Raw genomic sequence first — 288,358 nt, 5'->3', positions numbered from 1 at the left:
AAGCCTTCTGGGTTCTTCTCTGAATATTAGCTGGTCTTTTGGGGGGAAATCTTTCTTTACTGCTCTTAATTCAGTTCAGGTCCAAGGTTTAAATTCCACGCTGCTGGGCAGTCGAAGGCCTGCTCTCTCCAGGAGTCTGGTTTAGCTCTTTTTCCTCAGGGGGTCAGGAGGAAAGGCGGCTGTCGGCTGTCGGGGGAGGGCTGGGTGATGGGAACCTGACGGAGCAAAAGATTGGGCTTAGAGTTCCTTCCCCTCTTACCGGTTTTCAGCCCTTTTAAAAAGTACATATTTTCTATTAGAGAAGTTGTGAGCTTATAAAACAATCATCCATAATGTGCAGAAGTCCCATATATCACCCCTCCCCCAACACCTTACATTGTTGTGGGATATTTGTTACAGATTAGGAAAGAACATCAGACTATTACCGCTGATTATGGTCCATAGGTTATAGTTGGTATGGTTTTTCCATACACCCCGTGTTATTAACACCATGTATTGGTTATTAACACCATGTATTGGTTATTGCACATTTCTTATAGCTCATGAGAGAATACTCTCATATTTGTACTGCTGACCACAGTCCATCTTCCACATGGTTCACTGTGTTACATGGCCCCATGCCTCGAACGTTCTATCCAAAGTGTATATTCAGTGGCTCTCGTTTTCATTGCAGAGTTGTGCAGTCATTGCTTCAGTAAATTTTTGGATATTCTTCTTAGTCCAAACAAAAATAATCCCATATCCCCTATTATTGACCCTTAGCATTGATACCGTGCCTTCTCTGATTGATGCGAGAATATTACAATATTGCTGTTAACGATGGCCGGTAAGTGACGTTAATTGCATTTTCCCCAAGCATCACCGTGTTGCTACACCTTGTATAGTGAGGCAGGTTAGTTAGGGACAGGGAAGACGAGTGTAAGACCTGGCGGTAAACATGGCCGAGAAACAACGGCCAGGGAGTCCGCCTGGAAGCCCCTGGGGGAAAGACCGCCCCCGAGAAGCCTGCCTGGAGAGCCCCGTGAGACCCCAGCCACGAGAACCCCATTTGGAATGATATTGGAATAAGAGCCCTTTCAAGGTCAAGGGAAACCCCCGATACCCTCCAGGGGCCTCCCCCTTGGCCCCCTGGGGGTGGAGTAACCAATCAGAACAGCAAGCAGCTGGGGCCGCTCCCCGATATTGGGAAGGGGAGCAGTAAATAACAGCCTACTAAAGATAGCCCCCCCAGCCCCAAACCCGCTCTCTCCCAGAGGAGCCCGCACCTGCAGGGTCAGGTGCATAATCCTGTTTCGCAATAAACTACTGGCCTAACTAAACCGGTGTGTTCTTAAATTCTTTCATGTAACATAGCCAGGAACCTAGGGGATCCATCATCCCCCGACTTCCTGACTTCAGCAGTGATGTTCATTGGTTCTAGTTCATAGGAGAACATTCTTGTGTTTGTTCTGTTAACCACAGTCCTCTTCCACCTCCAGGTTCACTATGCTATTCATAGTAGGCCTTTTCTTTTTCTAATGGATCTGTAAGTGAAGGTACTGTGCAGGTGGATTGTCCCCTAGTAGCTTCCAAATACCAGTCTTGGATCCCTTTTATTATTATTTATTTTTTAAGGTATCTCTCAAATGTCTATGCTGTAACTAAAACGTCTCCCTTGCAGACACTTCAGCTCTACGCTGTTTTTAGCATGGACCACTCATTTTTGTAACCATAGACAAGCCCAGGGTCCATCATTTTAAAACATATATACAGCAGGTATCCCAGCCAGGCAGCCCCAGGTTCTGAATTTTTCAATTAAGAACCCATGATTTTTTTTCTCTCCTCCCCTACCCCCATTGTCCACTCTCTATGTCCATTCACTGTGTGTTCTTCTGTGTCCAGTTGTATGTTTGTCAGCAGCACTGGGAATCTATTTCTCTTTTTTGTTGCATCATCTTGCTGCATCTGCTCTCCATGTGTGTGGCACCACTCCTGGGCAGGCTGTGCATTTTTGGCGCGGGGCGGCTCTCCTTGAGGGGCACGCTCCTTGTGCGTGGGGCTCCCTTATGTGGGAGACACCCCTGCATGGTACAGCATGCCTTGCACACATCAGCACTGCACGTGGGCCAGCGCACCGCATGGACCTGGGTTTGAACCCTGGACTTCCTATGTGGTAGGTGGACGCACTATCAGTTGAGCCAAATCCGCTTCCCCCCATGATTTTTCAAGTTCTCAAATTCTATGTTCTGATCTCCAGACCTATCTTATCTGGACTGTTCAAAGAAAACTTTTCATGCAGTTTAGGCTCTCACCTCTTTATTGAGTGATTCGCAAATCAGGCAGCATCCCACTCAGAAAACAGAAGGGAGCTCCACTGAGGGAGCTGGAAGGGGAAGTTCATATAGGGTGAACAGGGAAGCAAGTGCGGAAATGTTCTGATTGGCTGACTTAAGTTCCCACTTTACTCAGGGAGGGGTCTTACAGGGTGGGGAGCAATTATACATTGGTTGGTAGATCATGTCCAATCTGATAAGCTCTCTCTCCTGGAACAACTGGTTTATCACCAGGTAGGGGGTTTCGTGGTTCCATTTTCCGGGGAAGCCCTGCAGGTCAATTGTTTTTATCTGCTGGAAAATCCTTTTTCAGAAAGGGTCCCTCCCAACAAGAAAAGGCAACCATTTTATTTTACTTAACAGGACTATCAATTGGATCCTTAGTCTGACCCCCAGGTATTGGTGCTGCTCAAATAAAATCAACAAACTCAACACAGTTCCTGGGGTTCAAATTCCAAGGCACTTACCGCAGACCGCCAGGAACCTTGAGAGAACAGAAGGTGGGAAGGGCTCCATAGGTAACTTTTCACCTGTTCTCGATGTGCATGGGGGGCTGTCGTAGGTCTCCTTCAGATCCCACTTCTGTTGTCAAAACTGTGAAAAATAAAATATTAGGCAAGGTGCTAATTTAGGTGCATTTATTTGAGCAGTTAACAAATCATGAATGGGGCATCCTCCAACCCACACGTGGAAAGGACCACTGCAAGACAAAGAAGGGAGGAAGGTTAAACAGGGCAAATGCAGAAACATAAATAAAGATGTTCGATAGTAACTGAATGTGGAAATCAAAAGTAAAAATATTTGATTACTGTAAAATTCCTTTTTACTTTTAGGAATTTGGTGACTTTAGGATTAAGTATGACAACTAGTGGATAAAAGCCTTCCCTACATTTGATTTATTCTTAGACCATCTGTTGGTCTCTGTTAGAACTAACAGGAGCCTGTAGAACTCACTAAAATCACAGAATGAGAAATTGATTATTACTAATTCTTTATTTCTTTAATCGATAATATTTACGATAACTCATACCTTTAAATACTATGCTTAAAGTGTATATAGATATTTATCACATTGAAATACATAAATCCAAAACATATGAATGATGTTCTAGTTAGAAATCCTCGCAATGAATCACCTGTCTATTTTAGTAGTAAGTTTGGAGATGCCCAGGGTCTCTATGCAGAAAAGAACATACTGTGAATATAGGGAAGGACCCACTTCTGCTTCCTAATACTTGCCAGACATTTTGGGGAAAGAATCAGGCCCCAGTACTGAGTCAATGTGGGACTCATGTAAACTCAGGAACCAGGGCAGAGCTACTGCTCAGCAGAAAGCAGCAGTGCCAGGAGGTGAGGCAGGAGAACTGGGAATGCAGGGGCTTCCCTTGTGCTTGGGAAGGGAAGGAAGAAACATGTCAGCACATGGACAACCTGGGCTTCCCAGAGCCACCCTTCAATCAGAAGACCGGGTAGAGGGGCTTCCGCATCCACTTCTCCAAACTCCTGGCTGGAATCCCCTCTCCTCTACCAGGAATTCCTGCCACACCCAGAGAGAGGAGGTTCCTAGTGTCGTGGCAGAGAGATGTTGTGTGTACGCAGTATCGAGGGCCAGGACGCGAGGATTCTGAGAAGGAAGATGATTTTTTTTGACCGGTTGGACTCAGTGGACTTTTGTCCTGATAAAAACCAAGCCCTGAATAGAATTTTTGAGTCCCTTTTATACAGAGGAAATAACAGTGGGGAGTCAAATGGTGCTTTTTTCTTTTTTTCCCAAATGGTGCTTATATGCAAAAGGATGTTTCGTTAGTTTCTTCAAGTGTTTTATCTGAGTATTAGATGGGCTATTTCCTCCAGGTAAGCTTGATTTAATACTTATACCCCACATTCCAGGTAAGCTTGAGTTAACCTATATCCCCTACATTCCACGTAAGCTTTTAGCTCAAACCCCCCACATTCCAGGTAAGCCTGACACATTTGGCTTGCATCCTTCCTGAATATCCAAAACCTATAGAGTTTATACTTCTCAATTGGCTTTCTAGGCATATTTGGATATAAAATAAGTTTAAATTTATGCACAGGCTATATTACTAGGACCCACTGCTGTAGTTCCTTTCCTCTCCATTGAGAAAATTGCCACCTGAGAAAGAAAGCCTGGGATTGTTGCAGCTGCCAAGCCTGATGGGCCACGTAGCGCCCCCCACTTCCAGGTCTCTGTGCTTCAGGCATGAGTCCTCAGCTCCCCGCCACCTCGGTGCCCTGGGTGCTGCCCGCAGTGGGAGACTGGAGCTCCTCCAGCCATGGCGGGAGCACTTCTCTGCTGGTCTCTCTGGTAACCCTGGCTCTGGACTGCATGGAATCCTACTTTTTAATAGCAAGTTCTTTCTTTGCCCAATAAGACTTTTTGAAGTATTTGTTCTATCCATATGTTAATTGGTGTTCCAACTCTTCATGAAATCTGGCTTCTATTCATGGTATTTCCAGGTTGCCTGTTTCTAGGTAACAACCATTTGGTCCAATATAGTAGGTAGGCTCTGTCCACTCCTGTCCTATTATATTTACCTGAGCATCCTGTTTCCATGAAGGCCAGTCCAAATAAAAAATACCTCCTTATAAAAGCCCAACCCCTCCCAAGAATTATCTGAGTTTTTACTTTCTTATTGGACTGGCTCAATCAGAGGTTGCTGGAAGCTTGGTTCCATGAGACAGGCTCACAATTCCACCCATTTACAGGGGGTTCTCTGATGTCCTAAATCTGTCATTGGATTCAGCAGACGTGTCATGTACTCTTGCTTAAGTAGGCCCAGGGCCTATGGGAAGAATAAGCTAAAGACTCTGTCATCACAGAATTCACCGTCCATGGCATTTTACAGATTATACACAGATGGTTAAAGTACGGTGTTTTGAGTGTTCTGATAAGATGGGTACTAGAACCACAAGAAAAAGAAATTAATATTTATTGAGCTTTCAGTCTGCTCTAGATATTATTCTAAGTTCTAAACTGATCTCATTGAAATCTCACTACAATTCCCATTTTAGAGCTGAGAAAACTGAGGCCCAGAGAGGTCCAGTTACTATCCAGAGCACACAGAGCTAGTACATAGTTCAGCCATGGTTAAAGTTCCAGTCTTCCTCTTTATCTCTGTTCTGAGGGGTATCAAGAAAAAAATTAATAGAAGAGGACATTTTTGAGCTACATCTTAAAAAAACAAATATGTGTTCAAAGTTAAATTCTAGGAGGACATTGTTTATATGGAAGTCCATGGCTCATCTGAAGAAAAGGTGAATAATGTAGAAAGCAGCTCTTCATGCGGCAAAGCTCACTTATGGCAGGGCTGGTGCTCCCTGTTGCTTCTTTGGAGGCTCATGCCCTGGGTTTTTACCACCTCTAATCTTATCAGGACATCATCCTGGGTAACTTGTGGATCTGGATCACATTGGATGTGGGCCACTCATCCGATGTCTTGCAGTTCTTGTCCTGCTCAGTGCCCAAGAATTTTACATCTGCTTGGGTATAATGCTGCTCTTCCATGAAAATAGCCTAGAATTAACCAGTGAAACTTCTCTACGTTTGAATTTTCAAGGGCTGCACTCACATTTTCTGAACCAAATCCCTAATCTTTCCAGTTCTTACTCTTTTACTTTCAAAGACCTTGTAGAAAATGCCGTCCCCTGACAGCTCGATCATCATCATGGCCATCTCCCCAGGCCAGGAAGACTGCAGCAGCCACACAATTCTGCCTGGAGCCAGGTCTGCCAATGCCCTGACCCTTTCCATTGTCCCACCTATCAGGGTTCTCTGTGACTCATTTTACATTGCACCTGGCAGGTCTTTCTGACCTTTCTGCACAGCAGGAAGTTGGAGATTTGGCTGGGCTGGGAATTGCCATGTGCCTCTGGGCCTGGCTTCTGCTCTCTTCGCTGAGGTGCCCAGTGCTCTTCGGGTGGTTGGAAACTTTACTGTTCTCTGCCCTGAGTAGCTTCTCATAGGACAGCATCTACCCCAGGCCCTTCCATTTCATGATGACCCCACTGCTCCCACCTCAAGCACAGACCGAGGCTCACCTGAACTTCTATAGCAGCAGTCAGCGTTGCTACAGTCCAAGCTGCTGAAGAAGCAGTTGAATTTGTTCTTCTGTGTTTTGGGGTTCTCAAGTTTAATTTCAATATAGTTTTCCTTTTGGGTAACGTTGACTTTCTGATACACTTCATATCCTGGAATCAATACTTCTAGTTCATGTGTGTAGCAGTTTGATATGGTTATGAATTCCAAAAATAGATATTGGGTTATGTTTGTAATCTGATCTGTAACTTGGGCATGATTAAGTTATGATGAGGGCGTTGAGTCTCCACTCCTTGGTGGGTGGGGACTCACAGATAAAAGGCATGGCGAAGGACCGAGATAAGGATTCTTTTTTTGGAGTTTGATGCTGAAGACTTAAGCTGGAGCCCTGGGAAATAAGCTCACAGAGGAAAGAAAAGCCAGCCCCAGGAAGAAAGGAACCTTGAACCCAGAGAAAAGCAAGCCCCAGGAACGTAGGAACCCAGGAAGCCTGATCCCTCGCAGACATCGGCAGCCATCTTGCTCCAAATAGACTTTGGTGAGGGAAGTAGCTTATGCTTTATGGCCTGGTATCTGTAAGCTCCTACCCCAAATAAATACCCTTATAAAAACCAACCAATTTCTGTTATTTTGCATCAGCACCCCTTTGGCTGACTAATACAATGTGGATATAAGAATACTCTTTAATGGGAACTCCTAAGCAAGTGTTGATTTCAAAGACCATCCACAGCAAATTAGTAATACAAAAGGGTCGTGTATTTTTGCTTTTAGACAAAGATAATATGGTAAATTTCCCAAAATGTACGTTTCCTCTCCCACTGTACTGAAATGCAAAGTCAGAGCTGGTATGTACTGCATAGGAATCTCCTTGATTAAGAAGCTGAAGAGCTCTTGTCAAATAATAATGAAAGGCTTTGAATTTAAAATTGTGGATTTTTATGAAATTCTCTTTCAGTTCTGTTAAATTCTACTCTGACATACTCAGTAGAGGCCACTAGAGCTGTTTCATGGTAATCATTGAGTTTCTTAGAAATACACATGTTCTTTCTGTATTTCCATGTATCTTCTGCCTGCCTCCGTTCAATTTTAAAATTTTCATTTGCCTCCAGGTCCTCTTTTAACAGCTGGCTGGCTTTTCCTCTGTTTCTTCAGTATAGCCCAGCTACCGATCATCAAACGCTGTGTCAGCCATGTCTAGGACTACCTGGCCAGTCACCTCTAAAGAAGGAATAGTATCCTTTGTTATATTCACTGAGGACCTGGCAAGTACCTGGTACCCCACAGAGCCCACTTTATGTCCTCCTTGCTCAGCATGACATACATGTCATGTGGCCCTGTCACAAAGCTCACAAATGACACACACCTGTATGATGCCTGCATGCCAATTACACTCTGAAAGCTTTGTAACTTAGATTTTGCTTTTTAAATTTATCTTTAAAGTTCTTTTTGAGATTCACAATTTATTGCAAGCCCTGATAATTCTCTTGCTTCCATACGTTGTAAAAGGAGAGCATGTATGTGATTTTTTATTTATATGAGTCAACTTGGCTAGGTTATTGTTTTAGTTTGCCAAAGGGGTGCCAATGCAAAGTATCAGGAGTGGTTTGACCTTTATCAAGGGGATTTATTTGGGGTAAAAGCTTGTAGTCCAAGGCCATGAAACGTACAAACTGGGCACCATAAGAGGTACTTTCTCACCAAAGTCAGGTACTGTTGATTCTATTGTCCAGGCATTGGCAGAACAAGATGGCTGCTGACCTCTGCCAAGGTCTCAGCCTTCTCCTCCGGGCTCACTGTCTCCTCTTGAACTGCTCTGTGGGCCCAGCCTCTTAGAAGCTTTGTGCTTAAGTGATCTTCTAGTCCTTCTCACATAGCAGGATCAAATATGGCAGCTTCCTTTTCCTGTGTCTGTCTGCATGCCTCTATCTCTATATCTCCATTTTTATCAGACCCAGAAAGAGGGTGGAGACTCAACATGAATCATGCCCCACTGACATAGTCCAATCAAAAGCCCTAAAGCAATCTTATCAAGTTGTCTAATCAAAGGAGCCTCTACTCAATTTAACTGCAATCAAAGGGTATCACACTCACTGGAAAAGATCAGTTTAAAAACACAACTTTACTATTTTTGGAATTCATACAATAATTTCCAACTGCCACAGTTACAGTGTCCAGTTGTTTGACTAAATGCAGGCCTAGAAGCTGCTGTGAAGATATTTTGTAGATGTGATGAGCATCTACAACCAGTTGACTTTAACTAAAGGCAATTACCTTCAATAACGTTGGTGGACCTCATCTAATCAGTTAAAGGAAGAAATTCTGCTTCAAGACTAATACCCCATGTGCCTCTCAGAGTTTCCTGTGAATTTGACTCAAGACTTCAACATTTACTCTTAGCAGAATTTCAAGCCTGCTGGTCTGCCCTACAGATTTTGGACTTAACAGCCTCCACAATTGCATGAGCCAATTCCTTAGTTAAATTTACCTGTCTATCTATCTATCTATCTATCTATCTATCTATCTATCTATCTAGATCAATATAGATATAAATAGATATATAGATACGCACACATATATGTATGTATGTATGAATGTACATACATGCATATATCCTGTTGGGTCTGTTTCTCTGGATATCCCTGACTATTGCAAGGTGTCAGCAGTTCGGGGTTTAGGGGCAGGAAATATCACCCCTATTTTTAGACACCAAATTAGGGTCAAGAAAATGAACCACAGGGAAATGGATTTGGCCCAGTGGATAGGGCATCCATCTACCACATGGGAGGTCCACAGTTCAAACCCCAGGCCTCCTTGACCCGTGTGGAGCTGGCCCATGCGCAGTGCTGATGTGTGCAAGGAGTGCTGCGCCACACAGGGGTGTCCCCCGTTTAGGGGAGCCCCATGAGCAAGGAGTGCGCCCCATAAGGAGAGCCGCCCAGCGCCAAAGAAAGTGCAGCCTGCCCAGGAATGGCGCCGCACACACGGAGAGCTGACGCAGCAAGATGACACAACAAAAAGAAACACAGATTCCCCTGCCGCTGATAAGAATAGATGTAGTCACAGAAGAACACACAGCGAATGGACACAGAGAAGACAACTTGGGAGGGGGTGAGAAAAAGAAATAAAAAATAAATCTTAAAAAAAAAAGTGAACCACAGCACTTTGAACAGAAACCATCTTCAAGATCAGTAAGGACTGCAAAGAAACATAACATTGTGAAAGAAAGCATGAAAATTTAGCTTTGTTGTGGGTATGTCCATGCATCACTTTGTGCTAATGAATCGCAACCTCAAGTCTGAGGTCTGCTTCTCCAGACTCTTACCTTTACTAATCCTGGCTGGACAGCTAACCTGGATACGTGCATTTTGCACAGAGGAGTAGGTGAAGCTGGCATTGGCTCTGTGGGAGAAGGTCCTTGATGAAGAAATGAATCTCCAAACAGACAGCTTCTTGTCTTGCAGACTGCCGATTAGAGAAGAGAAGATCTTATAGGTTCTTGCTGGCCTCTGTATGTTTTCTCCCCTTAGATGAATACTATGGCCCATTTCAAAAGTATGTTATCAATGTCCTTTACCAGTAGTTCTTGAAATTTGTTAACCTAGGGCTCAAATTAACTTAGGACTTCTAAATATGTCTCAGAATTATGAAGTTTCACCACAATCAACCTGTGTCATTACTTATTGTAAGTACAGCAAAGGCAGTATTTCTCACTTTCTTCCTTTCTTTATATAATGAGCACAATTAGCAAGACTAGTCAAGCAGTTGAATCATCAGCCATTTTTCCATGCAGCTCTTAATACGTGACAAGATCTTAATTGTGAATGTGTTTTATTTCTTCCCATAGAAATGTGGCCTGACTGGATGAAAGCTACCACATCAGTTTGCACATTTTAATCACTTTCTAGTATCACAAGAGAGACTTCTATTTATATAATAGTTCTAGAGCAGGGGTTATTAACCTTTTTTAATTCCATGGACCCCTTTGCCAGTCAGGTGACAACCACAGACCCCTTCTCAGAATGTAGCAGCAGATAGTTTTCTGACACTCAACATCGGAGGTCAGAGAAAACAAAGATAATAAGTTGATTTTTTTCAATTCACGCTTATGATCCCCCTGAAATCCTTCCATGGACCCCTGGTTAAGAACCCTTGTTCTAGAGCATACACTGGTAAAACCAGAGGCTACATTCAGTATTACTGCTTGACACATTCTTCATAGACCAATGTTGAATATGTATGAAAATGTGTACTGTATACTTTAACACAGCCCATAAACTTTGTATTGGAGAGTACAGTAATGTAAGTCCTAAGAGCACCACTGTTTTAGCTTAATGAAAGAAAGCCCAGAGAAATGGACGTGGCTCAACCGATAGAGCATCTGCCTACCATATGGAGAGTCCAGGGTTTGGTACCCAGGGCCTCCTGACCCATGTGGTGAGCTGACCTACGCATAGTGCTGCTGTGTGCAAGGAGTGCCGTGCCACACAGGGGTGTCCCCTGCATAGGGGTGCCCCACGCGCAAGGAGTGAGCCCCGCAAGGAGAGTCACCCGCGCAGAAAAAGTGCAGCCTGTCCAGGAGTGGCGCTGCACACATGGAGAGCTGATGCAGCAAGATGATGCAACAAAAGAAGTGACACAGTTTCCTGGTGCCACATGACAAAGAATGCAGGCGGACACAGGAGAACACACAGCAAATGGACACAAAGAACAGAAAACCGGCGGGGGGAGGGGGGGAAGGGAGGGAGAGAAATAAATAAATCTTTTTAAAAAAAAGTCCAAAGCACTCCTATATAGATTGCTCCAGATGACTTCGTTTCTTTGACACTTGTCCCTTATTGTAATTTTTAAAAAGAAATTAAAGGTCATTGTCATTGTATTGTACTAAAAAAGCACTTTTTGATTAATACAGCTGTATCTTTTTTCTAATTTTTGGAAAATCTGTGGAGACAGCGATTTTGTCTTTAAAATACAGTAGTCCTTTCAGTAAAGTGTCTTAGATTAAAGGTATTGCCTTCATTACCTGTTGGGAAGAAAATGTCCAGACTTTTCAGCTCTCCTCTTACATGTTTCCTCTTTTGTTTGCCTAGGGAGTAGTGTTTATAGTGGTGTGTACAGTGGGGTCTACAACAAGAAGTGAATATTTTCAAACAATTTTTAAGTGATATACAATTTTTGTACATCATTTTCAGGCTTCTGTAGCTGTAGCTTCTCACTGTGAATCCCTTGCTTGCTCATGCATAAGTGTGTCTGCAATACCAAATGCACAGGTTTAGGCTTTTTGCCTGTCAGTGATTGTTTCACATGTGTAACATTTCATTTGAGAGTACTGTGGGTGCAGGAGTGGGAAGTCACTTTAATCCTGCGTAATTGGGCACAAGGCCTAGAGTACAGTAGCTACTGCTGTTTTATTAACAATGCCTTGTTACTTTGTAGGCATTAACGTTTCTGTGTAAGGATTGTGTGTCAAACTAAAAGGCAGCCATGGCATTCAAACTGACCAACCTAATGTTATAACTACTCTGAGGTGGCCAAAAGTAAGCTGAAAGCCTTAAAGTGGTGCAATTTTGTATAACTTAGCATCAATAGTTCAATAAATTTGGATTGCCATGCAAGGGGCTTGCCTTATTTAAGAAAAATAAGAAGAAAGAAAGGGAAACGGACTTTGGCCCAGTGGTTAGGGCGTCCGCCTACCACATGGGAGGTCCGCGGTTCAAACCCCGGGCCCCCTTGACCCGTGTGGAGCTGGCCCATGCGCAGTGCTGATGCGCGCAAGGAGTGCCGTGCCACACAGGGGTGTCCCCCGCATAGGGGAGCCCCACGTGCAAGGAGTGCACCCATAAGGAGAGCCGCCCAGCGCGAAGGAGGGAGCAGCCTGCCCAGGAATGGCACCACCCACACTTCCCGTGCCGCTGACGACAACAGAAGCGGACAAAGAAACAAGACGCAGCAAAAAGACACAGAAAACAGACAACCGGGGAAGGGGAGGGGAATTAAATAAATAAAAAATAAATCTTTAAAAAAAAATTTAAAAAAATAAAAAAAAAGAAAGGAAATAAAAAAAAAGAGAGAGAGAAAGAGAGAGAGAGAGAGACTTGGCCTTAACAGAAAATGGAGCAACACAAAACTTGAGAAAGGCAGAGAGTGGTGTAGGCAGGACTGATGCATTCAAATTATGTCCTCCCCACTGGGTGGGGTTGCCATAGGGAACTCTGCTCCTGACATATTTTTGGTTCCAAAGGCTTTGTTTTTTCAAGTAGGGATAAAAAACTGAGCTTTTTGAGAAGTGGATGTGGCTCAAGCAATTGGGCTCCTGTCCAGGGTTTGATTTCCAGGGCCTCCTGGTGAAGGCAAGCTGGCCCATGTAGAGAGATGGCCTGCGTATATACTGCCCCTGTGCAGCAGTGCTGCCCCGTGAAGGAGTGCTGGCCCACACGGAGAGCTGGCACAGCAAGATGACACAACAAAAAGAGACACAGAGAAGAGATAATAAGAGCCGCAACAAATCAGGGAGCTGAGGTGGCTCAAGAGAATGATCACCTCTCTCCCACTCCAGAAGGTCCTAGGATCGGTTCCCAGAGTCACCTAATGAGAATACAAGCAGACACAGAAGAACACACAGTGAATGGACACAGAGAGCAGACAATGGTGGTGGTGGGAAGGGAATAAATAAATAAAGAAATCTTCTTAAAAAAAATGAAGCAAACCAAAACTGAGGCTTTCAGTTTCCTACCCATACACAAATTCTATGACCCCTTTCAAAGATAAGTTATTAGTTTTCTTTACAAATAATTCTCAACATTTGTTAAACTAGAGCTTATGTCAGTACACCAGAAACTCAATTTCATCTCTTTTTCCCTGGCCCAAACTACTTTGTTTTTGTTTTATTTTTTTTATTTCTCTCTCCTTCCCCTCCTCCCTGCCCTCCCCAGTTGTCTGCTCTCCGTGTCCATTCGCTGTGTGTTCTTCTGTGACTGCTTCTATCCTTATCAGCGGAACTGGAAATCTGTGTTTCTTTTTCTCGCATCATCTTGTTGTGTCAGCTCTAATTACCTGCACCTAAAAACTTCATTCCATCCCGCTTGTCACTCTTAGCAAACAACAAATTCTTTTTATTTTATTTAAACATTTTTTAGTGATGTATATTATGCATGCACGAACATATACAAACAATAAGGGTAAAGTGAAAGTTGTGAGCTTACAACACAAACATGCGTAGCATATAGGTCCCCCATACATCACCCTACCACCAATACCTGGCGTTGTTGTTGTTGTAGTTGCTGTTTTGGAGCATAACCCCTTTTATTTTCTCTGTTGAAAATCAAACAGAAAACAATTCAGTTGTACACTAACATTTTCAAAGTGCATCATTTGTATAAGACAGGGACTAAGACAAAAATGTATTTTTGTCAAACATAACTGAGTGTTGGCTGTCCCCCACAGCTTCCCAGTGGTTCTCAGGAGAAGCTGCTTCATAGCTACTGGTGCCAAAGTCACAAATTCTTTGCCAGGTACTTTAGGAAATCCTGAAGATAGTTCAGCAATAAAGCAATGTACAGGCCAGAACTGCTCCAATTTGTACAAATAATCTAAGTAGGTATGGCGCTCCATACCCCTGGGTTTATATCATCAGATATATGATTTGCAACCATATTCCTCCATTCTGTAAGTTGTCTTTTCACTTTTCTGTTAATGTCCTTTGATACACAGAAGAATACTTTGCTTTGTTCTTGAACACTTGTTGCAGATGATGAAAGAGTATCAACAATATATTACTAATAACTATAGTCCATATCGTACATTTGCAAACAACAAATTCTTCCCCTACCTTTTGTCTGTGATCTTATTTTCCACAACAATGGGGTACAATCTTGGCAAGATCTGGAACAGCACAGAGACTGTGATTAGCAGGCGGAGTCCGCAGGACCTAACAAGAGCAGCAAACCTCTCTGCTGCTGGAGTTTTGGTTCCCTCTGCTGTGTTGGGCTCTGGTCCTGAGCTATTCCCCCACCCACTCCGTCTCTCACGACTTTGTCATTTTCGGTAAGGGTTGTGAACTGAGCCCCCCATAACTTAGATCTTTCTATATAACCTCATAAAAATAATGGGGAGAGATTTATATAGGGCAATTGTGGTCCCAGCTCTGTAAAACTTGTTAAAATAGTGGATTGGTAATGGAAGGATGATCCAAATTAGAATTCCCCCTTGTTGTTCCTGGGACCATGATTCCTGAAAAGTAACAAAACCTGGAATACTCCATCTTGGCATCTTGGTGAGATGGAGTCATGATGTTTGTGGGAAAGAAAGACCATATCCTTGTTTTCCATTCACATAAATACCTAGGAAAGGTCACAAAACCACATTAAGGACACATTATAGTGAGTAGAACTAACACAGCTGGTTTATAAATGGGATTGTGGCTGAAAGGGGGAGTCTTGGGATGTAAATGTCAATTGAAAGAGAGCTAGAGAATAATCTAGGGATGGAAAAACACTGAACACAGAGGAGGATGAGATTTGTGATTAATAGTACAAATACAAGAATGTCCTTCTATGAACTAGAACCAATGTACATCAATCACTATTGCAGGGTGGTAAGAATGTGGAGAAGCATGGGAAAAATATAATTAATGTAACCTATGGACTATAGTTAACAGCAATACTGTAATTTTCTTGCATCCATGTCAAACATGTTCTGTGTTAATAAGAGGGGGTTATGGAAAAAATATATCAAATGTATGCTATAGACTATAGTTGGTGGTAATAGTCTGATGATATTATCTTAAAATCTATAACAAATGTTCCACAACAATGTAGTGTGTTGGTGGGAGGGTGTTATATAGGAATCCTACACACGTGCATGACTGTTTTGTAAGTTCACAACTTCTCTAATAAAAATAAAAATGATAAAAAAAAAACACAAAAAACCATATTAAGGACTTTAAGAAAAAGAACTTGAATTGAGGTTTTTTAAGGTAATATAAAATACTCTTTGGTTGTTCATTCCCCACTACCCCTAAGACTATACCCTAATCTCTCCAACCCAATTTTTAAAAAAGATTTTATTTATTTAACACCCCCCCCCCCCCATTGCTTGCTGTTGCTGTGTGTTTTCTGTGTCTGTTCATCTTCTCTTTAGGAGGCAACCAGAAACCAAACCAGGGACCTCCCATGTGGGAGAGAGGCACTCAACCTCTAGAGCCACCTCAGCTCCCTGGTTTGTTGTGTCTCTCATTGTCTTTCCTCTTTGTGTCTCTTTGTTGCACCATCTTGTTGCGTCAGCTCGCCGTGCCTGCCCAGTTGCACCAGCTCCAGGAGGCACGGGGAACTGAACCCAGGACCTCTCATGTGGTAGGTGGAAGCCCAATCACTTGAGCCTCATCCACTTCCTCATCCTTGTTCTAGGTCTCGATTTTTTCACATCTGGGATGCCAGGAAACCCTCTATCAGATTGGCTCTCTATAGGAAGCTGTCAAGACTTTATCACCAAAGTCCCTGAGCACTTTGAAAGGCATGCTCTAAAATATTTATTGTATCAGTGTTGTAATCTTTTGCCTTGATCAACTTTCCTTGGACCTAAAGAAAGGCCATTATTTTATACTTTCCTCTTTCGAAAGTATAAACCACATATCTCATAAGGCAAATAAAGTAATATCAATAAAGTTTTATATCTTGGTGGAGACCGTCTCTTCAATAGGGTAGCTCAGAATAGGAAAGAATTAGTAAATGCCATAATAAAATCCTGACCAATTGTTTAAACATTTCAAACTTCAGAGTAGTCTCCTTGTTTGTACAATTACCACCCTCAGGGACACCAAGACACTCATATTAACATGTCATTGAAGATGGGATGTCCAAAAAGAAAAACAAAGGTGTTTTGTGTGTAGAAAAGAATATTCAGAGATAATACAAGTTGGCTTGCCTTTTAAAGGCAGGGTGTTTTAAATCAGCAATTTATCAAACAAGAGAAACTCTCCCCTCTCCTAGAAAGTAAAAAGCCCAGAAGAGGGAGGAATTGTTTTAAAAATCCTAGCCTGTTTTTATCTAACACATATATAGCATTTTCCACGGACCAGACAGAGTTCTAAATGCTTTACAAGCATTAACTCACTCAGTTCTCATGCACCCATATAGGATAGGCATCATTATTAACCCCATTTTACTGATGAGGAGATTGAGATCTAGAGAGCTTAAGTAACTTCCCCAAAGACACACAGCTTGTAAGTGGTAGCACTGGGATTTGAATCCAGTCAGTCTGCCACCAGGAGTCTATGTGCTCAATCTCTACACCAGACCATCTCTTGTCACAAGGTATATTAATGAGCCAAAGGATGCTGATACAAAATATCAGAAATTGGTTAGTTTTATAAAGAGTATTTATTTGAGGTAGGAACTTACAGATAACAGGCCATAAGCATAAGTTACTTCCTTCACCAAAGTCTATTTTCACACGTTGCTGCCGACGGCTTCGAGGGTTCAGACTTCCAGGGTTCCTCCCTTCCAGGGTCTTGCTTCTCTCTGGGTTTAAGGTTCCTCTCTTCCTGAGGCTGGCTTCTCTTTCCTCTGTGAGCTTACTTCCCGGGGCTCCAGCTTAAGGCTTCAGCATCAAACTCCAACATCAAAAAACCCTCAACTCTGTTCTTTGCCGTGCCTTTTATCTGTGACTCGCCACCCACCAAGGGGTGGGGACTCAATGCCCTAATCATAACTCAATCATGCCCAGGTACAGATCAGATGACAAGCATAACCCAATATCTATTTTTGGAATTCATACCCATATCAAACTGCCACACAAGGAATATTGAATAGAGACTGAAATTTAAAGACATGTAATTGTAAGAAACTCCGTTAAACTCAGCTTGACAAATTAAAAACAAACTCCGTGTTAAACAGTAAACATGACAAAATGGTTAAATATCCAGAAATAAATCTTTTAACAGAAAAAAAAATAAGATGGATAGTTTTGTGAATTCCTCCAACCTTATCAAAACTGGCTTCATGATGCTTTTCTGCAGTTATAAGGGAAGGGAGAGCATTTTCATTGTATTTTTCTGAGATTTGTTTTACTAGCAATTATTATTAGAAAGACCACCATTTTCAAGAACTAACAATTAGAAATGTTGGGAAACAGACTTGGCCCAGTGGTTAGGGCATCTGTCTACCACATGGGAGGTCCGCAGTTCAAACCCCGGGCCTCCTTGACCTGTGTGGAGCTGGCCCATGCGCAGTGCTGATGTGCACAAGGAGTGCCGTGCCACGCAGGGGTGTCCCCGCGTATGGGAGCCTCACATGCAAGGAGTGCGCCCCGTAAGGAGAGCCACCCAGCGCGAAAAAAACTTCAGCCTGCCCGAGAATGGCACCTCACATACAGAGAGCTGACACAAGGTGACGCAACAAAAAGAAACACAGATTCCAGTGCCGCTGACAACAACAGAAGTGGACAAAGAAGATGCAGCAAATAGACACAGAGAACGGACAACAGGGGCGAGGAGGGGGCAGGGGAGATAAATAAATAAATAAATCTTTAAAAAAAAGAACTAGAAATGCAAGTTAGCTCTCACAGAAAAGGGCATGCTGAGAACCTTGAAACTTATGGTGTTGACAAAGAAAAGTATAAAAGAGAACTTTTTTAGAAGTTCATTTTGTATGTTTAATAATTGAAAATACAAACAATTAAGAACTAAAAAGAAAGCACAGTTGAATAAAAACATACATTTCTCAATTAACTATAGTGGATACCTATAAAAATTTTTTTGAGTCATACAATATGTTACATAATATATTTGGTTCACAGTAACACAATCATACAGTATTTATCCTTTGTGTCTGGCTTGCTTCACTCAACACAGTGTCCTCCAGGTTCATCCATGTTGTCATATGCTTTACTTCATTTCTTCTTACAGCTGCGTAATATTCCACTGTGGGAATAGACCACAGTTTGTTTATCCATTCATCTGTTGATGGACACCTGTGTTATTTTCAACTTTTGGCAATTGTGAATAATGTTGCTATGAACATTGGTGTGCAGATGTCTATTTGTGTCACTGCTCTCAGTTCTTCTGGGTATATACCCAGTAGGGGTATTGTTTGGTCATGTGGCAACTCTACATTCAACTTTTGCAGAAACTTCCAAACAGTCCTCCAGTGACTGTACCATTCTACATTCCTACCAACAGTGAATAAGTGTTCTTGTCTCTCCACATTCTCTTCAACACTGTGGTTCTCTGTCTTTTAAATAGCGACCATTCCGATAGATGTGAAATGCTATCTCATTGTAGTTTTGATTTGCATTTCCCTAATCATTAGTGATGTTAAGCATTTCTTTCTTTTTTTTTTTTTTGCCATTTGTATTTCTTCTTTGGATAAGTATCTATTCCAGTCTTTTGTCCATTTTTTTTTAATTGGGACGTTTGTCTTTTTACTGTTGAGTTGTAACATCTCTTTATGTATCCTGGATATTAAACCCTTATTGGATATGTGATTTCCAAATATTTTCTCCCATCGAGTTGACTACCTAAAAGAGAACTTTTAATGAGTGGGAAAGGAGGCATGAAATCCCTTTCTACACTATTCATAAATACGTTGCTTTTGGTTTTCCTCTTTGAGACAATGTTTCAACGAAAATCCTTGTATATGAGCATCTATGAAAATATTTTTCTTTGAAATGAGTTTGCAGAAATGTGAGAGGTTAAATTAGGTCAAATTTGTCTTAAAAATTTGGTATATAGTTAAATTCCCTTCCACAAATTTCTTCCAATCTTCCCCCCAATAATGTGTGCTGCCTCTTATTTTGCTAGCATTGAGTATTGTCAACTTTTTTAAACTTAGGAAATCTCTTGGGTAAAAATGCAGTATCATTATTGTTTTAAAATTTACAAAACGTCTTTAATTATTGATCATCTGGCTTCAAGCATTTCTAGACACAGGAACTCAAACATGATCATTAGCGCTGTCTTGCTATCCCTTGGTTTTTCTTCATTTTGTATATTGGTTTCATATCCTCCTACTGGAAAAGAACTTACTCAAGCAGTCTGAGGATGTGACCTAGTGCATGGACAGAGCTAAGTATCCCAGCTGGAAACAGCGGTGCTCACACAACTCACTGTCCTTGGCATAAGTAAGGGGCAGGGAGATGTGTTCATAACCACTACAGTTTTAACCTGGTTTAGAAATCCTTCAAGAGAATGAGTTTTCTACCTTCTGGTCCACAGACCTGTCCATGCAGTGATGTGGCAGAGTAGACCTGGCACCAACACTTTATTTCCATTGGGTTATTGGCGCTGTCAGTTTTGTACCATAAAGGGCAGGTGTGCACATACCTAAGAATTTCTCAAGCCCATAGACCTGAAATTACACAGGTATACACAATATAAAATTCTTGTTCCTTTGTCCCCTCCCTTTGTGTATCCACCTCAGCTCCAGCGGAGTGCCTCACTCCACATGGCCTTCCAGTATAAACTATCCACAAGCCATAGTAGATCGCGCTCTCAGACCCTTCCTTTATCCTTGTTACTATAATATGGGTAATAATTTTGGTGCCCTACACATCTTCATCCTCCTTTGGTGAGAAGTTTTAGATAATTTTACACTACATTATGCTTCTGTGGTCAACACTAGAAAGCGCTGAATGAAAAAAAATCTCATATCACAATTTTATTTTGCAGATATTACTTAGGATTCAGCTGACCTATCTGAATTTTCCCCCTGGCATGTATTTTTGGTTCTGCAGTTTGCAGAGGACTATTTGTCTTGGCTTGGTTTTGCCTTATGTGTGCTTATTTTGAAACTTTAACTTGAACAAACATTTAGAGTCTTTTAAAAATTTCTCATCATTCTCTTACTTCTTTACTTGTTTCATGTAAATATATTTATTTCATGTACTGAAATGGTTGTTTGAGGAGTTCAGCAAATCCTCTCCCCTAAAATTAATGATAAAACTGGACAAAATAGTAAAACAGAATCGTTTAAATTGGCCAAAGGTGTAAAACAAATTTAGAAGCATTTCCTGAAGAAAGTCTTCTCAACTTTGGTAAGAACAGTGAAAGCCTGTGACATTTTAGTCAGGGATTCCCCATCTCCATGGTATCGAAGCTCTATTCTAGGTGGGAAGGGCAGGCCATGAGGACAGGTACCTTTGCCACCTGCCTGAAAGGGCTGATTTTATTTGGAGCAGAGTATGGAAATATCTATGTGCATTGGTAGAGCTTGCAGTGGCAAATAATCAGGAAAGACTAACATCACAGAGATACTAATTAGGGCAAACAACAAAGCCAGCAGACAAGCCAGAAATTTAACAGGGAGATCCAGGGAAGGAGGTAGCTAAAGAAAGCTCTGCTAAAAGCACACATGTCCTCAGTGATTTAGAAGACTATGCACACGTGAAAAACTGCACTAGATCAGGAAAAAACAGAAAGGGTCCTTGAAGGGTGCTAGTCCTTGGCTGATCATGGGGAGGACTTGTAGTTTCCCTGAAATGTGAAAGCATTCCCTAAGCCACACACAGATTCAATTGCAAAATATGGAAGTCTTACTGACTCAAGGTATTTAAGCATAACCTATGACAAATCACTGGAAACCACTAAGCTATGCTGACCTCAGGGCAACCCATAGGAAGCCAGGCTTAAGAACAAAAGCAAGGAGGCGGCGGACTTGGCCCAGTGGTTAGGGCGTCCGTCTACCACCTGGGAGGTCCGCAGTTCAAACCCCGGGCCTCCTTGCTCCATGTGGAGCTGGCCCATGCACAGTGCTGATGCGTGCAAGGAGTGCCCCGCCACGCAGGGGTGTCCCCCGCGTAGGGGAGCCCCACACGCAAGGAGTGCGCCCGTAAGGAGAGCCGCCCAGCGCGAAAGAAAGTGCAGCCTGCCCAGGAATGGTGCCGTGCACATGGAGAACTGATACAACAAGATGAAGCAACAAAAAGAAACACAGATACCCATGCCACGGACAAAGAAGGTGCAGCAAATAGACACAGAACAGACAACGCGGGTGTGGGGGTGAAGGGGAGAGAAATAAATAAATCTTGAAAAAAACAAAAGAATGAAAGCAAGAGGATTGTGGGAAGATGGCTGTGGATTAGTCAGGACTTAACTTTCTCACAAAAACAATGGAGAAAGAGCTAAAAATTGGCCAAGGGACTTGCTTTGGGGGTCAGCAGACAAAGACGTGTATCACAACTCGCAGGAGGGTAAGGGACAGAAAGATGAGTATAAAAATGAAAATTGTAAGAAAAGGTAAATCAAAGGGTAAAAAGACAGACAATAGCACGATATGACAACAGAAATCCAAAGGACAAAATGGATGAAGTAATGTCTTTACAGTAATAACATTGAATGTTAATGACTTGAACTCCCTAATCACAAGACATGGACTGATAGAAAGGATTTAAAAATATGAGTTATCTACGTATTGTCTACAAGATCTCAGACATAAGGACACAACCAGGGTAAGAGTGAAAGGATGGATAAAGATATTTCATGCAAATAATAACCAAAAAGGAGCTGGAATACTGAAACTAATATTGGGCAAAATAGACTTTAAGTGCAAAACTGTTATAAGGGATATAGAAGGTCATTATATATTAATAAAAGGGGAAATTCACCAAGAAGAAATAACTATACTAAATATTTATGCACCTAATCTGAGTGCCCCAAGATACATGAGCCACACACTGGCAAAGCTGAAGGGAGAAATACATGTATCTACAATAATATTTGGAAACTTCAATACACCACTCTCAATATTGGGCAGAACATCTGGGCAGAGGATAATTTAAAAAATAGAGTTTGAATAATATGATAAATGAACTAGACCTAACAGACATCAATAGAGCAGTACCCCAAAATAGCAGATATACATTATTTTTCAAGGGCTCACTGATCCTTCTCCAACATAAACTATAAGTTAGGTCACGAGACAAGTCTCAATAAATTTAAAAAGATTGAAATTATACAAAACAGTTTCTCTGATCATAACAGGATGAAGCTGATCATATGCTCATATGATCAGTTTCTCTGATCATAACAGGAAGAAATCAATAATGGATGGATTAAAAAAATAAATAAAGACAAAAAAATAATGGATGGAAAAAGTGAAAATTCATAAATGTATAGAGATTAAACAGCACGCTCTTAAATAATCAGAAGAAATTGCAAGAGAATTCAGGAAATATCTTGAGATAAATGAAAACGAGAACACAACATATAAAAATCTATGGGATACTGCAAAGGCAGTGTTGAGAGGGAAATTTATAACCCTCAATGCTTACATTAAAAAAGAAGGAAGAGCTAAAATTATGCAGACCTAAAGGTACTAGAAAAAGAACAAGAACAGCAAACTAATCCCAAACTAAGCCAAAGGAAAGAAATAGTAAAGATAGAGCAGAAATAAATAAAATTGAGAACAATAATAACAAAAAAACAATAGAGAGAATCAACAAAACCAAAAGTCGGTTCTTTGATAAGATCAACTAACAATGAAAAAAAGAGGGAAGATGCAAATAAATAAAATCAGAAATGAGAAGGGGGATGTTACCGCTGATCATAAGAGGATATTATGCCAAAAAACTAGACAAAATAGACAAGATGGACAAATTCCTAGAAACGCTAAGAACCACCTACACTGACCCTAGAAGAAAAGAAAACTTTAACAAACCAATCACAAGTGAAGAGATTGAAACAGTCATCAAACACCTCCCAAAGATGAAAGCCTGGGACCAGATGGACACAACCATTCTAAGGTCCACAGGATGGAGGAATAGAGTATGGATTAGAGTGGACTTACTGATATTCTATTCATGAACTATTGTGATTAGTAATCGAAGAAAATGTGGCATTGGTGTGGAGAAAGTGGCCATGGTGGCTGCTGGGGGTAGGGAGTGGGAGGAAGAGATGAGATGTGGGGACGTTTTCAGGACTTGGAGTTGTCCTGGGTGGTGCTGCAGGGACAGTTACCGGACGTGGTATGTCCTCCCACGGCCCACTGGATGGACTGTGGGAGACTGTGGGCTATGATGTGGACCATTGACCATGAGGTACAGCGGTGCTCAGAGATGTATTCTCAAATACAATGAATGTCTCATGATGATTGAGGAGGTTGTTGTTATGGGGGGAGGAGTAGGGTGAAGGGGGTGCGTATGGGGACCTCATATTTTTTTAATGTAACATTAAAAAAAAAATAAAGACCAAAAAAATGGAAAAAAATATTGTGCTAGAGGTTCTAGCTAGAGCAATTAGGCTAGATAAGAAATAAAATGCATCCAAATAGGAAAGGAAGAAATAAAACTCTCACTATTCGCTGATATGATCCTATATCTAGAAAATCCTGAAAAATCTACAACAAAGCTACCAGAATTAATAGAGAAGTTCAGCAAAGTGGCAGGACACAAAATTAATATGCAAAAATCAGTAGTGTTTCTATACACAACTGATACTTTGAGGAGGAAATCAGAAAAAAATCCCATTTATAATAGTGACCAAAACAAACATTTAGGAATAAACTTAACCAAGAACATAAAGGACCTGTATTCAGAAAACTACAAAACATTGCTAAAAGAACATGAAGAAGACTTAAGTAAATGGAAGGACAGTCCCTGTCCATGGATTGGAAGACTAAATATCATGAAGATGTCAGTTCTACCCAAATTGATTTACAGATTCAACACAATCCCAATAAAAATCCCAACAGCCTTTTTTTTGCAGAAATCAAAAAGCCAATAACCAAATTTATTTGCAAGGGTAAGGGTCCCCAAATAGTCAAAAATTTCTTTAAAAAGAAGAACAAAGTTGGAGGACTTTCACTTCCTGACTTTAAAACATATTACTTAGGTACAGTGGTAAAAACAGCATGGTACTGGAACAAAGACAGACAGACTGACCAATGGAACTGATTTGAGAACTCAGAAATAGACCATTGTGTCTACAGTGAGGTGATATTTTTGGGCAAGGCTTTAAGCCCACCCACCATGGCCAGACTAGCCTATTCAACAAATGGTGCTGGGAGAACTGGATAGCCATATCCCAAAGAAAGAAAGAGGACCCTTATCTCACATCTTGTACAAAAATTAACTCAAAATGGGTCAAGGACCTAAATATAAAAGTAACAACCATAAATTTCCTAGAAGAAAATGTAGGAAAACATCCTCAAGATCTTGTGGTAGGTGGTAGTTTCTTAAACCTTACACCCAAAGCACATGCAACAAAAGAAAAAATAGATAAATGGGACTTCCTTAGAATTAGACACTTTTGTATCTCAAAGGACTTTGTCAAAGGGGTGAAAAGGAAGCCAACTCAATGGGAGAAATATTTGGCAATCACATATCCAATAAGGGTTTAATATCCATATTTTGGCAGTTCCTAAGGAATTTGAATATAGACTTGTTATGTGACCCAGAAATACCATTACAAGGTATATTCCCAGAAGAACTGAGAGCAGTGACACAAATAGACATCTGTGCCCTGATGTTCGTGGTGACTTTATTCACAATAACCTAAAGTTGGAAAAAATACACATGTCCATGAACTGATGAGTGGATAAACAATTTGTGGTATATACACATGATGGAATATTATGCAGCAGTAAGAAGAAATGAAGTCGTGAAACATATGACAACATGGATGAAGCTGGAAGACGCTGAGTGAAGAAAGCCAGACACAAAAGGACAAATACTATATGATTGCACTATTATGAACTAAATATATTGTGTAAATTCATGGAATTAATAATTAGAATATAGGTCACCAGAAAATAGAATGAGGGTAGAGAATGGAAAGCTGATGGTTAATCTGTGCAAAATTGATTAAAGTGTTGTTTGTCAATCTTTGGAAGTGAATGGAAATGTTGAGAGCACATTATGGTGTTTGTGACTAGCAGAACAATTATATGGGCATGACAGTGGTTGAAAGGGAAAGTCTAAGGACATGTATATTACTAGAAGGAAAGCTAAAAATGTAACTTGGGACTGTAAAACATAGTGAAACTTTATGGAAAACAGGAATATAGGTGACATTGCATATATAAGACTGTTTTTATAAAATATAAATATAAATAAACTAGAGGGAATGAAACAGAATAGCAGCTATATATGGTAGGGAGCATAGAGAGATTGAGAGCTGATGAGTTTAACTGTTTGTTTAATTTGGTTTTGTCTTTTAGTATTTTCATCATTGTTGCTGGATTAATGAAGATGCCCTAGGAATGACTGGAGTGATGAATGCACAACAATGTGATTGTACCTAATGCCATTAATTGTATAATTTGGGTGGACTTATGCTTTATTATTATGTATCACTAAAATTGATTTGTTTAAAAAAAATGAAAGCAAGGAAAAAAAAAACACCTGACCAGTGATATCAGAGGTCACACATTGCAGGGGAGACAGAAACCACAAAATTAGTCTAGACAAACAAACAAATAAACCAAGCACAACAACAATAAGCTCCAGGAAGAGGAAAGAAACCACAGTTGTTACAATATATTATCCGACATATCCAGTTTTCAACAAAAAAATTATACAACATGCAGAGGTACAGGAAAATGAGACTCATACATAGGAGAAAAAGCAGACAATAGGAATTGTCTTTAAGATCACACAAATGTTGGACTTAGCAGACAAAAAGCAAAAGAAGCTATTATAAATATGTTTAAAGAACTAAAAGGAACCATGTCTAAAGGACTAAAGAAAAGTTTGAGAAAAATGTTTCACAAAATAGAGAATATCAATAAAGAGAAAAAGTTATTTTAGAAAGAAATTCTGGAATTGAAAAGTAAAATAACTGAAATGAAAAGTTCTCTAGAAAGGTACAACAGCATATGTGAGCTGCACAAAAAGAATATGTGAATTCAAAGAGCAATTTCCAATATGAAGAACAGAACAGAAAAATAATGAAGATAAGTGAACAGAACCTCAAAGACTTGTGGGACACTATTAAGTGCATCAACATATATGTAATGGGGTCCCCAGAAGAAGAGAAGAAAGGGAAGATCAGAAAAATATTTGAATAATCACCAAAAACTTTCTAAAGTTGATTTAAAACATTAATCTACAGATCCAGAAATCTCAATGAATTCCAAGTAAGATAAACATGAAGACATCCACAACTAAACATGTCATAGGCAAACTGTTGAAAGACAAAGAGAAAAATGATTTATTTCATATAAGAGAAACACAGTAAGGTTAATAGCTGATTCCTCATCAGAAAAAATGGAGACAGAAGTCAATGGAACGACATATTCAAAGTGCCCGAAGAAGACAACTGTAAGCCAAGAGCCTAAATCATGCTTCAATAATGAATATTGATTTCTGCCACGACAGCATGACATCCTCTGTGGACCCAGTCCCCAGTTAAAGCAGTGAAAACTATAGAAAACAACCATCTAAAGGCTCTTGAAATGTTCTTAAAGGCATACAGCAAATGAAGAAACATTTATTCAAGAAAGTCTACTGAAATTTGGTAAGAAAAGCAAGAGTCTGTGGTATTTGAACCAAACCACTCCCTGAATCTACCCTACAGTTCAGTGAGATGGAAATTTTATGTAAGACTAGGGCAGCCAAGAACCCAGGACTTCCTCCCCTCATAGTTACCAGTTGGAAAGCTATATTCCCAAGAGAAGCAGAATATGAGCGTTTTTCATTCTTCCCCTGTAGCAGTTTGATACTATTTATGAATGCCAAAAAGAAATATGGATTATGTTTGTAAACAGGCTGGTTCCTCTGGCATGTAACCCTTTGAATGTATTGGATTCAGCTGAGACATCTGATTAAATTAGGTTAAGATTAGGGCTCTGATCCAGTCACATCATTAGAGTGTGACTCAGCATGGAGTCCCAGCCCCCTTAGGACTAAAACAGACTCTCACAGGAAAGTAAACACACAGAAGCAGATATGCAGGAAGAGAGAGTGCTCTGTAGACACGGCCCCAGGAAGAGAGATGAGCCTGATAGTCTACAGTTGACCTTGTGGAGAAACCAGCGAAGTTGAGCCTGGAAAGAAACAAGCCCTGGGGAGAGTGATGAGCCTTAAGCCAGCCTACAGCTGAGATCAAAAGAACCTGGGACCATGGAGCCTTAAGAGGAAGGAGGAAGGCTGAACCCTCGCAGACATTGCCCAACATCGTGCCGCTGATAAGGATAGAAGCGGTCACAGAAGAACACACAGAGAGCAGACAACTGGGGTGGTGGGGGGGAAGGGGAGAGAAATAAATAAAAAATAAATCTTAAAAAAATAATAATGAATAAAAAATAAATCCTCAAATAAACAAAGACTGAGAATTTGTTTTTAGGTCACCTGCCCTAACAAGAAGTGTTGTAAGTTTTTAAAGATGAAAAGAAGAGACCCCAGATAGTAACTCAAATCCATGTGAAAAAAATAAAAAAAAAACACCAGTAGAGGTAATTATATAGGTAATTATAAAACATTGTATAAAGATATTTTTCTTGGGAAATGGACTTTGGCCCAGTGGTTAGGGCGTCTGTCTACCATATGGGAGGTCCGCGGTTCAAACCCCGGGCCTCCTTGACCCGTGTGGAGCTGGCCATGCGCAGCGCTGATGCACGCAAGGAGTGCCGTGCCACGCAAGGGTGTCCCCCGCGTGGGGGAGCCCCACGCGCAAGGAGTGCGCCCGTGAGGAAAGCCGCCCAGCGTGAAAAGAAAGAGCAGCCTGCCCAGGAATGGCGCCGCCCACACTTCCCGTGCCCGCTGATGACAACAGAAGCGGACAAAGAAACAAGACGCAGCAAACAGACACCAAGAACAGACAACCAGGGGAGGTGGGGAAAATAAATAAATAAATAAATAAATCTTTAAAAAAAAATATATATTTTTCTTTTCTTCTCTTAACTAATTTAAAAGACAAAATTGTGGGAAGTGGCTGTGGCTCAGCTGATAGAGTGTCTGCCTACCATATAGGAGGTCCAGGGTTCAAACCCAGGGCCTCCTGACCCATGTGGTGAGCTGGCCCACGCACAATGCTGTTGTGCACAAGAAGTGCAGTGCCACACTGGGGTGCCCCCCATGTAGGGGCGCCCCACGCACAAGGAGTGCACCCCACATGGAGAGACACCCCGAGCGAAAAGCACAGCTCGCCTAGGAGTGGCACCACACACACAGAGCTGACGCAGCCAGATGACGCAACAAAAAAGAGATGGATTCCTGGTGCCACCTGACAAGAATGCAAGAGGACACAGAGAGCAGACAAAGGCGGGGAGGAGAAAAAATAAAAATAAATCTTAAAAAAAAAAGACAGTTGCGTAAGTAATAATGCTACAATTCTGTTGCTTGACATGCAAAAATGAAATGTATGCAACAGTAATAGCACACAGCCTGTGGAAGGGAACAAAGGAATATTTGAGCAAGGAAATGACACAGGATAGTAACTTGTAACCAAAGAAAGATTTTGTGAGTATGTATTTTTTCCTTTTAGGTTCTCTAAAAGGCGTATGATTGCATAAAGCAATAATTACAGCACTGTATTGCTGAGTGTGAGAAGGAGATGATGAATATCAGTTATGGCTCTGGGACCAGCTGCAGCAGCAGGAAAGTAGCTTCTTTCACAGAGCCTTTTGTATTAAATCTTTGCAGAGATGGCAGGTGCAAAGACTCCATAATGGACTGAACTTAGCAGAGGGTATGAGAGGGTCTTACATGCTATTTAAGAAGTATTCAATGCACTCTAATGTCCTCTTCAAACCCTCTTACCCTAATCTCTTATTAAAAAAAAACTCCTCTATTTTTTTTAAGAATTCTTATTCATTTATTTTTTCCTTCCCCCCACCCTGCTGTTTTTGCTGTCTGCGTCCTTTCACTGTGTGATCTTTTGTATCCTTTTCTCTTTTTGTCTTCTCTGCTCATCTTTCTCCTCTAAGATTCACTGGGATATGATCCAGGGAAACTGATGTGGAGAGAGTTTCCCTGTCACTTGGTCCTCCTCATTTCCTGGTTTCTACTGCTCTTCACCTTGACTCTCCCCTTCGTCTCTCTTTCCATTGCATCATCATCTTGCTGCATGACTCACTTGCATGGGCTCTAGCTCACCATGTGGGCTCTGGCTCGCCATGCGGGCAGTTGACTCACAACGTGGGACTTGGCTCACCACCCAGGCACGTGGCTTGCCACGCGGGCACTGGCTCACCACACAGGCACGCTTTCTCTTCCGGTTCACCAGGAGGCCCCAGGGATCCAAACTGGGTCCTCCCTTATGGTAGGCGAAGGCCTTATCACTTGAGCCACATGTGCTTCCCCCTAATCTCTTATTGAAGCTTCTGCTGCAGTGAATACTTCTTTGCAACTTTGACCAGTTTCACGCAGGCAGTGAAACCTGATATTAGCCCATGCTCTGGATTCCTGCTGCATGCTTGCCTGTGATGCTGTGTGAACCCCCGTACTCACACATGTACCTCCTGGAAATGCAGGGAATTTAATGCCACATGTAGCAACTTGTGACCAATGGAGGACTGGATCCAATAGATAAATGCTTTCCTCTTTCTTTCTTTTGGTGGCTAATACTAAAATGTGTTTTACAAAGGTTCTAAGATGGCTACAGGGGACGGTGGTGGCTGTCTTGATAATGCACCTTTGTATTGGCTTTTCCATCTTCTCTGTTTTACTCTCTCTGTCACTCGCACCTGCTCCCCAGAATCATCCTCCCAAATAAATTACTTGTGTATAAATCTTTGGTTCAATCTCTGCTTTCAGGGAACCCAGGCCAGGCAATTCATTTTTTTTATTTAAGCATATTTTCAGGTGACTTTCTTAAATTCCTTGTATGTCTGAAAATGTCTCTGTCCTCCCCCAAATTTGATTTTGTTTGGTTGGGTGTAAAATAATGGATTAAAAATAATTTCCCCTCAGAACTTTCAAGGAACTATGCAGTTTTCTCTTAATTCGTTGCTGTTAATGAAAAATTTTAATCTAAAACCAGTCTGCTTTACCTCCTAGGAGGTCATCTGTTTCCTCTACTCGCCGTCCTCCCTAGAAACTTTCAAGGATCTTTTCTTTATCCTTGGATTTCTGAAATTTCATGAACAATGTAACTAGATGTAGATCTTCTTTCAATTCTCAATTCTTAGGAATTGGTGGACCGTGTTAATGTGGAGACTTGATGTTCAACTTCTAAGAAAATCTCTTGTTTTATTCATTAATGATTTCTTGTCCTTGGTTTTCTCTTTCAAGTATGTCTATTTATTAGAGGATCTATCTCTTAGATTGATCATCTATTTCTGTTATCTTTCTCTCATATTTTCGTATGTCTTGTCTTTGTTCTAGCTCCTGATTCACATGACTTTCTCTTGTTCTCTTTTATAGAATTTATTTTTAAAATTGTCAAATACATGTTTAAAATCCAAGCATAATTGGCTTCTGATTATTCCTTTTTTTTCCCATAACAGCTTGTTCCTATTTTATCATAGTCATTCTCTCTCTCTCTTTTAAATTTATTGATATCACTCATACATAAACAATAAGTGTATAGTAATAGCTATGAACATACAAAACAAACATATGTAATGTCATACAGGCCTCTCATAACTCACCCTACCACCAATACCTTGCATTGTTGTTAAACATTTTTAACTAATGAATAAAGAGCATTGTTAAAATATTACTACTAACTCAACTATTTTTCCCCCAACCCACCCTATTATTATTATTATCTTTATATCATTTATATATGAATATACATAAACAATAACTATATAGTAAAAGTTGTGAACTTACAAAGTGAACATGCATAACATCATACAGGGGTCCCATACATCAACCCTCCACCAACTCCTTGCATTGTCATGAGATGTTTGTTACAAATGATGAAAAAATATTGTCAAAATCTTACTACTAATTATAGTCCTTATCTTACATTTAGTGTGTTTTTTCCCAAACCCACCCTATTATTATTTTTTAAATATATTTTTTATGACAGAAGTTGTAAACTTATAAAACAATCATGCACATGTGCAGAGTTCCCAAACAACATCCCTCCACCAACACACCACAATGTGATGTGTCATTTGCTACAGATCAAATAATATCATCTGATTGTTACCATGTCCATAGCATACATTTGGCTCACATTTTCCATACTGCCTCAGTATCACCACAGTACATCTTTTGCATAGATATTATTACTACTAACCACAGTCCAGAGGTCACTACAGCTGTACTTTTCCCATGCTTCTCCACTTTCCCACCAACCCCGCAGTAGTGATGCACATTTGCTCTAGCTCACAAAGGACATGCTTGCATCTGTACCATCAACAATTCTCACCCACCTCTTGGTTTACTGTGCTATCCAGTTCCTAGATTATTCTCTAGCATTCTGTCAATTGGAATTTACATACCTAGACTGCCATTTTTAGCCACATCCCCTTTTATAAAATAGCTGTTAATTGCTATTTGTTACCATCCACTCTATACAATTCCACAATTTTATAGTAAAGCTAATGAAAACTTCTACATACATTAAACATCAGTAGTCCACCTCAGTCCTCCTCTTAGCTCCTTTAAGAATCCACTGCCTATCACCAGGTCTTGAAGATATTTTCCTACAATTTCTTCTAGAAGTTTTATTGTTCTTGCTTTTATTTTTAGGTTTTTGATCCATTTTGAGTTAATTTTTAGATAAGGTGTGAGATAGGGGTCCTCTTTCCTTATTTTGGCTATGGGTATCCCATTCTTTCAGCACCATTTGTTGCCTGGACTGTTCTGCCCAAGCTGTGTGGGTTTGACAGGCTAGTCAAAAATCATTTGACCATATATGTGAGGGTCTGTTTCTGAAAAATCAATCTGGTTATATTGGTCTATGTGTCTGTCTTTATGCCAGTACCATGCTGTTTTTACCACTATAGCTAGGTAATATGATTTAAAATTTGGAGAAGAGGGTTTGCTTTTCCTTTTTATGATGTTTCTGACTATTCAGGACCCCTTACCCTTCCAAACAAATTTGATAATTGTGTTTTCAATTAAAAAAATCCTGGTGGAATTTTTATTGGGATTGCATTGACTCTGTATATCAATTTGAGTAGACTTGACATTTTAATGATATTTAGTCTTCGAATCCATGAGCATAGAACATTTTTCCAGTTATTTGGGCCTTTTTAAATTTCTTTTTAACATTGGGTTGCAGTTTTCTGAAATATAAGTGCTTTACATCGTTGGTTAAGTTTATTTCCAACTATTTGAATTTTATCTGTCATATTTTATTTTTGTCACTCTTTTGACACTTTTAGTTACTTTTATTGATATAATCTTCATTTCTAGACTCTCTTCCAGGCCTCTCTTTCCTGTCCTTTCTTTTCACACTCTAACACACCCTTAAGTATTTCCTGAAAATCTGGTCTCTTGCTTAGAAATTCTCTCAGTTTCTGTTTATCTGTGAATATTCTAATCTCACGCTCATTTTTGAAAGACAATCTTGCTGGATATAAGATTCTTGGCTGGAAGTTTTTCTCTTGTAGTATCTTAAATATATCAGACCGCTGTCTTCTTGCCTGCATGGTTTCTGGTGAGAAATCAGCACTTAATCTTTTTGGATATCCCTTATATGATATGCATTGCTTTTTCTCTTGCTGTTCTCAGAAGGCTCTCTTTGTCTTTGGCATTTGACATTCTGATGAATATGTATCTCAGAGCTGGTCTATTTGGATTTTTTTGGATGGGAATCCTTTGAGCTTCTTGGACAGGGATATTTATGCCCTTCAATAGGGTTGGGAAATTTTCTACCATTATTTCTTCATATATTCCTTCTGCCCCTTTTCTCTTCTTCTTCTAGGATGCCTGTGGCATGTATATTTGCATGTCTTTTGCTGTCATTTGGTTCCCTGAGACCTTGTTCAATTTTTTCCATTCTTTTCTTCATCTGTTCTTTCAAACATTCACTTTCAGAGGCCATTTCTTCAAGCTCACCAATTCTTTCTTCTACCTCCTCAAATTTGTGATGATATGATTCCAGTGTTTTTAAAATTTCATTTATTGGAACTTTCATTCCCATAAGATCTGCTCTTTTTCTATGTATTCTTTCAAATTCTTCTTTGTGGTCATCCAATGTCTTCTTAATATCCTTAATCTCTTTAGCCACCTCATTGAATTTATTAAGGAGATTTGTTTGAACATCTATGATTGGTTGTCTCAACTCCTTTATGTCATCTGGAGGCTTATTTTGTTCCTTTAACTGGGCCATACCTTCCTGTTTCTTGGTGTAGATTGTAATTTTTTTGTTGGTGTCTCAGCATCTGGCTTAGTAGAGTATTTATTCTGGGTGCCGTTTTTCTCTTTAGTTTAGGGCTTCCTGCCCTTTCTCCCTTGCTGATTGTGTTGTAGGAGCCAAGGATGTAATTGGTGCTATAAGCTGTGGAGGCTCAAGCTGCCCTCAAGGCCCCAGGGACCAATGAAACATCTCCCAACTTTCTCCTTTGCCAGGGTAGACCCAGATTCACAGCTGTGTGGCATAATCCAAGTCATGCAGGCCTACACTATAGTTTCCCAGAGAGACTGATGAAGCTTCACACCCCTTTCTCCCCTGCCTGTGGTGAGGATGGGACTGCAGGTATGGGCAGAATTCTATGCAGGGCAGGTCCAAAATGATTGCAGTTGCCCTAGCAGACTTCTTTTTTTTTTATTATTCATTATATTATTTATTGGCAGTTAGTTTACATAAAACATTTGAATCTGTAATGTGTTCTTTTTTTAAATTTTCTTTTCTTTTTTTATTTTTATTTTTTTAATTTTTATTTTTTTTATTATTATTGATTTTGTAAAAATATTACATTAAAAAATATGAGGTCCCATTCAACCCTACCACCCCCACCCCACCACTCCCCCCCCAGCAACCCTCACTCCCATCATCATGACTCATCCATTGCACCTGGTAAGTACATCTCTGGGCATCTCTGCACCCCATGGTCAATGGTCTACATCATGGCCCATACTCTCCCACATTCCATCCAGTGGACCCTGTGAGGATTTACAGTGTCCGGTGATTGTCCCTGAAGCACCATCCAGGGCAGCTCCATGTCCCAAAGACGCCTCCACCTCTCATCTCTTCCTGCCTTTCCCCATACCCATGTCACCATGTCCACTTTTCCCAATCCACTGCCACCTTTTCTATGTGGACATTGGATTGGTTGTGTCCATTGCACCTCTATGTCAAGAGGAGGCTCAGATTCCACATGGATGCTGGATGCAATCCTCCCACTTTCAGTTGCCTAGCAGACTTCTGGTTTTCAATCTGTGCCAGCCACAGTTAACTGCAGTTACCTGGATAGGCTGGTGCAGAGCCCGCCAGCCTCCTCCCTGCCAAAGGTGGGGCTGAAGCCTAGCCTAGGACTGCAGGATGATCTGGGCAAAAGGAACTGATTCCTACGGTCACTGTGGTTTTCGAGTCAGCCCAGCTTCCCCTCAGAGTCAAAATGGTGGCCACTGGCCACTTTCCCCCATGGACAGATTCACACCCTACTGTTCCCAGGGTTATACCTTAGTCAGCCAAGTCTACTAATCAGTAGCCAATATCAGTGGCCAACTGTCTCCACCTCCCCTATTTTTGGGAAATGGAGCTTCAAATTCTAGCCACTGAATAACTCCTGGGGCGGCTTGCACCTGCCAAAGTAGGACAATCATCAGACTCTGCGGCTTGGCTGGTAATTTCCTGGAGAGGCTGGCACTGGTCCCCACAGCCTCCTCTCTGACAGAGGGCGGGCTGGGGCCTAGCTTCAATCCGATCTGGATGGAAAGAAGCTGGTCCGTACCAGCACTGTGATTTTCAGTCCACGCCACTTTCCCTTGTGCCAGACGTGGAGTTAAGCTAGTGGCTCCCGGCCTCTTTCTGCCTTGAACAGACTCCAACTTTAGCCATTCTCAGAATTACACTTTAGGGTGGTGGACTTGGCCCAGTGGTTAGGGCGTCCGTCTACCACATGGGAGGTCCGTGGTTCAAACCCCGGGCCTCCTTGTCCTGTGTGGAGCTGGCTCATGCACAGTGCTGATGCGTGCAAGGAGTGCTGTGCCACTCAGGGGTGTCCCCTGCGTAGGGGAGCCCCATACGCAAGGAATGTGCCCCATAAGGAGGAGCCGCCCAGTGCAAAAGAAAGTGCAGCCTGCCCAGGAATGGTGCCACACACGCGGAGAGCTGACACAACAAGATGATGCAACAACAGCAAAAAAAAGAAACAGATTCCTGTGCCACTGACAACAGAAGCGGCAAAGAAGATGCAGCAAATAGACACAGAGAACAGAAAACTGGGGTGGGTGTAGGCGGAAGGGGAGAGAAATAAATAAATAAATATTGAAAAAAAAAAAGATTTATTTACTCATCAGTAGCTGAAGCTGGTGCCCAACCGTCTCTTCCTCCCCCATTTTGGGAAAATGGAGCTTTCAGTTCCAGCCGCGGAACAGCTCCCGAGAGGGCTCGTGCTTCCAGTGGAGGATGGGCGCTGGCCTCTGGGGCATGAGGTGCTCTACTTAGGAATCGTCTCTGCAGATGGGCAGCCTCCTCCTTCCACTCCTTCAAGGACATTCCAGGATGTTCTTCTGGCCTCCTGGAGCCCCTAAACAGGTGCTTCAGCTAGCTCCAGAGAGCTCTGGGTGTTTACTAACTGCTCTGTAGCAGGAGCTGCCTCTAGGAACTCCTTACTCTGCCGCCATCTTGCTGGTTCTGGTCTTTCCCTTTTATCTTGCAGGCTTTCCACAAATGCCTGGTTATCTTTGTCATTTGTTTATATTTTAGAATAAGGTTATAAAGTCCTGACAAGGAACTCTGGATACATGAACTAGCTTATGTACTTGCACTTTGCCTTGATGTGATCCATTAGCTAGCTGGCCAGGAAGCAGCCACCTTTCCCCCAAGGTGAATACCTGTGAATGACTGTCCCTCGTTCTGGCTTAGCTGCATGCGCCTCAAATTTCCTGTTCTAGACAGAGTCTAGAGGAGAATGCGTGGGTCAAAGGGAGGCTTCTTCAAATGGGGTAGATGTAATATCTGTCGCATTAGCCCCAGTATGTGACCAAAGGCGAGATATTTTAAAGGATACTCTGCACCACAGTTTACTGTCCATCTCCCACTATTCTTGTCTGTTGAAGGAGAATTTTGTTCCCTAGAATTTTATGCTCTCTCAAAGCTGTTCCATCAGAAGAGGGTGGCTTATCAGTCTTTGCCTTATTTCTCCAAAGATATAGTCTTAGAGTAAGGGTCTCTCATTAGAGCAATGCTCACAGTCACTGACAAAAGTGTAGGAAGTATTAACTAATGTAATTGAGAGACTGACCTTGAAGAAGCCATTTTTGGCACACTTTCTGCCACATGGTTGATGCTCAATAAATGTTTGTTTTATCAATGATTATTGGACTAGAGATCCTTAAATAATCCTTCTTAAAGGCCAGGAATCATTCCAGAGGCTGGAATTGTACTTACATAGATAACATTAAGTAAGAAGTAAGGAGATGTTATCTTTAGAATTAGAGAAATAGAGCATCTTGTGTTGAAAATTTGGAAGAGGGGAAAAGCGATATAGAAACTTTGCCTACTTCTCATTCTCTCTGACCCTGGTCCTGAAATGATGTGAAAAATGACTGCACAAAATGTTTATGGAGCTTTATTTATAATAGGCAATAAAAAGTCAGAAATAGCATGAATGTCTGAAAACCAAAGAAAAGTTAGTGGAAGAATATTATGTGGTCTTTAAAATGATGGCTATGCAAAAAAAAATGTCCATACATTTATATATAGAAAAAGAAACATAAGGAAATAAGAATACATGCTTGACCTTGTGAGTGAAATTTAAATTAATTTCTTTTTTATGATGTTCTAAACTGGGGTCCATTATAAATACCAAAGACTTGACCTTTATCTTTCTCCCACACTTGCACAATTTTTGACAGAAAGACAGCCAGCAAATATTAACTCTAAAACAGCAGGCAGGGACACACAAGCAGGGCATTTTACCTAATTTGAGGTTTGGCTGCATGCCTTGAGCTGTGGGTAGAGCGACATTTCTCCTAAAGTCTCCCTCTCCTTCCCCAATTTAATTCTTAGAATAAAATGAAATTAGTATTTAGTGTTTCTGTGCTAGAAAGGGAAATACCATCTTGGTGTCCAATCCAGAAGTCTACAAATGTGGTCAACCACAGAAGTTTCTTGGGTGACTTGGGAATGGATACTACATGGATCTTTGGTTTGCTCATCCTTTCTCTCCCCCTCACAGGTACCAACTTGTCCTTTCTTTCAGTTACAGAAATACCCTGGCTAAATCTGGCCTTTATGCTTCCATATAAATAACTCTCTTTTTTTTAAAGATTTATTTTATTTATTTCTCCTCTCCCCATTGTTTGCATTCACTGTCTGCTCTGTTTGTTTGTTGAATGCTTTCTGTGTCTGCTTGTTTTCTTTGTAGGAGGCACTGGGAGTTGAACCCAGGACCTCCCATGTGGGAGAGAGGCACCCAATTGCTTGAGCCACATCCACTTGCCTAAATGTTAACTCTTATCAAGTTTCATTAAAACCCTGTTGGGGGCGGTGGACTTGGTTCAGTGGTTAGGGCATCCGTCTTCCACATGGGAGGTCCACGGTTCAAACCTGGGGCCTCCTTGACCTGTGTGGAGCTGGCCCATGCACAGTGCTGATGCGCACAAGGAGTGCCGTGCCACGCAGGGGTGTCCCCCGCGTAGGGGAGCCCCATGCGCAAGGAGTGCGCCCCGTAAGGAGAGCCGCCCAGCGCGAAAGAAAGTGCGGCCTGCCCAGGAATGGCGCCGCACACACAGAGAGCTGACACAGCAAGATGACAAAACAAAAAGAAACACAGATTCCGGTGCCGCTGATAAGAATAGATGCAGTCACAGAAGAACACGGAGCGAATGGACGCAGAGAGCAGACAACAGGGGGGAGGGGGGGAGAAATAAATAAAAAATAACAACAACAACCAAAAAAACCCTACTGGAGGGGAGAGCGGGAGGGAGGGTGAGAGTGGGAGCCACTGGCAGACAGGCAGTGCTTGTCCTCAGGGTCAGGGAGGGGACTTTATGGCTTACAGTGGGCCAGGCTGCTAGGAGCAGGGACCCCCACCCTGCAGGCCCCCTGCAGCCCACCAAGGTCCACCAAGGTCCTGCCAGCTGACTAAAAAGCATCCGCGGCTCTTCACAAAAGACCCACACGGTCCCCAGGACCAGATGAGTGTTGACGCAATCCTGCTGGAGCTGTTTTGGGAAACTACAAAGCAGGAGGTGCCTGGATGTCGATCTGGAGAGACTGCGGCAAAATCAGTGCTTCCTCAAGGTAAAACTGCGGGTTTCTAACACTGAACTTGGAAGCCGTGGGAAGGTAAATCCCTTCCCTCTAGGGCAAGGGGCAAGGGCTGCAGTTTTCCCTGGGAACTACTGGCCGTAAGGCAGCGTTCACAAGCCCTGTGCTCCCCTAAACACGTGAGCCCTAAGCCTGTGTTCCCTGAACCACCGTAACCTACATGTCACAGACCCCGGTACCCCGAGTCCACATTCTCCCGGGCCTCTGTTTCCCAAACGCAAGCTCCCGGAAATTCAGCATTGCCCTAGCCCACCGGGCTAACGCCAGGAGTGGGAGGATTTAGGTGGGAGGAGCAGAGGGACCCAAGGAGTGCAGGTTCAATTTTTTGGTTCCCCCTTTCACTGAGTTTGGAGGAGCATATCAGCTGACTTGGGGAGAGACTAGGAAGAGAGGAGAGGCAAATCTGCTGAGAGAGCCTGATTTACCTAAACGCCCTGGGATAGGAAACTTGGTCTGGGAGAAGGTGGAGCCAGAAAATTAACTAGCCCCTCTGTAGCACACCTAAGGGAGAGGGACAGTAGGTTGTGCTTTGCAGGCTTACAAAAGCATATTTAGGATTCCTGGCAAGGGGTGGGTGCTCTCTCTCAAGAAATTAAGAGACATTATTTTCGGAGGTGAGTTGGTTCATCACGGATCCATTTGAATCTCCTATGGGAGCCCTCACACAGCCTTCCTACTGCCCTGGGAGAGACGGAAGTGAGGAAGGGAGAAAGGGGGAAGGGCAGACTCCTAAGTAGTTTTAATGGCAAAGGAGATTCCCTCCTTGAGGACTTGTCTGGTCTTCCTTGTTGGCTTGTTTTCTTGTTTTTCCTTCCTCTTTATCCCCCCTCGGCCCTTTTTTTCCTTTTTCCTTTCTCTCTTTTTTTTTTCTTCTTTTCTCTCTTTTTTTATATTAGGTGCTGCAGGTAACAATTCTTATTTGCTGTGCTTCCTAGTCCTCAAATTCCTACTTTCTGTGTGTTCTGATTTTGGCTGCCAACTCTAACCCCTTTCCTTTACACATTTCTTTTCTCCATCATTTATTGTTTCTCTTACATCCCACTTCTTTGCGTTTAGTCCCCAGTATTTCTGACTTTTTATCTCCAATACCTCTATTCTATTTTATATCTTTTATTCACTCTTTATATTATTGTCCTTTCTTTTCTCTTTACCTCTCTCCAGACCACACTGGCTTTTTAATTCATACTATATTCCTCCCCATATTCAGTTTACTATCTCATTATAGGTACTCCACTTTTTTACTGTTATAATCCCACATATCTTACATGAGTTCAATATCCATTATCCTAGATCTCACATGGTTCTTCTGCTAACATTCACTACCAATACTACAATTATCTTTCTTCCTCTTACCCCTTTTGCTTTCTCTGGCCCTAATATTTTCCTTCAAGCCAACAACAAGGAAATAGAATAAGAAGAACAAAGTGACAAAGGGAAGACTTAATATGCACACAAAAACAACAACTAATTGAACCCCAATATGAGAAAACTAATCAACTGAATAAACCCATCAAGATACAATGGGGAAGTGGACTTGGCCCAATGGGTAGGGTGTCAGCCTACCACATGGAGGGTCCACGGTTCAAACCCTGGGCCTCCTTGACCCATGTGGAGCTGGCCCCTGCACATTGCTGATGCACACAAGGAGTGCCCTGCCACGCAGGGGTGTCCCCCATGTAGGGGAGCCCCACACACAAGGAGTTACCCTGTAAGGAGAGCCACTCAGTGCGAAGAAAGTGCAGCCTGCCCAAGAATGGCACCACACACACGGAGAGCTGACACAACAAGATGATGCAACTGAAAAGAAACACAGATTCCTGGTGTTGCTAATAAAGATAGAAGCAGTCACAGAAGAACACAGCAAATGGACACAGAGAGCAGACAACAGGGGGGTGGGGAAAGGGGAGAGAAATAAAAAAAATAAATCTTAAAAAAAAAAAAGATACAATGATGACCAGACAGCAACAAAAAACTACAAACCATACTGATAATCAGGAAAACATGACCCAATCCAATGAACAAACTAAAAACCAGGAAGAGGAGTGGGACACCGAACAACTAATTAAAGTTCTCAAAACATGTATCATGGACCAATTTAATGAATGAAGGAAGAGACTAAGGATATTAAGAAAACACTTGGGGAGCATACAGAAGAAATTGTAATCATGCATAAAAAGATAATGGATATGATGGGGATCAACAGCACAATCCAAGAAATCAAAAATACACTCACAGCAAATAACAGCAGATTTGAAGAAAAGAGGCAGAGGAAAGAATTAGTGATTTGGAAGACAGTACATCTGAAATCAAGGAGATAGTAGAATTGATAGATAAAAAGATAGAAAAAATCCAACAGAGACTTAGGGACCTGAATGATAACGCAAAACATGCAAACATATGCATTATAGGCATCCCAGAAGGAGAAGAGAAGGGAAAGGGGACAGAAAGGGTGTTGGAGGAAATAACGGCTGTAAACTTCCCAAACCTACTGAGGGAGATGCGTGTACATGTCCAGGAAGCACAACACACCCCAAACAGCATAAATCCCAATGGGCCTACTCCAAGACATATACTTGTCAAATTATCCAAAGCACAAGACAAAGAGAAAATACTAAAACAGCAAGAGAAAAGAGAACCATCACTTACAAAGGAGGCTCCATAAGATTAAGTGCTGATTTCTAATCTGAAACTATGGAGGCCAGAAGGCAGTGGTATGACATAGTCAAGGTACTAAAAGAAAAGAATATCCAACCAAGAATACCCAGCAAAGCTAGCATTCAAAAGTGATGGAGAGTTCAAAATATTCACAGATAAACAGAAACTAAGAGAGTATGCCAACAAGAAATCTGCCCTTCAAGAAATACTAAAGGGAGTTCTGCAGGAGCAAAGAAAAAAACTGGAGAGAAAGAGTTGGAGGAGAGTGTAAGAACAACTAAAATGACCAAAAGAGATAAAAAAACCAAACAACATGTGACAAACACAAATCCAAAGAAAATATGACTGATATAAGTAATTCCTTGAAAGTAATAACATTGAATGTCAATGGATTAAACTCACCTGTTAAGAGACACAGATTGGAAGATTGGATAAGGAAATATGGCCCATCTATATGCTGTCTACAAGAAACACATCTTAGACCCACAGATTCAAGGAGATTGAAAGTGAATGGCTAGAAAACAATCTTACAGGCAAACAATAACCAAAAAAGGGCAGGAGTAGTTATATTAATATCAGACAAAATAGTCTTTAAATGCAAAACTATTGTGAGAGACAAATATGGACACTACATATTAGTGAAAGGGATACTCTTTCAAGAAGAAAGAACAATCATAAATATTTATATCCCTAACAAGGGTGCCTCCACATATGTGAGTCAAGCCCTGCAAAAACTAAGGGAAAGAATAGATGCCTCGACAATTATAGTGGAAGATATGGAAGTTAGCAACACACTCTTAGAGAAACAGTGGGTCAAGAAAGAAATCTCAACAGAAATCAATAACTATCTTGAAACTAATGAAAATGATAACACAACATATCAAAACTTATGGAATGCAGCAAAAACTGTACTGAGAGGGAAATTCATAGCCATGAATTCATACTTCAAAAAACTAGAAAGAGCTAAAATTGAAGAACTAACTGCACAATTGGAGGAATTAGTAAAAAAAAAACAAACAGCAAACTAACCCCAAAGAAAGAGGAAAGAAAGAAATAGCAAAGATTAGAGCAGAACTAAATGAAATAGAAAATAAGAAAGTGCTTGAAAAAATAAACAAAACAAAGAGCTGGTTCTTTGAGAAGATCAATAAAATTAACAAACCCTTAGCTAGACTGACAAAGAAAAAAAGAGAGAAGAAGCAAATACACAAAATAAGAAATGAGAAAGGGGATATCACCACTGACCCCATTGGAATAGAGACTATCATAATAGGATACTTTGAAAAACTATATGCCAACAAGGACAATTTAGAGGAAATGGACAAATTCCTAGAAACACATAAGCAGCCTGCACTGATGAAAAAAGAAATTGATGATCTCAACAAACCAATCACAAGTAAAGAGAGAATTAGTGATTAAAAATCTCCCGACTAAGGAGAACCCTGGGCCAGATGGTTTCACAGGTGAATTCTACCAAACATTCTGGAAAGAGCTAATACCAATCTTGGTTACGCTTTTCCAAAAAATCGAAATAGAAGGAACATTGCCTAACTCATTTTATGATACCAACATTACCCTAATACCAAAGCCAAACAAAGACACCACAAGAAAGCAAAATTACAAACCAATCTCTCTAATGAACCTAGATGCAAAAATCCTCAACAAAATACTTGCTAATAGCATTCAACAACACTTTAAACAAATTATACACCATGACCAAATGAGTTTCATTATTGGTATGCGAGCATGGTTCAACATAAGAAAATCAATTAATGTAATACACCACATAAACAGATTGAAGGGGTAAAAACCACATGATCATATCTATAGATGCAGAAAAAGCATTCAGTAAAATACAGCACCCTTTCTTGATGAAAACACTGCAAAAAAAAAAAAAAGGAAATAGAAGGAAACTTTCTGAACATGATAAAGGGTATATATGAAAAACTAACAGCTAATATAATTTACAATGGTGAAATCCTAAAATCTTTCCCTCTAAGATCCGGAACAAGGCAAGGATGCCCACTATCACCCTTTCTATTTAACATTGTGCTTGAAGTACTTGCTCGAGCACTGAGACAAGAACCAGATATAAAAGGAATCCAAATAGGAAAGGAAGAAGTCAAAATTTCACTATTTGCAGATGACATGATCCTATACATAGAAAACCCTGAGAAATCTACAACAAAGCTTCTAGAACTTATAAATGAGATCAGTAAAGTTGTAGGTTTTAAGATCAATGAACAAAAATCAGTAGCATTTCTGTACACTGATGATAAGCAATCTGAGGGGAAATCAAGAAACAAATACCATTTATAATAGTAAATTAAAAAATCAAATACCTAGGAATAAATTTTAACTAAAGATGTAAAAGATTTATACACAGAAAATGACACAACACTGTTCAAGGAAATCAAAGAAGACCTAAATAAATGGAAGAATATTCCCTGTTCATGGATAGGCAGACTAAATATTATTAAGATGTCTATCCTACCAAAACTGATCTACAGATTCAATGGAATTCCAATAAAAATTAACACAGTATTTTTTTAATGAACTAGAAAAACTAACTATGAAATTTATTTGGAAAGGAAAGAGGCTCCAAATAGCCAAAGACATACTGAAAGAGAAAAATGAAATTGGAGGAATCACATTACCTGACGTCAAAGCATATTACAAAGCTACAGTGAAAATGGCATGGTATTGGCACAAGAATAGACACATTGACTAATGGAACAGAATTGAGAGTTCTGTCATAGATCCTTATATATACAGTCATCTGATATTTGACAAGGCCATCAAACCCACTCAACTGGGAGAGAATGGCCTCTTCAACAAATGGTGCTTAGAGAATTGGATACCCATATGCAAAAGAAGTAAAGAGGATTACCATCTCATACCTTATACAAAAATCAACTCAAGATGGCTGAAAGACCTAAATGTAAGAGCCAAGACCATAAAGACCTCAGAAAGCATCTACAGGACCTTGTAATAGGAAATGGCTTCATGAACTTCACATCTAAAGCATGAGTAGCAAAAGAACAAATAGATAAATGGTACTTCCTCAAAATTAAAGCCTTTTGCACCTCAAAGGAATTTGTCAAGAAAGTGAAAAGACAGCCTACCCAATGGGAGAAAATATTTGGTAACCATATATCTGATAGGAGACTTAAATCCTGCATATATTAAGAACTCCTCTAACCCAAAAATAAAAAGACAAACAACCCATTTGAAAAATGGGTAAAAGACCTGAACAGACTCTTCTCCAAAGAAGATACACAAATGATTAAAAAGCTCTTGAAAAAATGCTCAAAATCCCTAGATATTACGGAAATGCAAATCAAAACTACAATGAGATACCATCTTACACCCATAAGACTGGCAGCTATCAAAAAAACAAAAGACTACAAGTGCTGGAGAGGATGTGGAGGAATGGGAACATTCATCCACTGCTGGTGGGAATGCAGAAGGATCCAGCCATTCTGGAGGGCAGTTTGGCAGTTTCTCAAAAAGTTAGCTGTAGATTTGCCATATGATCCAGCAATTCCACTGCTGGCTATATACACAGAGGAACTGAAAATAAGGACACAAACTGTAGCAGTTTGATATAATTGATGAATTCCAAAAAGAAATATTGGATTATGCTTGTAATCTGATTTGTACCTGGACATGATTGAGTTATGATTAGTGCGTTGTGTCCCGCCCCCCACCCCCACCCCCCTGCCTTGGTGGGGGACTCACAGATAGAAGGCATGGCAAAGAACAGAGTTGGGGGCTTTTAATGTTGGAGTTTTGATTTTGGAGTTTGACGCTGAAGGCTTAAGCTGGAGCCCTAGGAAGTCAGCATGCAGAGGTAAGAGAAGCCAGCCCCAGGAAGGAAGAAACCTTGAAACCAATGTAAAGCAATCCCCAGGAACGTAGGAACCCAGGAAGCCTGAACCCTCACAGACGTCAGCAGCCATCTTGCTCCAAATAGACTTTGGTGAGGGAAGTAACTTTTGCTTTAGGGCCTGGTATCTGTAAGCTCCTACCCCAAATAAATACCCTTTATAAAAACCAACCAATTTCTGGTATTTTTCATCAGCACCCCTTTGCCTGACTAATACACAAACCAATATATGCACACCAATATTCATAGCAGCATTATTCACTATTGCCAAAAGTTGGAATCAACCCAAATGCCCATCAACAGATGAATGAATAAATAAAATGTGGTGTATACATACAATGGAATACTACTCAGTTATAAGAAGGAATACAGTACAAACACATGTGATAACATGGATGTATCTTGAGGACCTTATGTTGGGTGAAGTAAACCAGGCATTGAAGGACAAATACTACATGACCTCTCTGGCATGAAACAAGCAAACCAAGCTGTCTCAGAGAACTAGAGACTGGAAGATAGGCTTAAAGGAATTTGGGGGGGGGGGGAGAGGGAGAGAAAGGTTGCATGGTGACGCCCCATGGGTGAAGTCTATGATAAGCTGGAGGTAAGTATTTGTACAGGAAAAGGATAAGATGGGGGCATACAGATACCATTGGGTGGGGCTTTGTGGGCTTGAGCAGGGCTAGGGTTGGGAGGATGGGTCATATGGCCCAAGGAATTGGGGGGAGGAATGGGGGGAAGAGTTGAATATGGGAGAATCTCAGGTATGTGGTTGAAACTATAAGGTTGAGAAAACTTTTTAGAAAATATAATAAGGAAGGATTTCCTATTTAAGGTGCTTGGGGGGCATTTGGCACAGGGGCAGTCTTCTAGGGAGTGTGTGAGTGCTCATTTTGTCATAGTGTGTTATATCATTGGGTCGATACCCATACAATGAGTGTGAAGGTATACCCACATCCTGGGGAGGCCTGATGCTCTCAAACAGAGAGAATTGTGTCTTTCGAGAGAATTGGTGGCTCCCAATGGGTTAGGGCAGTCTAGTATGTCAAGCCCTCAGCATTGTTGCAAGTATCTGTGAATCTGGTCCTTAAGTAGTGAATATTGATTGTCACTGTGGGCCCTGAGGGGAGGGGGAGAGAGGTAAAGAATAGATGGAAGCAGGGTAACTAGGGGACAATGAAGTGCTCCACAAGATCATGTAACGATGGATATAGGGCATGATAATGTACACCAAAAATTCATACTAATCTATAAGCTAAAATGTAAATCATAATGTAAAACATAAGGAAACTAAAAATTTAGAAATTTGTACAATCTAAAATAGAAACCATAATGTAAACCAAAACGGAACCATGTTTGAAAGCTATGTTTCAAAATCTGTACGTCAGCTGCAGCAAATGTAACATGGACATGTAAAAAGATCATTGCTGGGAAAGAGGGAAAGGGTTTGATATTGGATATATGGGAGTCCCCTATATTGTATATGTGAATTACTGGAATCTAAAACTTTTCAAAGACAAAATTAAAAATTAGAAAAAAATTTAAAAAAAGAGTGGATGTAGATACTGAGGAAGAAAGGAAAGAAAGTGCCTTGCCACTGTACGTATATTACATGAATATTACAGTGATGAAAGGCAAAATGTTAGAAACAAACCTTTATAATATTGTTCATTTTTATTAATACACCAACTTATTTTTACTTTATCTTAGTATTTCTAAATTAGTATGTATACTTCTAATCTTTAAACCCATCACTGTATTTCATTTTCCTATTAATTGAAATTGGCAATATATTAGGCTTCATTGTTGAAGAAATTTTGGACCACAGAGAGGTTCAATTATGGCAGGGGAGGAACACTGGTGTGGGGTGTTATTGATGGGGGGCACATGGTTGGGAGGGAGTTCTCCAGGGCATGTATATAGGGGACATAAAAATGTTCTGATATATGTTGGGTATTTTCATAGTAGTTACAGTTACAAAGAAGAACTGAGGGAGTGCTGAGTTCCTAGCCAGGGGAGCTCTATCACAATCTCCAACAGAACAGCAATAATCCCCCAAGTGCAACAGCAAAGACCAACAAAGAAGGATTTTCCAACAATGAGCCCTTGATACTGATGACTATGCTTATGAGTCTGGGTGCCTGAAATATGAACTAGGCCTAGAGCTGCAGGGTGCCTAAGAGTTACCTCCTGAGAGCCTCCATGTTGCTCAAACATGGCCACTCTCTAAGAAAAACTCAGCATGTAAATGCATTACATTCCCCCCAGCATGGAACATGACTCCCAGGGATGAGCCTCCCTGGCACAGAGGGATTACTACCAAGCACCAGCTGGTGATGTAAATAGAAAAAGACCTTGAATAAAAGGGTCAACTCAGACCAGCAGAATATCTCAGCCTACATGTAGGATTATGTGTTAAAACCTGCTTTTTGACCTTAAATAAAAGGGGGAAATGGCAAAGACAAATGAGATTACATGGCTAAGAGTCTTCAAAAAAGAGTCAGGAGGTCATCAGAGGGGTCACACTTATGCTCTCCTGAGGAGGACTCCAGAAACAGCTAAAGTGGATACAACCCCAGGTACTGGTGCTCCTGAGGGCTATGAAGACCCACAGGGATATGGTCATGGCAGATAGCTCTGGAGTTCAGTACCATGTCAGTCCACACTACTTTGAAATTTGTGTCCCTGAGTGTGATGGAGTTGGACTCAGTGTGACCTCTCTACATGTGCCTCCTCTGTCACTTTTACTGAACCTTTGGTTGGTGCTAGGGTTGGTATATACTCAGGAGACTTGAATCTGTGTACTTTCCATGTGCCAGCTGGGCTCTGAGCCTCAGCAGAGTTGCAGCTCCTACTCTGTGGTTCATTGGACTTACACAGGTCAGCTAACAGGGAGGTGAAGATGGTTAACCACCACACCAGGGAACTGAGAGTGCTTACAACTGCAAGCAGGAGAATTGCATTCACCATCCATGTGTAATCCAAGTGTCCTCTCAATATAGAGGTGGAGTGGACATCACCATCGCAGGGCCCACAGAATGGAGGAATAAAATATGGATTAGAGTGAATTTACTGCTATAAAACTATTGTGACTACTAATAGAAGAAATTGTATCATTGATGGGGAGAAAGTGGCCACAGTAGTTGCTGAGGGCAGGGAGTGGGAAGAAGAGATGTGGTGAGGGGGCATTTTTGGTACTTGGAATTGTCCTAAATGATATTGCAGGGTCAGATGCTGGACATTATATATCTGCCATAACTCACTGGGGGAGAGTGTGAACTACAGGGTAAACTATTAACCACATGTTGCACCAGTGCTCCAAAATGTGTTCGCTGAGTGCGATGAGTGTTCCACAATGATGGGGGAGGTTGTTGGTGTGGGAGGAGTGAGGTAGGGGGGTGCGGGGTATATGGGAACCTCTCATGTTTTTTATAATGTAACCTTTTTTGTGATGTATGTATATTTAAAAAAAAAAAACCTTATTGAAGGAAGTGGATATGGCTCAAGGGACTGAGTTCCCACCTACCACATGGAAGGTCCTGGGTTCAGTTGCCTGTGCCTCCCAAAAGACGAGCAAGACAGCAAGCTGATGCAACAGGCTGGCATGGTGAGCTGATGCAATAAGACACAAGGAGGAAACCATACTGAGAGACACAACAAAGAAGGGAGAAGAGGTGGCTCAAGCAATTAGGTGCCTCCCTCCCACATGGGAGGTCCTGGTTTCAGTTTCTGGTGCCTCCTTAAAGGAAGATGAGCACACAAGGAACAGATAGAAAGTGCAAACAACAAGGGAGTGTGGGGGGAATAAATAAATAAAATAAAATCTTAAAAAAAACCTATTGGGATAATTATTGGAATCACATTGAATTTACAGATTAATTTGGGGAGAAGTGACATGTTTATAATTTTTCTCATAGAAGTCTTGAAGACATTTGGTAGACTTATTTCTAGGAACTTGATATTCTTTCATACAATTGTATGCATTTTTTTTTCATTTTAATTACATTTTCTAGTTGTTGCTGCTGGCACATAGAAATGAAACTAACTTTGTTAATCTCATATCTATAACCATCAATAAAATATTTCTAAAAATTTATCTGTATATATGTTTGGGTTTATTTCAAACAATGGCATTTTTTTAATTGACTTTGTAATAATATTACATTAAAAATATATATGTGAGGTCCCATTCAACCCCACCCCTCCACCCCACCTCTCCCCCGCCCAGCAACACTCATTCCCATCATCATGACACATCCATTGGATTTGGTAAGTACATCTTTGGGCACCTCTGCACCTCATAGTCAATGGTCCACATCATGGCCCATACTCTCCTCCATTCCATCCAGTGGGCCCTGTGAGGATTTACAATGTCCGGTGATTGCCTCTGAAGCACCATCCAGGGCAGCTCCATGTCACAATGGCATTTTTATATCTTCCTTTCCAATCCCTGTACCCTCATATCCTTTTTCTTTATCATATTGTACTGGCTAGATTCTTTAGTACCACAATGAATAAAAGAGATAATAGGCATTTTTGCACATCTTTCCTGTTTTCAGAGGAATGCTTTCAAAGTTTTCCATTTAGGGGAAGTGGATGTGGCTCAAGTGATAGGGTTTCTGCCTACCAGATGGGAGAACCGTGGTTCAATCCCTGGGGCCTCCTGGTGAAAAAGAAGAGAAAGCATGTCTGCCTGGCAAGCAGTGCCTGCGTGATGAGCCAGTGCCTGAGTGGTGAGCCAGTGCCCGTGCAAGTAAGTCACACAGCAAGATGATGATGCAATGAAAAGAGAGACGAAAGGGAGAGTCAAGGTGAAGAGCCGTAGAAACCAGGAAATGAGGTGGGGCAAGTGACAGGGAAACTCTCTCCACATTAGAGTTTCCCTGGATTGAATCCCAGTGAATCCTAGAGGCGGAAAAAAGTGAAGAAGAGAAGACAAAGAGAAATAGGTACAGATCACTCAGTGAATGGACAAGATAGCAAAAACATCAGGGTGGGGGAGAGGAAACAAATAAAGTAAATCTTTAAAAAAAAAGTTTCCCATTTAGGATAATCTTCTAGTTTCTTTTTTTAAATAGATACTTCTTTTTTAGGTTGAGGATTTTCTCTTCTAGTCCTAACTTGCTATAAGTCTTCACATGAATGAGAGTTGGATTTTTATCAAAATATTTTTGTGAATCAGTTGACAAGATAATATCTTTTTCTCTTTAATAGTTGATGGTTTACATTTCTAGATCTCCTAATATTAAACCAGCTTTGCATACCTGGTTAGTGGTGTGATTGCTTTTGTATATACTCTTGAATAAGATTGCTAATATTTTAAGGATTTTTTGCATCCATATTCATGAGTGAAATAGGTCTATAATTTTCCTTTCTTGAAAAATCTTTGCCTGATTTGGAATACCATGACTTAATCATCCATTGTCTTCTTGATGGGTGTTTGTTTCCAGGATTTCGCTGCTATAAACAATCTTGCACCTGAATCCTGGTAAATGCATAAGAATATAATTGCTTTGCACGTGAATGTTCAACTTTATGAGAAAATGCCAAATTTTAACATTTTCTATTGATTACTTTTTTATTGGACTTCATTGGTTTTCTTAATATCCAAAAGACCAGTTGTTACTCCTTTGATTAATAGACTTTATTTTTAGAATGATTTTTGATTTACAAAAAAATTGAAAAGATAGTACAGAGTTTTGTATAACATCTACACAAAGTTTCCCCTCTTACGAACATCTCACATTAGTATGGTATATTTGTTACAATTTATGAACCAGTATTGATACATTATTAAGTAAAACCCGTAGATTATTCAAATTTCTCTAGTTTTTACCTAATTAATATCCTTTTCATGTTCCAGGATACCACATCACGTTTAGTTGTCATGACTCTTTGGACTTCTCTTGGCTGCGAGAGTTTCTCAGACCTTCCTTGTTTTTGATGACCTTGATAGTTTAGTATTGGTCAGGTATATTATAAAATGCCCCTGTGTTGGAATTTGTCTGATGTTTTTCTCTTGATTTAGACTGGGGTTATGGGTTTGGGGAAGAAAGATCACAGAGCTAAAGTGCCATTTTCATCACATCATGTCAAAGGTACATACTCTCAATATGATTTATGATTGTTGATGTTGACCTTGATCTCTGGCTGACAGAGTTTGCCAGGTTTGTAAGGTTTCTCCATTACAAAGTTACTTTTCCCCTCCCCTCTCCATACCTTCACATGAAGTAGCTATGCCTACCCCAAGCTCAAAGACGGGGAGATTATGTTCCCTCTCTTTTAGAGTAGAGTAGCTATATAATTTATTTTTCATTCTTCTGAGAGTTGTTTCTTCTCTCCTCTTTGATAATTTACTCAAACATTCAATTATATCAGTATGGACTCAGATATTTATTTTATACCTTGGTATCTTACTTTGCTGCAGGGCTGCCAAGGCATAGTACCAGAAATGAGTTGGCTTTCATAATGAGGATTTTATTTAAGTAAAGTCTTACAGTCCCGGGGCTGTGAAATATCCAAATCAAAGCACCATCAGAGATGCTTCCTCACTGAAGTCAGCTACTGGTATTCCCGACATACTGCCACGTGACTATGCGGTACCCAGCAGGGGTCCTCTCTTCAGCCTTGAGCTGTTCTGCACCCCAGCCCCTTGGGGGCTTCGTTCTTCAGCTTTGGCTGCTGGTAATCCTTGAGTCCTCTTTCACGTAACAGGGTCAAAGATGGCGGCTTCCTTCTGCCCTCTCTCACTGTGTCTCTTTTTATGTAAGTGAGAGGGTGGAGACTCAGCCTGAGTCACACCTTACTGATGTAGTTCAATTAAAAGCACTCTAATTAAGTGATCTAAAGTGCATCTATGGCAATCAAAGGGGACCACATCCAATAGTTTTCAAACATAATCTTTTGGGGGGAATTCACCAAATTCAAACTGCTACGCTTGGGTTATCATGCAATACTACATTATTATTTTGTTACTCAAATTATTCCAGATTTGGCTCCTGTACCCCTTTGACTCAACTCCATCAATATCTTGTGGATTTTTGTTTTTGTTGCTGTGGTTGTGTTTTAAAAATTTATTTTATTTATTTCTCCCCCCCATTCCTCTCGTTGTCTGCTCTCCATGTCCATTCACTGTGTGTTCTTCTGTGTCTGCCTATATTCTCATTAGGAGGCTCCAGGAACCGACCCTGGGACTTTCTGGGGTGGGAGAGAGGCGATTACTCTCTTGCGCCACCTCAGCTCCCCTGTTCTGCTACTTCTCATTATTTTCTCTCCTCTGTGTCTCTTTTTGCGTCATCTTAATGCACCAGCTCTCCACATTGGCCAGCACTCCTGCATGGGGTGGCTTTTCCATGCAGGGCGGCTCTCCTGCCCAGGCCACATTCCCACATGGGCCAGCTCTGTCTGGGCCAGCTGGCCACCTGGGTCAACTTGCCCTCACCAGGAGGCCCTGGGCATCAAACCCTGGACCTCCTATATGATAGACAGGAACCCAGTTGTTTGAGCCACATTCATTTCCCTGTTGTTATTTATAAATACTTCCTTACTTTCTTTTTTTAAAAAAGATTTATTTTTATTTTATTTCTCTTCCCTTCCCCAACTCCCATCATCTACTCTCTGTGTCCATTCGCTGTGTATTCTTCTGTGTCCACTTGTATTATCAGGTGGCACTGGGAAACTGTGTCTCCTTTTTGTTGTGTCATCTTGCTGTATCAGCTCTCTGTGTGTGGCACCACTTCTGGGTGGGCTGTGCTTTTTTTGTGTGCAGGGTGCACTCCTTGCCTGTGGGGTTCCCCTACGCGGGGGCGCCCCTGCTTGGCACAGCACTCCTTGCACACAGCAGCATGGTGCTTGGGCCAGCTCACCACACAGGTCAGGAGGCCCTGGGGATCGAACCCTGGCCCCTCCATATGGTAGGCGGGTGCTCTATCAGGTGAGCCACATCCACTTCCCACTTCCTTACTTTCTGATGGTACACATGCTCCAGGATAATTTTGTATATTTCTTGCCCCAACTTTAGAAATAGCCATTTTTCCAAGGAGTCCTTGTTCATTTTGTTGGAGAATGATATTAGAAACCAAGCTAGATGAACTCATTGTCACTGTGGTGCCATTGTTTCTAGACCCTCTCCGATGACAGGACAAAGAAATATATGTGTATATAGCCCATGTATATACACCAATCTATAAATATTTCTACATTAACCATTTGTATCTATATTAAGTTAAACATGAGTTCATAATGCTGTCTCCAACTCTAACCCATTACCACGTGGATTATTATAACCTCTTACCCTTGCTTATCTGTTACTTCCCACACCAAAATCGAAAAATAAAGGCATCAACAAGGCTATGATTTCTCCTGAGAGTGTGCAGTATTCCAGAGCTGGCTTGTTGATATCCTTGGGGTTTCTTGGTGTGATAGTTGAAGCTTTTTGTGGATCCCAGAAGAGATCATGTTCTTGAAGCTAATCCATTCCTGTGAGTGTGAGACCCTTTGGTTGGATTGGATTCAATTGGGGGAACTTTGATTGGATTACTTCAGTGAGGTATGACCCAGGATGGATATTGGTCCTCTTGCTGGAGTCATTTATAAATGGATGACTGAAAGCAGAAACACACTGAAAAAAGTGGCAGAGACAGAGAAACCCCAAGAGGCTGGGAGAGAGGTCCTGGAGGCCAGAAGCTGGAATCAGTGGAGCACAGAGTCATGGAAAGAGGCCCCTGAGAGGCCAAAAGAGATGAGACCTGGAGGACAAGGCAGAGACCTAGACCAGTAGAATCATCATTGTCTCTTGCCACATGGCAGGAGTCCAGTGAGACAGCATCTCTGACGATACCTGGATTTGGACATTTTCACAGCTTCGGAACTGTAAGCTTTTAACCTAATAAATTCTCATGATAAAAGCCAACCCATTTCTGGTATATTGCTCCCAGCAGCTTTTAGCAAAGTAAAGCACTTGGTTTGTGTCTATGACTCCTGTCACATGGTGATCTCTCTCCTTGTATCTGCTCTTCCAGTTTATAATGACTTCTGGCTTTGGATCCTCTCTGTGGCTTTCTCTGACTTCTGGCTTCCAGTTTCTTCTTTTATAAAGCCTCCAGTAATATGGATTAAAACCCAACCCGATTCAGTTGGCCACATCTTAACTAAAAATAACATCTTCAAAAGATTTGATTTACACATGAGCTCACATCCACAGGAACACAGATTAAGAACATACCTTGGGAAGGAGACTTGGCCCAATGGATAGGGCGTCCACCTACCACATGGGAGGTCCATGGTTCAAGCCCTGGGCTTCTTTGACCTGTGTGGAGCTGGCCCATGCACAGTGCTGATGCGCGCAAGGAGTGCCCTGCCACACAGGGGTCTCCCCTGTGTAGGGGAGCCCCACGCGCAAGGAGTGCGCCCTGTAAGGAGAGCCACCCAGTGTGAAAGAAAGTGCAGCCTGCCCATGAATGGCACCACACACACGGAGAGTTGACACAAGATGATGCAACAAAAAGAAACACAGATTCCCATGCTGCTGATAAGGATAGAAGTGGTCACAGAAGAACACACAGTGAATGGACACAGAGAGCATACAACTGGGGGTGGAGGGGGAAGGGGAGAGAAATAAATAAAAAAATTAATCTTTAAAAAAAAAAAGAACATACCTTTACTGGTATATATAATTTAATCTACCAGAATCATTTTTCTGAATTTCAGCCATTTTAATAGTTGCATAGCGACATCTTACCGGTTTTGTTGGTTCGTTTTATTTTATTATTTTTAATTTATAGTAGTTGTGGGTTTATAGATCTCTGAGGCTATGTTTTTTTTTTTTTCTTCAGTCTATTTTTTCTCTTGTTTGTTCAGATTGGGTAACTTCTGTTATTCTATTTTTCAGTTCACTGATTCTTCCTCTGTCCCCTCCATCTTCCATTCTGCTGTTGAGCTCACACAGTGAGTGTTCTTTTTTATTTGTTATTGTATTTTTCAGTTTTAAAAGTTCCATTTGGCAGTTCTTTATATATTTATTTCTTTGCTGAGACTTCTATTATTTCATTTACTTCAAGTGTATTCATAATTACTCCTTAGAGTATTTTTATGAAGATTACTTTAAAATCTTCATTAGATAATTGTAACGTTGTTATCTCAGTGTTAGTATCTATGGGTTGTCTTTTTTCACTTGGTTTAGGAATGCCCTGGGTTTGGTATGACTAGTGGTTTTCTATTTAACCCTAGATGTTTTGGATACCTTGTTATGAGAATCTGGATCTTACTTAAACATTCTGTTTTAGCTGGTTTTCTGTAACACTGATCTGGCAGGAGAAAGGGAAGAAGCAGCTCATTACTGCCAGGTGAAGAGAAGTCCAGGTTCCCCATCCAACCTCTGGCACAGGAGCAGAGGTTCCCCATTATCGCCAGATGTGAGTGGAAGCCAGGCTCCCCGGGCGGTCTCCACGGATACTGCAGGGTGGGGGGGCTTATTACGGTTTGATCGGGATGCGAGTCCCATCTCCCTTCTTAGCTTTCTCTGATACCACCCTCCAGGGAGGGTTGGGATGACTTGGTTCAGGCAAGGGTGGAAATCTTCACTCCCCACTCGGCGTTTGCTGGATGGGTGAATGTGAGGCCACAGGTTTTTCTGTGGCTAGAATAGAGACATTATTGTCTAAAAGTTTTTCTAGGCTGTCCCTTTCCTGGTCTTTTGGCTAGAGAGAGCAGGCTATTTTCGAGTTTTTTTGTTTGTGTGTTTGCTCCTGTTGGTGTTTCCAAATTGCCAACTTTGTCAGTCCGAAGTCTGAGATGTAGGAAGGAAAAAGCAAATCCAGGGAACTCATCACCATGTCATTCCTGGGTTGCAAAGTACCTAGTCTGTCTGCCTTCTTCTCCCCATCTTTCAAAGCCTTCTTATGTTTGTTTTGTATATAATGTCCAGGGTGGTTGGTTGTACTTAGCAGGAAAGTACATCTCTACCATCTCACAAGTGGAAGTTCCATATATTGAGTTTTTAGTATCAATTATTTTATGACTGTATTTCTAGAAAGTCTATTTTTTTTTCAAATTTGCTTGATAATTTAGTTTCTTACTTCCTGTATATATTGTTCAAGCTTTTATGATATTTATTTAATCTTATGGAAAATATTATTATATAAATGCTCATTTAACATTATGGGAATTCCTTCTGAATCTTTTGTGTCATTTCTGCAAAGTACAATATTTCTTTGTGTGGTTACTTATTTTTCACTATGAGTTGATAGTTTTCCTTTGAATTTTACCTGTAAAACGTTTAAAAGATGTGTTCATTGAAATATAACTTTTATCAGTAAAGTGCGCAAATCTTAAGTGTACAATCCAGTGAATTTTGTGTATCCTTATGCAACTATCATCCAGATCAAGATGATGAAAATTTTCAGCACCCCAGGACTTCCTTGTGTCTCTTCCCAATCAATACCAAGAGTAACCAATATTCTGATCTGTAGCCACCATACATTAGTTTTGTCTGTTTTTGAATGTCATATAAATGGAATTACATAATACGTAGTTTTTTTGCATCTGGCTTCTTTCACTTAACACATCGAGAGTCATCTGTTTATCATGTTTCAGTAGTTTTTATTTTTCATTGCTGTGAATTATTTCACATATTCTTTATATATAAACACATATTCTTTACATAGTCTTATATGATTCCTTTGTCAGAAATACGTACAGCAAATATTTACTCCCACTTAAAGACTTGCCTTTTTACTCTCTTAATTGTGTCTTTTGATAAATACAAGTTCCTAATTTTAATGCAGTCCATTTTATCAATCTCTTACATTCTCTTTAATGAATTTTCCATCTATATTTTCATTTCTATTTTCTTCTAGAAACTTGACCGCTTTAGCTTTCATGTTCAAGTCTATAATCCATTTTAAATTAATTTTTGAAATGTTATGAGGAAGGGGTAAAGGTTCATTTTTTTCAGTCTGGCTATCCAATTTAGAGAAGTAAAGCTATTTATAAAGGAAAAGTGAACAGATCCCCATCCCCTCTCCTCTGCGGTAACTACATCATCCCTCTGGGAGGCATCTATCTTTCTCCCATGCTCTTATAAACATACATGCTCATACACAGTGAGCATTTACAAAGACATTTTTAATTACAAGGAGAGATACGCTTTTGTAAAGTGATGAGGATAGAATATAAATTCTTATTATCATATTACATAATAGTAATAGCTGATAGTCATACAACACTTGGCATGTACCAGGTGGTCTTCTAAGTGCTTTATATATATAAACTCATTTAATCCTCAGAACCTTAACAGATGGGGACAATTATATTCCAATTTTAGATGATGAAATAGAGGCACAGAGAGGGTGTAACTTGCCTAAATGTCACACAGCTAGAGTCTGGTGGAGCCAGAATTCAATCCCAGGCTGTCTGGTTCCAGAGTCCATGCTTGTAACCAAAATTGGTTAGAAAGAGACACATAAAAACATTAACCATGTTTACTTTTGTAAGTTAGGGTTTTTGTTATTTATCACTACTCTTCACCCATCTGACATTTAGTGTTAAATTCCTTCCCGGCCTCCAGGCCTTTTCATTGTGAGCCTAGAAATTTCTCCCTAACTCACTGTGAGCTGGCTTAGCTTCTGTTTAACCTCTAACTCTCAGCCTAAATTTCCCTTCCCATGGAAGCTGCTCTGACTTCTGTCACAAAACTGACTTCCTCTGTCATGATTTCACAACTTCCTGTCAGGTGCTTCTCCTTTTCAGTACTCAGCCCACTGGTCCTTAAGTTTCTCTAGATTTTAAATCTGCTTAACAGCTAGCTTCCCTTCCCTCCTCCCGCTGGGACTCCGTGAAAGCAAGGTCTGTCTCGTTTGCCTTTGGATGCCCGGAGCAACGCCTGGCACACAAGAGAGGCACAGGTGCTGTGGCGCAGCAGACCAGCAGGGCAGACCAGCGGGGAGGAGGCGTCGCCGGGGTTCCTCTCTCTGTTGCTAATACGGATGCGTTAGAATGTCCTAGAATCAGACAGATAACCCTAGGTCGAAATACTGACTCGGCAGGCGGCGCTACTCTCACACCTCTGAGATCTGCCTTCACTTCTACAATCTTGGGTTAATAATACCACCTTGTCCCTACATCAGTGCCTGACACATAGTAGGTGCTCAACAGTTAAATGAATTTGTCGAGCACTTTTGGAAGAACTGTATGTGAAATTTTTCAAATGTCTTCACTTTTCCGTACCTCTGTTTTCTTGACCTATAAAATGAGATAAATGAGCGGATCTCTCTACGTTTTAGGATTGCTGTGAGAATTCATAGAGATAATCCACGCAGTGCACAGAACCCGCGTCTGGCATGGAGTAAAGGCTCAACAAAGGTTAACTACGTTGTTACCACTCTGGGTAAAAACCCCTTCTGGAGTGCGCACGCGCAGTGGGAACTCTGCGCAGACGCCGCCTGGTGTCACTGCCCGGCCTGCGCTGAGCCTCTCCGGGCGCCCCGCGGGGCTCCCTCGTGGGTTCCAGACGGCGTGTTTCTCAGGCGCCGCCCTGTGGCCGCCGGCGGCTACTGCAGCCATGGCTACTGCAGCCTCGGCCCCCGCGGGGCCCCTTCTCGTCTCCATCCACACCCCAAGAACTCCACTCTGTATCGCCTTCCATCAGACAGAGCTGACGGGAGAGATCGGAGAGCAATTTTAAAAGATGGATTCGGCAGGACTTTGTGGCCAATCGTGTCCCCAGTGGATTTGTCTGAGACAGTGGTTCCCAACCAGGGACGTCTGGCAGTGCCTGGCTGTCCCCGCCGGGGAGGCCGCTGGCCTCTGGGGGTGGACACGGGTGACGCCGCCGCATATCCTGCAACGTGCAGGACGAGCCCCGACGGGAAAGAATGGTCTGACCCCAAATGTCGAATAGAGCTGCGATGGAGAACCCCTGCTCGAGGGTGGTTCTCGGGGTCCTACGTGGGCATACGGGGCAGCAGGACAAGCCGGGTGCTGCCGCTGAGAACGCGGGGGGCCCCTCTCGCTGGCCCCCTCTGCCCCACTGCGTGGGATCCTACTTTTATACAGCAAGTTCTTTCTCTGACCAATGTGTCTTCTTGAAGTATTTGTTCTACCCGTATGCTAAGTAGTGTTCTGAATCTTGATGAAATCTGGCTTCTTTACCAGAATCTGGTAGTAATCATTCGGTCCAAGATGTTGGGAGGCGTTGTTTCTCCGCTGGCCTATTTACCTGGCCATCCTGCTTCCGTTAAGAATGATGTGAATTAAAAATTTCTTCTTGCAAAAGCTCAAAGTTTCCATGCAATTACTCTCCAAGTTTCTGTTTTCTGGGTCTGGAATGCTTTCAGTTTCCAGATAAATTTCAGAGCACACTTCAAAGGAAATATCCTAACCTGAGCTTGAAAGTATTGTACCTTTGCCGTCTCAAGGCCCACCATCCTGCTCCCTGACCACACCCCTTGATCCATCCACTTTCACTCTTCCCCCTGGGATACCTCATGGGGATCCCAGTCCCCAGACTTCTCTTGAGCACCATGGTGACCTCTTCAGTCACCTCCCCAGGTAGACAGTTTTGCCTGGAACCAAGTCTTCCGAGGTCCCGACCCTTTCTACTGTCACCTAGATTGGTATTTCTATAACTAAGTTTACTTTGTGCCCAACAGGTCTTTCTGGCCTTTCTGCACAGCAGAAACTTTGGGAGCTTGAGTAGATTAAAAACTGCCATCTGGGAAGTGGCTATGGCTCAAGGAATTGAGCTCCCACCTACCTAGGGGAAGTTGCTGGCTCAGTTTCCGGTGCCTCCTACAGAAGACAGTGAGCTGGCATGACAGGCAGGTGTGGCAAGCTGACACAACAAGATGATGCAACAAGAGACACAGGAAGAAAAACATAATGAGAGACACAACAAAGGGAAATAGGTGGCTCAAGCAATTAAGCACCTCCCTCCCACATGGGCGGTCCCATAGGTCCTGGTGCCTCCTAAAGAAACGAAGAAGACAAACAGACACAGCAAGTGCAAACAAAGAAGGGGTGGGGAGAAATAAATAAATTTTAAAAAATAAACCTTTAAAAAAACACCCAAAAGCTGCCATATGTCTCTGAGCCTGGGCTCTGATCTCTGTTTCAGGACATCGACCCTGCTGTTGAGGAAACTAATATTCTTCAGTGGTCGACTGGAGGTGCCACTGGCGTCTGCCCTTAGTGGCTTCTCTTCGGAGGGCACCCCCTCTTTTATTTCGTGATGGCCCCACCACTCCTACCTCAAACACAGACCCACACTCACCTAAGCCACTGGCGAGCTAGTTGAAATTATTGCCATGTTTTCAGGAGATTTACAATGTTAATTATTGTATTTCCCATCCTCTATTTTTTTTTAACGGTGATAGTTTTAGTTTGCTGGACTACCAAAGGAGATTCCATAAAATGCGTCGGCTTTTAACAGTGGGAATTTTTTTTAAGGATTTGTTTATGAATGTATTCCCCCCCCCCTTCTCCTCCTCCCACCCTGCTGCTTTTGCTGTCTGTGTTGTTTTCTCTTCTCATTTTCTTTTCTCGAGGGTTCACTGAGATTTGATCCTGGAGACCTCTGATGGGGAGAGAGGTTCCCTGTCAACCACACCTCCTCAGAAACCAGTTCCTGGTTTCTGCTGCACTCCACTTTGCCTCTACCTTTGTCTCTCTTTTGATGCATCATCATCTTGCTGCGTGACTCAGTGGCGCGGGGTGCTGGTTCACCACGCAAGCACTCACGCGGGCACTGACTTACCCCACGGGCACTTGCTTGCTGCACAGACACGCTTTCTCTTCTTTTTCACCAGGAGACCCCAGGAATCAAACCCAGGTCCTCCCAAACGGTAGGTGGAAGCTCTATCAGTTGAGCCACATCCACTTCCCTAACAGTGGGAATTTATTAGCTTACAACCTTACAGTGTTGAGGCTGAGAAAAATGTCCAAATTAAGGTTTCATCAAGATGAAGCTCTCTTCCTGAAGACCGGCTGCCGGCGACCCTGGGCTCCTCTGTCACGTGGCAAGGCCCGTGGTGGCGTCTGCTGCTCTCTCCCTTCTCCTCGGATTTTGCTACTTTCTGCTTCTTGCATCTGTGGCTTTTTCTCTCCCTCCCTTTGTAATCAGCCTAGTTATAAAGGACTCCAGGAAGAGAATTAAGACCCACCCTGGCCATGCCTTACTGAAATAACCTAATCACAAGGCCCCCTTACAATAGGCTGACATCCACAGGAAGGGATTAGCATTCAGAACATGATTTTTTGGGGGTACACAACAGTCTCAAACCACCACAGTGACATTCTCAAACACCTCATAGCCTGGACTCAGCACTTGATGTTCATGTGGCTCAAAAGCATATTCTTTAATAGAAAACTCCTCAGCAGGTTCTGATGGTGAAAAATGAAACTTCTCTGTTAAAAGGTGGTGAGTCAGTGACTACTGGTTGAGAAAAAGATGTGAAGCAAATTACCCAAAACGTACACATCCTCTCTCACTGAATGAAACTTGATGTAAGAGCCTCTATACAACTGTGTAACACTTCCCTGGATTGAGAAGCTGAAGAGCTCTTGTCAAATAATAGTAGAAGGTTTTGAAATTTGTGTGAATTTTGACAGAATTCTCTCACAAGCTCTGTTAAATTCTGATGCAACATGCCCAATTTAAGCCACTAGAACAGTTGCATGGAAATCATTGAACCACTTCTCTCCCTCGCTTGCTCGCTCGCTCTCCCCCAGCTTCCATTTATCTTTTCTCTCTTTCCATTCGGTTTTTAACTTTTCATTTGCTTCCACTTCCTCTTTTAACAGCAGGGTGCCTTTTCTCCATCTGTTCAGTACAGCCCATGCACTGAGCATCGAATGCTTGGCTGGCCATGCCTAGCTCTACCTGGCAGTCACCTGCAAAGAGGAGTAGGGACCCTCGATCTGATCACGGAGCAACCAGCACACCCTGGGTGCTGCACTGAGCCCACAGCAGGGGCTTCTTGCTCAGTGAGAAATTTCTCGTCTCTGTCACAGAGCTCATGTATGAAACATGTTTAATGAATGACACACATCTATAATTGTCCCATGCAGAATTAAATTTTATGGCTTTTATTTAGCTTTATGATTTTTTAAAATGTTGTCTTATTTAAGATCCACAATCTCTAACAGACTCCGCTCGTGTCTCCACCCTGGGGATCTTCCGGTCCCATATGATATGAAGGGAGACGAGCTGTCAATAGGACACAGGCCCAAGGGTGGGAAACATTTCCTGTACTCTTAGCTACCAAGCTGGCGTCAAAGGTGAACTGTTGTGTCTAAAACTGATGTCATCTCCAAGTTCAACATGACTACAAAGAAGCCTGAGACCGTGAGCGAGGCATGAGCAGTAGCTTCTTTGGGAGTATGTCAGTCCTTCCCTTCTGTCAGTCAATCACTCTCAACCTCCATTCTAGGGTCCAGAGCTCCAGGCATGCTTTTACACCTGTGTCCTGGATGCCTTCATTCTGAAGGACAACAGAATGTATTCAGTTTTCACGTACTCAAGGATCTCTAGTTACCCTGTTCACAACCCTGTAGTTAAGGGCCCATGCCTTTCGGGACTATTTCAATATATTAAAAATGCCTGAAGAAAGTGTAGCAGTTTGATATGGTCATGAATTAAAAAACAGATATTGGATTACGTTTGTACTCTGATCTGTACCTGGGCATGATTGAGTTATGGTTAGTCCCCACCAAGGGGTGGGACTCACAGACAAAAGGCACGGCAAAGAACAGAGTTGAGGGTTTTGATGTTGGAGTTTGATGCTGAAGACTTAAGCTGGAGCCCTGGGAAGTAAGCTCACAGAGGAAATAAAAGCCAGCCCCAGGAAGAGAGGAACCTTGAACCCAGAGAAAAGCAAGCCCCAGAAATGTAGGAACCCGGGAAGCCTGAACCCGCGCAGACGTCGGCAACTATCTTGCTCCAAATAGACTTTGGTGAGGGAAGTAACTTATGCTTTATGGCCTGGTATCTGTAAGCTCCTACCCCAAATAAATACTAACCAATTTCTGGTATTTTGCATCAGCACCCCTTTGGCTGACTAATACAGAAAGAATATGGCCATCAAAGGGGATATGTTGATTAAGCATAACTATAGAAAAAAGATAGTCACAGAGACATGTACTAGCAGTGTCCCTTTAAATACTATCCATGGGAAAGAGGGCTCTGGACCAAGAAATCCAGCAAATGTGTCTGTCCTGGGTAGAGAGATGTGTCAGATATGGGAGTATCATGCTAACTTAGCCCAAAGCCATTAACCATTCAAATCATCAAATTCCCTTCAATTTCATGCACATGAGACAACCTACCAGTTATAGTTTTGCTTCTTAGGTAGCCTGCCTAAATGGTGAAAGTGCACTGGCATAGAATGTGTGTGTCCTGTACCCTCTGCAGAAAGAGCTCTTGTGTAAATTAACCAAATGGCATTCTGCTATGATTTTTTTTTAAAGGCAGAATTCTCTGTGAGCTTAGAGTCCACATATAAAAGGTAATTCTAGGTTTCTGAACTTGCACAGCTGAGGGAAATACCTCTATGAAAGACTGATTCAGGTTTGTAAGCATGCAAGGCAGAGGTACTATGATACATTTGCCAAATTTCTAGTTTAAATCTCTCATACGTATTGTCTTAGGAAAAAGAGTGTGTCAGATACACTGACTCTAACACTTTTGTTTTGGACCTAAATGAAAAGAGTCAGATATGAAATTTTGAGACTCTTCTGCAAAACAAAGGATTTAAGCTATTTATATATGCATTTAGGAGTTACACCAATTACAGTCATGTGGTTTCCCATGACAACAAATTATTACACAATGCTTTGAGATTCAAGGTTTCCTGCTGTATTAGTCAGCCAAAGGAGTGCTGATGCAAAATACCAGAATTTGGTTGGTTTTTATAAAGGGTATTTATTTGGGGTAGGAGCTTACAGTTACCAGGCCATAAAGGATAAGTTACTTCCCTCACCAACGTCTATTACTACGTGTTGGAGCAAGATGGCTGCCGACATCTGTGAGGGCTCGGGCTTCCTGGGTTCCTCTGGGCTCAGCTCCTTTATTTCTCCACAAGGTCAGCTACAGCCTATGAGCCTCTTTAGACTTTTCATCTGTCCATAAGGTACGTGAATGGCCCTGTCTCTCTCCCTGGGGTTTCTGCCATGTCTAAGGAGCTGTCTCTATTCCTCTGTTGTTCTCCTGGCTCAGGTCCTCCCTTCCCAGGGCTTGCTTCTCTTTCCTCTGTGAGCTTATTTCCTGGGGCTCCAGCTTAAGCCTTCAGCATCAAACTCCAACATCAAAACTCCAACATCAGAAACCTTCAACCCTGTCCTTTACCTTACTTTTTATCTGTGAGTCCCCACTGCTTGGTGCCCTAATGACATGGCCCAATTAAAAGCCCTAATCATAACTTAATCATGCCCAGGTACAGAACAGATTACAAACATAATCCAATATCTATTTTTGGAATTCATAACCATATCAAACTGCTACACCTACCATAGGAAATAATATTAAAATTTTAAACACCTAATATTTTCAAGGAGACTTTTCAGATAACATTACAAAGTCACTTTTTTTTAAGATTATAAAATATTGAATAGGATGGCTGCAAATAAAAATCCTCTAATAGCTCCAATCTTGTGTCTATTCTCAACCTCCATCTTTATCTAACAAGGTCTTGGGGACAACTTCATAGCTCTGAATTTCTTCTCTGTCTTACACCTCTATATCACTTCTCTCTCTAGAGTTTCTCTTTTTCAATTCCACTGTCTGCTTCCATTGTCTGCTCTCTGTGTCCGTTCACTGTGTGTTCTTCTGTGTCTGCTTGTATTCTCATCAGGCGGCTCCAGGAACTGATCCTGGGACCTTCCAGAATGAGAAAGAGTTGATCATTCTCTTGCACCACCTCAGCTCCTGGGTCTGCTGCATCTGTTGTCTCTCCTCTGTGTCTCTTTTTGTTGCATTATCTTGCTGCGCAAGCTTTCCGTGTGGGCCAGCACTCCTGCATTGGGCAGCTCACCACACAGGCCAGCTTGCCTTCACCAGGAGGCCCTGGGTATCGAACCCTGGACCTCATATATGGTAGACAGGAGTCCAATTGTTTGAGACACATCCACTTCCCTAGAGTTTCTTTTTACTAGCTACTGATGGGGTAAGATGGTAATAATCTCTGTCTTCAGGAAAGATTTTATTAAGCAGTAATCAAATAAAATTGCAAGGTTTGTAAAATCTAGAAATTAATAAATAGAATATAAAAATAAATAGTACAAAAACTTGAGTGACTTATCACTCATTTAACACCAGTCCATGGACTGTCTCCCAAGTCAAGTCTAAACCCTCAGTGTGGTCTCTAAGTTCTCCCACAAACTACCCCATCCATGGACCCACTTTCCCCTCAATCCCAGCTCAGTGTAGATTCCCCTGGAAGCAGACCATGGGACACGGATCCAAGTTCAGGTAGGTAATTTGGGTGGTATATGGACCACCTGCAGGGAAGTAGGAAAGTGACATAAGGGAGGAAGGCAGTCGATAAATGGAATGTTAGTAAGCCAACTACCACAGAGGACAACTGAAGCCTAGTCCCACTGGAAAATTCTGGGGAAAAGGCACAAAATACACACTTCTGATCACCTCACTAGAGTAGCTAAGGATATTATATGTCAAGTCCCATCATTCACTGGTCAAGGGCTGCTCCAGGGAATGTGTTAATTCCTCAGCACTTCTAGCATGCTGAGTTTGGGTGAGCAAGACAGCCTTCCCTGGTTCTGGAAACAACTCTCAGGTACAGAGATGCTGGTGAGCTCTAAAGAGGATCAGGCAGGGCACTGACAGCATCTGCCACACCTGGATTCTGCCCTAAATAAGTCTTGTCACTCCCAGTTCCTCTCTAGAAAACTATCTTCTTCTCTTTCTGCAGAAAGCTTACATCATGTTGAACTCAGTAAAACTTAGTCGATATAGTTATAGCAGAATGTTCGTTCAGAACTTAAATGGACATTAGGAAGTATAAAAACAACACCTTCCTCTATAAATTACTCCCTCCCTAGACATCTATTTTAATAACTTGAATACACAGGAGTTTTTGTTTCCAATAAAAATCTGACTAATGGAGAAGGGGAGCGAGTTGAAAGAAAGGCAGGAAAATAGAATATTCCATTCATTACCTCCTCTGTGGAACTTATTCTTACTGTAATGATAAGAGACCATGTGAGGTTCATGCAACCATTAAGGCCACCCCAGGGGGCAGGGGACAATGACATGCTTTGGTTAAATTTTAGAATTTCTGAAGGTATCTTACTGCCCTACCTGGAGTAGTTTCTGCCAGGGTATACTATTTGGTTCTTCACTCCCACACCATCTGCCAATTACTACCACCTCCTCAAAGCTCAATTCTTCCCTCGACTTCCCCTAAATTCTCATTTTCAAAAGAGGACTTTGTTTCCCATGGACACCTAGTTTCTTATTTATAGAACCCACACATTCTCCAGAAAACAGTTTAGATCTGTGGGGTAACTGATTCCTTGGGGGCTTTGATTTTTTTTTTTGTCTTGAGGAAAAAAATGGATTTTCACTTTCATAATGAACTTGATGAGTATTCTATGTTCACTTGCTTACTCTATCTTACTTGTTGCGGTCTTTCAACCTCCAAGCCCTCTCAATTTGAATTAGTTTTTCTAATGATTCCTCTATGCTCATTTTGGTATATTTCAGGGACATGTTATCCATTCTCTTTATCTGACCAGGAAATTTAAATCCTATTCCCTTCATGGACATCCTATTTTTTTTCAATCAATTTTATTGATACATATTAATAAAGCATACAGTCCATCCAAAGCGTACAATCCCTTCATGGACATTATTTTTCTTTTTTTCTCTACCCTCCCCTCTGCCCTCCCCGCCCCCCCCCCCAGTTGTCTGCTCTCTGTGTCCATTCGCTGTGTGTTCTTCTGTGACTGCTTCTATCCTTATCAGCGGCACCAGGAATCTGTGTTTCTTTTTGGTGCGTCATCTTGTGTCAGCTCTCCGTGTGTGCGGCGCCATTCCTGGGCAGGCTGCACTTTCTTTCGCACTGGGTGGCTCTCCTTACAGGGCTCACTCCTTGCACATGGGGCCCCCTATGTGGGGGACACCCCTGCGTGGCAGGGCACTCCTTGCGTGCATCAGCACTGCCCATTGGCCAGCTCCACACGGGTCAAGGAAGCCCGGGGTTTGAACTATGGACCTCCTATGTGGTAGGTGGTCACCCTGTCCATTGGACCAGGTCTGCTTCCCCACCATGGACATTCTTGACATGCAAGCATCTCTGCCTTCCTCTCTGGCATATGTTTATTTTTTTTAGTTAAAATTTTAAAGAAGCTTTAGATTACATAAATGTTACATAAAAAGTATAAGGGATTCCCGTATGCCCCTTTCCTTCCCTCCCCCCACACTTTCCTACATCAACAATGTCCTTCATAAGTGTGGTACATTTGTCACAATTGATGAACACATTTTGAAGCATTGCTACTAACTATGGATTAGTTTACACTCTGTCTTGCACAATTTTGTAGGTTATGACAAATTATACAATGGCCTATATCTGTCGCTGCAATGTTGTGCAGGACAACTCCAATATCCTGAAAATGCCCCCATATTACACCTATTCTTCCCTCTCCCATCCCTCAGAACTTCTGGTGGCCACTGCCTTTATATCAATGATAAGAGTTCTTCCATTGCTAGAATAATAATGTCTATAGTAGAATAATAATAAGTGTACTATAGTCCATTATGCATTCCCCCGTCTTGAGAATTTTGGGATTGTGATGCCCACTCGGCTTCTAATTGAGAGGGAGGTTAGGTCCCATGGAGGAGATGGATGGAACTACCTTGCTTGCAGTTGCAGACACTCTCTGTTCCTTGGGATGGGCGTTGTCCATCATCATCTCCTTGTTAGTTGTCCTGGGTGAGTCTAATGAACTGGAGAGTAGGTGTTGCAACTCTGCTGAAATTCATGGCTCAACGGGCAATTGGATGGATCAAAGGTTTAAGTCTCTGGGACATATGTTATCAAGTACGGTGCTAATTGTAGGTTCAAGTAAAGGCACAGAAGAGCCCTGTGTAGAGAGCCTATAAATGAGCCTAACTTTGTTATACTGGGGAGCATAAATTCCAAAGTAAGGCTCACTGACAGGGTGTTGAATTTCTGAGCTGTCTGACCTGCTTATAATTTCTGGATGTCCCTAGAGCTGTCAGAAGCTCTACTATTTGAGGCACTTTTTGCTGTTGCAGTCAATGAGATCCTCCTGAGGTGTTCATAAATGGAACCTCTGGAATGACCTCCCAATTTGCTTTAAAATGTCTTAGCCATAAACAATCATTTGTATTAATATTTCCCTCTTTCAGTCAAGGTCTTTTTCCAAATGCATTGCTAGTCGGCACATGGTAATAATCCCTTGGTGCCAGAGAGGCTCATCCCTGGAGGGAAGGTAATGCATTTAGACGCTGAGTTGGCTTAGAGAGAGACTACATTTGAGCAACAAGGAGGCTTTCAGTAGCTAAGTCTTAGCAGCATATAATACTATGCTAAGTTTCAATTTCACAAGGTTCATAAGTACAATCATCAATATCAAGGGCCTGGTATAATGGTCTGTCTTCCTTCACTAGGCACTGCCCTTGCACTTGGGGGATTTAAGCTTCCTTTGATTTAGTTATCCTTTGATAAGTTCCAGCCAGTGTGCCACTTGAGTATTTCCACTAAGTCTCAATGATATCTGTGGGATATTTACTCCAGATTTCTTGGAGTAGAAATAAGCCATTCTTATTATGCACCATCCAATTCCTGACCCATCGATGTATAAGCCATAATAATAATAAATTGTTTCAAGCGATGAAGTGGTGTGGTCATTTGTTACACAGCAATAGATAACCAGAAAAATATTTTCCAACATGGGAGGTCCTGGGTTCAGTTCCTGGTACCTCCTAGAAACAAAGACAAAACAGCAAGCAAAACAAAGAAACCAAATCAGGGGAGCTGATGTGGCTCAGTGGTTGAGAGCCAGCTTTCCACACACAAGGTCCTGGGTTCAATCCCCGGTCCTGGTCCGTCAAAAAAAAAAAAGATAATTTCTTGCTCACATCACTGTCTAGTGCAGGTCAATGGGGCTTTCTGATCCACAAAGGCATTCAGGGCTTCAGGATCATTTCATCACATAATTCTCACACTTTCTGGGGCCTTTCCCTCCTCTATATTGCACTTGGGAGAAGTTTATGGGCTAGAACTTAAGGTGGCATACACCACTCCTGCCCAAATTCCACCGGTTGGAACTCAGTCATAAGACCACACCCATCTGCAAGGGAGGCTGGGAAACGTACTTCAGATGTGTGCCCAGGCCGAAGAGGAAAGGAGTTTGGGGAACATTTGGCCACTCTATGCCACTAAGTTCTTCTGGTACTACAAAATGACTTCAAAACCCTTTAAGCCCTCCTGTGATAAACCCAGCCTGCTATTCCCTTTCCCTGCATCTTTTCCACTTTCCCGTGTAGCAGAGCGTCTTGAAGTATTTAATGCAGCCTGGGCATGGGAGGCTTGAAACTCTCTTGCACTCATCCCTGTAGATGAATTGGCCCTTTTCTGTTGTTGAAGAAAGGGGAACAGGACAGTACCTGAATGAGAAAGAAAAGGAAAATAGAAAAATGTGGAACAACGTGGAGTCTATTCCCCAAATAGACCAAGGAATCTCTCATCTCAGGCTGGTAAAGACTTAGACTTTCAGACTCAGAAACTGAAAAGTTTCCTTGTCTAAACGTGAGGCACCAATTGTCTATTTTATCTCGGTGCCAAAATGAGGAGAGGAGATGGAGAAATGTCATTCTCCTCACAATTCAAGGCCTGTAACTGACCTCAGATGAGACTATGGACACCAGCTTATGGATCCCAATCTGCAGTACTGGAATTCATGCCTGTGAGCTGTTTATACTGTCAGAAACTGTATAAAAATGTGATGGGAGAGGTAAAAGTGAGGAGTTCAGATTTACAATTGAACCAACTTTAGAACATGCTAAAAACAAAATATTGTAAATATGTAAATTTCAACCATAATATTAGCAGCCTGGTGCAGTCTTTTTATTTCCTTGTGTTTCTTTCTTCCCTTTATTTCTATATATAAATATGATTATAATTTTTACATAATAATCATTTAAAAGACTACATTATAACTGTCACAGTTAAGAGAAGCCTAAGAAGACATGGCAGCTAAATGTTATATGGTAACCTGGGTGGGATTCTGGCACAAAAAAAAAAGGATACAAGGTAAAATCTAAGGAAATCTGAATAGAGTATGGACTTTAGTGACTAATAAGATATCAATATTTGCTCATTAATTATAACAAATATACCATACAGATATAAGATGTTACTAACAGGGGGAACTGGGTATGGGGTATATGGGAATGCTGTACTATATTAATTTTTCTGTAATTCTAAAACAGTTCTGAAAAAGAAAATCTATTTTTAAAAAGGACCATATTGTTATTCCATCCACTGACTATTTTTCTAGCATTAGACATTCAGGCTGTTACTGGTTTTCTACTGTTAAAAATAATGCTCTATAAACACCATGTACAGTGACCTTTTAAATGAATTCAGAACCAGAAACAGCTTCAGATAGATCTAAAAAGTAAAGGCACCCAAAAACTTCTCTTCCTTCTCCAAACACTCAGTAACTAACTTCCCCTATTTTTCAGTCTCTTAGATCCCCTCTCCCTATATCTACAGTACTTAATGCTACCCATAAAACGAATACCATTCCGGTCTCTAGAATGAATCCAGACTTAAGCAAAAGGTATTTAAACAACTCTAACCCAATATCCATTGATTTCAGCAAACATCTATTGAGTGCCCGCAATGTGACAGGCATGTCACGCAACACAAAAGGGGCTCTCTGCAAAATATATCCACTTTACTTGGGGTAAGAATAAAGTTTTAACTGTGGTTATCTAAACTGGAGAAATGGCATTAAAAACGGAGAAGTTAGTTACATTCCATGTATGGGAATCTTTCCTTCAGATAGTTTTCTTCCTCTTTAATATAAAGGTAATGCCCCAAATCTAAACAGTGAGCATGTTTTGGCTCAGAATGTATCAGGAATGAAAAGTCATTTTGTGCTGGTCAACATGATAAAAGAATATTCCACTAAGTATACTTAAAAATCACTGAATCGAATGAGTATCAGACCATGACTAAAAATTGTAACAGAAAAAAGCCAATGAATGATAAACTCCCCTGTTCTGATGGAAAAAGAGACTAGTAAGAAACAGATCTGTTTGAATATTTAAGAGTAGTAGGGGTGGGATGGAAGACAAAAGTGGAGAGGAACCTGTAAAAGAACCCAGCCCAGGTCACATTCTTAGGCCAAAGTGATTTTCATCTCAACTCTTCTCTTATGGGTTTCCCCAGAAGAGAGAAAATGGGGTCCTGCAGAGCAGAGCTATGATCCACAAGTAGCCACAAAGAGCCTGGCCACAGCAAGTCACATCTATCTTGAAGAGCATACACAGGGTTTCCCTCAAAGAAGCCAGATGGTACTGAATGGCTGGTGCATTTCTATTTTTTAATTTTAGTCCTCATACACAATAATCTTTTGACTTTTGGTTCAAGACTGAAAACATGGATTTGTGTCTTCTTCCTCCTAAGAATCCATTACGTGATAGAAAGTAAAATAAAATGGCTATAAACCCACAGCAAATAAGAAAACAAAAGAGGCAGTATCAGTGTAAGAGAAACTTCAACTTGTTTTTAAAAGAAAGGAAGCGGATGGGAAATTATCAAAGAGATAATGGAGAAGAATTTACCAGAGCCCAAGGGCACAAATCTAAAAGGATCCACCAAATTCCCAACAAATGAATGAAAAATGATTCGCATCTGGATAAATCATTGTGAAATCTCAGAATTCCATGAATAAAGAGAAGATTCTAAGGGATTTCAAAGATGGAAGGAAAAAAGGTGATTTCTGAATTATACTTGGGAATTAGACTCACATGGAGTACTAATCCATAGTTCTGGATGCTTGAAGACAACAAAATAGTGCCTTGAGAGTTCTGAGAGAAACTATTTTCACTCTTTAATTGTATCTCTCTCCAAATGTTAGAACAAAGACAATTTTAGACAAACATGGAATCAAAACTTTTAACTCCCACACATACACATCCCTTAGGAGAAAGTTACTTGAGGATGTGCTCAAATAAAACAAGTGAGTAAACCAGCAAAGATGAAGACTTGAGATCCAAGCCAGGAAGAAAATGAAGGAAAGTTTCAGGATGAAAGTGCTGTGATCAGTCCTGATTGGAGCAATAGGATGGCAGACTCTGGAAGGGAGGGAGCCAGAGAAAATGTGAATTCAAGAGATTTGACATACTTGAAAACTTGGAGAAATTTAAAAAGGTGATTATCTTGGTTTCCTTGCTCCTAAGACAAATACCATACACTGGGTTCATTTAACAATGGGAAATTATTAGCTCTCAGTGTGTGACAGTTTGATATTACTGATGAATTCCAGAAAGAAATACTGATTATATTTGTAAACTGGTCTGTTCCTCCAGGCTTGTGAGAAGCCTTTAATTGTATTAGATTCAGCTGAGATGTCTGATTAAATTATCTTAAGATCAGGGCTCTTATCCTTCATTAGAGTATGACTCAGCACTGAGTCCCAGCTCCTTGGGCTGATAAAACAGACTCTCATAGGGATGTAGACACACAGAAGCAGATACACAGGAAAAGAGAGTGCTTCATAGACATGGCCCTGGGAAGAGAGATGAACCTGATAGTCTACAGCTGACTCTTGGGAGAGACCAGAGCAGCTGAGCCTGGAGAGAAATAAGCCCTGGGGAGAGAGACAAGCCTTAAGCCAGCCTACAGCTGAGATTGGAAGGAGTTGGGACCATGGAGAGGAAGGCTGAACCCTCATAGAGTCCAGCAGCCATCTTGCTCCAAAACGTGGCAACAGACTTGGGTGAGGGAAGTAACTTATGCTTTATGGCCTTGTGACCATAAGTGTTTACCCCAAATAAATACCCCTTATAAATGCCAACAGATTTCTGGTACTTTGCATCAGCACCCCTTTGGCTGACTAATACACAGTGGTTTTCTTTTTTAAAACTTATTTTTATTAAAGAAGTGGTTGGTTTACAAAAAAATCATGCAGAAAATACAGAGTTTTCCTATACCTTGCGCCCTATTATTAATACCTTGCATTAGTGTGGTACATTGGTTATAATTGTTGAAAGAATATTTTTATAACTGTACTCTTAACTATAGTTCATGGTTTGCATTTGGATTCACTGTTCATGTTATACAGTTCTATGGGGTTTTTTAAATTTTTTATTCTAGAAACGTATGTACAACTAAAACTTCCCCATTTAGCCACATTTAAATACGTGATTCAATGCTGTTAATTACATTGACCAAGTTGTGTTACCATCACCACCATTCATTATCAAAACTTCCCCATCATCCCAAATAGAAACTCAGTACCATTTAAGCATTAACCCCCTTTCCCCACCCCTATCCCAGAATCCGGGTGTTGTATCCTTCTTGGTGCATCATTTAAAGTCTTCGTGTTGTCTACATGTCTTAATACTGATGATGTTTACCTTGCTCACTTCATTAAGTTGGTGTCTGCTAGGTTTCTCCTCTGTAAAATTACCTTCTTTCCATGTGTAGCTGATAAACATCTTGCATGAGATACTTTGAAACTATACAAATCTAGTTTCTTCTCAAACTTTTACCTGCTAATATTAGCATCATCCATGGATCCTGTCTGAATATTTATTACTGTGATGTTTGCTTAATGATGATTCTCTATTTCCCTCTTTCCTTCTACATTTATTAATTGGACTTCTAGTATAAGAAAGCTATCTCTTTCTCCCACCCACCATTTGTTTGTTTGGTTTTTGTTTTTATTGACTGATTATATCAGTAGGGCATCATGGATATTTATTTTATTCTCTGGGTAAAACTCCAATACTATTGTTATTTATTTTTTGCTCAAGTTGTTCCAGTTTGGGTCATTGGGAATTCCTTCAGATTGGCTCCCGTGTTCTTTTTTTTTTGTGAGATTTTTAAAAAAAATTTCTCTCCCCTTCCTGCCCGCCCCCCCCCCCCCCGAGTTGTCTGCTCTCTGTGTCCATTCACTGTGTTTCCTTCTGTGTCTGCTTGTATTCTTGTCAGCGGCATTGGGAAAGCCGCATCTCTTTTTGTTGCGTCATCTTGCTGTGTCAGCTCTCTGTGTGTGCAGCACCACTCCTGGGCAGGCTGCACTTTTTTCGTGCTGGGCAGCTCTCCTTGTGGGGTGCACTCCTTGAGCGTGAGGCTCCCCTACACGGGGGCACCCCTGTGTAGCAGGGCACACTTGTGCGCATTAGCACTGCGTGTGGGCCAGCTCCACACGGGTCAAGGAGGCCCAGGGTTTGAACCCTTAACCTCCCATGTGGTAGGAGGATGCTCTATCCGTTGAGCCAAATCCGCCCTCCCATGTTCTTTTGACAAGCCTGCATCTCGTTATGAGCCCTTTCTTACTTTGTGGTACCACAAGATGTTCTGGGCTCAGCTTGAATTTTCCTTGCTCCTGTTCTGAAATCAACCACTTCTCTAGGGTGGATTGATTCTTTCTATTGGAGAATGGTGTTTAGATCTGGGTGCTTGGTGTTCTCCATTGCTGAGATGTCAATGTTTCCAAACCTTCTCAGAGGTCAGAAGTAGGTAATAGATGTATTATACTAGCATACACACACTCACATTCTTATTATTTTGTATAGATCTATCTGTATATATATTAATTTATACTGATATTTCTGATCCCAATCCAATATGACAAATTTCATTTTAGCTTTATTCTTTTTCTTTCTCTATAGTTTCTTTCTCCAACGGTGAGAAACCTGGCTCTCATTTCCTGTGATCTATTTACTTATTTGTTCAAAAATTTTTCCCCAGGAAGTGCTTTCCTCAGAAACCTATAGCAAAGATGGCACAAAATGGCCTCCAGCCCTGTTTCCAGAAGTAGTGACCATAGCAACTTGATTAGTCCTTACTTTCTGCCTCATCCTTAACCCCCCTTCATTATCCCCCACCCACCTCATTACAGACTAAATGGAGCTGGAGTTCTGTCCCTAGTCCAAGAGCTAGAAGAGCTAGAAGCATCAGAGCCAACCTAGTGTAACCGGAACCTGAGATAGTGCCCTGCTTTCAGAGCAGATCAAAAGGAAATCATTGGAGAGCAGATGTGGGTCAAGAGGTTGAGCACCTGCCTCCCACATGGGAGATCCCAGGTTCAGTTCCCAGTGCCTCCTGAAAAAAACAAAAAACACAAACAATCAGCAAAACAAACGAAAAAATCAACTCCGGGAAGCTAATGTGGCTGAGCGCCAGCTTCCCACAAACAAAGTCCCAGGTTCATTCCCTGACCCTGGTACATTGAAAAAAAAAATTTAAAATAAAGAAAAGGTAGACAATCTAGGTTGAAGATATTTTAAGATGCTAATACTGTGTCCTTGGGAGTTGTAGCAGTTTAATATTATTGATGAATTACTAAAAGAAATATTGGATTATGTTTATAAACTGGTCTTGTCCTCTGGGCATATTAGAGTATATTGGGTTCAGAAGTTTTTCTTTTACTTGATTAAATAATGATTAAGGCTTTGATTGGGTAGTGACTCACAGAGAAAACCACATGGCAGAGAAGAGTGTGAGTTTTAATGCTAGAGCTGGGGAAATAAACACACAGAGGAGCAGAGAGAAAGCTCAATTAGACATGATAGAGGCCCTGGGAAGAGACACTAGCCATTTGCCTGATAGTCTACAGCTGGCCTTTCTGAGAGAGGTGAGCAGCTGAGCTGGGAGAGAAACAAGCCCCAGAAGAACCCAGGAAGCCTGAACCCTTGACAGACGTTGGCAGCTGTCTTGCTCCAACACATGGCAACAGACTTTGGTGAGGGAAGTAACTTATGCTTTATGACCTGGTAACTGTAAGCTTCTATCTTAAATAAATACCTTTCATAAAAGCCAATAGATTTCTGATATTTTGCATCAGCACCCCTTTTGCTGACTAATTCAGGGGTTTTGAATTGTTATTGAAGATCTAGAATTCACTGAGCCCTGGGCTTATCCTAATATCTCCATTCTTCTCTATAACTTCTCACTCAGCCAGCCATTGATCATTTAAGCTTCTCAGTATCTCCACATCACATGACAGTAATTCAGCTCTGCCTTGCACCTCTCACAGATGTCATTTGTGAAAGTCAAGTGAGAGAATACAAGAGGAGGAGCTTTGAAATTATGCCACATTGAATAAACGACAAGGGCCCTGGGGTAGGTCTGCAGCAAAGAAGTATTTGCCTTCAGCTCTGCATACTCTCAGGTGCACTCTGCCCTGTGACCTACCCAGTAATGATAGCTGAGACACCACTCTCCTTGCTATGACTGTCCTAAGTTGAGTGTATGTGGGGGAGGCAGAAGTATTCCAAGAATATAGCCACTATGCTATAGTGAGTGGGTTGCTAACAAGAAAAGAGGTCATGGGATTCTCTGGGTTGATTCAGGAAGGTCAAAATGCCTTAGCTTTTGAGTGTTTTAATATATTCATTTATTCATTTAGCAACTATTTGCTGAGTGTCTTACTAAGTGTTTTCATTTCTTAGTCTTTTTAAGCAAATATCATGAAATGGGTTGGCTTAAACAATAAGAAGTTATTAGCTTATGGTTTTGAGGCTGGGAAAATGTCCAAATCAAGGCAGTGTTTTCTCTCCAAGACCATGGTGTTTTAGGGCTGGCTGCTGTTGAACCTCCTTCTTAGCCTGTCACATGGCAAGGAACATGGCAGCATCTCCTGGTCTCTTTCTTCTCTTCAATGTTCCATTTCAGCTTCTTTCTTCCCATGACTTTCTCTTTGTCTGAATTTCATTCTCTTAGAAAGGACTCCAATAATAGGATTAAGACCCATCCTAACTGAGGTGGGACACATCTTAACTAAAGTAGCCTTATCAAGAGGTCCTACTTACAATGGGTTCTCACCCACAGGAATGGATTACACTTAAGAACATATTTTTCTGGGGTACATACAGCTTCAAACAATCACACTAAGGGATGCAGAAATGAGAAGCTCCAACCCTGCCTCAACAAGGGTGGAGTAGGGAATCTGGTTCACACCAACAATGATAGCTATCATTTCTTGAAGACCTACTGTGGGCTTAGGGATGTTGTTAGGGGCTTTCTACATATTACCTCACTTAACACAAGCAATAGTCTTAAAGGCAGATATTATTGTCTTGGTTTACAGATGAGGAAAAAATTAACAGAGATAAGGGAGCTTATCCAAGGTCACACATCTTGTAAATGCAAGAGAAAAGTTAAAATCCTGGTCTGCCTGAATCCCCAAGTTTATACTCACTCCTCCAGGCTAATAAGGTGAGAGTCATTCATTTATTGAACAAGTAATTAATGAGTGCCTCTTTTGTTGCAGGCACTGTTCTTGGTGCTAGCAATATAAAAATGAAGGAAATAAAGTCTCTGACTTATGGGCTTCAGTTCTACTGGAGAAAGACAATAAACAAACAAAACAAACAAATATTTAATATGCCAGGTGGTGACAAATGCTATGAAGAGACAGGAAGTGGACTTGGCCCAATGGATAGGGCGTCTGCCTACCACATGGGAGGTCTGCAGTTCAAACCCCGGGCCTCCTTGACCCGTGTGGAGCTGGCCCATGCGCAGTGCTGATGCGCACAAAGAGTGCCCCGCCACGCAGGGGTGTCCCCCACGTAGGGGAGCCCCACGTGCAAGGAGTGCGTCCCGTAAGGAGAGCCACCCAGCACGAAAGAAAGTATACCCTGCCCAAGGATGGTGCCGTACACATGGAGAGCTGACACAACAAGATGATGCAACAAAAAAAGAAACACAGATTCCTGGTGCCGCTGATAAGGATAGAAGCGGTCACAGAAGAACACACAGTGAATGGACACAGGGAGCAGACAACTGGGGGGGAAGGGAAGGGGAGAGAAATAAATAAATAAATCTTTTTAAAAAGAAAAAGAAAAAAATAAATGCTATGAAGAGAAAATTAAGCAGGATAAGGAAGAGGGGGATGCAATTTTAAACAATGGTCAGAAAAGCCCTCTGATAATGTACAGGTTGAATGGAAACTTGAAGGAAGTACAGGATAGGACTGGCGTAAAGAGATACTTCCTCCTTTGCCTGCCTGAGGGCTTGGGGTAAGGGTGGTGGAAGTAATATAGCCTGTGCATAAATTCAAACTTATTTTATATCCAAATATGCCCAAAAAGCCAATTGAGAAGTATAAACTCTATAGGCTTTGGATATTCAGGGAGGATACAAGCCAAATGTGTCAAGCTTACCTGGAATGTGGGCGGTTCGTGCTAAAAGCTTACCTGGAATGTGGGGAATATGTGTTAACTCAAGCCTACCTGGAATGTGGAGGATATGTGTTAACTCAAGCCTACCTGGAATGTGGAGGATATGTGTGAAATCAAGCTTACCTGGAGGAAATCACCCATCTAATATTCAGATAAAACACTTGAAAAAACTAACAAAAAGTTCTTTTGCATACAAGCACCATTTGACTCCCCACTCTTATATCCTCAGCATAAAAGGGACCCAAAAATTCTATTTGGGGCTCAGTTTTTATCAGGACAAGAGTCCACCAAGTCCAGCTGGTCAAAATAAAACTTCCTCCTCAGAATTCTCGCATCCTGCCCTTCAATACTGTGTACACCCAACTTCTCTCTGCTACTACATTTCTGGGGGCTCATCTGGGATTACACTGAGAAGGTCAGAGGTGGCGACAGTTAATTCCTGGACATCTCTGAAGAGGCTGGGAGGGCTCGGGTGAAACCTAGCTCTGGGTGCCCCTGGACTCCCCTTTTAGGCCAGAAGGAGGTTGTGGACTCTGCCAGAGCCCTCCCAGAGGAACCGGTGGCACTGTAAGGTTTAAGAGACCCTGAGAATGAAGCAAGGAGCTCCGCATGCCAGACAGGTAAGACCTGCAGGGGCACAGTGCAGGAAAAGCCTAATTCTAAAATTAGGAGGGGAGCCTGATCAGCTCTCGAAGGAAGAGGTCCCAGGACTCCTGAGAATATGGGAGGAAGCCACCTCCTCTCTAGGTCTGAGAAAAGGAAAAGAGATGGTTGTGTGCATATGATTGTGGAGACTGAGTGAGATGCAGAAAATCACTTCTGCGGGGCAAGTGTGGAGTCCCCATCCATGGTTTCCGTGGTGACCTCATATGGTCAAGGGCAGTCTGAGGGGCCTCCCTGCAAAGGGACCCTCTTCCGAGTTAGGGGTTTATACTGACCTGCTGTGGCTAAGAGGCACCTTAAGCTCCCGTGAGGGATGCGGCCAGAGATGGACAAAGCATAAGGCTTGAGTGACTGTTGTACAGCATCGGCACAGGGTGGAAGCATGGGAACTACACAAAGTAGGACCCCATTTGGTTGTATGCTGAAAAACTTCCCCCGTGCATTCCATGAAGAAGTATATAGCATAAGCTTCCAGTCAGGAAAGCTTAGAATGCTTTGTGAATTAGAATGGCCAACTTTCAGTGTGGGCTGGCCCCAGGAGGGCACTTTAGATCCCTGGATCATCTGTAAAGTCCATGATGTAGTAACTGGAAAACCAGGGCGCCCAGACTAGTTCCCCTACATCGATGCCTAGCAAAACACTGTGGTTAGGAAAGTGCACAACTAAAAGGAAGCCAGGATTTGCCTAATTCTAAAACCAAGGAGGGCTCTCCCAGGGACCAGACCAAACAAACACCGGGCAAAGAGTCCAGAGAAAGTGTGCCCCAAATCCAGTGCTAACCCATCCATTTTAGAAAGGCCAAATGAAAATGACCTCCCGCTGCCTTTTGCAATTGCTCCTACCGTGGCAGTGCTGAGGGATGAGAATGAGCAAGTTTCCCTAAGCAGCGCTGCCTTGTCATCCACGCTGCGAAGTGCAACACCCACACCATCCCCACAGCCATCTGCACCCCAGAGGGCACCTACACTGTCCCTGCAGCTGTCTTTGTCACCTTACTCGCTGAAAAATGCAACCCAGTTGCCTCTGCAGCCAGTTGCCCCTGGCAACGCAGCACTGACTCTCAGTCAAGTAGGAGTCCCTAAAAAATGGCAACTCAGATCACGAGGGGCCTGGAGGCAGAGGGAGCAGGGAGAAAGGTGGTCTTACACCTACCTCTTCGTGAAGCCCGGGCCCCAATTTATTACAATGCCGATGGTCAGATTAGGGGGGGACCTGGACATTTATCTACCAGCCCTTTACTATAACAAACCTCTTTAACTGGAAAAGCCACACCCCAACATTCTCAGAGAAGCCTCAAGCCATGACAGACCTTTTCCAGTCCATCATACAGACCCACAAACCCATCTGGGCTGATTGTAAACAACTTATAATGACTTTATTAAGCTTTGGAGAAAGAATGTGAGTCACACAGGGTGCTCTAACCTGGCTTAGAGACACCCATCTGAGGGAAATCTGGACAGTGACCAATATGCCCATTCGCTGTTCCCAGACAAGGATCCCCAGTGGGAACCCAATAACGCAACCGGGCTCAACAGACTAGAAATGTTCCATAGGGCCTTAGTTGAAGGATTCAGGGCAGGGAGCGGGAAAGCAATAAACATGGCAAAAACCACCCAAATCCTACAGGCTCTCAATGAGAGTCTGGCTCCATTCTGTGAGACTGTGTGAAGCATTCTCTGTATATGCGCCCTTTAACCCAGACGTTCCTGAGAGCCAAACAATGGTCAACGCAGCATTCGTTGCCCAATCACAGGCTGACATTTGAAGAAAGCTACAGAAGTTGGATGGCTTCGCTGGTATTAATATTGCTCAGCTCATGGAAATAGCCACTAAGGTCTATGTCAACCGTGATGTAAAAATGAGGGAAGAAAATCAGAGGATGAAAAAAAGGCAGATCTTCTGGCAGCAGCAATAGTTGAAAAATCCAGTCTTGTGTCAAGGAGTGTAAACTGGGAAGCCCCTGCTCCGAGGAGGGGGAAGGGCCCACCCATGGGGTGAAATCAGTGCATGTACTGCAAGAAGGACGGGCATTGGAAGCTAGCAGACCACTCGACCCCGCCGCTGCAGCCAAAACATTAGACAGGAAAGCTAGCGGGGCATCACAAACCAAACCCTGGGTTCGTAAAAATTCAGGAAAAAAACCTGCAAATCAGATCATTGGACTGGCAGGAATGGAGGACTCTGATAGAGATTATTAGGACATACTGGGCTCCTCTTCTCTCGGCCCCACGGAACCTATGGTCGGAGTCCAAATTGGGGGCCACACCATACATATGATGATCTACAGTGAGGTTCAACATTCTGTGATGACCAAGCCAGTTGGGCCTCTATCAAAAAGACAAGCCACTATCGTAGGGGCAACTGGCAAAAGTACCCAATGGCCCTTCCTCCAAGCCTGGACCTGTAACATTGGGGGTAAGGAGGTCACTCATGAATTCCTTTATCTTCCAGAGTGCCCAGTCCCCCTCCTGGGTTGAGACCTGCTGTCTAAACTGCAGGCTCAAATTTCCTTTAACGCCACGGGGCAATCCACACTGACACGGGGACCATAGAACCCTCCAAAAATAGCGCTAACCCTTCCTCTGCAGGAGGAATGGAGACTGTTTTGCCTCTGTGAGACTGGCCAATCCATGGCCACACAGCTTCCCTTCGAAGATGTGCCTGCAGAATGGGCAGAGGGTAACTCAACAGGGATGGCACATGCCATTCCTCCAATTATCATTGAAATAAAGTCCACAGCCAGTCCAGTAAGCATAAAGCAATATCCAGTTCCACACGAAGTGCAAGAAAAAGTCCAGCTACATATTCAAAGATTGCTAAATGAAGGCATATTAAGGCCATGCTAGTCTCCATAGAATTTTGCGCTCTTCCCAGTTAAAAAGGCTAGCGGGGATTACCAGCCGGTCCAGGACTTACGAGCAGTTAATTCAACAGTAATAGCTCTCCACCTGCAGTTTCGAATCCCTACACTCTCCTCAGCTTGATACCCTCATCAGCAATCTACTTTTCATGCCTAGATCTTAAGGACGCCTTCTTCTGCATCTGGGTAGTGCCCCGGAGCCAACCGATTTTTGCCTTTACACGGGACAATCTGAACTCAGGCGAAAAGCAGCAGCCAACATGGATGTGGCTGCCTCAGAGATTTAAAAATGTGCCCACTAATTTTTGGACAAACCCTGGCCAGTGATCTCAAACCCTTTAAAGCAGAAAGCCCTAACTGTTTCCTCCTCCAATACATAGATGACCTCATCCTCAGAAGACCCACCTACCAAGACTGCTGATGGAACCCACACCCTTTTAAAGCATCTATAGCAAAAAGGCTATCGGGTGTCTAAAAAAATGCCCAACTCTGCCTACCTCAGGTCAAATATCTAGGTTATAAAATAACGCAGGGGCACCATGAATTGGCACTTGAAAGAAAGAAAGCCATCTGTAGTCTTCCTGGGCCCAACACCCACCGGAAGCTGCAAGAGTTCCTCAGAGCAGCTGGATTTTGCCACAATTGGATCCCCAATTTTGGGGTCCTCACACACCCTATGTATGAAGCCACAAAGAGGGAAGATCGTGATCCCCTGCTCTGGGAAAGCCCACAGGAAAATGCTTTCACTGCTCTCAAATAAGCTCTAATGGAAGCACCGAGCTTCAGGCTTCCAGATCTCAGTAAACCGTTCTACCTCTACGTTCATAACGCAAAAGCATCACATTGGGAGTACTCACTCAATACCTTGGTTCCTAGCAAAGACCCATAGCCTATCTATCCAAGCAACTGGACACTGTAGCCCAGGGATGGCCCTCATGCCTGCAGCTGCTACAGCTTGCAATGCTTACACTAGAAGCCATAAAATTAACTCTTGGGCAGACTATAATTGCCTGGGTTCTGCATGAAGTAATCACAATCTTAGGAGCCAAAGGAACACACTGGCAATCTAACAGCCATATGGTTAAATATCAAACCCTATAATGTGAAAATCCATCCGTCCAACTGGAACTTGTAAAAACCCTAAATCCTGCCACCTTGCTACCCATGGAGCCGGGGGTTCCAGCCCATAACTGCCTGGAAACATGGCAGAAAGTATATTCCAGCCGGCCAGATCTCCAAGACCAGCCACTGGCAAATCCTGACATGGAGTTCTTCACGGATGGGAGTAGCTTTATGCAGGGCAGTAATCGGCAAGCACGATACGCTGTAGTAACACCCAAGACCACAGAAGAGGCCCAGCTCCTCCCAGAATACACATCAGCACAAAAAGCTGAACTCATTGCCATCACCCAAGCCCTACAACTTGCAACTGGGGCCAAGGTTAATATCTACACAGACTCCAAATATGCCTTCCTTACCCTGCATGCACATGGAGCTTTATACGAACAAAGGGTCTCATCAGTTGGGGAGGAAAGAGCATTAAATATGGCACACAGATTCTGGAACTACTAGAAGCAGTTTGGGAACCTATCAAAGTGGCTGTAATGCACTACAAGGGACATCAGACAAGCCATAGCCCCATCACCTGGGGAAATCAGAGGGCAGATGCTAAAGCAAAAAGAGTGGCATGGAAAGGATCCCTATCTGAAAACCTGGCCACTGCTCTCATTCCTCAACCTCTTAATTATCAGAAACTCTAGTATACACTGCCTGCTCTTGTTCTGCAGCCTCTGAATCACCAGGAGCAACAATATACTCAACCAAGAGAGAGTGGATACTCTCTGAGAGTGGGACACAAGGAGAAAACAGATGGTGGACATTGCCTGATCACAGAATAGCTGTGCCACAAATATTAGCCACAACTGTAGTTCAAGACTACCACGAGAACATGCACTTGGGAAAAACCCATCTTAAAGAAGTGTTAGAAAGATTCTTCTACATCCCTAGTCTAGTGGCTATCACCCATGCCATATGCCGGTGGTGCATAACATGTGCAAAAAGTAACTCTTGCCAGGGGCCCACAGGAACCCCAGAAGTCCAAAGTATTGGCAGTGTATGCCTCTCGAAGATCTAGTAGTTGCTTTCACTGAAATGCCATGCTCCAGAAGCTATAAATATCTCCGAGTCCTCGTCTGCACCTTTTCTGGCTTGTCCCACTCGAACAGAAAAAGCTGAAGATGTAGCCAAAGTTCCCCTCAGGGAAATCATTCCTCGATATGAGCTACCCTTCTCAATTGGCTCTAACCTTGGACCCGCCTTTGTCTCCAAAATCACTCAAAAGATTGCCAAAGCACTGTGCTCCGATGGAAACGCACACCGCTTACTGTCCTGAAAGCTCAGGGAAAGTAGAGCAAATGAACCATACAATAAAGCTTATGTTGCCAAGATTTGCCAAGAAACTGGGCTAACATGAGTGCAAATACTTCTGAGTGCTCTCCTCCAACTTCAGGCCAGCCCAAGCTGAAAGCTAAGCCTAACCCCTTATGAAATCCTCTTTGGGAGCTCCCTCCCCCCTCTTAATCTGAAATATAGAAGGGGATCTCAGAAAAAGAGGAAATTTATCAATAGCTCAGCAAATGATCAGCTTAGGAAAAACCCTACAAAACCTGCATCACTGGGTCCAAGGAAGGGCCCCCATTAACTTAAGCAGCTCCGTACACCCATACAAGACTGAGATGCAGTCTGGGTCAAAGACTGAAAATCAGTTCCACTGACTCCTTGATGGTGAGGACCCTATCTTGTCATTTTATCCACCCCCAGTGCAGTTAAAGTAACTGAAATCACCCCGTGGATACACCATAGCCAGGTCAAGCGAGCTGCCCCAGAGTCTTGGACCTGTATTCCAGATACCCACAGTTCAACCAAACTCATCTTGCAAAAGAACAAAACACCAAGCCCTGCTCCAGTCACACCCTGGAAGCTGATTGGTCTATGCACAGCCGAAGAATAGGAATCTGGTTTAATCCCAGTTACAATGCCCCTTTGGTTCTTTTCCCTACTCCTATCCCTGACTCTCCCCTGGTCCCAGGTTGGCACTGTAGAGTGTGAGCCATGTATCCAAAAGGTGCAAATGGGGGCCCATGTCAGTATCACATTAATATATCATAGCCATTACACCTGCAAGGGCCATATAACCACCTGCCAATTTCAAGGAATCTCCTATAGTGTCTGTAACATATCTGGCCAAATAACCTGCTATGAGCCCAAACCCACAACAGTCTCCCGTAAATGGGAAATAAAAGTGCTTAATCAAAATGGGGAGCTACTTAACTCTGCCCCAGTCACTAGCTGGAACCAACAAGTGTCCCTCCTATTTAAAGCATGTCAAATTATAGACTCCAGGATACCATGGAACACCAAATGTGGAGTGCTCAGCTAGGAGCAAAAATATACTCATAACAATAAGTATATGTGTGTTCCAGAAATAAAAAAATTCAGCCCAAGGTGGGCGGGGGGTTTCTGGTGCAAATACCTAGGTGCATAATACTGCCCCTACTGGTCCTGTGTCACCTGGGCCAACTGGAACACAGACCACTAAACAAACAGCCATCCTCACCAAAGGTATGGCCCCGGCTAACTGTCCACCTGGCCAATGTAACCCCTTAAACCTCACCATCCTTAAACCTAAATCCTGACAGACTCAGGGAGTCCAAATGGGCCTCTGCATTGATGGTAGAGGGATAGACCCAGGAGCCTACACCTGGGTTGGGTATTGGGAACACCCACTCACAAGTAAGGCCCACTCTGTGTTCCACTCCTATGAAGAAATGGAAAAGCCCTTTTCCATTCCACAAGTGGCAATAAACCTCTTCATAAACCTGGCTGAAGTAGTAGGGGCAGACTTTAGTGTCTCCTCATGCTATGTATGCGGAGGTATTAAAATGGGAGACCAATGGCCCTGGGAAACTAAAGAATACAATTACAGCCAACCATATAATGAAACTGGCCTCCCGGCTGTCCCCTGAGATATTATGTGGCCCTTGCAAACTTCTATCATAGGAAAATATTGTGCTTCAAGGGCCTGCCTAATCTCTGTATCTATTGGAAACCTAACATGTATAGGGGGAAAATTCCAAAATTATATCACCAATACAACAGAGCCTTAGGAAGCATGAAATGAATCTGACCTCGTTCTCATAAATCGTACTTTCCCCCAAATTAATCACAGTGTGGAACTCCACTGCAAAAGTCCCCTTTACTGCCCCAAATAGTCTGTACCGGATTTGTGGAAAGGTTGTATTGTGAGAACTTCCCTGAAACTGGTGTGGTACTTGTATGCTTGGTACAATAAAACCCTCCTTCTTCCTCATTCCCTTAACAGAAGGAAAAGAGCTAAGCCAGCCAGTGTATCAAAACATAAAAGAAAGGGCTGTCATTACCTGGGGGGGTGAAGAAAGGCCCCCTGAGCATATAATCCAGTACTATGGGCCAGCAGCTTGGACAGAGGATGGCATGTGGGGTTATCGAACCTCTATCTACATGCTAAACCGAATCATCCACTTACAAGCCGTGGTAGAAATAATAACTAATAAAACTGCCCAGGCTCTAAACCTACTAGCCCAACAGCAAACAAAAATCAGGAATACTATCTATCAAAACCATCTCACCCTAGACTATCTCCTGGCAGCTGAAGGGGGAGTTTGTGGAAAATTCCATCTCTCTAACTGCTGCCTTGAACTAGACAGCACTGGAAAGGTTATTGATGAAATTACAAGCAAAATGGTAAAAATTGCTCATGTTCCAGTGCAGACCTGGAATGCTTGGAATTTAAGTAATCCCTTTGGAAGCTGTCAGTCAATAGTAAACAATTTCAAGCTTCTACTGGGAATAAATGCCTTCCTCATAAGAGGTTGCACCATACTTCCTTGCCTCCTCCCTTTCATTGTAAACAGAATGTGCACCCTAATAAATGGTATAGTAAAAATTCAGACAGCTGCCCATCTTATGGCTCTATATACATACCAGTCAGTCCAGAGAGACTCTGACAATAGTGATGCCAAAGCTTAATAATCTTAAGCAGGCTTCAAAGGGGGGGAAATAATATAGCCTATGCATAAATTCAAACTTATTTTATATCCAAATATGCCTAAAAAGCCAATTGAGAAGTATGAACTGTATAGGCTTTGGATATTCAGGGAGGATGCAAGCCAAATGTGTCAAGCTTACCTGGAATTTGGGGGGTTCATGCTAAAAGCTTACCTAGAATGTGGGGGATATGTGTTAAATCAAGCTTACCTGTAGGAAATAACCTATCTAATACTCAGATAAAACACTTGAAAAAACTAACAAAAAGTTCTTTTCATACAAGCACCATTTGACTCCCCACTCTTATATCCTCTGTATAAAAGGGACACAAAAATTCTATTTGGGGCTTGGTTTTATAAGGACAAGAGTCCGCTGAGTCCAGTCAGTCAAAATAAAACTTCCTTCTCAGAATTCTCATGTCCTGACCTTCAATACCACGTACACCCAACTTCTCTCTGCTACTACAAAAGTGTTATTGGAAAGTATGGGCTCTGAGTCAAAAGACCCAATCTTTAGTCCAGGTGATTTATTGGGAAACCATTTCACCTTTCAGCCTAAATTCACTGTAGATGGAATAGTGGTCCTTGACTGGTTTCCAGCACACAGCTCATGAGGATCAAGTGATCCCTACATTGGATCCCTGACTTGTAGAGTGAGGACCCTTCTGGTAGGAAAGGCCAAGTGGAAGCCCTTAGAACAACCCCTGCCTAGCAAAATAATAAATCAAAAGCAGTACTGGGAGCCTGGAAAAAGATCTTCTAGAGTTTAGGACACCAGGTGAAAGATGGACACTTGCCCAGAGGAGAAAGGGGCAAGGGAGGGGAATCTTGATGACAAAATTGTGACTTGAAACCAACAGCTGCTGCTGCCGGAATCTTCCCTTGCACTAAAGACACTTTAGAATACTTGGCCCCTGAGCCTGCGGATACAAAGGGGGCCCCAGGAATCCACCACCCCAGGAAAGGGGAGAGAGAGGGACACAGCCTAAGGTTGTCTCAGCTTCTGACCCACAGATTTGGTCTTCTGTGTCCCACCAGCCTTTCCAGGCTGGGTGGGACCATATCTCTTTGCCCTGGGAGCCAGCAAAGGACTGGAGAAACCCGACCCTCACAATCTCCCTCTCCTCTAGCTGTGGCTAATTGTTGAGGAACACACAAATTTGGTCTGCTGTGTCCCAGGAGCCCTTCCAGGCCAGGCGGGGCAGCACCATTGTTTGCCTTGGGAGTCGACAGGGGGCTGAAGGTTTACAACCCTCCCAATCTCCTTCTCTACTAACCAGGACTGACTGGTGAGAACTCAGAGGGGAGTGGAAATATTTCCTACCCAGGAAAAGGGAGGGGGCTGCCAGAAGAGGCTGGGGAACTAACTGTCTCTGAGAAAGTTTGAATTACAAGGCTCTTAGCCTTCAGACAGGAAGCTCTATCACAGTGATCCAGTCAGTGTTTCAACAAATACACTTGGATGAGGCATTGAACTGAGAGCTTCCAGCGAGCACCATCTGCTTGCAGACCGTGGAAGTGCATGTGAGAAAAAAAGGGAGTTTTTTTCCCCAGCCTTTGTAGTTTCCCCCCCCCCCCCCCAAGGCCTTAGAAGGCAGATCGGAAACCAATTACTGGGTCCAGAACCTAGTTTTGAGCAACTAGTGGGACAATCCTAACAATCCAGGTCAAGCCAAGAATCAAAGAGCAGTGGTGTAGCAGTTTGGTATTATTTATGAATTCCAAAAACAGATATTGGATTGTTTGTAAACTGGTTTGTTCCCTTGAGCATGTTACCTTTTGATTGTATTAAATTCAGAGGTTAGACTTTTACTTGATTAAATTATGATTAAGGCTTTGATTTGGCCATGTCAGTAGGACCCCACCAAGGGGGTGGGGACTCAAGAGAAAATGACATGGCAGAGGAGAGAGTTAGAGTTTTGATGCTGGAGCCCTGGGAATTAAACACACAGGAGAAGAACACAGAGGAATAGATGACTCCATAGACATGGCAGAGGCCCTGGGAAGAGAGAGAGCCTGAGAGTCTACAGCTGACCTTGTGGAGAGACCAGAGCAGCTGTGCCTGGGAAGAAATGATCCCCAGGGAGAAAGACAAGTCTTATAGCAGCCTACAGCTGAGACCAGAGGAAAGGGGACCACAGAGCCTGAAGAGGAAGGCTGAACCCTTGTGGAGACCAGCAGCAATCTTGCTCCAACATGTGGCAAGAGACTTTGGTAAGGGAAGTAATTTACTCTTTATGGCTTGGTGGCTCTAAGCTTCTACCTCAAATAAAACCTTTTATAAAAGTCAACCAATTTCTGGTATTTTGCATCAGCACCCCTTTAGCTGACTAATACAAGTGGTAACACACAGCCTCCCACCACTAAATCCCTACAAAAGAGAAAGAAATTGAGCATCTGAGTAAACTATATCCTAATCAGATGCCTAGAAATCAGCAAAAAATTATGAGTCATACTAAGAAAATGGAAGACATGGCCCAAGAAAGGGAATATGTCAAAGCCCCAGAAGAAACACAGGATTTGAGAGGACTAATTAGCAAGATGCACACAAATTTCCAAAATCAAATTAATGAGTTGGAAGACAATATGGACTAAAGAGATAAATGACATCAAGAACACATTGAGTGAACTCAAAGAAGAATTTGAAATCCTGAACATAAAATTAACAGAGCTCATGGGAATGAAAGACACAATAGGTGAGATCAAAAACACATTAGAGGCATACAACAGCAAACTCAAAATGAAAGAAGAAGTGATACAGAAGACAGAACAGCTGAAATCAAAGAGAGAAAAGAATGGAAAAAATTGAATGGGGGCTCAGGGAGTTGAATGACAACACAAAATGCAACAACATATGTTGCATGGGAGTTCCAGAAGGAGAAGAGAAGGGAAAAGGGACAGAAATCATACTTGAGGAAATAATAGCTGAAAACGTCCCAACTCTCACAAAAGAAAAGAACTTGCATGTCCAAGAAGCACAGCATACCCCAATCAGAATACATCTGAATAGAAGTCCTCCAAGACACATACTACTCCGAATGTCAAATGTCAAAAATAAACAGAAAATTCTCAGAGCAGCAAGGGAGAAGCAAAGCATCACACACAAGGGATGCTCAGTAAGACTTAGTGAGATTTTTCCTCAGAAACCATGGAGGCGAGAAGACATTGGTATGATACAATTAGGATACTGAAAGAGAAAAACTGCCAGCTGAGAATTCTTTATCCAGAAAAATTGTCCTCCAAGTATGAAAAATATTCACAAACAAAGAGAAACTAAGAGAGTTTGCAAAAAAGAATCCACCTTTGCAGGAAATATTGAAGGAAGCCTTAGAATATGAAATAAAAATGGGAGAAAGAGACCTGGAAGAGATTATAGAAGAAAGAATAAAGGATAACCAATGCATTTACAGCAATATCATTGAATTTGAATGGATTAAACTCCCCAATCCAAAGATACTGGCTGACAGAATGGATAAAAAAGCATGAGCCATCCATATGCTGCTTACAAGAAACTCACCTTTAGACCACGGATATAAACTGGCTGAAAATGAAAGGTTGGGAAAAGACACTCCATGTAAATACTAACCAAAAAGAGCAGGGGTAGCTATAGTAATATCAGACAAAACAGACTTTAAATGCAAAAAAAGTTATAAGAGATACAGAAAACCAATGTATAGTAATAAAAGGGACAATTCACCAGGAAGATATAACAGTCTTAAATATCTATACACATAACTACCATGCCCCAAAATACATGAGGCAAACTCTGGCAAAACTGAAGGGAGAAATAGACTTCTGTACAATAGTCATTGGAGCCTTCAACATCCCACTCACATTATTAGATAGAATAACTAGACAGAAGATCAACAAAGAAACAAAGAACTTGAACAATATGATAAACGAATTAGTCCTAACACACATATACAGAGCGCTGCATCCAAACTCATCAGGTTATACATTTTTCTCAAGTGCCATGGATCTTTTTCCAGGGTAGACAACATGTTAGGGCACAATGCAGCAAATAAATAGAAAAATATTAAAATTATACAAAGCACCTTCTCAGATCATAATGGAATGAAACTGGAAATTAACAGTAATAGACAGAAAAAAGTAAATTAGCAAAACATGGAGGCTGATTTAGAAATGATTAGTGGGTCAAAGAAGAAATTGCAGGTGAAATCAGTAAATATATTGAGACAAATGTAATGAGAACACAACTTATCAAAACTTATGGTATATAGTGAAGGCAGACTTGAGAGGGAAATTTATAGCCCAAAATGCCTGTATTAAAAAAGAAGAGAGAGCTAAACTTAAAGATTTAATTTAATAGCTAGAGAAACTAGAAAAAGAATAGCAAACCAATTCCAAAGCAAGCAGAAGGAAAGAAATAGTAAAGACAAGAGCAGAATTAAATGAAATTGAGAACAAAAAAACAATAGAGAAAATCAACAAAACCAAAAGCTGGTTCTTTGAGAAGACCAATAAAACTGATGAACCCCTAGCTAGACTAAAAAAGAAAAAAAGAGAGATGATACAAATAAGTACAATCAGAAATAAAAAGGGAGAAGTTATGACTGACACAGCAGAAGTTAAAATGATCATTACTAAGAAACCGTTATGAGAAACTGTATGCCAACAAATTAGACAATGAAGATGAAATGGACAAATTCCTGGAAATGCAAAAAAAAACCTACCTACAGTGATGCTACAAGAAATACAAAAACCTAACAAACCATTCACATTTAAAGGGATTGAATCTCATAAAAAATCTCCCAGCAAAGAAAAGTCCAGGACTATATGGCTTCACAAGTGAATTCTACCAAGCATTTTTTTCTTTAAAGATTTATTTATTTTTAATCTCTCTCCCTTCCCCCACTGCCCTGTTGTGTGCACTTGCTGTGTCTGTTCATCTTCCTTGTTTCTTTAGGAGGCACTGGGAACTGAACCCAGGACCTCCGATATGGGAGGGAGGTGCCTAATCACTTGAGGCACCTCTGTTCCCTGCTTTGTTTTGTCTCATTGTATTTTTCTTCTTCTGTTTCTTGTTGTGTCATCTTGTTGCATCAGGTGCTGTGCCTGCCCATCACATCAGCATGCTTTTTTTTCTTTATTTTTTAAATATTACATTAAAAAAATATGAGGTCCCCATATACCCCCATCCACCTTGCCCCGCCCCTCCCCCCATAACAACAATCTCCTCCATCATCATGAGACATTCATTGCATTTGGTGAATACATCTCTGAGCACCACTGTACCTCATGGTCAATGGTCCACATCATAGCCCACACTCTCCCACATTCCACCCAGTGGGCCATGGGAGGACATACAATGTCTGGTAACTGTCCCTACAGCACCACCCAGGACAACTCCAAGTCCCCAAAACGCCCCCACATCTCATCTCTTCCTCCCCCTCTCTAACCCCAGCAGCCACCATGGCCACTTTCTCCACACCAATGCCACATTTTCTTCAATTACTAATCACAATATTTCATGAACAGAATATCAGTAAGTCCACTCTAATCCATACTCTATTCCTTCATCCTGTGGACCTTAGAATTGTTGTGTCCACTCCACATCTATATCAGGAGGGGACTTAGATTCCACATGGATGCTGGATGCAATTCTCCTGCTTTCAGTTGCAGGCAGTCTTTTCTCCCTGGTGTGGTGGTTGACTTTCACCTCCATGTTAAATGAGTGGGGTAAGTCCAATAAACCAGAGTGTAGGAGTTGCAAGTCTGTTGAGGCTCAGGGCCTGGCTATCACATGGTCAGTCCAGAGATTCAGGTCCCCTGGGTATACATTAAACCCCAACACCAACTACTGTTCTGGTAAAAGTAACAGGAGAGGCTTGTGGACAAAGATCACCTATTAAGTCCAGCTCCATCGCACAGAAACACAAACTACAAAGTAGGGCCAACTGAGATGGCACTGAACTCCATCTGCCATGACCATAGAACCTGTGGGTCTCTGTAGCTCTCAGGAGAACCAATACCTGGGGTTGTAGCTACTTTATCTATCTCTGGGACTCTGCTCAGGTGTGCATAAGGGCAACCCCTCTGATAACCTCCCGGCTCTTTTTGGAGTCTCATAGCCATATAAACTCATTTGTCCTTTCCATTTCCCCCTTGATTCAGGTCAAAAAGCATTTTTAACTCCTGGTATTATATGTAGACTGAGATATTCTGCTGGTCCGAGTTGACTCTTTTATTCAAGGTCATTTTCTAGTTACATCATCAGCTGGTACTTGGCAGTAATCTCTCAGCACCAGGGAGGCTCATTCCTGGGAGTCATGTCCCACACTGGGGGGAAGGCAACACATTTACATGCTGAGTTTGGCTTTGAGACTGGCCACATTTGAGCAACATGGAGGCTCTCAGGAGGTAACTCTTAGGCACCCTGCTGCTCTAGGCCTTGCTCTTATTTCAGGTGTACAGTCAGCTTGCTTTCTTGCTTGTCTTCTTTAGGAGGCACTGGGAACCTCCTCTCCCTGCTGTGTTGTGTTTCTCATTATGATTTTCTTCTTATGTTTCTTGTTGCATCATCTTGTTGTTGTATCAGCTTGCTGTGCCTGCCCATCATGCCAGTCTACTGTCTTCTTTAGGAGGCACTAGCAACTGACCCAGGGACCTCCCATGTGGTAGCTGGGAGCTCAATCACTTGAGCCACATCTCCTTCCCTCTACCAAGCATTTCAAAAGGAATTAATACTAATCCTGTTAAAACTCTTCTAAAAAATTGAAGAGGAGGGAATTACCCAACACATTTTATGAAGCCAACATCACCCTAATACCAAAGCCAGATAAAGATACTACAAGTAAAAAAAATTACAGACCAATCTCTCTAATTAACATAGATGCAAAAATGCTCAACAAAATATTTGCAAATCAAATCCAACAGCATATTAAAAGACTTACACATCATGACCAAGTGGGATTTATTCCTGATATGCAAAGCTGGTTTAACATAAGAAAAAATTAGTCAATGTAATACACCACATTAACAAATTAAAGAAAAAAACCCACACTGTCATCTCAAACAGCACAGAAAAGGCATTCGACAAAATCCAGCATTGTTTTTGATAAAAACACTTCAAAAGATAGGAATAGAAGGAAAACTCCTCAATCTGATAAAAGGCCTATATGAAAAACCCACAGCCAACATTGTACACAATAGGGAAAGGCTTTCCCTCTAAGATCTGGAACAAGATAAGAATGCCTACTCTCACCATTATTATTCAACATTGTACTAGAAGTTCTAGCTAGGGCAATTTGACAAGAAAAAAAATAATAAATGCCTCCAAATAGGAAAAGAGAAAATAAAATTCTCACTGTTTGCAGATGACATGATCCTGTATTTAGAAAATTCTGAAGAATCCATGACAAAGCTACTTGAGCTAATAAATGAGTTCAGCAAAGTGGCTGGATACAAGATCAACATGCAAAAATCAGTAATGTTTTTGTACACTAGTACTGAACAATCTGAGGAGGATATAAGGGGGGAAAATTCCATTTACAATAGTAACGGAAAAATTCAAATACCTAGGAATCAGTTTAACCAAAGAAGTACATGATATATATGAAGAAAACTATAATACAAAACAATGCTAAAAGAAATTTTAAAAGATGTAAACAAATGGAAAGACATTCTGTGTTCATGAACTGGAAGACTAAATGTCATGAAGATGTCTATCTTACCCAAACTGATTTATAGATTCAACGCAATACCAATCAAAATCCCAATGGCCTACTTTACAGAATTAGAAAAGGCAATTACTAAATACATTTGGAAGAAAAGTGCGCCTGAATAGCCAAAAGCATTCTAAAAAGAAGAACAATGTGGGAGGAATTTCACTGCCTGACCTTGAAACATATTACTGTGGCCACTTTCTCCACATCAGTGCTACAGTTTCTTCCATTACTGGTAACAGTAGTTCTCTAGTAGAATACCAGTAAGTCCACTCTAAACCATATTTTATTCCTCCATCCTGTGGACCCTGGGATGGTGATGTCCACTCCACCTCTATATCGAGAGGGGGCTTAGATCCCATATGCATGATGGATGTGATTCTCCTGCTTGCAGTTGTAGGCACTCTCGGCTCCCCAGTACCATGGTTGACCATCTTCACCTCCCTGCCAGCTGACCTGGGTAAGTCCAATGAATTGGAGAGCAGAAGTTGCAACTCTGCTGAGGCTTAGGGCCCAGCTGGCACATGACCAGTCCAGAGATTCAAGTCTCCTGTATACACCAGCCCCAGTGCCAACCATAGGTTCAGTAAAAGTGACAGAAGAGTAGTGTAGAAAGGTCACATCTGAATTCAACTCCATCACACTCAGGAACACAAACTCCAAAGCAGGGCACACTGACAAGGCACTGAACTCCAGAGCCATCTGCCATGACCATAGAAACTGTGTGTCCCATAGCCCTCAGGAGCACCAGTACCTGGGAATGGCCTTTTTTTTTTTTAAATTCCACCCCCCACCCCACCCACCACCAGCCACTTGCTTGCTGTCTGCTCTCTGTGTCCATTTGCTGTGCATTCTTCTGTGTGTCTATATTTATTTTTATTTATTCCTCCCCCAACATGGCTTGCTTTTTGTTCTGCTCTCTGTGTCCATTCCCTGCATGCTCTTCAGTGGTTTTTTTTTTTCAGTTGTATCCCTTTTTGTTGCATTACCTTGCTGAGTCGGCTCTCTGCAGCACCTGCGGGCTGGTCAACACTCCACAGCGTGCAGGCGAGCCCGCCTTCGCAAGGAGGTACCTGGACGCGAACCCAGGGCCTCCCATATGGTAGGTAGATGCCCAACTGATTGAGTCATAGCCGCTTCTCTGGGGATGGCATTTTTAAGACTCAATTACAGCACCAAATAGGTGGCAGTACCTTACAGGGCTGAGGCAAAATTCTCCAGGAGGCTGTGTATGCTCTAAATCAGCATCTTCTCTATAATGCTATTTCTCCCATAGCCAGGATTCATGGGTCCAGGAATCAAGGGTAGAAATGGGAGTGACGCCACTCACTATTACCCCTAGTGACCCACTAGGAAAAGTGCTTCTGCACATCCCTGCAACCTTAGGCTCTGCTGGTCTGCAGGTCTTAGTTCCAAAAAGAGGAGTACTTCCACCAGGGAACCCAACAATAATTCCGTTGAACTGGAAGTTAAGACTAGCACCCGCCCACTTTGAGCTCCTCGTGCCTCTGAATCAGCAAAGAAGGGAAATACTGTACTGGCTGGGGTGTTTGATCCTGACTATTAAGGGGAATAGGACTAACCTTCACAAATGGAGGTAAAATAGGGTTTGCCTGGAATAGAAGAGATCCCTTAAGGCATCTCTAAGTACTACCATGCCCTGTAGTTAAAGTCAATGGAAAATTGCAACAACCCCAAACGGCCAGGACTAACAATGACCCCGAATCTTCAGGAATGAAAGTTTGGTTCACCCCACCAGGCAAAGAACCTCAGCCAACTGAGATGCTTGCTGAGGGTAAAGGGAACATGGAATGGGTAGTGGAAAAAGGTAGTGATACACTAACTTGAACTACGTAACCAGTTACAGAAATGAGAACCGTAATGATCATGAGTATTTCTTCCTTGATTTGTTAGGAGTATGTTTGTATATGTACATAAAATGAATATCTTTGTTTTCTTCCCTATCCTTTCCCCTTTTCATATGACATAAGTTGTATTAGTTTCATGTCATGGTATTTAAGGATGTCAGGTTTAGAGTAAGTCTTACCCATGTATTTGTACCTATTCTGGAGGGATTTAGTACATTTCCTATTGTATGCAGGACAGTTGAGTATTGTTGGTCAGAAAAATATATATACATATATCTGTTATTGTTTTTATTTATTTAAGGTGATGTGTATGGCAGCCAAGGTGACAAAGGGTGGACTGTGATGGCTAGGCTAATGTGTCAACTTGGCCAGGTAATGGTGCCCCGTTGTTTGGTCAAGCAAGCACTGGGCTAATTGTAATACAAGGACATTTCATGGACTCTAATCATCAATGAGTTGGTTGCCCAGATGGCTGGTTACATATATTATCAACGGAGGAGATTGCTATCAGCAATAAGTGATGTCTCGTCCAGTCAGCTGAAGGCCTTAAAAGGAGAAGTGATTTCAGCATTCAGAGAGAGAATCCCTCTCTCAACTTCAGATAGCCAGTGTCTCCTGGGGATTCAATGAGGACCTTCATCTGAGACCCTGGCTTTCAGTCTGCCCTACAGAATTTGTCCCTATGACCACAAGAGACAATTTTATAAAATTCTCATACTATTTAGAGATATCTCCTGTCAGTTCTGTTTCCCTAGAGAACCCTGACTAATACACTAGATATTAGGGAAATGCAAATCAAAACTACAATGAGATATCATCTCACACCTCATAGAATGACCATTATTAAAAAAACAGAAACAGTAAGTGCTGGAGAGGATGTGGAGAACTAAGAATACTTCTTCACTGTTGGTGGGAATGTAAAATGGTGCAGCCTCTGTGAAAGACAGTTTGGTGGGTCCTCAAGAAGCTAAATATAGGAACACTGTATAATCAGGCAATCCCCCTACTTGGAATATACACAGAAGAACTGAAAACAGACATTCACGCGCTGATGTTCATAGCGGCATTATTCACAATTGGCAAAAGATGGAAACAACCCAAGTGTCTGTCAACCAATGGATGGATAAACAAAATGCAGTACATACCTATGATGGAATACTGTGCTGCTGTAAGAAGAAATGAAATTGGGACACATATGATAATATGGATGACCCTTGAAGACATTACGCTGAGTGAAAAAAGCCAGGCACAAAAGGACAACTATTGTATGGTCTCACTATATGAGCTAAATATGAAGAATAAACACAGAGTTAAAACTAGAGTATAGGTTACTAGGAGATAGGATGAGGGCTGAGAAGGGGTACTGATGCTTAATATATGTAGAATTTTTAATGCGCTTGCCTGCAAAAGTGTGGAAATGGTGTAGTTGATGGTAACTCATAACAGTGAGTATAACTAACACAGCTGGTATATGAATGGGATTGTGGCTGAAAGGGGGAGTCTAGGGAGGTAATGTCAGCTGGAAGAAAGAAAATAATCTAAGGGCTGAAAAACATCCACCTCCTGAATCCGAGGTGGATGAGGATTGTGATTGATAGTATTAGTACAAGAACGTTCTTCTGTGAACTGGAACAAATGTACATCACTATTACAAGGTAGTAAGAATATGGGAATGCGTGGGGAAAATACAATTAATGTAACTTACAGATTATAGTTAATAGCAATATTGTAAAATATTTGCATCAATATCCAAGAAAGTACTGTATTAGTAATGGGCGGGGGGGGGGGGGGAGTATGAAAAATATATCAAATGTACACTATAGACCATAGTCAGTGGGTCTGATATATTCTCTCATAATCTGTAACAAATGTTCCACAACAATGTAAGGTGTTGATGGAGGGGTGTTGTATGGGAATTCTCACATTAGCCTGATTGGTAAGTTTACAACCGCTCTAATAAAAAATTATGTTAAAAAAGAAAGAAAATGAAATAGCGCATGTGAAAGCCTTTGAAAATAATACAAGCGGCCTATCTCATTTAATTGTACAATAAAGCAAGACCAACAGTCAGCTCTTCAAACTAAAGGAGGTCTGTGCACAAAAATGAAAGAAATTCTTTATCTGCACTGGTTCCCTTATATACCTCCTTTTTGAAAAGCTGTACTAAGCTAAAACGTGAGATAGGATTAAAGAAATAGGTCTGAGCGTCACAAAATGAGTCAGCTAAAGGTCCCTGTTTAACTTACACTGGTGAAAAATTCCGTCGTCTGTGTTTTAACTAAACAGGTAAAGCGGCTCCGGGATCGGAACCTTTAATTCTAATCGCCACGCCCCACCTTGGCTTGGCCAGCCTTCCCTCTACGCACGCTCCCGCCCGAACTCCATTTCCCAGTATGCCCTGGCATCATGTAAGTCGGCAGGCATTATGACACGGGTTCCACAGCCTTCTGTGAAGTGTGGTTTATTTTTTCCCCAGCTGCGGAAAGATCTAGGGCTGTGGACTACCACTCCCGTGAGGTAGTGCGCGATTCACCCCGTGCGCGGCGTCTTCGAACGCGCCGCGGCAGCCATGTTGGACGTGGCCAGCACAGGGGCCGGCACCAGGGGGCTGTAGACGCCGCTCTCACGATGCTGGGGTCCCTGGTGTTGAAGAGAACAGCGCCGGCGCCGCGGCTCCTCCAACGGCTGCTTAGGTCCGTATCGCTCCAGAACCATGGAGGTGCCTCCGGCCGGAGCGTAACAGGGGACTGTGGGGAGCCGCAGTGGCTGAGGGCAGCCGCCGGGGGGCGCCTTGGAACATCTCCAGCCGTGCTCACCGGACGAGGGGCAGCCACCGGGGGGCGCCGAGGAGGCCACGCACAGACCCAGCGCCCCGTGGCCGCCACGTGCGGATACCTTCCCAGCCCCGAAGAAACTCTCCTGGGACAGGACAGCTGGAACGGGGTTCCCAGCCGTGCCGGACTAGGCATATGGGCCCTGGCCACGGCGCTGTTAGTTCACTGCTACAGCAAGAACCCGTCCAACAAGGGTGATTATCGGGGCAGTCTGGGTTGGAGGAAGGGAGAGGTGGGAGGACTGTCCCGACTTCCCATCCTTAGCGTGTGGGCGGTGCATACAGGTTTAGTGCTACAGAGCTCTAATCCCGGAGACACGCAGATTCTGGTTACTAGGTAAGCGCGTTCCCGTGGAGAGCTCACTGCTTTGAGTTCTGTAATTGCTCATAGATCACTTCCCACTTTTTTGGGCATCACTTTCTTCATCTATACAATGGGGGCGTTGTTGTAAACCCCTAATATTAGAGCATGGTCCCTTTATGCTCTAAAATTCTGCGTGGTCCAATTTTAAGAGATCTCCAGGAATCTGGGTTTTTTTTTTTTTTTTTTTTTTAAACAACCACTGAATGGTTTAGAGAAGTTGCTGAACTAAATGGTCTAAGAAGGGAAGAGACTTGGTTTCAGTGCCAGCTTTGTCACTGCCCACTATATGACCCCTTGTTCCTTTCTGGCCTCAGTTTCCTCATTTATACAGTGAGGGCTGATTTATCGGTACCCTTATATTACTGTTATTTTGACTTCTTGGTGTTCAGTAGTGTAACCAGCATAGGGGTTTTGCTGGGCTAGGCTCAAGCACTAGGTGACTGGACTATGTGAACAGTTGGGAGGAGAAGGGACTTGGATTACTGGCGCCCTGGGCCTGGTGAGCTGAACCAGATTGGCATCTCAGCTGGGTACCTGAGCAGGAACTGGGAGAGTGCGAAGAGATCTAGACTTCTCTGTACGAGTCCAACTGTGCAGATTCTCAGTTCCTCCTGGAGGAAAACCAAGACATGGTATTTATAGATTCCATGAATCCCAGGCTCTGAGACTTTGGTGGCAAGAGTAGGGACTGCTTTGACATTCATTTGTTTATTCAGCAGGAGGTGGCCAGAGGTAAAGGAAGGGGCTTGGACAGGGAATTAAGATGTCTAGAATCTTGTTTTGGTTCACTTCTAACTCCCATTGTGATTTTGATTTTGATTTTGGACTCATGCTTCTCTCTGGCCCTAAGTTTTCTAATTTACAAATCGAGGGTGTTGATCTAGAGACTCTAAGGGCTCTTCTAACTTAGACATGCCATGATTCTATTATTTTCAGCTTAAAAAAAAAAAAGCTCACCGTGTTGTCTAATTTGAGGTGATGTATTGGGGAAACTCTTAATTTAACACAAAATCAGTTAAGGGGACAGTTAGGCCTGCTAGGTTTGGTGAATGATGGTCACTATGTGTTATTAAGGGCCACAGGGTCAGGAAAAATTTTCTAGAAAACTGGAGACCCCTGGAGGATAGAGAATTTGAACTTGAGCTCTGAAGGCTGAAGCAAGAGCTGAAAAGAAGAGTGAGATTATCAACCCCATGAGAGCAGGGAATGCTTGAGAGCAGGGAGTGCATCTTATCTTTTTTTTTCCTGTTGGTACCAGTCCCCTTTCCCAGTACCTACACCTCTTTTGTCCTCCATAGTGTGTAATATTTAGCAGGTACTCTAAGCAGTCCTGAGTTTGATTGTATTACTTGCAAAGTCTTCAGGGAATGAAGATATGGGAGTCACAGGTTAGCATGGTGTGTGCAGGGCCTAGCAGAATGGCCAGCCTGGTCAGAAGACAACAGGTCTTGGAATGAGGTGAGAGCAGATAGAGTGGGGCCTCAGTGCCAAGCAGAAGGATTTGGGAGGGTTTAGGATATCCTCTTTAGGCATTGAGCCATGGAAGGTTCATGAGCAAGGAACGTCCTGAGACCAGTGTGTTTGAGTAGGTTGGAGAAAGACTAAATCTGGAAAGAGTATGACGATACTGGGGAGAAGGTGGCCCTGAGAGAATTGGCTGTGTGAGGGAAGGATTCCCTTTCCCTCTTGTACCATCTGGCTTGGGCCAGAGCAGTGGTCCTTAACTCTTAAGAATCACTAGGAAAGCTAGCTTTTTTTTTTTTTTCAAATCTTTTAACGCCAGAGATCCTAGTTTAATTCATCTATGTGTGGCCTGAGCATCAGCATGTTTTTAAAGCATCACAGGCAATTCTAATGTGCAGTTAGGGTTGAGACCCTCTGACCTAGAGGTTAGGAGATGACTTTTATAGAACTTGGGTGTCCAAAGCCTGGTCTTAAAGGCTCCTGGGGACTCCAGATGGGACTTTTTAACACTGACTGAGATGGTGTTATGTGAGCCCCAGCCAGGACATCAGGGTTTCCACCGAAAGAGATAATGACCAGTTGCAACCTTAGGACCCAAGGCAGGAGCCCCTTTTGACCTGCCAACTACCCCATATCACAGTTAAGTGGCAGAGCTGGGCCTGGAGTCCTGGGCCCTGCTTGCTGATGGTGTTCTTTCCACCCTGCTCCACTGCCTTCTCTCAGGTTTCACTGTGTGAGTCGCTTGACTAGAGGGAGAGCTCCCCGAGGCAGGGTGGATATGAGTCTATCCAGTGCCCAACAGTGTAGTCAGAACCACGCTGGGCACAGATGGTTCCATGGGTGCTTAGTTGGACTGCTTGTAAAAAAATTGTGTCTCTTCTTTTTTTGCATTTTTCTGAGTCAGGCAGTTTTTCTTTGTGGCCATGAGGTGGTGCCAACAGTCTGCAGGCTGCCCAGGCCAGGCCCAGCTCAGCATTGCTTCTCTCCTAGGCCTGAGGATCCCTAAGTGATCCAAACCCTCTACTTGGGGTTTTTCTTCATTGGGTTAGCACTACAAGTTTGCAGATTTTTTATCCATCATTCCACCTGGGCAGCCTTTTGAGGCTAGCAGGACAAGGATGATTGATTCTGCTTCATAGTCAAGGAAGCTGAGTTTGAGGGAGTAAGGGACTGCTGTAGTGACATGGTGAGTAGGTGGTAGAGTGGAATGGAACCAGGTGTCCTGATCCCTGATTATTTCTCGCTGCTCTCAGAGGAGTCACACCCCTACCTTCTCCCCACCCTGTCCCCTCCTCAGGATTGTGACTGTGACTTCCAGATTGAGACCTGTTTGAGTAGAGTTGGGGAAGAAAGCGGGGCAAGGTAGAAGAATGGTTATTAATGATGATGGTGGTAACGTTAAACCTATGGTACTTCCACAGAGCTTCATAGCTTATGAAGAGGGAAAGTAATTCATACACTGAGTACTCACCGTAGGCCAGGTATGTTGCTAGCACTTTATCTACATTGCTTTATATGATAGGTTGAAAGTTGGGGCTCTGTAAATAGAAAGATGTGGGAGGACAGGTTGTTAATAATGGATATCATATGGGGAGGATACTATCAGTTTTCTTCTACATATATCTTGGCATTAAAGCCCATGTTTATGAAGTGCTTCCTCTTCCATTCTCTTCGTGGGCCCTCCAAGCAGTCCTGAGGGGTAGGTCCTGGCTAGGGATCTGACCAGTGCTCCTTTTCTCTTCAGATGAAGCCCTGATGGAAGCTGCTCGTGCCAACAATGTCCAAGAAGTCAGAAGGTGAGTGTCCAGCCCCAGGCCTTGCTCTCCGCCATCATGCGGTGACTCCTCCTTGGAGGAAATCCTTCCTTAAACTAAGCCAGGAACTGTCCCCTATGTCTTCCCTGTAATCACAGAGCATTTTGGCTCCCTTATCACAGGTCAGACCTTAGATATTTTAAGGTTGGAGTCAGTCCCTTGTGTCTTCTTTCTTCTAACACCAAACATCCCTAGATGCTCAACCTGGTACCAGGGGCAGGGAAGGGTCTGTGTCTAGGGTAGGTGCTCAGAGTGGCTCAGCATAGGGCCTTGCTATGGGGTTATTGGATTGAGGCAGAAGTTTTATTCTTGATCAACCTAGTGGCCCCCGCTGAGCTTAACCCTGGCCTTGGTGGCCTTTTGAATGGAACCAGTTGGCATAGAATACCCCCCCTCCCTGCCACCACATCTGCATTTTAGACAGGAAGTCATGTGTTTGGGGTAGTTATCCCTGCTCCGGTTGCCACAGACCCTTGGTCGTCTTCCCCAGTCCAACTGCCTGAATTTACAAGAAGGTGGTGAAAAGCAACCACAGCCTCCACCAAGACTTACTGCTTTTATTCCCTTTCATTTTAACTGCAACATTATTATTGATTCTCAAGGGTGCTTTTGAGCATTATGTTCAAGGCTTAGTTTTTAATAAACCACCTTTGAAAGTATGGGCTGGGAGTTGTTTTGTAGCCAAATAAATATGATAGAGCAATAGTTTAATAAACATGCAATGATGCATCTTAGAAACCAAGCACAGATGTCAGCTTCTTATTATAAGAGCCATTCATAACTTCAGGCTGTGGGTGGCATCTTCATTCTCCCAGAAACAGATGTGCCTCATTTCCATCTGTAGTGCAAGGGAACGAGGGGGTGGGAACAGTTGTGCTCCCTCCGTTCAGGCCCTTGCTGGACCTGGGCTTACCTGTTGGTAACTGCCAAGGGCTGCTAGGCTGCTGCTTTCCTCGGGTGATCCTGATGTAGGCAGAGCATAAGCAGAGCAGCAGTGCTGTGAATCCATGTGAATCCATCTTTTCATCACCCAGGAGAGGCTGAGTTTTCTTTCCCTTTTTTTTTATTTTTAGAAGTAGCTTTTAATTAATTCTTAGTAGTTTACTCTCAAGTCATTACAGTGTTCAGCCAGTTTGACATATAAAGATAACAGACATAAAAGTAAAAGTTGGGAGGCACACATATATTTCTATGCAGAGAGAAGGCATGTTATTTATATGTAAGAATTGCAGCAAATACTAAGGTATTCAAAGTAAATTTTTGACAATTCAGATGTGATGTATTTATAAGTTTTAAAATTAAATAATAGAATTATGAAAGTATGAGATCCCAACAATCACAAGAATATAAGGGTAGTTTTGTAAACAGTTGCAAAATAAGCCTAGCAGTTTGTCACCATGAATATGCTAAAGTGAACCTGCAGTGCGAAAAGCTATACCAAAACAAATAAGTAAACAAACAAAAAACCAAGCATTGATTATTTTAGCTCTTTTGAATACACATTTTTCTGATAGCAATTAAATATCTGCCCAGAGAATAAAGAAAGTGATTTAAGTGTGCATGAGTGTGTGTGTGGCTGAAGGAATTGTTCTGGATATTTATCCTAGTCTGTGTGGATAGTGTCTGTAGGGGTCTTTCACGTGGGTTCCCTAGTTGCTTGCTTTTCTCCTGCCTCTTTTCTTGTGCCATCTCCCTTGGTCAGGATGACTTGGTCAAAATGTCCCTTCACCTCCCTGTGAGGGAGTCAGAGATGAGCAAGGTACAGACCCTGCCTTTAGCATAGCAGCCCCTACCACCACCTTACGGAACCAAAGAGCAGAGGGACAAGCAAAGCAAAGGCGGGAGGCAGCAGATGTTGGCCAGCTGTAGGCCCAGATGCTACTATGCTACCATGGTGGCACTTGTGCAGGGTGACAGGGTGTGGGGAAAGAGGGAAGGTAGTTTAGAAGAGGCTAGAAGGTATAAGCCTGGAATGCCTAGGGTAAGGAGTTGTGAATTCTTTTTTTTCCAAAGGTTTTTTTTTTCTCTCTTCCCTTCTCTGCCTCCTCCCCCCATGTCTGCTCTCTGTGTCCATTCACTGTGTGTTCTTCTGTGTCTGCTTATATTCTTGTCAGCGGCACCGGGAATCTGTGTCTCTTTTTGTTGCTGCATCAGCTCTCCGTGTGTGCGGCGCCACTCCTGTGCAGGCTGCACTTTTTTCACACTGGGCAGCTGTCCTTACGGGGTGCACTCCTTGCGCATTGGGCTCCCCTATATGGGGGACACCCCTGTGTGGCACTGCTCTCCTTGCACGCATCTGCACTGCACGTGGGTCAGCTCATCACACGGGTCAGGAGGCCCTGGGTTTGAACCCTGGACCTACCATGTGGTAAGCGGACGCTGTATCCATTGAACCAAATCCGCTTCCCGTGAATTCTTATTCTACAAGGAGTGGGGAGACATAGAAGGTCTTTTAGCAGGAGAATGACCCAATTAGAGCTGTGTTTTAGAAGGGTGAAGGATGAGTTGAATTGGGGAAAGGTTAAAGGCAGATCTATTAAGAAGGTATTTCAGTAAGACAAATTCATTGTGATGATGGCCTGAACTAGAACATCCTTCCCTTCCTCTCTGTAATCCATTATCAATCCAAAAACCTTTCTCCCTTATGAATGCGTGAGAGGACTTCTGCTGGGCAGTGGGCAGTGGCGCTTGGAGTGACCCAAGCTCTGATCTCAAGGTCAGAACGTGTACCTTGAGATCAGACATGTACCCCACTAATTACATTTCTTCCTGCACACAGCTAGGCCTGCAAGGGTAGAGGGGGTGAGGAGAGTATGACCATTCTTGCTAGAAGGGAACTCCAGAATTCCTACAGTAGGTCCTTATTCAGCCTTTCTATTCCCTAAGGCTCTGCATGGGTGTGTCATACTTTTCATTTCTTAATTTGTTCCTCTGTGTGCTCTGGCCTTAGCTGTACCCAGCAGGATAGAGTCCTATTTTCAATAATTTTAAATTTATACATAGTTTACACATGGTTGAGTCACCACGTGTATGATCAGTTCAGTCAGTGATGCCAGTATTTGGAACAAAACTCAGACCTGCTGAATAATATTGTCCTCCCCCCTTCTTTCCCTTTTGCCCCCTTATGTGCTATGTGTGTCTCTACCTTGACCTTCCCAAACTGGTTTCCTGTGGTTTCCCCAGAGCTTTGGGAGAGCTCTGGATAGTGAAAGGCAGCACCCTGAGGCTCTTCTGCTCAGAGGGGAGGAACTTCATCCTCCTCTTTAAGGACACCCTGGAATCTGTAGTTCCTGGGCCCCTGGACACGGGCCCTCCATACAGACTGCCCTCTATATTCATTGTCTTAGTTTCCTGGTTACTATAACAAGTACCATCCAGAGGGTTGGCTTAAACAATGGGAATTTATTGGCTCATGAGTTTGAGACTCAGAGAAGTCCAGAATTGAGATTTCAGCTAGGTGATACTTTCCCGGAAGATTATGATGTTCTGGAGCTGGCTGCCAGCAATGCTTGGGTCCTTGGCTTTTCTTTCACATGGCAAAGCACATGGCAGAGTCTTCTTTCTCCTCCTGGTTCCACTGACTTACAGCTTCTTCCTTTTCTTTCTGTGTCTGAGTTTCATTTTGCTTATAAACGACTCCAGGAATCCTGAGTAAAGCCCAAACCGATTCAGTTGGCCACACTTTGAAATAGGATCATAGAAAGGTCCTATTTATGATGGATTCACACCCACAGAAATGTATTAAGATTAAGAACATATTTTTCGGGGGGTACATTATTCAATTCACCACATCTGTGCTTTCATCCTCTTGTAAAATTCTCTCAGCCTCCATTCAAGGCTCAGCTCAAGTGCTGTATCCTTGTGAATCCTTCCTTGATTCCTCTTAGCTGGGTATGATCTCCCCTTCCTGCCTCCCTGCCTCTGCCCCAGACTCTGAACTGAGAAGGTATGAAGGTATTGGAAGGGCCATGCTAGGCTGTAGCAGGGGAGGAAACTTCTGGAAGAGAAGCAAGACTGAATGTCAGGCCTGAGGAGCAGTCAGTCCATGCGTAGGAATACCAGTTAGGGTCAGTTGCTGACTTAGTAAGGAGTAGATAGGACTCCTCTAGAGTTTGAGGCGATCAGGCTGACAGCTCTGGATGGTGTTCCTGATGTGTGGGCTCTGGTGACCTGCTGTGTGTGGAACTGGTGTGCTGTGGGTCCACCACTTACCACACTCTATCTTTTATATTATGACCCTTGTGGGCTTGACTTTGCCTTGAACCATTGGATTTTGTGCCTTCCTAAGGGCAGGGTCAAGTCTACCAAGGTTTCTTATGTTTTGCAGCACAGTGGGAACTTGGGGAAAGTTTGTTTTTTACTGACTTTCAGCAAACTTGAAGCAGGTGGTCCAGAGTCTTGTTTTCATTGGCTATTTCAGAGAGAGAATGGGTCTCTCTCCCTTTTCTTCCTTCACTCCTCCTTTCTCTTAGTATGGCAACTATTTCTCTCCTTTTCCCCCAAGGCATTTAATTCAGCTCTGGCTCTTCAGGAGCAGAAGCCTAGCCCCAGGGCCCATCCCACCTGTCAGTGGTTTGAGCAGGTGGCTCTGTTCCTATCCTCAGTCCAAACCTAGGCCTGGTTTCTACACTCAGACCGCTCACCTGAAACCTAGGGCACAGGGCAGGCTGATGGCACATCTGTCAGGCTTCGGCTGCTTCATGTGAGGAGCAGTCGGGGCCAGAAGTGAGGCCTCCTATTCTTCCAGTAGAGATCATATTTCCTTTAGAACACACTGCCTGAAAGACAACACCTCGACCCATTTCCTTTCTTCCAGCAGGGGGCTGGGCCTCTCTGCTGAGCACTTAGCTCAATCATTCATCAGCCCAAACATTCTCTAATAAAGGAAGCTGGATGGTATAAGTCTTGTACTGAGACTGCCTGCCTTTTCTATCCAAGATTCATTCGTTCATTTTCTTTTTAAACGTATTTTTTTATTTTTAAAAGATGCTTAGATTACATAAAATGTTACATAAAAAAAGGATAAGGGATTCCCATATGCCCCACTCCCCACACATCCCACTTTTCCCCACATTAACAACTTCTTTCATTAGTGTGGTACATTCATTGCAATTGATGAACACATTTTGGAGCATTGCCACACAACATGGATTATATTTACATTGTAGTTTATATTCTCTCCTACTCCATTCTGTAGGTTATGGCAGGATGTATAATGGCCTGTCTCTGTCTTTGCACTGTCATTCAGGACAATTCCAAGTCCTGAAAATACCCCTATGTTACACGTCTTTTTCCCTCTTCCTACCTTCAGCAACTCCAGTGGCCACTGTCTTCACATCAGTGATATAAATTCTTCCATTGCCAGAATCACAAAGTCTATAGTAGAATAGCAGTAAGTCCACTATAGTCCATGTTTGTTCATTTTTACTAACATTTACTGAGCACCAGCCAGGTCCTATGCTTGGTACAGGGAACACACGACCAGGTATGGTTCTGGCCTTCAGTGAAGGTGGCACACTGTGGTGACACAGTGTGATAGTGCTGTGAGACAAAAGCTTGACCTGCCTGATTAGAAAAAACTCCCTAGAGGAAGTGGTACCTGATCAGAGTCTTAAAAGGTCAGTAGGGCTTAGCCAGTAGAATAGGAAGGTATTCCAGGCAAAGGTGACAGCATAAATGGCACCAAGGCTAGGAACAGCCTGAGGTATGTGGTGGGGAGGAGGAATTATATGCTATTTGGTGTTGAGGCTGGGAAGGACTAGAGATGGGGGCCTTGTCTTGTGAATCGCTGATTGTTCCTTTTTCACTCAACCACTCTTCTGGCCTACCTGCACCCTGTGTCTGACCTGAGCTGAATTGGGGGTGAGAGGGAGGCAGAGGAGGACAACTCAGTGAGGAAGAAGAAGCAATCCCTGCTTTGGGAAGAGCTGCCCATGTGAGGAAGAAAGACATGAGTCAAAAATTGAGAACCAGCAAAGGAAGGCACAGGTTGCCTAACTTCTGTGAGCTTAAGCAACATGGAGGTGATAATACCTATAACCCATAGAGTTGTGTAGTTATTAATAATAATAAAATTATTACTTATTCCTTTAACCAGTATTTATGAGGAGCTAGCTAGGTGCTGGAGATACAGTAGTAAACTAGGTGGGTATAGTCCCTGCCCTCTTGCTACTTGCCTGCTAACTAACTTTATTTGTTAGATAACTAATTGTGCTTTGTAATCATGTGTTTCAAAAGTGAAGTACTGTATTAGTCAGCCAAAAGGATGCTGATGCAAAATACGAGAAATAGGTTGGTTTTATAAAGGGTATTTATTTGGGGTAGGAGCTTACAGTTACCAGGCCATAAAGCATAAGTTACTTCCCTCACCAAAGTTTATTTGGAGCAAGATGACTGCCAACGTCTGTGAGGGTTCAGGCTTCCTGGGTTCCTATGTTCCTGGGGCTTCCTTTCTCTGGATTTAAGGTTCCTGTCTTCCTGAGGCTGGCTTCTCTTTCCTCTGTGAGCTTACTTCTGGGGTTCCAGCTTAAGTCTTCAACATCAAACTCCAACATCAAAACTCCAACATCAGAAACCCTCAACTCTGTTCTTTGCCATGCCTTTTATCTGTGAGTCCCCACCCACCAAGGGGCGGGGACTCAATGCCCTAATCATAACTCAATCATGTCCAGGTACAGATCAGATTACAAGTATAATCCAATATTTTTGGAATTCATCAATAATATTAAACTACTACAAGTACTATTTGTCTTTTCAACAAAAATGGTGGTAGGACAATTGGATAACCACATACAAAAGAATGAATTTGGTCTCCTTTATTATACCATATACAAAAATTAATTCAAAATGGATTATAGACCTCAATTTAAGAGCTAAAACTATGAAACTCTTAGAAAAAATATAGGAGTAAATCTTTATGACCTTGGATTAGGCAAAGCCTTCTTAGATATGACAGCAAACTTATCAGCTACTAAAGAAAAGTAAATTGTACTTAATCAGAATTAAAAACTTCCGTGCCTTTAAGGACACAATCAAGAGAATGAAAAGACATTCTACAGAATGAAAGAAAATATTTTCAAATCATATATCTGATGAGGAACTTTATTCACAAGTTAACAATAAAAAGATAAATAACTATATTTTAAAACAGACAAAGGATCTGAAGGGACATTTTTCCAGAGAAAATATACAGATAGCCAATAAGCACATTAAACTATGCTCAGCATCATTAGCCATTAGGGAAATGCAAATCAAAACCACAGTGAGATACCACTTTACACCCACTGGGATGGCTATACTCAAAAGTATAGGCAATAGCAAGTATTGAAAAAGATAGGGAGAAATTGCTCTTGGGACCGTAAAATGCTGCAGGTGCTTTGGAAAACAGTTTGGCGTTCCTCAAAACCTTAAACATGAAGTTGACATATGACCCAGCAAATCTACTCCTAGGTACATACCCCGGAGAAATGAAAACATATGTTCACATAGAGACTTGTACATGAATGTTCATATTAGTATTATGCATAATAGCCCAAAAGTGGAAACAACCCAAAAGTTCATTAACTGATGAATAGATGAATAAAACATAGTATATCCATAAAAGGAATCACATACTGATACATGCTTTCACATGGATGAATCTTGAAAACATTATGCCACATGGAAAGCCAGACACAAAAGGCTACATATTGTATCATTCCATTTATATGAACTGTCCAGAATGGTAAAAACCCATAGTAGATTAGGGAGTATGGGGAATGGTGAGTGACTGCTGATGGGTCCAGGGTTTCTTTTTGAGATAATGAAAATTTTCTGGAGTTAGATACCATTCTTAGTTACACAACTCTGTGAATATACTGAAAGCCATTGAGTTGTACATTATAAATGGGTGAATTGTATGGTATATGCATTATATCTCAATAAAGCTGTTTCTTAAAAAAGTGAAGTATAAGACCCTGGAGAATCTTAACCTTGACTGTAGAAGTGTTAGGTACAGGGGAAGATCAGTAAAGGAGAGTCTGTTTGAGTAAATGAAGTTGAACTGAACGCTGAAGGATGAGGAGAAAGGTGAAGGCAAGTTCCAGTTAGAAGGAACAGCGGTAGAAGGCCTGGGGTCAAGAAAAAATGTGGACAAATTGAGGAATTGAGAGAAAACCAATCTGGCTGGACTTGAGAGAGCAAAGGGGAGAGTGGCATGAAATGAATTTGGAGGGTTAAATCCAAACCATACCACACTGGGTCTGTAGGCCATGTCAGTAATTTTCATTCTCATCTTAAGAGCAGTGGGCAACCATTGAAGGATTTTAAGCAGGGATGTGTGTAGATAGACATGGCGACATGTTAAAGATCTGTATTTTTAAAATTGAGGTTGTTTTTAGGATCGATTAAGATAAATGTGCCTGGAAAGGATTTTTTAGAAATAATGCTCCCATAATTTGTTAAGCTGTCTTTTGTTTGTTACTTTATTTTTTGAAGTTGAAATAAAGCTTAAAAAAAAAAAAGAGGATTGCTCTGGTTGCTCAATGGACTACAGGTTGGTAGAGTGCTATGGTGGATTCAGGGGACTAGCTGGAAAGTAACCAAAATGGTCCAGACAAGAGAGGGTGATAACAGGTGGTGACTTGGACTAAGACGTCATTAACAAATAGAAGACATTAACAGAAGACGTAAGCGAGACAGTACTTTGGTGATGACAAGAGCAATAGCAGTGCCTAACACATAGTAGGTACTCAATAAATGTATGTTGAAAGATTGAATAGACTTGGATATAATTGATTAAGGGGGAAAAGATATTAAGAACAAATTTCAGTTTTCTGGGTTGATCACTGGCATAGAGGCTATCACCATTCACTGAGATGAGAATGCTAGAGAAAGACTGGGTTGGGGGAGAAAGATTTTAAATCAGTTTTGAACATGCTGAATTTGACATCCTGGTTAGGTATTCAAGTGGAGATGTCAGTTAGGCCTTTGAATGTTTAGGTCTTTCTGACTCTTGCCACTATTCATACCATGCTGCCTCTGAAAAAATATCTTAGTTATATTAATAGATCAGAGATTCTTTTGATAAAGAAATTCATACCAGCTCAAACTGGTTTACTAGAATCGTTTTGGGAAAAGTCATTTGTTTTACAATTCAGGAAAAAAAAGGATTGGATTTTGTTGAGGAGTAAACACATCTATTCAAGCTTTGCTTTGATGGCTTCGTCTGGTTCCTGTCCCTGGATGTCCCAGCTTGGGGCTTGAAGCACTTGCTGTCCAATTGCCAGGATTGAGGTGTCCAGAATGTGCTGAGCTACAGCATAGGTAAATGTTTTGCACATTGATTCAGGGATTTTATCTAATTAACAAAAACCCTGGCTGCTAAATACATTTGGCTGTCTCAGGGCCTCACAGAAGCTGTCTGTTTATCGATTGTTGTATCATTTTGGCTGGATGGGAAGATTTTAATGATGGCATCAGAGCAACCAAAACATCCTGCTCTGTTAACCAGTAAATATGTAAATTTCCTTGTGGCTTGCAGTGGATTGAAACAAAGCTTTATCCTTGATCAATTGTCAGGACCTCAGGAGCATTGACTTCTGTAAGTCGATGCTTGTAATGAAAGCTTCCTAAGATCATCACAAGTTATTTAATGCTGGTCCATAACCCACACCAGTTTTTTTAGTGCTATGATGTTGTAAGGCAGCATAATGTTACAGAAGGAATACAAATTTTTTAGAATTAGGAGACCTATGGGTATGGGGAAGGGCAGGAAGAGATGAGAGGTGGGGGCGTATTTGGGACGTGGAGCTGCCCTGGATGGCGCCTCGGGGGTGATCACCGGACATCGTGGATCCTCACAGGGCCCACTGGATGGAATGGAGGAGAGTATGGGCCATGATGTTGACCATTGTCTATGAGGTGCAGAGGTGCCCAAAGATGTACTTACCAAATCCAATGGATGTGTCATGATGATGGGAACGAGTGTTGTTGGGGGGGGAGAGGGGGGGTGGGGGGGTGGGGTTGAATGGGACCTCACATATATATTTTTAATGTAATATTATTACAAAGTCAATAAAAAAAAAAAAACTGAAGGAAAAAAAAAAGAATTAGGAGACCTGGTTTTTACCTCTGATATAGTTACTAACTGCTTCTGTGACCTTTAATAACTCATAAAACCTCTCTTTCTGAGCCTTGCTTTCCAAATCTGAATCTGTCTGGAAGGGTCCAATCCTAGCAGAGTGGCCAAGGGGCTTGGCAGCTCTTCTTGGGTGTGTGACCTGCTGAGTCTTAACTCGCCTGCTTCCTCGTGATGGAAGGCAATTTGGGGAGTTTGAACTGGCAATTTTTCCTCAACTCCATGGTTATGTGAGTTGTGGAAGCAGCTAGTTAAACTGCCCAGAAGCCCAGCAGAGTCAGGCAGTTGGCCAAGCCCATGAACAGAGAAGAGGTAGGGCCTGCCAGGATGGGGCTGTGGAGGATTGGGAGGGTATATCCCTAAAAGGGAGTCTGTTCCTGGGATGGAGCCCCTAGTGTTAGCCCTACTGCTTCTTGGCTGTGTTGCCTTGGCTTGGTTCCTGAACTTCCTCAGTGGCTTGGACTATAAAATATTCTTGGTGATACCTGTGAGAATTTTGGGCATGTGAACCCTTGTCTTGAAAATTATTCAACTCTAGGGCAGTCAGTATCACTTCTCCAGGAAGCCTTCACTGACCCTCCTAGCACCCTGTACTTCCCCTGTGAAAGCACTTATCACCCACTATTGGAATTATCTATTCACTTGTCTTTTCTCCCACAATACTTTGAGTTTTGGAGGTGGCAGACCATTGCTGTGTTGTTCATTGCTGTCTATGTAAATAGTCATCAAATACTTACTGAATATTGTTCGAAGTGTTTGGTAAGTGGTGAAGAGTTAGGCAAATAGTAGTAGTTATTGTAGTCATAATAAACCTGTAAACTTGACAACCCTCTTTGAAAAAGCAGAAATAAAGTAAAAATGCAGAATTAGCTCAATGATTTTTTTCAACAAATAGTGCTTATTGTGTGCTGGCACGGTGCTAGGCTCTGGTGGATTAGTCATGAGTTAAAAATAGGTACAGGCCTTGCCGCATGGAGCTTAAAGCCTAAGTCAGACATTAATCCTTAGAAATGTGAAATTGCAGCTGTGATATGCTATGAAGGAGAAAGAACAGAGAATCATGAGAGCCTGTAATAGATTTCCTCTGGTCAGGGAAGGCTTCCCAGAGGAAGTGTGGGCTCTGAGATGAAGGATGAAAAAGCATTACCTAAGTGAAGAAGGGTGGAAAGAGCTTTCCTGACAGAAGGGATTTTTATTTACAAGACCCTGTGGAAGGAGGAAACATGGCAAGTGTGAAGAGGCTGATGGGGCCGGGGCTCAGTGGGAGGTGCCAGGAAGTCTAGAGAGAGAATTGGCAGATGTTGCGGGGCATTCGAGGCCACGTCAAGGAGCTTTGTCTGTATCTCAGAGCCGTGGTGGCTGAACTGGGGTGGAGGTGGGGCTTTGGAGGAAATTGATATGATCACAAATTAGGAACCAATCTGAGTGCCTGCCCGCCCACCTGGTATGTGCCAGGTGTCCTCTTGAGCAGCGGTCTAGCCCTCATTTCAGCCCCTTGAGGTAGTTGCAGAGCACAAATCAGCAGTCTCCCAGGGCCCAGCAGCAGGAAGAGTTCCATTTGCAGGGCCAGCTGTGAGGCTCTAGCTCCCCACCACCACTGCTGCTGCTTTAAAATTCTAGCTAAAGCGTAATCATAACGCAAATCATGTCACCACCGCTGGAACCACCTGGATTTTTTCCCAAAGAATTTTCCTGGAAACTGAGAAACAGAGAATCCAAGAATATTGGAAACAGTCAAGCTAGCATATTGCTGGGTTTACAGTATTCACTTTAGTTTCTTGCCTCATAGTCCCTGCTCTGTATGAAAAGCCTCATCATAAAATCTCACTTTTGAAATTTGAGGATCTTTTACATCTTGATGCCTTTGTCATTCTCCTCCTGTCTAAGCAGGGACCTTAGACCCAAAATCTTCCTAAGACAATGAATGGGTCTCTCCTTGTGGCTCTATGGATCTGCCCCAAGGGCTTTTGTGTGTTCCCAGGCATCATGGCAAGGGCTTGGGAGTCTGAGTCTTAGATTTTTTTATCTGCAAAGTGGAGATGACAGCTGACCTACCTCGTACCATTTGTGAGTTTTAAATGAGAAAATATACATATCCACTTAGTACTATGCCTAGCACTTACCAAGTGCTCACTCAGTGCGTAGTAGATATTGTTAGAATGTTGTTTAATTGCCCAGGTTCCCCCCCCATTAGCAAAATTAATTAAGGCAATGAGTAGAATTTTCCTGGGATTTACTTTTTACCCTATGCATTTTTATTACACTCTCATCACTAGGATGACCATTCAGAGACCCCAAACTAAACGAACTGAAGGGAAGTGAATATTAAGGTAGGGGAAAGCCTTTTAGGCTATCATGGTTAGTTTTACCATTTGTTTTGTTTTGTTTTATTTTTGGTTGAGGAATCGGATACTCAGAATTTTATTTAATGTTTATAGCATGTTACTTTAATTTTTATCATTAATAATTATTATTAATAATTATCATTAATATTATTATTAATAATAATAATGGCTGGTGTTTATTGAATGCCTTTCTTATAGTAGGCATTGCATGAGGCTTTAGTCACTAAATCCTTACAACTCTGCAAGTAATATATCTCCTCTTTACAGATGATGAAACAAGTTTAGGGAACTTCAATAATTTGCCCAAAGTTGTCCACTTAGGAAGTAACTCGATGAGAAGACCTGAGGGGGCCTAAAATAGAAGAGAGGTTTGCCTGGGACATATTTTCCTCTTAGCAATCTTCCATGCTCAGGGAAGCACTTTCCAGCTAAAGGGAGGATCATTTCTGCCTGCCTTACTGGGAGTCCACAAGGTTCTAAGGATAGATTGTCAAATCCAGATCCCTTATCTCTCCTCCCCTCCGCTCTGTTCCTCACAGGCCTCTACCCTCTCACCCGCACTCCCACCAGCTAAGCTTGATCTTCCCTTCCCTTCCAGGAAAAACCCCCATTCTGGTCAGAATTGGCTTCTCACTGTCCAGTTCTCCCCATGAGCCTTTGTTTGTGTGGTACTCCCACCCCCACAATGGTCCTGTTGTCTGTCCAGATCCTATTCATGTTTCATGCCCTTTCTTTTCAAGAAAGCACATACCGACTAATGATAATAGCTGTCTTTTATTAAAACCTACTGTACATGAGAAAGGGTCAGGTATTTTATATGTTTTATCTTTATTCTTTACCTCAGTATTACAAAACATTATTAATGTTTGTTTTCAAGAGAGAAAACTTGAGGCACAGGCAGATTTAGAGACTACCCAAGGCCTTGATGCTAGTAAATAGTAGAGCTATGACTTAAACCAAAGTCCACACGACTCCAGCATATGTGCTTTTCTCATTGCAGTCCCCTGCTTATTGTAGCTCATATTGATCCTGCAGATCTTAAAGTTTAAGCTAGGCAGTATCATATTTAGTGATCTACCCCTTTACCTTTCTTAATTGCTTCATGCATGTATTTACTCACCCAGGCTGTGACCCCCACCACAGCTAGGCGGGTGGTGCCTCCTCCTGCCTGGCAGTAGCTAGCCACACAAGGCTGGCTGGGCACTTAGAGTACTGTATGGATACAGCCTGGCTGGTTGATTGATTGATTGATTGAAGCCCTGTTTATTCTCCAAAGGCTACCCAGCAGGAGGGTATGGCTCTGCACAGCTGGGCAGGCTGACTGGTCTCCAAGATCCTCCATTCATGTAGATGGGAGGCCCAGGGAAGCTGCATAAGAATCCTCTCTTGAGGCTGAGCAGAGGCTTCCATCTCAATGCCCTTTTGTTTGGGGGATAGCACCCAGGCCTCCCGGGCAGTCTGTGTGTTTGACCAACCTTTGCAGATGGACAGTGAGCAGGAAAATGATAAAAAGCACAGACAATCGGGGAGGCTCCTGGAATTATCCTTCCCAGACTGAGGAGATCTGGGGCTCAGTTGCAGCCCAGGAAGTGAGTCAGACAGGATCCAAGGCACTTTTGTCTCTGGCTGCACTTCCTCTCCAATATTCAGATCCCCTCTTTAGCATCTCTGATGGTCAGCATCCCCTTCTCAGTACCTCTGGGCATAACGTGCTCCTTGCCTCTTGAAGAAATGAGTATACTGATTGAATAAGCTTTTCTTTTCCTTTCTTTTCTTTCCTTCTCTTTTTTATGTTTTTTTTAAATATATATAACATAAAAATTCACTCCTTTAAAGTATACAGTTTGGTAATTTTTAGCAACCATAACAGCTGTCTAATTCCAGAACATGTTCATCACCCCCAAAAGAAACACCTGACATATTAGCAGTCACTCCCCATTATCCCTACCCCCCATATCCTGGCAACCACTAATTTACTTTCTGTTTCTATTTGATTTGTCTTTTCTGGACATTTCATATAAATGGGATCATATAATATGCAACCTTTTTGTTTGACTTCTTTTACTTAGTATGTTTTCAAGGCTTATCCATGTTGTAGCATGTATCAGTATTTTATCCCTTTTTATGGCTGAATAGTATTCCATTGTGTGGATATACTACAGTTTGTTCATGGTTGATACACATTTGAGTTGTTTACACTTTTTGGCTATTGTGAATAATGTTGTTCATATTCATGTTCAAGTCTGTGTGAAAATATGTTTTTATTTTTCTGGGGGATATACCTAGAAGTAGAATTACAGAGTCATATGGCAACTCTTAAAGTTTTTTAAGATTTTGAAGAACTGCCAAAGTATTTTCCAAGGCGGTTGCACCATTTTGCATTCCCGCCATTTTTGAGGGTTCCAGTTTTTCTCCATCCTGGCCAGCTCATGCTACTGTCTGTCTTTTCTGTTACAGCCATTCTGTTGGTGTGAAGTGAGGTCCATTGTGATTTTGATTAGCATTTCCCTAATGACTAATGGTGTTGAGCATCTTTTCAAATGTTTTTTGGTCATTTGTCTGTTTTCTTTGGCATTCATTTATTCTTAAGGCCCATTATGAGCAATATGCCCCATTTGGCATTGAAGAGGAGCTTGAAGTTGTTTCATTATGGCCTTTGCCTTTCAAAGAACTTGCAGTCTGGTAAGAGAATTGTAATTAGTAAACATGAAAAGTTAAGGCTTCATGAACTAGGTGACATTCAGGATGGGCTAGGAGATAGGTAGTATTTGGATACAAAGAACTTAGTGGAAAGACTTTCTGGGCACTTGGAGTAATGTAAGCAAATATACTTTATAAGTAGTAGAAAAGTATTTTCTATTGCAATGAATTTTGAAATAATATGTGTGAAAGCACCTAGCATAGCACTTCATTGTAGGCTGTCAGTACATTTTAGTTTCCTCTTTGACTCCAACCCCTTTGGTCCCAACTCTGTCCTTTAGGACTACACAGAATCTACATGCTCCCTTTTCCTGTTCCAGATCTTTAAATATGAGGAGATAGCTACAGGCTAAATAAGACTTGATTCCCTAAATTGTGGCTTCAAGTCTTCTTCCCATCCTAATCATTGTCTAATGAAATGTCTACAGAGTTTTGGTGCCCCCTCTGAATTCCAGTGTGGTTTGACCATTATTGTGAGAAGCAGAGCAGTCAGAGCAAAGAGATTTTATGCTTTTGTTAATTGGCCTGAGTTTGCATTAGCTTTCTTGGCAGTTGCATTGCACTCTTTGAATCTGTTAAGCTTGTAGTCAGCCCAGCTTCCTGAGAACCAGAGCTTCCTGTACTTCTGTAACCTTTTGATTGGATTTGACAAGCTTATTTTTACCTAAAAGCCAGACCACTACAGCATCGTATTGCCTTGTGAATATGAAAGTGGTGGTGGTAGTATGGAGACTACTATGAAGAAGAAGAAGGGATGGGTTGGGCCTTTCTCACCCTGATACTAGGAGAAGAGTGTCTCTTCCAAGGGAGAAGGTTCTGGAAAGCAACTCAGCAGAGTATCTCCATCCCTCAGATAACCCCCTTTCCACTTAAGGCTTTTCTTTCATTATGTTCTGTCAGCTGGTTAGTTATCAGATACCTTCGATATGTTGGCTCCGTGCAAAACGTTATGGGAAAGAGGAGAGAATGAATATGGAATGTATGCATTGCAAGGCAGTGTGGCTCAATAGGGAGAGCATGGGCTCCCTTTCCAATGCTGCCATTTACTGGCCATGTAATTTAGGCAAGTCACTTACTTAATAGGCTTCAGATTCCTTCTCTAATCACAGGATCTAATGAGATCCTAAATGTCAAGGGCCTGGTGTGTAGTAGGCTGCTCAATATATGTGAGTTCTTTTGGACCTTGCCATTTAAGAACTTTGGAAGGCATGAAGAGCCAAGCAGGCTTTTGGCACTCACTGACCCTGTACAAGCATCTTTTAGTGTGCTTGGATTAATTAAACCATTAAAGCGTTATTAGTGTACTTGTCCCATTTTCCCATCCCCAGTTCACACTGGGAGCTCTTTGTGGGCAAAGACCATGACGGATTCATCTGGAGGCTCTCATTGCCCAGCACAGGCCTGGCATGGAGTTGTTTCTTAAGTTTTGTTATTGGAATTAATCTAAATGAATGAAGACCAAACCTTTGTTCAGACTCTTGCAGTTGGCCAAGTATTGTGCTTGGCTTTGCACAGTCCATTCTTCACTGAAAATCTTTTGGGTTTCTGGAGCTTGGCAGTGTGGCTTGGGTGCCAACCCTGTTTGAGAAGTCTGAGCCACTTTTGCATCTTATTCTATAGTGTGACAAACTTCATTTCTGCTAGCCAGCTGCCTAGGTGCCCTCTCCAACAGCCCAGAGAGCCTTCTGTGGTGCCAGTAGGTGGCGCCCATGACCCTTTCTTGTACCTCAGCTTCCTGGATGGTCCTTTCCCTTCTTTTCACCTAATCACTTAGGCAGCTGCTGACTCTCTATAACCCTGGCAGAGGTACCCAGATGAGGGTGCCTTGGGCCACCCGCCACTCTCCTCCTTTCTGGCCTTGTATCATTAGATTTGTGTGTTTTGCTCAGTACCAGCCATAATACACACTGCTTGGGGGGAAGCAGAGATGTTTCCCATACAGGATCCCAGCTCATTAGGGACTCTGTGCTTCTGTCCATCCTTTATGACAGCACATACCTCTGCCTCCATGAAGTTTTTCCTGTTGTTCTGTTGCTCTGACCTACAGTCCCATGGCATCGTCAGTGCCCCACGGTCTTTACCTGTATGTTAGCTGTTTCTCAGGTGTATAACTGTCCAGGGAACACTTTAAAAGCAAGGATACTGCAGAATTCATCAAAGTACCTCCGGCACCCGGCTCTGAATGCTATGATAACCATTCCTCAGGAACAGTATGTGGAACAAATGGGGAAGAATATATGGCACAAATGGATGAATAAGAAATGGTAAGTCAAAAAGTTGCTCTCCAAATTGAAGCCTTACTCTTCAGAATGTTTATATGAAAATCAAAGAAAGACTGAGCAACTATTCTAGATGAAAGGAAACTGAAGGCACACAATGCTTGATTCTGACATTGACCCTGGCTTGCATCCTGTATCATAAGGGGGAAATTGCTATTAAAGCTGTTAGGATAATTGAAGAAATTTGAATGGGACTGTATATTAGATAAAAATATATACACATTAAATGTCTTAACTTTGGTAATTGTTTAGTGGTTATATAAGAATTCTATATATGTTGTACTAAGAATTCTATACATGTTGAAGTATTTAGGGGAAAAGGACATGATGTCTGAAACTAACCCTCAAATGGTTCAGGAAAAAAATAGAGAAAAGGAGTGGTAAAACTCACTGAGATGAAATGTAAATAGAATCTGAGCAAAGGTGTTTTGTTGGTACTATTTTTGTAAGTGCTCTGTAAACTTGAAACTACTTCAAAATAAAAAGCTTAAAAAGTATTAATCTATGTACCTTAATGTATGCCATGTTTCCTGTTAGAAAGTATAAGGAAGATAGGACCGGGAAGTGGACGTGGCTCAATTGATAGAGTGTCTGCCTACTGTACAGAGGGTCCATGGTTCTATACCCAGGGCCTCCTGACCTGTGTGGTGAGCTGGCCCACGTGCAGTGCTGTTGCGCACAAGGAGTGCGCCCTGCAAGGAGAGCCGCCCCGGGTGAAAAAAGCACAGCCCGCCCAGGAGTGGCGCTGCCCACACAGAGAGCTGATGCAGCAAGATGATGCAACAAAAAAGAGACACAGTTTCCCAGTGCCACCTGATAATACAAGCGGACGCAGAAGAACATACAACGAATGGACACAGAGAGCAGACAATGGTGGGGAGGGGGAGAGAAATAAATTAAATTTAATTTAAAAAAGAAAGAAAGGACAAAAAATGGTGACAGTGGTGTTGGACTTCATTTACTTTCATCTGGAAGTATTCATTGAGGTTTTGATACAGCTTCTCCACTATGTATTCTTGAACAAATAGAACAGTTGTAATAATAGCAGTTATTTGGCAATTTGATGTGCTTGCCTGTCTCTGTTGGTCATCTCACCACTCCTGGTAGGGAGGTCAGGCAGGCTGATAAAGATGACTGAGGTTCGGAGAGATAAACATAACCTGTCTGTGATCACACAGCCTGGAAGAGGCCAATGTAGGCTCATATCCAGGTCAGTCTATTCCAAGGGTGATGTTTTTTGAGATTTCATTTCTGTGTGTATTAAAAAGAAGGATTGGGCTAATCTCTGCAGATTATTCTCTAATGCCAGGAATTTTTAAACTTTGTATGATAGGAAATAATCCGTTGCGAAGCAGACACATTGCGCAGTACGTCCTGCATTTGTTGTACTTGGTGCATAAATGCCAGTCCCTCTTCCGCCTCACTGCCCACCCCTTCCCTTCGAAGTAGCTGGGCATGACTATGTGTTGGGATGGGCTGTCTCACTGGAGTGAGAGCCCCTAAAGAGCTATCTAAAGGAAGGGCCCTGAGCTGGGCCTTAAAACCCTAACCCTAAATTCAAGTAGTGAATTCAAAAGATGCCAGAGAAGCCTTGTATGTGGAGTTAGAGCACCGGGACTGCCTGAAGCCTGCTGGCCCAGGCTGGGGTCTGAGAGCAGCCCCTCCTCCCTCCCCTACCCCCTTCCCCCACCTCCACCGTACCCTGGCAGGCTGGGTAGATAAGGCACAGATGGAGGCTGTGTGTGGATTCTAGCCCCAGGCGCTTGCCTCTGCTCAGACAAACAGGTCTGGTGCTGTTATTACTGTAAACAGGGCCTTCTGCGAGGCTCCAGCCAGGGCCCCATTGCCCAGATAGCGATCATGATTGGGTCTGCATGGCTCACTGCTTCCAGGCCTCTGATGCAGGTGGGTCAGGGCTCCCCACCCTTCAACCCCCTCCCCAGCTGCAGCTGGGGGCCCGTTCATGTGAAGGATCCGGAAATCAGTTAGAACAATGCACAATTGAAGTTCAGTGGCCGCTTTGTATTGATTGGTCATAAAAAAGGAGGAAGAAAAATTAAGTGGCACCTCCCTCCTCTGAGTTGGGAGAGCTGGTTAGCCAGAACAACTCAAAACTGCTCCCATGTCCTGTCTGGGACCCTCCCTCCCTCCTACAAACTACAAGCCCAAGGAGTTGTCCTTTTTTTTCCTTTTTTGGAAGTCCTCCTGAGTGCCCATGTCTGCTAGGAATCCACTTCTCAAATTTCAGGTAATGCATATATTTAGAATCATAAGATTTTAGAACTGGCAGGTACTTTAGAAATCACTTAATTCAATTCCCTTCTTTTACTTGAGAGAAAAGTGAGGCCTCAAGAGAGAGATTTATCTGAGATGGCACAGCTAGTAACTGATAGAGCCCTGAGGGGAATCCATGACCTCCAGCCCTCAGACCTGGGTCTTGTGTCCTCAGCTCTGAAACTGAGAAGCCACACCCACCCCCTCCCATACTGGCAGGGCCTAAGTTAGTTGAAAAAGACAGGTGCACAGTTATGAAATAGATGACTTCCTACACAAGACAGTGGTATTAGTGTTTAGAGATTCATGTATGTAAATGAAGTAGACATTCATTTGTTCAAACCCAGAACCCTCCTGTTTGTCACCTGCTGTGCCAGGTACAGAGACTTAAGAGAGGAAGACACTGCCTCATTTCTAAAGGAACATACTGACTATTGGGGGAGTTAGACAAGCAAACAGTATGATATTTGTATTGATACAGGTGAGTACAGGAGATTGTGGCAGCATCAAGGCTATTTTATGAAAGAATTTTTTGTAGGAAGAAAGTGTAGGATCTTGTTTTTTTCCTTGACAAAGTTTTATTTTTCAAAAAGTAAAGAGTGGATGTGCCTCAAGTGGTTGAGCGCCCACCAAATGGGAGGTCCCTGGTTCGTTCCCCCTGTCTCCTAATAAAATAAAAACAATCAACAAGCAAAACAACTGGAAAAGCCAACTCAGGGAAGCCGATGTGGTGCCAGCTTCCCACATACAAGGTCCCAGGTTCAGTCCCCAGCCCCTGGTATCTCAAAAAAATAAATAAATTGGCTATTTTTAAAAGAAAAGTAATATTTGTTCATTGTTATAATATTAAAAAACAAACTTTAGACCAGGCAGAAGTAGTCACAGGAAATGGTGAAGCTGACTCCTCATCTTCCCTTCCCTAGTCAGAGTTAAACACCTTCGCCCCTTTGGTCTCTAGCCTTCTGGATTCTTCTGGATCCCTGGGAGATGGGAACTGGTTTTGTTTTGCCCTTTGGCTGATTACTGTCAGTGGTAATCTTCAGTTCTGGAAGGAATCCTTATCCTCCCCCTGCTCTTGCCTAGGGATTTTAGACTGTTTTTTTACTTTCCTCTCAGCAGACAATTTTGTAATCTTACTATGTCCCAAGTTCTACACATACTTTTTACATATCTTCCTAGTTTATTCCTTCTTTAAAATGGGGTAAGCACTAACTGGCAAATGATAGCAATACTGATAATATCATAGGTTCTTCTATAAATATAGTACTTTATTGCACCAAGTATTTTTATATAGTCTGTTTCATTCTCTCCTCATGACACCTCTGTGCAATACGCATCATCGGGCTGCTGGGGTCCTCTCCATTTTTTTTTCTCTTTTAAAAAAAATTTTTTTTTGTCTTTGTTTTTTTTATGTTACATTCAAAAAATATGAGGTCCCCATATACCCCCCACTCCCCTCACCCCACTCCTCTCACCATAACAACAACCTCCTCCATCATCATGAGACATTCATTGCATTTTGTGAGTACATCTCTGAGCACTTCTGCACCTCATGGTCAGTGGTCCACACCATAGCCCACATTCTTCCATTTTAACAGGCTCAGAGAGGAGGAGCTGTTACATAGCCTAGGAACTCACTGAGGTTCAGAGAGGCGAGCTCACTCATCCAGGGCTACTCAACCAGTAAGTGGCAGAGCCTGCATTTGAACCAGGGTCTTTTTGGCTTAAGCTCCTGCCCCGTCTCCTGCCTGAGAGTTGTGTTAGATCTGGGCTTCAACTCTGGACTCCTAGTGTGGTCTCCTCTCTGTCTGCTACCTTGGGCCACCTCCCTAATTAGTATCACCACCACTGTCCTGCCAAGCAGGAGAGACCTAGTTACCTGTTCCTTAGGAAAGGACCCTCCACAGACTCTGAGTGAGCCCAGCAAGGCCCACCATGTCTATCCCCTCACCCAAGCCCCAGGACGTAGGCTACTTTGTCCTGAGTGGCAGCAGGCATTAAGCATTCCACTCATCATCTCAGGGATGATGGAATCCTAACCTTTTCAGAGACACCGTGCTCTGTCACAAGCATTGCTCTTTTTAAAAGAGATTAATTCACTTGCTGCATTTTGTCCATTGGTGAAAATCACAGGGGAGAGCAAGGGTGGCTCTTTCAGGCCTCTGAGGCCCTTTCAGCCACTCTCAGCAGGCAGCCACCCGCCCAGCTGGCCTAAGACTTTGAAATGACTGCCCGCTGGGCATTGACTTGCAAAGCAACAAAATGAAATGGAGGAGACCTGGCTTGTGAAATCTCAACTTTGGGGGCTGCTCTGCTCACAGAAGGAAGGTGGGGGAGGGGTACATGCTCTGAAAGAGGAAAAGCTGTTTGTGGTTGAGTTTGTTTGTGGTGGTGGTCTAGTCTTTCCTTGATCTACCAGGTGTCACCACTCCTCACAGAGTCCTACTATGTGATAGATCTTTTAATCCTTACAACAGCCTTGCACAATAAGGAGCAATAGCATCTATTTCACACCTAGTAAGTGACAGGGCCAGAATCTGGACTCTGGCCTTTGGACTCCGGGGTTATTGCTTTTCTATTACATCTCTGCCCCAAGAGGCTGCAAAGAGTGATGCTCAGGCAGGAAGCTGGGCAGGGATTTGCCCCCCTAAAAATAACCCCTCAGATTTGTAGAGCTCTTCCTTTGTTTTTCCAGGTAGCTTCCTAAAACCTCTGTGAAGGTGTGAGAGGGATTATGATCCTCAGGACCTTCGAAGAGACTGAATAAGGCTTAATGAGATGCCACCTTTTCTTTAGGGTGTTAGAAGTAGTAGGCAGCAGAACTGGGACTGGAACTGTGAGCTCTTTCTACTCTGTTTTCACTGTGACCAAAGCAGGTTTAGAGATGCCCCCTCTCCCAGAAATCTGTCATCTCAAAAGGAAACCCTTCCTAAGTCCTAGAAAGCAAGGACCTTTACTCTGTCTCCTTGGTAGCCAGCATGGGTCCAGCACAGACTGGGTGTTATGAACATGTTTGTTGACTAATGGGGTGCCTAGAGCCCACCAGCTGAAATATCCAGATCATTCTGTGTCTTAAAAAAAAAAATCACTGGGGATTGACCAACTTGCCCCTACCAGCTTGAGACCAGAACACTTTATTCCATTACGGTGTCACAGTGATGGAATTGGGGATAAAATGGCAGGCAGAAACCATCCTGTATTGAATATGCGCCATATCCTAGTCATTGGGCTGGGATCTTCCCTGCAAATTGAAGATTGTTGTCCTTACTGTATAGATGAGAAAACTTAGACTCTGAGAATTGATTTGCTCAGGGTTATCTAGCTAGGCCAGAGTGTATGAATATCCAGGTCTAACTTACTCCAAAGCCCTTTATTATCCCTTTTCTTTTTATTTTACTACACTGAGCCCTTAGAGGGCAGGAAGAGGAGGCTCTCAGTCTTCTTTCTTCAGCCGTTTCTCCAGGGTAGTGCTGCTTCCAGAATTCCCAGGGCCTGTGCCAGGGAACTTGGGTCACTGACCCACTGAAGGCTTGAGGGATCCTGGCTCCACTGAGTTTCTCATAGGCAGTTCCTGGTGTCTCAAATCTCCATCCTAGTTCATCTCCCCTGATCTATATTACAGCAGCCTCCTTGCTGGTCTCCTTGCCCCCACTTTACATTCCCTCCCCTTTCAAAATCAGCCTACCTAAGCTATTGGATTAATTGTGTAATTTCTTTTTGCCCCCGAGCCCCCAAAACCCTGCTACCTATGGTAAACGTTTTAGGAGTGGCAAATAAGCTTCCTCTCTATTGCTAGCTTCAGGTGATTGATGGTGGCTGATTGGAACCTATATTGAGGAAGATTCTGAAGCTCTCATAGACTTCAAGAGAAAAAAGAGCCTCTGTGAAAGATTCACAACATGTTTTGGGTGCAGGAGTGGAAGGAAGTTGCATGCTTTCCAGGCATTTGCCAGTCCTTATGTAGAGTTTTTAACATAAGGTCCATTATTGGTTTCATGGGACTATGTGAATTCTTGGACAGTTTATATTTTAAAAAAATGTTTTTAGAATATGTGTGCTTTTACACCCTTTTCTGGAGAGAGTATCAACTTTGATCATATTCTCAAAGTAGTCCATGGCTCAAAAATGTTTATACCCACTGCCTTGGCCTCTTAGCCTGACATTTGAGGCCGCTGTCGGCCCTGCACACCTCGGCAGCTGTTTCTGTGCTCTGAAACGTCACCCAGATGGATCTAGTTTGTGATCTCTGAATGTATCTTGCTGTTCCTGCACAGCTTGTGACTCTTACACTGTACCTTTTGCCTTGCCTGGTGTGTACTTCCTCTTCTCTTCTCTTCTTGAAGAACTGTTTCTGTTCTTCAAGGCATACTTCAAGTGTTTTCTCTCAGAGACCTCTTTGGTTCGCTTCAGTCCACCCTGACTTTGTATCCCCTGATTTTCTGCCCTTTCCTCAGAAGCCAGTCTGGCCTTTTGGTGAATCACTTCCCAACTTTTGATCTCCCCCTTTCCTGGCCTTCTGCAGAACTTATGGTGGGAAACTGTCCTTTTGTCCTCTCATTCTTCCATGTCTGAGTCCTGCCTCCACAATTATACTGTATGCTTCTCTAGGACAGATCCTCCGTCTTCTCTTCCCTCGCTCCTAGCCCAAATGTAGCAAGGGACCAAGCACATATGATACTGATTAGCTGAAATAAATTTTGAGTCTTCTGCCTTTTGTGTTACATGGAAACCAGTTCTGTCTAAAGAAGGGTATATTAGGGTGCTCTAGGGAAATAGAATCAACAGGAGATATCTGCAAATAGTATAAGATTTTATAAAATTCTCTCACATGACTGTGGGGATGCCCAAGTCCAAATTCCGTAGGCAGGCCAAATTCCGTAAACCAGGGGCTCCAATGAAGGTCTTTGATGAGTTCTCAGGAGAAGTTGACTGCCTGAAGTGAAGCTGGAAAATTCTTTCTGAATGTTGAAATCACTTTCCCTTTTAAGGCATTCGACTGAGTGGCAAAAACTCACTCATTGCTGATGGGAATCTCCTTGGTGGTTGTAAATGTAATTGGTCATCTCTGCAGTAAACTGTTGACTTAAGTCCATAGGTGTCTTTGTATTACAGTTAGCCCAGAGCTTGCTTGACTAAATAACTGGGCACAATTACCTGGTCGAGTTGACACATTAGCCTAGCCATCATGGAAGGGTTCTGTCTAGAGGAAGGATTCAGGGTAACAACCAGGGTTCTTGTCACTGTACTGCGTCTTAATTAGCTGTGTGACCCTAAGGAAGTCATTTTACCTCACTGAGTCTGTTCTACATCCATGAAAAGAGGAGATTAATATCAGCTTCTTAAGGTTGCATGAAGAGTAAATGAAATCACATATGTTATGTACGTAGGGCAGTTCCTGCCTGTACTAGGTGCTCAGGACTTGTTGGTTCTTTTTTCTTTTTTTCAAGATTTATATTTTATTTATGTCTCTCCCGCACCATTGTCTGCTCTCTATGTCCATTGACTGTGTGTTCTTCTGTGTCTGCTTGGTGGATTCTTGTCAGTGGCACCATGAATCTGTGTCTCTTTCTGTTGCGTCGTCTTGCTGCATCAGCTCTCCTTGTGTGTGTCACCACACCTGGGCAGGCTGCACTTTCTTCGCACAGGGCAACTCTCCTTACAATGCGCGCTCCTTGCGCATGGGGCTCCCCTATGCAGGGGACACCCCTGCGTGCACTCCTTGAGCGCATCAACACTACGTGTTTGAACCCTGGACCTCCCATGTGGTAGGCAGATGCTGTCCGTTGAGCCAGATCTGTTTCCCAATACTCGTTGGTTCTGTTCTCTCCCCTTCCCTCAATCCACCTCTATCCAGGGATGTAAGATTTCCCAGGACTTAGAACCCAGGCTTTTTTTTTAAGTCAGTAATTTTTTTTTGTTGTTGTCTATTTTTTTAAAGATAAATAGATCACACAAAAAGGACCCAGGCTTTTAATGCTTTCTTATATTTGTTAATTTATTCTATAAACAATCATTGAGCTCCTACTGTGTGCTAGGTACAGGCATATAGATTTCTATAGACTCATATGGATTCTCCTAGAAACCTCAAGCTAACATTTCTTTTTTATTTTAGTTTTAATTTTATTCATCTAGTATTTCTAACATTCTTTCCATCTTTCCTTTGATTAAGAATTTCAAATTTCCAAATAGCCAACATACAGATAAACTCGGGGAATGTGATCCTTCGGTAAATGGGAACTTCCTAGATAAGAAGTGTCATTACACATTCTGTACTAAGAACTGGAAAATTCTAAGGAAGGAAGAGAGCTGTGTGGATGGAATGAGTCAAGAGGGCTTCTCCCAAGGGAGAATCCACAAACTAGGATGGTATTCTATGGCATGAGAGTAAGAAAAAGCAAAGAATCAGGGAGAGAGCTAAAATTGAGACCAAGGAAGTGGTGTCAGTGTGTTTAAGGTAGAGAAGGCACACTCTGTTTTCAGAAGGCTGAAAGGACAACAGCAGGGGACAGACTGGCTTAAGGGGAAAAGGAGAGATGTGGGGGAAGTCTTTTGTTAGGGAGTGGCCAAAGGAGCTGAAATAGAGGATTTAGTTCTTCAAAGGCCTCTAACTACTTCCAGAATCATCCAGCCTCCCTGTTTGTTAACTATGTCATTCCTTCTGTGCTTTTTTCTACTCTTCTGTCTCTGATAAGTCACACTGAAAATATTCTTCTGTCTCTCTTTAGGCTTTTGTCAGAAGGAGCAGATGTCAATACAAGGCACAAACTTGGCTGGACAGCACTCATGGTGGCAGCCATCAGCCGAAACTACAGGTGAGTGGTCTACCACAAACGACTCCCTTAGCCATATTCCTGCAGATCGTGTCCTGAACCCTGTACTTGCCTACCCTCCCTGCTGTCTCCTCCAGAGGTAGAGGATGAACTCAGCCTAAGGTACTGGACTACACCTGGTGCAGTCGAAAGTGTAGGAGATCTGGAGAGGGAAGATGTGGCTTTGGAACCCAGCTCCAACAGTTATTGGCTTTGTGACCTCAGGCAAGTCATTTGCATTATTGTAGCAGCCAAATGTTTGGAAGCTTGTTGAAATGGTAAAAGGTTCCAGTTTTATCATGTTTTCACCTATCCATGTTTAGAAGCCTGCAGACACTGTCCTCAGTGAAGGCTCCAACTGGGCACTGCTTCCCTTAGGAGGTTCTGATGGAAACTAGGGAAGGGGGGGCGGTATTCCTCCCCCCGCGTTGGAGGTCTTTGTAGGTCCCTACCCACTCATGCCCTACCAGACAGGAGCACTCAACAAGATTCCCTCAAGGTTGTAGCTGTGTGAAAAGATAGAAATAGTCCACTTTACATAGAGAGCTACTTCTCATTTCACAACAACCTCACAAGATATATATTATTATTATTATTTTAGGCTGAGAAAACTGAAGCCCAAAGAGAATAAGTGATTTGTCTAAGGTCACAATGGGCAGGATTTAGAACTTCATCTGACTGCCTGCAAAAGTTGTGTTTTTTACTACACCTCACTGATAGGCTCCTATGCCAGCTCCTGGGCTAGTGCTGGATGCTGCCTTTCCGTCCCAGTCTGTTATGATTTCCGCTCTGGAATCTATATAATTCTGGAAGAGCTGAGATGAGGTATATATTTCTAGCTGTGATTATGCAAAAGAATTGATTACTTAAGAAAAAAAAAGGGAGTTCTCTCACTCATTTAAGAATATGGACTTTGAGCACTTTAGTAGCAGCCGCTGAAATTAATAATTGGAGGCGCCAATTTTAATTTTCCCTTAAAGTAGGTCTTTAAGGTACTGAGCACCTTTGGAGGGATCATAAATGTGGAAACCTGTTTCTTCATCTGAAATTAATCAGTTATTTCTCATATCTTTAGTAAATATCTGCTCTGAGCAGTTTCTCTGCTAATCTTTGAGGAATCAGAGGCTTTGGGGGCTTGCAGTCTAATGTGGAAAAGAAAGGCAGGTAAAGAGACACAGTGTAGTGTAAACAGTGCTGTAAAAGCAGTGTGTATAAGATGTTATAGAAGCAAAAGGATTTGAAGAGACTGAATCTGGAGCAGAGTGGATTATTGCTGTATTCTTGTGAGAATCAGATAAGATGATATACATGCTACAGGTTATAAATAATGAGTTGTCATTCCCTGATGCTCACGTTAGATTTCTCTACACACAAACACACTTGTGCACATGGATGCAGTCAAGATTCAGGCATCCATTCATTCAGATTATATTTTCTCAGTGTCCACTGTATGCCAGCACCAAGCCAGGCACTGAGGTATTATTCTTCAGGACCCTGATTAGCCTTCCTTTGCACTAGAAAGCAATCATAATTTTAAAGAAGTTTGAGTGTATGTATTTTCTTAAAATGCCCAAGAATTTGGGGAGTGGATGTAGCTCAATGGTTGAGCACCTGCTTCCCATGTACAAGGTCATGGGTTCAATCCCTGATACCTCCAAATACAAAAAAAAATCCCCAAGAATTGAGAATATGGTATCTTAGTTCTGAAAGTTCAGAGATTGACAAGTTAGAGGTTCTTTGAACACTAATGAATCAGTAGACCTTTTTATCATGTTCCCTTGGGCACTTTCTTTTCTCTCATCTGTACCCAAATCCCAGCTCAAGTTCTTGCTCTCTTTAACCTCTGTGCTTTCTGATGTCATCTGCCACCTCTCCACTCCTAGAGCACTTGCCTTCTGCTTTTTTCTTATGGTTATTTGTGTCTATGTCTACTTCCTATTAGGCAATAAACTCTTTGAGGATGGGGACCATATCTAATTCAAACTTTTTTTTCTCTCTCTTTTTTTAAAATGTTACATTCATAAAATGTGAGGTCCCCATATACCCTCTCCCCCTCCCCCTACTCCTCCCACATCAACAACCTCTTTCATCGTCGTGGGACATTGATTGCATTTGGTGAATACATTTTGGAGCACTGCTGCACCACATGGATAATGGTTTACATTGTAGTTTACGCTCTCCCCCAGTCCACCCAGTGGGCTATGGCAGGACATACAGTGTCCAGCATCTGTCCGTGCGGTACCATCCAGGACAATTCCAAGTCCTGAAAATGCCCCCACATCACATCTCTTCTTTCCTCTCCCTTCCCTCAGCAGCTACCATGGCCACTTTCTCCACATCAGTGCTACAGTTTCTTCCATTACTAATCACAATAGTTCTATAGTAGAATATCAGTAAGTCCACTCTAATCCATACTCTATTCCTCCATCCTGTGGCCCCTGGGATGGTTATGTTCACTCCACCTCTATATCGGGAGGGGGCTTAGATTCCATGTGGGTGGTGGATGCAGTTCTCCTGCTTGCAGTTGTAGGCACTCTTGGCTCCCTGGTGTGTGGTTGACCTTCACCTCCCTGTTAGCTGACTGGGGTAAATCCAATAAACCAGAGGATAGGAGTTGCAAGTCTGCTGAGGCTCAGGGCTGGGCTGTCACGTGGACAGTCCAGAGATTCAGGTCTCCTGAGTATACACCAACCCCAGGGCCAACCACAGGTCCAGTAAAAGTGACAGAAGAGGCGTGTGTAGAAAGGTCACATCTGAGTCCAGCTCCATCACACTCAGGAACACAAACTCCAAAGTAGGGCCAACTGACATGTCACTGAACTCCAGAGCCATGAGGTAAGTATTTGTAATTCAAACTTTTTTTTTAAAGATTTATTTATTTCTTTCTCTCCCCTTCTGCCCCACCCCAGTTGTCCGTTCTCCGTGTCTATTTGCTGTGTTCTTCTTTGTCTGCTTCTGTTGTCAGTGGCACGGGAATCTGTGTTTCTTTTTGTTGCGTCATCTTGTTGTGTCAGCTCTTCGTGTGTGCGGCGCCATTCCTGGGCAGGCTGAACTTTCCTTTGCGCTGGGCGGCTCTCCTTACAGGGCACACTCCTTGTGCGTGGGGCTCCCCTACGAGGGGGACACCCCTGCATGGCACGGCACTCCTTACGCGCATCAGCGCTGCACATGGGCCAGCTCCACACGGGTCAAGGAGGCCAGGGTTTGAACTGCGGACCTCCCATGTGGTAGACGGACGCCCTAACTACTGGGCCAAGTCCGCTTCCCATAGTTCAAACTTTTTAAACCCTTCTTTCTAACTTTTTATTATGGTTTGATTATAATTTCATAACATACAGAAAGAGCAACGTAACGAACCACCATGTACCCAATCACTAGCTTCAACAATTATCAACTCATGGCCAATCTTAGTTCATGCATGCCCCTCCCTGAGGTTATTTTGAAGCAGATCCTTATCTGATTTGCTTTTTGGTTTTTTCTTTTTGTCAGTTTCTGATTTGCTCTTGTATCCTCTTTAGCACCTGGCAAAGTGATAAAGCACTTTTCCCTTAGTAAGTGCTTAAAAACAATCATCATTCAGAAAATAATTCAATTTCTTCATAAAAATAAGTTAAATATTTAAAAAAATATGTATTTATTAGTACAGAAAATGGAATATACACTATATAGAAAACTGAATGTGATGACATATTAATGAATTAGTACAGAAAGTGGAATAAGCACTATTTATATAGAAAACTGACTGTGACAACATATTAATGAATAAATGAGCAAATGATTTTTTTAAAACTACATTTTTTAAAACTACTGTCTAAAGTTCAAAGTTGTGAATGTTCAAAAATCAAATGAAGAAATATTTATTGAAGATCTGCCGTGTTCAAGGCCCAGACCAGAAGTGTTAGCAGCCAGCAAATGCCAGCAGTCCTGTTTGCGCAAGCTGCTCAGTGTTTCTGCAGATATCACCTAGTCCCATTGGGCACAGCTCTCTCTCCATTGAGGGAAGGCTGGGTGATAACTTTTAGCTTGTGCCCCTCTGTCCTTATCTGGAGTTTGTTCCTTAAGCTGATTGTGACTGATCCAGGAGTAGTATCCCTGTCTTCTGATTCCAACGTTTGTGCACTTTCTTCTGTGCCCACTTATATTCCACACCCACCTACCAGTCTTCTTCCCCAGCTTTCAGGTGTGTCCATCTGTAAGAGATAGACTGTGCTGGAGAAGAGGGAGGGGTTTTGTTCCTTTCCATGTGTAGTATTTTTCAGGATTGAGACTGAATGGAAAATACCTTTAGACTTAAGAGTATTGTCAGTTAGTGATCAGATAGCTAGTAAATGTGCTTTTGGGGACACTTCTCTCTGAATCTAATGAGTTGTTAGTTTAACTGATTGCTCTGTCTTTATCCAGGACTATTAGCAAATCAGTGATGCTTGTTGAGCAAAGTGAGAGTGCTGACTTGTATTTACTTGCTTCGATTCCTAGGACTAATTATTGGTTGTTGGTTTGTGTTTGTTTTTGTTTTCTATTATCTCTATCTCCCTAATTTTTTTAAATTGTGGTAAACATATATAACATGAAACTTGCTGTTTTAACCACTTGTAAGTGTACAATTCAGTGGTATTATTTTTACAATATTGTACTACCGTCACCTTCTTCCATTACAAAAACATTTTTAACACCCAAAACGAAACTCTTTACCCATTAGGCAATAATTGTCCATTCCCACTTCCCTTAATTTCTGGTGACCTCTGTTCTACTTCTGCCTCTCTGAATTCACTTATTCTAGATATTTCATGTAAGTGAAATCATACAATAGTTGTACTTTTATGTCTGACTTATTTTGCTCAGTACATTGTTTTCAAGGTTCCTCCTATTGTACAGCATGTATCAGAACTTTGTTCCTTTTTTCTTACTAAAAGTTTTTTTAATATTTTATATTTTATACTTTTAAAATATTTTATGTGCTTTTATTATTGAATGCCTAGAAATTTTTTTAAATCATACAATATGTTCCACACTGTATTTGGTTCATAGTAATGCAGTTAAACAGTATTTGTCCTTTTGTGTCCATTTCTTTTTATGTCTGAGTTATATTCCATTGTATGAATATACCACGTTCTATTTTTCCATTCCTCTGTCAATGGACACTTTAGCTGTGTCTACCTTTTGGCTATTGTGAATAATACTGCTGTGAATATGGGTGTAAAAGTATCTGTTTGACTCCCAGCTTTCAGTTCTTTTGTATATATGCCTAAGGGTGAAATTGCTGGATCATATGGTAATTCTCTCTTTAACCTTTTGAAGAACTTCCAAACTGTTTTCCACAGTGGTTGTACCATTTCACATTTCCATTAGTAATGCAGGAGGGTTCCCATTTAATTATTGGCTTTTAAGCACCCATTTTGTGCCCTGTCTTCCTCCCAATCCAAGGAAGACAGTTTCTGGCTGAAAATAGCACATTCTCTGGTTCAGTTTATTCATTTCCCAAATATGTTTTTGGCACTTACTCTTTGGTAGACACTGTTCTAAGTACTTGAAATACATCAGTGATAGACAAAGATCCCTGCCCTCATGGAGCTTATTTATATACTTAGAGGACTGGGGAGCAGGAACAGACAATGAACAATAATTGTAATATATAAATAAACCATATGTTAGAAGATAAGTGCTATGGAAAAAAGAAAAAGTCAACGCTGGTAAAAGGGGGGTACATTGGTCAGAAATGAGTAAGGTCTCATTGGGAAGGTGCCTCAAAGAGTTATCAGTATCCAACACAGTCTGTCAGTACGTTTCTCCTTTTTAGAAATGTGCTGATTCTGACATAATCATTCACCAAACCCTTCTGGAATCCTATTGGCCAGGCCAGAAATGCTACCACCGCCTTTGAATTGGATTTCCAGTAAGGAAAAGTAGGGGGGCAGCACTCTTGACTCAAGTCTGAAAGCAGGGATTCTTTACCTCCTTTAGAATGTCAGTGGCCCACAAGCCTAAAAGAGGGATCTTGAGAATAACCCAATCATTTCATACCTTCACCTGCGTAATGGACTAGTTACTATGTTAAACTTTAGGGATATAGAGTACAAAAGTCTCTATCCTTAGGGCACTTCTTGGCAAATTTTATTTTATGTATTTACTATTTTATTTTTAATAGGAAATATAGGACTGTAGTACAAAATGTGAAAGGTATGCATGGGAACATAATTTATAATTTATTCCCTCCTTTTATTTCCTTAAAGGGTTTGAAGTGACTTAAATTAAAATACATATATAAATGTACACAGGAGAGTAAAAACTAGATCAAGATCTGAAATCATATTGGTAAAAGGAAAGATAATTGTATCAGGATTGAACCACAGATTTTCTTTTCTGAAAAGAGGTTTATTGTTTTTGTAAAAATAATAGAGAGAAAAAGTAGCAATCACTTGAAATCCCTCTGTCCAGAGATTGATTGTTATATATGTATCTGTTTGTGTTTATAATCTGACATATATGGAACCATGCTGTACTCACTGAAAATGGGGTAGTTATTGAAATTGAGTGTTAATTTTGATTGAGGTTTCCTGATAAACTAGGTAAAAAAAGGGGGGGGGGCAGCGAGGAGGGAACCAAGAAAGTTTTGGTTCTTCATGAGCTGTGTTCTAGCATCCTTTCATATTATTTTTTTTGCATCTGGCAAAGGTTTTTGAAAACTCTGCTGTGTCGGGCACTGCAATGCTAGGCTATGGGGGTTTCATAGAATAAGCAGTAATAGCCCTTGCCTTTAGAACCTCACTTGGACTGGGAATATCAAGGACTTGAGTAATGTGACGGCCAGTGTCTTCAGCAGCCGTTTTGCCAAAGATTTACCAGCATTTTACTGGGATAATCCTTTAGCCATCCCTAATAACAGCTTGGCTTATGGTATTGGCTTAAGGAGGCCCTTCCTCCACAGCAAGTCTTCACCACAAGGCATTCGTTCAGCCTGAGTCTGGGTGCCTCATTCCCTGTTGCACTCTGACCCAGCCCATCTAAAGGCTAAGCCACAGGGTCCCAGGATGAGCACTGTGACTTAGCGTAGCCTTCAACTGGCTCGTGCAAATATACCCAGCCTTCAGCTAAATTCAATTAGTTTTTCTTTAAGAAGGGAAAGAAATCCAATTTTACCAAACATGGACAGACGGTGGAAGACACTTTGATGTTACAACCTCTCAGTGATGCTTTACTTAGTCACAAGTTCATAAGCAAGAAGGCTTAATTACTTGAGAAAACACAGGATTAAAATTGGACACAATGGCTGAGTATCCGTTCTCGGGCGACTTGATTCGAACCCATGCACCCAGTTCGTGTGTGGTGCAAACTTTGATGTGTCCTATGACAAGCTGAAAGTCATGACCCCCTCAGGAAAGCTCCTTCAGATGGCATTTGCAGGATGTGTAGGCGGAGAGGCAGGGGCTGCCAGGCTTGTTTGCTCAACTTTGATGTCCATGCAGCCACAGGCCCTACTGTTTGCTCATTCACTGAAGGATGCATTGGGAGCCTCCTACCTTTCCCAGTGGACAATAGCCAGCAATGGACTGTGACCATTGTTGACCATTCCAGGAGCCTGGTGGACCAGAACAGGGCTTTGGGAGTGCATAGCCTGGGAGGCCAAAAGCTGTTCATAGGACAGTCATTTCTCCAAATGTAGCTTTTCTTAAAGCCCTAGTATTGGTTTGGTGCTTATATAGTAGAGGTAAAAATAGTCTCATGACTTTTAGCAGGTACGTACTGCTTGATCCTGTAGGTCCAGTGGCACTAAGGTATTTGTGAGTTGGAAGTTTAAGCCTTTCCTATTCCTTTTATCAGAGTGTATGGGCAGGGAATAATGGTTTGGAAGAAAAATGGTATGAGTTAGATCCTTATAATTTCTGTTTCCTCAAAACAGAAGTTGTAGAAACACGTGTCTGTTAAAAAAAAGTTGTAACCAGAACATATAAAGAACTTTTATCCCTCAGTAATAAGGCAGACAACCTAATTTTTTAAAAAATGGTCAAAAGGTTTGAGTAGATACTTCACCAAAGAAGAGAGAGGTGACAAATAAGCACAGGAAAGATGTTCGGCATTATTTGTCATTAGAGAAATGCAAATTAAAATTGCAGTGAGATACCATTACATACCTACTACAATGGCTAAAATTGAAAATACCAGTGCTAACAAGGATACAGAACCATTCTCATACATTGCTCATAGGAAAGCAAAATAGCCACTTTGGAAAACACTTTGGCAGTTTCTTAATTTAAAACATATATTTACCATAAAACCCAGCAATCTCAACTCTTAGGTAAATACCCATGAGAAATGAAAACATGTCTACAGAAAGACTTGTATGCAATTGTTTAATATAGTTTTATTCATAATCACACAAAACTGGAAATAACCCAAAAGTCCATCAACTGGTGAATGAACGAATTGTGGTACATCCATATGATGGAATACTACTCAGCAATTAAAAAAAAAAAAACGAACTATTGATAGGTGCAACACCATGGCAGAATATCAGAGTTAGTATACGAGGTGAAAGAAGCCAAACACAAAAAGCTATCTCCTATGTAATTTCATTTATATGACATTCTGGAAAAGGCAGAACTATAAGGACAGAAATCAGATTAGTGGTTGCCAGGGGTTGGAAATAGGGGGAAGGGTACAAAGGAACTTTTGGGATGATGGAAGTATCTTGATATAGTGATATGCCGCTGTAATTTTCACTATTAATTGTGTTCATTGGCATACTGAGAATTCATGTTCCTAGTATTAAAATGAATTCATATCGTAAGGGTCAACTGGAATGTTTTTAATTCTTATTGTTGATGATATCTCTCATTAGAGAATTATGTATTCTGATTGTTAGCAGAAAATGAAGGTTTTTTTAATTTACACCATCTGTGATGTCATGAAGTGTAATTACTGATGGTATGGTGATAAATTCACCTTTCAAATGGTATCCAGTGGGCCTATATAAATTCACAAAATGTCATGTGATTCTTCTTTATAGCAAAGAGAAAGTTCAGGGTACAGGACAGGGAGCTTGCCTCCCATGCCATTCTCAGACTCCATGTCTCTGGACTGCCATGCAGGGAGACCATCTATATAGTCAAGCCATTGTGATACTTCAGGAGCCACAGATCCTGAAGGAGAGGGGGTAGAGATGGGAGACTCAGATTTGAATCTACTTGGGCTTAATGGTTGCTCTTGCAAGCCCCTGCCACAGAGGAGATGAGTACGGCAAGGCAGAGCTCGAGGCTCCAGCTCAACTGTTTGAAATTCCCCACAAGGGTCTCCCTCCCTCCTCTGCCTTTCCTCCCGGAGTACATCTCATCAGCATCGGAAGGACTGGTTCCCGGCACTGCCTTCCCTGCTTGGCCAGGATCCCTGAGGAGCTGAGCTAATGAGTGGATAACACGCATTTGCCAAGGCCTTCCTGGATGTGGTACCTGGGCTTTGTTAATTTTTAAATGCCACCATCCTTGGCTGAAGACCATTTAATTCTTTCTCACAGCGGTCATTTATTTTTAGCATTTGCTTATTTCCCTCTACCTTATATTGGGGATAGGGGTGGGGGGCTCTTAAACCCTTTCTTTAAGAAACCAGCAGTCCAAGCCATCTTACTGTCCTGCAGGAGAAGTTTTACATGCCTGTCTTTTTGGGCCACAGCAGCTTCACTGGTGTTCTCAGAGCAAAGTCTTGATGTGGCTCTTGCAGCAGGACAGGACGAATGGCAGCGTTCCTGGGGGACTTTTTCCTTGCCTGCTAGCCGGAGACAGCAGGTGGAGAATCCCTGCACCTGTGCTTGAGTGCAGGTCTTTCAGGGGTCTGACTATGAGGCGTTCTACCCAGCCTTAGGGACCCTGGAGCCTCTTCTCAGGGCCTGGCTTCATGCTGCAGCGTGATGCTTCCTTCTGCCCAAAGACGCTGAGCTTTGTGCTGTTTGATTACCTGACTGTGGTGGTGATGATGGCTATAGACACCTGTGTACCTTCTGTGTGCCAGACCCATGTCAAGCACTTTCCATATTTGCTCCAATCCTCACTGCAGTCCTAAAAGGGAGGGATTATCTCTATTTTACAGGTAGCGAAAATGAAGCTTCAAGATGCCCAAGGTTGTATATTTAGTGAAAAGGCAAGCAAGGATTTGAATCTAGTTCTCTCTGAACCCCACTTTCCAGTGAACTTACACTGCTTCTAGAGGGAAGAGGCAGGGAACAAGACCACGGGAATGGACCAACGGGTTCTGGGACCAATAGTCATGTCAGCACCATCAGCGTTTCTTGATGACCTATTATGTGGTGGGTCATTTCGAGAAATATAAAAATAGAAAAACCACACTCCTTGTCCTTAAGAAGCTGACAGTCAGAAAAGAATGAAACCACTTCCACATTGACTAAAGAATGAGACAATCACATAGAGTGCTGGGATGGGGGAAGTCACGTGTAGAGGCTAGATCATGGAAGGAGGCTCTTTCACATGAGCTGGACCTTGAAAGATGGACAGGATTTTGTTTGGCAAAGGTAGGAAGTCTAGAAGGACAGCGTTCTGGAAGAAGGACCATTCTGTGCAAAACCAGAGCTAAAAGGAGGACCTGGCAGGGTCTGAAGACCAGAGAGTGTGAAGGAAAAGCCTTTGCCAAAAGAATTGGCCTGGATCCTTTCAGGCATGTGGTATGACCTCGGGCTCTAGAACCAGATTCAAGTCCAAGCCCTGCCTCTTACTTATGTACTTTAGCAAGTTCTTTCACTTCTCTGTGATTGTTTCCTCAGCGGTAAAATGGGGGTAATATGGAGATCTACCTCAAAACAGCTTTGAGACGTTTAAATGGGTAACAGTGCCTGTCATGTAATAAGCAATTAAGTTATATTATTCAATAAGGGCTTGCTACTTTAGTTAATAGTAGTAGTAGTACCTTAATTATTATTATCACCAATACTCTCCTTCTGGTGCTGTTTGTGGGTTGCCCCAGGAGGAAATTAGTGAAAGGTCTGCAGGTAAACTGACCTGACTAAGGTAGGAATATTACCCATCACTCACTGGTATCTCAGAGGTGCCTCAGAAGGAGCAGTACTTTGGGAATCTTTTTTTCAGTTCTTTTTATCCAAGAAGCTGGGTCCTGAACATGGGACTCCAGAGAAGGGTGTCTGATACAGGGCTGGCTCTTGTCCCAGGTGGCCACCTGCCCAATGCAGGACAGTGCCCAATATTTCCCAGCAAGGGAGGTGGGTGGTGGTGCTGGCCATGTGCCTGGAATATCAGCACTTTGCCCTCAGAAAAGTGTGCTGGGCTTGACGTTTCTCCCACTAGTGCTACTGTGGCCAATTATCTGAGCAACAAAGAGTCATTTCTAATCCCATTTGGAATCGTTGCTCAAGATAATCCTTTTTCGATGTAATGATATTCCAATTCCAGCGTGCATCCTTCTAGTTTGGCAGACACACACCTTGACCTCAGGCTACCCAAGATACTGCTCCCTGGAAAGCAATGCCAGCTCATTTGCCTAACGTCACAGTCTCAGGATAACACCCCCCATCCCCACCCACTTCTCCAACACTACATCTCATCCTCGCATTCTGTGCTCAATGCTCTGTCTTTGTGGAGTGTGTCAGTTGGGGACAGGAGAGCATCCAGTACTCCTCCAGTTCAGATGCTTTGGTGGGTGGGGGAGGACTTTGATATGACCCTGTTCTGTATCTTTTCTTTAAAAGATACTAGACACTGGGGAAGAGTGTAAACTACAATGTAAACTATAAGCCATGCGGTATAGCAGTGGCCCAGAATGTATTCACCAAATGCAGTGAATGTGCTGCACTGATGAAAGAGGTTGTTGGTGTGGGAGGAGTGGGGGGTAGGGAGTGGGGTATATGGGAACCTCATATTTTTTAATGTAACATTTTGTGTGATCTATATATCTTTATTTAAAAATTTTTTTTTGCTAAGAAAAAAAGACATGTGGAAGAGAACTTTCTCATTTCAGTCCTGCCATGTGGCAAGGCAGAGAAGGCTCAAACACCTAAAACCTCAGGAAGAGAAATGAGCTCTATGCTAGCCTGTATCTGAGAGGAGAAGAAGCTGGGCCCATGAAACCTTAAGAGGAAGAAGGCCCAAGAGACCAGGCAGAGATTGCCTGCCATCTTGCTTCAACACGTGGCAACAGACTTTGATGAGAAAGCAACCTTGAGTTGTACTCTTTAGGGGCTTATAACTGTAAGCTTTTACTCCAAATAAATACCCTTTATAAAAAATTTTTAAAAAAGATACTAGACACACCTGTGCCATGAGTTGCTTACTTCAATAAGGCTGCCAGGGTGGTGGGTCAGGGGCCTGCAGTAGATACATGATGTGTGTGTCTGGGTTTTAGCAACATCTTTGACTGCCTCTCATGACATCCACATGAATAAAATGTGATGTGGTTGAATTGTGTCCCCCAAAAGATAGGTTGAAGCCCTAACTTCCTGTACCCATCAATATGACCTTATTTGGAAATAGGTTCTCTACAGCTGTAATCGAGTTAAAATGAAGTCATACTGAATTAGGATGGGCCCTAAATCCAGTGACTGGTATCTGTATAAGGAGAGAGATTTGGAGATGCGAAGACACTGAGACTCAGGCAAGGAGGCCATGTGAAGACAGAGGCAGGGCTTGAAGCATTGCCACTATGAGCGAAGGACACCAAGGATTGCCGGCACTCACTAGAAGCAAGGAAAGAGTCTTCCCTAGAAACTTCAGAGGGAATGTGGCCTTACTGACACCTTACTTTCAGGCTTCTATCCTCCAGAATTGTAAGAAAATACATGTTGTTTTGAGACACCCTGTTTGTGGTACCTTGTTTCCCTAGGAAACTAAATAGCATAGACTAGTAAATGGTGAATGACCAGGTTATTTATATATAAATGGCTGTCAGACTGGAGGGCAGGTTCTAGTAGTAAGCCACAGGGCTTTGGCTATTAAATAGTTATATTGCTGATTTCATTGATAAATGCCAACCAAATTGGCAGAAGTTGGTGAAAAAATTGGGAGCTTATTAAATAGATCTCAATGAGTTAGAACAATTGTTAGTTTATGGTGATAAAAATTAGTGGGGATAAATATATACACTTAAGACCAAAAAACTAACTGTAAAATCCAGAGTGAGGGATGCCCTATTTTTTTTTTTTTTTTAAGATTTATTTTACTTTTTATTTTTCTCTACTTATCCCCGCTCCCCCAGATGGTTCTCTCATCTGTCTGCTCATTGTTTGCTCTCCTCCAGGAGGCACCGGAAACTGAACCTGGGACCTCCCACATGAGACTTGAGTGCCCAACAACCTAAGCCACATCTGTTCCCTGTAGGCTGTGATATATGCTGGCTTGTGGCATTAGCTTATTGCAGCGGAGGTCGCATCTAACTTGTTGTGGCTGGAGGCAGCGTCTGCTCATCTTCATTTAGGAGGCACTGGAACCCGAACCCGGGACCTCCCATGTTGTAGGCAGGCATCCAACAGGTTGAGCCACATCTGCTTCCCAGGGATGCCCTACTTAGCAACACTAAGAAATGATGCCTAGGAGTTAAATAAAAATGGAGTGTGTGCTAGGCCCAATGGACAGGGAAACCAAGATGGTCAAGTCACAGTGCTGTCTTTAGGGAGCAAACAGTATAGCTGTGAATAACATAGTGGTGAAGCACCTGGGCTCTGGAATGAGACTGCCTGAGATACAAACTTAGCCCTCCCTTTTACTAGCTCTCAGCTTTCTCATCTGCTAAAATAGAAAATAATAATAGCACCTTCTTCTGCATAAGGTGGTTGTAAATATTAAGTTAATATGTGTAAAAACTGCTTAGTGCAGTGCCTAGATAAGTGCACAATAGGTATTAACTTTGCTGTTATTAATATTTTTGTTTTCCTTGTTATTTTCATACAAAATCTAAGAGATACAGCAACCCCTTTCTACTGTTATTGGTCATTTGCCTGGAGAGAGTCCAGTCAGGTCCATACTGTGATAAGAAGCCCTACCAACCAGAATTTGACCACATTGCCCCATTGTTTTAGGAACTATATTATGAACCACAGTTTGAAAGATATGGGCATATATTTAGAATTGAACTGAGTATGTGAAATTAGGATTGTCTGGAAAACTATGATGTTTGATCTTGATTCGTTGGCCCTCTATGTAATGTGACATGTCTTACTTGAGCCTTGCTCTCAGATAACCTCACCTCTGTCCAAGCCCACCACTAATTGTGACTCTTGTTCACCTGAATCGGATGCCCCCCACAACTAGCTGCTGTGACTTGCTTTGCTTTAAGTACCATCTGGAAATACTACTGTCCCTGGTATTAGTAGGGTGCAGTTACTATGGGTTGGTATGACAAAGTAATGAAAGGTCAGATGGGTGGACCCAGACAAACCTGGCTTTGAATCTTGGTTCCTTTGCTTATTTAAAACGTACACATAGGCATCTCACATTATCTTACTGAGCCTTGGTTTACTCCTTTTTAAAATAGGACCAGTACTTCACATCAGGGTTGTTGTAAGGTTTTGAAATAGTTAGTGTAAAATGCCTAACACACTGTAGCTGCTTTGCTATGGTTATTGATCTTTACCTTTTGAGGTAAGTAAACAAAAGATTGTTATCCTCATTTGTGGAAATTGGGGCACATTTTCTGCATAGGTACCTTACTTCTTACCTAATCTTTCATTCATTTCCTAAGAAAGCTAATTTTAAAAAGAAAACTACTCTTCATGCCCTTTCTACCCACAACTAATGCTCTCATGCCAAGAACCTTTAAATTTAACACATGCCGCTGCCTTTGGTCAGGCCACCCTGCTTTCCTGAGCAGCCACTAGATAAGGGCGCTGAAGAAGCCGCCGCTCATTTGACTTTCCAGCAAACCTTCTAAATTGTGACCTCTTTGCTCCCTCCGTCCATTAAGGTGTACACTGGGTTGAGAACAGGTTTATCCACTCCTTGTCTTCTCCTGGGGACCCAGGACACTCTTTACAGAGGCCCTATGCTTTAGATGTAGCGGGGGGAGGGGAGAAGGGGCGTGGCAGGGGTGGAGGAGCTTCTCCTGGAGCCTGACATTGTGTGGGGACGACCTGGAGCTGGGATCACTGCCCTTCTTGCTTCACCAGCTCCAGCTGCTCGCCAGCCGGCTTTGACCCGCCTGGCCAGCACAGGCCTCAGCTCACACCACAGGTTTCCTCGCTCCTCGCTAAACAATGTGACCACCCAAATCCCCTCCGGCCACTGAGAGCAAAAGCCTTAATGGTAGTCAGTTTAACTGCCCTCCCATGCATTGTCACTGCCCCGTGCTCAGCAAGGTCAGTGCAAGCCACCAGTCCTACATTTGCTCCATCTCTACTCTAATTACAACCTGATCTGCAAATTAAAACGTGCCTCATGGAGACTGTGGCTCCAGAGGGAGTTCTTTGCGCCCCAGGAGCTGCCACAAAGGGGCTACCCTCCTGTTCATTTCCTCTGCTTGTCTGAGAACTGACTGGGGCGCAGGAAGGGCTTGGTACTCAGAAGAGGGAGAGGGCGGTTTTCCACAGCTAAACCACCTGTAGCCTAGTGTAGACCCTCAGGAGGGAGAAGGCGGAATAGGGTTGAGATGGTTGCCTCCCCACCTTTTCTCCCCAAATCCCACCAGACAAAATAATCATTTCATTTATTCATCATTCATTCATTCATTTATGCGCCTCATTCAGAAAATGTCTATTGCTTATTGCTGATTGTAGTACTGGGCAAGGAGCTGGGAAATAAAGTTGAGACATGGCCCTTGCCCTATAGTCTAGTCTATAATGGGTCAATAAGCTTGAATTGAAATTCAAGAAAAACCTTATTCTTGTGGGGATGTGCTGGTGCAGGTATGATATATTTATTAAATAATACAGAGTACAGTGTGGACTTAGTAAGGGGTCCGAGGTTTTCACCTGACTAGCAGAGGGGTCCGTGGAGCAAAAAAGGTTAAGAACCCTTGGTCTAGTGAGAAAGGCGAGTAAAAGTGAACAGGCAATCAGGATAGAGTATGATGAGGGCCACCCATCGTGGAGGTGAGTACTGGGTGCTGTGCAGGCAGAGGAAGGCCATGGACGGAGACTGGGAATCAGAGAAGGTTCTGTGGAAGTGGTGTCTGTGTTGCTGAGGAGGAGCCCTGAAGGTGAATGAGCATTAAACAGCTGAAGCAGGGGAGACACTTCCAGCAGAGGGAGTGGCAGTTTGATGGCCTTTTGTGAACTGCAGGGGGTTCAGTATAGTCACTGGTTCTCCAGTCCCCAGGAACATTTAAGAATTAAATCAGTGTAAAAATTAAAGGTTCTGCAAATCAGAGACTCTGGAAGGAATAAACTTTTGGAACAAAAGCTTCATGGTATGCATTAAATAGAAAGGGCTAGGGAAATCAACCCCCTTTTTATTTAAAAAAAAAAAAAAAAAGGCCTATCTGTGTTGCTGCCTGTATATCCAGTCTGTTGCTTCCAACTGCTATAATGTTTCGTAGTGTGTCTCTACCATATTTAACTTCTCCATTCCCTCAGTGATGGACAATTAAGTTGTCTGAAACTCCCCACCACTAAATGCTGTGGTGAGCTTTTCTCAAGGGTCCCTTTATGGACCTGAGAATTTCTCTGAGAGATATATATATGTATGTATATGTGTATGTATAATCAGGCAAAAGTGCAAGGTCATAGGATGCCTTAATTTGACAGAGTACTTTAGAATGACTGTACCAGTATATTTCCTGATAGGGCATGATGGGTCTCAGATCACATTTCTCACAAATACCTGGCATTTTTCAACTTGCTAACTTTTGTCAACATGTTAGATTTAAAGTGATTTCTCAGGACGTGGACTTGGCCCAGTGGTTAGGGCGTCCGTCTACCACATGGGAGGTCCGCGGTTCAAACCCCGGGCCTCCTTGACCCGTGTGGAGCTGGCCCATGCACAGTGCTGATGCGGGCAAGGAGTGCCGTGCCACGCAGGGTGTCCCCCACGTAGGGGAGCCCCACGCGCAAGGAGTGCGCCCCATAAGGAGAGCTGCCCAGCGCGAAAGAAAGTACAGCCTGCCTAAGAATGGTGACGCCCACACGGAGAGCTGACACAACAAAAAGAAATACAGATTCCCGTGCCTGTGACAACAACAGAAGCAGACAAAGAAGATGACGCAGCAAATAGACACAGAGAACAGACAGCCGGGGTGGGGGTGGGGGGAAGGGAGAGAAATAAATAAATAAATCTTTTTTTTTCCCCCCAAAAAAGTGATTTCTCATGGTCACTTTAATTTGCATTTTTAAAATAACAAATGAGCCCAAGGATCTCTTCATATACTTTATCAAAATCTTTTTTTTTTTTTAATTTCCTCCTCCTATTCATTTCCTTGCCTCCTTTTTCTGTTAGGCTTTCTGATCTTCACGTTGCTACTAAAACCTGAGTTGGATCAAAGTGTTCCTATAGACTGTTACGTATCTGAAAGTATAGGAAATTGAGAGGCAATATAATGTAGTGCTAAGGACATGGACTGTGTGGCCAGACTGCCTTGGTTCCAATCCCAACTCTATTCCTTATAGTTGTGTGACCCAAGTTTCTTAACCCCTCAGTACCTCAGTTTTCTTATTTGTAACCCACTTCATAGGGTTGTTGTGAGGATTAAACAAATCAGTATATACAAAGTGTTCAAATTTGTGCCTGGCATGTAGGAAGTATATACATATGTTAGCTATTATTATTAGACTGCTCTCTTCCTCCCACTTAGCCACACTCTGTACCCTTGAGAAAATAGTCACTATTACCTAGCAGGTGGGAGAAACAAGGCAGAGAAAACACAGCTCTCAGCTTAGGGCCAGAGCTTGCCACTCGTACTCACTTGTGTAACTCTTACCAAGAACTTGAGCTCTGGACCTTCCTTCCCCAGGCCAACCTACAAGACTTCAGTACTTCTTCCTTTTTTTTTTTTCTTATAGTAGGCAGGGGAGTAAAGAGCTTATTAAGAATAGAGAAAATGAGAAAAGTACACAGTACAAGTCATGGACCGTGGGCATGCTGCAGAATGAGATATGTGCCTGGGCCCCAGGTCAGGCCTTTTTAAAGTCTTTCCTCCTCTCCCTTCATAGTATTAGGGTTGGGGCCCCAGCTGTTTGCTTTCTGATTGGTTGCTTCACCTGTCAGTTTTCAGGGGGCCAATAGACCTGACTGCTTCTGATTAAATTACCAGGCCTGCAGTGCCCACCCCTCACCCCCACCTCCCTGGCATAGCCAGCTTTATCCTATTGCTACACCTGTGCCAGCCGGTCAGCTTGATGGTATCCTTTACAACTTTCACCTTCAATATTTGCAAGACCCAGTCTTTTTTGTTGAGTCAGCTTACTTGGGCAGAGATGAGAACAGAATTGATTCTGGTAGGCATACAGGAAAGCTTCTAGACCCAGATCAGTAAAGGATAACTGCAAACTCCTGTCTTCATATGCTATAGACTCTGAGTCCCCAAATTAGTAAGGGAAAATAGAATATCTGGAGATTATCTCTAGCCTTTGAGGTTGATATTGGCATTGGTAGACATATCTCTCCACGGACCACCAGAGGCCAAATCTTGAGTGGGAGAATTGCTGATATTCTTAAGCCTTTGCCCAGTGGGTGTCTGTGAGGTAGTCTGTGAAGTTCCTTTGAGTGAAGGTGTATCCCGTTATAGAAAAATATAATGGGGTAGAATGGTGTACTCTGTCCCCTTTAATCCAGCTGTTAAGACCTAGAATGCCTGGCCCATCCACTACAGTCCATTTGGTGTCAGCTACTCAAATCGAAGGCAGTACTGTACCCAAACCCAAACTTACCACATGGCAGCCAGTATGCCAGTGCTAGAACTGAGGGGCGGTTGCAGTTGTCCTTTGTGTGCCTGCCTTTCCGCACATCAGATGCAGTTCTTACTGCTGATCCTGAACACTTGTTGTCAGCCAGGTGGGCCAACTCACCATCTCCCCATGTTGTCACTTTCTTCCAAAGAAAGACCTGAATTTGGAGATTTTTTCCTGCTTCAGCACAAACCGTAAAAGGCAGAAATGTTCTTATTTCCGAAGTTTCCTTGCTGCTGCTCCTGGTTTTTGCTTCCTTTGCTTGCTTGATTTCTGGTTCTAGTATACTCCTTGGTTTTTGGCTGCTGCCGTGGTTTGTGACTGCTGTTCTACCTCGGCCTCTAATCCGTGACCTCCAACTTGGCTTTTGACTTTCTGCCTCACATATACCTCTGACTTCCCTGTGCTGCCTGGTGTCTGGCCCTTGGTTCGGTATTGACTACAAGCTTCCTGGTGTTCCCTCGGCCTGGCCTGCTGCTGAGCCAGGGCCTCACCAGCCTTGCGTTAACTTTCTCTGACTGGCTAGCTAGCCCCTAACCTGTCCTACCCCTGCTGTAGCCTACAGTTCTAGTGAGGGTCTTTTGGTCATCAGAGCTAGTAGTTAGCCACACTGTGTACCCCTCTAGCTTGATCTGTCCTGGCTACTCCAAGAAGGGCCTGACCCCTGTGGATCTCTGGCTTAGATGCTTTGTAAGTATGTGGTAGCTCATGGACCAGAAGCCTGGTAGCCATCTGGTGAGTTGTTTGATGGCACTGTTGGCCACTGAGCAGCCATAGTTCCTCTAGTCCTAGCTATACCCCACAGTGGGTTTAAACTCAAATAAAACCTTTTGAGTTTTATTACAAGTAAGGGAATCTTCTCTGAGGTTGCAGGGTGAGTCACTAGCTTGTATGCCCACCCTCTTTAGCCTCCAAGTTTGTGAAGCAAATTGCTCATTCCTTTTGATTGGGTTAGCAGTCCTGGGGCCAAACCTAGTCGCTCTCCTCTCCCCATCCTGCCAGACCACTGGCCAAGGGCAGCATACTTGGTTGCTTGGACACGTCTTGCAGCCTACAAATTGGACAGATGGAATCAATACTCCTGAACCTGAAGAGGCCAAGGTTGCAGAGTTAGAGACACTAGCTGCCTGAAGGGACAGCCTGCCATGGGAGGGAGTGTGATTGAATGGCGATTGGACACAGCAGCTGAGGATTAACCACATTATTGTCCATTTGAGTTTATATTGACAAACCCTTGCTCTTGGATTTTAAAAGTAGCTACTTGGGCAGAATATAGAAGAGCTGCCTTCTTCTTTTTTTTTAAGATTTATTTATTTATCCCCCACCCCTTGCAACTTGCTTGCTGTTTTCTCTCTGTGTACATTCACTGTGTGTTCTGTGTCTGCTTGTCTCCCTTTGTTGCATCATCTTGCTACACCAGCTCTCCGCGGGCGCGGCCAGCTTGCCTTCACAAGGAGGCCCTGGGAAGCAAACAAACACCGGGCCTCCCATATGGTAGATGGGAGCCCAGTTGGTTGAGCCACATCCACTTCCCGAGAGCTGCCTTCTTGATACATAGTTGTGCCAGATGAGTCCTGATGGTGGTCAGGGATAGATCTGGTGCCCAATAACCAGATTGATATTATTGTCACCAAGATTATATGGACAAAGGGAAAAGAGCTTATATTTGTGGTGTTCCTTCTATGTGCCAGACACAATGAAATTTTGTATACTTACAATCTGCAAGGTGTAGCCACCCTTATCTCCATTATTCTGGTGAGAAAATGGAAATTTAGAGGTGTAGTAACTTGTCCAAGATCACAGAATCAGAAAATGGTAGAGCTTTGATTTCAACGCAGGTCTCTCTCTGCTTGTTATAAATGCCATGCTGTCTTCCCAATTTGTGTCACGGTTCTTTACTTCTTTTGGCCACAATGTCAGGGACATTGTAATAATAACTAACGCTTGTTGAACACTTACATGTCAGGCACTATCCTAACCTCTTTATATGTATTAACCCAGCTATATGAGCTATTCTTATTATCCACAATAATTGCTAAAAGGTAGCAGAATGGTGTTTTTTCTAATTTCACTGTTTCTTCTACATTTATTGGTTGTCTTTCTTCAGTAAGAAAGAGCTTTCCCTTCTCCAATATTCACTTATTATTACTTTCTATTTGGACTCTTGGAATCTTATTTTATGCAATGGATCATTATCTGTTGCTGTCATTATTCATTTTGGTGCTTGGATTATCCCAGATTTTAAAGCCAGTGATCCTAACCTGTACCATACTACCTCTCTTCATATATTGCTTCTTACTGCCTTCAGTTAGTTTGCCTTTTTTTTTTTTAAGATTTTTTTAAAAAATTATTTCTCTCCTCCCCCAACCCCCACCCCCAGTTGTCTGCTTTCTCTCTCTATTCATTGTGTGTTCTTCTGTGTTCACTTGTATTCTTGTCAGCAGCACTGGGAATCTGTGTCTCTTTTTGTTGCATCATCTTACTGTGTCAGCTCTCCGTGTGTGCGGTGCCACTCCTGGGCAGGCTGCACTTTGGGTGGCTCTCCTTATGGGGTGCACTCCTTGTGCATATCAGCACTGTGTGTGAGCCAGCTCACCACATGGGTCAGGACACCCTGGGTTTGAACCCTGGACCTCCCATGTGGTAGGCGGATGCTCTGTCCATTGAGCCAAATCCTCTTCCCAGTGTGCCTTTTAAGCCTTTTTGTACCCTCTTGGTTTTTAATCTTCTGGGAAACAGGAAGACTAATGCCAGTCTTATCTAAAATGCTTGTAAAGTAAGAGTGAATATTCTCCAAGTGAAAAGTGAAAACATGAATTAAATATATGAATTTAGACATGGATTTTAACTGCTCAGAGTCCCTTCTCCTTTGTCTTTGAGATCTTAATCCATATTCTGGATAAATTACCTCTGAAAGGTACTTTTTAAAATCCTTTTCACTAAGGTGAGTAGACTTAGGCAACTCACCCAGTTCTGTTAGATCAAATGTAGAAGAACCCCAGCTATGTGAGAGATGGAATCTGATTCTTTGACTTACCTATAAGGATTATGTGTATGCAAGGAAGCTGTTGAAATTCATTCACTCATTCAGCAAATAACTGTTGAAGGTAATGATCTTCAAACCTGGTAGTACATGGAAAACCAACACTGCTGATTATGGATATAGAAAAACTAGCAAAGAGGAGAAAAACTAAAAATTTGTTTTTTTATAGTTATGATAGAGTATTTTATTGAATGTTTGCCATATATGCCTTCAAAAGCATTAACAGTTTTGAAGGTCAGTAGCAAAAGATAAACATACTAAGAGAAAAGTGAGTACAGGACATAATCAGGAGTTCATGAAAAAAGAAATACAACTGACCTTTAAACGTTAAAAAGTTCAACCTCATTGATAAAGAAATGCATGTTGAAACAGCAGTGTGATACCATTTACTGTTCACCAAATGAATACATTCTGTAAAAGAAAAATAAATACCCCATTTTGGTGAAGGGAAGGCATGCCAATTACTCTCATACTTCATACTTTGCTAGTGAAAATGAAAACTAGTACAATATTGCTTAGAGACATTTTAATAATATTTATTAAACCCTTAAAACTGCTTATGCTTTTTGACCTAGAACATCATTTTTTAGGAATTTGTCCAAAGAAAAGAATCAGGGATATTGTGTTATTTATAATGGTAAAATATTAAAAACAGTAATTATTTTACAATAGGAGATTGGTTAAATAAAGTATGGAATAGTTTTATAGCCATTAAAAATAGTGTTGTAGATGAATATTTAATATGTGGAAATGTGTGTGTGTTGTGGAGAGGGCGCGTATGTATGATTCCATTTCTGTAAATAAAAATACGCATGTAGTCATTGAAAAAAATTGGAAGGATGTTATATACCCTAAAATACTTCTCTTTGATTATTTGTATTTGCTGAATTTTCTGTAGTAAATAGGAGTGTGTGTATATATATATATATAGGGAAAGCATTAGCAAGCCCATTATGTAAGAGAAGAAAGAACAAGGGAAGCTAACATATATGGAGCACTTACTAGGTCAAACGCTGTGCTTGGTGCCTTCTGAACTTACCTGATTTAACCTCAGAACAACCCTCTGGGTGTCCCTGCCTCTGGCCACACCCTCTCCAGTCGGTTCTCACAGGACTCTGGGGTGATTTTTCTATTGCGAAGGTTTGGGAGGAAACACACCAAACTATAAAGAGTAGTTACTCTTGGACTTTAGATTAAGGACGTGCATATAAAGGGAGACTTGTTTTTTAGTTTAATGTATTTCTATATGATTTAAATATTTTTTAAAGCACACATATCTTTTGTAATGGGGAGGAGAAGCATATCTAGTCATGTCACTTCCCGGTTTAACCCCTTCAGTGGTTTATCTCATCTCTCTCTCTTCTTCCCCTTAGTCTCTACTCCAGCTTCTTTCTTCTGGTGAAGCACTGTGCTTGCTTGCCCCAGGAATATGCTTCTGTTGGGTCCTCCCACTTCACCCCCCCAGATCTGGCTACTCAGCCTGCAAGTCTTAAATACTTTAAATACCACTTCCTCTGGGAGGCCTTCCCCATCACTCCATTGTTCTCTCACTGCTCATGGTCTTCTTCAAAGCATCATAACCTTCATCACACTTTGCTGTAATTTTATGGCTAATTGTTGTCCTTCCCAGCAGACTGAAAGTTCCATGAGGCCACAGACCCCAGCACCTAGAACTAGGAGTAGCACATAATAGACGTGTGATAAATTATCCTTATATGAATAGTTTGTATTTTATAGTGGAAACAGAACCTTCAAGAGGTTAAATAACTTGGCCAGAACCTCTCAGCTAGTAGGTTTCAGAGCCAGCGTTCCTACCTTTGTCTTTTACACTCTCGGAGGCCATGTTCTCTCCACTGTACCAAGCAAAAGAGCAGAGGTAGCGCCAACCCTAAGCATGCTTCACAGTCTGGGGCTCAGCCTCCTGTGCCTTTTACTGCCTTTGACACTTCTACTTTTTGATTTCTTCTAGTGTGGTGCAGATCCTGCTTGCCGCTGGGGCTGACCCAAACCTTGGAGATGATTTCAGCAGTGTTTACAAGACTGCCCAGGAACAGGGAATCCATTCGTTGGAAGGTAAATATGGACTGCTCTGCTACTCTGGGAGGTCTCCTCGCTCTGGCTTTCAGGCAGCCTTGCTCTGTGCCAGCCCTACCATCCGCTCCAAGAGACAACCTGTGAGTCCCTTCTCTGGGAACTCGTGTATAACCCAGAGGGCTTGGGACAAACGCCAGTCAAGCTCTGTAATTTATGTCACTTCAGAAGACTTGGGGAATGAAATGGTCTGATTTTGTGATCCACGGGAATCGGGAGACACTGATTTCAACTGGTTATCTCCCAAAGGCATCTCAGCCAGTGGAGCCTCAAATAGCGGGCCATTTAGCAGGTTTCAATAAAATAATTAAGGCAGCTGCATGGAATGTGGATTTGTACCTCTTCCACTTCCTGTGGGCTTACCTTGCCCCACCCTGCCCCAGAACTAGCAAACAGCTTCACTCCAGAGGTCCCTCAGCACTGCTGTGAATGCTGTTTGTTTTTGTTTTTTCTTCCCCTGTATGTAAAATACAATCCTATTTCTGGACTAGCCCCTCAGTTTACTGTTTGATCCAGGTTAAGTAGTTGACCCTCTCGGTGCCTTGATGTCTGTGCTTTTAAATGGAGTACTCCTCACTGTCTTCTCCAGGATGTTGGGTAGGTGGTTGGCATTATGTAGTAGAAAGAAGTGGTATACACCTGTACCAGAGCTTGGTCACGTCTGCTGGAGGGTACTTGGGCAAGTTAATCTGTACTGTCTTTGGTTTTTTGAAAGTGGAGTTGAGAAGATTGACAGAAATGAGTTTTTGTTTTTTTTTTTAAGATTTACTTATTTATTTCTCTCCCCTCCACCCCTCACCCCGGTTGTCTGTTCTCTGTGTCTATTTGCTGCATCTTCTTTGTCCACTTCTGTTGTCAGCAGCACGGGAATCTGTGTTTCTTTTTGTTGCATCATCTGGCTGTGCCAGCTCTCCGTGTGTGTGGCGCCATTCCTGGGCAGGCTGCACTTTCTTTCGCACTGGGCGGCTCTCCTTACGGGGCGCACTCCTTGCACATGGGGCTCCCCTACGTGGGGGACACCCCTGCATGGCACAGGACTCCTTGTGTGCATCAGCACTGCACATGCACCAGCTCCACACGGGTCAAGGAGGTCCGGGGTTTGAATCGCAGACCTCCCATGTGGTAAACGGACACCCTATTCACTGGGCCAAGTCCATTTCCCCAGAAATGAGTATTTTGCATTTGAACTTTTGCTTGTCCAAATTGTCCCCACTGCCTGCACATTATCCTGGATCACTCACAGAGGCTGAGATTCCCTCACATTTCCAGCAACTCGGCATCTGAGCAGTGGCTGCTTCCAGGTTGGTAGTAATGCCAGGAAGACAGAAAGCCTTGTTGTGACTGCTGAGGATGAGGAAGTTGAACTGGAGGGAGGTTCCACCGAGAAGAGCAATGCACTCAGCCCTCAGAGCTATCAGTGAGGGTGCCAGGCTGGCGTGGGGTGTGGTAGCCCCAGAGTGGAGGTGGTGTTGCCACCCCTGGGAGAAAATTTCTAAATTCAGCAACAAGAGGGTGGTGTCCAGGAGCATCAGGGAATTGCTGCCCGGGTAAAGTAGGAAGTTGCCTTTCCACCTCTCTAAACCTGGTCCTTATGTCAAGGCTCTGTTCCTGTGGCTAGATCCTCCACAAAGCCTTGCCTGTCCTTGCTAATAATTGCAGCCTGCCCTCAGCTGCTCTTTTGAATGTTCTCTAAATCTTGGCCTCTTCTGTAGTTATTTGAACTCTCATCTGCTCATATGTCTTTTTCTTTCCTCCTCAGCTGACAGCTCCTTGGATGTGCAGGCCGTGGCATGTGCCTCCTTGGATTTCCCACTGAGCCTGGAGAAATTATGTTCATTTTATGATTCAAACACACTAGAATTTACTGAGTACTAAATTTGTCCACTATTTGCAGCCCAATATGTGGAGACTCAGCTTATGGATGATGTCCTCTCCTCACTCAGACACACCATTGCCACCCTTAATTTTGTCTCCTGTTCAGGTACTCTCAACAAAAAGCAAAGAGCAGCATTTGCTTAAAGGGCAGGCCCGAGGAGGAGGGAGGGAATTACTTGGGTGCCTTTCATCCAGGGATGCCAGCATGGCTTAGTAAACAAATTTCATTTCAGAGTCTCAGAGCTGGAAGGCCATCTTGTTCAACCTCTGGTGCCCATGGGCAGGAATCCCTGCCACAACATCCTTGACCTTCACATTAGCCTCTTACTTGCATGGTGGGCAAATCAGTACTTCCTAAGGAAGCCTCCTTCATTCTTAGCTCTAATTGTTTAAAAGATCTTGATTTTATGCAGATGTCTACCTTCTTGAACTCTGTCTTACATTTGATTTGCTCTGAACTTGGGAACCATACAGAGCATGCCACCTCCCTCTGCCCCATGGTTCAGCTCTTTTAAAACCATGACCAATTCCTTACTCTCTTCTCTTTCGGTTGATTTTTAAATGGTGTTATTTTTGTTCTGTTCTCATCCCATCCCCTTGATAGACTAAACTTTCTCAGGGTCATTCCCGAAATATAACTTTCAGAACAGTGCATACATCTGTTGATTTGCTCTCTCTGTGCTTCTCCCACTGCAGACCATATCTGCATTCAAGTTTTGCAGCTTTGTGTTCTAATGGTTCTCTTCAGGTTGATGCTTATATTCAATGTTCTTGATTGATAGTCAGCAAACTTTTTCTGGAGAGAGCCAGATAGTAACTATTTTAAACTTTGTGGGCCAGATAGTCTCTGTCTTAATTACTCAACTCTATTGCTATTATAATGCAAAAGCAGTCATAGACAATACATAAATGAATGGCCATGACTCTGTTCCAGTAAAACTTTATTTACAGAAATAGGTGGCAGGCTGGGTTTGACCCATAGGTTATAGTTTATAATAAGTCAACACCTGTTCTAGAGCTTTTCTTTTTTTCTTTTTCTTCCTCTTCTCTCTCCTCCTTTTCTCTTTCCCTCCTTTCTTCCCTCCCTTTCTTCCTTTCTCTTTCTCTCTCTCACCTTCTCTCTCTCTCTCTCTTTTTTTGTTAGCCTCATCAGAAACCTTTTTGACTCTTATACCAGCCAAACTATATTCCAGATGATAGACTGACATATGTATAGACTATAAAAATATTGGGAAAGACTATGATATTCCTTATGAAAGTAAAAATGTTAGCAGCCTCTTCTTATTTTGTATAATCTACAGATAGTGTGAAGACATTCTGTGGATTCATTTATTTATTCAATAAATGCTTACTGATCACAGCCCTGTGTACAGGCACTGTTCCAGGTGCTAGTGAGTTAGACCACTAAGATCCCTGCTATTTGCTAGTCCTTGATTAAAATGTTCATTAGGACATTATGAAGTAAAGAATTCTGGAGCACATAACCAGAAAGTACCCTGTAGGACCATTTAAGTGTGCTGTTCAGTATTCACAGAAAGTTTTGGTTAAACCACATTGGAACTTTGTTCTTTTTCAGTCTCTGTTTTTCCATATTGTCCCCAGAATTGTAAGAGATTTTTCACATTTCTTGCTAAAGTAAAAATGTGTCTAGCATTTGTCTGATTTTCTCACCTAGTAATCCTTTCCAAAAAGTTTAGATTATTCTGGCATATTTATGTCTTATCCTGTGGAAACCCATACTGGTGCCCAGTAAGTGCCTAAATATTTAAGAACCATTTGGGAAAATACATTCTAGAATTTTAAATTCCAGACCACCTTGGCCTGCCATAGTTTTCTGGCAGCTGATCTTATTCTCCGTGCTATATCAGTTTGGATGTGCTCTGCCCTCCAAGCTCATGCATGCTGTTCCTTCTGACTTGGGTGCTACAGGAGTGACACTCCTTTAGAATCATCTCAGGGCTCTCCTCTCTCCTTACCAGTCTAAACCTTTAACTCCTTCTTAGCCATGCTTTCCTTTCTCTTTTCTTTCATCCGTCAACCATTTTTTTTGAGTGCCTACTGTATACAAGGCACTGGATATAGCTCTGGGTCATTCTTATTGATGAAGTAGACAGAACCAGGAGTGCTGTGATTCTCCTTTCTTTAGATTGGATTGAGTTGACTTTTTCATGAGCAGCTGTCTGGTTTGTGGAGGTTTGTGAGGAGGGTAGAGTAGAACAAGAGATTCAAAACAACTCCCCTTGGCCACAGTATGTCTAGGTGAATTCACAGGAAAGTCATAGGCTCAGAAAAGTTGAACAGCCCTTTATATTAGAGCATAGAGTCAATGTCAGAGTCCATCAAATTTACTCAGTTTTTAATAGATATTTCTGTGAGCCTCAGCCTGTGCTAAGTATTAATGGAAGGTACCTTGGCATGCCTCCCTTGAACCCCAGTATTATATCCCTTGTCTACCTCATCAGTATTGTTGTGAAGATCAAGAGATAAAATATATGATTTGTGAATTCTGAAGTGCTCTGTGGTTGTAATTGCTTTTAGTTCCAGTTATTTATACGTCAACATGAATTTACTGTCAGGCACCCTGCCAGATGTTGAGAATATAAAAATGCATATATGTAGTTTAGATAGTCTGGGCCCTTACAGTGTTTTCAGTCAAGTAAAAACACAGACCTGTGAACACGGAATCACAGAACAGAGTGATGGGTGCAAAGCATGTAGGTAGCACTAAAATGAAAGCAGCAGACTCTGCCTGGGAGCATGGTGGTGTCTGGGAAGTTTCCCATTGACTTGGGTCTTAAGGTTAAATTGGAGATTGCCAGGCAGGCTAAGAGGGATGGACCTTCCAGGCAGAAGGAACGAAAGATAAAGAAACATGAAGGGGTGGGAGGACAGCAGGTGGAATCATCTGTCATGGTGTTGAGGAGAGTTGCGTGTGGGAGGACCTTGTAAGGCAGTTCTTGGGAGTCCATACTGTATCCTGAAAGGATTGTAAGTAGGGAAGTGCTGAATTCACATTTGCATTTTAGGTGGACCATTCTGGCCAGGTGGAGGATGAGAAATTAGCAATGGTTCTTGACTTTTTTGGGGTAAACTTACCCTTTGAGAATCTCATGAGAAGCTATACTCCTCTCCCCAAAAATGCACTTATAATTTCTGGGAATTCCTAAAGGTGAGCTTTGGGAATGGGGAAACCATATGTTGGACAAGTATTTGGAGGAAGTTGAGCACTTAGTGGGATGTGGGAATTGATGGAAAAGGTGGTCGACAGTGATAGCCAGATTTATGACTTGGATGAACAGGTGGATGTATGGATCTGGAGCTTGAAGATGTCTGGTAGGAAATATGGACTTAGGAATCACTAACATTTGCTTGATAGTTAAAACAAAGTATATGACTGAGATTGCCCAAAGCAAATGAGGGGATGGAGCCACAGGCTGAGGACATATTCCTACTCAGGAACACCAGCATTTAAAGTGTAAGGAGGAAGGACGATCCAGGCAGGGAGCTAAAAGGTATCACAGAAGTCAAGTTGTTTTCTTCAGAGACTCTGTGTGTCGGTTCTGCCCGCTCAGAGTAGAAATGGCTGAAGAAAGAAAGAAACTTCTCTGCCTTCCTCACTGAGATTTTGTCATCAGTTGTCCCATTCCTAGGGAAACCCTTCTCTTTTACATATGAGCATTGCTCCTTAGCAAGAGATCTGCTCAGCTGGGTGCCTTACAGCATCTTCCACCCTTGTCAAGGTCTGTGTTTCTGGGTAGAGGACAGCCTCACTGGTGCAGGTGACTCAGGTGCACTCAGTATGGAAATTTTGTTGGCCCAACTGTTCTCTCCACATTCCCCAGCCTTCAGAGTGACATGTTCAGAGGAAGGTCAGGCTTCTGTGCCAGGCAGTCATGATTCATCTACATTCTGTCACTGACTAGCTGTGGGATCTTGTCCCAGTGACTTAAGGTCCCTAGACTTCAGTTTTCTCATCTGTAGCCCAGATATAATACCCATCTTATAGAGTTGTTATGGTGATTAGAAATCATGCTCTATAAAGCAGTGATGGTTGTGAAGAATTTCTCTATGATGGTGGGTTTTGGCTCAGTGTAAGGCAGAAAGCCTGCCTCGGGAGATACTGAGCAACTCACCACTCAAGGGGTGTAGCAGAGGCTGCATGTCTGCCCATCAGGGATGCTGTAAAGGGGATTTTTTCCCCGAGTCATTGGATTATATGGCCTCCAAGATCCATGTCAGCTCTGATTTCTAAGGTTGCAGAAGTCTCTAGACTTACCATCAGAACAAGTAGTATTTTTGGGAGAAGTGGGATTTGAGCTTGGCTTTGGAGAGTGACAAGGAGGGAGAAAAAAAGAAAAGGTACTTTGCAGGGTACCAGCTTCAGCAGAAACAGAAATGGGGCAAATTGTGGAGGGCAGGGTGGAGATCACAGCTGCTCCTCTACCAACTCATTGCGTAATCATGACCACATTCCATTCAGTGCCTTGAGGCCCACCCCTGCCTACTCCAGGAGATTTCCACTTGTGGCTAGCTGATAGGTGGTGGGCCCCCATCCTCAGGTGGAGGAGGCAGTAAATTAGTGGTAGCAGTAAACAAGTCGCCTAGCCAGGGATGCCACTGGCTGCTTGTAAGTAACTGTTATAAACATTGGGTGTCTGGGGCTGTCAGAAATGCAAGCATGTACTCTGAGCACCTCTCATATGTACAATTAAAACAATAAAACACGGCAGAAACATGGCCAGAGCAGGGCTATAAATCAGCTTCTCCTCTCAGCTCCAAGTAGTGGCTGAATAAAAATGAGTCGTTCAACTCTGTTGGCACAGGGTTCCTCTGGGGGTACAGGACCTGGCTTGCCAGCTGGACCTGCCTGGGCCAACTCTGCCAACCCCAGTGCCAGGGCTGGAGGTCCTGGCCTGCTCTAGCTGACCTCCCCATCTCTGTGTCTTCAGATGGGGGACAAGATGGTGCATGCTGGCGTGTCACTAACCAGTGGACAAGTGCCCTGGAGTTCAGGAGGTGGCTAGGAGTCCCTACTGGCGGTAATGGAACTGTTCTCTATAATATTTCTCTCCCTACCCAGGATACTGCCAAGGAACGGGCTTATCCCAGGTTATCTACTCAGGTGATTGCTGGATGAGTCAACCCAGCACCCACTGGGTACCCAGCCCTGCCCAGGCTCAGCAGAGAGAGTATATGCCCTTGGAGAGCTCAGTCTCAGTCAGATGGGAGTAATAAGGCATTCGAGGAAACGAGACTTTTGGGTAGTATGCCTAAGAATTGCCTAGAGGGCTTGATAACGCAGAGATTTTGGGCCACACCCCCAAAGATTGAGATGCAGTAGATCTAGGGTGGAACTTGAGAATTTGCATTTCTAACAGCTTCCCACTGTCAGTAGCCTTCTGCCTGAACTGCTTAAAAAACAAATGAACCTTCACCTCTGTCTAAGAGGCCTTATTTTCCCCCCTTAATTAGGTATGTGCTTAAGGCATGGTTTGTGGATGTCAGAGCTGTAACGTTTTGAGCAATTTTCTACACCTATCAGAGGTTTTGTGTCCTTATTTGTAAAATAAATTTGCTGGAAGAGTTAGAGATAGTATATTTAATCCCTTATTTAAAGCCTAGAACATAGAAGGAGTTCCCACTGATGTAAACTTCTGTTTTTATATCCTCATCATCATCCTCACCATACTCTTATAGAACTTTATGCGGAGACTTCTTGAATGCTCATCTTTGGCAGCAAATCAAATACTATTTAGGGTCCAAGGAATGGTTTAGCCATTTAACTAGCTGTCTGACCTTGGATAGTTTTCATTATCCCTCTGAGCCTTCATTTTCTCATTTGTAGAGAACTGTTTTTCCTACCCCATTGGCTTGTTGTGAGGATCAAATGAAGTACATGTTAGAAAACACTTGAGAAATTGTAAGGCATCATATGAATGTAGGGTACCACAGTAGTTAAAAGTAATAAAGATTGAAGACATGATCAAGGCAGTATTTGACAAAGGTCCAGGCAGAAAACAAGGACTCTCAGGGCTCAGAGAAATGTATCTCTGTGGCTGAAGCAGTCAAGGAAATAAAATGGAATTTGAACCTCAAAGTATAGGAAGATTTTTGGAAAGGTGTGTGAAGGGCCAGTGGTTAGATCTGAGTAGGGAAGGATTTGCTATATACAAAATGCTCAGAGATGGAAGAAAAACATATTTCAGGCTTACAAGTGGGCTTCTTAGGGGAAAGCATCCACACAGAAAAGATTCATTTTAGAGAATAATGAGCAAGAAAAATGAAGCTGTAGTAGACTGGAGCCAGGTCAGGGTGCTTGGAATTTATCCTTTAAACAGAGAGGAGATTTGTAAGTCCTAGAGAAAAGGGCATTGTAGGAACTGATTGCTTCTGGGGTAGAGAAGCAGGAGAAGATAGCAATGATGATAGTAGCAGCAGCAGCAGGTAACATTTATCGATACTTACTGTAGCTATTTACTCTGTAGGCACTAAAGGAAACTGAGGCCAAGACATAATGCCAGATGCCAGCAGAACTACCTTCTGGTCTTGTATAGAACCCAGCAACCATATCAGCCTTTATGTGCCTCACACTTAGTCAGCTCAGAGTCTCTGGCTTAGGAATCTACTGGGCCAAAAATTATTTGGCAAGTTATTATTTTAAATAAATGACCCCACGTCTTCCTCATCATTGTCCAGGATCACTTAGAGCCTTGTCACATCTCTAGGGCCAGTGGTTCTACATGTCATTTCTCAGCAGTGCTGGTCGTTAGAGTCACCAGATGGACAACACTGTGGATCCATCAGGCATTTTGGCCAACTTTAAGTGTGTCAGCCAGTTAATTGTTTCCATCCTTTTAGCCCTCAAAACCAATTTATATATATGACTAGGGGAGGGAGATAGACTAGTTGACATGTTTTATTAAAAAGAATAAATTCTGTTGCATTTATAAAAGTAGAAAAAGTGGAATGGGGTGGCAAAGAACTGGTCTTGTGATTTTTTTAAAACTGATTTACATATTTTGTGCATAAATATTTTTTCATCAAAAGTTCCAAATCAGGATGGGTCCCACACACCATACAAAATATATTAGAGACATTTATATGGATAGCAGGAAGGGAGACAGAGGGCTGAAATTTTCCAGGCACCCAGTGATTGATGGGGACTGAGGCTCCCCCTGACGCTTTATTGAGTTTCCGATGATTATCTCTCGCTGAGACATTTTTTACAGATGACGGTCGAGCTGTCACAATGGACCATGGGGGAAAAAAACCCAACAATAATAACACTTTAATCTTTTTACTGCACTGCTCCCTAGTATCTCAGATTCATCTTCCCTGACGCACGCAGTTCATTATTCTGCCCCTCCCTGGATGGGAAATAAAGGAAAATAAATATATATGTAGACACACTTACCCACATACATACACACACACGGAGTATATATAAAAGAGACCACCTCAGAACCAGAGAGGGGCAGAATTTATTGTTCTTTTTGCAAGTGTTGAGGTTTATTAGTAGAGATGCTGGGTCGGCTTGGAATTGGCTATTAATTACAGCATTTTGTATTTGTTTTTTATTGCTGCGTTTTTAACATCCTGAAGAAAAGGAAGAGGAAGAGGCAAGCAGGTGTAGAGATGGGGAGATGGGGAGCACAGAGGCACTAAGTTTGACTAGCCAAGGAGCATCACTGGCTAAGAGGCAAAGAGGACAGGCACCTTCCTCTTATTGCCAGCCCTGCTCCAGAGGTTCCTGAAGCTGAGAGAACACTGCTTGGTTAGGATGGGGGTGGGGGCAAGGGGTGGGGAGAGGATGAACTCAGAGTAATTAGAGGGCAAATCAGAGGCAATGTAGATACCTGTGAGCATGTTACTACTTTGGGAGTTAGGAGGGGTGGGAAATAGAAGAGGTTTAAACAGAGTTTTGATGGGTTATTTATAGATAACTTAAGAATCTTAAGAGTTTGTCCCACCCTTTGAACTTGATGATGTGAAGTTTAGGTGTGAGTTTTAGGTCTGTGGTCAAAGGCAGGATCTGGACCAGAAAGGTGCCACACTGACTGCTGGGGGCCACAGGCAGGGTCGGCAGCCTGTCCTCTTAAAGTTCCAGGCCCACCTTCCTGATCTCCCCCTTCCCTTCCAGGGGGTTGAGAGGAGATGGGCTTGGTCCCTATGGGAAGACTGCCCTTGGTATCTCTCAGTAGAATATATGCTGACCCAGTCATCTCCTTAATTCATCAAGCCTTTTCTAAGCTTCTACATTGTGCAGGGGTGATAATGAGGTAAGCAGAGCCTGTTCTTAAGGAGAAACCTTCTAGTCCAGGGCTTCTTAACAAGGGGTCCATGAGCTTGAATTTAAATTGGGGGAAAAAAAAATTCTTGTGGGACCTGTGGGTGTGATATATTTATTAAATAATATACAATGTAGTGTGGACTTAGTAAGGGGTCCTTGGTTTTCATTTGACTACAAAGGAGTCCATGGAACAAAAAGGTTAAGTACCCCTGTTAGTCCATGGGCAGAGAGCACAGTGACTGTGAGAACGATTTTCACGTGGAATCTGGTCCTCCAGCCACAGGCAAACCCAGATGGCCATGAGTGTCTTCTCTGTAGGAAAGATAAAGAGATAGGTAAGACACAACCTCTATCCTTTAAGAGCCTATTTTCTGGGAAGCTGATGTGGCTCAAGCAATTGAGCTCCTGTCTACCAATATAGGAGGTCCAGGGTTTGATACCCAGGGCCTCTTGGTGAAGGCATGCTGGCCCCTGTGGTGAGCTGGCCCATGCAGAGAGCTGGCACAGCAAGATGACGTAACAAAAAGAGACACAGGAGAGAGAATAAGAGATGCAGCAAACTAGGGAGCTGAGGTGGTGCAAGAGAATGATCACCTCTCTCCCAGCAGGGAAGGTCCCAGGATTGGTTCCTGGAGCCACCTAAAGAGAGTACAGGCAAACACAGAAGATCACACAGCGAATGGACACAGAGAGCAGACAATGGAGGGAGGGGAGAGAAATAAATAAATGAATCTTAAAAAAAAAAAAAGAACCTGTTTTCTGCTTAGGAAGACAAGATTAACATCCATTCACTGAGAGAAGTATTTATTGAGACCTTCCATGTTCAAGAGTATACAGAAGAAGCAATCTTGAGAGCACATAAGACCACATAAAAGAAAATGTTAACTAATTTTATATAGACTAGACATTGCTAGAACACATAAAAGTAAGGGAGATCTTTGAAAATCAGCCTGCAGGAGTTAGAAAGGATGGGTAAAACATAGATAAATAAAAGGAAAAAAGAATTGTGAAGCCACATAATCACACAGGGAAAAGAGTACAGGCATTGGAGTGAATAAAATAAAGCAGCCTAGTCATTGCTTACCCATGTGACCTTAAGTTAAATAAGCTCTTTGAGTTTCAGTTTCTTCACTTATCACATAGGAGTGATAATAACATAGTATTTTTCTTGTGAAGAAAATAGTTGTAAAGTTCCTAGCACACTAGCTGGCAACACAGTTAAGTATTTAAATGGTGGCCATTCTTTTCTTACTATCCAAGAATTATGTATTTAGTCATCTGAGTATTAAAGGAAGACTCTTAGTCCCAGGATATTAGCCCTCAGGACTCACCTGTGACCCTCTACTGACTAAGAAATGGGTCTCTTGCAATGAACTGGACATATTTTTGCCAGGGTTAGGATGGCATCAGAAAAAGGAAGGGGCATAATAATAATAAATATAGTGTATTGTGACCATTTATTGAGTCCTTACCACATGCCAGGCAATACACTCAACTCCTACATCCTTTTTTTTTTTTTTTTTAACTATAAGAGCTTTATTGAAATTTAATTCATATACCATACAGTTCACCCATTTCAAGTGTACAATTCAGTAATTTTTAGTAAATGTACAGAGTTGTGCAACCATCACCAAAATCAATTGTAGAACATTTTCATCACCCTTTAAAGACACCCCATATCCATTATCAGTCACTCCCCATTTTCCCTCAAATCCCCCAGCCCTAGGCAACCATTAATCTACTTTTTGTCTTTGTAGATTTGCCTTTTCTTCAAATTTCATATAAATGGAATCACAGTATGTGGTCTTTGTGACTGCCTTCTTTGATTTAGCATAATGTTTCATCCATGTTGTAGCATGTGTCAGTACTTCATTCCTTTTATGGCTGAATAATATTCTATTTTATGAATATACCATCTTTTATTTGCTTGTGCATTAATTGATGGACATTTGGATTGTCTTCACTTTTTGGCTATTATGAACAAATGCTGCTGTGAACAATTACGTGCAAGTTTTTGTAGAGAACATATGTTTTCCCTTCTCTTTGGTATATATTCCTTGGAGTGGAATTGCTGGTAACTATGTTTAGCCTTTTGACAAACTGCCAGACTGTTTTCCAAAGTGACTGCACAATTTTCCATTCCCTCCAGCCTTGTTTTAGGGTTCCAATTTCTTTCCATCCTCACCAATACTTGTTATTGTCTGTCTTTTTTACTTTAGCCATCCTAGTGCTTGTGGAATAGTGTCTCATTGTAGTTCTGATTTACATTTCCCTGGTGATTAATGATGTTGAGCATCTTGTCGTGTGCTTTTTAGCCATTTGTATATCTTCTTTGGAGAATGTTTATTCATATCCTTTGTCCTTTTAAAATTGGGTTTGCCATTGGATCTTGTGAGATAGGTGATACTATCCCCATTTTGCAGATGAGGTAACAGAAACTCAGAGATGTTGACTGTTTTGATCAAAGTCACACTGTGTGTTTTGCTTCCCAGTCTGACTGATGCCAATCCCCATGTTCTTTCTAATACTCCATGCTGCTCACTGAGCATTTATGATGGGACCACCGGGGCCGTCTCTCAGTATCTTCACCAGCAAACTAGGGAGTAGAGAAGGGAGGAGCAGAAAAGCTGTTTGGAGAGATTAACTGGGGTCAGGTAGAAGAGGCCTCTGCCAGTCAAATAGAGGAATGCGGGTGAACTGCTAGGTTCTAGGAATCTAGGTGCCAATCATTTCCTGTGCCCCTCACTATACTGCGTCATCCTTTATTCTCATAGCAGCCTGATTAATAGGTACAAATGTCCCTATTTTACCAATGAGAAGTTTGAGACCCAGAAAGTTGAAGTATTTTTCCATTCACATAGTTGAGCTAGGGTTAGAATCCACATCTCTGAGACTCCATTCTTTTTTTTTTTAGATTTATTTATTATTTATTTATTTATTTCTCTCTCTTCCCTCCCCCCTCACCCCGGTTGTCTGTTCTCTGTGTCTGTTTGCTGCATCTTGTTTCTCTGTCCACTTATGTTGTTGTCAGCGGCATGGGAATCTGTGTCTCTTTTTTTGCATCATCTTGTTGTGTCAGCTCTCTGTGTGCGGCACCATTCTTAGGCAGGCTGCACTTTCTTTCGCGCTGGGCGGCTCTCCTTACGGGGCGCACTCCTTGTGCTTGGGGCTCCCCTTCGCGGGGACACCCCTGCATGGCACAGCACTCCTTGTGCACATCAGCACTGTGCATGGGCCAGCTCCACACGGGTCAAGGAGGCCCGGCGTTTGAACCGCAGACCTCCCATGTGGTAGACGAATGCCCTAACCACTGGGCCAAGTCCATTTCCTAAGACTCCACATTCTGAATTCTTTCCTTTCAGAGATATTCTGTAAAAGATAAAAGGTTATTTTTTACCTCATTTATAGCATTTACAAGGTCTTGAGAGTAGGGCCCATTATCTTGTCCCATGGCTCAGCCTCTGAAACATACTTAATAAATGTCTGGTGGATGAATGAGTAAACAGACTTGAGTATGTAGTGTAGAAGGACCTAATTTCAACTGGAACTGGGATTTGTGTGTGTGTGTGTGTGCGTGTCTGTGTAGGGACAGACTTGGCGGGGCGGGGGGAGGCATTTGGGGTTTCATCCCAAGGCATGTGCCCTGGGAGCGTTGCTCAAGCTTTATAACATGGAGTTTGTGAGGACCGTTTCTAGTGCCCAGGTACTGGCATCTTTGACTTCCTTAGAGGAGGACAGTGCAGGTGGAAGTGGGATTGGTTTGGCCAGCCTCACATCCTTCTTGTATGCCTCACGAGAGTATGAGAATGAGAAGAACCCTCGGAGATCATCTATTCCAGTGCCTCTCAGAGTGTTCTCTGAGGACCACAAATGCGCACCCCCAGGCCCTGCCTACTGAATCTGACTTGCTGAAGCGGGAGCCCAAGAATCAACTTTTTTTTAAAACAAGTTCCCAAGGTGATTCTGTTCCACTTAAGTTTGCAAATCACTGATGTAGAAAAAACTCCTACTTTACAAATAGGGAATCTGAGGCATAGAGCAGTTGAAACACATATCAAATTAGTGAAAGAGCCATTTTTAAATTTGGAACCTAGCTCTCTCGTCTCCTGAATCCTTTGTGTTTGCTGATCCCCATTCTGCTTAATTACTGAACAAAAACCATCAAGGGCCCATAGCTTTCAGGATAAAGTCCAAGTCCCTCTTGGTCCCCTGCCTACCTAGTCAGCCTCATTTCTGCACGCTGTTCTATCCTCCTTCACTCCTCATTCCAGACTCACTGAAGAACTCAGTTTCTTGAATGAACACGTAACTCGGTTTTTCAGCCACTGGCCTTTGCCAAATACGTCTTCCTCTCCTGGAATGCCCTTCTTGCTCTCTTGTCTGGCAAGATTCCCTCTTCCTCAGGATACTTCTTCTGGAAGATTCCTCCCCAAGCCACATTACAGATGCCTGATTAGTGCTCCCATTGGACCTTCTGCGTATATGGCCCATAGCACTTACTGAACTGTAGATGCTCAGTAATGGTATGCTTGTGGTTGAGTGGATGGATGAAGGGAGCTCATTGTGCATTGTGGAATACTGAAGCAATACTATATGAAATACAGAAAATGTTACAAAATAATTGCTGTTTTCCGTGAGGAGCCAAGGATAATAGTTGGAAAGTCAGAGCAGAGGGAGAAGTTTAACATAAGAAAGTATTAAAAGAATGTGGTAAGACACTAAATAATGAACTGCAAAATGGGTACACACAGTGTCACAGGTATTCAGGGCAGAGCTAGAAGCAGAGGATTTCCTGGAAGAAGATGACTTGAATTGGGCTTTAAAGAACAGGTAGGATTTGGAGAGAAAGGAGGGCCTTCCAGGGTGTGGAGACTGTGGAAGGAAACGAAGGGACTTGTCTTCTTCAGTCTCCCTCTCGTCATGTCACCTGGCTGGGATGTGTACAGGAGGCAGAACTGACAGCTCCTGCAGAGGCTAGCAGGAGGATAGCTGTCTATCAGGTAATAGTGAGGATTTCATGAGATAGTGTTTATAAAAACACCTACCATAAAAGGCCCCATTTATCTCAAGTAGTATGAATTCCCAGAAGAAAAGTGATTTGAATTCTCTTTATGCCGAAGCTCCTCACACTTTTTCTGATTTGGTGAAATGGTATAACTGCTCTACTCGGGGAAATCCGAGACCTCTCTGGGGTGTTTTAAACAATACCTCTATGTATTTGGAGCTCGTGAGCAGTGACTTGAGAAGGCAAATGCTGTGATTCCGATGGTAGTGCTAATAATGTCTTATTTTGCTTTGAAGGTGAACGCTTTGGGGTGGGAAGAAGCCAAGGACCCAGAGTCATCTTCCTAAGGACTCTTGCTAAGAACCAGGTCATCTGATCTGACCCCGGGTTAAGTGAGGCTTGAGCCTGTGGCCTTGGCAGAAGTTGTGCTGCATGGTCGATATAGCAGAAGCCTCAGAGTCAGGCAGGCTCTGTCTAGTACTAGCCCACCACTGCCTAAAAGTGTGTGTTGAGCAGCCACCTAGTCTCTTTAAGTCCCTGTTTCCTCATCCGTTCCCTCATCTGATAATAGCATGTAACCTGTCTGCCCTGCGTGGGTTGCTGTGAGGATGAGTGAATGACTGCATTGAAGTGCTTTCTAAACTGTGAAATGTACAAACATAAGGAATTATTGTTGTGTTTGTCATATCCGTCTTATAGGGTCCCTTTCATGGAGACATGCTCATATTTTTAAAGGCAAGGGCCCTGCTAGACACTCTATAAGATTAGAGTGGAGGGTGGAAGCTGAGCCTGAGGGAGAGGGATTCATAGCCATGGTTGCCTTTTCCTCTTCACAAGTCAGTGGTAAATAAGCTTTTGTTATCTGGAGACCACCCACTTTGCCTCTTAAACCTTTTTTTCAAAATCTCCCCCAATAGACTTAGCAATGTGAGGACAGGAGCCTTGTCTGATTCATCTCTGCATCTCTAGTGCCTAGCACGGGGGAGAAGCCAGCATCAGTAAATTTTGTGGTATTGTTAGAAAAACTACTATTAGATTTGATTCTCATGATATTCAAATATTTAGTATTCCTCAAATTATTCATTATCATGCTCATATAAGACAGAAGAACTTAATAAAATGCAGAACTAAGGTTCAGGTCTATATGATTTCTATACCTTAAATTATTCTTTACCTTAAATAACTGTTTTTCATCAGGGGAGCCAGTGTTTTTTGTTTTTTGTTTTTTGTGTTTTTTTGCAGTTTAAGTAGTGCTAGGGAATGGCCAGTGCTACCTGGAGGGCCTCAGGGACTACTGCAGAGTATACATCCAACACATACCTGCCAAAAGGTCCCATGGCACCCAAGTGTAGACTTTTCAACCAAAGGCAGAGGTGGGAGCAGAAGAATGTTCAAAGTGATGCTGTCACATTCCCTGGTGTGAGAGGATTTTTGGGCCAATGGAAGAGACAGGAATGGCTGGCCTGGAGGGGGAGCAGGAACCCTGAGCCCAGGCTGGAGGCAGGCCCGGAGATGTCTTTGTTGAGAAGAAGACTGAGAACTGTCTGAGAACTGGCTGTAAACATGAAGCCTCAAAAAACCACCTTGGTAGCCAGTAGGTGAGATGACCTTGGATGTGCCACTATAGCTTCTGTGGATTTTTTCACTGTTTCTTAGTGAGGGCTGGGGTCAGTATGTGTATGTGTGCAAGGGCACATGGGGCAGTTCTCCCATCACCTCCTTTCCACCTATAGCCACTCTTTTTATTTTATTTATTTTTTTACGAGCATTTTTTTAATTATATTTTTTGAAGATACATAGATCACAAAAAATGTTACATTAAAAAATATAAGAGGTTCCCACATAGCCCACACCCCACTCCACCCCACCCCACTCCTCCCACATCAACAACCTTTTTCATCATTGTGGCACATCCATTACATTTGGCGGATACCTTTTGGAGCACTGCTGCACCGCATGGATTATAGTTCACATTGTAGTTTATACTCTCCCCCAGTACATTCAGTGGGTTATGGCATGATATATAATGTCCAGCATCTGTCCCTGCAGTATCATTTAGGACAACTCCAAGTCCCGAAAATGCCCCCACATCACATCTCTTCTTCCCTCAGAGTGTGAGATCTTATGACTCGGGGGCTTCAACAAGATCCTCTGGGGTAGGGTGATATGGGGAAAAGAGCTTAATGGTCCTACCTGAAATGTCCTACCTGAATGAGACTGGGTCCCAGCTCTACCACTATACAATGGGGAGAGTGATCACATACCTCACAGGGTTATACTAAAATATGTGAATGAAAATGCTTTCCAGATTGCCAGGCACTTCTCAGTTCTGAAGAAGGGTTCTGTGGAACACCAATACTGCAGGATTTTAATAAGGGCCAGGTGAAAAATGGGTGGTAAACAAGTTGGGAAACTGCTGAGTGACACCAAATTAAGCAGATTGTTCTTAACTCAGAACTTTTGGTATCTTCATGTGCACTGTGTGTTTCTGAGGGAAAAAGTGTATGCAGCATTCCCCAGAAGAAACCATTCACAGAGAAATTGGACTTTTGAAGGTGTGAAACTAGATGGTAATGATAATAGCTGGCATTTACTGGGAGGTGCTGTATGCCAGGCCCATTTCCAAGCCCCTTTACACAGTGTCTCATTCAGTCCTTACAAAAACAGCCCATGAAGGGGTACTGTTATCAACTCCATTTACCCAAGTCGGTAAATGCAAAACCGGGATTCAAGCACAAGGGGTTGGGCTCCAGAGCTCACTTATTTAACAACCATACTATACTGTCTCCCTTAACTACATGTTGGGTGGTATTATTACTATTATATATGCTTCCAGAAATAGAGATGATCCCAGGGCCTTATTTACTTATGTACTTATTTATCTGTTGATACAACAAGTATTTGTCAAGCACATATTTATGGCCAGACACTAGACTGGGCACTGGGAATGCAACTGTGGTGGAGACAGCCACTCTTCCTGTCCCCGTTGAGTTTTTGGTCTAGTGGAGAGCATAGTCAAGTAAGTGATCAATTACAACAGAATAATACTGTAATTGGTGATACCTAAGTTTCTAGGGGAGCTAGCTCTTAGAAACAGTAGCTACCTCATTTGGGAGAAATCACTGAAGGAAGTGACTTATAAATAGAGGTCTAAAAATGGCAACTGAAGAAAATGGGAGAAGAGAAAATATTAGTGGAATAGTGTTGGCAAAAGCTCAGAGGCCAGAAAGAACATTAGGAAGGGGGTGGTAAGAGATGAGATCTCAGAGGTGAGGAGGGGTCCTCCTCGTGAACATTCCTTTTTTTTTTTTTTTTTTTTTTTTTTGTGGTCAAGTGATTTTTTTTTATTATTATTTTTTTAATTACATTAAAAAAAATATATGAGGTCCCATTCAACCCCACCGCCCCCGCCCCCCACTCCCCCCACAGCAACACTCTCTCCCATCATCGTGATACATCCATTGCACCTGGTAAGTTCATCTCTGAGCATCACTGCACCCCATAGTCAATGGTTCACATCATAGCCCAGACTCTCTCACGTTCCATCCAGTGGGCCCTGGGGGGATCTACAGTGTCCCGTAATTGTCCGTGAAGCACTATCCAGGACAACTCCACGTCCCGAAAACGCCTCCACATCTCATCTCTTCCTCCCGTTCCCCACACCCAGCAGCCCCCATGGCTACCGTTCCCACACCCATTCCACATTTTCTCTGTGGACATTGGATTGGTTGTGTGAACATTCCTTATTGGCTGGCACTGTGCACCAGCACTCTGCTGGCATTCACCCCTGAACCAAATAGTCCCAGGTAACTGTGTTCCTTGAGTTTTTCTGCTTTTTATATATAGCTTTATCTTTGCTCTTGTGAAACTGTTTATGATTTGTGTTTCAGAGATCTGATTTTTGCATTGGACACTAAAGTCAGGAACTGTGTCTTTTTTTTTTTTAAGATTTATTTTTATTTATACATTTCTCCTTACCCCCTCATTGATTACACTTGCTGTGTCTGTTCGTCTTCTTTGTTTCTTTAGGAGGCACCAAAAACTGAAACCAGGACCTCCAATGTGGGAGGGAGGCACCTGGATTCTAAACTTCACTCAACCACTTATTAGCTAGTGACCTCTTTGCTTAGGTTTCCTCATCTATAAAATGGGAATAGTAATACCTGCTATGTAAGGTAATTCTTACATTGAATAATAATACCTACTATGTAAGGTAATCCTTTTAATGATAATTAAATAAGATTAATTGTGTGAGGTGACCATGCCAGGCAGAGTAGAAGATCAATAACTGAAAACTAATATTATTAGAAGAAATAAGAGGGCATGACAGTCTTCTAGCTTTTGGAACTTTAAGTAGGAAGTTCATTTTTGCAGGAGGGGAAAATACTTTTTAGCCTGCATTCCAAGACCACTTGGAAGAGAATGGTTTAGGACTGCTTAGTGCTTTTGACTACCTAGGCAAGGTCACCTCTTAACCGATTGCACCCCTGTATCCAGTAGGAGGAAAGAGGAGCCTACGCTTGGCAGGCCCTATGTCTTAGGCTAGGGGAAAAGAGAGGTGCAGGTAGGCAGGACTCAAATTCCATCCCAGCAGACTTGAACGGTTCAGAAGAGAGTAAGACGTTCAGCTCATTTCTGTGTGAGGCAGAAAGAAACCCCATTACCTGAACAAAATAGATGCTGTTTTGTAGAGTCTCAGTTCCCCAGTGAGGGCCCCAGAGTAGGGTAATCTTCCAATTTTATCATCCAAACTGGGATTCTCCAGGACAACAGATGTAAACCAGGTCCACGGGACTTGGAGAAGTGATGGACCTGGTTTTAGGCTCTCTTATGTCAAATGGGAGAGAGAGGGTCTTAGCATCAGAGTAAGCCTGGGGATTTTGTTTCTTTGACCATGTGAAATACTTCTTTTTCTTAGCTTTCAAAAAACTGTTCACAGTATATTTACTAAAGGTAAAAGAAATTGCAAAAGTGCTTATACAGTAAATTCTAATTCTGTAGGCTATATATGCTAATATATAATATATATTTTATATGTGTCAAAATATATATAGGCTCTCAAGTTGCTGAGATTATTGGTACCTTTCATTTTCTTCTTTGCACTTTTCTGTGGTTTCAAAAATTACTTTTATAAATTTAATAAGTTTTTTAAAAATAAAAAATATATATTAGATTGTAAATATCTTCTGCTAAGAACAGCTTTCTGTCTCCCTCCCCATTCCTCCCCATCCTACCCCAGTCTTCTTTCTCGACCTGGATTTCTCTTCACGCTTCAAGACTCATCTTTTAGGACCCTCTCTTAATGCCCTCTTCCTATAGCACCCTGTCATACCTCTAACATAGCGTTTATCTCAAGCGATACTGTAAGCATCTTTGTGTCTGCCTCCCTCATCAGATTAGGTCAGGGACCATACCTGATTCATTCCTGTGTCCCAGGATGAATCTTAACACATAATATTAATAAATATTTGTTAAACTAACTGGTTTCTGTTTTAACCCCTCTTGCCCAGCACAGAGGGCCAGGCACACAGTAAGTACCATCATATGTTTGATAATTGGGTAGGTGAGAGAGTAAATTAAAATGCCAATTGAAAGAAGATAAGATTGGTGGCTCATGGCATTTGTTGCTAATGGAAGCCTTTGTCTGCTCTCACCCCTAGTTCTGGTCACCCGAGAGGATGACTTCAACAACCGGCTGAACAACCGCGCCAGCTTCAAGGGCTGCACGGCCCTGCACTATGCTGTCCTTGCGGACGACTACCGCACTGTCAAGGAGCTGCTCGAAGGAGGTGCGAGCATGGGCTGGCTGGGGGTGGGGTGGTGGCGGCGCAGGGAGAGGGTGCTCGGCTTACCCAGGGCCCCTTCCCCTCCAGAGGTGGAAATGCCTCAAGAGTGACTGTACCTCTAGGGTGTCCTCTACGCATGTGATTTGCCCTCCTGTGGCTGGTGTGGGTCTTCTTGGCCTATGTGTGTGAAGCATGGTGCCGTTCTGCCTATCTGCACATGCTCTGAAAGTTTTCTTGATTGTTGCTCTCCCCAAAAGTGTCCTCTCTGCTCCCCAGTGACCTTCAGAGCAGAGAACTAGAACAAGGGAGAAGCCCTTCAAATCCCTACTAACCCAGATCACAGAGGTCCTCCTTAACCACCACCCCTAGTCTAAATTAGGTCTCTTCTATTACTTGGGGTCATGACACCCTGTTCTTTTCTCTGTCATTGTATTTTCACAATTTGAAGTTGTTTTATTTGTTCAGTAGTTTTCTCCCTAATTTGACACTGAGCTCCCTAAAGACAAGGACCATAGCTGACTTATTCAACCCTGTATCCCTAACACCTAGTGTAGTACTTGGTATGTAGTCAGTAAATAATTGTTGAATGATTGAATACACTCTTTTTAGTGAGCATTGATTTGATTAAAGGACAGTATTTGCTACCTGTAGATTTGGCTAGGCTGGTCAGTCCAGGTCTGATAGAATTATCTGCCACCCTGCCAGATACCTCCCAACTAATCACTTGGCCTCCTCCCACTTCCATTATCCCACCCCAGCCTCTCTTTGGGATAGGGAGGGAAGTGTCTTGCTAGGGTGTTTGGTGCCCGGAACGCTGAATGAGTACCTGACACATGACTGCCTATTTATACCCTCCCTGCTTCTTTAGGGCCTAGGAACCCTTTCTTGAGGGCTGGAAGGTTTTCAGAGATCCTCTGGGCTTCTCTGATTTCTGGCCCTCTCCTGTCAGAAACCTCTCTTGCAGCAGGCTGGCTGGTATTTCCTTGGTTTCTGTCAGTGATTGAGAGAACCCTACTTCTTCCCCCAGGTAGTCTATTCCATTTTAGTGCAGCTCTCACTGGTTGAAACACCTTCTTTTTTTTTTAAAGATTTATTTTTTTATTTATTTCTCTACCCCCCCCCCCCCCCGCCCCCCTGTTGTCTGCTCTCTTTGTCCATTCGCTGTGTGTTCTTCAGTGACTGCTTCTGTCTTTATCAGCAGCACCGGGAATCTGTGTTTCTTCTTTTGTTGGGCCATCTTGTTGTGTCAGCTCTCCATGTGTGCAGCGCCATTCTTGGGCAAGCTCCACTTTCTTTCACACTGGGCAGCTCTCCTTACATGGCACACTCCTTGTGCATGGGGCTCCCCTACACGGGGAACACCCCTGCGTGGCACGGCACTCCTCGCACGCATCAGCACTGCGCATGGTCCAGCTCCTCACGGGTCAAGGAGGCTCGGGGTTTGAACCTTGAACCTCCCATGTGGTAGGCGGACACCCTATCCATTGGGCTAAGTCTTTGCCAGCTGTCATCTGCAACCCAATTCCTTTTTCAAAATCTAGTCTTCAAATAAAATTATTTTAATCCCAGAGCCTTGGCCTCCCCAGGCCCAGCATCCCCAGATCTTCCAACCCTCATGATATGATTGGGCTGGATGGACTCCCACTCACCCCCAAATCCTGCCACCTATAGTCAGCCACAGCCACACTGGCTTAAAACTCAGGCCTGTTCTGTATTCCCAGCCTTCAAGGGAACTGCTCCAGAATAACACAAATGTGCCTTGGTCTGTGCACCATGAAGGTAAGGACTACTCTTACCTTGGGTTCTCAAAAGCAGAGACTTAGAAAATGTCCCCAAGCAGGATGCTTTCGCTTTGTTCTTTGGAGAGCTCTCTGGGACCCAGTTGCAGCTAAGAGTGAGGGCATTTACCATGGGGCCTCTCTCTACCATGCTTTAAAAATCAATCAACATCACCAGCCGTGGTCTAGTCATTTACATTTCCCCCTTCTCTCCAACCCCCAAACAAACAGAGAATTCACTTTTTAAAAGCCCCTCTCCCCCAGCCTTCCAGATCGAACACCTTTGAACAGAAGTGGCTGTGGGCCTTTTGTGAAGCTCCCTCCCCCAGGCCAAGGCTGCCCCTTTGAGCCATTCCCTGGACATGATTCCTCCCTGTTGACTTGGAACAGATGCCCTTAGCCCCCACCTTCACATTTCTCCCACCTGCCTTTTTACCTAGCATCCGTTTACACTCCCAGCCCTAGGCTCCCAGCCTTGAGGGCTAAAACCATTAACTCACTTGTTTCTCCCTCTCCAACCTGGACAAGTGGCCTGTCAGTCAGGGCCTGCAGGCCTGCCAGCTTCTGACCTCCCTCCCCCCTTGACCTCTCTTGGTTTGCCTGTGTGTGTGACTAACCATCTGAGAGGCAGGATGCTGCTCCCTTGTCCCAGGGGCTATTGCTGGTAACATTTCTGAAGTCTCTGACCTCAGCTGACCTTCTTCAGAAGGTTTCAGGGAAGGCAGAGGTGCCTCCCTGTGCTTGGCACCAGCTTTGCTGCAGCAACTTAGAGAGAGGCTTTCTCTGTGAGATCCACGGCAGGCCTAGACACAGAGAACCACACAGAACCCTTCTCCTTGAAATTGCTCAGTTCATAGAGATTTAGAGTCCCTCCCCATATCTTAAAGGGTTAGAGCTAGAGTGGGCCAGAGGCAGCCGTTGCCATCTCAGCCATCTGAGACCTGGGAGGAGGCTCAGACAGCAGCGTGAGTTTGACAATGTGGGAAGCTCTGGCCCATTCAGAGGCAGCATGGAGTATAGAAAAGTGAACACCTTGGGTTTCAGAGGAGGCCAACCTGGGTTTGAATCTCAGCTTCCCCACCTACTAGCTGTATTGCCTTGGATTTGTTACCTTACCTCCCTAGGCCTCAGTTTTCTTATCTATAAAATAATACTTGTTTCACAGGAATAGTGTGAGGATTAGTGATGATATCTTTAAAAGCCTCTGATACATGGTACGTGCTCTGTTATTGGTAGTTATCTTTATAACTTGTATAAAGAAATCAAACTCTCACCTTGGCAGCAATCATCCTATTCCTCCCCAACGTAGAACCTGTACCCTTACCTAAAAGGCCTCTTCATTCTGTCTCTGCCCACAGCACCCTTGCCTAGAATGCCAATGAGCTACTCTGCAGGTTTCTCTCTCTCAGGAAGCCTCTTGTGGTTGTCGCCCCACCCCCACCCCACCACCACCACCACCCTGCATGCCTCCTCTGGACTCTGTGGCATTGCACTGGGTGCTTACCACAGCTGCGAGAGGCCGCTTTTCTCATCAGGAGGCCCATGGCACAGTGAAAAGAGCACAAGCTTTGGAGTCAGACAACTGGGTTTAAAGCTCAGCTGTGTCACATGACTCTGGGCAAAGGCAGTTGGCATCTCTGAAACCATGAACCTCAGGGCATCCTAAAGTGGATCAGGCAAACTATCCCTGACCCAGAGAATTAGACTGGCGCAAGAAACAGATATGAAAACAGTCCATTACAGCAGGGTAGGTGCTCTGGCAGAGAGCTGGACAGGGGATTTGGGGCATATAAAGGAGAAAACATCTGCTTCTGCCTGGGTGAGCAGGAAGGTAGAATCATTTACCAAAAACTTCCCAGAGGAGGGGTACTTAAGCCATGTCAGGAAGGGTATTGGGAGTTTTCTAGACAGATGTCTATAGAAGGAATTAACTAATGCTAATCTTTTACCCCTGGCATCCACAGAAAAATAGGTTCACAGGCCCGTTTTTTATCTTTGAAGATGCTGCTTCTGGCCATGTTGATGGCTTATGAACAGAAAGGCTTTGCTTCAAAACTTGACTGTAAATATTTGTAAAGATTGGAGGGAGGGCAGGATAGAAAGAGAGGTAGGACCCACCTTCCTCAAGCCCTTGGAACTGATTGGTCCCAATATTTTCAGGGCTGTTAAGGTGCTTTAGCAGCTGTTTCCTCTCAGGGATGTGATTCTACTATCAGTTCTATCTTCTTGAAACATACCTCTAGTTGTGGTAGCCTTTCTCAGCCAGTGTTCCTCCTGAGAATTGAGACCTGATGCTGTTGTACACAAGGAATTGATTTCTCTCTCCAGTATCTAAAATGATCCTAGTTATGTACCATTATTGGGAGAATTGAGAAAATCATTACTGAAATAATTTTCTGAATGTGGTTCAAAAGAGAACCCCCACTTGAGAAAGGCTGCAAGAAAAGAGTCAGACTGTGAATACCACTGAATAGCTGTGTAATCCTGGCCAAGTTATTGACTACTTTCAGGTTCTTTTTCCTCATCTAGAAATGGCAGCGATGCCACTTGCCTTCTAAGGTTTTGTAAGGATTAGAACAGATGTAGGTGATGAGCCTGTGGTAGAATAGTATCTTCTACAGAAAGGGCATTTTATATGTAGTGCATATTTGTTAACCTCAGAAATAACATTCAGTGCTCACTTGTTAAAAAAAGAAAAAAATTAACTACCCTAACTTTTTAACTTAGCTTTAGAGTTGCTGTAATCTAACCCTCACCTAACTTGTCCCCCACTGCTGCCCTAATACTCGAGCTACACTGGGCTGCGGATTCAACGTTCCTACCTTAGGCTCTTGCAGTTCTTTCTGCTTCTTATTTCCCATTTCTCTTAGCCTGGTAGAATTCCTTCTGCCAGTCAATTCCCAGCTCTCATGTCCATTCTCTTCTGAAATGTTTCATGTTCCCCAGGATTTGAGTCTAGCCTTACCTACTAGACCAAGGTAGATTGGAGCCAAGGAGTATGTCTTAGATTGTCTCTGTCTCCTTGGCTGCAATGCCCCATACAAGGTTCTGCACTCTAGGATGTGCTGATAAATCTGCAAAACCACTACAGGTTTTTTCTCTGGGAAGATGTGGTATCTTTGCTTTCTGGCCCACCCACTCTCAGTTTCATAATGTGTCTGGATTTTTAGAGTTTCACATATGAACCTCCCCTATCTAGCGATCTTCCCTTCTCCTGGTGGTCACAGTACCACTTCCTTTTTGGCCACCAGTGCTCATCACCTTAAAAACACTCGAGCTTTATGAAACCTAATACTACTTTCCCCAGGGTCCCCCTTTGCCTCTTTCCTACCTACTCTCAGAGCTCTTCCTGGCCCTGTCTCCAAGTGAAAGGCTCAATTGTCAGGGTTAACTAGCCATCAGCAAATGAATCTTTACTCAGCTACCGTCCCTGCCTGAGGCAAAGAGCTTTTTCCAGGCTTACATCCTCCCATTAACAGCCTGTTAAGTTACTGTCAGGATAGGAAACTTCACTTTCTTGTTCTACTTCACTGTCTGTCCATCGCCTGCCTTGCCAGATGGTAAAGGCATCAGCTTTGCCTCAGGCTATCTTCCATTGTAACATCACACTCTAAATCTCGCCAGCAATGGCGAGTAGGGGGAATAGGCCATGGGCTGAGGGTCAGAACAGTGTGACTTTAGGCAGGTCCTTTCTCCTCCTCAGTAAAATAAAGAAGTTAGGGTAGCCGACCCCAAAGATTTCCTTTCAGCTTCAGCATCCTATGTAATCACTGGGCAGATCTTTTCATTGATTTATCAAACACTCACTGAGCATCCCTCCTGTCACAGGCCCCACCCTAGGCACCTGGGAAATAAAGATGATCCAAACGAGGTCTTTGCCCTTAAGGAACTCATAGTTCAGTGAGGAAATCAGACATTTTAACAAAGCATATCTATCTGGTGTGTTAATGGAGATATATAGAAGGTGCTGTAGTATCATAAAAAAAAAAAAGACCTTTTTAATCTCTGGGGAGGGGAGGGAAAGTATGATGCAGGAGATGGTGTTTGCACTAAGTCTTGAAGGATGAATCCAAGTTTACCATATGGATGAGGGAGAGAGGCAGAGGAAACAGCATGTTCAAAGGCATAGCGTATGAAGCAGCTTACTTTATTAATACATCATACATAGTTCAGAAGAGCTGGACTTAGAGGATATGTGTGGTCAGAAACCAAGAATGGAAAGCAGGATCAATAATGAAGGCTTGGGAAATGGATGTGGCTCAACCAGTTGGACCCCCGTCTACTATATAGGAGGTCCAGGGTTCGATGCCCAGGGCCTCCTGGTGAGGGCAAGCTGGCCCACACAGCGAGCTGACTCATGCAGAGTGCCAGCCTACACAGGAATGCTGCCCTGCACAGGAGTCCCACCCTGTGTGGGAATGCCGCCCAGCACGGAAAAGCTGCCCCGTGCAGGAGCGCCAGCCAATGCAACAAGTGACACAGAGGAGAGAAAATAAGAAGATGTGGCAGAACAGGGATATGGGGTGGCACAAGAGAATAATTGCCTCTCTGCCACTCCAGATGGCCCCAGGATCAGTTCCCGGAGCCACCTAATGAGAATACAAGCAGACACAGAAGAACACACAGCGAATGGACACAGAGAGAAGACAATGGGGAAACTGGGTGGAGGGGGATAAATAAAATAAATCTCCTAAGGAAATTGAACTTATTCTCTGGTGGGAGACCATTAGGATTTAAGGGAAGGACAGGATCAGGTTTATGTTTAATGTGAATGATGATTTAGAACTTCCAAAATGTTTATGAGTAGCTGAATGGATAAACTGTGGACTGTTTACACAATGAAGTAATACACAGCACTAGGAATGAATGAACTCTTGCTCCATATAGCAACATGGATGAATCTCACAAACCGAAGATTCTGGTGACAAGACAGAAATAGAAGAGTACTTACTGTATGACTACATTCATATAAAGTTCAAAAATTGACAAAACTTACCAAGATGTAAGAAGTCAAGGTAATGGTTACCCTCGAAGGAGTTGGTAGTGACTAGGAGAGAGCATGAAAGGGCTTTTGGGGTGCCATAATGTTCTCTTTCTTTATCTAGGTGCTGGTTACTTGAATGTATCCACCTTGTGAAAACTTACTAAGCTTTACCCTTATGTACTTTGTATACGTCCTCTATATATATGATACATATGAAAGAAAAGTTTTTAAAAGTAGAAAAAAATAGGGGTACAAGTGGAGAAAGAAAAGCCAAAATTTCACTTGAAAGGTATTGTAACTGTCTCGGAGAGGCCTAAACTAAGGCAGTTGTTATGGGAAAGGAGAAAAAGGGACTAGCTGACTCAGTAGGATCAGCCGGTGAGAGGGAAGGAGGAGTCAAGATGAGGTCCTGGTTCTGGATTGGGTGACCAGGTTGATAGTGGTGCCCTTTACTGAGATGAGGAAAACTAGAGGGAAGCTTGGGTGGGTGGCATGTTCTGTTCGGAACATGTCCCCCCTCCTCTCCTCCCTTCCATCCTTCCCCTTTTAGATTCCAAGGTTCAGCTTTATAACTACTGCCTTGCTTCTTTCTCCCATCTTTGTACTTTACCTAGAATGCTAACACTAATTAAACTCACCTCTCTTTTTACATCAGTCTCTAAAGAGCTGAAAATTACTGAGGGAAAATTATACAGCCTTGCTAACTGGACCTATTTCATGAATCCCAGATAATCAGCACTGCCAACAACTCTACTATGCTTCATGAGTAAAATCACTCTTTCATTCTGGATTGAGACAACAGATGTTTTTTTTTTACCTTCTTGTCTCTCCTCAAATCTCTAGCACTCAACTCCCAAGCTAATAATGATCTCACCTCACACTTCATAGAGAAAAGAGATTACAGTCAGGAGGAACTACTTCATCTTCCCACCATCACTCCCATCAGACTACCCCCATCTGTACCCCTGTATGCTGCCTTCCTCAACAGTGGAAGAAGTTCCAAAGACCAACCCCTGTATTTGGGCTCTGACTTCTGCTTCCTCTCACTTTCTCAAAGACTTTGCTCCTCCAATTACCTGCTCTCTCTCCTGCACTGGCTGTCTTTTCCTCTCTGCTGGTTCATTCCCATCAGCCTAAGAACATAAATTAATGTCACCCATCTTAAAAAACAGAGCAAGTCAACACTTTCCCTTGACCCACATATTCACTTACAGCTGCCACTTCATTTCTCTGCATCCCTTCATGGCAAAAATCCTCAAAAGAATGATCAATATTCACTTACTCCACTTCCTCAGCTCCTGTCCTTTCCTCAGTCTCAGTGTTAACATGACCAAAATATACTTTTGTTTTTCCCCAAAAAATTGGCATTTCCCCATGTTTTCCCCAATTCAATGAATTATATTGTCATCTACTTGATTTTTCAGACCAAAACCCTTCGAGTCATTCTTGAATTCTCTTTTTCTCTTGGACTTCATATCAAGTCCTCCAGTGAATCCTATGAGCATTACCCTCTGAAGTGCATCCTGAATCCATCTCCTTTTTGCCATTTCCATTTCTATAACTCTTGTTCAGCTCAAGCCACCATCTTCTCTCTTGGACCAGTTTTCTAACTGGTCTTGCTTTTATCCTCCCAAATCCACTTTCCAAATGATAGCTAGAGGGATCTTTATAAAACATAAATCATGTCATTCTCCTACTTAAAGCCTTCGTTGACTCCCCATTAAAACCAAATGAAATCCAAACTCCTTTCCAGAGTCTACAAGGCCCTGCATATCCTAGACCCTGTATATCCTCGACCTCATCTCATCCACTCTCCCTCTTATTCTCCTCAGTAACACTAGCCTTCTCTTGTTCCTCGGACACACCAAGCGCCTTCCCATCTCAGGGTTTTTGTACCCCCCTTTCCCAGTGATTGGAGCGCTCTCCCTCTGTGGATGACTGCCTCATCATTTCGGGCTCAGCTCGAATGTCCCTTCATCAGAGTGGCCTTCCCTGAACACCCTAGTAAAAATAGCTCCCCCTGTCACTTTCCATCATATCACCCTATTTTGTCGTCTTCATCGTACTTATCAGTCCCTGAAATGTTCTTATTTGCTTATAATGTTTATCATCTTTCTCTCCCCACTAGAAAGCAAGCCTTGTGTTCATTGAAAACTTATCTCTTTATTTGGCTGCTATATTCACAGTGCCTAGAAAAAAAATTTCACAGCTGGCATATAATAGGTGATTAATAAATAGCTGTTGACCAACTGACTGTGAGGAATTTGTGGGACATCCTTGTAGAGATACTTAGCAGGCAGTAAAATAAGTGGGTCTGAAGATCAGGAAAGAAAGGACTCTCAAAACAGGACCTGAAGATTTGAGATGCATCAGTCTCTTGGGAATGGCTGAAGCCGACTGGGTCTGTGAATTGTCCATGGAAAGTTGTAGAGCTAAAGAGGCCCAGAGTCATGACTCTGAGAGAACCACAGTCAGAGGTGAGCAAGAAACTAGGGGCAGGTGCAGGAGACTCAAGGAAACAGAGTGGTAAAAGGAGAAGCAGAAGAATGGGGAAGAGTTACTTAAAAGCAGTGCCTCTCCAGCTATTTACAAAAGACCTGTCTCTTTTTTGCTTTTTGTTTTGATTTCCGATCTGTCATGGACCAATACTTTTATAAAACATAATAAAAATGAATTGAATACAGAATACAATTTTGTCATTATATTCAACAGATATATAATCATTCTGGGAAAGCAGATGTAGCTCAACTGATAGAGCGTCCGCCTACCATATGGGAGGTCCAGGGTTCAAACCCAGGGTGTCCCCCACATAGGGGAGCCTCACATGCAAGGAGTGTGCCCTGCAAGGACAGCTGCCTCACGTGAAAAAAGCGCAGCCCACCCAGGTGTGGAGCCACACATATGGAGAACTGATGCAGCAAGGTGATGCAACAAAGAGAGACACAGATTCCCGGTGCCGCCGAGAATGCAAGCGGACACAGAAGAACACACAGTGAATGGACACACAGAACAGACAACACAGGTGGGGGGGTGGGCAGGGAGAGAAATAAAATAAATCTTTTAAAAAAATAAAATCATTCTGGCAAGTTGCTATAAAAGGTACCCAACACTTATTCTCAAGGACTGGTAGCAAGTTCACAGACCTCACTTTCAGCTCCACTGCTCTAGTGGTGCTCCCGGGCAGGGAGTAGATTCAAATGAGCTGCCCTTATGTGGTTTAAAGTCTAGCATAGTAGATATCCCAGACATACGGACATACTGCATGGCAGAGGGGTCAAAGCATTGCCATTACCATGCAGGCTTCAGGGGCTACGATCACCCATCTCTGCTACTGTTTCATCTCTTAAGGACCTCGGGCATATCATTCTCTATAGCATCACATATTTCATCCAAAAAATGAAAAATATTACATCAGGTGATTGAACTGTAAAGATTGCTTATTATCTGGGCAATAAAAACCCTCCATGCAAGTATTCATTAGCAGGGGAGAGGTTAGGAGATGGAAAGTACAAGGTTTCTTTTGGGGTTGATAAAAAATGTACTAAAATTAGATTATAGTCATGGTTGCTCTACTCTGTAAATGTTAAAAACCATTGAGAGATGCAGATGTGGCTCAGGCAACTGGGCTCCCACTCCCACATGGGAGGTCACTGGTTCAGATCCCATTGCCTCCTAGAGAAGACAGTGGGCTAGCGCAAGGGGTAGGCGTGGCAAACTGACACAAGAGACACAAGAAGAAAGGAATGTAATGGGAGACACAATAAAGCAAAGAGCAGAGGTTCCCAGTACCTCCTAAAGAAGACAGTGAGCTGACGCAACAGGCAGGCGTGGTGAGCTGACCCAACAAGAGACATAGGAAGGAAAAACAGAATGAGAGACCAACAAAGCAGGGAGCAGTGGTAGCTCAAGTGATTAGACACCTCCTTCCCACATTGGAGGTCCTGAGTTCAACTCGTGGTGCCTCCTAAAGAAACAAGCGGAACAGACTCAGCAAGTAAAAAACAACAAGGGGGTGGGGAGAAATAAATAAATAAAATCTTTTAAAAGAAAAAAACCCATTGAATTGTACACTTTAAATGGGTGAACTTTACAATATTTGGATGTTTTTTTCCTTTTTAAGATTTTTATTTTTTATTTATTTCTCTCCCCGTCCCCCCCCCCCCCCCAGTTGTCTGCTTTCTGTGTCCATTTGCTGTGTGTTCTTCTGTGTCCGCTTGTATTCTTGTCAGCAGCACCGGGAATCTGTGTCTCTTTTTGTTGCGTCATCTTGCTGCGTCAGCTCTCCGTGTGTGTGGACCACTCCTGGGCAGGCTGCACTTTTTTTTTTTCACGCAGGGTGCCTCTCCTTATGGGGCGCACTCCTTGCACATGGGGCTCCCCTACACAGGGGACACCCCTGTATGGCACGGCACTTCTTGTACACATCAGCACTGCGCATGGGCCAACTTCACCACATGGGTCAGGAGGCCCTGGGTTTGAACCTTGGACCTCCCATGTTGTAGGCGGATGCTCTATCCATTGAGTCAAATCCACTTCCTGACAATATGCAAATTATATCTCAAGTTTTTGAAAAAGTAAAAAGAATGAAAGGAAGAAGAACCCTCCATGCCACTCAGAACCAGAAAAGGTAGGCTCGTGTGGGTGACCAGTTGCCTGAAAGCAAGCTGGAACGCAAAGAGAAACTGGTTGGTCCCATATTTAGTGTGTTAGAATAGAAGAGCTCCTGGGAAGCGGACTTGGCCCAGTGGATAGGGCATCCGTCTACCACATGGGAGGTCCGCGGTTCAAACCCTGGGCCTCCTTGACCCGTGTGGAGCTGTCCCATGCACAGCACTGATACGTGCAAGGAATGCCCTGCCATGCAGGGGTGACCCTGCGTAGGGGAGCCCCACGTACAAGGAATGCACCCCTTAAGGGGAGCCGCCCAGCACGAAAGAAAGTGCAGCCTGCCGAGGAATGGTGCCGAACACATGGAGAGCTGACACCACAAGATGACACAACAAAAAGAAACAGATTCCCATGCTGCTGACAACAACAGAAGCGGACAAAAGAACACGCAGCAAATGGACACAGAGAACAGACAGAACAGACAACTGGGGCAGGCGGGGAGGAAGGGGAGAGAAACAAATAGGAAGGGAGGGAGGGAGGGAGGGCTCCTCTGTTATATATAAAGGGGAAAAGTTCCCTTTTAAAGAATACTATTGAAAACTTACTAGGGAAGTGGACTTGGCCCAGTGGTTAAGGCGTCCGTCTACCACATGGGAGGTCCGCGGTTCAAATCCCGGGCCTCCTTGACCCATGTGGAGCTGACCCATGCGCAGTGCTGATGTGCGCAAAGAGTGCCATGCCACGTAGGGGAGCCCCACATGCAAGGAGTGCACCCCGTAAAGAGAGCCGCCAGCGTGAAAGAAAGTTCAGCTTGCCCAGGAATGGCGCCGCACACACGGAGAGCTGACACAACAAAATGACACAACAAAAAGAAACACAGATTCCAGTGCCGCTGACAACAACAGAAGCGGACAAAGAAGAACACGCAGCAAAATAGACACAGAACAAGACAACTGGGGTAGGGGGGGAAGGTGGGAGAAATAAAAAATAAATAAATAAATCTTTAAAAAAAAAGAAAACTTACTGTAAACCTTTCTCTTACCCTTATTAGCCTTTTTATTAATTTCCTGTTATTATTACTTTAACAGATATTTATTGCACACACATATACACACACACACCATACTTGAAAAGCTTAAAGTCTGGCACAGTAGAGACATTGTGGAAATAATTCTAAAATTATTAGTTCATTACCACTGAGATAAGTGGGCATGTAACAGGGACCTAATCTAGTCTGAAGGGGATGAGGCACATCTCTGAGCAAATGGCATTTATGTTAAGTCTTGAAATGTAGCTGTCAACCAGTCATTTAACTTAGGAAAAGCCTGTGGCGAGGGATAGCTCTTACTCATCCAAAAGGACCCACCAGTCAAGTTAAGGGCAAGGTGGGGAATGAAGAGGGTTCTAGGGTATTGTAATTGCAGTCCACATGGCACCATGAGTTCAGTAGTAAAAGGGGCCCTGGGGACCCTGTGGCCTCGCCTCTGCCTGTGGCCTAGTCAGCTCCTTACCCAGTGGAAAAATAAGGAGCTGTCCTTATCCCCTGGGAAAGTTATTTTTATATCCTACCTCCTGTGGACATAGAGGAGTCACTACATGGTTGAACTAGAGATGAGAGCCTGGTCACCAGAGCCCATGCTCTCCAGAGCCACCTGCCATCCAGGCACCCGCATTTCATCAAGGCTTTAATCGGTTCCAAGCAGTCCTCAGATGAGCCTGGCTGGTATCCGGTATGACTTCATCACCGCCAATAGCAGCAGCTGGAGGCCAAGGTCTCCTGGGTGAAAAAGAGGTCAGCTTTGGCTGGGCCAGGTCTGTTCTATGTCCTGTGCTCCCCTCCGTTTGCACTGGGCTAGGAATCAGAGCTGTGTAGGACTCCGGTTTCCCAAGGCCGGGCCAGCTGCCCTTTGCCAGCTCTCTTGAACCCCCGCCCCCCCCCCCCCACCAGCACCTGTACTCTTGGACAGAATGCAGAGAGAAAAAGGGCACTACTGCAGCTTAAGAAGGTTGTGTGTGTGCCATTCTGAAGGTTAGGGCCTGCAAAATAGCAGGTTCCCTTCCCAAAAGGGCTTTGCTTCTAGTATTCAAGGGCTCTCTTGCTCTACACAGATGCCTGGCGGTGTCCTGAGACAGGGATAGTCTCTGAAGGTCTGTACCACAGACTCCTTAAACATCACTTTGGAAATGAATTCTTTCAAATGTAGCAGAAGGAGGGGGCTTGCCACTTAAGGAGTCCTTCAGGGACTGAAGTCGTGGAACTCTGTGAGGTGGGAAGTACTGAGTGGGGTCAAGTGACCTGACACTTGGTTCTGGCACTAACTCCACCTTGCAGTGGGACCTTGAGCAAGTCCCTTTTCTCTCACTGAGCCTCATTTTCCCCATCTGTAATATTAGGTACTTGAAGTGTGATCTCAAAGTTACCTTCATTTTAATATTTTGTGATTCTAAATTAATAATTGCCCTCTGATTTATCTAATTGCAAAGCTAAATATTCATCTTTATTCAGCAACTATTATTTTAATTATTAGTTAAGAGTGGCAGGTGACCACCATCATCCATTTTTTAGGTTCTTCTGGTATGTGTTCTTTTTTTTTTCTTTTTTTCTTTATTTATTTTTGTCTTTATTTTTTAATGTTACATTAAAAAAATATGAGGTCCCCATATACCCCCCACCCCCCTCACCCCACTCCTCCGCCCATAATGACAACCTCCTCCATCATCATGAGACATTCATTGCATTTGGTGAATACATCTCTGAGCACCACTGCACCTCATGGTCAGTGGTCCACACCACAGCCCACACTCTCCCACAGTCCACCCAGTGGGCCATGGGAGGACATACAATGTCCGGTAACTGCCCCTGCAGCACCACCCAGGACAACTCCAACCCCCGAAAATGCCCCCACATCTCATCTCTTCCTCCCACTCCCTACCCCTAGCAGTTATCATGACCTCTTCCTCCACACCAATGCCACATTTTCTTTGATTACTAATCACAGTAGTTCATTAATAGAGTATCAGTAAGTCCACTCTAATCCATTCTCTCTCTCTCCATCCTATGGACCTTAGAATGGTTGTGTCCACTCCACATCTGTATTAGGAGGGGCCTTAGATTCCACATGGATGCTGGGTGCAATCCTCCTGCTTTCAGTTGTAGGCACTCTTGGCTCCCTGGTGTGGTGGTTGACCTTCTTCACCTCCATGTTAGCTGAGTGGGATAAGTCCAATAAACCAGAGTGTAGGAGTTGCTAGTCTTTTGAGGCTCACGGCCCACCTATCACATGGACAGTCCAGAGATTCAGGTCCCCTGGGTATACATTAAACCCCAGCACCAACTACAGTGTGTTCTTAAAGCATCTTGTATAATTTATTGCAGTTACCATAGCATGTAGTTACATAGTTATTTGAATAGATATTTGATTAATAGATTTCTCCTTCATTCTGCACTGAGTTCCGTGAAGGTAGTATCTGGATCTTTAGTGCTTATCTTTCCAGCATCTAGCACTATCCTTTGCACATGATAGTTGCTCAGTAAATATTTGTTAAATAAAAAAATTTATAGGTGGGCACTAGACATATAACAAATAAAAGAGCAAAATATACAGACCCTTCCTTCAGACTGCTGGTAAGGCCCATACACAAAGCGTGGAAGCAAGGGCCAGAATATCTACTGAAGTGAAAAATATATTGGATAATGAGGAGGGGAAAGATCATTGATAGCGTTGTGGAAGGCTTCATGGAGAAAGTGGGACTGGAGTCAGACCAGAAGGACTGGTAGAGTTCAAAAAGACAGGGAAGGAGGGAAGCTTTTCAGGCGAGGCAGCAGGCAACTGGCCACTTAGCCCGGATTATGGGGTAGGGAGGCCTGAGTGTAGAGGGCCTTGGGGATGAGCCAGAGGACTTGTTCTTAATTTTGTCGTCAATAGAAAGCTCCTGACGTGATTGTTTATTGTTTGTTTGTTCTTTAATGACCATATTGATTTTTACTTTAAAAAATGCACAAGATAAAAATGTCTAGCAGTACAAGAGGATATATAGTGGAAAGGACCTCTCCCTTCCACACCCTTGGTTCTCCTCCTCAGAAGCAACCAAGGTAACTTTTCTTCTTCTGTGTCCTTCCTATTGCAGCTGTAACAAATTATCAAACAGTGGCTTCAAGCAACACTAATTTATTATCTTACAGTTCTAGAGATAGGTCTGAAATGGGTCTTACTGGGCTAAAATCAGGGTGTCTGGAGAGCTGTGTTCCTTTTTGGAGGCTCTAGGAGAGAAACTGTTTTCTTGTCTTCCCTGGCTTCTTGAGGCTGCCTGCACTCCCGGGCGTGTGGCCCCTTCCACCTTCAGCGCAACAGGGTTGGTCCAGTGGTTAGTCGAGCCTTTCACACCTTGTATCAATATGATGTGGACTCTGTTGCCCACCTCTTTCTCTTATATTAGGCCCACCTGGATAGTTCAGGGACTATCCCCATCTCAGAGTCAGCTGATTAGCAGCCTTAATTCTATCTGCAACTTTGATTGTCTCTTGCAGTATTCACAGGTTCCAGGAATTAGAATGGGGACATCTTTGGGGAGCCATTATTCTGCCTGTCACATATCACAAATACTTTATGTGTGCTTTACTTTTATTCCTGTTTTGAATAGTAATACTTGCATATAGTACAAAATTCAAGAGTTTTCAGTGAAAAGTCTTATTCCCCCACCCCATTCCTGATCAAAACTTTGTCCAGTTTTTCTACTATATTGTTATTACTTTTTCGCTTGTAGTTAGTGAGCAATCTCTGGGGAGAGGCGCTTTTTTTTGGTTAGAGAAGTTGTGGGTTTACAGAACAACCATGCATAGAATACAGGATTCCCCTATACTACCCTATTACTAACAACTTGCACTGATGTGGAATATTTGTTAAAATTGATGAAAGCACATTTTTATAGTTATATTATTAGCTGTAGTCCATGGTTTAACTTTGGGTTCACTATGCAGTGTAGTTCCATGGATTTTTAAAAAATTGTTGTTCTGTTACCATATATACAATGTAACACTTCCCCTTTGAATCACATTCATATATATGTTTCAGTGCTGTTAGTTACTGCACTGAAGTAATTACCACTACCATCACCACTGTTTGTTACCAAAACATTTCCATCTTCCAAGTAAAAACCTGTACATTTTAAGCCTTAACTGAGGAGTCAGTTTAAAGACCATGCAAATAGCCTGCTTCTCATCAAAATCTCTTCCTAGACTTAGCATCCACTGATGGTTCTTGCCTGAACCAGTCTTTACTTGTTGGTTGCAAAATGAATATTTTCCAACTCCAGCCCTCCCTCCACAGTCACCAGTCAGCACTTGGCATTCTACTATAAGCGAGAGCCCCCTGCTCCCTCATTTATTTATTTATCATCAAAATATGCACATGGGTTTTTACAGTTTTAATGTTCCATAATTCATTCTATTTTCAGTTATATTGGTGCTAAAATTGTCCCAAATCTGGCCAATGTGACATGCCCATCTCTTTTCTTTTTTCTTTTCTTTGCTTTGCTTTTCTTCTTTTTTTCTTTTCTTATATTTTTTCTTTGTCTTTTTTTTTGGTGCACTTCTTTATTTTCTGGCATAAATATTTCAGATTCATCTTGTATCCCTGCTGCTACCCTGGAATCAGCCATTTTCTGAGGAGCCATAGAATTTTTAATGGGCAATTGTATTAAAGACGAAGCTCTGAGTACCAGATATGCTCATCTCTACTGGACCCCTTCTCTTGACAGAGCCAAGAAATATATACGAGTATATATACATATATCCATTATATCCATATATATAAATACATGCCTACATACACTTATATTGCCACACATATGCATATGTACATACATATTTTAGAGATCCTAAGAGCAGCAATACCTCCAATTCCCAATAGGACTCGTTCTTGTCTTGCCCCATTTCATATTTGTTTGTCCTGTCTTCCATGGTGAGAACCCTGGCTTCATACAGCATCTAGATACTTAGTCATTTGCTCATTCATCTAATACATCTAATATAGTTTCAGAATTGCTCCATCCACATCACCATAAAAAACCTACTAAAAAGAGTTCAGGTCTGGATTTGTTTGCAGTTCTTACCCCTACTCTATCTGAGACTGAGGTCATATAATCAAATACTGGATTTATAAGTTACTTGGATTAGTTCCTTTTTTTTTTTTTTTTTTTTAAGATTTATTTTTTATTTATTTCTCTCGCCTTCCTCCCAATACCCCAGTTGTCTGTTCTCTGTGTGTTCTTCTGCATCTGCTTGTATTCTTGTCAGCGGCACTGAGAATCTGTGTCTCTTTTTTGTTGCATCATCTTGCTTGTCAGCTTTCCATGTGTGCGGCGCTACTTCTGGGCAGGCTGCACTTTTTTCGTGAGGGATGGCTCTACTTTTGGGGCACACTCCTTGTGCATGGGACTCCCCTACACAGGGGACACCCCTGCATGGCATGGCACTCCTTGCATGCATCAGCACTGAGTGCAGGCCAGCTCATCACATGGGTCAGGAGGCCCTGGATTTGAACCCTGGACCTCCCATGTGGTAGGCGGATGCTCTATCAGTTGAGCCAAATCTGCTTCCCAATGATTAGTCCTTTTTGATCATCCCCTCCTTCCCCGCCTCCAGTGTATTTGTTACTCATTTGAAATAAAGTTACGCTCACTTGTTTCAATTTGCTTTTACTTTCAGGGATTTTCTCTCCTATTTGTCCTTGTTGATTTAGTTTTATTGTTTGAATATTCAGTACATTAACTTGTTTCTAAAATCCAAAATTCTTTCCTATATCCTTTTTTTTATTTTAGTTTTTTTAATTTCTATTTTTTATTTCTCTCCTTTCCCCCCCACCAGTTGTCTGCTCTCTGTGTCCATTCGCTGTGTGTTCCTCTGTGTCCACTTGTATTCTTGTCAGTGGCACCAGGAATCTGTGTCTCTTTTAGTCGCATCATCTTGCTGTTTCAGTTCTCTGTGTGTGCGGTGCCACTCCTGGGCAGGCTGCACATTTTTTTGCGCAGGGCGGCTCTTCTTCCGGGGCGCACTCCTTGCACGTGGGGCTGCGTGGGGCTCTTCTACATGGGGAATACCCCTCCATGGCAGGGCACTCCTTGCGCGCATCAGCACTGCACGTGGGCCAGCTCACCACACAGGTCAGGAGGCCCTGGGTTTGAACCCTGGACTTCCCATGTGATAGGCAGATGCTCTATCAGTTGAGCCAAATCTGCTTCCCTCTTTTCTATATCCTTTTCACCATTTTTCTGTCCCTTTCACTTTGACCCCTTGTAGATAACCAGTTTTATTGTTTTCTGGTTTATTCTTCCTGTGTTTCTTTTTGTAAACAGATAAATTATGTTTTCTTATTCCCCCTTGTTTCTTCCACAAAAGGTATGTGCTCTTTTGTAGTTTGATTTTTCACTTAACAGTATTTCCCAGAATTCACTCAAAATCTGTTCTTAGAGATCTTCCTCATTTTTTTTTTTTTTTTTTTTTTTGAGGTACTGGGCCAGGGATTGAATGTGGAAAGCCACTGCTCAATCACTGAGCCACATCAGCTCCCCTGAGTTGGATTTTTCATTTTTTTGCTTGCTGTTTGCTTTTTTTGGTGTGTGTTTTTAGGAGGCACCAGAGATGGAACCTGGGACCTCCCGTGTGGGAAGCAAGTGCTCAACCACTTGAACCACATTGCTTCCCTCATTCTTTTTCACAGGTGCATAGTACTCCAGTGTATGTATGTGCCTTATGTCCTATGCTTTGACGTTGAGGTTTTCAGCATTTTGTGACTACAAATAATGCTACAAAGATTAACCTCATACGCTTGGAGATGTGTCTTTATAGTAAGGTCCTAAAAATGGTATTCCTGGGTCAAAGGATAAATGCATATATATAGTTTGGTTAGGTATTGGAAATACCCTTTCCTTGGAAGTTATACCATATTGCATTCCCACCAGTAGTGTATGAAAGTGCCAATTTTTTTACAGCTGCTCCAACAGAATGAAACAATGTATTGTCAAGGTTTTGGATTTTTGCCAATCTGATAGGTCAGAAATAGTATTTCGGAGTAGTTTTAGTTTGGTTCTCTTATAGGTACGAAGTTGAACATCATTTCATATGTTTAAGGGCCATTTAAAACTCTTCGTGAATTGTCTGTTCATGTGGCCATTTGTCTAGATTTTTAGTCTTTGTTTTCCTCTTGACTTTTGAAAGTTCTTTGTATATTAGAGAGATTAGTCCTTTGTGATATATATTGTAGAGATTTTCTCCTACCTGAGATTGATATGATTTTAAAACTCCCCATGAAATTCTCATATATATCCAGGATTGAGAACCACTAGGGCAGTTTAAACTATGCAGTTTGGATTTAGAACTGTTTTATAAGGGATAATGCATGGAGAAAGGGACAGGTAGTGAGGGCTCAGCCTTGGAAGACACCTATACATTGGTACAGGAACCTGCAAAGAAGACAAACAGTCATGAATATTGCATATCATGGAAATCAAGGAAGAAAGGAATTGGGAGGAGTCAGGGTTGGTCATCAGTATTGGTCACTGTTGCTAGGTGTGGCAATGAGGTCCATGTCCCTACTTTCCAGCACACCTTCACCCCTGCTTGTTTAGGCTGAGAGAAGACTCCCGATCTCTGTGCAGTGATTTTGTCCAGCAGTATTATCAGTAACGACAGGAGATGTCTCCTGGCAAAAAGAAATTGAAGAAATGTAGCCCAGCTGCATCATAACTGGTTCATGATTATTCATTCAATAAATACTGATTGAACTGCTATGTGCCAGATATTGTTCTAGGCACAGGATATAGTACAAAGACCCCATTTTTTAACTTGTGCTTTTCTCTCACCACTCTTTTTTTTAAAATTATTTATATTTCTCCCCTTCCCCACTGTTGTCTGCTCTGTGTTCATTCGCTGTGTGTTCTTCTGCGTCTGCTTGCACTATCCAGTGGCACTGGGAAACTTTGTCCCTTTTTTGTTGCATCGTCTTGCTGTGTCAGCTCTCCGTGTGTGCAGCACTGCACGTAGGCAGGCTGCACTTTTTTCATGCGGAGCAGCTCTCCTTGTGGGGTGCACTCCCTTTGTGTGGGGCTCCCCTATGCGGGGGTGCCCTTGCGTTGTACGGCGCTCCTTGCGCGGCAGCACTGCGTGTGGGCCAGCTCACCACACGGGCAGGAGGCCCTGGGGATCAAACCCTGGACCCTCCATATGGTAGATGGACGCTCTGTCAGTTGAGCCATATCCACTTCCTCTCACCACTTTCTAAAAAGTTAGAGGTTTCCTTTATCTGAGTACCTGGTTTGTAGCCTCAATTCTGGAACAAACTTTAGAATTAATTAGGGAAGAGCACTCCTGGGAAAAGTGGAAACACCAGCACCAGCAAGGACCTCTCGATGAGAACTGGTCCTCATGGCATTCGTCCGCTCTTTGCCCGTCATCTCCCCACCACCCTTCCTCTTTTATTTTTGGTAACTGTTACCTGGTGACAATGGTTGGGCATAAAGGAAGGAGCATCTTTTTTTTTTTTTTTTTTAAAGCAACAACTTTATGAGGGAGATGAGTAAGACCTTCAGCCTCCATGGGGAACTGAAAAGCAGACATCAGCAAATGAATGGTTCTTGTGCCCAGAGCATCCAAAAACCTTAGCCTGTGGCTTTTGATATCATACTTAAAGATAGCCCCCACCACACTCCTGATTGTCTCCATACTGGGAAGTACAGTTAGCAAAAATATTTCATTGGTTTTCATTTCTGCAAGTTTTCTCAAAGCCAATTGTAAAACTACCTGCCTTCCTTAAGGTCAGAGTGAAAGGCCATGTATTTGAGTAGACCTCGTTCTGGTTAGCCTGGCACAACCACCATTTGTGCCAGTATTTTCTCATCCACGCAGAAGGCTTTACTGAGCTTTGAGAACAAACATAAGTGGAAGCACAGGCCGTCTCTTGATAACCCCTCTTCCCTGTTAGGGACATTAGGCTGAGATTGGTCAGCAGACGCTTAAACATCTGGTCAGCTCAATCCTATGGGGTGGCTTGTGTTTTATAGACAAACCATCAAGATTGATTGGCCTCTTAACTGAATTAGCCAGATGTGTGGGCATTGTGTGCCCTTTTCTCAGCCTCCCTCCAATGTTGTTAGGTGGAAGCAGACATGCGATTAGCATGTTTGAAGATGATGTGTTTTTAGTGCATGAACAAAAGCTGCCGCCGTCTGCAGAGACCGTGGCTGTGCCCCAGACATCAGCAGTGTAATTATGACTGCTAAATTCAGCCCAGACCCCAGGCTTGACTGCCTTGGTCTCAGCTGTCATTTGCAGAAGGGGGGAGGGGAGAAGCCCAGGGACCTAACTCTTATTATAGTCCACTTTGAACTCTGCTTTATCCAGAGTCTTCCCCCCACTGCTGACAATTGCTCCCAGCTGCTTTCTGGCCACAGAGCCTGCTGCCATCTCTGGGGGCAGTCTCTTCTGGATTCTGGGGAAAGCGGGGAGGGAGGGAATGGGGCTGGCATACTAAAACCCACTACTTCCAGGAGGTTTGCCAAACATGAAATGAGCTGAGCCTCCCCATACTTCCAGTGCACATGTCACATGCTATTCAGAGCATTATCCTCCATCTATAAAACCCTAGGTTTGCACTGAGCAGAAATCCTTGACAGGAATTTATGTTTTTGCCCTCCTCACCTAAATCTGTATATGAAGTATGTTTGAACACCCATTTCCATGGCATTTGAACCTCCTATTTTTTAACCAGACCTACGTATTTTCCTTAGAACAAATGAGGAATTTTCATGTCTCCAGTAGCTCTGCTTAATTCTGTAGACATCTCATATTCAGTGTATCCAAACCCAATTCCCCACACATTTTCTTCTATATTCCCTGGTTGGTGAATGGCATGATCATCTACCTGGTCACACAAACAAGAAACAAGAAACTATTATGAATAAGTCTGATAACTTCTCCCTCACTTTCCACCAAGCCCCATCTTTCTGATAATTTTCTCTCAAGTCCATTCTCTCCTCTCTATCTCTACTACCCTGGTTCAGTCTTCATCATCTCTCACTTTCTTGTTGGTCTCTCTCCCTCCAACTCCCCTCCAAACCATCCACTACCCTGCAAAACCCTGTCACTCCTCTGCTTTAAAGCTTTTAGCAATTCCTGATGCCTGTAAGGTAACCCCAGATGTCTAACCCAGCAAGCAAGGCACTCTGCAGTACAGCACAAATCACCCTCCCTCCAAGAGGGGATGGGGATGATGCCTTGCCTCAGGGTTGGAGCCAGAGTTGGTGAGCCTGCAGCCCAATGGGCCCAGGGAGATAAGCTGCCACTGGCCCACTGACCTGCTTCTCTCTCCCTAGCCTAGGGTTCTTTCCTGCTTCCATACTCCTCCTTCACATATCTCTGCCTAAAATGTTCTTACCCCACTTCTCCATCTTTTGAACTCCTGCTTAGCCTTTAAGATCCAACTCTTGTGTGTCTCTTCTGTTGGAACTTTCCCTGGCTTGCCCACAGGAAGTGAACCACTTTTCATGCTGTCCCTACTGCCCCCCACCAGCAATTTTGGGAGGCTATTTTACTGTTTAAAAGATTACAGGTGAAGCTTTAAAAAAAAAATAGTGCTTAACATGTGTGTCTCCTCCTCACACCCTCTCCCTGCTGTTCTTCTCATTCTGCTGCCAGTAGCTCTGGCCAGGTCTCTAACCCAGGAAGGCCACCCCATCTCCCCTCTGTCTACTAAGCGGGTAGGGTGGTTGGTTCCCTGCTCAACACTGCATCTTTGCACATGTACCATTGGTGAGACCTACTGTAGAAGGAATGGTAGAAAATAGTGCTGTCATATGTTAGGTACTTACTATCTACCAAGCCCTGGACTAAGGCTTTTTTCTCTTTTAATCCTTAAAATAATTCCATGAGGGAGGTTAATAATTCTGTGAGGTAGGTAGTAATGCTACCTGTATTTTCCATATGCATAAACAAAGGATCAGGCTGTTAACTTCTCCAAGGTCCCCCATTAATAAGTGGCAGGGCCTCTGTGGTGTATCCATGAAAATGGTTTCAAGGGCGGAATTCCTCTGTGTCCCTAGAACCTATATAGAATATGGCATAAAATAGGTGCTCTGGAATGTTGGTTGGTTGATTCAATGAATGAACAAATCAGTGTTTTTCCCACTGAATTGAACTTCCCTTCAGGCCTAAGAGGGACTGGCTGAAGCATCTATAGCTTATGCCAAGAAGTATGGATTTTGTCTCATCGCCTAATGCCCAGCTGTACACAGACATATTCCCTCCCACTCAGTAACAAACTGCCTGGAACTCTTTCCTGGCTCATATTTACAAGAGAATGTGATAAATTCCGTATTGATCCCTCCTGTTCCACTGTAAATTTTGCAAAAGATGATTAAATAGAGCAATAGAGTCTGCAGGCATTGTGGCTCAATATGTTGTGGACTGGTGTATCGACCTCCTCTATCCAAAGGCAGCCAGCGCCTATCCCTGCTGCCCCAGACCAGTAATTAAAATCCTGTGAGACTGGGATTTAAAATCCAATCATATCCCTGAATCAAGCCTTCTAGCCTCCCCATGTGACGAGTGCAATAAGGTAACGGCAGGAGTATGTTTATGTCTGTGCTGAAGCAGTCCCCATAGAATGGGTAAGAAAAGAGAGTTGGGTAGCCCTGCTGGCTAAATCACTTCACCCTGACACCACAGCCACTTGTAAGACAATCTGTAGGTACATAAACAAGTTCTAGCCAAAGACCAATACTCGGACTATAGGAGCAAAAATATCATGCAAAAAAATCTCAGTTGTGTTTCATTGTACACTGCTGTTCTCACTGCTATAGTTGATTTAAGCAAATGGTTTGGCCTTGATTAAACTATTTATGTCCTTTAGTAACCAAATATTTGTTTGAATTTTTTTTTAGGACACCCACTCCCCAATGAGAGTCGATTTTTTCATTTGTTTGTTTGTTTTTTAGGAGGTACCAGGGAACAAACCCAGGACCTTGTACAAGGGAAGCAGGCACTCAACCACTTGAGCTACTTCTGCACCTGTGTTTGAATTTTATAGCCATGGGAATTCTTCGGCTAAATCTAAGCTGAAGCTGAGCTTCCCTGTGCTGAGGCCTATAATCAAAGCACACAATACTATTGAAATAAACTTGTCTATCTCTCCCCAGTAGGAATCAGAAGGAAGATCAACATCATCTTCTTCCCCCTTTGTTTTTTTTTTTAAGATTTATTTATTTATTTATTTCTCTACCCCCCCTCCCCTCCACCCCGGTTGTCTGTTCTCTGTGTCTATTTGCTGCGTCTTCTTTGTCTGCTTCTGTTGTTGTCAGCGGCACGGGAATCTGTGTTTCTTTTTGTTGCGTCATCTTGTTGTGTCAGCTTTCCATGTGTGCAGCACCATTCCTGGGCAGGCTGCACTTTCTTTCGCACTGGACGGCTCTCTTTATGGGGTGCACTCTGTGCGCGTGGGGCTCCCCCACGCGGGGGACACCCCTGCGTGGCACAGCACTCCTTGCACGCATCAGCACTGCGCGTGGGCCAGCTCCACACGGGTCAAGGAGGCCGGGGGATTGAACCTCGGACCTCCCATGTGGTAGATGGATGCCCTAACCACTGGGCCTAGTCTGTTTCCCTTCTTCCCCCTTTGTATCTCTAGCATCTAGTCCATAGAAGCCTCTCAAAAAATATCTTTGAACGAATAAACACAAATTAACAATTAATCTTGAGAAAATATCTCTAAACTGTTATGTAAGTAATAAACTTATCAAGTGGTTATCCATTCAGTGCTTGAACATTTTCAGTTCCTGAGGTTGCTCATATTCTATCTTTTGGCAGTTCTGATGGTTAGAAATTTCTTACTTTCAGCCAAAATCCACATGCTTCTAAGGGTCTTAATTTTACCCTGATTCACGTAGAATGAATTTAATCCCTGCTCCACATCATGGCCATTCAGACACCTGAAAATGGCAGTCATGCTCTCATAAGCTGTCTTCTCCAGCATACCTTCCAGTTCCTTCAGCTATTATTCTTAGGTGGCATTTGCTGTTTCAGTCACTCTTCTCAGAATAATCTACCTTGTATCTCTTCTAACACTTCGACTTCCCATTCATGTCTGTTAATTTTTATCTCAGTTGAAATGACGACATCTGCAGATTTGATGAGCCGGCCGTCCTTGTGATATCCATGTCAGGGATAAGTGTGCTGAACAGGACCAAGCCTGTTTGCTGCCACTGGAAACTTCCTTCCAGGTGACCTCTGATCTGTCAGGTCCCCCTCAACCCCTTAAGTATGGTTAGTACACCAGTTACTTCTTAACTCTCAAATTGTACTGGCATTCAGCCTCATTTCTCCATTATGTCCACAGGGTTGCCCTGAAACATCCCATCAGATGTCTTATGGAGTCTACCCTTACCCTAACTGCAACTGATTGAGAAAACAGGGAATGCTGACAAAGTAGAAAGAAAATGAGGTTAATCTGCCATGACTTGATTTCTGTGATCCCGTCCTGATGTCTAATGATCATCACCATTTCCTTTTCTAGGCATTCACAAAGCATCCCTTTAATAATATATCTCATTCTTGAAAAGACATATATGTGTGAAAAGTATGTGATCAGATAAATCTGGCCTTAGGAAGAAGTAATCCATGTAGGCTAGAGTGGTCTGGGAAAGCGTCAGGGCAGGGAAATGGAGCTAGGCCTTGCAGAAGGTAGAATCTGAGTGGTGGACAAAGCAGAGTTTGGCACTACTGAAGAGAACAGTGATGGTCCAACATAGCCTAGGCCTTCCAGGTCAGTGCTAGAAGTGAGAGCTAAGGAGGACACCCAGCGTCAGCACAGGGGGGTGGAAAGAGCCCTGGACTGGAAGGCAGCCTGCATTCTAGCTTACGCTCTGCGGCTTGTAGTCTCTGTGACCTTGGCCCTTAAACCTCACTTCTCCAGGCTTCTCCAGCCTTTCAAGACTACAACATTGATCAGTGCTGTCTCAGTGCGGCACCTTTTACTCTTCACCTAGTGCTGTGGTGTCCCATCTCCCCACCACACCTGACACTTAGCACATTGTATTGTTTCTGTCCCTGTCCCCCACCTGTTTGATTCCACTGTGTGCCCAGCCCCTGGCCTGGTCAGTGCTCAGTGAATTTAATGGAATGACTAAATCCAGCCATAAGGCCATAGCTCTGTTCCCTGAACTTTAGAAATCTGCCCCCACTGAAGGCCAAGGATCCATCTGATGGTATCCGTTGGGCATTGGGGGAAGTGTTAGGACTGCTAGATGTCCTTTTGGGGAAGTCAGTTAATGTGGGTCACCATTCACCTGGCCCCCAGAGTGGGAGCCCTTTTTCTACCCTTTCTGTAAAACTGTCTTTCCCAAATCTACCTCAAGAAATTCTCGTCTCTTGACTTTGGAGCATCTGAGCACACTGGAAAGGAGGAGGAAAGGTGATTTTTTTCCTCTTTTCAGGCCTTTGGAGGGTAGCAGTGTATGGTAGAAAGCAGACCTGGCTTCTTTAAAAAAAAAAAAAAACCAACAGTTTTATTATATAAAATTTCAAATGTAGTTCCCAGCTTTACTATATACCTGCTATGTGAACATGGGTTCACTCAGCTCTCTAAGCCTCTATTTTCTCAATCTGTATGGTGAGTAATTCAGATACTGTATAGAAATGTTAGCCTGTCTCCTCCCCCCTTGCTTTCCTCCTAGACTCAGTTAAGCCACCTGTAAATGGAAAAAAATAATACCTTTTCTGCCTTTTTCACAACTGTTGTTAGGAATGAAATACCCAGAAATAGTTGGCGCAGGGTGTAACACATTAGTAAGTGCACTCAGTGAATGTTCCTCTTTAAGGGGGAGGCACATCAGCAGGTACACATGCAGCATGCGCACATAGGCCAAGCAATGCCCAATGGTGTCATTTCTGGAAAGAGCTCAGGATATGCTATCAGGAGACCAGTTTTACTGTACTTCCTGTGGCACTTTGGACAAATCTCTTTTCTTGTGCTCTCAGTCTCTGGGAATACAGGGGAAAATCAGTCAGTCTCTGGTGTGAGGAACTACACACGGACTAGCTGTGAAGACTGAACAGAGATATGAAAACAGCAGGACAGAACCTTCCAAGGCTGAGGGCCAAGAAAGGGACTTAGTAGGGAGGACAACAGGAGCCAGGGAGTGGGGAGCATTGAGAGCTGGAGGAGTTGGGAAAGAATTCCCAGGGGAGGGAAGCAGTAGAACTGGGCCTTGGATAATGAGTAGGATCTAGATAACCAGAGAGACAAGAGCAGGGTTCCAGGCATGAAGGGTGGCCCAAATACTGTGGGGTGAGTGTGAGACCAAGAAGGTGCACAGCTTTGCTGAGGTGCTCACCTGTCTCTTTGAATAAATAGTCTAACATATTAGTATAGGGCATTTGCAGTTCTTTTTTTTTTTTTAAGCTCTTATATACATTTTCTTCATTGATATTCACAGAGGTGGATGAAGAGGGCCACCAAGATAGGGTGGTGGCAAGGGAGAAGAGGATGACAAATTTCCTTGCCTATCCCCATCCCCAAAACACCCTGTGAGCTCTTCCCTGTGAGCTCTTCCCACCATCACAGAAAAGACATGATCAGACATAAACCCTGACTTCTAAGAGCTTCCAGTCTTGGATGGAGACAGTTTTAAAACAGTGATCAATACAGTAAGATGGAAGCAGAAGGGCCTATGAAAGCACAAAGGAGGGTACATACCTGGGGTGAAAGAGAAACAAGAAAGGCTTTCTGGAGGAGAGGCCCAAATTCAGTCCTAAAAGATGAGCAGGTGTTTGCAGGAAGACCAAGATGGGAATGGGGTTGGAGAGAGGTCTCAGAAGGAGCTTCACTCAGTTTAGTAGGGGAACCCTTGAAGGGCTTACGTCAGGCAGGGTACTGGGTACATTTAGGGGAGCCAGGGTGACCCCCTGTTGTAGTGGAAGAAAATCTGTTGTTAGGAAATCAGAAGAGCTCACCATTAATGTTTTTTTCCACTTGAAGTGTCAAAGGCTAATGCTGTACCTAAGAACAGCAGTGGGCTCCCTAGGCACAGGTGGCCCAGGTCTCTCCCATCAACATTGTATCCACCCACCTTACCTTGCCCTGGGCGATGAGACCCCACTAGCCACATGGCATCATCCAGGACCCCCCCCCACCCTACTTTCCTAGCCCAAGCCCTATTGACAGATCCCCAGAATCTGAAGGAATTCAAGACAAATGGTTAAGAGGATGGAGTTAATAAAATTTGAAAAATTGAGGCTTGTCACTCTACTAAACTTTTTTCAATACCACTGACAGAAACATATTTCCCCAATGAGTGACCTTCCTCAGCTGTAGCAGGCAGGCGCAGCCGCAGCAGTGCTGCCAGAAAGCCAGTCTGCTATTTATCAAATATTATAAGCGGGGACGCACTAATCTGGAACGGGGGGAGGGGAGGGGTGCTGCACCGTACCGCCTGGGGTGCTCCAGGTGTTTGCCCCAGCCCCAGACAGCAGTGGGAGGTGACGGATGGCCTGCGATTAGCACTCCCCACCTCCGCCCAGCCCTTCTCACTTGCTTCCAGAGACCTGACCCTCTAGACCAGCTGCTCGGCCCCTGGAGGGGCCCTGGGTGGGAGGCAAGGCGAGGTCAGGCCGGGGCACGGGCCATCCTGATGCCCCCCAAGAGGGCAGGCGGGTGAGGCCCAACGTGGTTATTTATTGAAGTATAATGGTTTGTGGCCGATGGTCGTGGAGGTGAAATCGATCAGTTGTGGAAGTCAGGTTCTATCAATTATTACAGCAATTAGTCAAGTCAGAGCGAGAGGGGGGTTGGAGGACTAATATTAGATGGACATTACCCATGGTGCCCCACCTCATCCTTGCTAAAGTGGGAGCAGACGTGCTGCCCTGAGGCTCCAGAACCTTGGGGACCCGGGCTGGCTTCCCCCTTCTTGAATGGTTGGGCCAGGGCCTCCTGACTAGAGATAGGCCCACCACTGCTTTATAAGTGCCTCTGCTGGCTGGCGCAGGGACAGAGATGCCCTACCTGTCCCCATCCCATCCTTTATGAGAAGTGACACGACTCCTGCCAGAAATTACTCAGTGTCCAATGTTTATGGCACACATTTTTCATTCTGTAAGCAAATATAGATCACTGACAGCACTTGTTTGAAGCAGCTAACCTCACCCTGTGTTCTCTTCCCCGGTCTTCCTCTCTCACCTCCTCTTCCTCTTCCCTCTCCCCTTCTCCTCATTTTTTTCTCTTTCTTATCCATTTCTCCTCCCTTCTCTCCTTGCTCTTCTTTTTTATGTTTCACTTCCAGAGATCTGTTCTAATCTCCACTTCCACACCAACCCATGTCCAGTGACAGAGAACCCCTTGAGGCTGCCTAGGAAAGGAGAGGCCTTTTCACCACTCACATGTGGCTCCCATTCTGCCATGCTGTGGTTCTGGAGCTTTGGGGGAAGGGGAAGATGCTGTCTGCCTTGGGCATCTCAGCTGTTGCAGAGTCCCCTCAGTGCTAAGCACCACACAGAGCAGACGGAGGCTGAGAGGGCTGGGCCAGGTAAGCAGCTCTGTAACACTTCGTTCCTTCTGAACTCCCTCAGTGCTGCTTGTCTGCCCCTCCTTGACACTGATCACACTGGGCTTGTGTATAGCTGTGTATTCATCTCTCATCCCCATTAGCTCCTGGAGAGCTAGAAGCATGCCTAGACTCAAACTCTAGGTAACACCTACTTTTAAAGACAGAGAGAGGAGCCTGCTAAAGAGACAGAAGGAATGGCCATAGGAGTGAGAGGAAAACCTGACAGGAAAACCAGAGTGAGCTCCATAAAACCAAGTTTTATAGAACTCAAAGGAGAGTGGCCAAGGTATCATTTGCTACAGAAAGGTCAAGAAATATAAAAAACTATTCATTGGCTTTGCCAATCCCCTGTCATCCGGTATATAGGGCCCTGCAGATATAAAGGGCCCAGTAAATGCCAATGGAATTGAATGAAAGAGGAGGTTCTAACTGGGCCTCCAAGCACTTAACCACCACTTGGGAAGACCACTGACACCTCCTTAGTAAGGGCGTTGCCCTCTGTCCTGTAAGCAGGGCTGTCTCATGGCTTCCTTAGGGGGAGGGTAGAGAATTGGAGTTAGGAAAACCTGGAGATAGTTTGACTCCTGGACTAAGCATGTAACTAAATTTGTGACCTTAAGTCACTCGTTTCACTTGTCTGACCTCAGTTTCCATATCTGTAACTTGGGAATCTTAATTCCTACCCCTTGGGGCATTTGTGAGAATTAAATAATATAGTATAAAGTTCAGAGCACAATGCCTGGCACATAGTAAGTGCTCAGCAAATACCAGCAGCTATTATTATTACTATCATCATCATCATCATCAACACTTTTGTTTAACACCTTTGCATCCCTCAAGCCCAGCTCATATGTCCCCTCCTTGGAAAACTTTTCCCAGGGAGTTAGTCATTGCATTCTGTGTTCTCCCACAGCACTTTGAGCTTACTTTTGTCAGAGCATTCATCACCTAGCTTTATAATTATCTGTGTCTTTGTCTCTTCCCTTTGATTAAGAACTCTCAAAAGCAGATATTAATGAACCTTTTCACCAGACACATAAGTAGGTGCTTAGTAGTGTTGGTTAGAAGACCATTAGAGTAGTCTAGTGGAATACAGTGACAGCTTAAACTACAGCCACAGTGGTGAGAATGAAGAGGATGTAGATTCACGGGTATCTAGGTGGCAGTCTAGTCGTTTGAGCCAAGGAAGACCTCAGGAAGCCCAGGGCAGGTGATGAGTTTTGGTTCGGGATATGTTGAGTAAGTGCTATTTATGGGTATTCAGATGGTGGTGTTCAGCCAGCAGATGGCTGTATATTATAGATCAGGAGCACAGGAGGGTGTGGTCAGGAGACAGGGATTTGGGGGTCATCAGTTCATAGGTGGTAAAAGAAGCCAAGGGAGTGGATGAAATTATCCTGGAGCCAAAATAGAGGCCAAAGGCTGAACTCTAGGTTCAGCTCCTACACTCAAGGGGCAGACAGGAAGAGGAGTCTGCAAGAAACAGAAGAAATGGTCAGAGAAGAGAAAAAAAAACTTGGAAGGCATGGTATCACAGAACTCAAAGGAGTTGATCACTGAAGGCATTCTCCAGGGCATATTAAAATGGAGAGAAGGAAGAGAAGGAAGTGGAAGCCAGGTGGAGTGGGTTAAAAAGTAAATAGGAGCTAAAGAAGTCTAGTGAACAAATGTAAACAATTCTCAAGGAATCTAGAGATGAATTTGAGGGTAAAATAGACTTAAAGGAAAGTTTTTTAGCATGGAAAAAAAACGGAATCTATTTGAAGCAAGAGTAAAGAACCAATGAAGGAAAAGAGAGATTAAAGATACAGAAAAGGGAGCCTCAGTGGAAGGTGATATCTGAGGAAGTCTGAAAGCATGGGATCCAGAGCATCTGATGAGATCATAGCGTGAGGACTTCGCTTCAAAGAGAAGTAGGGATATCTTATACCTGAGATGGGAGGAGAGAAGAACAGGATGAGGAGGGAAAGGGCATGGAAAGTTATTTTACATTTTCTTTGCCCCATATTATATATTCCATAGCCTCATGAATTCTTTCTTGAACATACTTACCAGGTTCTACTTGTACATTTATTTATATGCTTTTATATCGTTACTCTCTTGTCCACCCTTCCTCTAGATTGTGAGCTCCACGAGGTTGTCTTATTCTCTGTTGGGTTCCCAGTGCCCAACATAGGGCCCAGCAAATTGTAGACACTTAATATATATTTGTTATATGACTGAAAACAGTTTGAAAAAACCAAAAAACAAAAGACTAAGTAGCATGCTTCAAAGGGTACTATCAAGAAAGTAAAAAACAAATCATAAAGTGGGAGAAAATATTTGAAAATCATGTATAAGGGTTTAGTGTCCAGAAGATATAAAGGGCTCTTACAACACAATAAAAATGGACAAAGAAGCTATAATGTAAACTGTAGTCCATGGTTAGTGGCAGTGCTTCAATATGTGTTCATCAGTTATAACAAATGTACCACACTAATGGAAGATGTTGTTAATGGTGGAAAGTGTGGGAGGGGGGTGAATGGGGTATATGGGAATCCCCTGTATTTTTTATGTAACATTTATGTAATCTAAAGCTTCTTTATAAAATAAACAAAATTTTAAAATGTTTAAAAATGGACAAAGGACCTGAATAGACATTTCTCCAGATAAGATAGGCAAATAGCCAATAAGCATATGAAAAGATGCTCAACATCATTGGTCATTAGGGAAATGCTAATCAAAACCACAATGAAATGCCATTTCATACCTGCTGGAATGGCTAAAGTGAAAAACACAGATAATAAGTGTAGATGAGGATGTGGAGAAATTGGAACCCTCGTACAGTACTGGTGGGAGTGTAAAATAGTACAGCCACTGTTTTAGTCTGCTAGGCTGCAGAAAGCAATATACCAGAAAATGAGTTGGCCTTTACAGTGGGGATTTATTAGTTTACAAGCCTACAGTTCCAAGGCTGAGAGAAATGTCCAGATGAAGGCATCATCAGGCAATGCTTTCTCCTCAAAGACTGGCTGCCAGCAATCCTGGACTCCTCTGTAACATGGCATGTCTCTTCTAGATTTCATTGCTTTCAGCTTCTTGCTTCCATGACTTTCTCTCTGTTTCTCTCCATATTCATCCTGTTTATAAAGTACTCCAGTAAGAGGATTAAGTAAGACCTACCCTGGGCCACCCCTAATCAGAATGTCCTAGTAACCTAATGAAAAGGTCCTTAGTCTAATCAGAAAGCTCTACGCAATAGGTTTATACCCATAGGAATGAATTAACTTTAAGAACATGCTTTTCTGGGGTCCATATAGCTTTAAACCATTGCAGCCCCTTTGGAAAACAGTCTGGCAGTTTTTCAAAAAGTTAAACATGGAGTTACCATATGACCCAGCAGTTCCACTCCTAGGTATATATCCAAGAGAAGTAGAAATATATATCCATGCAAAAACTTGTACATGAATATTCATAGCAGTATTATTCATAATAGCTAAAAAGTAGCTACAACACAAATGTCCACCAAATTGAATGGATAAACTTTTGTTATAGCCATACAATGGAATATTAAGCAATATAAAGGGATGAAGTGTGATACCTGGTACTACACAGATGAACCTCAAAAGCGTTATGCTCAGTGAAAGAAGCCAGACACAAAAGACCACCTATTGCATGACTCCATTTTTATGAAATGTCTAGAATAGGTAACTCTGAAGAAACCTAGGGTAGATTATTGATTGCTAGGACCTGAGGGAAAGGGAAATGGAAAATGATTGATAATGGGTATGAGGTTTCTTTTTGGAGTGATGAATATGTTCTAGAATTAACATAGTGATGATGGTTGTACAACCTTGTAAATACATTAACTGTATACTTTAAAAGGCAGAATTATATGGCTTGTGATTTATATCTCAATAAAAAATAGTATATTATATATCAATATTGTGTACTAAATTCATATTAGAAAATATGATTGTGTATAAGAGTATTAATTTTTCCTTATTGATAATAAAAGTTATTATCAATAACTTTGCCAGGATTCTACTTCCTCCTTCCTACTGCCTCTTCCCTCTCCTCCCCCCTCCCCCACACAAAGAGGTTTAGCTTCTTCCTTTGCAGCCTAGGGAGACAGCTACATGTAAATGCTTAATCAATGTTTACTATTGTTGAAAAGTTTATAGGTTTTTTTAAAGAGGCATAGACCTTCAAAAGGAACAGTTTTGTATGTTTCCACAGACTGGGCTTGAGAAACACTCATTTCTACTGTACACCAACAAATGGAGATGGGGCACCCACACAGCCAGGTCCTGTGCTCTCCCAGCCTTGAGTATATGTTTAGTTTTTCCAGCCAAGCCTATTACATTGTTATGGCAGGAACTGAGTCTTAACTCTTCTTTACTTCTAGACAACCCTTCCCTAGCAAGAGAGAAGCTCAAGGAATGTTGAATGGATAAACTTATGGTTTAGCCATACAGTGGAATATTAAGTAATAGAAAGGTATGAAGTACTGATACCTGCTACAGCATGGATGAGCCTCAAAAGCATTATGCTAAGTGAAAGAAGCCAGACACAAAAGGCCACATATTGCATGGCTCCATTTATCCATTAGTTGACTCTTACTTTAATGTTGCATTTAACACACATTTTTTGAGCATCTGCTATGCACAAGCCACGGCTTTCTTTTTGTATTTCTGTCTTCTTGCCTTGATACGAGTGCCTTTGGGACAGGGCCATATCTGATTCTTATGTATCCCCAAGCCCCACTCATTCAGTGTTTGCCACACTGAATGGAAGGGATGGTTTTTAAAGAGGAACACAAAGTGCTCAGACCTGGGCTTTGGGGAGAATATTCTAACATAGAGGAGGGGCAGAGTAGCTTTTTCTCCATGACGTCAAAGCTTTGCACAGCAAAGTAGACACTTTTCATAGGCTTATCAGTTGCAGGCACTTAAGAGAGGATACACAGCCTCTTCTTTTTGTTATACTCAAAGTTCTTTGTCCTCTAATCAGAGGAACTAATGATTGGAGGAGATGCCTTACCCACCCCCATGTGTTCACACTCACACTCACTAACAGCTGGCCTCATTACAGGCCCTGAGCTTGGGACTGGCAGGCAGGTTCCAGAGGCCCCAGCTGATTCTGGCAGGCAGGGAAGGTCCAGAGTAAAAGAGCATTAAAGGAGACAGGAGCAGAAAGGTGGGGCCTCTTAATTGTTATTGGGAATGTTCATACTTTAGAAAAAAACCCTCTTATATGGCTTTGTGAATGCTTATTTGTTTGTATGCTAATGTGTTTTAAAATTGGGCATTCTAATGAACATATATATAAATTTCTGTGTTCACATGTATTTGTGTGGGTGGCATTAATTTGTGTATTTAAGATAACACATCTATGTGTGTGCATAGCATCTTTCCATGTGGGTAGTATGTTTCTACATGTGTGCATGTATATGTATGAACCCCAAAATGCTGACTTCTATGTCAGAGAAGATTAAGAATTCTCCCTGAGTAGCTTGATATATTTTCCGGTCATTTTGCAATCTCTCAGGTTTTTGCTGTTCCATATTTTCCTGGGCTCTCAGATTCTTCACACTGAAATCAGGGCTGCGCACTGCCTCCAAGGGGATGCTGAGGTCCCGTTGACCACTCATGGAGCCTCTGACTGTCCTTCTTCTCCTTCCAGGAGCCAACCCCCTGCAGAGGAATGAAATGGGGCACACACCCATGGATTATGCCCGAGAAGGGGAGGTGATGAAACTTCTAAGGACTTCTGAAGCCAAGGTAAGTCTCAGAGAAAGGAGGAGGCCTGTGGGCTTTCCATGCAGATCTAATCTTTCACTCATTAACTTGTGCTAGGCTCCACACCAAAAGGACCTTTTTCCCTAGGTGATCATTATCTATGTAAATACAAATCCAACACCCAGTCTCATCAAGAACAGGAAGCTGCCTCTGTCATGACCAAGAAGAGGCTCAGCCCACTTCTCACTTCTGAGGATTAACCTTAGAATTCAATTTCTAAGGTGATGAACCTCCCAGCTCCTTTTCAAAGAAGAAGGGCTGGGCAGGCACAACCTTTAGGCCATGTAATATTTCCTTTAGGCCTCATGTACACTATAGCCTCACTAAACAAGTCATTCTCATCATCACTCCTCTGGAACCATTCTAGAACCATTCCCTCCTCTCCTTTACCCATAGTCCATACAGTCTGGTCTAGGGTCTGAGCCAAAAAAGTCTTCATCTTAATTTGATCTTAACAGGGCTAAATCTTCTGCTCTTCCCAGCCACAGAGTTATAATTTAGGAGATACTCAGCAGAATCCAGAAACTGGAATCATGAATCTCAGAGCTGACAAATGATTAAGTCCAGCGATTAGAAAAATTTCCAAGGCATAAACAAATAAGGCAGAGAAAAAAAGAGTTATTCTGGTTGAAGAGGAGATGGGCCACAGCCCTGCCCACTTGGCCCAGCCCTTCCCTGCTGGAGCAACCTCTGAAAGGCTCTCCTATGGGGCATAATTTTTAAGTCACCCTAGATCATCTGACTTATTTTACTGCTGGGGAAACTGGAACCCAGAGGCGGATATGGTTTGTCTTTGATCTCAGATTGAGTTAGCATCAACACTGAAACTAACAGAGTTGAATACAAGGTCATATAGTAGGTTTAGTGGCAGGACTGGGTCTGGAAAACCTGGTTTCTGTTTCTCAGTCTTGTGTACTTTCTGACATCAAGGAGTCCCTTGTCAGGGAATTGGCTAAAGTACCTTGAGATTATTCAATGTGGCAGGTCCCACCTAGTGGCAAATATTCTCTGTGTCTTGAGTGGGAGGACCCAGCTCACTGGACTGAGACACAGAAGACCTAGATTCTCATGCCAGCTCTAGCAGTCACTGGATGACCTTGCACTAGCACTCCCCTCATTGAACCTCAATCTTCTTCTGTGAAATTAAAACATTGGACTAAATGGCTTTTAAGGTTCCATTCAATATACAATTGTCTATGCATCGGTGAGGTTCAACTAGATTATTCCATAGTAACAACCCAAAATTTCAATAGTTTAAAACAACAAAAATTGATTTTTGTCTTATGCTACATGTCTGTCACGGGTTAGCAGGAGAACTCTGCCCATCTCAGATACTCAGGGACCCCAACTGACAGAGCAGCCACCATCTGAACCATTTGGCTGCTGGTTGCTTGCCAAAGGAAAAAGAATATACTCAGGAAGATCTTGTACCTAAAGTTAGATGCTCAGCCTCAAAGTGGGACCATTCCTTCCACTCCCAGTTTATGGGCCAGAACCAATCCCATGTTTCCACCCAGTCATAAGCAGACCAATAAGGGTAATCCTACTGTGTGCCTTGAAGGGAGAGAACTGGAGATGTTTGATAACCAGCATTAGCCATACAGATTTTATCGCCCAGGGATCATTAGTAACAGTTTTACACTAATTCCTCCAGAGAAGGGTTGCTTCTTGGGGTGGAAAGTCAATACAAAGGAAGGAAAGGAGACTTTCCCTCTGACCTTTGGAACCAGGAAAAGGTTACTAAATCCCTCCCTCTGTGCGGACATTCTACCCCTAGGAGCAGCTCTGAAAGTTGAGTCAGACTCCCCAGGTACCTTAGGAAATCCTTAAGCACTGTTTTGGATGACTTCAGGGACTATATGTCCATCACGTCTCCCCTTTCAGGCCCAGTTGCTATCCCCTGAGAAGCAAGTGCTGCCTGAGACTGGGTCAAGAGTGCCCATGGGTTTGGCAGCTTGTTTGGCATAGGCAGGCGCTGGGCTTGTTATGTGAAGCAAGAAAGCAGGCCTCTTCGTGCCAGCACAGGGGAGGCATTAGGGCTACCAAGGGACCCCTAACAGAATTTGGCTGCCCAAATGAAATGGTTTGATATCGGCTACAGTGGTACAAGTCTAGTGTCCAGAGTGAAGCAAGACAGTTTCTGTCCCCTGTGCCAGTCAGACCCTGTCTGGAGCACTGAGGACATTTGTGGATACGACATTCTAAGTACAGCATTGAGCTCTTAGAATCTGTACGGCGGAGGCAGTAAGGGTGACAAAAGGAACTAGAGCCGTGCTTCATGAGAGAAAGCTGAAGGCCATAGGAGAAGAGCCCACTGCAGTTAGGTACAGGAACAGCTGTGTGTGAGAAGAGCGGCAAAGCTAGGACAGAGCCAGGCCTAGCAAGTGATGGCTGTAGGAAGGAGACCCTAAAAGAGCTGGCCTGCAGTGGAGGGGGCTGCCTTTGGAGGGAGTACACACAGAGGCTAGAAGACCACTTAGAATCCACCCAGGGATTTTGGAGCCTGTCAGCTGGAAGGCATTTCATTTGTTGTCACCTCTCTACACTGGATCCCTTCATCCAGTCTCGACTTCATTGTACATATCCTACTGCCCCCTGAGCATCTCTGCCTGATTGCTTTGCTGTCCCATCAGAATCTACCCAAGTGACCCACGCCTCAGCGCTCTCGTAGATGTCAGCTGCACTGTTTTTTCTCAGTTGCCCAATCTACTTGATCACCTATTCTTTCTGATCAACTTTTTTTCTCCAAGCTGCAAAAAACTCTTTCTTCAAAGTTGTTAAGACAGAGTTTCATGGGAAGAGCTCAGTTTTAGACCTGGCTTCTGTCTCCACTGAGCTAAAAAGGAACAAGCAGCTGTCCCTCTCTGGGTTCAGACCCTGCCTCTATAACCTAATGACTCAGCCTGAAGCCTCGTCTCCCAGCTCTTTGTCTAGACCTGGTTACTGACACTCTGCTCTTATCTTAGACCCCTTCTGTCCATCCAGCATCCCCCTGCCACCTAACTCAACCTTCATCACCTTCACCTACCACTCTGTTGTCAAAGATCTTTTTATACTTTAAAAAAGTCATGTGAGCACATCTAATGTGTACTCATTAAAGAAACTGGAAAAATAGAGAAAAGTATAATGAAGAAATTAAGTAATTCAGTATATTTTTATTGATGACTGTGTGCCAGGCCCTGGGCTAGTTGGGAGGAAGACAAAGGAGTGGAAACACTCAAGGAGCTCACAGTCTGATGGGGAGACAAGCAGGTAAACCATTACACCATTGAGTCATGTGGTGTGGCTGAGGGAACCACTGTGGTTTCTAATCCTGCCTGGGAGATCAAGGAAGGCTTCCTGGAAGAGATGACAACTAAGCTGAATCTTAGTAAAACGTTTTAGTCCTATCACCTAGATCAAACAGACTATTCGTATTTGTAATTATAATAATAACTACCTTTTATTGAGTGCATCTAGGCACTGTGTCAGGTACTCTAATATTTTTTTTTCTAAACTTACAACAACTCTGAGAAGTAGCTTTATTAAAAGGAAGACTGAACCTGCAAGAGAAAAATCGGTGACTTACATAAGACCAAGCTATTGTAAGTGATTGTTATAAGGATTTAAACCAGAGCTTTCCTCTTGTGGTACTGTATTTCCCTTTTTTGGACCATCTTTATCTATATCTATCTATCTAGAGAGATAGATGATATTCTGCTCTATATACCAGGGGTCTCAAATGGGCAGCCATGTTTTGTTTTGCCAACCCAGACTTTTTAAAAATTTTGACTTTAGTGTCCCCTCCATTCCCATTATAGCCCAGCCTGTTTGACAATTATGTTTCTTATTTGGCCCTAAAGGTATTTGAATTAGGATCCTATGTTTATATTTGGAATCTCCTTTTTATACTTACAATTATTTCCTGAGGCTTTTCCTGTTTTAAAAATATCCAGAAGCATACTTATTTCATTCCGCCTTTTAGAATTTTGTTACTTGCCCTAAGAACTTCTCTCAGACTGAAGAGTCCTGAGTGATTTTTCTCTCACAGGCCCTCCATAGGCCCTTGCCCCAGCCCCTGACCCCTGAACTTTTCATGCAGCTGTCGGAAAGGCCGGTGCTCTCAGATACACTATCCATAGGCTGGCTTGTGCCTCAAGAGGGGTCCACACACAATTGGTGGGGGCTCTGAGGTGTGGATCACCTTCAGGCAGAACAGGGGTAACCTTCGTAAAGCAAGTAGCTAGTAATTACGCTTTGAAGAATTTCAAGGGATGGAGAGTTTAATTCTTAAAGCTTAGACCATTTTCATGTCATAACTGAGAGACAAAGGAGAGGTGGAAATATATCTCTGTGCACATGATGGCAGATAAAACAAAAATATAGGGAGCTGTTCTATGATGAATATTCAGCTGAGGGGGACGTGCTGGTGCCAGCCCGCATCTCCACTCCTAGATCCTCACTCCACTGAGACTCACGAGGAATTTATTGCTCATTTTAATCACACCCAGAGAATGAATTGGCAGGGATATTAGGCAGATAGGCCTAGCGCATATATTTTATTTGCATATCCGAGTGACAGAATCACAAGCACATTTTCTATCTCTGTATTTTTTTTCATTTGCCGCAGGAGTAGCTGGGGATGTGATGCTCCTCTGAGTTCTCATTCCTGGCTAAGAGCCTGGGTGTTCCCCTCAGGGTCAAGGGCAGCTCTCCAGGAGGGACAGGGGCAGGTATGCAGAGGGCAAGAAGGTTGTGCTCTTCCTAAGGGTGCCTTGCTTGCTTCCACTGCCTTGCTCCGCTCTTGCTGCATGCCCAGCCCTGTGCAAGGCCCTGTGGAGAAAATAACACTCCCTGACCTTTATGGTGGGCTTACTGCTGGCCATACACCATACAGAGTGCTTTGTGGGCACCAGCTCACTCTGCTTTTTTTAACCTTAAAAAAATTTTTTTTGTTGAAGTATACTTGTGTAAAATGTACATATCATAAATATACAGCTCACTGTATTTTCACAAACTAAATGTACCTGATCAAGACATAGAATATTACAAGTATTCAGAGGTCTACCTCATGCTCCTTTCCAGTCAGTACCCACTCCCATGAGTAAGCATTATCCTGATTTGTATTTTTACTTTTTATTTTGATATAATTTCAAGAATAATATATTAAATTCCTAAAAACCCTTCACCCAGATTACCCAAATGTTAACATTTTGTCACATTTGCTTTTGTCATTTAGATAGATATAGTTATAATTTTTTAAATCATTTGCAAATAAGATACACACATGGTGCCTCTTTGCTTCTAAATATATGTCTCCTAAAAAGCTAAGACATTATCTTACACAACCTCAGGACAGTAATCAAAAATCAGGGCATTGATGTTGCTGCTAGCTAATCTACAGATGTTATTAAGATTTTGCCAGTTGCCACATAATTTCTTTTACTGGAAAAGAAAATTCCAGATCCCGAGTGTATTCAGTTGTCATTTCTCTTTAGTCTCCTTTAATTCCTAGTCTTTCCTGTCTTTCATGACCTTGGCATTTTGATGAGTACAGGCCTGTAGAAGAATGACCCTCAGTTTGGGTCCATCTAATGTTTCCTCATAACTTGACTCAGGGCAGGAATACCCCAGAAATGAGTTTGTGTTCAGTACATCGTATCAGGGACACGTGATGCCACCTTATCCCATAACTGGTATTGTTAATTCCGATCACTTGCTTAAGTTGATGTCTGTCACATTACTCTCATTTTCCCTTTGTAATTAATGAGTATCTTCTGGGGAGAGACTTTGAGACCATATGAACATCTTGTTATTCTGCAAACTTTCACTCACTAGTTGTAGCATCTGTTGGTAGCTCTTACCTGAACTGGGACCAGTTCTTTTAATTTTCTCACCCCTATTAACTTGATTGTAATATGTTTCCCATTGTAGAGAGACTAAGCAAAGTAAGTCAGGGTTACACTGGTAGCAACTAAGAGACAGAACACTCATCTCTGCAGTCTGACTCCAGAGCTGGCCTGTACTTTTCACCACTGTGTTACTCTGTCTTCCTGGAGATAAGACCTGTTTCCTGTCTTCGGGAAGTTCAGTCTGTTTAGGGAGGTGAGACCTAAAACACAAATTCACATCCCTGTTACAAGGAATGGGCTAGTAGCACAGGGATAAAGGGGCACCGTAATGAGTGTTAGGATAGACCCAAAGGCAGGACAGTGTAAACTTTCTACACTACAATTGAGGCCAGGAGGAGTAGAAGTCAGTTGGAGTTATTAGAAAAAACCTAGAAGTATGGCTTGAATGAAACTTCATTTAGGATACTGCCTGCTCACTATGTAGCAGCTCTGTGCTGGGCTCAGACAGACAATGGTTACCAACAACATTACCAGCCTGACTTTTTGGGAAAGATAGACATCAACCCACTAACCCCCAGAAAAAATATACCATGTGTAGCCATAAAGAAGAGGTGAATGGTGCTAGGGCAGCTTACAAATAAATGGTCCTTGACCTGGCCAAGGTGGTCAGAGAGACTCCCTGAGGAGGTGATAGTTCAGCTGAAAGCTGAGGGGGAGGAATCCCTGGGAGGGAAGATCTTTGCACACAGAGGTACTAGCATGCACACAGACCCTGGACCTCAGGAGCTCAGAAAGACAGTGTGGCTAGAACTAGCAGAGCACAGTGGAGAATAAGGTGACATGAGGCTGAAGTTTTGTTTTTAAGAGCAATGAGAAGCCATAAATTGGAGGCGTGATGAAATTCGAATTTTGAAACCATCGCTCTGACTGTTGTGTGAGGAACAGAGTATGTAGAGGAGTCAGGAGGTCATTCTTTAGTCAAGGCATGCAATGGTGGTAGCTGGTTCTAAGGTGGTGGTGGAGGAGGAGGATATGGGGGGAAATGGATGAATGTGAGAGATGTTCAGGAGAAAAATTCGATGAGTCTGAGGGAAGGAGAGATGTCGAGGGTGAATTCTACCCTTTTTTGCTTATGCAGAAACCGGATGAGGTTGCCATTCACTTAGAGAAGCAGAATGGAGGGAGTGTGTGCATTCAAGGCAGTGGGAACTGCATAAGCAAAGGTACAGAGACAAGATGAAAACATGCAAGAGTTGGCTAGGAGACTGCAAATTTGGCTGCTATTTCAACACAGTGAAAATCTCAGGAAGCAGTTAAGCCCCTTGCTGGCCATCTAACCTTAGAAATGCAGGGAGTCCTGTTCAAGTTGAGTTGGGTTTTTTTAAAATTTCTGGGTCCAGTTCTCTTGGACTTTGCTGCCTGCCAACGGCCCCCTCACCCATGCCTGCCCTCAGACCATCCTGTCATTCTTAGATATTATCTAAAATGTGGTCATCTTTCTTCTTCCTTCTGCTTTTCCCCACACTTCCACATCTCCTGTATAGTCCCAACTATCTCCACTGTGCTTCTAGAACCTCAGTAAACGATGAACAAAATAACCCCCTCCTCAGTCTCTTACCAAACATTCTCACCTCCAACCTCAGCTGAAACCTGGCTTTCCCGCAGGTAGCTCCTCACCCCACTTCCTCAGCAGCCTCTCCAGTGCTGGCCGTGTGTTCTCCCTTCTACACTCCCAAGAACAGGGTCTGCATCCTTACTCCCCGCTGCTGCTTTCAGAACGTTATCTCTAGTCACATGAAACTTTGACTCCTTAACATTGATTCTCTTGTCTTTTCCTCTTCCTAGTCACTGTCACAACTGATAAGTTGTGTCATCTTCTCCACCTCAAACCTGGCCTTCATCCTGGGGACCTTTAGCCACTCACATGGTCACATACCAAGCCCTTGTTATCATCTGGTCACTTCGAAATCTTTAAGTGACCTCACTTTCTAATGACAACTTTCCATCAGATCAGTTTGCTCACTCCCCAGTTCCTCCTATACCCGTTCTTCCATCTCACTGAGCACACCCTAAAGTACACATCCCTTTATCAGTGCTCTCCTGTCTCCTTCCCATTCTTGCTGAGAAGCCTTTATCCATCACTTCAACCACTCCTTGCCCCTCTAACTTCTCATCAGTCTTGTCTCTCGATCAACCCAACTATTTGCAGAAGAGTGACATGATCAGACTTACATGTTAAAAACATCTCTTTGGCAGCAAAAGGAGGATGAATTGGAAGAGAAGAAAAAGGAATCTGGGATGCTGACCAGTAGTTACCAAGTCTGATGGGGTTGACACCTGCTCTGCACTCAGTCTTCCCTACAGGGATGTGTACTTTATGGTCTAGTTCAAGAGACTTTGAATTCCCTTGGGTGCCTCTCATCCCCCAGGCCTCTTCCCATCTCTTCTGCATCCCCAGGCTCCTTTGTTGGGCCCCCTAGGCTCCTTTGTCATTATTCCCTATTTTAGTCTACCAGGCTGCTATAACAGATACCACACACTGGTTGACTACTTAACAACAGGAATTTATTTTCTCACAATTTTGAAAGTTAAAAGTCCAAAATCAAAGTATGGGCAAGACCTTTCTGTCTCCCCAAAGTCTTTAGCATTCTGATGCTGGCTTGCTGCACTTGTTGCGGTGCCTTGGCTTGAATCTCTGCCTTCCGTGCTGTGGCAGTGTCCTTGGTCTCCTCCTACGTGGTTTTCTCTGACTTTTTTTTTAACTTTTTATTTTTAAATACTTTCAAACTTACAAGATAGTTACAAAAGTTAATACAGATTCCATACTGAGAACTCCAACATACTCCAACCCCCCACCCCCAAAAACCAGATCCACCAATTGTGACATTCTGCCACATTTGCCATATCATTCTTTATCTGTCTATCCGTTTTCCGAACACTTGAGTATAGGTTGTATACATCATGCTCCTTGAATGCTTATTACTCCTCAAATAAAAACCTTGTACCCATTATGCATTAACTCTCCACTGTCCTTGCCTTCCACCCCTGGTAACCTGTATTCTAAGTTCTATCTCTCTAAGCTTGCATATTTTCCAGTATTTTCTTTGTAATTATCTTGGGGCTTAAATTTAACATCCTAAATCTTTAACAATCTTGTTTGCTTTGATACCAGTTTAACTTCAGTGGTATATGCGAACTGGGTTCCTAATCCTCTCTGCCACCCCTCACCTTTATGTAGTTTCTTGTCTCAAATTGCATGTTTATGCATTGAGTCCAAAACTGTTGATTTATCATTACATTTTATGCATTTTCCTTTTAGATCTTGTAGGAAGTAAAAAGTAGAGTTACTGGCTCTTTTTATGAGGCTTCCAGTAATACAGATTAAGGCCCACCCTGATTCAGCTGGGCTACGCTTTAACTGAAAAGAATACCTTCAAATGGTCCACTTTACAGTGGGCTCACACCCACAGGGATATGGATCAAGAACTTGTCTTTTCCACGGGTTCTATGGTCATGGCAGAAGGGGTTCACTGCCATGACAGATGGCCCTTCTTTGGAGCTGGTGTTTCTGCGTGATGGAAATGGACTCAGAGGAGATCTCTTTTCACAAGACTTGCATGCTACTTTATTGGAACTGTAGTTGGTGCTGGGTTTAAGATATATGTAGGGGATTTGAATCTCTGGACTGATAATATGACACCCAGGCCCAGAGCCTCAACAGACTTCAGCTCCTACACTTTGACTTATTGGACTTACTCCACTCAGCTAACATGGAGTTGAAGAAGGTCAACCACCACAACATGGAGCCTAGAGTGTCTACAACTAGAAGCGGGAAGAGTGCATCCAGTACCCATGTGGAATCTAAGCCCTCACTTGACATAGGTGTGCAATGGACACAACCAATCCAATGTCCACAGAGAAAATGTGGAATGGGTGTGGAAACGGTAGCCATGGGGGCTGCTGGGTGTGGGGAACAGGAGGAAGAGATGAGATGTGGAGGCGTTTTCGGGACGTGGAGTTGTCCTGGATAGTGCTTCACGGACAATTACGGGACACTGTAGATCCCCCCAGGGCCCACTGGATGGAACGTGAGAGAGTCTGGGCTATGATGTGGACCATTGACTATGGGGTGCAGTGATGCTCAGAGATGAACTTACCAGGTGCAATGGATGTATCACGATGATGGGAGAGAGTGTTGCTGTGGGGGGAGTGGGGGGCGGGGGCGGTGGGGTTGAATGGGACCTCATATATTTTTTTTAATGTAATTAAAAAATAATAAATAAATATTAAAAAAAAAAAAAAAAAGAACTTGTCTTTTGTCAGGGTACATAATTCAGTATATCCCATGCCCCACTCCTGGTTTTCTCCATCATCCCGCCCTAATTTCATCTGTCATCTCCTGGTCCCCTCTGTTGACCTCCCCACCCAGTCGCCTCTGTCATCCCTAACTTCAGGGCATAGTAGAAACACTGACTATGAAGTGAGTTAGGTCTGAATCAGGAAGTCAAGGGTGTGGCTCATGTCTGAGTCCATCTTTGAGCAACAGCATGGACTCTGTACCCAGCCTTCCTTTCCTCCCCACCATCCCCGGTTACCTGCCCCATTCTTGTCCAGGGTCTCATTCAACCTGGCCACCACCCCCACCTCCACCCGCACTGCCCTGTCAGTGAACATACTGTCTCCTAAGGGATCCCTGCCATTCCCTTTCTCCCTGCAACTCTCCCCACAGAGCCCCTCAGTCCAGTCACCCAACTCTGAATGAGCCCTGCTACGCTTCGCCTCAGCCTTCCAGCCCTTTCCTGTAAATGCACTCGCAGCCAGGAGGGGTGCCATATTAAATCAAGACTGATGGAAACCAGTGGCTGTGATTATCCAGCCAAGATGCAGCATGGGGAACTGGTCGCTGCTGGCTCCAGGTGAGGGCTTCTGAAGCTAATTGGATGTGGCTTTTATTAAGAAGACGATCACTCCTCCACTCCTGTTCTCCTGGGTGGTGCCTTCCTAGTGCCTCTCTGCCCACTGTCCTTTGCTTCTGCACATTGGGTCACCTGCCCTATCTTCCTTTCTGGTGGGACCCCATCTGAGCAGCGCCTTGACCTCAATCCCCAGAGCCTTCCTCCCCATCACCTCCAAGAACCAGGAGCAATAGTAGCCCAGGTTTACAGATCCCTTACCAAGTATCTTCTCCCATCCTTTGAAAATCCTCTCCTCTAAATAGAATATTTATGGAGAGCAAATATTTTCCTTCTCTGGTTCCCTCCACTCGCTCTTAAGGCTGGGCTCATGGTTCATGCCTTAAAAATCATTCATTCATTCATTGCTTTTTTTTTTTGTACAAACTCTGCACTAAGTGTTGGGAAAAGAGCATGAAGCAGTTTACTTTCTACCTGGTTTAATCCTAGTGTCCTGTATATTTTTATCAAGAAGAGGTTTTTCTAAATAGACATAGGTGTTTGGGGCTCCAGACACAAGTATTTGGGGCTCCAGACACAGGTATTTGGGGGAGAATTGGAATGTGCTAGGAGGTTTGGATTCTAGTATGAACCTTTCCTAGAAGAAACCTGAGAAACAGCCAGGTCATACTGTAACCTTTCCCCTGCCTGCACCCAGAGAGAAGTAAGGATACTAAGATAACCGAAAATCATGACTTTGAAGAAGAGTTACCGGAAATGTTTACCCTGGAGCAGACTTAGGGAGGGCATGATGGTCATACCCATCTCAACAAAGTGAAGAAAAAAGTCATATTAGGCTTTGCTGGGACAAAGGAAAAAAATGTTTTAAGGGGCCCCACAGACCAGTGGATGGAAAGTACCTAGAAGTGGAAATCTCTACCATGTAAGGAAAACTGACAGCCCACGATGCTGCTTCAGTCAGTAGCGACATCCCTAGAACCCCGTTAGTGTTGAGGCTGTATGCTTCAAACCTAGGATTCCTACAGAAAGGAGCTTCAAGAGCCACTTCTGGGGCAATGGGGGAACCCAAGTGGACTTGGCTCCTGGCTTCTGCTAGAACCAGAGCAACTCTTCTTTTTATTTATGGAGCTCCATGCAAGATTAAATTAATTAAAAGGGGACTAGTACCAAAAGAATAAGAAAGCACTGGGTTAGATAATCTACCAGAATGCAGTAAAGGAAAAGGGAACTAACATTTATCATAGGCCTAAAAAGGACCAGGTACCCTGCTAGCCACTTGAGTCACTCAGTCTACCACTTATTAGACATATATATTTACTCTGTGCCAGAGACTCTGCTACTTACTTTATATACATAATCTCATTTAATCCTCACCAGGATCCCACATGAGATGAGAAAACTAAGATTCAGGAAGTTTGATTAAATTCCCTCAGGTCACCTAGCTAGTAAGTGGATGAGGAGGTGTAAACTCAGGCCTGTCTAGAGCACAACTCTGTTCTTTCTGCAGTACTACCTTGCCTTGCTCTGAGCCAAAATAGGAGCAAAACTTTAGGTGGAGGATGACCGCAAGAATTAAGTGAGATAATCTAGATAAACTGCTGAGTGCAGGGCCTGGCACATGGCAGCTCTTCCACATGTATAGACCCTTTCTGTGAGCCAGGCCTTGTGCTCCATGCTAGAGCTATGGAGATAAATACAGCATGGTCATTGTAACTAAGGACCTCATGGTCGAGGAAGAGACCAGTAGGCAGTGAAGTGAGTGCAGCAGAGATCCCAGGGGCATGGGGCAGGTACACAGCCTTATGAAGGCTTCCGTTTAAGCTGAGATTACCAGGGTACCTGGAGGTAGGTCAGAATAGAGAGGGCTTCTGTGGTGGGGCAGCAGTGGGAGCAAAGGCCCAGAAGTGGGAATACTCTGTGACCCATCACTGAGGGGAAGCGAGTAAACTGACCCACAGACCTTGGGCAGCCAACTTCCATCCCTTTGAGCTCCTTTCCTGTCCTGTCAACTGCAGGCCGGCCAGGTGACTCACCAGCACTGTGCCAGCCTAAGCTGTGTGCGTCTCACCATCTTAGCCCTCCAGCCCAGTGGACCCGAGTGCTGAGCAAGGCTGGGTGGGCAGGGAGGAGGAGGCAGATAGATGGCTGGAGTCATCGGAGCCAGGTGATGTATGTGGTGCCTGAGGGAACTGCACAGTGACACTCAGGATTCCAACCGGCAAGCATCGCTCCACTGGGATCGGCACCAAATTATTGCTCCAGATGAAACCCCAGGACTGATGGGAGCTTTCAGTTATAGACTGATGGCCACAGCCAAAATTGGATTGTTTGCTATTTATTTTTTTTAACTTCTGTCAAGGTCACTACCATAACAGGAAAACACTACCCAAGCAGCAGGTATTTTTCATCCACTCTGCCCACAAGAGCAATCTGTAGCCACAACTTTTGTGACAGGGCTTACCTTGGCAGCTGTCTTTCTAGAATGATGTCAGTGTTACAGGGGTCTTAGAGGAAAGGGCCCTTCTGAAGACCCAGGTCTTTCCTTCCCAGTCCGAGACCTACTTTCTTCCCGCCAGCCTCCAGCCTCCTTGAGTTCTTTGTCAGGACCTTGCATTCACCCCTCCTGCCTGTTCTCCACATTGTCCCACACTCCCACCTAGCTCAGTCCTCCATCTTCTTCAAACCTCCCGTCTCCCAGATAGCCTCCCCAAAAATGTTCCACGCTGTATTTATCCTTTCTGTCTCTGGACTTCTTTATCACCCAGGTCAGCTGTTTGTTTTCTCCTCTTTGTGTCTGTTATCAAATTCATTCCTGCAAATATTCCGCTGATGCCTCCCATGTGCCAGCACCCATGCAGGAAGCAACAGTGAGGGAAAGATAGGGCTTGCCCTCAGAGAGTTCACAGTTAATTTAAGGGGCAGATGAACAAACATGCAACAAGCTTGTTTTCAAGTAGATTTTTTTAGTGACAGGTATAGTGCTAGAGATAGGCAGTCATGCTTTCAAACTGTGAGGAAAATGGTTGGTCTGCCTGAGAAGTATTTGTGTACAGACTCTGCCTCCCCTGCCCAACTTTGAGCTTCCTGGGAACAAAACCAGGCTCTCCTGTCTTCTGCCTTGCAATGTGACTAAGCTCAAGCCTCCTCCTCATGCTTTTTCTGAAGTGGGTCAAGCCCACTTCACACTAGAACACATACTAGGCACACAGCAGTTGCTGGATAATTGTGTGTTTAATTGAGATTCTTGTTTGAAAACTATAAAAGGGTTTCAGGAGGAGAAGAGAGAAGGGAAAGGAATTTATATTTATTAAGTACTTACTGCACATCAGATACGATACTGAGTATGTTAAATATATCCTTTTTCATCCCCAATTTACAGATGAGAAAACTGAGGTGCAGTAGCTTGCTCCAGGTGATAAGCACATCTTCTAAATGATAAAGCTTGGATTTGGGCCCAGGTCTTCCCTCAGTCTCCAGAGCCAGGGGTCAATCTACTAGCAGGACTTATTTTGGGGGCAGCTACACAGAGTGAGCCAGGACCCCTGAGCACTGGTCACCTTGGGTGCAGAGATGATGTGAGGGCCAGGACAAGGGGAAAGTGGGAAGGACTGGACTGGCCTTGGTGTTCATGAGCCAGAGCTGTGCAGCAGGACCCCCAGAGCCCCAGGCCTGTGTTTTTGCCCCTGGCTTAGGATATGGAATGAAACTAGTGCCTGGTGCCTCTGAACCACTTTTCCTCTCTCCCCACAGTATCAGGAAAAGCAGCGGAAGCGAGAGGCTGAGGAACGTCGCCGCTTCCCCCTGGAGCAGCGGCTGAAAGAGCACATCATTGGCCAGGAGAATGCCATTGCCACAGTGGGTGCTGGTGAGTGTGCGTGATGCTGGCATGTGGCCTCAGGATCTGCTACAGTGAAATGTATGGCCCGCTGTCGCCAAACTGGAGAGAGGTGGTTCAGAACATGTGTTGATTACTTTCTGTATGCCAGGCATTGTATCAGCAACCCTATGAGGTCAATATCATTTAACCCATGAGGACACTGAGAAAGAGAACAGTTCTAAATGTTTTGCTCAAACCTGCTTTTCTGTGCTTAGAGTGTAGCCCTGACCTTCTTCTGATTCACTACCCCCACCCTCCACTTTCGAGATGGGAAAACCATGGTCCGAAGAGGGCCAGGAGCTTGCCACTGGTCCCCAGCAAGGTAGCAGCTGATCCAGTACTCCTGTCTTCTGCCTTCCAGCCTGGGACTTTTGCATGACTTCAGTACAGTTTGTCAGCAGTCAGCCCAATTTGGGGAAAACATCCTGTACAACTCAAGTGCCTCCTTCTCCCCCTCTGCAGCTCTTATGTCCCATGCTTTGACCCCTCAGAGCCAGGCTGCCCTCTAGTGTAACCCCTAATCTAATGACCCTCCTGCCCCTGCAAATGCCACTGAACTGATCCATAAATCTAGGGATCTGGTGAAGGCAGTGACCGCACCTTTGTTCTCTGACTCAGGTGCATGTCTCTCTGAGAGTGTTTTCTGACAGATGAGGGTAGGAAGAGGAACCTTCTGTCATCCTTAGGCAAAGGGATATCCTTCAAGTGGTTCTGGAGCATGGTCCCCAGACCGGCAGCATCAGCAAACATCCCTTGGCAACTTGTTAGAAATGCAAAATCGCAGGCCTTCCCCCAGAACTAAGGAAACAGAAATTGTTCTTACAAGCCCTCCACGCAATTGTGATGCTCACCTAAAGTGTAAACACCGTTGTCTTCAGGGTCTCAATCAGTCCCATCTTTTCTCTTCAAGCATCTAGTCCCACTTGAGACAGTTTAGGGACTGCCAAGGACAGCACCAGATTCAGCTCACTGGTAAGAGAAGCCAGCAATCTGAAATTGTGGCTGCCCCTCTGGGACAATCTGAGACAGTATTGTCAACCCTAGGATACCAATTAGAGGAATAATTGAAAAATGAAGGCAGCCACACCTGTGACATACCAGGCCCAGACTGAGTGCCTGTGGGACCCATGTAGGTGTAGCAAGCCCCTCATCAGGGCCTGACCCCATCAATAGATAAAAGAAGCCCATAGACTAGAGCCGCCTCACCAGCTAGAGGTCAGAAGTCTGCCCACATGCACACACAGGAGCTGGGTAAGGCTTTTTTGAATATGCAAGGCTCCACTGCTCAGGCCAGTCTGCCCCCACTCCTTTGCCAAGGCCAGGTCTGAGGTGACAAGAGTGGAGACTCCGGAACTCCCATGGGGTAAAGAGCAAGAAGATACAGCCATGGGAGAGGCAGTTACCTGAGTGGAGATCTAAGAGAGTGTCTCCTGCTGAGTCTCATGTCCACATTGGCCATCATCATAGTGTTTTCTCTCAGGTTTTTACCCAGCCCTTTCCTAGCAGGCTGTCTGCTACCCCTGATGTCGTCCTGGTTCTGACCAGCTCCTCAGATCCATAAGATGGGAAGCTCCCAGCAGGGAAAGCATTGAGATAGAAAGAATTAAAACAATCTTGGGTCAAATATCAGGTCTACCACTTACCAGCTGTGCAGCTTCAGACTAGTCACTTAGTTTATTTGAGCATCGGTTTCCTCACTTGTGTGAGGAGCCAAATCCAAGACTGACTATAAAGCTCATGCTCTTTTTAGTATGTGCCAGACTAAATGATAAAACGTAGTCTGTCCTCGAGATGCTCATAGTCTGGGTTGGGCACTATGCTCTTTAGGGCAAGTCACATTATTTCCTTCAAACTGGGACTGATCCTCATTGGTGCCCCAGGCTCACCTCTTCCCCTTCTCCTACTCTGAATGCACTCTCCATGTTATCTTTCCTTGCTGTTGGCCAGGAGCAACTATAGATGATTCAGCTCCCCACCTCCCAAGAGCTATCAGAATACCTGCCCTCAGTACTTCCTTCTACCCAAAGCTTCCATTCTGTCACCTTGCCTTTGCCTCAGGCCGGCCAGAGGTAAATTGGCTGCCCAGGAAGCCCTAGTCTTTGTCCTTATGGCACATAGGTTGACCTTGCTATATGGTTCAGTGAAAGACAGGGAGGCCATGGGGTCCTGGGCTGTGGGGTTGGTGCTCTGTCACTTCTGTTTGTTAGATGGTAACTGTGGGCCTGCCTTGGTGAGAAACCCTGCTATGGGGATCCTACTGATAATGCTCAGAACCATGCTCGGTCCTTGTGACCAGCTCCTAGAGACATAAATTTCAGACACTAAGCAGACTGGTAGTTGTAGCTACCAACCCAGGTGAAGCACGAGGCACTCTCCACGGCCAGAACATGTGGGAGGCAAGCAGCACCCAGTATAGGTGCAGGAAAGGGAGGCTGATCTAGAGAGTAGGCCAGGCCTCCCTGGTCCTCTAGGCTAGTGTCACATGTGTGCTAGGGATTGGCTGGATGGAGCCTGGCACCCCATGGGTACCATGAGGATGGGTAGCCAGAGAAGTGCCGCAGAATGAATTGATTTGATAAATGGCCATTTATTACCCTCACGAATTGGCTGAAACCAATTTCGGTCACATCAACCCCTGGTAAGTGCTGGGATATTGATTTGTGCAAAGTAATACAGTGAATTTATCAGTGTGATCCCCAGCTGCAGGGCTTCTCAGCAAGGTTGGCGCACAGTTACTGCCTCACAAATAGAGGAGATAAAGCACCAACCCTACAGCTCAGGCCCCCTTGGCCCTCTGATCTTCCAAGGGTCACTGGAGCCAAAGCAGCATGAACCTGCATGCCACAAACCAGATCCTTTGCATCAAATGTGAGGCCCTCCTTCCAGAATCCAGAACTCCACTTGGTTGGGGGGGAGGCGGGGCAGGATGCTTAACCTGTCAGGCAGACCTCCCAGGAGCCCAGCAGCCCTATACCCACCATTCCCAGAAAGGCAGCAAGCTGTCCACTCGGCTCATTTAGAACTGGACTCCTCCCCCGCCCTCAACCCTGCCCTCCTCTGTTCTTATTTCAGTAAAGGGCACCTCCACTCACTGGTATCCTAAACAGAAACTTAACTCATCAAGTATCAGGTTCTGCCATTCTCTCTCTTAAATTGGTTCTCAAACTTGGTCTCGCCTCTCGGTTCCTGTTACCCTTCCCTAACTCAGCACGTCAGCATCGCCCATCTGAACCACAGCAGTGGTCTCCTCACTGCAATCTCTGCCCCTTTCCCTTCCCTGTCATCAGTCCTCCTCATCAGCTGGAGTAATCTTTGTAAAGTACAAGTCTAACAGTGTCACTCCCCTGTTTACAACCTTTTAGTGGGCCTTTCTGCTCTCAACCTCATATCCAAGACCCCCCCTTGCTGCTGCAACGCCAGGCTGCTGCTGCTTCCTTACACTCTCATTATGTGTTGATTTCCTGCCTGCCTTTTTTGATACCATCTTCTCTGCTTGGAATGCCTTTTCTTTTGGCCTTTCTGCCATCCCTCCCTCCGCATCTCTGCCATCCTGACTAGTTTTTATGTAGCTCAACTCAGTTCAGGAGCAATAGATTGCAGGTTTCTTGAGGGCAGAGACCATGGCTTAACTGTTTTGTTATCCCAGTTCCTGGCATAGTGCCCTGTGTTGAGTTAATTAATCTGGTATGACCTCTTGTCCATCTCCATGATATGCTGTGAGGAAAGAGAAGCCGTAGAGCCTGCCCTCTAATAGTTCACAATCGTACTGGGAGTATTGTGGTACTGACGTAGTTAGTTAATGGAACCATAGTCCTGGACCTTTGACTGCGTGGATGGACAGGCCATTCCCTAGATCTGCTTCAGGAAACCTGGCAGCTTCCCTGAGCTGCCCCTTACCAGGGCCCTGTTCTTAACACCCCTTTCACTGGTTCCCTGTGATTCTCTGAGGCCTGGCATCTCCTCAGAGAAACTACCACCTCGACTCCTCTTCTGTGCTGGGGTCTGGCCTGAATTATGGAATCTCAGCCTCAGCATATGGTGCACAGTTGGCACACCATTCTACCTCGTGTTCCACTTCCCTCTTTGACAAGCATAATCTTCTACTAAAGCCCTGCACCTTTCTGGGCCCTCTGTTTGAGCCCTGATTTCTGATCTGAGAAATAGATCCAGGTTGTCCCTGGGTTGTGGCGTAGTGGTAATGAACTTAGAAAACTGCTTGCTGCTCCATCCACAGTGTCATTTCAGACCTCCCTGCCTCTGCTCCTGCTCTTCTTACTGGACGGCCCTGCCCTTCCACTTTCCCTGCCAAGACACTTAGACCGAGGCCTTCTCCAGGAAGCCATCCCAAGTTCTCCACCTGGATTCAGAACCCTTTCTCTGGGCTTCTGACCAACACCTATCACTGCACTTCCCACATAGTACTTAACATATTTGTATGCTTTCCTCCCTCCGCAAGTCAGGAACTACTTCTCATTCAGCTCTCTTTCCCCAGGGTTGGACACACAAGTGTGTAAAAGTTTGTTACTCTAAAGTGAATGAAGTTTGCACCTATTTTGACATTCTGCCTTTCCTCAGTACAGATTCTTATCTCAGCCTCTTTTCTGGACAGGTTTTTTTTTTTTTTTAAGATTTATTTTTGTTTATTTCTCTCCCTTCCCCCCCCCCCCCCCCCCCCCGTTGTCTGCTCTCTGTGTCCATCCGCTGTGTGTTCTTCTGCGTCAGCTTGCACTATCCAGCGGCACTGGGAAAGTGCATCTCTTTTTTGTTGCATCATCTTGCTGCGTCAGCTCTCTGTGTGTGTGGCGCCACTCCTGGGCGGGCTGCGCTTTTTTCACATGGGGCGGCTCTCCTTGCAGGGCGTGCTCCTTGCGCATGGGGCACCCCTACGTGGGGGCGCCCCTGCTTGGCCTGGCACTCCTTGCACATGGCAGCACTGTGTGTGGGCCAGCTGACCACACAGGTCAGGAGGCCCTGGGGATCGAACTCTGGCCCCTCCATATAGTAGGCAGATGCTCTATCAGTTGAGCCATATCCGCTTCCCTGGACGGGTATTTTTGCTAGTCCTTCAGGTCACCCCTGCTCCCAGTACACACATGCACACAGTGGGAAGGCTCAACAGAAGCTCTCCTTTGCATTTTTTATATGTTAACCGCTCAGTAGTTACAGTTTGCCTGCAGGAAGTATAATCCTTACAGGTTAAGAAAAGAGCTGTTCTCTCAGGATCTCCAAACCCAAGGCACCAATATCCACTCAGTCAGTAGGCACTTCATGAGCACTTTCTGTGTTCCTTGAACCTATAAGCAGTAACAGAAAGCTGGAAATAGCTGACAGACATTTGGGTGACTCCCAACCATTAGAGTCGCTCTGAAGGATCGCTTCCCAGCCTAGGAGATGCCACAGGCATGGAACAAATATGTTTCAAGTTAGGTTTAAAAATCTCCCACGTTAGATCACTAGCTCTTATCAAGAAGAGTGAGTCAGGCCACCTAGATGCCCCTAGAACCGTGAGCTGGACAGAGGCAAAGGCCTGGGTTGGGAAGAGGAAGCAGTCTTTCCTCTCCTTTCCTTTCCTTGGTTTTGTGCACACTGGGTCTCTCTTCCTGGACTGTCCCATCCGTCCAGGCAATCTCCCCGTCACCTTTCCAGCGCATGTCAGTCAGGCATAAATGTCTTTTCCCACACCCCTCCTGGAGCTTCTGTCCTTTTAGAACTCACGGTTTTCATGGCAGCATTTACGTCAAAGGCACAAACTTTGTTTTAGACTTTCCTGTGGATGCCGCAGAACCTGTTTGCTGAACAAATGCGTAAGGCTCCTTGGAGAGGGGGTTAAGAAGAGAATGGAAGCCTTCTTGACCCAAGGCATGATTAGCCACCTGGAGCACCAGGAGATTCTTATCTGTCCTTTCCTTCTTGTGATTCCAGAAAGACCAAGAATCAGCTCATTTAGTCAGCAAGCATTAAACCAAAATATTTGTCTAATCTGAGAAGTTCCTCAGGAAATAGAATACAGTACCTGCTCCCATGGAATGCAGTTACATTGGGGGTACAGTCTCCCCCTGCCCCTGGATATGAGGACAGAGATAGTCAAAACCCCTTCCACTGCCCCTCTTCTCCTCTGTAAAACGGGAATAATACCTACTTCTCAAGATTATTGTAGGAATGAAAGAGATATCTGTAAAATACCGAATCTACTGGCTACTACTGCTGTGGCTACTATTATTTTTACTCTTATAATTATTCCATTCTTTGCGGCTTATAGAATGCTTTCATGTCTATTAACTCATTTAATCATCATGTGAGGCTGACTGAGCATTGCATGACTTTCCCATTTTATAGATGAAGAAACTGAGGCTGTTGAAGGATTCAGTGTTTTACTCAAAGGCAGTCAACTAGTAAGTGGCAGAGCCAGGACTCAAAACTAGCTCCACTTACTCCTATCCTCTCTGCTTTATACCAACCACTACAAAAGAGCACATACCAGAGACTGCAGACCCTCTGAGTCAAAGAAATGATGGTAGATATGGTGTGGTGGGGTTAATCAGAAAGAGTTGTTGCAGGTGAGCTTTAAGATGGTCCAATAGTGATCACATTGCCAGGAGAAGTCATTCTGGTAGGGGAAGAATCCAAGAAGATGAGCACTGGTAGTGACCACATGTAGGGAGACAGAGGAGCTTGGTTGGAGCTTGCAGAGTTAGGGGCAGCCAGGGAAGGGGGCTGTCTGCCTTCTCAGAGAGCCCAAACACCCTCTCAAGCCCAGAGAGCAGTCAGGGGAAGGTCAGGAGACAGGCATTCCCAAAGCCATGTGTTGAAAGGCTGGACAGGGAAGCAGATTTGGCTCAACGGATAGAGCATCCGCCTACCACATGGGAGGTCCAGGGTTCAAACCCAGGGCCTCCTGAGCCGTGTGGAGCTGGCCCACGCGCAGTGCTGATGCGTGCAAGGAGTGCTGTGCCATGCAGGGGTGTCCCCCGCGTAGGGGAGCCACACACACAAGGAGTGCGCCCCATAAGGAGAGCCGCCCAGTATGAAAAAAGTGCAGCCTGCCCAGGAGTGTCGCTGCACACACCAAGAGCTGACTCAGCAGGATGACGCAACAAAGAGACACAGATTCCCGATGCCACTGACAAGAATACAAGCAGACACAGAATGGACACAGAGCAGACAACCGGGGTCGGGGGGCAGAGGAGAGAGATAATGGAGAGATGGAGGGATGGATGGATGAACAGACCATATTAGGAGATCATGGAGAGACCATTTTCTAGGTGAGGTAAGGGTACGAGGAGGTGCTATGGCAGTCAGGAGCCAGAGGGGCAGAGCTGAAGCACAGCTCAGACTCAAGAGTCAGCCAGACTGGGATTAAAGTTCAGTGACTTAGTTTATCTACTAGGTAACCTCAGGGAGGTCACCTAACTTCTTTGTACATATTTCCTCATAGGGAATCAAGTTCCCTGTCCTGCCTGCCTCACAGGGTCATAATGGGGCTCAAATGAAATTATGCCTACAAAAGTTCTTTATAGATTGGAAAGTGCTGCTAGCAGAGTTCATAGTCCATGGTCAGAATACCAATGCCTGTGGCCACATCCCAAATAGGCCTGCCCCCGTCCCTCGCTGTCCCAGCCTCTCCTCTGGCCTGAGCAGGACTCTTGGGGTTCCCAGCCTTTGTCCCTAGCCACCCTGCCAACCACACACACAGGGTCTCCTTCCCCCAGTCCCTTCTTGCTGCTTCCATTTTTCATTCTGTCGGACTCCATCTGCTTGGCCGTTTTTCTCTTCAGATATTATTAGAAATATCCAGAGTTGTAATTGTTTAATGGTTGGCATTTCGCCTGTTTCATGGGGGGCCTAGATCAAACCCACCCCAGACTCATGCCCTGGGTCTGGCAAAATTGACCAGGGACAGCTGTACAGTGGAGTCTGCCCAGCATTATAAAGAGCTCTCCCAGGTGCATTATTAGAAAAGTGGGGGGAAAAAGATGGCCCCAGGCATAATCCAATTCCACATTCTCTGTGGTGTTTTTTGTACTGCACAGTCTAGCAGTGTGCAGCTCTCAGTGGGCTGGGAAGCTACTTGGAAAGAGAAGCCAAAATAGAAACTCAGGTTCATGATACTCTGGGGAGCCCCATTTCCCCAGGCTACCTGTCTAGCTGATGCCTGGGTACCACTACCTCCCCAAATACCCCATGAAGACAGAACCCCGTTCATGCTCAGCTACTTCTGTTTAGATTCTCAATTCAGCCAGCTTCTTATGAGGCCTGTAGGTTCCCCTTTTAGCCAAGCCTTACAGAGAACCCAGGCCTCAGAGAAGATCTGGATCCTGTCCCAGGGGAGAGGGTTGAACTGAGTGTTTTCTCAAGCACCTTTCAGTATTCTCAAGGAGAATCTCCCAGGTAGGCAGAAGTAGCTAGCAGATGTCTGAGAGGTTGCAGTTTCTGTTTCTGCTGAGGCCAGAACTAGAGAGAAAATGCTCTAGGTGGCAGCATTAGAGCCTGAGGTGAGAAAGACAAGCACGGGGCTGAACTCCAAAGTCGGGCAGCCAAGACCTTCATAATCTTCAAAACCAAGATCCCACCCACCACTAAGTGTCTGTTCCTGTCTCTCCACCTCTGTCATGCTGGCCACCTTTGCCTCTCCAGATCCTGCCCAGCCTTCACAACCCATCACTCGCTCCACTTCTTCCAAAAAGCCTTCTCTGACCTCTGCAGCCAGTTCTTTGAAACCCAATACACAGACTATATCACACAGTTCAGTAATTAGGATCTTAGCACATCAAGACTGGTAGGCACATCCCAAGGACTGTGAACTCTTTCTCCGTTGACTTTGTTTCTGGGCCTCTTGTCCTCAGACATATATCCCTGTGCTGATCTTACCCTGGCACTCTGGGGAGAAGACCAGACATGCTGTTCTATCTGTAGACTGACCTTGACATTATACAGCACTCTGTCTACCTGCTTCTGACCACCACATTTCTGTTAATACAACCTAAATCAATCTTCACTTTTTTTTTCTAGCAGCCATGTGATAAAAAGAAGGCAGGTTTAGACAGAAGAGACTTTATCATCTACTTATTGTATAACTTGGGCAAGTCTCTCTCTTACCTCAGTTTCCTGTTCGGTGTAATGGAGTTGACAACAATACCTTCTTTTCAAGGTATTTGTGTAAGTCTTGAGAAAATAGGAAGTTGGTAATTTTTCCAGTTGTGCCTAGCATATAGCATGTTCAGTAAATGGTTCTTATTATTATGATTCTGCCACGCTGCCACCCCCACTCTTAAACTTAAGCAGTACTTCTGATTCTGATCTCTCCCATTCAGCTCTTCGAAGCTTAAATTCCTCGCCTTGAATATATAGCCCTTGCTTATGTATTCCTCTTAAAGAGGAGAAATCAAGTCTCCCTCTGGCAGAGCTAAGCTCCCAAAGAACCTAGTACAAATCTCTCCCACTCCCCATGCACCCATCCCCTCTAGAACCCATAGATAACAGAGATGCTAACTAAGCTGCTTACCCCTTCCATGCCCTGAGCTCCACACAACCCTTGATTGACTTCCAGAAAGTGCATCTAATTGAGTTAGCACTTCCTGATCCAGACAGCAGAACAGACCTTGGTTTCCCCAAATGGAACAGAGTCTGGAGCTCACACCCCAGATGCCCAAGGGCCTGCCCGTGGGATTCTGCCTCTGCCATTTGCATAGGAGGCAGGCTCATTGTCCCACCAGTGGTGAGTAGATGGGTAACCAGCCAAGGCTAAAGTTTCTCTTGAATATCTCCTTCACCAACCACCCCCCCCTTCACCTTCATTCACCATCCACCCGCCTTTCGGTTTCCCTGGCAACGCTGAGTGCTCATCCTGGAAAACTTTATCCGAAATCTGCTCTGGGCAGCTTTCCAAATCCATGCTAACCTGATTAGGTGTCTCTAGGGGCCTTGCTAGCTAATCAGATTAGGCAGCACTAATGGTAGTGAGGACTTTGAGTGGGCGCAGAGCAGTAAAACATATTGTATACTTAGTGATAATTATCCTGCCTTTTGTGTCATTGATTTATCTGCCTCACTACCCGTCCCCCTGTCTTGTGTGTACGGCTGCAGCAATCCGGAGGAAGGAGAATGGCTGGTATGATGAAGAACACCCTCTGGTCTTCCTCTTCTTGGGATCATCTGGAATAGGTAACTGGGAGCAGATCAGCCAGTGGGGAAGAGGAGCTGGGGGAGGGGCTGGCTCTAGTCTGACAGCCCAGCTGCTGTGGACCAGGGTCACACAGTCCTCCTCTAGCTCAACTCTCAGCTCAGCGTTTAGCCCCACAACAACTGCCTCCAAATTACAGAGCCACCAGGGGGACCTTCTGTGTTTGCTCATCTGTCATGTTATGAACTGCTGGCGTTATGCCTCTCCCTCTAGACACTGACCTGCTGGTGGTACAAGGGACTCTTTCACCTGGAGGAAAAGCCTTCAGGGCCTCTGAGCCCTGGATCAGCCACTTTGTTCCCCTTTGGAAAGGATTGGGCCACCTCCACAGCCCAGCCACACCAACCAGATTCAGTACATCTGAGGAGCTACCCCTTTAGGATGCCAAATAAAGTCCCAAATAGCCAGCCCAGTGCCAGGTACATAACAGAATTGGTCTCCTTAAAATAAATTGGTTATTTTTCTTGTCAGTTGAGCTGGATTATCTCAGGCATTCTCACCCCCTCACTCTCTGCCTCATAGACCCCTCTTTCACCCCACCTCTCCACCATGGTCTTGATGGGGAATTTCACAGTTTAGCTCCCTCCTCTTCCCTCCCCTCACCCTCATGGGCCTAGCTCTCCCTCAGATGTGGGGTCCCAAAAAGTTACCACCACCTGACCATGATCCAGTAAAACTTGACCTCCAAAAGCTTTATCATCAAACAGCCCCTCAGAGCCACCGCTTCAGTGCTATTGTTCCTTCTTTGTGCTGCAAAGAAGGGCAGGCTGTGAAGATGAGAATGCTCTTCATCTCCTCCCAGCCTCTGATGGCACAGAGCTCCAGCACTGGCTGGATGGCAGGACCGTGGGTGTCTAGAAGGATGCAGGGCAGTGATCCAGGAGGTCAGGGAACTGCTGGAAAGGGTGAGGTTTGAGCTGGACTTCAAACGACAAGTGGATTATGAGAGTCAACCTCCCACTCTTAGGATGCTGCTGCAGAGAAAAAGCCTCTGTCCTCAGCCACAGAAAAAGCAAGGTGTAATGCAGACTTTGATTCTGGCCCCATTTTCACCATTCATTCTCTAGGTGACCTTGGGTGGGTCATGACCCTCTGAGCCTCAGTGTTCCCATTCATAAAGTACATGTTCCAGTGTCCATGCATTTCTCCTTGTCATTCTAGGAGATGGTCACCTTGTCCTAACCCAACTCTTTCCCCCTTCTTTCTTTCTTAGGTAAAACAGAACTAGCCAAGCAGACAGCCAAATATATGCACAAAGATGCCAAAAAGGTAAGGGCTGGGGCCTAGGCCTCATCTGCAGGCCATAGAGATCTCACCACTCCTGCTATTCCAGAAAACCCTAGCATCACTGGCCCTGTCAATAGCCAATCAAAAAGATGGGTCCTGGACTGGGAAGCAGTCTTCAGCTCTGGTCCCAGCTTGGCCGCTAACCGCTCCAGGAATTTGGGCAAATTATCCAACCTCTTTGTGCCCAGGGTTCAAACAGGAATAATAATGCTTGCCCTGCCTACCTATTGGGACTCTTGGGAGAACCAAATGAGATTCATCCATACAACATTTTTCAAGCAACTACTCTATGCCAGGTATTAACCTTCATGCTGATAATATAGTTACTTAAGACTCTCTGCTTTGAAGAGCTCAGTCTGAAGAGAGAGAGACCAGTTTAGAAACATATCATTATTGTCCAGTGCAACCAAGGCTGTTCCTGAGGGAGCCTTAGGGACTATAGGAGAGAACAAGTAGGAATAGGAGGATACCTTATTGCTTCTCTCCATCCTCCCTAAGCTTTCTTATCATGGTTTAATCATGGTTTCTTAGGCCCAGTACTGCTGGGGGATTGCAGTTACCTCCCCCCGCCCCATGGTTCCAAGTCCTAGATTCTCCACAGGAGAGGGCCTTCCCCGTCCCATTTGTTCAGATTCTGGATTTCCAAGGGCTGCTCAGTTTGGCTTTCTAGGCTAACAGGAAATGCTCTCATGCAGAGAGAAATGTCAGAAAGCAGTCCTTAGAGAGTGTAGAAACATTTCAGCTATAGCCACACATTCTCCTCCTAGCCTTCCCAGTACTGGGGACTAAAACATCAGTGGTCCCCCTGCCTGAGTCCAGGCACTGCATGTGACCCTAGGTGCCTGTTTCCTGTGGAAAGCCTCCCCAGCTGAGGCAATGAGGATTTGCTCAGGCCTCTGCTAGTCAAGTAGCACCAGTAACACAGAGTCCAGTTCTAGCCTAACTACTCCCTTGTCACCTCCCTGAGAGCCTGGCAGACACCGAAACAAGGTTGCACAGGCTGTGGCCTCCTAAGCCGCACTTCCTCAGCATCACCCCTTTCCCCTCAGTAACTGGATGGAGGCTCCTAATCCTCCCTGGCTCTGCCTGGAGCTGTGCTCTGTCTTAACCAAACCCAGAGCAGACCCACTTGACAGGCAGCAGACGAGAAGCAGTACATGGCATGCTAATGTGCTCCAACCGAAGTAGCGTTTTTAAAGACAATTCATCAGGTTGGCAGCATTTGAAACAATTAGCACTCTGGAAAGGGTCATAAACTAGCAAGACTATTAGGGAAGATGCAGTTACGGGCAGGAACCACCTGATTAGGGATGAAGAATTCAGGGCGGTTTAATTTTAATACTGTCAGAAAGGTTAATATTTAATTACAAATTATAATCTCCTTATCCAAGCTGTCTTAATATGTCTTCATATACAGTAGAAGTAGAATGAAAGTATCTGCTGACTTGCTGGTGTAGAAAGGGAAAAGGGTTTGTAAAAGACTGATGAGGCAAATAATTTTGCAGTTGGAGTGTCTAAATGGGAGGCAGATTTACATCAGTACAGGGTGTCCCGAAGGCGTGATAATGGAGTCCTTCAGTACGTCCTCGCTTAGGAGGAAGGAAGGTGCCCTCTCACCCCTTGAAGGCAGTGGGGTGTGGTGGACAAAGCTTTGGAGCAAGCTCTTCCTTGGCTCAAGTTCCAGTTCTGCTTTCAGCTTTCTGCTGGCCCAAGGCAGATTACTTTACGTCTTGAAGTCTCCACCTTCTTGCCTCAAAGTGAAGCTATCAAATCCTAGGGTTGTCATGAGCATCAAAGTGAGATAGTATGAATCATGGTCCACTAGTACCTCTGGACCTTTCTGTCCCACAGGGCATTGTTGGCACATTTCTGTAATTTCTTTATCATATCTTATCATATATCTATGGTAAAGATTATTTTTATTTATTTTTTCTTATTTTTCTCTCAGGCCTCTGTACTGTTTCAGCACCTTTGTTAACTAATGTTACTAAAATTCTTAATTCTTAAGGAAGAACCTTAACAGTATTCTGTGCTCTCTAACCATGGGTTAGAGGGGAACTGCCCTGTTCTAGCGGCAGTGTGATATAGGGATTAGGAGCAAGAATCTGAGTCCAACTGTCTGCGTCCAGGTCCCAGTTCTACCCTATTAAGTGAAGTTAGCCAGAATCTCTGTTTATATTAGTTTTCTCATCTGCAAGAAGGGTTCAATTTAATGTCTGTCTCATGGAATCATTAAGATGAAACGAAATGTTGTAAAATGCTGAACACCATTCTGACACATGGAAAGCAATCTATACATATTGGATATTACTATTATTATTGCTTGTCTCACTTTATAGATAACCCAGGCTAAGATAATATGAAGCCAAAGTTAGTCCGGCTAAGAAACTTAGGCCCAGAAACTGGTCCAAAGTTGTATAGCAAAATAGTAGAAGTAGGACAAGATCCCAGGTCTCTCGACATAAGTAAAGAGACTAGAATGTACTTCCTGTATCCTGGGACACAGATTAACTTATGGGCACAAAACTCAAAACCCTTCAAATGAAGACTTCCAGGAACCCAGCTGATTGGCAGAGGGGAAATTATGAGGTAGTAGAGCGTAATGGCTAAAAGCACAGACTTGGAACAGGATTGCCAAGCTTATGTGTTGACCTTGGGCAATTTACTTTAACCTATGACTCAGTTTTTTCATCTGTAAAGTGGAGATAATAATATTACTTCCTCATAGACTTGTACATGTTTTAGCCATTTATAACTTGTTTAGAACATTGCCAGGTACATGGTAAGCACCCAGTGAATGTCAGCTATGATTAGTCAGATGCCCATCTTGTGGCTTCCAGCCCTTTGCTCCTGAGCAACATTCCCGCCTTCCCCACATCTATCCTTCCACCCTTCCTGAAACCTGTGTTTCTCTTGGCTGAGCTGCCTAGGGGCCCCCTGGAAATCTTTGCTGGCTCATGTCATATATGTCCTCTGATAGCAGTGAAGCAGTGATTGCCCCCACTTAGCCTTATTAAAATCTCCAAGCCCTTTCCCAGCTCTTGGGCCAGCCCCTCTCCACATGTCCCTGGTGAGGTTGGGAGAGGAGCCAAGGGCCTTGAGTTACAGGAAGAAACTGCAGCTCAGACAGGGGCAGCAGCATATCCAAGGCCACACAGACAGTGACAGAACTGGGACTAGAAGCCAAACCCGTTGGCTCTCAGCCCAGGGCTCATTCTCCCACCCTGTAAGTCAGGTGCAGAGTGACAGGACAGAGGAAGAGCTGGAAGTGCATTGCTGAGGGAATTTCTGACCAGGGCTGAGCTAGGACACGGCCCTGGATTTCAGACATGGCTCCTGCTCTCAGGGCCTTGGTACCCTATCATCCCCAGCTTTCAGGAGAAACAGGGTTCAGTGAATGCTTGCCCTTAAATGGAAGCACATACCGAGGAGAGGAACAAAGTCCTGAGGAGGCAGTGAGGAGCCCTGTTCTGGGTGGAGAGCACGTCTGTGAATGCCTTTGCAGCTCTCCAGCTCCCTAAATCAGTTCACTCTTTGTGAAAAGGAGTAGGCACTCTGCCTGTGTTAGCTCTCCAAATCATACATGACAAGGTGTCCTCTTCCCCTGGGACAAATTATGGTTGGGCCCCACCCCAGGGGCCATGTCCTTGGAAACCACTCCCAAGCCCAAGGGTAGAATGAGAAGGGCTGAGATCCACATGATGAATTTTTTTAATGAAATGAAGACATATAAATAAAAAGATTTATTCATAAAGAAAGTAAACTTAACAAAGGGCATGTGCCTCACAGACTTACTAAATTGAAGGGCCATACAGAGCTCTCTGGGTGTTTGTTCCCACCCTCCATCTCACCACACTCCACACCGATGGTAACTGGCTTTGTCCGTGTCTGCCTGCCCCACTCAGTGGGGTGCTTCTCAAGGGCAGAGACCAAGATTTGTTCACCATGGTAGCTCCAGTGCCCAGCACTTACAGGATGGGTGGATGGTGTGATCAGACTGGTAGAAGCCTACATGAAAGAAGAGTCATTCTGAGCAGATTTAGAAGGGCAAGGACATGATTTGAGTTAAGAAAGTTAGGGAATGAGGGAATCAATGTCGGGGGTCAGTGGATGGAAAAGGAGATAAGAAACCAGAGAAGAGATGTCATGAGAAAGAAATAGAAGGTCTTGGGTGAAAGCCAAGATGCTGTCCTTAACCCTTCCCTCCACCTTCCTCCAAATGGACAGATGCCTTCCTGTTTTCCACACAGGGCTTCATTAGGCTGGACATGTCTGAGTTCCAGGAGCGGCACGAGGTGAGTAAGAGTCCTGCTGAGAAACGCCTCAGGGAAACATGGTTTGGAGGTCCTGTCAGCATGATTCTGCCTTGATTTTTTTATGTGTCTTAGCATTTGGGTCTTTGGGCCTCAGACAGTTTCAGGAGCTTTGGTCTTTGTCCTCTGGAACCATATGTGTGCAGTGGGACCACTGATCTGTTTTGCATGGAATTTGCTCTAAGAAATAAACAGAGAATATCTACCTGCCCTCCCATCTTGGCAGCATCCCTTCCACACTAGGAGGCTGCTCACCTGAACTTACTGAGACAGGCCATCTTAACAGTGTGCAGAGCCATCTTCCCAGGCATGTCCCATATTGGAAACTAAAAGCCTAGAAAGGCTTCTTAGCATATTTTGGTTCCTTCCTTCCAACAGGTGGCCAAGTTCATTGGGTCTCCACCTGGCTATGTTGGCCACGAAGAGGGTGGCCAGCTGACCAAGAAGCTGAAGCAGTGCCCCAATGCCGTGGTGCTCTTTGATGAGGTAGACAAAGCCCATCCAGATGTGCTCACCATCATGCTGCAGCTGTTCGATGAGGTGAGAGTCAGCTTAGGAACTAGGGCCAGGATGGGGGCATGAGCATCTGGTGGGCAGGAATCAAGGGCCCAGAGGCCTGTCTGATCATTCCTCAAGTTGCTGCTCCCCCCTCTGTGCATTCAGTTGTTCCATGGAGATGGCTCAACCTGCTCTCCAGGCCACAGCCTGGGCCAGGCACTCAAAGGAAGATCAGTATTGCCCAAGAGTTGAAATTTTGTGGCTGCCTGTGCTACCTTCTAGAGACGGCATCAGGCTGAGATGCCAGGAAAGAGCCCTGTATTTTTAGTTTTGGCAGGCTTTGTGGCCTTGGCAAATTGCCTTCCATCTGTAGGCATCAAAGACCTCATGTGACAAATAGCAGACCTGATAAGCTCCAAGTACCCTTCTGGCTCAGACAGCTTCTGATCCCCCCTGTATGTCAAACATTGTCTCCACCGTTTCTTTAAAATGCTAATAGTGTTGCTGATGATGAGGTGATGATGCTCTGGCTCATGGAGCCCTCTCTTCAGAGGAGCTCCCAGCTCTTCACAAACTGGGCCATCCCCCATTGGAAGTGAGCTCTAATGGGGAGACAAATCCCCATTTATTCAGCACATCGTCTCTATAGGCCTGTGCTAAAGACTTCACAGATTTTATCACTAATCATCATATAAGCCAGGCAAGGTAGAAATTATCTCATCCTTTACAGATCAAGAGACTAAGTTCAGAGAGGTTATAAATGACTTTCCCAAGGCCACAGAATTTTGTGTAGAGAAGCCAGGGCTGAGCTGCAGATATATCTAATTCCAGAGCTCCAGTTCTTTCTGTTCTTATCACTCCTTCCCCTTGGCCAGGGAAGGACAGCTTATGACCATGGAGAGGATGGCTTCCACCTTTTCCAGGGGCCTTGCTCTGCTACAAGAACACAAGGAGCCAAGGGCAGAACGGGGGATGAGGCTTCTCTTCTCCACCTGTACAGGGGCTGTATTAGCCAACACCTGTCCAGATACAGGGGGCCCACCTTTCTACTTAGCCCCCTTCCATCCTAAGAAAACAAAGTAGTTTTGCTTCCCATGTCACAGGCACACACAGTAAGGCCCAACCCTAAGAAGATACTTTTTTTTTTAGACTTAATGTCTTATTTATTTGTTACTCTTAGAAAGTCTTATTTTTGACTGGACTCAGACTTTGAGGGAAAAACTCTGAGAGAGGACAGTCTTCATCTCTTGGAAAACTGTTCTGGCGGTTTTCTTTGGCCTCCTTCGTTCTCATGGCCGAAAGTTTAGCATATTCTTCAGCCTCGTCCTTATTTTCCTTGGTACGCTGTTTCTTCAGGACAATACGCCGACGCTTATGTTGCAGGACTCAGGGAGTAATAAGATGCTGAATCTTGGGTGCTTTGGTCCTGAGTTTCTTACCTTCTTGTTCAGGGGTTTTCTCACAACATACTGGCAGTCATCATCATCTTTAGAGAGATTGATTCTGCTAGCTCTTTTGGGCCCCAGGCGATGAGGCACAGTAGTATCAGTTAGTCCAGGAATATCCTTCTCACCTTTTTTTTTACAATAACCAAGTTGAGAACACTCAGATTGGCACCCACAACGCAACCCCAAACACATCTGCACTTTCCTTCTCCAGTCTTCCTTGGCCTATGACACGACTGTCCCTTACTCAGTAAGAGGCGGACACAGCCATGGGGAAACCTTGTTTGTCATTTCCACCACTGGTTCAGACAGCATAACCCTTCCACTTTTTGCCCAGAGCATCAGCAGCAACTTCTGTGGCCATACATTGTTCATAAAAGGTACAAAGTTGGCTTGCATCATCCACTTCAATGAGCTTCTGGCGGCCAGTGACTGGGAGGGAGATGTTCAGCTTCATACCGAAGCAGCCAGTTGCCTCCAAGAAGCCTCGAAAAAGCTATTTTTTTTAATAGTTACTGTTTTTTAAGCCGTTTTATTGACATATAGTCACATACCATACAGTCTATCCAAAGTGTACAATCAGTGGTTTTTAGTATAATCTCAGTGTTGCTGCTTCCATTTATTAGATGTGGAGACTGAGGTAAAGTGAGATTAAGTAATTCACCCACAGTCACACAGCTGGCAAATGGGGGAGATCTAGGATTAGAATCCAGACAGTCCATTTGCAGAGCATGCATTTTTCTCTGCATTTTTAACCACTGTACTTTAAAAATTACCTTGCAACTAGGGCCAAATGAGAGGGGAAAATCTGCAGTGAGGCCCTCAAAGGAAGGGAGAGCCCAGCTCAGGGAGGGTGGGTACAGCAGGCTGTTGGATCTCTGACATCCCCAGAGAGGTACCTCTCATGCCATCCTTGACCCAGAAAGAGGGAAAGCAACTGCTGGTTGAAATACAGCCAGCACCACCTGGCAGATACTCAGAGCCCCCATGTGTAAACCTTGCCTACCCCTTCCCCAAGCCTGTCGTTCCAAAGACTGTTGTAGTGGATAATAATTCCTTCCCGCAGCCCCAGCCACCCTACTATATTCTCCGATGTTTAGCCTCCTGGTTCCATTGACCAAAGATCCCTCCCAAGTATACTTAGCCAGAATTCTGCATGTGTGCTCCTTGAGGACAGCAACTTTGTCTTATTCACTCCAACCATCTCCAGAGCCCACAAAGTCAGGGGAAATGTTGTGCTGATTAATGTACTTCAATAATTGAGCAAATCTTCAAAGGAGGAGTAAGTGTTTGCTAGGTAAACAGAATGGAGAAGGGCCAGCAGTAGAAACCTAATGTTCAAAAAGCACAGGGGCATGAAATGACCTGGTGCATTCAGAGAACTACAGGTGTTCAGTGTCACTTGACTCTGATGGAAAGTGAGGAGTGGTGGAGATGAGACAGACAAGATAGGGCCCAGTTAAAATGCCAGGCAAGGGAAGCAGATGTGGCTCAAGTGACTGAGCTCCTGCCTACCACATGGGAGGTCCCTGGTTCAGTTCCCAATGCCTCCTAAAGAAGACCACAAGCTGACATGATGGGCAGACTCAATGAGCTGACACAACAAGATAACTCAACAATAACACAAGAAGAAAAACATGAGAGATAGAACAAAGCAGGGAGCAGAGGTTCCCAGTACTTCCTAAAGAAAATGAATAAGACAGCCAGCTGATGCAATGGGCAGGTGCAGCAAGCTGATGCAACAAGATGACACAACAAAGCAGAGAATGGAGGTGGCTCAAGTGATGAGGTACCTGTCTCCCACATCAGAGGTCACAGAAAACAAGGAAGACTAAGACACAGCAAGTGCCGGCAATGAGGGACTGGGGAGAAATAAATAAATAAAATATTTAAAAAAAAAAAGGCCAGGCAAAGGGGTATGGAGTCATCCAGTGAATAGTAGGGAGCCATTGGAAGACTTTAAACAAGAAAGAAACATGGGCAGGTTTTTGCATTTTATATGGTAATAGTTCCTGTGGGCAGCAGTAGAGCATAGACTAGAAAGGGAGACCGTCAGATAGTCCAGGCTAGAGATGGGGAGATTTGACCTAAAGCAGGGGCAGTGTAGATAGAGAAAACTACTAGCAAGTTTGACTCTGCGGGGCTTATGGTGATTGTGAGGAGAGGAGGGATAAGGAAGAGCCCTGGCTGGCCGGGCTTGGATTTCTGGCCTGGGTGACTGAGTGGCTGCTGCAGTTGACAGCTGAGGCAGGGAGCGCAGGAGGATGAGCAGCCGATTGGCAAGAACAGTGATGAGCTGAGTTTTGGAATTTTTGAAAGTGAGATGCCTTCAGGACAGCCAGATGAAGATGTCCGAGAGGCCATTCATCCTTTTTATGGGTCTGGTGCTAAGAGAGAGGTATGGACTGGAACTAGGGGTCCAGGAGTCATTCAGCACAGAGGGTGAGTGAAGCCACAGGAATGGATGAGATCTGTCACCTCAGGACAGTGTACAGAGAATAAGGGAAAAGGACAAAGAGCAGAGCCTTGGGAACCTATCATGGAATTTATTTTTTGGGAAGTGGACATGGCTCAACTGATAGTGTCTGTCTACCATATGGAGGGTCCAGGGTTCAGTCCCCAGGGCCTCTTGACCCGTGTGGTGAAGCTGGCCCACGCACAGTGCTGATGTGTGCAAGGAGTGCCGTGCTTGCAGGGGCGCCCCTGCATAGGGAAGCCACACGCCCAAGTGTGCCCCAAAAGGAGAGCCACCCCACATGAAAAAAGCGCAGCCCACCCAGGAGTGGCGAAGCACACACGGAGAGCTGACACAACAAGATGATGCAACAAAAAAGAGACGCGGTTTCCCGGTGCCACCTGACAAATGGAAGTGGACACAGAAGACTACACAGCGAATGGGCACAGAGCAGACAACAGGGGAAGGGGAAAGAAATAAATAAATCTTTAAGAGAAAAAAAAAGAAAATTATTTGTTTATTAGGCACTGTGCAGGGCATGGGGGACTCAAACAAAACAGAGTGTCCCTTTCTTTGTGCTCATGAATTGGTGGGGGAACCAGGCAGCTAAAAAGCAGTTTGGCACAGTGGTAAGTGCCGCACTAAGTATAAGTAGCTAGTACAGGCAGTTGTAAAGGCACTTAATCCAGTCTAGGGCATAAGGGAAGCCTTCCCAAAGAGAGGATATCTAAGGATTAGTAGGAAATCTGGGCCACTTAGCAGGGAACAGAAGCCCCCTATCCCCACCCCTGCTCAGTTCTCGCAAGCCTGGACCCAGAAAAGCAGGCGCCTGAATGCTCTTGCAGAAGCACCGTGCAGGACTAATCCTTGTCACTACCCAGGTGACCCCAGAGCCTACAGCTCAGGGTACGAGACTGAGGAAGAGACAGGCCCCCAGGGAGACCCCTTCTACTCCCTTCAAGAATTCACACTTGAGACAGTGGGAAAACAATCCCAGGAAGCCTGGAGTAAGCAGTGCAAGCCCCACGGGGAATGTGTGTGCCCTGGTCACTGGTGGGAGAAGGGACAGCGGCAACTCCTTCTTTGGGACACATCTTAATTGCCAGGGAAACTGGAGAGAAGGGAACTTGAATACTGTGTCAGTCACTCTTTGGGTCAGTCATGCACTGCACCTGCTCCCCTCACCCACCTGGGACCCATCCTCAGGGCCAGTTATGAGCAGAGCTTTGATCTCTTGGACTGAAATTGCCGTTGGGTTATTGCTCCGGCCAGTGCAGCAGTGTGTGAACTCGGGCCTCAGGGACGAGCGCTGCCAAGGTGGGTGTGGAACACACGGTATCATTTGCATGTCCTTGGGCACATCACACACACACGCCAACCTGGTCCCAAAAACTAGAATTGTTTCAGTAGGTTCTGTTTTGGTATATTCCATAGCAGGGTGTGAGAGTAGAAAGCTAATGGTAAGTGCTCAAGAACTTCCACTCATACCCTCACCTTCCCCTTTTCCCTCCCCAAGGCAAGATGGTAGAGTGACCAGCCCCTAGACTTGCATCGCCAGGCCCCTTCTGGGTAGACCCCTTTGGAACTAACACTTCCTCAGAGACCTGTGCCAAGGGCCAGTGTAAGGCAAGGCTGCAAGCACCTGGTACCATGCACAGTGCACAGCATGCAGTAGGTGCTCAATCAGGGACCATTCCTTCCCCCTTTGCCTCTAAGTGGCAGGGCTGGGTTTGTCATTGCATTGGCTTTAGAAACAAAAGCTAGTCCTGAGTCAGGCCCACCCCAGAAGGGAAAGGAAAAAGCTTGGTGAGAACAGATACTGGCTGAGGCCAGGGTGGGCCCCGCATCCCTGGCATTAGGAGCTGCCCAGAGCCATGTTCTTCATCTTCAGCCAGAGGAAATCCCAGGCAGGTCTCCCTCTCCCTAGCACCTGTCCCATTGCTTCCTTCCTGTGTGGATCAGAGAATACAATGCCAAATTTGGCAGAAATCTAAGAAAAATGTAATTAGGGAAGGAAATTTGCATTTGACCTTATTTATCCAACACTATCAGTATGTGCTCTGTAGCCTGGTGCAGAGGGAAGGGTTTGGGCTCTGGGGTCAGACAGTTCAAGACTCAGCTCTACCTTTCTCTAGCTCTGAGACCTTAAACAAGTTACTTAAATTCTCTGAGCCACAATTTCTTTGTAGGGGACATACTTGCACCTACCTCTGAGGGTGGCCATGATGACTTGGGTGTTCAGCAAGTAGGCATTAAATACCTACTATGTGCCAATCACTGTTCTAGAACGCTGTGATGGACACAGCTAATCCTCTGTCCTCATGGAGCGCCTCTCTAGCAGATAGTGTAAAAGAGTGCATGGAAAGCACTAAAAGCGCTAAGCAGAGTGCCTACATGTGAAAGTGCACCATAAATGTTCACTATTTTTACTCCATCAGCTTCTCTCAACGAGTCCCTGATTGCTGCTTTTGTTATAAATAACTGTAAAGTGTTGTCATACAGTGTTACCCTTGAGGTTTGCTGACTGGGTGAAACTCCTTGCTCCTGAACTGAACGGCCTCAGACAGCTAAATTTTTTTTTTTTTTTTTTTTTTTTTAATAATTCTCCTGTCTCTTCCCTCTGCTCTTTGCTCCTTTTCTCTTTCCTTGGGATATCTGCTCCCAGAATAGATGCTTTCTTCTGTGTCACTTACAGAAAGAACTAAAAAGTCCAGAGAAACTCCCCAAGTTGCTTAAGGGAGGAGACTTATTTTCTGTCCCTCTCTGACAGGCCAGAGGATGACTCTGAAGATGTGGGAATTAGACCTGTTTCAATTTGTTTCATTCATTTTGACCAAAAAACAGAAAGTGTGTGTTACAGTAATAACAGTTCTGAGCATGTGTACAGCATGGTTTACTAAGGATCTTTCACCAACATGACCACATCTAGACCTCATAATAGCCCTTTATACCCTGCGCTGAACTCCTCCAGCACCTGGGATTCCCTTTTTTCATAACACTGAACACGTTGAATTGTCATTGCTTGTTTACTGGGTCTGACTACTTCCCTAGACTGGGAATGTATTGAAGGCTCAGAATGGGCCTCCAAGGAAGTGTGTTGGGTAGGTGGACAGGTGGGAAATCAGACTAACTTCTGGGTGCTAGGGATAATTGGATGGCCTAAGAGATACCAAACAGTGGGCGCATGCTCATCTGGAGGCACTCAGTAGGTAGCACTTGTAGCCCAAGACAGTGAGCTTGCAGCCCAGGCCTGAGTACTGCTCAGAAGAGGGACCAGCTGATTCGGACAAGAGTGGGGGAGGCACAGGGAGCTTTGGTGAGGCCTCCTGGAGGAGGTGAGACCCGTGAGTGCTGATGCTGCCTGGGCTTGTGCTCTCCGGCTGCTCATAGTCACTGTTCCTTCCAGGGCCGGCTGACAGATGGGAAAGGGAAGACCATCGACTGTAAGGATGCCATCTTCATCATGACCTCCAACGTGGCCAGTGACGAGATCGCCCAGCATGCTTTGCAGCTGAGGCAGGAAGCTTTGGAGATGACCCATAACCGTCTTGCTGAGAACCTTGGTAGGGCACATGACCTGAGCTGCCTGGCCAAGTGAGCAGGCCACTAGCACCTCTCCCGGGGGCAAGGATAAGATTGGGGTCCTGGGCCTAGGGGAGGGTCTTGATAGGTAGCTTTATCTGTAGCTGGCACTAACCAGATACCAGGCAGCATACCGGAGAGTGGGGGGCAAAGATGAAGGACAGTCACCGCCCCCCCCCCAACCCCCTGCCTTCCTCAAGAAAGCCCTGGAACTGTTGGGTAGCAGGAGGACTCCAGTCAGAGGGGTGAGCAGAGCCACCCAGGGTCGGGTGCCAGGCTTTTAGGAGACTGAAGGGATGCATGCTCAATAGATAGGGATGCTTCAGTCCAGTAAGGGGACAGCAGGTGGGAAACTGTGGAGATAGATGCATAGCCTGTTTCACCCGGGAAGTCTTCCTGTACAGGGGGCCCTGGAGAGTGCTGCAGAGGAGGAGCACTTTAGGCCAGAGCTGTGTCTGTCACCTTTCTGTATACGAATGAGCCCTCTAGCTCCCTTCCTCCAAGTCAGAACTCATGGCCTAATCCTGGCTTTTTTCTCCACTCCCTTCCTTCACACAAGCCCCACCTGAGGGCACTCGAGGCTTTACAGCACACGAGAGCTAGAGGGGCCTCAGAAAGTACTCAGTCCAGTCCCATCATTGTTCAGGTGAGGAGACCAGAGAGCCTTAGGCTTTGACCAGGGTCGCACAGTCGGGCAGGTGCAGCTCCCAGAGCTTCTTAGGCGAGGGGAGTAGGCAGTTTATAATTCTGTCTCTGCAGGAGAGGTCCAGATTAGTGACAAGATCACCATCTCAAAGAACTTCAAGGAGAATGTGATCCGCCCCATCCTGAAAGTAAGAGGTCTTTTTTTGTCCTTCCTGCTGGAGCCTAGGGTTTGACGTGCCCTTCGCCATTGTAAAGATACGGAAGCTCCCCCATGTGCCTCCTTGGGGTCCAGTAATTCCCCTTGCCTCCTCTGGGTCATTAGACTCACCCCACCCCTAACCTGGCCCTACAGGCTCACTTCCGGAGGGATGAGTTTCTGGGACGGATCAATGAGATTGTCTACTTCCTCCCCTTCTGCCACTCTGAGCTCATCCAGCTGGTCAACAAGGAACTGAACTTCTGGGCCAAGAGAGTAAGAGCAGGCACCGCCAGTGGGTGGGGAACATCGGGCAGGGAGCACTTCCCCACACACACAGGTGGAGCCCTGTGGTGTGGGGCCAGTGGCCCTGGGGGCTCACAGGCTCAGGCCAAAGGGATGAGAAAGCTTTGGGCCATGTGTGGACATGCTTCTGTCTGACCTGCCTCAGGCCAAACAGAGACATAACATTACACTGCTCTGGGACCGCGAGGTGGCAGACGTGTTGGTCGACGGCTACAATGTGCACTATGGCGCCCGCTCTATCAAGCATGAGGTGAGCCATAACTCTCAGAGCATAGGAGCCTGTGAAAAGTGAGGACCTCCACACCTTCCCAGAGCCCCCAAACCCAATCCCCGGGCTCCCAGCCAGACTCCCTGTAGTTTCACTGCTGGAATTGAACATACCCAGAGCAGATACCCCTTCAGAACCAAAAACAGTAAAATCCCTGTCCTGGAGGACAAAGAAGTATGAACCCCTGCCAGGAGTGGGAGCTGAGCTGGGAGCCTCAGGAACTGACATCCTTTGTCTTCAGCACAGCCCTGCAAGCTAGGTGCTGTTACCCCACTTTGCAGATGAGAAAACTCAGACTCCAGAAAGGTTTCTGACTTGTCCCAGAGGATTCAGCAGTAAGTGATAGAGCCCAATCTCTAAGCTCAGGCCACAGGCTGTGCCCAGGCTGGGGCAGTGACAACCACTTTTCCCACCTGCAGGTAGAACGCCGTGTAGTGAACCAGCTGGCAGCAGCGTACGAGCAGGACCTGCTGCCAGGAGGCTGTACTCTGCGCATTACTGTGGAGGACTCAGACAAGCAGCTATTCAAGAGCCCCGAACTGCCCTCACCCAAAGCTGAGAAGCGTCCACCCAAGCTGCGGCTGGAGATCATCGATAAAGACAGCAAGACCCGCAAACTGGACATCCAGGCACCACTACACCCCGAGAAGGTGTGCTACACGCTCTAGCATCTACCTGCCTGTGTCCTCAACATCCAATAAAGCCCCCTCAGCTGTGCCTGGCAACTGATGTATCTTTCCCTCATCCTCTCCCTCTCTATCCAGCCTAAAGCCTACTTACCTCCTCACGGTCTCTGGAAGATCCCTCCTCAGCCCCAAAGCTTAGAGCAGGAATCTTGATCTACTCTAGCCCCTTTGTTGTGAACCCTTAATCAGCCAATGAGTCCCCAGTGAAGGAGCTGGCATTCCATCTCCCTGAAGGCTGGGAAGAGTCTCCCTCATCTTTGACCTTCAGCATGGTCCTTAGGCCCCACAGTCTCTGGACCTTTGTCATGCTCCCAGGAAGTTTGGCAGCTCAGAACAGGTCTGGCTAGAAGAAGACAGGGACCAGGCTATGACCTGCGTACCCACTGCTCACTGGCCCTCCTGTGGCTCAGCCCCTGAATGTCTCCACTGGGAGTGGGGAAATTGAGACTCAGGCCCAGATGGTTCTTTCTCTCCTAAAATCTCAAGGGACAGTGTTCTATCAAGCCTTGGTACTAGGCCAGAATAGGGCACCTCTAAGAGGGATGCTGACTGCTTCACAATCCTGCCCAATTGGGAGACCAGACAACACCCAAATTACCAAGCAAACTCAGCTCTACCGGGACTTCCTTCAGGAAACCAACAACATGTAAGACAGTCAAGCCAGGAGGTGGACTCCAGCAGTTGCTCCTTCTACTCCCTCAAGGAGCTGTGTCTGCTGTTCTCTACCTCAGTGACTGCCGTTCCTTTTTTTATTTAATGTTTTATTCTAAAATTATTTTAGACTTAACAGAAGTTGCAAATGTAGTACACAGAGTTCCCATGTACCCTTCACCCAGTCCTCTGTTGTTAACATCGTATATAGCCATAATATAATTTTCAAAACCAGGAAATTGCATAGAGTACCGTTAACTCATCTATAGACCTTATTCAAATTTTACAAGTTTCCCCACCTATGTCATTTTTTTGGTCCAGGATGCAATCTAGTATCCCACATTCATTATGTTGTTGAATTTCCTTCATCTCTTTACATTAGTGGCAGTTAACCTGTCTTTCTTTGTCTTTTATGACCTTGACCCTTTTTGAAGAGTCAAGGCCAATTCTTAAGAGAATGTTTCCCAATTTAGATTTGTCCCATGTTTACACATGATTAGATTGAGGGTATGTATATTGTTGGCATGAGTACCACAGAAATTATGTTGTTTCCTTTTCAGTATCTCATAGCAGGGAGTGATGTTAACTTTGATCGTATAGCAAGTGTAGTGTGTGCCAGATTTCTCCCTGTAAAGTTAACTAATTCCCCCCCCCTTTTTTTTTAAAAGATTTATTTTATTTATTTAGCCTCCCCCCTCATTGTTTGCACTCGCTGTCTGCTCTCTGTGTGCTTTCTGTGTCTGCTCATTCTCTCCTTAGGAGGCACCAGGAACCAAACCCAGGACCTCCCATGTAGAAGACAGGTGCCCAGGCACCTGAACCACCTCAGCTCCCTGGTTTGTTGTTTCTCTCATTGTCTTTCCTCTTTGTGTCTTTTGTTGCATCAGCTTGCCACATCTGCCTGCCTCGCCAGCTCGCCTTCTCCGGGGAGACACTGGGAACCAAACCCAGGACCTCCTATGTGGTAGGCAGAAGCCCAGTCACTTGAGCCACATCTGCTTCCCTAATTTCCCCTTTAAAACTAATAAAAATCTTTCTTCGGGGAAGATATTTTGAAGCTATGCAAATATCTTATTTATTCCTATAATTTTTCCTACTGATTTTAGCATCCATCATTGGTTCTTGCTTATAACAATTGTTAATGTTGTGTGTGCTTAATGATGATTTTTTGATATCCTGTATTCCTTCTACATTTATTAATTGGTATTCTACTGTAAGGAAGAACTGACCCTTTTCCCCCATTTATTTACTTCATAATTTATATCAGTTTTTTGTATTCTATGGGTTATAATCTAATACTAGCAAAGTTTATTTCTTATTCAGATTGTCTCAGATTTGGCCATTGGAAACTCTTTTCAGGTTGGCTCCTGTGTCCTTTCCACAGTGCCCCTATCTTTGTTTTGAGCACTTCCTTAACTGCCTGGCACCGCAAAATGTTCCACCATCTTATATTTTCTCTGTTCTAGCCCTGGCACCAGCCATTTCTCCAAGCAGCCCTGGATTTTGTTTGTCTTTTTGTTTAATTTAAGAATGGTATGTAAAAACCAAGATCTGGGCACTAGTGTACTCATTGCTCCTGGGATGTCATTGCTTCTAGGCCCTCTCAGTGGACAGAGCCAGGAAATACATGAATAAGGGCAAATACACACATACACATGCATGAGAACTTAATATTTATCTGTCATTCTATATATTTATTGAAAACCTTGAGTTCATACAAATAACTCAAGTTCTGATCCAACAAACCATATGGTTCATGACTACCATTCTTATGATTTACTATTCTTTCTCTACTTCCTCTTCTGCTATGTCTGTTTCTCCTTTCTGGTGTTGAGACTTCCCTTAGGTTAGTTTTCATTCTATATGGAATATTCCTATTGGATGAAGTTCTTATGCATGGCTGTCAATCCCATGCGTCAATCATCTCTAGCCAGGAGCAGTAAGCATATAACTCAAAACTAGATCATTTTAATAGAAGAAAACACAATAACCGTCTTCCTGAAAAGAGGGTAGGGGATAGGGTAGACCTCCATTTCTGAGGAACTTAAGTATCACTTCCTCCAGGGATTCTTTGCCAGACCCTTAAGTGATATTGGATCCTTATCTTTTTTTCAATTCTTACAAATACTCCCACTTTCCCCTTCCTCCCATCCCCGAATAATCTCTAATCTGCTTTTTATTTGGTTAAGTTGCTCTTTCTAGTCATCTTTTATAAGTGATACCATATGGTATTTGTGCTTATGTACCTTGCTTATTTCACAGAGCGTAATGTTCTCAAGGTTCTTCCATGTTGCAGCATGTCTCATAACTTCATTCTTTCTTGTGGCCAAATAATACTGTATTGTGTGTATATGTAAGTACATTTTGTTTATCCACTCATTTGTTATCAGACACCAGGTTGTTTCTACCTTATGGCAGATGTGAATAATGTTGCTATAAATATTGGTGTATAAGTATCTATTTGAGACCCTGTTTTCACTTTCTTTAGGTATATACCTAGAAGTGGAATTTCTAGGTCATATGGTAATTCTATATTTAAATTTTTGAGGAACCGCCATATTGCTTTCCACAGTGGCTGCAGCATGTTACATTGCCACCAACAATGCACTAGAGTTCCAGTTTTCTCCACATCCTCTCCAACACTTCTTATTTTGTTTTTGTTTTTTTTGTAATAGTCATCATTATTGGTGTGAAGTGATACCTCACTAGTTTTTTTTTTAAAGAACATTCTGTTTTGAGGGGATGTAAAAGAAAAAAAATCAACAAACATTCTTATATTTATACTTATAACCACTGTCTTCATCCACCACCAAAATCATTATGCTATACATACCCTAGATTATTCTCTAGCTCACTGTAGTTTTGGTTTGTATTTCTGTAATGACTAATGATGTCGCTTATCTTTTCATATGCTTATTGGTCATTTGTGAGAAATGTCTATTCAAGTCCTTTGCCCATTTTTTTATTGGGTTTTCTTTTTGTTGTTGCATCGTAAAAGTTCTTTATAGATTCTGGATAGTAAGCCTTTATCTGAAACAGGCATGCCTCAGAGATATAGTGGGTTTGTTTCCAGACACCACTGCAATAAAGCAGCTATCACAATAAAGTGAGTCACACAAATATTTTTGTTTCCCAATGCATATAGAAGTTATACCGTGTATAGTAGATTATTGTGTGTAGTAGATTATGTCTAAAAGAACAATGTACATATGCTAATTAAAATGTGACATGCAGGGTTGCCACAAACCTTTCAACTTGTTAAAAAAAAATTATACTGTATCTGTGAAGAGTTAAAAAGCAAAGCACAATAAAAGTATGCCTGATATAGTTTGTAACAATTTTCTCCCATTCAGTAGGTTGTCTTTTCACTTTCTTGATAATTTCCTTTAATACACAAAAGTTCTTAATTTTTATGAAATCCAATTTATTATTTCTTTTGTTACTCATACATTTGGAGTTATATGTAAGATTCTGTTAGTGATCCCAAGTTATGATAATTTGCCCCCTGTATTATCTTTCAAGAGTTTTATAGCTTTAGCTCTCATATTTAGGTCCTTGAGTTGATTTTTGTGAGTGGAGTCCAAATTCACAATGCCCAAGTTAGGGTTCTAACTTCATTCTTTTGTATGTAGATATCCAGTTATCTCAGTACCATTTGTCGAAGAGTCTCTGTTCTTTCACCTTTCCGTGTACTTAGCACCCTTAGCGAAAATCAACTGACTAGAGGTGTGTGAGTCTTATTTCTGGATTCCACTTCTATTCCATTGATCTGTTTTTCTGTCTTTATGCTAGCACCACACTGGGTTTTTGTGTGTGTGTGTGTGTTTTGCTTTTTTGAGGTACTGGGGCTGGAATTGAAGATTGAACCCAGAACTTTGTATGTGGGGAGCTGGCACTCAACCACAAAGCCACGTCAGCTCCCCTGAGTTGGTTTTTTGTTTGTTTGTTTGTTATTTGTTTGCTTGTATTGTTTTTAAGGAGGCATCAGGAACTGAACCCAGGACCTCTCATGTGGGAAGCAAGCACTCAACTTCTTGAGCTACATCTGCTCCCCACCACACTGTTTTAATTACTGTAGATTTGTAGTACAATTTGAAATCAAGAAAGGCAAGTCCTCCAATTTTGTTTTTCTTCTTCAAAATTATTTTGGCTATCCTGAACTCTTGTTAGGTCTATATAAATTTGAGGATCAGTTTTTCCATTTCTGCAAAAACAACAACAAAAGGCTGCTGGAATTTTGATAGGGATTGCTTTGTTTTGGTAATATCGATCTCTTAACAATACTAACTTTTCCCATCCATGAAAATGAATGCCTTGCCATTTATTTAAGTATTCTTTAATTTCTTTCTGTAGTGTTTTGTTGCTTTCATTGTACAGGTCTTTTACATCCTTTTAAAATTTATTGCTAGTTATTTTATTTTTTTAGATACTATTGTAAGAAGAGTTGTTTGTTTTAATTTCCTTTTTGGGTTGTTCATTGCTAGTGTTTAGGGGTCCAGTTGATTTTTGTGTGTCAATCTTGTACCCTGCCACTTAGCTGAACTCATGTTAGTGCTAATAGTTTTCTTTTGGATTCCTTTTGATTTTCTATGTATAAGATCATGTCATCTTCAGATAGAGATAGCGTTACTTCTTATTTCCAATTTGGACACTTTTTAATTTCATTTTCTTGCTTAATTTCTCTGGCTAGAACTTGTACAGTATTGAATAGCAGTGGTGAAAGTGGGCATCCTTGTCTTGTTCCTGATCTTACAGGGAAAGTTTAAAGGCTTTCACCATTGAGTATAATGTTAGGTGTGGATTTTTTATATATGCCTTTTATCATGTTGAAGAAGTTTCTCTTCCTAGTGTTCTAAGTGTTCTTATCAAGAAAAGGTGCTCGATTTTGTTAAGTGACTTTTCTGCAGCTACTGAGATAATCATGTGTTATTTTTTTTCCCATCTATTTATGGTAGTGTATTATATTGATTGCTTTTTTGTGTGTGTATGTTGAACAGCCATTGCATTCCTGAGCTAAATCCCACTTGGTCATGGTGTATAATCTTTTTAATATGCTGCTGGATTTGGTTTGCTAGAATTTGTTAAAGATGTTTGCATCTAGATTCTAGATTAAGGGAAATTGGTCCATTATTTCCTTTTCTTATGATTTCTTTACCAGGCTTTGGCATTATAGTAACACTGGCCTCATAAAATGAATTAGGAACTGTTCCCTCATCTTGAATTATTTGAAAGAGTTTGAGAAGTGTTAATTCTTAAAGCATTAATTCTTTTTTAAATGTTTGGTGGAATTCATCAGTGAAGCCATCTGGTCTTGCACTTTTCTTTAGTGGAAGGTTTTCATTATTAACTCAATCTCTGTACTTGTTTAGGTTTATTGAGATTTTCTATTTCTTCTTTAGTTAATTTTAGGTAACTGGTGAATTTCTAGGAATTTTTCCCTTCTAAATTATCTAACTTTTTGGAGTACAGTTGTTCATAGTATTATCATCGTTTTTATTTCTGTAAGATGAGTAATGATATAATCATTTTCCTTTCTGATTTTAGTTATTTGTATCTTTTCTCTTTTTTTTCTTTGTCTAGCTAGAGGCTTGTAAATTTTATTGATTTTCCCCCCAAAGAACCAGTTTTTTGTTTTATTTTCTCAAATTTTTTTCATTTATCTTTGCTCTAACCTTAATTATTTCCTTCCTTCTGTTAACATTGAATTTACTTTGCTCTTCTTTTTGTAGTTCCTTAAGATCAAAATTAGGTTATGAGCCCCTATCTTAAATTTCTCTAGCACCCTAGACAATACTTAGGTCACTTTCATTACTTGGTTAATGTTTGTCTTTGTCACTAGAATGTCAGCTACTAGAGGATAGATAACCCGCTGTTCAGCTCACTGTTCTATTCATAGAACCTAACAGTGCCAGAACATGGTGGATGCTGAGGAATATTTGGATGAAGATGAGTGGACCCTGCAACAAGCACAGGTCTTCTCAGTAGACTCTAGAACAGAGAAGTATCATTTGTTTGCTCAGTACACATTTATTTGGCATGTGCTTGTGACCTGGCAGTGGGACTACCTCCCAGGATTTGGAGCCCTGAGCAAATGGAACAGTAGACCCAGATACCTTGTTGCAGATCCTGGAATGCATAAGGCTAGGCTGGAATGCATAATGCCTTTATTGTTCAAAAATAGAAACTCAAATGTTTGTATTGATTGTTTTAGGAGATTAGGGGGAAAAGGTAGAGAGGACAAATAGAAAAATGATTCTTGAAACTACCAAAAAAATAAATAAAACCTCCTGAGCTGGATAAAAGGGAAAGGAGGGGAAAAATACAAGATTAGGAACTGGAAATTATTTTAGAGAAATTCTATAGCTACAAATTTAAAAACAGAGGAAATGAATAATTTCATAGCAATCACTGACCCAAGAAATAGACCAATTACCAAGAAGAAATTGGAAAGTTGTTTAAAAATTTATCCTTTTAAAAAAGACTGTGATATTTTATTCTAGCTTTTTTATTGATATATATGAAGGAAAAGTTCATAAAAGTGAATTATCATAAAGTGAACACACTCCTTCCTGTAGCTGTTACCCAGCCCAAGAATCATAACTTTTAACTATTATATAAATTGTTTCAGACCATAGGAAAAGATGGAACATTGCTCAGTTGATTTTAAAAAGACATTGTAAGATTAAAACTGGAAACTGATAAAGTGCCCAAAGGAATGCTGTAGCCTAATCTCTCCTGTGACTGCAAATATTCCAAACAAAATCAAGTTGAATTAGGCACCATGATCAATATAGGATTTACATCAGCAATACAAGATTCAGGATCACTGCATCAAGAGTGTAAAGGTTGGGAAGTGGATTTGGCTCAACTGATAGAGCATCTGCCTACCACATATGAGGTCCAGGATTTAAACCCAGGGCCTCCTTGACCCCATGTGGAGCTGGCCCATGCACAGTGCTGATGTGCGCAAGGAGTGCCCTGCCACGCAGGGGTGTCCCCCGTTTAAGGGAGCCCCATGCGCAAGGAGTGTGCCCCATAAGGAGAATCGCCCGTGTGAAAAAAGTGCAGCCTGCCCAGGAGTGGTGCCGCACACACAGAATTGATGCAGCAAGATGACGCAACAAAAAGAGACACAGATTCCTGGTGCCACTGACAAGAATCCAAGCAGACACAGAAGAACATACACAGCGAATGGACACAGAGCAGACAACAGGTGGGGGGGGGTGTGGAATAAAAAATCTTAAAAAAAAAATTTAAAGGTTGTGTAAATGCCTATAAATTAGATAGTAGCATTAATGTTAGTTTTCTGGCTTAGTTACTTATACTGTGATTGTGTAAGAGAATTTCCTTTTCTTAGAAAATAGTCACGGAAGTATTTAGAGGTTTATCGTAAAGACAATTTGCAAATGTTTCAGGAAATTTTAAATTTTATATCTAGAGAAAGAATGGTAAATCAAACCAAGTATTAACATTTGAGAAATCTAAGTGAGGGGTGTACAGGAATTTTTTAATTCTTTTTGCAACTTTTTTGTACATATAATTATTTCAAAATGAACATTTTTATTAAAGAAAGAAAAATACATGATTATGTCCAATATATGTGGAAAAGCCATTTGATAAAATTTTAAAGTACAATTTGATAAAATTAAAACTCTTAAGTAAAACAAAAAGAAGCTATTTGATTCTGATAATGGCCTTCAGAAAACATTAGCAGACATCATACTTAATTGTAAGCACTAAAGCCATTTCTATTAGTCTGAAATAAGACAGGATGCCCCCTGACACCTTAATTATTTAACATTTCTTTGAAGGTTCAGATGAGAGCAATTAGGCATGAAAATTAAATAATCAATATAAGTATTGGAAAATAATAAGTTATCTTGTTTTGCTGATACACAACTGTATATATTTAGGAAATCCAAGAGGCTATAGTAAAATAAACCTATCATTAATACGGAAATTTGGTAGTGGCTGAATAAAAGATAAATGTACAAAAATCAGTTGCTTTATTTCTATTCTAGCAATAATCAGCTAGAAATGGTAACAGAAAAAGTACTTCATTCAAACTTGCAAAAATATGTGTACATATTTGCTCATATTTGGAAAGGAGGGGAATTGGGTGATTGAGGGATAGCAATGAAAGGTAGACTTCACGATATTCCTCTTTATACTTTTTTATTGAATGTTGAACTATATTGTTACCTATTGAAAACTATAAGATACTTACGAATAAATTTAGGGAAGTGGATGTGGCTCGAATTACGCCCACCATATAGGAAGACCTGGTTCAATCCCTGGGGCCTCAAGGTGAAAAAGAAGAGAAAGCTTGCCCATGTGGCAAGCCAGTGCCTGCACAAGTGCCTGTGTGGTGACCCAGTGCCCACATGAGTGCCTGCATGATGAGCCAGTGCCCTGCACAAGTGAGTCACGCAGCAAGATGATGACACATCTAAAGAGAGACAAGGAGAGTCAAGGTGAAGCGCTGCAGAACCCAGGAACTGGGGTGGCACAATTGACAGGGAACCTCTCTCTCCGTGAGAGGTCTCTAGGATTGAATCCCAGTGAATTCTAGAGGAGAGAAAATGAGACAAGAAGACAACGCAGACAGCAAGAAGAGTAGGTCAGGAAGAGGGGGAGGAAAATAAATCTTTAAAAATAAATTGAACAAGAAAATCACACTGAAAGGCATAAAATAAGACCTGACAAAAAGACATACCAAGTTCTTGGATAGGATGACAATATCATTAAAACACCAATTCTTGAATTAAAATATAATTAGGCTTATAGCATTTTTAATTAAAATTAGCCTAAAGTGTTATTTTGCGTTACTATGTTCAGAGATGATGTTTTAATGGAACTACTGTTTTCCAGTTCTGGGCTCTGAGGAGATAAGTGTCACTACTCCTGTCACAATCCCACTTTAATAGTCTGCAAACAAGAGAATAAGAAAATTTACTGTCAATACACACCCTAATTGTAATCATGAGATAAAGGAAAGAGGAGTTACTGGCTGTGAATTGGCATATAGATGCCATGTGTGGATGTGGAGAAAAGAAAGTGCTGGAAATTGAATCTTGAGAGGCAAGTGTCCTGATTTCAAAGTGCCTTGAATGTTAAGGAAATGAAATGACCAGATATGTGTTTTAAAAAGATCTGACTGCAGTGTGACAAGTGGTTTGGGATAATTTCTGTTCAATGTACAGTAGACAGTAGGTCCAAGCAAATTCCCTTCTCACCTCAAACACAGAACTACTGAAAATAAGTAGCAAAAATAAATATAAAACAACAGAAGAAAATATAAATATACAGCTAGGGTTGAAACTAAGAACAGAAAATTCCAAGGTGCCAGAAATGAATGACAACCCAAAGGTCAGGAGTTTATAGAGATTTGGGACTGATAAGGATGTGTGGGCAGGGTCTAGGGCTTCAGTAAGGGCACTGACTCAACAGAGCACTTCCTGGTGAAATGAAGACTAGAAGAACACTGCTCATTTACTGGGAATCATAGGACTTGTTTTTACAGGTTCCTTTGTGAAAACTGGGCTGTGGGACTATCCATACAGAACACCTTTGTGTTTGCGTCTGTGAGATCCTGTAAGTTTCACTGGCCCAGAACCATCTTTGTGTTAGTTCTTCAGCTTCACATCCCAGTCACATTTGGGCATTGTGTATTTAGACTACACTCTCAAAAATAAGAAAGTCACTTCTCAGGTGACTGTCTACTCACATCCCTTTATAATTCCCTACTGATTTCCAGGCCAAAGAGCAGTATTCTTCATCAAAATTAAAAACCTTTCTGCTTCAAAGGACACTGTCAAGAAAGTGAAAAGACAACCCACAGAATGGGAGAAAATATTTGAAAATCATAAATCTGATAAGGAATTTGTACCTAGAACTCTTACATCTCAGCAATAAAAAGGCAAACCAATTTAAAAAGGGCAAAGGACTTGAATATTCGTTTCTCCAAAGAAGATATATAAATGGCCAGTAAGCACGTGAAAAGATGCTCCTCCTCATTCACCAGTAGCGAAATGGAAACCAAAACCACAATTCAGGGAAGCAGATTTGGCTCAACGGATAAAGCGTCCACCTACCACATGGGAGGTCCAGGGTTCAAATCCAGGGCCTCCTTACCCATGTGGTGAGTTGGCCCACTCACAGTGCTGATGCGCAGGAGGACTGAAGCCCCACACGCAAGAAGTGCACCCTATAAGGAGAGTGCCCCCTGTGCAAAGAAAGCATAGCCTGCCCAGGTGTGGCACCGCACACACAGCTGACACAGCAAGATGATGCAACAAAAAGAGATACAGATTCCGGTGCCACTGATGAGAATTCAAGTAGACACAGAACACACATCAAATGGACACAGCAGACAGTGGAGTGGGGGGAGAGATTTAAAAAAAATTTTTGAGATACCATTTCACACCCACTAGGATGGCTGTAATCAAAAAGCTAGACAATAAAAAGGATGGGGGGGGGGAATTGGAACCCTCACAATCTGCTAGTAGGAATACGAAATGGTGCAGCCTTTGGAAAACGGTCTAGCAGTCCCTTAAGAGCTTAAACATTGAGTTTCCATATTACCAGCAGTTCCATCTTAAGTGTCACTCAAGAAACATGAAAACACATATCCACAGAATAACTTATACAAATGTTCACAGCAACATTTTTCATAATCGCTAAGAGGTGGAAACCCAAATGTCTGCTAATAATGGATGAACAAAATAAAGTATATCCATGCAATAGAATATTTTTCAGCCATAAAAAAAATGAAGTACTGGCTCATATGGCCATATGGATGAATCTTGAAAACATGCTAAATGAAAAAAGCCAGGCAAAAGACCCCATATTATATGATGTCATTTATATGAAATGCCTAGAGTAGGCAAGTCCATAGAGACAAAAAGTAGAGGGAACTGATAATGGGCATGAGATTTATTTTGGGAATGATGAAAATGTTTTGGAATTACATAGTGGTGATGGTTGTAAATATATTTTAAAAACCACTGAATTATATACTTGAAAGGGTGAATGTTATGGTGTGTGAATTATAGAAGTATATCCTCATGATTGAAGCTTACCGGCTTAACGCCCAGAACTTTCTCTGTTTTCATCAGGATGAATATATTTGTCAGTGTATATTTTCCAATTTTCTTAAACAGCATATATATAAAGTCATCCTTTTTTGAGTCACAATAATTACAAATTGTGCTGATTATTTGTGCTGTAATTACCATAGGTTGCTTTGGTCTCTTCATCATTAGGCTGTCACTTCTTAATGCCATATCACCTCTCCTCTTGGAATTTTTTTCTAATCTATATGTACAAAAGCCAAATAACTACTATTGTTTTCATTTTAAATGGAGTCAAAAAATTATGAGACACCAAAAAAAGCTAGAAAACAGTCCTTTGTTAAGAGACAAAACAGTCAATAGAGGCAGACCCAGATGACCCAGATGTTGGAACTATCTGACTAGCAATTTAAAATAACTTTGATTAATGTATTAAAGGCACTAGAAGAAAAGATGGACAACACTCATGAACAGATAGAGAATTTCAGCAGAGAGAGAGAATTATAAGAGAATCAAATGAAAATGCTAGACATAAAAAACATGGCAACAGGTATGTTAACTAGCTCATCAATTGACTTGACACAGCCAAGCAAAGAACCAGTAAATTTGAAATAGGTCAATTGGAATTACCCAAACTAAAACATATAGATCAGAAGAGTAAGGGGACCACACAGAAATGTATACATGAATGTTTATAGCAGTTATTCATAATAACCAAAAGGTCGAAACAACCCAGTTGCCTATTGTGGATGAATAGATAAAGAATATGGTATATACATGCAATGGAATATTACTGAGCCATAAAAAGGAACAAAGTATGATACATGCTACAAGTAGGATGAACTTTTTTTTTAATTGACTTTGTAATAATATTACATTAAAAATATATATATGAGGTCCCATTCAACCCCACCCCCCTAGGATGAACTTCTAAAACAATACACTAAGTGGAAAAAAACAGACACAAAAGGCCACTTAATTGTGATTCCTTTTATATGGTAAATCCAGAATAGGCTAATCCATAGAGACAGCAGATTAGAGGTTACAAGAGAATGAGGGAGGGGATGAGGAGTGATTACTTAATGGGTGTAGGTGCTTTTATAGGGTAATGAAAAGCTTTGAAACTTGAGAGAGCTGGTGGTTGCATAACTTTGTTAATATACCAAATACCACTGAGTTGTACACTTCATATGGTTAATTGTATACTATTTGAGTTTCACCTCTATTAAAAAGCAAAAGAGTAGGGGTAATAAACACTATCCAAGAGCTGTGGGGCAATATACCATCTAGCATATGTTTAATTGGAGTCCCAGGAGGATAAAAAAGAATGGAGCAAAAGAAATATTTGAAGTGATAATGGCTGATTTTTTCCCAAAAATAATGAAAGATGTCAACCGTAGTTCCAATAAACTCAGAGAACCTAAAGCAGTGTAAATTCCCCCACGGAAAAAAAATTCACACCATATTATCTACTTCTATAACAAGTTATCCCAAAACTCAGTGGCTTGAAACTATAAGCTTTCGTGTATTAGCTCACACAGTTTCTGAGAGTCAGAATCTGGGAGTACCTTAGCAAGGTGGTTCTGCTTCATGCTTTCTCTTGAGGTTGCAGTCAGCTTATCAGCCAGGGCTTCAGTAATCTTAATGCTTGACTGCAACTGGGAGATTCACTTCTAAGATTGCTCACTCACATGGTGGTTAGCAGGAGGTCTCATTTCTTCACTGGCTATTAACAGGAGCCCTCAGTTCCTCTCCATAATACTGATTGAACAGAGACATTAGCAGACCTGAGAAAGCTGAACACCAAGTAACTACAGAGGGGATGTCAAAAAGAATCAAACTCATACCACAGAAGCCCAGAAAAGCTCAGAAATGTGAAGCACTGGATGCTGTAATAACAGGGAAAGCGGATGTGGCTCGACTGATAGAGCGTCTGCCTACCATATGGAGAGTCCAGGGTTCGATACCTTGGGCCTCCTGACCCATGTGGTAAGCTGGCCCACGCACAGTGCCACCGCGTGCAAGGAGTGCCCTGCCATGCAGGGGTGCCCCCGCATAGGGGTGCCCCATGTGCAAGGAGTGCACCCCACAAGGAGAGCTGCCCTGTGTGAAAAAAGTGCAGCCTGCCCAACAGTGACACCGCACACACAGCTAACGCAGCAAGATGATGCAACAAAGAAAGAGATGCAGTTTCTTGGTGCCGCTTGACAATCCAAGTGGATGCAAAAGAACACACAGCAAATGGACACAGAGAGCAGACAATGGGGGGGAAGGGGAGAGAAATCTTAAAAAAAAAAAAATGCAGAAAGACACATGGCGCTGAAAATAGGGGAAATGGTTAAAAGTTTATTTTTTTTAATGCAGTTAGACTTCCAGGTCCCCACCTGCATCCTGGGCAACCAATTTCCCCTCCCCCACAGGAGCAGGAGACAGCTTTAGCCTGTGGAAAAATTCAACCAGAAAGCCTCTGGGTTCCTGTTCACCAGGAACAGCAAAAAGCAAGAAAGAAAAGCATTGCCAAAAATAGAAATTGAGAACAAGTCTATCTACTACCATATCCCAACCCCTTCTTCCACATAGTTCCAAGAATAATGGCAACTAGGCACATTTCCTTCCTAGGCAGGACATTGAAAGCATTGTCTTTAGAGATACTAAATGACCCTAGAGGAAAAAAATCTATAGATATTGACATTTTGAGCTTTCCAACAAAATTACTGAGACCCTACCCAAAAACTATACAGTGAAACTACAGTTCACAAGCTCACCCCACACCCACAAAGCTTCCAACATCTTTTTAGTACCTCACTCTAAAATGTGAAAGGAAACCAAAGACTCACCAGACTTGTGAGGAAAGTTTGAACATGAAAGACCAAAATTATAACCAAGGGGGAGGGAGGAACTAAGAAGGAGCAAAGACAATACAAGAAATAGAGGAAAACTTTACCAAAAAAATCTAGAGAAAATAGTATAGTCATGAAGCAAAAACAAGATACTTTTAAAAAAATATTTATTTACCACCCCCCTCCCCCTTGTGGCTTGCTTGCGGTCTGCGCTCTGTGCCCATTCACTGCATTCTTCTGTGTCTGCTTGTCTTTGCTGTGCCCGCTCCCCATGGGCACGGGCCATCAGCTCTCTGTGGGTGTGGCTTGTCAGCTCTCTGTGGGCACAGGCTAGCTTACCTTCACAAGGAGGCCCTGGGATGCGAACCTAGGGCCTCCCATATAGTAGACAGGAGCCCAACTGATTGAGCCAGAGCTGCTTCCCAAGATACTTTCTTTTAAATAGCAATAACAGAATTGGAATTTTAAGATATGTTAGCTAAATTCTTTTTTAAATCCATAAAATAATTAGAAGATAAACTTGAGAAAATCTCCCAGGAAGTAGAACAAAAAGAAATGAAAATAGCAGAGAACAAATAAAGTTAGAAAAGCAATTAAGGATGTCCAATATCCACCTAAGAGGAATTTCAAAAAGATTAAGTGAAGAAGAGAATATAATCAAAGAAATAGCACAAGGAATTTTCACTGTACTGAAGGACATGCACTTCTAGACCAAAAGGACCCACCAAATGCCCAGTGGTTTAAAATAGATCCCCACGAAGGCATATCATCATGTAATATCAGAACCTTCAGGATATGAAGAACATCCTAAAAGCTTCCAAAGGAAAAATATCAATGTCACCAAAAAGAATAGGAATTCATAATGATATCTCTCAAAAGCAACAGAGGAAGCTGAAAGACAAAGGAATGGCTTCAAAATTCTGAGAGCAAATTATTTTCAACCTAGAATCCAGTTTATTAATGAAATGTCGTGGCACAATCAATGTGATCAGATCCACAGGATCTCAAAAAATATTCCAACCATGCACTTATTCTCAGAAAGCTACTTGAGGATATGCTCCATTAAAACAAGGAAATAAATCAAGAAAAAAGTAAATGGGGGATCCTACCTAAGAGATATCCTAGGATAATAGCTATGCAGAGCAACAGCTAATCCAGATTGGTGCAGGAGGATAGAAGGTATATTCAGTTTTTCTAGGTAATAAAAGAAAACCTCAAAATCTCAGCAGCTTACTACAGCAAAAATTTATTTTTTCATGTCCAGGGACCTGCATTTTGACTGGGGTTCACCCAATCTGGCCAGGTTCAGCTGGACTTGGCTTTAGACCAAGATTTGGTTCAGGTCTTCTCCCCATATTTTCTCAGTCTCCTTGAACCAACAGATACCCAAGCCATGTTCTTTTCATAGTGGACACCAGAAGCTCAAGAGCAAGCCAAATTATACAATTTCATTTAAAGCCTCTCCTCCAGTGGCAATTTGATATTATTTATGAATTCCAAACAGAGAGATTATGTTTGTAAACTGGTTTGTTCTTCTGGGCATGATAACCCTTTGTATTAGATCCAGCTGAAATGGCAAAGATCAACAAGGAAGGATGGTCCAATAATGAGCCCTTGATACTGATGACTATGCTTAGGTACCTGTGTGCCTGAAATATGAACTAGGCCTAGAGCTGTAGGGTGCCTAAGAGTTACCTCCTGAGAGCCTCCATGTTGCTCAAATGTGGCCACTCTCTAAGCCAAACTCAGTATGTAAATATATTACCTTCTCCCCAATGTGCGACATGACTCCTGGGGATGAGCCTCCCTGGCACCAAGGGTTTACTACCAATCACTAACTGGAGAAGGAACCAGAAAGAGACCTCAAATAAAAGGGTCAACTCAGATCAGCAGAATATCTCAGCCTACATGTTGGATCAAGTGTCAAAAACTGCTTTTTGACCTTGAATTAAAAGGGGAAAATGGCAAAGACAAATGAGTTTATATGGCTAAGAGTCTTCCAAAAAGAGTCTGAAGGTCATCAGAGGGGTCACACTTATGCATACCTCAGCTGCACCCCAGAAATAGCCAAAGTAGATATAACCCTAGGTACTGGTTCTCCTGAAGGCTATGGAGATCCACAGGGTATATGGTCATGGCAGATGGATTTGGAGTTCTGTGCCATGTCAGAGGGCCCTACTTTGGAATTCATGCTCCTGAGTGTGATAGAGCTGGACTCAGATGTGACTTTTCTACACATGCCTCTTCTGTCACTTTTACCGAACCTGTGGTTGGTGCTAGGGATGGTCCATACTCAGGAGACTTGAATCTCTGGACTGCCAGCTGGGCCCTGAGCTTCAGCAGAGTGGCGACTCCTACTCTCTGGTTCGTTGGTCTTACCCAGGTCAGCTAACAGGGATGTGAAGATGGTCAACCACCACACCAGGGAATCAAGAGTGCCTACAACTGCAAGCAGAGGAATTGCATCCATCATCCATGTGGAATCTAAGTCCCCTCTTGATCTAGAGGTGGAGAGGACATCACCATCCCATGGTCCACAGAATGGAGGAATAAAATATGGACTAGAGTGGACTTAGTGATATTCTACTATAAAACTATTGTGATGAGTAACAGAAGAAATTTTAGCATCGAGGTGGAGAAAGTGGCCACAGTAGTTGCTGAGGGCTGGGAGAGGGAAGAAGAGATGTGATGTGGGGGCATTTTTGGGATTTTGAGTTGTCCTAAATGATATTGTAGGGTCAAATGCTGGACTTTATATATTCTGCCATGACCCACCAAATGTACTGGGGGAAGAGAGTGAACTACAGGGTAAACTATTATCTATGTAGAGCAGCAGTGCCCCAAAATGTGTTTACTGAGTGTGATGAGTGTGCCACAATGATGGGGGAGGTTGTTGGTGTGGGAGGAGTGGGCTGGGGGGGGTGGTGAGAGTATACAGGAACCTCATATTTTTTAATGTAACATTTCTTATGTGATGTATATATCTTCAAAAAAATACAATTTACCAAAATGTTGTGGGGTGAGGGGGTTGGGGAGTGGGTTATAGGGGAATAAATAAACAAACAAATAAATAAATAAAAGATCCAGCTGAGATATCTGATTAAATTAAGATTAGGGCTTTGGTTCAACCACATCATTAGAGTCCAACTCAGCGTTGATTCCCAGCCTCCTTGATGGGCTGATAAAAACAGACTCTCACACAGAAGTAGATATACAGAGGAAGAGAGACAGCTCATTAGACACAGCAGAGGCCCCAGAGGAAGAGAGATGAGCCTAATAGTCTACGCTGACCTTGTGAAGGGACCAGAGCAGCTGAGCCCAGAAAGAAATGAGCCCCGGGGAGAGAGATGAGTCTTATTCCAGCCTATAGCTGATATTGGAAGAAGCTGGGACCACAGAGCCTGAAGAGGAAAAAGGAAGGCTAAACCCTCACAGACATCACCCACTTTCTTGCGTCAACATGTGACCAAAGACTTTGGGTGAGAAAGTACCTCTTATGGTACCTTGTGTTGGACTCTTTAGGACCTTGTGACTGTAAGCTTCTACCCCAAGTAAATACCCTTTATAAAGGCCAACAGAGTTTTTGTACTTTGCATCAGCACCCCTTCTGGCCAATTAATACAGCTCCTTTCATGTGTATCAACATTCTTAGGTCAAAATAAGTCATAGGGCCAAACTCAACATCAGTGGGATAGGGAAATATATCCTCCCACCGACAGTCTAGTGGGAGATGCTACAAAGTCACATGGCAAAAAGCATGGGTGTATACCTCTATAATTTAGACTCCCAGAAAGCTCCAGGAGAGCTGGAGGAATGTTTCCAGGAAAAAAAAAATAATGGTACTAATAGAACCCTTAACATGTCTGGTTGTGTGGAAAAGAGTATCTCTAAGGGTTTTACAATTCCTTAGGAGAATGATAATGATAGAGATTTAGAAAAATTAAATTGAAATTAAAAAGGCAATTATTCTAAATCAAAAATTTGTACAAGGAAGTTAATGAATGCAGTTATAGTACATATTCATATGACTTAGACATAAGGTGCACATTAAATGTTGACATAACTAAAATTTTTCTACAACTACTGTTTTCCATGGATTTCAAAATTCACATATTTTCAAAACTGAAATCTGAAAATCTAGAATCAAGATGTGTCATAATCACTATGGGTCATGACAGAGATGCCATTGCTGTGTGTAAATGTGATTGTTATTCCTTCTGACATGACTGGATAACTGTCACTCTTTGATATTTCAGTCCACAAACTGACCGTTTGAAGAAAGAATATAAGTCCTGGCAGTTGTCTAAAAAGATTTCATTTGCGCCTTCTGTAAAATTAAGGAAATACTAGTTTCAAAACTTGCAGAATGAATATCATTGGTTTGAAAGAAAACCCCACTGTTAATAGTGGGATCTCTTTTTTAAATTGCTATATCACCAATACTTTCAAAAGCACAGAGTATGATATTGTGTGGAAAACATGGGCATGGATATCTCTAAGGCAAAAAAAAAAAAGATTCAAAAGAATGGAACTCTGAATGTGAAGACGTTTTAGAATTACCTTAACCAATTTATTTGTTTATATTTTCCTTTTTTAAGCATGCACAAAGGTGATGTATAATAAATTATTCATCTAAATTCCAAAGAATCTCTTTCAATAAATATAAAAATTCCAAGCGATAAGAAAGCATTGTGGTTTCCTTCCTTCCTTCCTTCCTTCCTTCCTTCCTTCCTTCCTTCCTTCCTTCCTTCCTTCCTTCCTTCCTTCCTTCCTTCCCTTTCTTTCTCTCTGGTATATAAATGTATGTCTGAGAATCAGTGAAATATGACAAATTGGAATAATAGAGGAACACAAATGGGTTTGTAATATTCATACAAGGAAGTCAATAAATAGTCTAAATAAAAAGTCAAAAGTCAGTAAATCAAGAAATCACAGGGCAAACGTATTATCCTAAGAGAATGTGCTGCCTGGGATTAAATCCCAGCTCTGCCATTTGCTAACCATGTGACCTTATGCAAATTCCCTAACCCCTTTGCATTTCAATTTCCTCATCTCTAAAATGGGAATAGAAATAATACCTACAATATAAGGTCATTATGAGAATTAAACAATACATATAAAGCACTTAGGACAGAATCTGACACATTGTAAGCTCTCAATAAATGTTAGCTATAATTTGTATTTGTTTTTTTTGGTTTTTTTTTTTTAAGATTTATTTATTTCTCTCTCCACCCACCCATCCTGGTTGTTCTCTGTGTCTATTTGCTGCGTCTTCTTTTGTCCGCTTCTGTTGTGTCAGCGACACAGGAATTTCCTGTGGGTTTTTTTGTTGCGTCATCTTGCTGTGTCAGCTCTCCATGTGGGTGGCGCCATTCCTGGGCAGGCTGCACTTTCTTTTGTGCTGGGTGGCTCTCCTTACGGGGCGCAATCCTTGCACGTGGGGCTCCCCTACGCAGGGGACACCCCTGCGTGGCAGGACACTCCTTGCGCGCATCAGCACTGCACGTGGGCCACCTCCACACGGGTCAAGGAGGCCCAGGGTTTGAACCGCGGACCTCCCATGTGGTAGACGGACGCCCTAACCACTGGGCCAAGTCCGCTTCTCAGTATTTGTTTTTTTAAATATGTGGAGGTCAATACCAAAAAAAACCAGTAAAATGGTTTCAAGGGTGGTTTCTGAGGGTAGGAAGAGGTAGAAAAGAGGACTGATGTTTTTCATTTTATGTCCTGATTTCTTAAATTATGTACATGCTTCAGTTTGATGAAAATAAATTACTAAAATATGTATATATGTATAGCAAAGAAAAAAATATTTGAAAATGTTGCAGTCCTCATTCTGCAACTTCTCACAAGGCTGACTTCCTCTCTACTGTTCCACATTCTTTTTGCCTTCAGCCAGCAACTCAGCTGTTTGGGGTTCTTTACAAGATGAGGTGGCCCAAATATCTGTTCTGGAGGGATAAGAGCCCTTAATGGTAGGGTTGATGTGGTCTTCCAGTGGTTTCCACTACTCAACATGGCAGCACCAGAGGGGCTCCAGTGGGTTCCATTCCTTTTCTCTGCCCCTGTTATGCAGCAGCAACTCTTATTTCTCCTTGATTGATCAGGATTAATCACCTCACCTATCAATATAACTTCAATTTTTGTTTGTTTTTCTAGTAGCATGAGGAGTTAAAAAAGACCATGTGATAGTCATCTCCAATTCAATTAAACCATTATTTTGTCTTTCCTGGGCAAAGCTTTCTCTTCAGTCCCATGTATTATGGCATTGGGAGAAACAGTACCATATACATTATGTTAGTCATCTTGCTCAGAACATATAATACATAACGTAGGACACCATCCCAGCTTTTCAAGGAGTTGTTTCCCAGCTGGCTTCACAACATTTTATAAGTCCAGTCATTTCTAGATGATGAGGTTCATCGTAAGACCAAGGAATCCCATGGAAATTAACCCATTGTCTTTCTCTCACTGTGATGTGAGTTCCTTGTTCAGAAGCAATGTTGTACAAAACCATGCTAGTGAATAATTCATTCAGTGAGTCCACAGATGATTATGCTGGCAGGATCATAGATGGCAGGAAAAGTAAATCTGAATCCAGAATAACTGTCTATTCCCATGTGGACAAATCCCTGCCTCCTCCATAAAAGAAGAGATCCAATAAAAGCAACCTACCTCCAGGTGTCTAGCTATTATCCCCAACATGGTACCTGTATTGTCAGGGTTCTCTAGGGAAAAAGAATCAACAGGAGATATCTGTAAATAGTAAGAGATTTTATAAGAGTCTCTCGCTTGACCGTGGGGATGCACAAGTCCAGGTTCCACAGGCAGGCTGAAAACCAGGGGCTCGGATGAAAGTCCAACGAAAATCCTTGATGAGTTTCTGAGAGACATTGGCTGTCCAAAGATAAGCTGGGAAATTCTCCCTGAATGTTGAAATCACTTTCCCTTTTAAGGCATTCAACTGATTGAATAAAGCATCACTCTTTGCTGACTGCAATCTCCCTGATTGCTGTAGATGTAATCCGTTATCTATGCTGTAAACTCACTGGTGACTAAAGTCCATAAATGTCCTTGTATTACAATTAGCCCAGTGCTTGCTTGACCAAACAAAACTGGGCACAGTTACCTAGCTGAGTTGACACATTAGCTTAACCATCAGAGTACCATATTGAGGAAGGGGTTGGTAATTCCTACTGTCAAGCCACTCTTCAGTGGCAGTAGCCAGGGCAATTTTAGTGAAAGATAGTACCAATTGTTGAGTCCACCTAGCCTCCATTCACACCCTCATAGCCACTTTTTTCATAAGCCCATTGAGAAAACTCTGGGTGACTGCACAGAGACTAATCATTACATCAGGTCATCATGTCCACTCATTACTGAGAGTTTCCTCTGCAGTGAAGACCTTTTGGTGATCATTCATGTGGGCCACAAACATTTACACACTCTGGACCCTTTCTTAGAGCCATCCACATATTTCTTCCAAAAATTTCTTGTCTTAATCCTTCAAAGATCCCAAACCATTAGTCTCTGCCATTTCTCAGGCACTTCTGGCAAAGACAAAATGTACCACTCAGGGTTCTACCCTTGAAAGATTTCCCACTGCTCTTCATGGCAACCCTGGAGTGAGACCACTGCACCACCATTTTGACTTTCAGCCATTGCCTGTGTTTTGTTCAGAGCCATCCATAAATCAGGCTTGGGGGAGCGGGTGTAGCTCAGTGGTTGAGCACCTGCTTCCCAAATATGAGGTCCCAGGTTCAATCTCTGGTATCTCCTAAAACAACAACAAAAACAGGTTTTATATTTTTCTCTCTTCTGCCAATGGATCATAGGGAATTTCTCAGGAGATCAAGGATATAGTCTGAGGGAGTGGAAGCAATAGGGAAGGAGGAGACATCTTAGGAGAGAAGAAGCCTGCTTTACCACAGGACCAGCTCAAAATGAGACTCAAATGTATTAGCCTTGCCACTTGGTGATGGACACAGCCACATTTGTGGGTTGGCATGTCAGGTAACAGTACATCGTGGGAAGACAGTTTGTGCTTCTTTAGTTTCATAGAATCCCATAGCCTGACTTTCAGTCTATATAGGACCCAGTAGCAAGCCAAGAGTTGTTTCTCAGAAGAACAGTCACTTGCCAAACAAGATGTGGTTTTGCTCCTAAACACTGGGGAAGGGATTTGAATGGGATTCTCCTCTCAGGGGCTGGCACTCTGCCTCTTCCTGGTAGAGGGCATAAGGCAGAGCAATATGTTTTTCCCTCCAGGGAATTCAGCAGTGTGCCCCGGAGTGATGTGCTCCAGAGACTTCACAGAGGTGGCGGGCTCTGTATTTCCTACCTTCTGGCCTACAACTCACTAGGCATCCAGAGTACCTGATACGTGCTGCTTTTTAGGCTTTATCAGCGTTTTGTCATCATCATAGTGTGATATCTTGTGGGATGCTGAGATGATCCAAGTCCCTATGGACTAAATTGTGGCACAGAGAGTCAGTTGACATGGTCCTGAGGCAAAATAGTGTAGTTGTACTTTTGTCCCTACCAGATTAAACTATCTCTGGTATCCTTTGCTTAATGAGATAGCAAGAAACAAAAAGTTGCACATTAATAACTTTAATACAGGTAGCAGAGTCTGTGGGCTCGCTCTGGTGAACCACATCTGGAACAGCAGTACAAGTGGAGTTAGCGCCTGTCTTAACTTTTCAATAATGTACTTTCCTTTCCAAGGCCCTTCTGGTTTCTGCATGAGCCAAACAGGTGAATTAAGTGGGTATGAAATAAGAATCACCACCTCCAGATTTTTTAGGTCTTTGATGCTTGCAATAATCTTGCTTTTTCCTCAGAAATTCAGTGTTGTTCTTTGTTTATCATTTTGATAAAGAGGGACCTCTAAGGGCTTCCATTGGACCCTTTTAACTATAATAGCCATATTCAGTAGATTGGAGAGATGGGATCTGGCACTTCCTGAATAGAGCTAGTCTAACTATACACTAAGGAACTACTCAGGAGAACCATGGACCATGGTTTTTATATACCACTGGACTGACAGAGATGTAGAATAGAATAAAAACTCAGTTCAGAGAATGGATGTGGCTCAAGCAGTTGAGCGCCTGCTTACACATGGGAGATCCCGGATTCAGTTCCTGGTGCCTCCTGAAAAAACGGACAATAAGCAAAGCAAATGAAAAAACCAACTCAGGGAGAAGTGGATGTGGCTCAGGCAACTGGGCTCCCACCTACCTCATGGGAGGTTGCTGGATCCCAGCACCTCCTCGAGAAGACAGCAAACTGAAATGACAGGCAGGTGCAGCAAGCTGGAACAACAAGACACAAGAAGAAAACACATAATGAGAGATACAACAAATCAGGAAGCACAGGTTCCCAGTACCTCCCGAAGAAGACGGCAAGTGGACTCTATGGGCAGGTGCAGCGAGCTGACAGCAAGATGATGCAACAAGAGACACAGGGAGGGAAAACATAAAGAGAGACACATCAAAGCAGGGAGTAGAGGTGGCTCAAGCATTAGGCACCTCTCTCCCACATTTCCCAGGTTTGGATCCTGGTGCCTCTTAAAGAAACAAGGAAGATGAGCAGATACAGCAAGTGAAAAACAACAAGGGGGTGGGGAAAAATAAATAAATCTTTTTAAAAGAACAACCAACTCAGGGACACCAAGGTGGCTCAGTAGTTGAGCACCACATTCCTACATACGAGGTCCCAGGTTCAATCCCAGATGCCCGGCACCTAAAAAAAACAAGTCAGGCTGTCACTTGACCCCCGTAAGCCTCCATGCTGAGTGGCGGACCACTATCGCAACTATAACTACAGACTTTATATAAACTATAAAGTCTGTGTCCAACAATCCCCAAGAACTCCTTTCTCCAGGCCACAGCTGCCCTGGGAAATGACCACAAGGTCCCTTGGGAAAGCCTAAGAAATACATAGGATCAATATTTATACATCTCCCTCAAGGGTACCTGCCTTCACTTCCTTCCAGAGGTTCTAGCTCTGTGAACAAATCTAGGCCTGGAAACTGGGTGAGGGGCCAATTTTGTCTGTCTTTTTGTCTTAGATCAGCCTCTGTTCATCAGTTCCAAAGGATTTTTGGTTTTACAAATCAGTATCTTAGTGAACTGCCCATATTCTGTGGTCCTAGGGACTCAGTGATCAATTATCTACCACCAACGATGCCTGCAGGTCAGACCACTCAGAACTGCTGCCAGTCTCGGCCACCTCTCCTTCCTTGCCTCTGGAAGCTGAGGACCATTCCGTCTTCTCCAACCCCAGGATCCCAGCCTGCACATCAAAATCAGGGAGCCCACTCCATCTCAGTGCTCTAATATCCCTGGCCTACAGAAACCAGCTACTTCAGCACTTTCCAAAAGTGCCATCACTCCCTCACAAATATATTTCTCAGTGCCTTGGTGAAGAGAGTGTCATCTGGGTCATCTCAGGGCACAGAGTTGGGGGTGAATGAGTGTCTCACATTTACAAAACCACAACAACATTCCTACCTCCCTAAGGCTTTGGACTCTTTCTTCTAGTTTATACCAAAGAACTCTTGCCTTCTCAATTTCATTCAGTAAATGCCATCATTGAATCCAGGTTTCAGTCAACCAACTAAAAAAGCAATTAATGGGGAGCGGCCACAGCTCAAGTTGATGAGCACTTGCTTGCCATGCGTGAGGTCCCAGCTTGATCCCCAGTACCCCCTAAAAACAAACAGACAAATGCAAAAACCAGCTCTCATTGGGAAGTGGATGTAGCTCATGGTTGAGCACCTGCTTCCCATGTACGAGGTCCTGGTTTCAATCCCTGTTAACTCCTTAAAAAAAAAAAAAAAAAAAAAAGAGGAAACGGACTTTGGCCCAGTGGTTAGGGCGTCCGTCTACCATATGGGAGGTCCGCGGTTCAAACCCCGGGCCTCCTTGACCCGTGTGGAGCTGGCCCATGCGCAGTGCTGATGCGCGCAAGGAGTGCCTTGCCACGCAAGGGTGTCCCCCGCGTAGCGGAGCCCCACACGCACAAGGAGTGCGCCCGTGAGGAAAGCGCCCAGCGTGAAAAGAAAGAGCAGCCTGCCCAGGAATGGCGCCGCCCACACTTCCCGTGCCGCTGACGACAACAGAAGCGGACAAAGAAACAAGACGCAGCAAACAGACACCAAGAACAGACAACCGGGGGGGGGGGGGGGGGGAATTAAATAAGTAAATAAATCTTTAAAAAAAAAAAAGAAAGCAATTAAATCCACCACACACCCAACAGAATGGATAAAATTAAAGACTGACAATATCTAACGATGATGGTATAGAACAACCAGAATTTACGCATTAATACATTATTGAAGGAAGTGTAAAATGGTATAACTGGGAAGCAGATGTGGCTCAAGCAATTGGGCTCCCACCTACCACTTGGGAAGTCCCTGATTCTAAAGAAAACGAGCAAGACAGTTGTCACGACAGGCTGGCACGGCAAGCTGATGCATCATGATAATGCAACAAGAGACACAAGAAGAAGAAAAACATAATGAGAGACACAACAAAGCAGAGCGAGGAGGTGGCTCAAGCAATTAGGCTCCTCCCTCCCACATCAGAGGTCCCACGTTTGGATCCCAGTGCCTCCTAAAGAAACAAGGAAGATGAACAGACAGAGCAAGTGCACATAATGAGGGGTGGGGAGAGAGAAATAAATTAAATCTTTTTTAAAAAAGGCATAACCGCTTTGGGAAAAGATGCAACAGTTTCTTATAAAATTAACATACACATATCATTTGACCCACAATTCCATTTCAAGAGAAATTGAAATAGATACTCACTACAAAAAAAGACTTATCCATAAATGTTCATAGCAGCTTTATTCACAACAGCCTAACACTAGAAACAGACCAAATGTCCATCAAAGGAGAATAGCAAAACAAACTGCAGTTTTGTATTGGTTTTCTATTTCTGTATAACAAATAAACCCAAATTTAGGGGCTTAAGACAACCCCCATTTATTAGCTCATAGTTCTGCAGGTCAGAAGTCTAGTCCTCCGTGGCTTCCTTCTCCTCTGCTCAGTCTCGGGATGTTGGCCGGGCTGTGTTCCTTTCTGGGGAGTCTGGGGAAGACTCTGCTTCCAAGTTCATTCAGTGGTCGGTCTAATTCAGTTCCTTGTGGTTGAAGGACTGAAGTCCTCATTTTCTGACTGGCTGTCAGCTGCAGGCCACCCTCAGTTCCGAGAGGTCCCCTGAATTCCTGCCATGTGGCCCCTGCCACCCAGCAATGAAGAATCCCCCTGATGTCGAATTCTTCTCATGCTTCAAATCCCTCTGACTTCCCTAAACCCAGAGTGAAAGGGCTCATATGATTAGGTCAGACCCACCTGGATAATCTTCTGTTTTTCAAGCTAACTGTGCTGATGGTATAATCTTAACAAGGGAATGCTATCCCACCATATTCATGGCCACAGACGTACCTCATTTTATTGTGCTCTCTTTATTGCGCTTCATGGATAATACATTTTTTACAAATTGAAGGTTTGCGGCAACCCTGCATGGAGCAAGTCTGTTGGTACCAATTTTCCAAAGCTTTTCCAAAGCTAAACTCAGGACCTCGTACATGGGAAGCAGGTGCTCGACCACTGAGCTACATCCACTCCCCAGTGAGAATCGTTTTTTTCATTTGTTTTGGTTTTTTGTTTGTTTTTTTAGGAGGTACTAGGAATCGAACCCAGGACCTCATACATGGGAAGCAGGCACTCAACCACTTGAGCTACATCTGCTCCCCTCTGTCACATTTTAATTAGGCATATGCATTGTTTTTTAGACAAATGCTATTGCACACTTAATATGCTGCAATATAATGTAAATAAACATAACTTCTTTATGCACTAGGAAACCAAAAAAAGTGTGGGACTCGCTTTGTTGTGATGTTCACTTTATTGCCGTGGTCTGGAACCGAACCTACAATATCTCCAAGATATGCCTGTATTGGAGATTGTACAGGGCAGGTACACCAGAGGCAGAAATCTGCCCTGTGTGATCTTCTGTCTGTTTCTCTCTCTCTTTTTTTTTTTTTGTCTTCTCTTCTCGTTTTCCCCTCTAGGATTCACCAGGATTGGATCCTGGAGACCTCCGATGTGGAGAGAAGTTCCCTGTCACTTGTGCCACCTCAGTTCCTGGCTTCTTTTGCATCTCACCTTGACTCTCCCCTTCGTCTCGCTTCTTGTTGTGTCATCATCTTGCTGTGTGGCTCTCCGTGTGGGCCTTCACCAGGAGGCCCCAGGGATTGAACCTGGGTCCTCCCATATGGCAGACGGAAGCCCAGTCACTTGAACCACATCCGCTTCCCCCGTGAAGTCTTTACGTGGTCTTCAAACAGGAGAGAAGCAGTCTCGTGAGACGGGGTGGGGCGGGGGGCGACTGTACTGGCTGTTTCCAGGGGAAGGCTGGGCTGCGACAGAGAGGCTAGTTGCCAGCTCTGGCAGGCAGCTGCTGCCACGGCTCCCGCGCCCGCCTCCTGAGCGCATGCCCGTGTGGTCCTCTCCCCTTGGGTGTGGGCAGGACCTGGTAACTTGCTTCTAAAGAGTTTAGAATACCTCAAAAGGGATGGGATGTGGAACTGCACAGCACAGACAGTGAGCCCTAAGTGAAACCATGCAGCGGAGTTAATAGTACAATAATAAAAATGTGTTTTCATCAATTGTAACACAATGTATCACACCAATGCCAGGTGGCCCATTGGAATTCTGTATTTTATGCATGATTGCTGGTAAACCCACAACTTCTCAAATAAATTCACAAGCCTGGATGTGCAAGGGGATGTCCTGTGTTGTTTTTTTTTAAATTAAAATTAAATAAAATTTAAAAATTCAGTTCCACCCCCAAATCCTCAAGATTGAGGAATGAACAAACATAAGGGGGATACAACCATAGACCAAAATAGACTTATTATTATTGTCATAACAGAAGAACTTGTATCATTGGCATAAAGATTGTGGTTACCAGAGGTTCTGAGGGGAGGCAGAGGAAAGAATCGGGAGCATAGGGCATTTTTAGGGCATTGGAATTTTTCTGCAATGACAGATACAGGCCATTATACATTTTGTCAAATCCTATAAAACTGTACAGTCAATTGTGTAATGTAAACCAGAGACCTTGATTAGTAGCAGTGCTTCAATATTGGTTCATCAGGCGGTGGACTTGGCCCAGTGGTTAGGGCGTCCGTCTACCACATGGGAGGTCCGCGGTTCAAACCCCGGGCCTCCTTGACCCGTGTGGAGCTGGCCCATGCGCAGTGCTGATGCGCGCAAGGAGTGCCCTGCCATGCAGGGGTGTCCCCTGTGTAGGGGAGCCCCACGTGCAAGGAGTGCACCCCGTAAGGAGAGCCGCCCAGCGCGAAAGAAAGTGCAGCCTGCCTAGGAATGGCGCCGCCCACACGCAGAGCTGACACAGCAAGATGACGCAACAAAAAGAAATACAGATTCCCGGTGCCACTGACGACAACAGAAGCGGACACTCACCTGACCAAGTGCTAAGGTGGCCCTGGGCCCTGTGGGGCGACGCAGGACCTCACCTAAAGGCAGTCAAAAGGGCCAAGGGCAGCCCCCAGGCAGGAACCGTAGGCCCAGCCGGCCCGAAGCATCTTTTGGGCTCGGCTCTAAGACGCTTAGCGGTGCTTAAGGAAGCCGCGGCGCCACCACCTCCGCCCAGGTCACCTGCACCGCTCACCGCTCACCACTCGCTCGGCTTTGCTCCTCCAGCAGTCCCCCCACACACAGCCAGAGCGCTCAAAAGCACACAAACCAGGGAGCGGATGCGGCTCAAGCGCTTGAGCACCTGCTCCCACGTGGGAGGTCCGGGGTTCCATTTCTGGTGCCTCCTAAAAGCAAAACAAAGAAAACCAGCAAGCGAACAAGCAGAAAACCAACTCGGGGGAGCCGGTGTGGTTCAGAGGTTGGGCGCTGGCTTCCCACATGTGAGGTCCCCGGTGCAATCCCCTACCTAAAAGAAAAACAAAAAACATAGCCACACAAACCACCTGGACTCTGACTTTACCAGGCAATGGCCTCTCACTCCCTTCAAATCCCAAATCGGCCCTCTCCCACACACATGCGAAGTGATGGGCTGTCGCTTCTGGGATTCGGTTATAAAACACGGACTTCCATCACGGCGCTCTCCCTGGCTCTTCTCACGTGCCTGCCCTGCCCGAGGCCCATGTGCAAGCAGCTGAGTTCTGGCGAGGCCCGAGCCCCTCAGGCCAGCGACCCTCGAGGACCCGAAGTGTGACGGCGCCAGGGAGGGACGCTGAAGCACGCCTGCCTCAGTCTAGCCTCCACTTGCGGCTGCAACCAGACCAGCACCTTTTTTTTTTTAAAGATTTATTTATTTATTTATTTATTTCTCTCCTCCCGCCCCACCCCGGTTGTCTGTTCTCTGTGTCTATTTGCTGCGTCTTCTTTGTCTGCTTCTGTTGTCAGCGGCTCGGGAATCCGTGTTTCTTTTCGTTGAGTCATCTTACTGTGTCAGCTCTCTGTGTGGGAGACACTATTCCTGGGCAGGCTGCATTTTCTTTCGCGCTGGGCGGCTCTCCTTACAGGGTGCACTCCTTGCACGTGGGGCGACCCTACGCGGGGACACCCCTGCGTGGCAGGGCACTCCTTGCGCGCATCAGCACTGCGCATGGGCCAGCTCCACACGGGTCAAGGAGGCCCGGGGTTTGAACCGCGGACCTCCCATGTGGTAGGCGGACGCCCTAACCACTGGGCCAAGTCCGCCGCCCAGACCAGCACCTTGACGGCAGCCTGGCAGAGGCCCCACGGCGGGCACTCAGGTGAGTTGCACCCGGATTTCTGATTCAGAAGAATGGTAAGGTGGTACCTGAATGTTCTTTTAAGCTAATAAGTCTTGGGGTGATTTGTTATACAACAATAGATAACTAATACATCTGCCTAAACACCGCTTCTCTCCTTACTACTCAGCAACAGAGCCCCTGTTTTACTGGGAATAGTAAAGAGCCCAGTTAACATCCTCCCTTTCCTAGCGCCCTTTCAGTTTCACCACGCAACTAAGTCCAGGCAAATGAGAATAAGTACTGTGTGGAGCTTCCAGGAAGGGTCTCATCGAGAGACGCACCTTTTTACTTTCCTGTTTCCTCATTCCTGCTATCGAGATTTTAGATGTGATAGCTGGAATCCCAGCAGCTCTCTTGGAGCATGAAGGAACTTTGAGGATGGTAAAACAGAAAGAAAGGAATATGAGTCTCTGATGACCACGGACCAGCCAGAATACTTTTCAATGAGGAAAAAATAATTAACTATTTTGATTAGACCCTTGTTATTTTGGGGTTTTCCTTACATGCACCCAACTGGGCCCTAATCCATACAGGGCTCAGGAATCTCTTAGGCATCCAAATCCTCTCATGTGTCACCATCCCAGGGTGTCCACCTCTCTTCCAAACACATGGAAGCAAGCTTTGAGTTTGATTTTTCACATGCCCTGCATGCTGCTCTAGGACAGTCCCCCAGGACTAAGTTCTTCATGGGTATTTCATTCCAGGCTTCCACTGGCATTTTAATTGCCTAGGATTGCCGTGACAAATTACCACAGTAGCTTTAAAAACAACAGGAGTGGCGGCGGACTTGGCCCAGTGGTTAGGCCGTCCGTCTACCACATGGGAAGTCCGCGGCTCAAACCCCGGGCCTCCTTGACCCGTGTGGAGCTGGCCCATGCGCAGTGCTGATGCGCGCAAGGAGTGCCCTGCCATGCAGGGGTGTCCCCCGCGTAGGGGAGCCCCACGCGCAAGGAGTGCGCCCCGTAAGGAGAGCCGCCCAGCACGAAAGAAAGCGCAGCCTGCCCAGGAATGGCGCTGCACATACAGAGAGCTGACGCAACAAGATGACGCAGCAAAAAGAGACACAGATTCCCGTGCCGCTGACGACAACAGAAGCGACAAAGAAAGAAGACGCAGCAAATAGACACAGAGAACAGACAACCGGGGTTGCGGGGGGGGAGAAAGAAAGAAAGAAAGAAATCTTTTTTAAAAAAACAACAAAAACAAGAGTTTACTCTTTCACAGTTCTGGAGGCCATAAATCCAAAATCAAGGTATTGAAGGTACCGTATCAATGCTAGGGGTCAATATTGGGGGGGGAGATTTTTTTCTTGTGGATTAAGGAAAACATTCAAAAATTTACTGAGGCCATGATGGCACAACTCTGTGATGAAACTGAGAGCCACTGAGTGTACACTTTGGATGGACAGTCCCACACAAGGCATGGGACTGTAGAGCACAGTGAACCCTGCGGTGCACGACGGACTGGGGTTAACAGTTCAAATACGAGAGCGTTCTCTCGTGAACTGTAACAAATGTGCAATACTAATACATGGTGTTAATAACAGGGTGCATAGAAAAACTATACCAAATGTATGCTATGGATCATGGTTAGTGGTACTAGTCTGATGATGTTTTTTCATAATCGATAACAAATGTTCCACAACAATGCAAGGTATTGGTGGAGGGGTTATGCATGGGAATTTTGCACATTATGCATGATTGTTTTGTAAGCTCACAACTTCTCTAACATATATTAAAATTTTTAAAAACACAAACCGAACAAAATCAAGGTATTGATAGGGCCACCCTCCCTCAGAAGGCTCTAGGGGAGTAAACGTCCTTGCCTCTTCCAGCTTCTGGTGGTTTCATGTGTTCCTTGGCTCTTGGCAGCGTAACTCCAATCTCTGCTTCCATCTTCCCATGACCTTCTCCCCTGTGGGTCTCCATGTGTCTTCTCCTTCCTTGTCTCTTATGAAGACCCTCATCACTGAATTTAGGACCTACCCGAATCTATGACCATCTCATGGTCCATGGTTCGGTTTCTGGTGTCTCCTAAAGAAGACAGTGAGATGGCATGATGGGCAGGCGTAGCAAGCTGAAACAACAAGGTGAAGCAACAAGAGACACAAGAGGAAGAACATAATGAGAGACACAACAAAGCAGGGAGCAGAGGTTCCCCGTGCCTCCTAAAGAAGATGAGCAAGGCAGCAAGCAGACGCGACAAGCAGGTGCAGCAAGCTGATGCAACAAGATGAGGCAACAGGAAACGCAAGAGGAAAAACATAAGGAGAGGCACAAGAAAGTGGGGAACAGAAGTGGCTCAAGTGATTAGGTGCCTCCCTCCCACATTGGAGGTCCGGAATCAGTTCCTGGTGCCTCCTAAAAAACAAGGAAGACAATAGACACAGAGAGTGCAAGCAATGAGGGGGTGGAGAGAAAAAAAAAATTGTCATCTTTAAAAAAAAAAAGGATATCAGATGTCTCAGAGAATTACTGGAACAACTGGAAAACTAGACTCAGAGCCACATATCTTCAATGCAGATCACCTTCCTTCTCTTCGTGATGGAACCCCTGGTTGAAGAGTTCCTGACCTTTATGGATTTTACCATTCAAAAAAGGATGACTTGTTTCTCAGTTCAAATAAGAAAGCAATGACAAGGAAGGGCTTTATTGGTCCATCTTTGGACAGGGGTCCACACCTGAACCAATCAATGGCTCCCTGGGTAGCCATGTGGATGGAGGTTCAGCCCCCACAAGAAAAGAGTTATGCTGGGCCAACCACATCTTAGATGTCCACTTGGCAGCCCTGAGCCAGGTCCCTTCCCATGCGGAATAACTTGGGTAGGTTTGCCAATATACGGCATGGTTGTAAGATCAAATCTTTTTTTTTTTTTTACTTCCCTCTTCTTAAAGATTCAACTCACCTTCTGTATATCATTCTCTTGCTCAAACAACTGAAACAATCTAAGGTGAACTTCACCCCCATACTTAAGTGCCCATGTACCTACCAGACCGGGAGAGTCAAGGAAAGCATTCAGGATGAATTCATTTCCACAAGTCTAGAGTCTGGGAGTCTGTCATGGACCAGACACTCAAGATACATTTCTAGAACTGGATTAGGACCTTCCCTCATTCTTCAGGGATCTCTGAGAGGTGAACATTTTGGGCCCTATAAAGACTTAATGCTAGAAGCTAACAACAAAAATTAAAATTAGCAGAAGACTGGGTAGCCTGAGGTATTAGTGGGAAGAAGAGAACAGTCAAAATTTGTCTCCATGACAGAGGGGCGGGCAGGAGACTGTGGGTCCTGATGGGCTGGGGAACGTACCATTAACGTGCTTCCCGCACACTCTCTGGGCAAGAGGGTCACAGTGGGAGAACAAAAAGATTTGGAAGATAGCTGATTACAGAGTTCATAGACTAATGAGAGTGGGAGGGGGCCCAGGTCCTTAGGCAGCCAGAGAATGGATTAACTTTTCACTGATATAGAAGCTCCGTCCCCGAGTGGAAGTCAGGCAAGGTCTGCTCAAGCTGCCTCCAGTCGTGACGGCACAATGCTGGTACTGAGGCCGTTGCTGCAGAGGGTGAGAAAACACGTGGTGGGGAGGAGTCACTGTTCCATCCCCTCCACCCACAGGACCCACACGTAGTGCCCTGGAGTCATCAGTCAGCACCGTGGCCACACTTTGAGCCCAGGAGGTCCTCGCACAGATTTCTTTTCTTTTCTTCTTCTTTTTTTAATTAGAGCAGTTGTAGGTTTACAGATGAATCATGCAGAAAGTACAGAGTTCCCATATCCCCGCGCTCCCACAGTTTTCTCTATTATTAACATTAACATTAACATTTGGCATTAGTGTTATAATTCATGAGACAATACTATTATAATGATGCTACTAGCTTTAGCCCACAGTTTACTCTTTGTGTAGTAGTTCTCTGGGATTTGTGTGTGTCTGTGTGTGGTAACTTATATACAATCTAAAATTCTCCTTTTTGTCCTTTTCCAAATATGCAATTTTTAAAAAGTTAATCATTCAGACTGTTTTTTTGTCTTCCAGTATCATGAACTTAAAATAACATCAGAAAAGTATACTTGAGATACCCGAAATTGTGAAAATACGCTATATGTGTCAATTTTTAAATATGCAATTTAAAGGTATTAATTACATTCCCAAAGCTGTGTCTCCATCACCATCATCCATTGCCAAAAACCCTTGCTCAGATTTTTGAGCTCAATGGCTGCTCATAGAAGCAAGAATAAGGTGATGGGCCCAGGGAATTCCCAGGCCACCACTCTCCAAACGATCACAGGCAGAGAGAGTTCTCCTGGGCGCAGGTCCGTCCTCATCTGTTCTCATGGCACTTCCACTGCCAGGCTCACCGAGTACCGAGTTAGTGTCAAACAGAAGATACGCATTTCCCGGACCCTCACATTCCTTTGTGCCGGCTGCTCCATCTGTTGGGGAAATCTTCCCACCCCGGCACTCCTACTGTTTTCGCTTTGCAAAACCACCCCTCTTCCTATAGGACCCCTCCCTAGCCTCAGTCTCTTGTCTGCAGAATTTAGGGGTCCCGCTGAGTAACCCTGCAGGGCCCCGGCGGCTTCTGAAGTTGTGCAGTAGAGGCGAGGCTGAGGTGCAAAGACAGGGGTCCGGGGTTTGAGTACGTATCCAGGTGTCCGGGGTAACAAACGCTAGGGGTCTGGCCAGAAGAGTGTGCCTGGATCAGACAGTCATGCAGCGCTCCGTCCCCTGGGAAGTGGGAGAGGGGGTCAGGAGCGGTGGAGGTGGTAGTAACAATAACTCACTTTTTGCTTACTATGTGCCAGGCACTATTCTAAACACTTGGCACAGTTTAACTCACTCAATCATTAAAATAACACCATTTGGATCTATTAACTTTAATTTTAAAAAGAGTAAAAGAAAACAAACCTCTTATGTTTTTTAATGTAACGTTCTTTGTGATCTATTAACTTTAATTTAAAAAGTGTAAAAAAAAATAACACCATTTTACAAATGAGAAAATTGTGGCATAAAGAGGGTAAATAACTTGCCCAAAGTCATTGGCTCATAAACGTTAGAGGCAGAATTGGAACCCAGCTCCGAATCACAGGAGGGAAGACATCGTGCTCAGCAAAGAGGCTTCACAGCGAGATTGCTGTGTCAGGGTCTCAGGAGAGAGCGTTTCCAGGAGTGCACTCACTGTGGGGGGACCCAGGCAGGATGAGCTCCCCACATCAGGCGCCCACCCCTAGTCTCTCCAGTGCACTCTGCTGGAGCTTTGATGAAGAGTTAGAAAGCTGCCCCGTTGCCTGTCCTCCACCACACACGTGCACACAGGCACAGGCTGGTCCCCCTTCGGCCCCGGCGGCCACTGTCTGAAAGACCTGTCTATATAGATCTGAACGCGATGGTGCACATGGATCAAAGCCTTTCCGTAGGAGGTTTCTCAGATCTTATGCCCATCAGCTGAGGCAAACGGATGCCTGCAGAGAGGGAGACCCCAACAATCCTGAAGCATGGGAAGGTCAGCTCCTGCCCCGCAAACCCTGCAACATGCGTTTTACAATAAAACTTCTCGTCACTACTACCATTGTTATTACCTGTGAAAGTGTCAAACCTTTACAACTACATTGGTCAGAATTTTTGCTGCTGGTGTCAGAAGCCTAACTAGAAGTAGTTTACACAGAAAGGGGAATTGATTGGCTCCATAACCAAGCCCCAGAAAGGACAGGGATGGACCACCGGTCTCTGAGACTGCTGGAACCAGGTCCTTAAGTAGCAGGAACCCCTTTGCCTCCTGCACATCTGTTTGTCCCTGCATGCAAACTTCAGTTGCTCCTACCAAGGCCAGCTTCCTCACTGGGTAAGGGATATGCCACCTGCAAATCCCTCGAGTAAGGAAGGACTTTCTTCCAGGTAGAAGGCAGAGCCAGGAAAAGGGGGTTTCCTGTTCCTGGGGCGTGGGTAGGGAAATGACCCCTTTTCAGAGAATGTGGAGTGGGATTCAGAGGATGGGGATTCCTTTCCTGGAAACAAGGGCTGGATTCCCCAACACAAAGATTGCAGGTTAGCCTTCATTAATCCATTCAACAGATAGGAGAGGCCCTAAGATGTGCAGTGATGCCCCCATGGGATCTAAGTCTCCTCTCAATCAGAAACAGAGTGGGCATCACCATCCCCAAATCATCAAGATAGAGGAATGAACAAACATAAGGGGGGAATGCAACCATGGATGAAAGTAGACATTATTATTTTAGCAGTGGAAGAACTTGTGTCATTGATATAAAGGCAGTGGCCACCAGAAGTTCTGAGGGGAGAGAGGGAAGAATAGGTGTAACATGGGGGCATTGGAATTATCCTGCACGACATTGCAATGACAGATACAGGCCATTATACATTTTGTCAAAACCTATAAAATTATGTGGGGCAAAGTGTAAACTACAATGTAAACTATAGTCCATGATTAGTAGCAATGCTTCAATATGTGTTCATCAGTTGTAACACATGTACCACACTAATGAAGGATGGCGTTAATGAGGAAATGTGTGGGAGGGGCAAGGGTAGGATATATGGAAATCCCTATATTTTTGATGTAACATCTATGTAATCTAAAACTTCTTTTAAAAATACGAAAAAATTAATTAATTTCTAAAAAGACCCTGGGGATAGGTTAGGCTATAGAAAGATTGTGAAAGAATTCAGGACAAAGTTTAAAAATTTTTCCCCTTTAAATAGTTTCTTTAATCAGATTTTTACATGACCTTTTGATAGCTAGAAAACATACTTATTAAACTTTCTTCATATAAGCAGCTCTGAAAATTCTAATAAACGTCCTGAAAACTAAAAAACAAACCAACAAAAAGGATGTGTAGTGATATGCTAGGCATGGAGCTAGGGAGAAAGTGATAAACAAGAGGAAACAGTCCTGCCCTGGGACTTTATTACAAAAGCTTCAACGAGGTGGCACGTGTAACCCAAAGAGGGGGAGGTGCTAGGAGACACAGCAGGGTACCCAGCCCGGTCTAAGGACGCGGGGAAGGCTTCCAGGAAGCCAGGTGTTTGTTCTGTTCTTTGTTGTGTGTGTGTGGTGCTTTTTTGCGGGG

General features: G+C 43.5%; 1 protein-coding gene and 1 pseudogene across 3 annotated transcripts; one reads left to right on the top strand and one right to left on the bottom strand.

Annotated features, from left to right (window-relative positions):
* The first annotated feature begins 99,268 nt into the window (after positions 1 to 99,268).
* Positions 99,269 to 254,870, top strand: CLPB (ClpB family mitochondrial disaggregase). Of its 3 annotated transcripts, XM_004480124.4 has the most exons (16): positions 99,269 to 99,777; positions 103,155 to 103,206; positions 129,665 to 129,751; positions 153,584 to 153,687; positions 174,536 to 174,664; positions 210,287 to 210,384; positions 224,897 to 225,011; positions 235,107 to 235,184; positions 236,417 to 236,472; positions 240,741 to 240,785; positions 241,182 to 241,343; positions 248,608 to 248,764; positions 249,543 to 249,616; positions 249,781 to 249,900; positions 250,076 to 250,180; positions 250,618 to 254,870. In XM_004480124.4, exons 1-16 carry the CDS (start codon positions 99,378 to 99,380, stop codon positions 250,864 to 250,866), a joined length of 2,031 nt encoding a protein of 676 aa, XP_004480181.2. In that variant the 5' UTR covers positions 99,269 to 99,377; the 3' UTR covers positions 250,867 to 254,870. The 3 variants fall into 3 exon arrangements, with proteins under 3 accessions (XP_004480181.2, XP_004480183.2, XP_004480184.2); XM_004480126.5 differs by lacking the exon at positions 241,182 to 241,343 and having other exon boundaries at positions 99,301 to 99,777; XM_004480127.5 differs by lacking the exons at positions 240,741 to 240,785; positions 241,182 to 241,343 and having other exon boundaries at positions 99,301 to 99,777.
* On the bottom strand, positions 242,488 to 243,203 carry LOC101410615 (small ribosomal subunit protein eS6-like; annotated as a pseudogene).
* Positions 254,871 to 288,358: the final 33,488 nt, after the last annotated feature.

Source organism: Dasypus novemcinctus, chromosome 10 (genome assembly GCF_030445035.2).
Source record: "Dasypus novemcinctus isolate mDasNov1 chromosome 10, mDasNov1.1.hap2, whole genome shotgun sequence".
Lineage (NCBI taxonomy): Eukaryota > Metazoa > Chordata > Mammalia > Cingulata > Dasypodidae > Dasypus > Dasypus novemcinctus.
The sequence above is the reverse complement of the archived record's forward strand: the minus strand, read 5'-3'. Positions and strand labels throughout refer to the sequence as shown.

Excerpts from the sequence above, each read along its gene's own strand:
- CLPB (XM_004480124.4), top strand. The coding sequence starts at position 99,378 with ATGCTGGGGTCCCTGGTGTTGAAGAGAACAGCGCCGGCGCCGCGGCTC. Across the intron at positions 174,665-210,286 it reads CAAGGAGCTGCTCGAAGGAG|GAGCCAACCCCCTGCAGAGG; the intron begins GTGCGAGCATGG and ends TTCTCCTTCCAG. Across the intron at positions 210,385-224,896 it reads TAAGGACTTCTGAAGCCAAG|TATCAGGAAAAGCAGCGGAA; the intron begins GTAAGTCTCAGA and ends CTCTCCCCACAG.